At 34.9% G+C, this 283,982-nt stretch overlaps 24 protein-coding genes, 2 long non-coding RNA genes and 1 other non-coding gene across 67 annotated transcripts; 13 read left to right on the top strand and 14 right to left on the bottom strand.

The window, feature by feature from the left end:
* The first annotated feature begins 5,488 nt into the window (after positions 1-5,488).
* Positions 5,489-10,525, top strand: LOC111018481 (uncharacterized). 2 transcript variants are annotated; one of them, XM_022294583.2, is made up of 9 exons: positions 5,489-5,646; positions 5,865-5,915; positions 6,053-6,209; positions 6,434-6,984; positions 8,213-8,386; positions 8,487-8,603; positions 9,213-9,392; positions 9,475-9,521; positions 9,866-10,525. In XM_022294583.2, the coding sequence occupies exons 2-9, from the start codon at positions 5,865-5,867 to the stop codon at positions 10,257-10,259; spliced, it is 1,671 nt and encodes a 556-aa protein (XP_022150275.1). In that variant the 5' UTR covers positions 5,489-5,646; the 3' UTR covers positions 10,260-10,525. The 2 variants fall into 2 exon arrangements, with proteins under 2 accessions (XP_022150275.1, XP_087974235.1); XM_088118109.1 differs by having other exon boundaries at positions 5,521-5,737.
* A 5,044-nt stretch (positions 10,526-15,569) lies between these two features.
* Positions 15,570-18,678, bottom strand: LOC111018440 (putative glutathione peroxidase 4). Its single transcript, XM_022294521.2, has 6 exons — positions 18,499-18,678; positions 18,286-18,362; positions 18,129-18,190; positions 16,939-17,057; positions 16,109-16,276; positions 15,570-16,013 (listed from the first exon to the last, which is right to left on the bottom strand). Exons 1-6 carry the CDS (start codon positions 18,550-18,552, stop codon positions 15,981-15,983), a joined length of 513 nt encoding a protein of 170 aa, XP_022150213.1. The 5' UTR covers positions 18,553-18,678; the 3' UTR covers positions 15,570-15,980.
* A 1,627-nt stretch (positions 18,679-20,305) lies between these two features.
* Positions 20,306-22,664, top strand: LOC111018441 (uncharacterized). Of its 2 annotated transcripts, XR_015787250.1 has the most exons (3): positions 20,306-20,592; positions 21,104-21,600; positions 21,733-22,664. It is a non-coding gene; the product is annotated as an uncharacterized LOC111018441 (long non-coding RNA). The 2 variants fall into 2 exon arrangements; XR_015787249.1 differs by having other exon boundaries at positions 20,306-21,600.
* Positions 22,665-26,479: 3,815 nt separating this feature from the next.
* LOC111018439 (protein HUA2-LIKE 3) lies at positions 26,480-45,309 on the bottom strand. Its single transcript, XM_022294520.2, has 12 exons — positions 44,882-45,309; positions 44,098-44,174; positions 32,808-34,934; positions 31,630-32,050; positions 29,155-29,263; positions 28,951-29,063; positions 28,680-28,867; positions 28,139-28,598; positions 27,610-28,048; positions 27,309-27,488; positions 27,067-27,119; positions 26,480-26,944 (listed from the first exon to the last, which is right to left on the bottom strand). Exons 1-11 carry the CDS (start codon positions 45,002-45,004, stop codon positions 27,094-27,096), a joined length of 4,263 nt encoding a protein of 1,420 aa, XP_022150212.1. The 5' UTR covers positions 45,005-45,309; the 3' UTR covers positions 26,480-26,944; positions 27,067-27,093.
* Positions 45,310-59,407: 14,098 nt separating this feature from the next.
* Positions 59,408-64,437, top strand: LOC148208885 (uncharacterized). 6 transcript variants are annotated; one of them, XM_088117819.1, is made up of 8 exons: positions 59,408-61,599; positions 61,679-61,830; positions 61,898-62,044; positions 62,124-62,500; positions 62,578-62,877; positions 62,954-63,139; positions 63,203-63,597; positions 63,670-64,437. In XM_088117819.1, exons 4-7 carry the CDS (start codon positions 62,372-62,374, stop codon positions 63,341-63,343), a joined length of 756 nt encoding a protein of 251 aa, XP_087973945.1. In that variant the 5' UTR covers positions 59,408-61,599; positions 61,679-61,830; positions 61,898-62,044; positions 62,124-62,371; the 3' UTR covers positions 63,344-63,597; positions 63,670-64,437. The 6 variants fall into 6 exon arrangements, with proteins under 6 accessions (XP_087973945.1, XP_087973944.1, XP_087973947.1 ...); XM_088117818.1 differs by having other exon boundaries at positions 59,408-61,830; positions 63,670-63,763; positions 63,860-64,437; XM_088117821.1 differs by having other exon boundaries at positions 59,408-61,830; positions 62,957-63,139.
* A 2,970-nt stretch (positions 64,438-67,407) lies between these two features.
* LOC111018410 (ERD (early-responsive to dehydration stress) family protein) lies at positions 67,408-77,481 on the top strand. Its single transcript, XM_022294472.2, has 12 exons — positions 67,408-68,677; positions 69,275-69,608; positions 69,787-69,936; positions 70,454-70,589; positions 71,170-71,271; positions 71,532-71,651; positions 71,749-71,829; positions 72,505-72,845; positions 73,150-73,395; positions 73,846-74,170; positions 75,326-75,559; positions 77,039-77,481. The coding sequence occupies exons 2-12, from the start codon at positions 69,298-69,300 to the stop codon at positions 77,258-77,260; spliced, it is 2,268 nt and encodes a 755-aa protein (XP_022150164.1). The 5' UTR covers positions 67,408-68,677; positions 69,275-69,297; the 3' UTR covers positions 77,261-77,481.
* A 3,524-nt stretch (positions 77,482-81,005) lies between these two features.
* On the top strand, positions 81,006-85,759 carry DBE1 (debranching enzyme 1). Of its 3 annotated transcripts, none has more exons than XR_015787289.1 (3): positions 81,006-81,166; positions 81,773-85,232; positions 85,366-85,759. XR_015787289.1 is itself a non-coding variant. In XM_022294539.2 (2 exons), the coding sequence occupies exon 2, from the start codon at positions 81,777-81,779 to the stop codon at positions 84,450-84,452; it is 2,676 nt and encodes an 891-aa protein (XP_022150231.1). In that variant the 5' UTR covers positions 81,006-81,166; positions 81,773-81,776; the 3' UTR covers positions 84,453-85,759. The 3 variants fall into 3 exon arrangements, 1 of the variants encoding a protein (XP_022150231.1); XR_015787288.1 differs by having other exon boundaries at positions 81,773-85,256; XM_022294539.2 differs by having other exon boundaries at positions 81,773-85,759.
* Positions 85,760-87,071: 1,312 nt separating this feature from the next.
* On the bottom strand, positions 87,072-89,363 carry LOC111018432 (uncharacterized). Its single transcript, XM_088117801.1, has 2 exons — positions 88,589-89,363; positions 87,072-87,846 (listed from the first exon to the last, which is right to left on the bottom strand). The coding sequence occupies exons 1-2, from the start codon at positions 88,773-88,775 to the stop codon at positions 87,185-87,187; spliced, it is 849 nt and encodes a 282-aa protein (XP_087973927.1). The 5' UTR covers positions 88,776-89,363; the 3' UTR covers positions 87,072-87,184.
* Positions 89,364-90,091: 728 nt separating this feature from the next.
* On the bottom strand, positions 90,092-97,272 carry LOC111018447 (GTP binding Elongation factor Tu family protein). Of its 2 annotated transcripts, XM_022294538.2 has the most exons (12): positions 96,992-97,271; positions 96,750-96,825; positions 96,468-96,560; positions 96,293-96,367; positions 95,786-95,890; positions 95,581-95,671; positions 95,278-95,483; positions 94,722-94,805; positions 94,454-94,519; positions 94,061-94,123; positions 92,365-92,605; positions 90,092-90,562 (listed from the first exon to the last, which is right to left on the bottom strand). In XM_022294538.2, the coding sequence occupies exons 1-12, from the start codon at positions 97,171-97,173 to the stop codon at positions 90,492-90,494; spliced, it is 1,353 nt and encodes a 450-aa protein (XP_022150230.1). In that variant the 5' UTR covers positions 97,174-97,271; the 3' UTR covers positions 90,092-90,491. The 2 variants fall into 2 exon arrangements, with proteins under 2 accessions (XP_022150230.1, XP_087973889.1); XM_088117763.1 differs by lacking the exon at positions 94,061-94,123 and having other exon boundaries at positions 96,992-97,272.
* Positions 97,273-97,789: 517 nt separating this feature from the next.
* DAL1 (E3 Ubiquitin ligase family protein) lies at positions 97,790-106,421 on the top strand. 6 transcript variants are annotated; one of them, XR_015787244.1, is made up of 13 exons: positions 97,790-98,290; positions 98,414-98,466; positions 99,734-99,855; positions 99,931-100,026; positions 101,252-101,389; positions 101,477-101,542; positions 103,371-103,483; positions 103,600-103,710; positions 103,972-104,015; positions 104,094-104,202; positions 105,136-105,249; positions 105,336-105,420; positions 106,148-106,421. XR_015787244.1 is itself a non-coding variant. In XM_022294530.2 (13 exons), the coding sequence occupies exons 1-11, from the start codon at positions 98,217-98,219 to the stop codon at positions 105,236-105,238; spliced, it is 1,029 nt and encodes a 342-aa protein (XP_022150222.1). In that variant the 5' UTR covers positions 97,790-98,216; the 3' UTR covers positions 105,239-105,249; positions 105,385-105,420; positions 106,148-106,421. The 6 variants fall into 6 exon arrangements, 4 of the variants coding, with proteins under 4 accessions (XP_022150222.1, XP_022150221.1, XP_022150220.1 ...); XM_022294530.2 differs by having other exon boundaries at positions 105,385-105,420; XM_022294529.2 differs by lacking the exon at positions 106,148-106,421 and having other exon boundaries at positions 105,385-105,766.
* A 20,764-nt stretch (positions 106,422-127,185) lies between these two features.
* LOC111018453 (oxidoreductase, 2OG-Fe(II) oxygenase family protein) lies at positions 127,186-132,530 on the top strand. Its single transcript, XM_022294547.2, has 7 exons — positions 127,186-128,006; positions 129,517-129,653; positions 129,804-129,921; positions 130,753-130,869; positions 131,344-131,459; positions 131,608-131,762; positions 131,904-132,530. The coding sequence occupies exons 1-7, from the start codon at positions 127,439-127,441 to the stop codon at positions 132,379-132,381; spliced, it is 1,689 nt and encodes a 562-aa protein (XP_022150239.1). The 5' UTR covers positions 127,186-127,438; the 3' UTR covers positions 132,382-132,530.
* Positions 132,531-133,202: 672 nt separating this feature from the next.
* On the bottom strand, positions 133,203-135,082 carry LOC111018463 (BSD domain-containing protein). The gene has a single exon (XM_022294561.2). The coding sequence runs from the start codon at positions 134,825-134,827 to the stop codon at positions 133,454-133,456; it is 1,374 nt and encodes a 457-aa protein (XP_022150253.2). The 5' UTR covers positions 134,828-135,082; the 3' UTR covers positions 133,203-133,453.
* A 1,395-nt stretch (positions 135,083-136,477) lies between these two features.
* On the bottom strand, positions 136,478-137,374 carry LOC111018431 (mitogen-activated protein kinase kinase kinase 20-like). Its single transcript, XM_022294512.2, has one exon. It carries the CDS (start codon positions 137,372-137,374, stop codon positions 136,478-136,480), a length of 897 nt encoding a protein of 298 aa, XP_022150204.2.
* A 5,764-nt stretch (positions 137,375-143,138) lies between these two features.
* GATL4 (galacturonosyltransferase-like 4) lies at positions 143,139-145,572 on the bottom strand. Its single transcript, XM_022294511.2, has 2 exons — positions 144,950-145,572; positions 143,139-144,170 (listed from the first exon to the last, which is right to left on the bottom strand). Exons 1-2 carry the CDS (start codon positions 145,532-145,534, stop codon positions 143,691-143,693), a joined length of 1,065 nt encoding a protein of 354 aa, XP_022150203.2. The 5' UTR covers positions 145,535-145,572; the 3' UTR covers positions 143,139-143,690.
* A 2,222-nt stretch (positions 145,573-147,794) lies between these two features.
* ABP1 (endoplasmic reticulum auxin binding protein 1) lies at positions 147,795-159,493 on the bottom strand. Of its 2 annotated transcripts, XM_022294549.2 has the most exons (6): positions 159,245-159,493; positions 159,029-159,111; positions 158,503-158,609; positions 158,171-158,374; positions 148,871-148,938; positions 147,795-148,347 (listed from the first exon to the last, which is right to left on the bottom strand). In XM_022294549.2, exons 1-6 carry the CDS (start codon positions 159,352-159,354, stop codon positions 148,242-148,244), a joined length of 678 nt encoding a protein of 225 aa, XP_022150241.1. In that variant the 5' UTR covers positions 159,355-159,493; the 3' UTR covers positions 147,795-148,241. The 2 variants fall into 2 exon arrangements, with proteins under 2 accessions (XP_022150241.1, XP_022150242.1); XM_022294550.2 differs by lacking the exon at positions 159,029-159,111 and having other exon boundaries at positions 159,245-159,475.
* An 85-nt stretch (positions 159,494-159,578) lies between these two features.
* RPH1 (resistance to phytophthora 1) lies at positions 159,579-165,000 on the bottom strand. 3 transcript variants are annotated; one of them, XR_015787135.1, is made up of 5 exons: positions 164,642-164,996; positions 162,440-162,650; positions 162,077-162,246; positions 161,861-161,993; positions 159,579-159,712 (listed from the first exon to the last, which is right to left on the bottom strand). XR_015787135.1 is itself a non-coding variant. In XM_022294475.2 (4 exons), the coding sequence occupies exons 1-4, from the start codon at positions 164,891-164,893 to the stop codon at positions 161,967-161,969; spliced, it is 573 nt and encodes a 190-aa protein (XP_022150167.1). In that variant the 5' UTR covers positions 164,894-165,000; the 3' UTR covers positions 161,698-161,966. The 3 variants fall into 3 exon arrangements, 2 of the variants coding, with proteins under 2 accessions (XP_022150167.1, XP_022150166.1); XM_022294475.2 differs by lacking the exon at positions 159,579-159,712 and having other exon boundaries at positions 161,698-161,993; positions 162,527-162,650; positions 164,642-165,000; XM_022294474.2 differs by lacking the exon at positions 159,579-159,712 and having other exon boundaries at positions 161,698-161,993.
* A 13,541-nt stretch (positions 165,001-178,541) lies between these two features.
* LOC111018458 (piezo-type mechanosensitive ion channel component) lies at positions 178,542-211,496 on the top strand. The gene is made up of 21 exons (XM_022294553.2): positions 178,542-178,905; positions 180,667-180,747; positions 188,131-188,290; positions 188,378-188,535; positions 189,036-189,192; positions 189,499-189,685; positions 189,860-189,975; positions 190,186-190,270; positions 195,043-195,258; positions 195,339-195,531; positions 199,696-199,824; positions 199,970-200,143; positions 200,332-200,565; positions 201,499-203,049; positions 203,559-206,023; positions 207,101-207,496; positions 207,822-207,980; positions 208,674-209,183; positions 209,700-209,844; positions 209,928-210,072; positions 210,964-211,496. Exons 1-21 carry the CDS (start codon positions 178,857-178,859, stop codon positions 211,097-211,099), a joined length of 7,446 nt encoding a protein of 2,481 aa, XP_022150245.1. The 5' UTR covers positions 178,542-178,856; the 3' UTR covers positions 211,100-211,496.
* Positions 211,497-212,251: 755 nt separating this feature from the next.
* LOC111018404 (methyl-CpG-binding domain-containing protein 4) lies at positions 212,252-214,078 on the bottom strand. Its single transcript, XM_022294462.2, has 2 exons — positions 213,888-214,078; positions 212,252-213,003 (listed from the first exon to the last, which is right to left on the bottom strand). The coding sequence occupies exons 1-2, from the start codon at positions 213,996-213,998 to the stop codon at positions 212,500-212,502; spliced, it is 615 nt and encodes a 204-aa protein (XP_022150154.1). The 5' UTR covers positions 213,999-214,078; the 3' UTR covers positions 212,252-212,499.
* Positions 214,079-215,383: 1,305 nt separating this feature from the next.
* On the top strand, positions 215,384-215,465 carry TRNAS-UGA (transfer RNA serine (anticodon UGA)). Its single transcript has one exon. It is a non-coding gene; the product is annotated as a tRNA-Ser (tRNA).
* A 2,535-nt stretch (positions 215,466-218,000) lies between these two features.
* Positions 218,001-222,644, top strand: DECOY (decoy). 2 transcript variants are annotated; one of them, XM_022294599.2, is made up of 7 exons: positions 218,001-218,116; positions 218,314-218,466; positions 218,803-218,868; positions 220,014-220,088; positions 221,291-221,420; positions 221,497-221,619; positions 222,237-222,644. In XM_022294599.2, exons 2-7 carry the CDS (start codon positions 218,315-218,317, stop codon positions 222,378-222,380), a joined length of 690 nt encoding a protein of 229 aa, XP_022150291.1. In that variant the 5' UTR covers positions 218,001-218,116; position 218,314; the 3' UTR covers positions 222,381-222,644. The 2 variants fall into 2 exon arrangements, with proteins under 2 accessions (XP_022150291.1, XP_022150290.1); XM_022294598.2 differs by having other exon boundaries at positions 218,061-218,212.
* A 1,875-nt stretch (positions 222,645-224,519) lies between these two features.
* On the top strand, positions 224,520-233,177 carry ATG18G (autophagy 18 G-like protein). 8 transcript variants are annotated; one of them, XM_022294502.2, is made up of 11 exons: positions 224,521-225,079; positions 226,949-227,407; positions 227,752-228,022; positions 228,140-228,189; positions 228,681-228,926; positions 229,030-229,884; positions 229,955-230,106; positions 231,597-231,748; positions 232,105-232,377; positions 232,469-232,657; positions 232,735-233,177. In XM_022294502.2, the coding sequence occupies exons 1-11, from the start codon at positions 224,903-224,905 to the stop codon at positions 232,737-232,739; spliced, it is 2,829 nt and encodes a 942-aa protein (XP_022150194.1). In that variant the 5' UTR covers positions 224,521-224,902; the 3' UTR covers positions 232,740-233,177. The 8 variants fall into 8 exon arrangements, with proteins under 8 accessions (XP_087973723.1, XP_087973722.1, XP_022150194.1 ...); XM_088117595.1 differs by having other exon boundaries at positions 224,523-225,079; positions 231,615-231,748; XM_088117597.1 differs by lacking the exon at positions 228,681-228,926 and having other exon boundaries at positions 224,520-225,079.
* Positions 233,178-234,487: 1,310 nt separating this feature from the next.
* On the top strand, positions 234,488-236,405 carry LOC111018399 (RNI-like superfamily protein). Its single transcript, XM_022294455.2, has one exon. The coding sequence runs from the start codon at positions 234,887-234,889 to the stop codon at positions 236,105-236,107; it is 1,221 nt and encodes a 406-aa protein (XP_022150147.1). The 5' UTR covers positions 234,488-234,886; the 3' UTR covers positions 236,108-236,405.
* A 3,443-nt stretch (positions 236,406-239,848) lies between these two features.
* On the bottom strand, positions 239,849-246,329 carry RKF3 (receptor-like kinase in in flowers 3). Of its 10 annotated transcripts, none has more exons than XM_088118080.1 (7): positions 243,866-246,329; positions 243,562-243,596; positions 242,527-242,703; positions 242,048-242,205; positions 241,437-241,550; positions 240,424-240,511; positions 239,849-240,327 (listed from the first exon to the last, which is right to left on the bottom strand). In XM_088118080.1, exon 1 carries the CDS (start codon positions 246,286-246,288, stop codon positions 244,432-244,434), a length of 1,857 nt encoding a protein of 618 aa, XP_087974206.1. In that variant the 5' UTR covers positions 246,289-246,329; the 3' UTR covers positions 239,849-240,327; positions 240,424-240,511; positions 241,437-241,550; positions 242,048-242,205; positions 242,527-242,703; positions 243,562-243,596; positions 243,866-244,431. The 10 variants fall into 10 exon arrangements, with proteins under 10 accessions (XP_087974206.1, XP_087974198.1, XP_087974207.1 ...); XM_088118072.1 differs by having other exon boundaries at positions 241,437-241,504; XM_088118081.1 differs by having other exon boundaries at positions 241,437-241,497.
* Positions 246,330-251,411: 5,082 nt separating this feature from the next.
* Positions 251,412-259,259, bottom strand: LOC111018437 (transducin family protein / WD-40 repeat family protein). 2 transcript variants are annotated; one of them, XM_088118082.1, is made up of 10 exons: positions 259,045-259,259; positions 258,211-258,788; positions 257,852-257,971; positions 256,695-256,772; positions 255,922-256,098; positions 254,454-254,531; positions 253,931-254,106; positions 253,420-253,578; positions 252,808-252,868; positions 251,412-251,899 (listed from the first exon to the last, which is right to left on the bottom strand). In XM_088118082.1, the coding sequence occupies exons 2-10, from the start codon at positions 258,640-258,642 to the stop codon at positions 251,720-251,722; spliced, it is 1,461 nt and encodes a 486-aa protein (XP_087974208.1). In that variant the 5' UTR covers positions 258,643-258,788; positions 259,045-259,259; the 3' UTR covers positions 251,412-251,719. The 2 variants fall into 2 exon arrangements, with proteins under 2 accessions (XP_087974208.1, XP_087974209.1); XM_088118083.1 differs by having other exon boundaries at positions 258,211-258,740.
* A 1,738-nt stretch (positions 259,260-260,997) lies between these two features.
* Positions 260,998-268,334, top strand: LOC111018468 (Nucleic acid-binding, OB-fold-like protein). Of its 5 annotated transcripts, none has more exons than XM_022294569.2 (6): positions 261,001-261,218; positions 261,344-261,419; positions 261,513-261,591; positions 261,672-261,804; positions 261,894-262,005; positions 267,708-268,334. In XM_022294569.2, exon 6 carries the CDS (start codon positions 267,725-267,727, stop codon positions 268,136-268,138), a length of 414 nt encoding a protein of 137 aa, XP_022150261.1. In that variant the 5' UTR covers positions 261,001-261,218; positions 261,344-261,419; positions 261,513-261,591; positions 261,672-261,804; positions 261,894-262,005; positions 267,708-267,724; the 3' UTR covers positions 268,139-268,334. The 5 variants fall into 5 exon arrangements, with proteins under 5 accessions (XP_087973398.1, XP_087973397.1, XP_022150261.1 ...); XM_022294568.2 differs by having other exon boundaries at positions 261,338-261,419; positions 261,682-261,804; XM_022294566.2 differs by having other exon boundaries at positions 261,338-261,419.
* LOC148208884 (uncharacterized) lies at positions 267,707-274,708 on the bottom strand. Its single transcript, XR_015787144.1, has 2 exons — positions 273,404-274,708; positions 267,707-271,918 (listed from the first exon to the last, which is right to left on the bottom strand). It is a non-coding gene; the product is annotated as an uncharacterized LOC148208884 (long non-coding RNA).
* A 5,898-nt stretch (positions 274,709-280,606) lies between these two features.
* On the bottom strand, positions 280,607-283,621 carry LOC111018486 (gibberellin receptor GID1B). The gene is made up of 2 exons (XM_022294591.2): positions 282,824-283,621; positions 280,607-282,210 (listed from the first exon to the last, which is right to left on the bottom strand). The coding sequence occupies exons 1-2, from the start codon at positions 282,860-282,862 to the stop codon at positions 281,221-281,223; spliced, it is 1,029 nt and encodes a 342-aa protein (XP_022150283.1). The 5' UTR covers positions 282,863-283,621; the 3' UTR covers positions 280,607-281,220.
* Between the last annotated feature and the right edge of the window lie 361 nt (positions 283,622-283,982).

Here is a 283,982-nt window from a genome sequence, read left to right as displayed (position 1 = left end):
CTGAGCAATAGTAGCGAGACTCAAGCGATAGTGGACGAGATTCGAGCAAATAACAAACAAACAACCTCATCCCCATCTCGTCTCCCAACCAAAAAAATGAAGACAAAATTGAAATAATGGAAAAAGAAGTATAAATTGTGAAGACAAAGTGCTAATCCATTGTCGAGAAAAGAAAATAGTGAAAAATGAATGTGATTGAGAGTGACAACGTGATTGAAAAGTGATTGAGGAGAGTAGCGAAGAGTAATTTCACGTGATAAGTGACATCAACAAAAAAATTAGAAAAACAAGTTTTTTTAGTCGGACAAATTTCATTAGTCTAAGATTTTTTAGGTCATCCTATCAAATTTCCCAATTTCTAACCTCCACGTAAGCTTTTGTAACCCTATCTCAATTTTTGCAGTTGTGAAATTAATAGGATGTCCTTAAATTTAGAAAATGTTGTTTAAGGCTTTTTTTTCCGATTGAAATACAAAAATTTCTTCAATTCTTTTCATAACATCTCACTTTTGAGAGTGTATTTTAGGTAACTGTGGAAATTGTAATAGTTTTCTAAAATAATTTAAAAATTAACAAAGAGATAAATGTGATTTAGATTCTAGAAACATGTTTTAAAATGGAAACATTCATACCATCTAAATTACAATCGACTAAAAAAAATTGATCGAGATTCGTGCTAAAAATCCAAGATTTATCCCAATCCCTACATTAGCTTCATTGGAACTAACGAGGAACTGTTTGATGAACCTCAAGTTAGGGGAATCCGAGAGATGATTGGAAAAAGTTGCTTACTGAACCGATATTTATACAGATGTCATTTGTGGTCCATGAATGTCCGGACATAGGAAAGAATAGAGAAAATAAAAAGCTCTGATGCTCAAGTTAATCTCGATACGATTACCTGAAAAGTGAGGCTCGGGACTCTATTTATAGGTGTTGAGCTTCCGACAGCAATTGAGGAGCGGTTACATACGATGTGTTGTTGGAAATACAGTTGAATGGTTTTGTGATACAACTCATCCTTGTTAGACGAGCTACAAATCAAGGATATTGAACTATATCTATGGCCGAGCTATGAAGCAAAGAAAATCTCCAATAGCAGAGGTGAGCTCTATAACCGAACTAACTCTTATGGCCGAGGTGAGCTTCATGACCGAGCTATCTCTTATAATCAAGGTGAGCTTTATGGCCGATCTCTCTTATGGGCGAGGTGAGCTTTTATGGCCAAGTTAACTCTCGATGTGAGTTTTATGGCCGAACTAATTCTTATTCATCCACGTCGTTTTTATCCCCTAACAAACTTCATGAAAGTCAGATAAATGTCATATTGATTGAAATTGCATGAATCTTTTCGCATATCTTCCATCAGGATTTGAAAAAAAAAAAAAAGATTCAATTTGACCCTAAACTATTTCTTTAACTCTGCATTTGGAACCTCTGACACATCTAATAAGTAAGTTAAGATAAATTTTGTTATAAATTAGCAAGTTTTGGTAATATTTTTTTTTACTACAACGGTTATAGTTGGTCTTCGATGAAGTTTAGGATTTTAATATCGTTGATTAATTTAGGATGGAAGGCTTAATAAAATTAGAGTATTGTACCTTTTATTTAACTAAACAACTATAATAAGATTAGGAGTGAGAACTTGTACTAGTTGCTCATCTAGATGGACGATGGAGGAGCTCTTGTGCTCTTAGCCAATAATTGAAACCTGAACATTAGAAGTTAGATTTACACTTCTGGTGGCGTTAGATGGAGAACTTTGTTGTTTAAGATTAAAATAGATCACACCTGATTTTTTTGTCAAGTGAGAAAAGCAAAATCTCTATCATCTGGCGCAAGTTTCTCTGCATGTGGCTCGTCCGTGATAACTTCTTCGGAACCCTAAATTCTCTTTTCTAGGCTCATCGATATTGAATCAATCGAACGTGGTAAACTTAGAGGACACCCGCCTCCTCTTCAAACGTGTCCGTCGAAGTCTTTGAAGACATAATAACAATTATGTTACGAAACTTGTTCCTTCGAATAGTCATGAAGAACGAAGAATTCCTTTACGCGTCTAGCCTTAGATGGAGGATCTTGTTGTTTAAGATTAAAATTTTGTAAGAAAGAATAAAAAATAAAAATAAAAAGGTTGCCAAATGCAATTCTATTTGTCTTTATTAAAATAGAGAAAACAAGATATGAGAAGAAAAAAAAAGATGAATAGGAACACCAAAGAAACCCGTTCATTCCAAAAACATACATAAATGTTATTTAAACAGACTTATAAAAAACATAATAGATAGCTAAAAAATAATTATAACATAACAAAAACGTGAATAATTAATTTAAAGAATTATTTTTCATAATAAAATTAAAAGATTGCAACATTTATATAACTTTACAATCAAATTCAATAAAATCAAAAGCTTATCATAAGAATTAATACACCTTGTCGATATTATGAGAAAATTTTGACCTTATTTTTTCCTTAAAAGTAAGTCTTTTTAGCAATAATATTTATTATAAGTAATTTGGTAGAACATGATTACAGGGTCTGTTTGATAACCGTCCTAGTTTTTGGTTTATGGTTTTTCTTGTTTCTAGTTTTTGATTTTCTGTTTTTAAAAAACAAAAACCATATATGTTAATAACGATTTTTTGTTTCAAAACATGTTTGGTAACATTTTTTAGTTTTTTGTTTTTAAAAAGTTAGAAAATTGAAAATACATATTAGAGAGATAAAATTTTATGTAAAGTAGAGATGACAATGGTGTGGGTGCGAGTGAGGATGCTCTCCCCCATTCTCGGGCTCGTAAAAATTTTTAGTCTCCGTTCCCACCTCGTTCTTGGGTCTGAGAGATGTTCTCGAGAAAAATTATCGGTTCTATAATTGTTTTAAATTATTTTTAGAATTTAAGTATAAAAATAGATGGAGACGGGGTCCGGACATGCATTTTCTATTTTTGGGACCCGACGGCGACCCTGCGAAATTTTTTATCTTTTCTTGTAGAAATGTGAAAATAGAGATGTAAATAAATTTTAGAGAGATAAATAAAAATATTTAGATAAAAAAATAGGGAAAGAAAAGTTAAAAACAAAAACAGAAAAATTTTGGATAAAAAAATAAAGACAATAAGAAAAGATATGAAAAAAAAAGAAATTATAAAGAAAGAGAAAAATGACAGTGAAAACTAATTTAGAGATGAAAACAAGATTCAAAATATAATTTTTATAGAAAATAAATAAATACAAAGATAAATAAAAGTTACAGAGAAAATAAAATATAATTTTTAGAGGAAAAAATAGATTACAAAGAGAAAAAAAAAGTTATAAAATATGAAATTTTAGAGAGAAAAAGTTTGGAAAATATTAAATTTTTAAAGAAGAAATGAAACTGATCCGTTAAAAAAACAAAAATATAGAAAAATTTGGAGAGATAAAAAAACAATAAATATTTAAAATATAAAAATTTTAGAAAGAGAAAAATAAAGTTTGTGGAGAAAAATTTAGAAATAAAAAATTTTAGAGTGAAAAATAAATTTTTTAGAGATAAACATGAGAAAGAAAAAAAAAGTTGAATATTAGACGAAAAACTTTTTTTTGAAAAACAAAAACCTCTCTTTGAGAACTACTTTTTTCTTTTGTTTTTGAAATTTACATAGAATTTCAAAATGATTTTTGAAAAACAAAAAACACAAAATTGAATTGGTTATCAAACAACATTGTTTTTAAAAACTAAAAACCAAAGACAAAAAACAAAAAATGAAATGGTTATCAAACGAGCCTAAGTAATTCTCTTGGTAGCTTAGAGGTCTCATAACATTCGACTGAACCAAAAATCGTTGATGTATACTTAAAAAAAAAATTCTTCTTTTCTTTCAAGTCTGGGCCTTGGGACAGATGCAAATGCCACTGGATATAAGGGGCAAAGCCCCGACTCCCACTTATAAAAAGAAATATATAATCATTTTGATGTTTGATTCTAGACTCTTAAAAATGTTTTAAAATATTTTGAGATGCTTTTTGACATTTTATGAAAATACATTTACGTGACTCTCAACAATGATATTTCTTAGTGAAAAGTGCTCTGGAATAATTAATATAATTTTTACTGTGTTAAAACACTCTCAAACTAACATTTAAGGAAAATTGAGTGAATTTTTACCTAAATTTTCCAAAGTTAAGCCTCAATTTTTTTTTTTATAAAATTAGTGAGTTATTTCATTTTAAAATTTTATAACATTACTGAGAGATTTTAGGTTTTGACCAAGAATTTTTTTTTTCTTTTTAGAAGAATTGACCTATAGAATACTAAAACCTTAGTCGTTAAGCTATATTAGTATATTTAACCTAGGTTGAAGTTAGTGAGTTCTAAAATATCTATCAAATCTTTAACTTGGAATTAAAAAAAATATATATATCTTGAAACTAGTCAAGAAAAAGTTAATATATTCAATTGAATATCTAAAAGTAAAAATTTAATATTCTCCAATTTTACGGTAAAATTTAATATTACAAAAAAGTTAAGCTATAAGTTTGATTTTTTTTTTTTTCCAAATTCACCTGCCGTTTTTTTTTTTGACACAGCCATTTTATACTGTTTTTATTTGTGTTTAAGGTTTGTGTAAAAAAAATCTTATAAATCTTAAGAAAACAAACAAAAATCTGCTAACATTAAAAGTTTATATACAGTTTAAATAACTGTTTTAGCCTACTTATGTAGCTCCCTTGTATTAATACACTTGAAACCATATTATCTACTTGTTGTAACAAAAATAATAACAATAAAAAAAGTTTCTTTTATAATTAAAATAAAATATATCTTTTGAAAGTTCATCAACTATATTTTTTAGTACCATGACCTAATAATTAAATTTAAACTTTTGTTAAAACATTTAATGCTAATGATTAGAATTAACGTCTAAGTATAATTATTGAACTCTCTTATACATAATAAATAATAAAATTGATACGGGTTTAATAATATGACTCAAAATAAACCATTTTTTTCATTAGAGACTCGGAATAATTAAGAGAGATAAAAATAAAAATAGTAAATATAAATTTTGTTTAAAAGATTTATATTATTTTAGAGTGGTCTGACTAATAGATTTATTTTTTTTTAGAAAAATAAATATGAAAGGTAGAAATTTTAACTTCAACTTTAAACGTTGACCCGGTAGATTTTTATGCAAACTTCAATAATTTATTTGAAAACGATACTTGAAAGTTGAAAAATCAAAATTGGTAAATTTTAAATATATAAAACTTTAAACTTTAAATATATATATCCATATTGATTTTAATTTATGGTTAAAAGAACAATTTGCCAAACAAAATATTAAATTATTATTATTTTTACCACATATTAAATATTGTTTTTTTAATGAAAAAATAATAACATACTAACTTTTCAAAAAAATATTAATATTAATAATAATAATAACAACATACTAATATTCTTCTAAGTTAGATAAATTGTATTCTTAATCAGCTTTTATCTCTTCACAAAATCTTTTATTTTTAAAATCAAAATCGAATGATCTCATTTCAGATTGACGATGCCCAGTTCCTTGCCTCTTAAGTAGCCCGCGACTCTTCGTTTCACACAATCGATCAATTTTTCCACTCTCAGGATTCTGTCGATCCCGATCACTGGTTAGTGTTCATCAATTCTCTTCCATTTTCGCCAAAAAATTGGAAACCCAACTCCAATCGACTGCATTTCATCTCGTTCTTATTGAAATTGGTTGAATTACGGCTTCCCTCTGTGCCTTTCGTGTTAATTTCTGCACTCAATTGTTTTATAATCCAAACGTATTGAATTATCATGTGAATTTCTAACTCTCGTTGGAAAATTTATTTGTCTCCTGCAGATGATGGGTTTCCAGAAGGTTTACGAAGTTCTGAGCCAGCTATTTCCTGAGGTATAGCGTTGACATGATTTTGATCAGTTCCTTCAAAACTTGTTAATTGAATAATCAAAATTTATGAAACTCTGCTCTTGGTTTGTCGAAATCCGTTCTGTTTCTAATTTTGTTCTTTTTCACTTCATTTTCATCAGGTTGATTATCGGATTCTAAGGGCTGTGGCCCTTGAAAATCATAACGATGTTAATGAAGCTGTTAATGACATTCTCATAGAGATTATCCCTCGTTTATATGAAGAAACCAATTTACCCTCTAAGGATACTTCTCTTGAGGTTGCATCTAACATAGAAGGTATACGTTATTCCCAATTGAAAATGTCTGTTAAGAGAATTACTTATTATATAAGCACTTCTGAAAGAACATTAGTTAAATGCTTTTTCTAGCTTTTGATATGTGTGTTTGGAATTAGACTAAAAAAAGTACTTTTGGTTCTCTAGAATCGTTTTAGAAGGCATGAGAAACACACACTAAGTATCTCTTGGTTACTTTTTGTTGAATTTATGTGGAACATGCAGTTGAGAATAAAACGAAGTCGGATTCTGAAGTAGGACTGAATCATGTAGCACCTAGAAACTCAAGTGGTTTGGTCTATGAAGATCGTGATCATGAACAAATTCATCAAATTGGCACACACTTGAAACAAGTGACTGAGGATATCGAAGGGGATAAGCAATTATTTGATGGAGTTGATGGAAGCTTGAATGATTGTAATTCTCATCTTATTCGTGATTCGAACACCATGCTCGTGCAAGAATTATACAGCATAGAATCGCGTCATGATTGCTCTATTCCTACAGTACAGGATTTCGATAGCCAGATTGCCAATCCATCTTTTGAAAATCATTCACCGGTTCAACCTGAAATCCAGATTCTTTCAGAACCTGATTATCAGAAATCAAATGCAAATGACACTTTGGATCCTAGTCCCAAGCAAGAGTGTTCTACTGTTGAAATGAGCGAAAATGGAGATAAGTTTATGGGGAATAGTTCCTTGATCACACAATCAGGGGAACTATGTAGAGTGGAACTTCTTGATGAGATCATCGAGGATGCTAAGAGCAACAAGGTAATTATTGAAATTCAAATACGGTTATGATCAATATTTTGGATCATTTGCATAACAGAGCCTTCAGTATATTCCTTTAGTTTTCTTGGTTCTGTTCATTTGGTAGCTTTTAAATGACAGCACTTTGTTTTGGTGTGTCATTTTATTATTGGGGTCATTTTTTAGCCATTTGTCAAGGGGAATTTGACATTTGAAACTGAGTGCTCAAAAGAACATATTTGCTTGCTATCAGTTGTTTCATATTGCAAAAACTTTGTAGTAATCTTTATAACATGATTGACTCACCTAAGTTGATTAAGATATGAAGGAATCTTCTAGTTATATATTAGTTGGCCACTCTGTTTAATTGCAGTTGTTTGGTGGATTTATATTTACATTTTGGAAACTTTTCTGTGTCTGTTCTCTGTGATGTTTACTAGCAAGAATGTAGAAGATTGGCATGGCACAGCTATTGGTTTTATGCCTATGCAAATAAAATTCACCCATGCTATATTATTAGTTTATTTATCTCCCTGTATGTAATCATGGTCATTAAGGAGGTAAAAGGCTTAGAGAATGAGTTCCAACCACTATTGCCACCCACCTAAGATTTAATATCCTACTAATTTTCTTGGTAACAAATATAATAGAATCAAATGGTTTGTGCCTTGAGATTAGTCAAGGTGTGTGCAAGCTGGCCGAACACTCACGGATACTATTAAAAGTAAAAATTAAAAGAAACATATGTCATAAGAAGCCGTGTTTGAGGTTAGGCATGATCGAAGATCTAGCTGTGAGGACTGTAATTATGCATGGGAATACTGCAGAAGTTTAGCCCTAGACTGCCATATTAACTTATAGCAGAGCAATGTTCTTCAAACTCATTATGGGCTTTTATTTGGCTCCCAGGCCAAACTTACTATGGTTAAATGGGTTAAAGCCATTATTTCAGAACTTTAGTTGGAGCGAAATCAAAGTATCTTTGAAGCATTGGTTGGATCGTTGTGAATCAGCTAAGTTAAAGGCATTGCAATGATGTGCTCTTAGTTTTTTTTTCGTTCTGAATATTCCTTGCAAGATATTTATATGAATTGGGAGACCTTTATTTCTCCCTTTCCTTGTTAACTTGCTTATTGTTATTTTCTCGTCCCTCTTTTGGAACTTGTATTTCTAACTTTTGTTTCTTTTCATAATTGTTTCTTGTTAAAAAAACGCGGGTTGTGTTATTAGCAATTAACTTTTTCTGCAGGTATTTTTATTTTCAGCTATGGAATCAGTTATTGATAAGATGAGGGAATTGGAACAGAAGGAGAAAGATGTTGAGAAAGCCAGAGAAGAAGCTGCCAATGGAGGGTCGGAAATTACAGCCAAAGTAGAGAAACTGAAACAGACGGTAGCCCAAGCCATAGAAGAAAATGATATGGTGGGATATTTTCTTTCTTGTTTAGATACTATATGGGCACCGTATGGATTATGTGCTTGCCCTTTTCAATTATCGACTGAAATGTCTTCTTCTTCTTCAGCTTGCAGGAGAAGTTTATGGAGAGAAGGCGATTTTAGCTACGGAAACACGGGAACTCCAATCTCGTCTGCTCAGTTTGTCAGACGAAAGGGACAACTCTATTTCGATTCTCGATGAGGTGTTTCTCTACTTCAATGATATAAATTTTTGGTTACTATCTTATCTGAGGATCCATGTCTTGTGAAATATCTGTTCTGTGGGAGCCTCTATAAAAAATAACAAACCGCTTAGTATTATTTGCATGTAACATGTTAGATTATTTTATTTTCTTAGGTGCCCTTTTGATAACTTCTCTAATTTTGATTTCTAAGTAAATTTTAGAGCCACACCAATCAGGTTTTAGAAACATATTTTTTATTTTCAAAATTTCCCCATCTTTCTACTCCTCTCTGAAGCTTGTCTCTCTCTAACATTTAAACTTTAACTTACTGGTCTCTCTCTTACATTATTCTCTTCAACTTTTCTTTTAACACGTATCTCTCTTTATAGTTCATCTGTATGTTTCTGTCTGACATTGTTAAATAGTTTCAGTTCTTGTAGACAGACAAAATATAGAAAACATTATCCAACATGTTTTGATTTTTTTTTATTTCAAAAAAATTAAACATAGGTTATCAAACATGTTTTTTTTTTGTAATTATTTTTTTATTTTTTACTAACAGAAAATCAAAAACAAAAAATATTATCTTATCAATGAATAAGTATTAAAATTCTTTTTATCATATAGATGCAAGCAACTCTTGAAGCAAGAATAGCTGCAGCAGATGTTATGCTGGAAGCAGCACAGGAAGTAAAGTTAGCTAAGGAAGAAGAGGCACGAAAAGCACTTGCTGAGCAAGACGCTCTCATGCAGAAGCTAGTCGAGCAAGCAGTGACACTACGACAGGAGGAAGAGGAGAATTCCAAGGTAACCGACCATAGTTGAAAACGACTGTCCTTTCGGGGTAAATAAATAGTTGATTATTGATGTTATTTCTTTCTGACTGCAGTTGCGGGACTTCCTAATGAGTCGTGGGCATATAGTCGACATGTTACAGTAAGTTTTCATCTCTACAGATACAAGATACGGATATGAAACGGACATGGTGATACATCATTTTCTATAAATTTAGGACACAGACCGGGCAAGATACATTTATTTAAAAAATTCTAGGACATGGGTTGGGATTAATACATGAGAATGTTTGAAGCTTTGGTCCTATAATACTATTTATATTTATTTTTTATAAAGTATTCAATACGTGCCTAACAAATCTTGGACAAAATGTTCAATTTGTGCAACTAGTGTCTTAACATGTCTACTATGTTAACAAGTGACGGATACAGACACATTACCCGAATTAAAGTGTTTGTTCACTTCTTTACATGGTATATTCGCAGGGGAGAAATTTCGGTTATTTGTCAAGACGTGAGGCATCTGAAGGAGAAGTTCGACAAGAAACTACCATTAAGCCAATCCCTTTCCTCTAGTCAAACAAGCTGCATTCTAGCTTCCTCAGGTTCATCTCTAAAAAGCACGGCTTTCAACTCGGCTCTCTTTTGCTTACCTTCAAATGACATCCCATCTGATTTGGCTTATGAGAAAGGCGTGTCGCCTACTACCTCAAAGGAAGGAAGCCGAGCATCCTCTGTTGGTAGCTTGTCGTCGGAGTCTCTTGAAGAAGGAGGAAGAGAAATAAACTATTCCAAAGCGTTTTCAGATGATGGGTGGGATGTGTTTGACAAAGATGCTGAGTTTGCTGAAGCTCCATATCTTGTGGATGCAAAAGAATAAAGACTGAGGGAATTGTTAGGTTAGTCCCTTGCCTTTAAATTCTTTTTCTTGTTCAGTTTTATTTAGATTATATTTTTGGTAGTTAGCAGACCAAATAAAGTAAAATCTCTTGTACATAGATGAAAACTTTTCTGAAGGGTTGAAGTCTTCAGACTTATTGGTTACTTTTGTTTTGCTTCAGTATATAAGCCAATGGATTTGGATATTAGTTTTTTTTTTGGATATTGGAGTCGGTTTGGATTGTTCTATATGATCATATTTATGTCTTCTCCTCTCCAATTCATCAGTCATGCTGATATTGGAATATTCTTTTTCATTGTTTAATTTATTCTTTTGGAATTTGATTACGATTTTGTTTTCGGTTTTTCAAAAATATATTTGTTTTCTCCATGCGTTTTTCACTTTTCTTAGAGACGCTTTTGGATTCTTAGCCAAATTTCAAAAACCAAAACTTTAAAAGGATCTTTTTTAGTTTTCAAATGTTGACTTAGATTTTAAAAACGCTTTAAAAAAGTAGATAAAAAAACAAATAAAAAGAATTTATTAAAAAGTATATACATAGATGGAAGAAGTGTGTAAGTTTATTTTTAGGTAGAAAAATACTTTCGGTTCCTTTATTTTTATTAAATTAGCCGGTACCTATGTCCGAAAAATCGTGAGTTCGAAATCTTACCCCAAGTTGTTTGTTACTAAAAAAAAATTATAATAATGATTTTATTTTAACAATTTATTCCTTAATCATTCTTTAGATTAAAATCTTAGTCTCTACTCGTAAAATCTTGTTAAAGAATAACACAGGTTTCTTTACGTATACATATCAATAAATTGCTATGGCACCAGACATGCGTGTAAACTATTCTTACTACCCTCATGTGGTAGAGCTACCGGTGATATTAGGGACTAAGGTGATTTTCCATCTTAAATGTTTTGCATGAATTAAATGGTTAAAATTTAGGAATTAAATTATTACAGGTGATTTAGACCCTAAATTTTTTTTTTCAAATGAGATCTATTATTGGGGTTTTATTATTTTTTTAAAATTTCAATTGATTTGGTATTACTACGTGACAAAATATAATGCCATCAGCCATGTATAGTAGTAGGAACAAATCTACCGAATGTCAAAAGTAATGCACAAAAACAATTTGGTTATAACTTTGCTTTAGTTCCATACTAATTTAAGGTATTATCATTGAACATGAAATTTAAGTAATGTTCACGAGTTCAAATAAATCCTCTCACATACAATAATATCTTTATTCTAAAAAAATAACATTATTAATTATAAACTCTTGTTTCCGAGATTTTTTCAGTCGAAAAATGATTTTTGAAATTTGAAGTTGATAAATATAAAAGTTAATCTATCTCTATTTATCATTAATAGTCTCCAAACTTAGTCGTAAATGATACATAAACATTATGAGGTGGTATATTAGTATTAGAGAAAACTTCTAGTACCCCGGGAGTACTATACTCCCTCTATTAAGCTATTAGGTAACTAAGCTACTAGGTGGTACCAAAAAGTCTGCTAGTGAATCGTAGTTCAACTAAAGTTTGACTTGGAAGCAAGATAAGTTGCTAGTTGTATCCAACCAAGTCAAACAAGAACCACCATGCTCATTTTTCGAAGACCAATTAGTTGAGACTAAAAGTCACTAGGTGGATTGTAGCCCAATTAAGTGAGAATATAGTTTAATTAGGTGCGGCAATAAGCCACTTAACCCAAAGCGAACTATATCTGATCAAATGGCATATTCAAGACGTAGATGAACCGTAAATTGAATTCCAACAAGGTGAAACTAAAAGTTACTAGAGAAGTTGTTGCTCAACCAAATTAGGCCAAGAACCACTACAAGATTTTTGGGTTTTTTCAACACCAAAAAGCGTCGGCATAAATCCGTCGCAATAGATTTTGCCGACGCTTTTTAGAAAGCATCGACAAAAATCGAATATGCCAACGCTTTGAAAAATGTTGACAAATCTCAATCTTTCCCAACGGTTTTGCCAAGGCTAAAAGCGTCGGCATAGATGACATACTCCCACCTATATGGTTAGTAGCCTAGCCGCCTTAAAATAGACCCAACGCGGCTCTATGAAGTCATATAAGAAGTTCATCCTCATGTCAAGTGATGTGATGAGTAATGTGTTATTGTACTTTATACTTACCTATTTCATTCGGTTGCAACATTGATCTATCCCACACAACGGTAATTTCATCTTAACGAACTAACCAAAACACGTGCAACTTACACGAAACGTCCTTAACAAGTCACAACTGAAACTATGACCGATGATCATCAAAGGTGAATTGTGACTGTGCGTACTTACTAACAACCGATATAGCTAGCAATATATATATATAACCAAAATCATGTCACTCTTATTACTTCTCCATCTTCCCATATGTACAAAAAAGATGAAAAAATCAACAAACTAATTAAGAAAAAGCCCATCTTGAGAAATAGAGAGATCAAAGGGTTTGAATTGATTAATTATCCCTCCAAGAAAGAAGAAGAATTGCACATCTCCATATGATATAAAGCCTTCCTTTGTGTTCTCTCAAGTGCTTTGAAACTTGGCCCCATGAACACCTCTTTGACTGCTCCTCTCCCTTTGCTGCCTCCATTGATCTCACGAGAGACAAGAGGTTCTCTTCTTTGGTTTTGTTAATTTGCTCAAAGTTTGAGCTCTAAATGGGAGATTTTAGGGTTCTTATATGTAGAGCTTTCCTTGTCTCTCTATCACAACATCTTCCAAATAAATCTTATCGAAAGGTTGACTTTTCGTCGATAATCTCATTACGAAATCTGAGCCATCAATAAGAGTTAACATGACTGACCCACATGAAAAATGAAAACAACTAGGCAAGAAAAAAATCAATTTGGAAATAAATGTTATATTAACAAATATAAACCAACCATTCAAATATTATGTGGTTGGCTCGATACCTATCGTGACCTTTCACACGTGTGTTGAGTTCTGGTCAAATATTAGAAGAGCAAATTGTCCAACAGCGAAAAAGGTAAAAGAAGGGAATGTGCTGATACAAATGCTATAAAAGGGGCTCATACCATTGGATTTTATTCATCCCAATTGAAACACTTCAAGTCTGGTTACTAGCTCCAGTGAGTGATATTTGCTTTGAGAGAGTACTTTGTGTAATTGAGGTTAAGGAGAGAAATTTGTGTGATTGTAATAATTTTTAACATAGTGAGATTTTCCTTCATGTGAAGCTGTGACGATTTTTCTCCGATTTGAAATTTTCCATGTAAATTCTTGTGTTTTCTTTTAATTTCTCAGTTATGTTCTACTTGTCATGCATTAGAAATAAGGATTTTTACTCATCAAATGGCTAGAGTTGTCTCCTCCTCTCCTTCAAGTAGCTCTCTTACTCATGCAATATTAATAAATATCTGCTTTTCAATTTAAGATACCATTGAGTCAAGCAGCTCCAAAATGTGTCAAATTACTTATTGCACCATCAACTTTGCAATTTATTTAAGATTCTACTCTTTCCTTTTCATGCTGTTCAATGTCAAACTTATTACATTACAATCCTATAATTAAGATACTCTTTCTCATTCTAGGTTGTAAGTATCAAAAGTATATGCAACATCTACTCTAGTAAGCTCTAAATGCCAAAGAACCTAAATTTTGGTTTAAATACTTTTTTTTTTTTTTGAAATCAATGTCTTGTAATTTATGCTAGTGGACCGCTATAATTGAGGTTCATTCCCTTGGCTGAGCGCTACTGTGACCAACATACGTAGGATTTCACTTAAGAACTTAACAGTAGGTGGATACCTCAAAACTCCATGCGCTTGCCACTACGTCATTTCCTAGAGGATAATTTTTTCAACTTACTATTGAGTCACACACACTAAAAAATCTCTCGCTCTCACACACGCACGTCATATATATTCGTGTAAAATGACGTGAAACTTATACGCTACGAAATATCTACGATTAAGATGCCATCGAGCCATTTAAGATGTCGCACAAATAAGAGGGTTTGAAAGGGATGTGAAAGCTTAGACTCAAAACATACGGTGGCTGAGAGAATGTTGGTTGGCTTAAGTGGATTACAAGGCAGACAAAGTTGTCTCCTTGGACAAAACCCACTTGAGAGTGACTTTTCATTGAACCATTGGATGGCCATGCCTCTCATTCTTCTGTTCATGCATCTTAATAATGTTCCTTCTAATGTAGCCACCATCCCTAGGTCCGACATGTCGGCCATTTATTGCCTAGAGAGCCTTTGCATTATATATTCTACTAGCCCTTTAATCAAAGTAATATATGGTTTTGTTTTGTTTTCAATTTGTAATATGTTATTTTCTTAAGATGTCTCAAAATGTTCCTTTAATCAAAGTAAGGAGGAAGAAGTTTATGATCCAATTTTCTCAAAGATTTAGAAATTCTCGATTTTGTCGTACGACTTTGAATCCTCTTCATCCTTGACTTTGTTAAATTATTTAACGTAGCTTTTTTACTTCATTATTGCAACTAGCTATCTTAAAGTGGGTATATTTATGTGTATGTATTTAAAGTTGTAGCGTGCTACTTTAATGTAATGTCATGAACCTTTACTAAAAGAAAAATGAGTAGTAGTACTGGTTATATAATCATGAAGTTAGGAATATGGATACTTTGCATCATTGATGAAAAATGAGTAGCAGTATAAATGAAAAAGAAATGAAAAAATATAAAACAATTAAATACAACGTCTCGATCATTTAATTTCCATTACAACAATTTAATAAACATCATCAAAGGGAATAAAAAAATTGACTCCCATCCCTTCATTCCCATTCCCTTGAAACACATGGCCGTAATTGAACTTTTTTTTTTGTCGGAAGTATATGTCAATTACCACTATGCTTCATTTGAATTAATATTCGACTTTATTGATATTTCAAATTTACTAAATGCTCATAGAAGCTATTGGCATTTGGCATCTCTCCTGAGTGTTTAATTCAAGTTCGATATTTAATATTTCAACAAAAAAAAGAAAAGTGAAACTTTGTAACCTAAAGATTTAAGTTAAAAAGACCAAAAACAAAAAACTTTTTATCCAAGATGATTAAAAGTGAGTTTGAAATAACTTTTGAAAAACTTAATTTTAAATGACACACTCCAAATTCAAATCAAGAACTATAAACTATACAATCAAACTTCTCAACTAATGATACAACCATAAACTAGCAAAAGACCAATTGATTCATCCAACCTTCCCCCAACTTGACTTGTCAAAACAAAAGAAACCAAATGATTAAAGTTCATATATTTAAAGACTAAATTACAATAACCTACATCAAATCAACAATTTATACATTTAATTCACATTACAGAAACATAAAGTTACTTCAAATACAAGGTATGTTTCCTGTTCAACATTGATCATAAATTACTTTTTTTTCTCTCTCTTGCAAAGGAAACTTGGAATTCCATAATAATGCACAACCTAATACCAAATAAACAAATATACATATCCAAGTAACCAACTCCAAAAATCTTACACTCGCAGCCAAAAAGGAACACTACTTCCCTTCCCTCTAAATTCAAGAAAAGAAAACACACACAGACCCCTTGGATTATTACTGCTTACATGATAATTACAGCCAAAGAACAGCAGACCTCTACCATTTGATTATATTCTATTTATGCCTTCAATTAATTTAATTCATGTGAACTTACATTAAGTATGAGGTCAGAGGCCACTCAAGCGACTTCCAATGCTTTTTTGATGTCATTCTGTGGCAGAAATAGGGAAAAGCCACATCAACAATCAACAACTGAGCAGTTTTATTTTCAAAGCAATGAGTTTACGGGGCTGTTTGGGACAGTACCTCAATTGCCAATGGGTTGGTGGTCGGGCTGTAGCGATTGATGACAACACCTTCCTTATCTACCAAGAACTTGGTGAAATTCCACTTTATCCGGCTGCCCAAGAATCCGTTGCTAGTTGCTTTGAGGAACCTATATACTGGCGCTGTGTCTGGCCCGTTCACTCGTACCTATAAGATTAAAATAAGGAAGTATATGATGCTGAACTTTCAGAGGAAAACTTATCAGATTCACAATCTTTAAGGGGCTGCTTGGAATTTGTTTTGATTTTGAAGAATTTTCAACTTTTTTTTCAAAAAATATTTTAGAGAATTATGATTGAGTCGATCACAAGAGTTTTGTACACTTGAAATCATGATTTACTAGTCCATGATTTTAAAGAATGAACAATTTTAGTAGTTCCCAAAACCTGGTCATCCGTGAAAAGGAACTAAAAGAAAATAAGAGATAAAAATTGGTAGCAGAAAATTGTTCACCCGAACAGCTCCTAACTCGAGTACCATAATTATATGCCATTGAAAAGCAAGTTCATAAAATCTGATCAATCTTACTTTACACCAATTCTATCTATTGTGATAGCTTAGATAAAACTCAAAGAAGCTGCTCAAACAAGGGCGCAGCAAGCGAATACGGGATTACAGAAAACAATCACTTCAGTCTCGTTAAACGGTGAAACTTTGTTATAATGGATCAAAACTTTTCTTAGCAGACACAGGAATGGAGTATTCAAAATCTAAAACAAGATAGTTAACTCTGTAGACCACTGTTATTAGCACGTAATCAGAAATATGATTTTATTAACACTCAGTAAAAACCAAAAAAGCATAATCACCTTTTGGAAGATTGGATATTCCGCCTTGTATCTCGTACAAGCAAATTCTTGAGCATCCTGGCTGGTTCCAGGCTCTTGCTTCAAAAACTGGTTGCATGGAAATGCTAATATTTCAAATCCTGAGGACAGCAAATGTATACAGTGAAAGAATCAAACAAAATGAACGAACAAAACCTAAAATGAGAAACAGTATGCTTCAATACCAAAACTTAATTCATGGAGAAAAGGGCATTAATTTAAAATTATTCTCTTTTTGTTTTTTCTTTTCTTTGCACAGTTATAAAGTGAAGGGTCCAAACCATTTCACTTACAATTAGGAAGTGCTTACAGGGTAGTTGATATTTTAGAATCTGCCAAAGTGAAACTGGGAAGAATGGAAAAATAAAAGGAACCTCACAAAGAACACCTTTTTCAAGATATATAGAGAAAAACAGAGAGAATCCTCCATAGAAAGCTTTGTCTCCAAAAAATGTGAGAGTTCTCTTGCTCATTTTCTTCTCTCCCATTCAGCAAAATTATTTTTTCAGAATTCCTTTCATAGAAGTAGAACAAACCATTTGTGAGGAAACTTAGGTGCACATAAGGTTTCTTGAAAAAGGTTGTTGTATCTTGTGAGGAGAGTGTTAGTTCACTTTGTGTGTGTCCCTCTTAAAAGTGCTTACGAAAAATCAAAAGTGTTCTTTTAAAAATTTTAGTGTTTGGTTATAATTTCAAAGAGTGGTAAAAAGTACTTTTAGCAAATTTAAAAGCACTTATCAAATTTTTCGATAATCAAAAAGTAGTTTAAGAAATTCTAAATACAAAATAAAAAAAGTACTTAAAAGTGGTTTTAGATGAATTATTTGATCAATTTTCTTCCAAAAGTGTTTTTAAAAAAATACTTTACTTAAAAATAATTCTTGAAAAGGCATCCCAAACACAGTCTTAGTGCAACTAGATTTTTATAACCCTTGTTTTCTGATTTTCACTATTGATTTTGTTATCTCTTGTTATCATTAATGTGCTCTCCAAAACTCTTGCTCCATCATTTGATATTTTTCTAACATTACATATATATCTGCCTGTGCAGTTACAGACATACTCTTGGCTCTGTATCACATGCGTACTATTGAAATAAATTCATCAAGCAGAAGCAAAAGCCAGTTCATTTTGGAAACAACAAAGTAATAAAAAAAAGGGGGAAATGAAACCTAGATCCTTGCATCGGCTGTAAATCTCAGTCAACTGAGTGTAATTCGAATCTGTAAACCCACTGTTCAGATGCGAAAAATTCAACAGTTAACCAAACTATCCAAGACCCACACAGAAATCCACAACAAAAAACAAAAAAAGGGCAACAAAACAAACCATTTGGAAGCAACGTTAACCACAAGAAGGACCTTCCCCTTGTAGATACTCAGGTCCACGTCTTTGCCTTTGAAATCCTGCGCCCCACCAGCACGATTTCATCACCAAAAAAGATCCTCAAGAACAACGGAGGTCCCTCGGAGAAAGAGACGAAACAGATCGAGACAAAAAAGGAAAAAGAGAAATTAGGGTTTTATTGGGGAATTATGTAACCTTGACGATGAACTCGTGGATGGATTTCTCGGCCACTGATTGAGAAGCCCCCATCGATTTGCTCCTCTCCGCGGCGATTGTTCCTGTTCAATTTCAATTTGATAAGAAATTGGATGATACAATGGCTCGCATTTCTCTATCTTCCAATTAAATTTTTTTTTCCGTGTACAGCAAATTCGGGGTTGGATATGTTGATGCTTAGCATAGAAATAATTTACTTTTTTTATCTTATCTAGAACCAACATGATTTGAAATGAATGTAATTAAAAAAAAAATTAAGGTTTGCAGAAAGGAAAAGAAATAAAAAGTTTATTGATATGAATTTTTCATCTTAACTTATTAATTAAAAATTAAAATATGACAATATTAAATAAGTAACTTATCTATCAAAAAAAATTATCGGAAAAATTGTTTTAAAATTGTTGGGGTCAAGTCTGAACATTTGACCTGTTTAAACCATCCCAACGAGGCTGACCTAACAGCTCAGTTTTGTCCACTTAGCACGCAACTAGGAACGAATTGGTCAATGGCAAGAACCGAAGGTCGCTCGGGAGAGCCCTACCCGAGTAGGGCAATACCCCAATAGGACGACTATCTACCCCCTTGACCGCTATAAATACACCACCACCTTCCATGTCCAAGTATGAAATCTGTTTGATACCGATCTGCAGAGCTCGGACTCTATACTGACATAGGCGTCAGAGTGACTTACCTCCTTGTAGGTACCTCAGGAATTGCTCTAAGTGCAGCCGACCGACCTCCCAGATTGTCTTCCGTGTCTCGACAGATTTTTGCATCAAAGGATAAATCGACATCGACATTTAAAATTTTTGCTTTCTACCCAACCCAATCCCTTCATTGAGCTTTTTCTATGATCTTCATTTTCACAGTTCTCCGTTTCTCTTCAAACATCATTGGCACACCTTAGTTTTTGCACCAAATCTCCATCCATGGCCAAGTCTTCTAATAACATTCTTCTGGCTTACTATTATATTTTTCTAAGTACAATAAAGGTAGCAGTGATGGAGATTGAACCTTCAACCTCTAAAGAAGGAACACGATGTTTATGTTAATGTTAACTTTAAACAATTTTAGTCTTGAATTGTTAATGTCAATCGAGATTGTTTTCTTGAATTTTCGGAGACAATTCGAGTCTTCTTATTTTCTGTCTGATTTTGCTTCTAATCATTATATTCTACATTTTAAACAGTATAGTTCTGGCAAACATTTCAAGACTTAAAGTTTGTCATTCTTTAAAATGTAATAAAATAACTAATTAAAATGTCATGATTTCATTAGTAACAAAACAAATCCACTAAAAAGATAATATTTCTGAAAGTTAATATAAGAAAATGAAAATAATACAGAGGGCCACCCATGAAAATTTTCCATAAATGCCTTTGAGAGAAAAGAAAAAAACTCCATAAAAGCGGGGCAATCATCTCTTCTTTTTTTTTTTTTACAAAAACAATCATCTCTTCTTTAATCCTCTGTCTGTGGAAAAAAATAAATAAATAAAAACAATAAGGTTAAAAAACACATTCGGTCCCTATACTTTCATTAAAGTTACGATTTGCTCCCTGAACTTTCAAAAGTAACGATTTAGTTCCTGTACTCTAAAATTAGTCACGATTTAGTCATTACCGTTAAAAAATAGGTTAAGATTTAATGGAATGCTGATGTGGCTTTCATTTACGATTTATGTGTACAAATTAAAATCCATATGACGAGTTGGTTCAACATCGGTTCGATTGGTTCACATTTAAAACGGTTTAGGACTTCAAAAATAGAAAAATTGGACCTTTAATTTGAAACCTCTCCAATCGCTTCCCAGACTTCCCTTCCCCCTCTGGACCTATGACAAGATTTCGCTTTCCCTTCCTCAATCTTCGACGCCTTCCCGAACCTCGCCTGGGGAGGCGGCTCCGTCAACACACACCTCGACTGGACGAAGACGCTGCACGTTCACATCCTCAGGGCCGTCCTCTCTGCCTTCGATGGAGAAGAAGGTCTCTCTCACCCACGATTTCTGCCTCTCCCACGCACGAACATCTTTTTCGATTCTTCAGAAGTCTTCGCCTGATAAGCTACGTGGTATGTACTGTGTGTTTTCTTATATGCACCTCCAGTTATCCTCGATGAGAAATTAAAATTACCTTTAGTTTGATTAGTTAGATTTTGACTTCATGGTAATGAATGAGAAATTTTTATTTTAGCAAAGAGAGATTTTGACTTCGCTCCTTTTTTTCAGGTTCATCCCATTTCAATTTTTATTTTCTATTTTAGTGGTGCTCCTTTGAAATCGTTGTTGCCTCTTTTTATATGAACTGGGGTTATTTTTTTTTATTCTTTAGATTTTGTATGTTCTCCTATTTTTGTTCTTGCTCAACTACATGAGATTATTCAATGATTGATTCAATATATGGTGTAGAACCACAAATGAAACTCACAAAACCAGAAACTGCAACATGAATAAACAGCTAAACCTTTGTCCAAGAGGAAAACCCTTCATTCCTCTATATTGTTAACAAATTTTATGTGTAGCCATTTTCCTTACTAATTAACTATATCAATTAATATAAATGCATAGCTATTTTTCTTACAGAACTGCAGCATGAATACAAGTAGCCATTTTACTTACTACAAAAGTTGGTGCTAATGATGGCATAAGTGATATTGACTCTAGTGAGCTACTCTTATTAAAAGATTCGTCTGATTTTGAAGTTGATGTTATGACGAAATATCATGTTTATAGAGAAACAACAGATGACGAGAAACCATACGTTGAATTAAGCATGTCATTTAACTCATTGAGAGAGTTCAAGAATGTTGTGGATGATTATGCTGTTAAGGGAGGATGGCAAATACGATTTGTGAAAAATGATAAGACTAGAGTTAGAACTGGTTGTATATGGTTGTCTTATGTTGCCAAGGTACAAGGAGAAATGACTTATCAGTTGAAGACTTTTGTTGGTGAACACTCGTGTAGTAGGTCCTTCAGCAATCCACGCCTAACATCTAGGTGGCTAAGTAGGCAAATTGTAAATGATGTAAAGGAACAATCAAATATGAGATTGAGAGCCATCCAAGAGAAGGTACAACGTAAGTACATTTCACAAATTAATAAAGTGGAAGCTTTTAGAGCAAAGAAATTGGCTTTAGATATAGTTGTTTTAGAGCAAATTGTAAATGATGTAAAGGAACAATCAAATATGATTATGCTGTTATTTTCAGGGTTTAGTGCCAACCTTCAGTGAATTAATTCCAGAATCAGAACATCGCTTTTGTGTGAGACACATCTATAGCAACATGAGAAAGAGGTTTCCTGGAATGCAGTTGAGAAAGCTTTTTTGGTGAGCAACCAACACAACTTATTATCAGCAATGGGAGAGGGAGATGCAAGAAATAAAAAAGGTAGATGAAGGTGCATACAAGTGGGTGTTGGCCTTACCTCGTGAGAAATGGAGTAAGCATGCCTTTAGTTGCGGGTCTAAGTGTGATTCTGTGGTTAATAATCCATGTGAGGTATTTAATGCTACTATACTTGAATCTAGAGACCAACCAATTATTTCTTTACGTGAATGGATTAGAACTTATCTAATGAGAAGATTTCAAAAAAAAAAAAAATAGACAGATGATTGAAAAGTTTGATTGGGAGGTGTGTCCCAAAATTAAAAAGAAGATCGAGGAGGAGAAACTACATTGTAGGAATGGGTTACCTATGTGGGCTGGTGACTTGAAATTTGAGGTTAGAAATGGTTGTGACAAGTTCGTTGTAGACCTTGATTCAAAAACTTGTAGTTGTAGGAAATGGGACCTAATTGGGTTCCCATGTCAACATGCCATTAGTTGTATTTTCTATAAAGGGCATAATGTTGAGACATATGTTGATGATTGCTATAAAAAGAAGGCTTACATTGCATGCTACGAGCCTCTTGTTTACCCAACCAAAGGTCTAAACTTATGACCAAGTACAAATTTCAATGTCATTAGTCCACCACATCTTAGAAGAGCTCCCGGTAGGCCAAATAGTTGTTTATAAATTTCTAGCTGTACGAGAAACTGATTTGTTTTGTGATGGTACTAAGATTTTGTAAATGAGTATTTTTGTAATGACAAGTTTGTAATGACAAGTTTGTAATGACAGGTGGGGAGATTTTTTGTTTTGTAATGACTAGATGTGAATTTTTTTGTAATGACTGTATTAGATATTTTTGTGTCACATCATTTGAACCTTTTAAGTTTTACAAGTCTTGGTTCATGCAAATAAGCTAGTTTTGTTATATCATTCACACCACATTTCAATTTTAAAAATCTTGTCCCACAAAAAATAATGAACTATTCACTCTCAAAGATTACAAAAAGTCTTTAAAAATCTTGTCCCACAAAAAATAATGAACTATTCACTCTCAAAGATTACAAAAAGTCTTAAAAGGAAAGTTTGAAATACAATTCAAATGCATACAAAAATTTATCATTCAATTTGACAGCTTTTAATGAACTACAACAAGTTCAACACACAATACTTGAATAATTCATGAGGAATGGAGCTTTCAATTTCATTATGGAATCCGATGCAAACAATTTTATTGCTCAACGTCTATATCTTTACATTTAATTTACAAGAATATGCAAAAAAAAAAAATTGAAGTTTTTTTCTGGAGGGTGAGGGTGGTGTGGAAGAATGAAAGTGGTTAACTTATGTTTAACCTAATCAATCAACTCCAAGAATTTCGTAATACTTCTTCATCGCAACTGTCGCCATCTTCGTTTTCCTCCTCCTCTTCTTCCTTTTCAGTCAGATGACTCTTTAGATTTCCTCCTCTTCTTGGCGTTTTGTGAAGTTTTAGCAGCCTTTGGAGTTTGCTTGACAGTCGAAACTTTACTTTCCACTACTGCATGAAGAATAAAAATCACAAAAGTCCTGCGAATTCCCATAATAATCCTCAATCTTAATCTCACAACTTTTCACAGGTCAAGATGCTGCTGAATATCCTTGATAACCCAATAAAAACCAGACAATTCAAAAATACATATGTTGAATCTAAACATACCTTCATCAACAGCTTTGCTGTCGTGTATATCAAGCTATCATCAAAGCCACGAAAATTTGTAATCGAATTGGCAAATAAAGAGAATGCAAGCTATGGAAAATTGAAGAAGGTGCTCATGCCTTGAAGTTTCTCATCAAGTGGAATGGAATGGAATGTTTAAAAGGTATTGGTACGGCAATGACTGAGGGGAAGTCATAAAAGAACCTAAGGGTCGCTTGAAAAACCATCAAGGCAAATGAGACAGAACAGAGGAACTAGTGAGAAGAAACAAATGAAGGCATTAAAGCCTTCGCATGAGCTTTAGCTAACTCTATCATCTTTGATCGTACACGTTGCACATTTGCAGCTATTTCTTTGGATACATCGACCCAAGCCAGAGGCAGACCCATGGTATGTGCACTCTTATTGCATTAATAAACAAAGAAATAACTCATAAGTCAAGAACATAATGATAAGAGCGTGATTTTAGCAAAATAACAATTACCAATTTAGTCATGGAACTTAGAACTTAGATGTATGTGTCTATTTATATATACAAACTTTACAAGATTTCAACTGCTGCCTTGAATTTTAAACTCATAATTCATTCAACTTCTACCATAACACTGTTAACTAATTGTATCATTCTATTTTTGTCCACATGTTCACTTCCTTTTGGTTATTTGTCAATCGTCTCATGCTAATTAAACCAATCAATATTTGTGCATAGACACAACACATAATACCAGTCATAATCTGAAAACATAATGTCAACTTCTAAAATTTCAAGCATTAAACATACAGAGCTAGAGATGAAATTTGTAATAATAATTAAAAGAGAAACCAGACATTATTCAAATTTCTACGCATTCCTTCTATACTTAATGGTCCACTTAGTTCCCTCGATTATTTCACCATAATTATGCAAAATGCGTCCTCTGATTTTGTAATGGCGATTTCACACCTCTTGAACCAACCCAATTCCGCGTCTCTCTACTCCAAACGTTAATCACCTAAGAATCCAATTTTCTCATCCCCTTCTTCCATAAACGTGGTAACTGCTAACAGGCACTAAATCTCAATTTAGACAAGATCTTACCATAGCAAAACCATCACAAACGACATTTCACTTTCCACCATTAAATTCTCAAGATTTAGCCGGAACAAAGAGATTTGGATCAAATTCACATATACTAGCACACATCATGCACATATATATATAGACAGAGATAGATCTTGAATTAGCCGGATCCTCAGTACTCAAGGGAGCATAAGTCCGATTCGGATTCAGCAACGACGAGCTCACCAATTCAATCACCGAACCACCAGCGCTAGAACTAGTCGGTGGCGATGCCGAAACTGGCGAAGAGCTGGTAGGAGCCATCACACTTCTCAAGGATTTCCTAAAAAGCAAAGTCTGATTCCTCGACGCCATGGGAGAGGGGGAAGAGCTCGAATTCTCGCTGCAAAGAATTCCAAAACTCTTCAAAATCGACGTCCAAGGATCTGTTAAAGCCGGAGATTGAGGAAGGGAAAGTAGAATCTTGGGAGATGTTTCCAACTAAAGATTTTATTTTTCTATTTTTAAAGCCTTCAACCGTTTTAAATGTGAACCGAACCGAATCGATGTTGAACCAACTCGCCAAATGGATTTTAATTTGTACACATCAGTCTTAAATGGCAGCCACGTCAGCATTTCATTAAATTTTAACCTAATTTTTAACGACAAGGACTAAATCGTAACCAATTTTAAAGTACAGGGACTAAATCGTTATTTTTGAAAGTTCAGGGACCAAATCGTTATTTTAATAAAAGTACAGGGACCAAATGTGTTTTTTAACCGCAAAAGTTTATGTCACGCTTCAAACCATCACGTGGATGTAAAATGACACAAAACTCCTTCCTTTACTACCATGCCAGCCACAAATTTTCATTCAATTGGTTATGTTTCTTGTTTTTCAATTTCACTTTTCATTGTTATAGAAATTTTGATAACAATAGAATCATTTTTTGTTCCTATTTCCAAATTCAGGTAAAAATATTATTACAAAATTATAATAAAAAAAATCAACAGTTGCTTTATAGTTTAATCAATAAAATGATGAAAGTAAAAAAAAAAAAAAACATAATAATAAAATGGTGAAAAGATGGCAGAAACTAGAATGAAAAAAAGAATGAAAAATTAGAAGCTCATATGGTAACATTCTGTTTCTTGTTTCCTTCTTTTTACTAAATTAAAATTGCATCCAATAATGATTTCTTATTCTTTTACTTTTTATTGAAAGAAAAAGATGAAACTTTTATATATTTTTAATCAAACCTTCAAACCAACAATGATAAAATAATATTATTTTATATTTTAAAATAAAAAGGATAACAACAAACAAAAAAATTTGCTTGTATTCTTACCAAAATTTCTACTCAATTTTAAAAACATAAGAAATGAGAAACAATTATGAAAGAGCTTATATTTCTCAAAAACTGAAAGAAAAACAAAAATAAAATAAAAACATTACCAAACACATGAAACCCTAAATTACTGTCATATCAACAGTAATAATCTGACATAGCAACAAAATTGTGCCACATCAACAAGGTTATACATGTAATTATTCCAAATAAAATCCCCATTGAAAAATTCCCTTTTGAAATCAACTTCAGCCTTCTAACAACACAACAGATTTGAGTTTGCCCATCTCCAATAACATAAAGCAAACTTTACAAATCCAATGTAATATGGCCATTGTTAGTTCTGTTCAAAAACCAGAGACAACCTCCTTTTAACCGTTAAGAAAATTCTCAACCAAAACAGAACGTGCACGATAATACTTTCAGCCATGTAGAGATATACAAAAGCCCCAACCCGACCAAGAACCGCCTGCCACGTATTTCAAAGATGAACAAGTAGCTGCTAAACGAGGAGGAGGAGGAGGAGAAGAGAGAAGGCATGCTGAAGAAGCATTGTTATGCGTTTGTTTTTAATGGATGAGTTATTTGCCATTACTTTGCTTCAGAGAGAGCAAAAGGCAAGAGATACAAGCTAAGTTCTTCCATAACTAAGGCATGAGGAGGTAAAGATGTAAGAATCCTTTTAGCAACTGCCCTTCCTTTTATAATGGTAAACTACCCAGAGAAAGGGCTTCCCAAGTGATAAATTATGCTAAAAAAATTGGGGACTCAAAGAGTGTGTTCTAAATTAAGATAAAAATGGAAAAACTGCATCAACAGCCTACTTAATTACACTTCTCAACCATCTCTACAGCGATTCCAGCCTACCCGCCCTGCATCTGCATGAGAGGAGAGGATGATATATTACCTATGTACACCATCGGCACACATGGATTTTTATCTCGCTTGCACCTTTGATAAACCGTGCCGTAATCTCGAGGAGTAAGCTAAAAAATCATTTCTACCTACAACACCAAATGATTTTTGAGGTCAGTGCAAAACCAAAAGAAACACAATGATACTCCCATACTCCCCCCTCTTCGGCTTTCAAAAAAAAATCACAGTGAACTTTATATCAATTAGTTACCATTTCTAGTAATTAGGTCGTGTTTCTTCATCTTGGTCGCCAAAAGCTAGGACCTGAAATACAAAAGAACAAATAGGCTAAAGGTCGAACCCAAGCAGTTTATATTGATAAAAAGGTACTGTTCATATTGGTGAATCTTTTTGATGCTTCACCAGCGACACCATTGATCTTTTATATGGCATCATAATCATATTCTTTGGTTTATTCATAGATGAAAGAATTGTATAAATTAAATCAGTTACCTCTATTTGAAACACGCACAGGACCCTCGTAAGGTTGTCTGTAAGGCATGGAGTTTCTACTGTTTATATCTCTGGAGGGAAATCTCCACCTCTGGCTGTGTAATCTTGTTGGTTCACATGGAGTTCCACCGCAAGAGACAGGACCATAAGATGTTCTACCTCTATCGTGATAACGAGAACCTATATCAAGAAGAGGCAGGGAATCAACATTAAAATATTACAGCAAAATTAAAAGAGATACCGTGACTATGAATTACAAGTATCTATTGTATTGATCTGTCAAATATGTTACAATCTTTACCGTAGAAAGGTCGAGGGATCCTCCAGTTCTCATGTGGTTCATAAGAGTAATGTCTCGTTCTTTCATGGTCGCTGTAGAAGCTTTCGCCGTCCGTATCATCCTCATACTGGAATCTACTGGAATAAGAAGCGGGCGGATCCTCCCATCGAGGCTTCATGCGGTGATCTCCATGGACATAGGTAAACTGATCTTGAGGTGGGGGATGAGGTGGTCTTAAAGGGTAACCCTTGTTGTGAAATGCAGCAGAATCACTTCGCTGGGAATTATTCAATACTCGAGCAGGGATATTGCTGAAAGAGCGAGAAGTAGATTCAGGCATCTGCATCTGAAGATCTCTACGTTCTGAGGCCGGGTAATGAACTGCATCACTTGTTCTTTGAGTAATCCCAGATCCATTTGATGATTGAGCCACTGATTGCACCGAATTATCTTGAGCATTCTACATATTATACATTAACCACGGGGGAAGAAAGAGTTAAGAAAATAAAATGAAAATCAGAATAAATGGAGCAAATGGACAGGTGCTAACATTAGTTTCCATATAGGAACGTTCCAACTCAAAATCATTGGCACATGACTCGTTCCTGGAGAATGAAGGGGGCAGAGGCGGAGGCTGCGGAGGAGGGGAAGATGGAAGTGGTGGGCATGATGGTGGCACATCCTGAGGTAGTGGAGGAGCCATAGGTAAAGGAAAATGCTGCTCAAACTTATCAGGCACAGATTCAACGGCATTTACAACTACAGAATTAGAGGAACTCATTTCAACTTCACAAGGGGGAGCAACATCTTCCATTTCGAGCTCGCCATCAACATCTTCCAGAATATGTCTACGTTTCTCCATAACAGGAAGAGTCTCGAGTTCTTCACATCCTTGAGATGTATGCTCAGGAGTAACAGCCTCAAAGCTCCCTCCATCAGAATCACTTCCCTCGTCTTCGTCCTTAAGCATGCGAGGCATGCAAAAACCAGGTATTTGGAAACTCGAATTGCTGCAGTAGTGTAAAAATTTCAATGAACATATTCCAGCAGTTGCAGGTTATTTTAATAAAAAGACATGGTACAATTCAGACCTTCCATATTCATCAACAAGCATGCCCTCCATTTCCCTGAGAGGATCATCTAGTGACCTTTCTGTTCTGGATGAACGCCGAGAGTAGGCACCCACAGAGGATGAGCCACGGAGGGACTCAAGTTCTCGCATATGAAGACGAATTATTGATTCTGGAAGGACCCCTCTCTGTGACCAAAGCCTTAAAACCTGTAGCAGAAGATGAAATGTGAGTAAGCCAAAACATGGGTATTGAACAAAATATCATTCTAAGTACTTGGGATTATTGAGACCTTAATGCACTGTTTACGGTTTTCCTGCCCATTGATTCCGGGAGGAGCAACAGCAGACAGGAGTCGTGAGAGCACCAACTGAATGGCTGGTGGGTAAATATCAGCAAAATTGCCTAGAGAATTCACAAACAACTTCAGGTAAGGTTTGGAAAAAAAATAACATTCTTCATTAAATCATAGCATTATACTGCTAAAATGACTTGCCTTTTAGATTCTGAGAGCTCTGTGTGATTGAATCAATAAGAAAGAACAGGTCCAACTTTTTATGTAAGCTTGATTCCATGTCCAGAGTCCGAGTGAGAACTTCAACCACCTGGAAAATAATATGATCGAAACTAATTAAAGAGAAGTCCGAAATAATAACTAAACATTGAGAAAAGGCATTATTCAATAATGACCAATGGCGCAACGGAAATTTCCAACATAGTTCAACTTACTGAACAGGGAGCAAAAAGGTTCAGTCTTCTTTTCATAACAGAACGTTTCTAGGAAATCATGCTGTAAGGAAAAGAAAAAAAAGAAGCCCTGTCTCTTGACATTTGACAAGTAGTATACTATTATTCTTACTTTCTCAGCAGGTGTAGAAATACTATATCATAAGATGGTCCTATAACGGGTTATCATGTCATGTACTAGCTTTTTGGCCGTCTCTGTTTTACGATATCATGCTATACTTGTCATTACAATACAGAAAGTTAACTTCAAGGACTAAAGTAGCCATAATCATTAATAGAAAGGATTTGTTTCTTCCAAAAACAAAGCTCAATGGGTGGAGGTAATTTAAGCAATTTTCACCATTAACGTTCAAGTTGAATCAAGAAAATAAAGAAGCTGGAACCTACAAGAGAACCAAGATAGATTCCATGCTTGAATCGATGCTAAGTGTATGTAGTGTTGTACGCTCATGATTTCTTGTTAGAATACTGAATGCAGTTTCAGTCTTCATATCTCAGCACTTCTAATCAAATTTAAATAATGACGATTTCAAAGTAGAGTTAAAATAATGCAGGTGATTTTAACAATCAAAATCCAAGAAGCAGACATTCTATTTTGAGCTAAGTGTTGCCATTGAACATCTGCTCGATCACAGATACACATTGGACATACAATACACTTAGCATACAGTATAGGTCACAAATAGATATGCTTAGGACACATAAGGAACACATTTTGTAGGGACACCGAAGAAAAGGCACCAAGACATAAACAGAAATGACAAAATTAAATAAAAAAAGGAGTATTTCCATCAAGGAACTAAGCTGGCTGCTACATATGAATTAAAGCAAAAAAACCCTATGGGAAAAAAAAACTAAAAAAATAAATGCATCTCAATTCTCACCGAATAAAGAATAATTAGGTGGTATGAGGTGATAGTGATGCTCAAATGCAATTACATTTTTAATTTGAAAGACTTGAGAATACATGACTTTATAATATTATTAAAGAATAATTCACTTCACAAGATTTAAATGCTTAGAATTGAATAGTTAGGAATATATAGGTTTATATTCTCAGTTATTTTATTTTTGGTTAAAAAACACTTTTTGTCCCTATACTTTCGTTTATAACGATTTAATCTCTGTACTTTCAAATTGGTAACAATTTAGTCCTTGAACTTTAATATGTAACAATTTAGTCCTTATAATTTAAAGTTGGTTACGATTTAGTCCTTATCGTGAAACTTTTTTTTTGTTAAGTTTCTTATATATATAGATTGATAAACTAAAGAGAGACCAAATATGTTTATAAATTAGAAAGATTAAATTGTTATATGATAAAATCTAACACTCAATTTTTTAATAAATTTTGTTACGATATAGACTAAATTGTTACAAATTTTAAACTATATGGACTAAATCATTACAAGCTAAAGTTCAAGAACTAAATTGTTACTTTAATGAAAGAATAGGAACTAAATCGTTACAAACTAAATTCAAGAACTAAATTGTTACTTTAATAAAAGTACAAGGACCAAATGTGTTTTTTAACCTTTATTTTTTAATGAAAAGTCATCCGACGGCATACAAAAAGACATCCAATAATAAGGAGCCTAACCAAAAGAAATCTCAATCTAACAAGATCAAACCTAATGGATAATTACAAAAATCTTTAAACACTAAAGCCCAAAGAGAAATATGAAACCAAACAAGGGCCCGACCCTTCCCCCAAGATCTCTCCAACCCCTCTGAAAATTCTATTGTTTCTCTCATTCCACATCCCCCCAGAACAGCAAACCTCAAAAATTGCACATCCCCAAAAGTCTCCTCCAATATCAAACAACACTCTTCAAAGCGAGCACCGCTAACCCCAAAAGTTTGAAACAAAAAATCCCAAACAGATGATGCAAACTGACAAGTCAAAAGGAAGTGATTGAGATCCTTTCTTGACCCTACAAAAAATAACAGTGAACCTATCAAAAAAATTAATGTCTCATGATGCAACCCAAAGTATAAAACCGTACGATGTAAGACCTGTCATACAAAAAAATCTAATCTTCTTTGATATCTCAAGTGTCCCCACAAATCCAGGCTTTCCTCTCAGTCTCAGAAACAGGGAGATGTGCGGAATGAAAATGATGCAGTAAAATATAAATCTCCCACTTGCAAATTGCAATTAAGAATGAAAAGGCATGTAACTAAAAAGTGGAGCTACAAGAATCCAGAAAAGAGATTATAATACCTTAGGGCCAACACCCAACTTTGCACATTCAATAGCTACGCGTGTGGCTCGACCAATGCTATCTTTTGTCCTAGTCAAGTGCCCAAGCATGGCTTCGAAGGATGAAAGAGCAGCATGCGCATCCACATCCTTGCCCATAGGTTTTAATTTTTGAGTCACTGAAGATTCAAATTTAACTTCCTCTGCAGGGGCACCCAAACTTTTTTTGTGAGGACTACAACTGCTACTATTTTGTAGAAGACTACGACTATCTGAAATTGAGATACGATCAACTGAATCCAATGTAAGAGAATTTCCTGTGCCTGCAACAGACAGACTGGACCGTACTTCGGATGCATCTTTTTCAACAACATGATCACCAGAAAAAGGAGATGTTTGATTGTTCGCCAATTCTCTACCATTGACTTCTTTCACATCAAGCCTAAGACAGAAGAATAAAAAAGTTATTTAGAAAGGGCGAGCAGAGGTAACACCAATTTAATATTGAAAAGAAATGATGGAGAACTGTGTTGTTGACTACTCAAACACACCGTCCCTAGAAGACTATTGTTTTAGTATTCACTTCCCTCGGCCTCCACATTGACTGCAAAAATGATGAATCTGAGACTTACATCATAATCAGGACATACTACTAACTAGTAAGCCGCTAAAAATGGTTAAAAAAGGTAGCAATGAACAAACGGGGATGATGCAGTTTAATTATACCCCCAAGGAAAAGAAAGAGAACGTGAAGAGTTTTTTTAATCTTTAACTAAAAGGGATGTTGTGTGACAAGGAAGTATAAAATTAAATATTTTGATCTGTTTTAGATAAAAAGAAAAGATGAATGAAGCAAAACTGTCAATATGCAAAAATTCAACATCATCTTCCCTTCAAATTTATTAGCTTTTACGTATCAGGAAATTTTGCATCCTCTCCATCTTATATCTGGTTCAATATTTTCGCCACAGATGATTGGTATATAATGAGGAAAACTTCTTCCATCAGGAATGGGAAAGGGAGAAGCTGAAAAGGTGTGCCTTTTAATCTCTGAAGCACAGACATTGATTGGGAAGAAACATGACAAGTCGAAGCAATTCATGGGTATTGAAAAGCAGCAAATATGGGAACTTCAGGTAAATTTAATTCTATTAAAATTCTGCAAAACAGAGTAAAAGAGAACATGAAACAATGCTTACATGTTGTTCTCTTCACAATTGTTCACAAGTGCAGGCTTCAGGGACTCGGCTATTATTCCATGACCCTTGTCATCTCCACCACACTTCACTTCATCAGATCCATTCTGATGTGAAAGCTTAGAAATATCATTGGAACCTGCAACAAGTTCACAAACCATCCTATTACTTTCCAAAGATTCAATATGCTTGTCAGGGTTTCCAGATATGATAGCGTGTGGACCAGCAATATTGGTGTTTCCTTCATCCTCAGGAGGAAGTAACCGATCCATTTTGTCACAATTAGATCTGATACTAGCCTGTTCTCTAAAAGGAGACTCGTTTTCCACACTATTAATATGGACTAGTATTCTATCTGAATGAAAGCCTAGCTGGGAATCACGATTATCAGTGACATCAATATGTTCTCCCCCACCATCCAGTACAACATCGTCCTTGAAATCTTGTTGTTGATTCTGTAAATTTTGATCTGCTTGATGATCATATTCGACTTCTAAAGTTGTTTTTCCATTCTCTTCAGTGACTCTGTGATTCACACTGGTATAGAATCCTTGATCTTCCACTTCAGAGGGGCCATCATAAAAAGGTTTACTCTGCAGCCCTAAACAACTCTCTTTGGTTTCCATGTGCAAATGAGAGGAGCTACATGTAGAAGTTACGAGGCATCCGTTCATAGAAGTTCGCATTGATACAGTGGTTTCGGCTTCGACCTGATCTTCCTCAGCCACATTAGCTGACATGGCCTCTAAAGCACGATGGAGGCGTTTTGATGGTGGTAAAACAGATTCACCATCAACTGAGCAATAAAATGGTTGGTCTTTCTTAAAAGTACAAAGCTGAGACCGATTTCCAGAGAATTGAGTGCAAACCTTCGAAGGTGATGTGTAATTCGAAACACCATTTCCTGTATCCAAACCTCTATCAACACTACCATCAGCAGTTTTTGAATAGTCGCTGACTTTTCCAGCAAGATTGATAGCTACTACTTCCTTTTGGTTCTGTTCTTCTGTGTCTGAATGTCTTTTACATTCTTCTGAAGATGATAATTTGCTCATCCGAACTCTGGCTCGTTTCACTAATGGAAGATGTTCGTCACCATCTTCTTTGGAACATCTTTCTGTCCTATTCTCACAATCATTTTGTGAACATTGATTAGAGTTGTCCACCACAGCCTCCAAAATCTCCTCCTTGTCTTGTGTACCACCATTATCTCCAGATGCATCATTGACCACTCGTTTTCTATTCGGCTTCCTTTTTTTTCTAATGACTACAGCCTTTATCTGGAGATCAAGTCCTTTGCCAAGCTCAACATCCCTCTCCAAACACTGCACAGCAGTTTCTGAGTGTTCGAATTTACATCCAGAATCTATAGTGCTGCATTCATTCAGGCTATAGGTATCAGAGTCAGCTGTAACAATTTCAGAAGCATTGTCTTCAATGCTAACATTTGAAATTAAAGCTTCTGAAGTTGCATCATCACAGTCAGATCCATCAGGTGATTTTCTGTTTCGCTTATTCCGTCTCAATAACTCTTCAGGAATGTTATTGGCCACTATGTCCCCACTATTGAATGGGCTTGCCAGGTGTTGCAACCTGCGCGACTCCACCCTAGATGAGCTTCTAGATTTCTGGACAGGTCCATTTCTCCTTGTGACAGAGCTTTTTAATCTTGATCCTCCAGATCTTTTCCTAGAGGAGGTAGTAGCAGGAAAGGGTTGCTCAGAAAGAACAGCATCAGTAGCTTCATCCCGCAAGGCCACTTTGTCAAGCAAAGAACTGCCTTGTGCACAAGCCAACACAAATTTTATAGGAAGAACCGGTTCACTCGTGTCTCTAGAAGAAAGTGAATTATTTGACTGCAGATTGTTATTATTTGCTACAGGAGCTTCAGTTTCATCTTTTGATCCAACGTTGGCAGATGAATCTACAACACTACCACCATTTACTCGAGCTACATCTTCAGAAGAGATAATCTCATCATTATTATCGCATTCTTTTAACTTCTCATGACAATCAATGATCTCCTGTACAGCACGAACAAAATCGGCACCCTTTCCTTGGCGTTTAACCAAAAGAGATTGCTTCTTCTCTTCAGTAAATGCCTCTACGTCAGCAGGGTTACAAAAGGCTCTGCATCAAGAAATATTGATGTGAATAACATAAATTGCCAAGTTTTATCCATGTCCAAATCATTATACCTTTCAACTTGTAAGAGCAACCAAGGAAAAAGGCAAAAAAATCACAATAACTATTACTACTGCAATTCTAAGCAAGAGAATAACACCAATACTGTAAGTCCTCTTAGTCAAGGTTACAATTCTCTATAGAATTTAATAAAGTTGCATTGCCCCAATTTAAATGTTATTTTATCAGGTGCGCCTCAATTCACTCCAACGACAGCTTTTCGTCGCCTCTTGCCTTAAGGCAATAAGGAGGCTTGTCACCTTGAGGTGCGTCTTGCACTTTGAAAACACTGCCCACACATCAACACAAATATCACAAAGATACTAAAGAAGACTAACAACTTGATCCAACTAGCACTCAGCTCCTTCATAACTCTAATTTCCACCTCTTTATCCATCTTTCTGATAGACGCAAAAATATAAAAGAAGGGGGAGTCTTGTATACTTCTAAGCCCCCTTCCAGCCACAATTTTGCCTCAAAGCTTACCTTTCACAAAGATATGAGACATAATGCCAGATATAAAATTAAAAGTCCAAAAAACCACTTCTAATTGTAGCCTTTCTTCTCCAAATCTATTGAAAAGCCAAGCTTGCCGGCTGGCATTTTCTTTTCTTGTCAAAAACCTCTAAGTCTTCTTTTAATGGCATTTTGTTGATTTAAAATGACAAATTAATAGGACTTTAACCTTAAAAATTGTATCAAACGGTTCAAATATCCATGACAATTGTTTATCTTACCTTTCTGGTACACTAAAACACATTGAATACTGCCAAATTCCACCTCTTCAAGTCTGCTGCATAACAATATATTCTATATTGTTCAGCCTTACGTCTGTTAGGTCTTAAAGGCATATGAACAGAGGGTTATGAAATCACTTTGCTTGTAATTAAAAGGAAAGGAAAACAATTCCTCCCCACTAAAAAGATCGATTGCCTGTTGCCTCTATCACCATAGGCATAAGCCTCTTTTTCTTGGGCATGAGCGAAAACCTTGACGCACTTTACTGCCAACTCGCCTCAAGGCATGCCTCAAAGTACACCTCAAGGGAGTATGAAAACATTGTTTGTAATCAAGAACTAAGGTTTCTTCAAGAAAAATGAAAGCATTCAAGAAGGCTTTAAAAAAATCCAAAACCACAACAGCAATTCTACCTTGCATGCTTTCTTTTATAATAGTATACAGATCCCTTATTCCATGTGGTGTCTTACTACTGTTTTACTACTGTTTATCGCTGATTGTTCAAGATTGGAAGGCCTTACTTCATTAGTTTTGGAGGAGGCTTCCTCGTCTCCTGTCCCTAGGCTGGTTTGTGCCTCTTTTGTTGATATATATATATTATTCAATCGTTTTTTCAAAATCAAAATGGAAGCCAAATAACAGACCTAACAAGACAAAAACAAACTCGAACAAGACCAAGAAATAATTACCCTAGTTATTGATGCTCAAAGAGACACACTAAACTTGACGAATGGCCACACCTCTTCACAAGACCTCTCAGACCCTCTAAATCACCTATTCCTCCCAAGCCAAATACTCCATGAAATAGAAAAAGGACTAGCATGACAGAGAACAAAACCCTTATCACGAAAAGGTATATGAAACAGTCAAATATTCCAAAAAACAGCAAGAGGTTTACCATGCAAGAGAACACAACCCTTATCACCAAAAGATGCATGAAACAAAACCTCTCCGTCATAAGACAACAATTGCTACTACAAACCATGCAAACATCCCCCATCCCATGTTTTAAAAAGCTTTTGAGGCTTACGCCTTGAGGCTCGCCTCAAGGCAAGGCTCTAGCTTTTAGCCTCGAGACTTACGCCTTCTTTGAACCATAAGAGGCTTACGCCTCTCATAGAAGAGGCTTACGCCTCTTTGAAGACACACTGAGGCTTAAAGTCTTTACGCCTCGTGTAATGATTAGAACAATTTTTGTAATTTGCCCAATTCTTACAAAATATAAAGGTTTCTTTGCATATGGAATAGGTGTGGCGATGATTCAATCTATCACTACTTTTACTAATTGGACTTTAAAAACATTGGAGACAAATTTTATAGAATAAGTCAATCATATTAGTGATAATAGTACTAGTGATAATAGTAGCGATATTAGTAGTGATATTGAGGATCTTCTTTTAGGATTTTTATTTAAGTGGTAACTAACAGGTGATTTTTTTATACTTTTATATAACTATTATATTTAGCAATACTTGATCATACAAATTTTAGATTTGTATAATTTTTTAATTAAAATTGAGGCTTACGCCTCATACCGCCTCGAGGCTTACGCCTCACCTATTCAAGAGGAAAAGCCTCGAGGCAGCTTTTAGCCTTTTAAAACATTGCCCCCACCTCCAATAAAAAAAAAAAAATAGGGCATCAAGAAAGCAAACTTGCATCTCCAGAGGATGTGATCCAGATCCCCATCCCTATATAAATTCACTAATGCGACCTCAACAAGAAGGATGAATGCCTCAAAGTATGGATTCATAGTACCATAGGGTTGCAATCAGGTGGGAGCTTTTCAATTTTGATTTCAAGTGATAGCTTTTTTTAGACTTTTCTGGAATCTGTGATCTTGAACTATACTTTATCTCATTGAATTAATTCTCCGGTTCCAAAAAAAAAAAAAGTATGGTTCATAGTATCGACCCTCCTATGTAAGATTCGTCGAACAAAGAATTTGACCTTCTTGGAGATTTTAGTCTTCCACAATGACAATCGAGGGTTTCCAAAGTATAAGGGCTATTGAAAATGAGGAGAGAACAACAAAATAACCCAGAGGGACTAGGGGACCAGAAATGAGTATCCTTACCACACAAATGGAGATGGAAGTCTCCAAGTAAGGAAAGAAGAACAAACATGTCCAACATCTCATCCAATATAGGACGATGAAAACCAAAGTTAAACAAATAAGAATTAGGCAAAGGAACAAAATTCAAGGTTCCAAGGAGGCTATCACCCACCAGCAATCATCCATAAACTGAGTGTTCAAGCCATCCCCAACAAAGCACTCTAAAAAATTAGGAGATTGTTTTAACACTGACAAGTTCAAAGCTTCATAACAGTGTGATCTCACCGATCTATTCGTTAATTGTTCTCCTAGTATGATTTTTATGAATTGGGACGCCTTTATAACTCCTATGTTTTGATTCTCTTTGGGTTTCTATTTTATCTCTTTTCATTTTTCTTTTCACTCCACTGGGTGTTTGTATATTTGAATAATTTTTGTTCATTTTCATCTATCAATGAATAGTTTGTATCTTGTTAAAAAAATAACTTTGACAATCACATTTTCCTAGCTTGTATTTGATTTTTCAAGCAAATATGCTTCTTTTGATGAGGATTTCATAGGCATGAACTTCCCTCTTTAATACATTACAAGGAATAAATCTCCACTGGGATTATAATGGATAGTAGTATTTGGACTTTAAACTCCTTTGGAGCCATCTCCTCCAAATCTCTTTTTAACCGTTGGGTGTCTCTCATGGTAAGTGCCTTCCCACATTAGATTCTAATCTATGGAGTTGAAAATTGTGGAGAAAATTAAATTTCTTGCTTAGCAAGTTTTTTTATACCAAATGAGTGTCCAGAAACTTTTGACATTATCAAACAAACTTATAGAATTTTAAATCTTAGATAGATGCCCATTGTGGTTCAAAGTTTGAACTCGTTCCTTCTAAGCCCATCGGTTTTTCACCGACTCTTGGCAAGATTAATACCAATAAAATCATCCAAATGTTTTCTTCTATAGCTTGTGTGTTTTATGCAAGCAAGCTTCTAGAGAGATATAAGTCATCTATGGCATTGGCTTTTCGTTTCTCATTTGCTCTTCCCTGAAGTTGCTTGAAAGATAAGAGTTTTTTTCAGAATGCCTTTATAGAGGTTCAATTCAATTTTTGTATAAGAAAAAAAGTATACCTTCAGAAAAGAACAAAACAGCCTAAGAGCAGGGTTGAGATTTGAGAAAGCCCCCACCCAGGAAACTAGAACATTAAGGCTTTTCAATCATGGAGGATAATTGATAAGCTGTAATTACATCCCTCCCGGGCTTAAGCACGAGGCGCAAAGAGAAGCACCGAACTTTTTTTAACCGCATTACATTAAAAAAAATACATAAATATATATGTAGAGTACATAAACATAATAATAAACATCCATGGGAAGAAATGAAGATGAGAGATAGAGTTGAAGGTGTGAGATAGAAAGAGTCAATAGTGTTGAGATAGTGAGAAAGAAAATTACACAAAGAACTTGAGTGATATGGAGAGAAAGAACCTAAGTGAGATGGAGAGAGAGACAGAGAGGGGCAGGTCGTGGGTTGGGAGAGAGAGCTTACCTTACTCAACATTTTGAAACAAAGAAGGAGATGAAACATGAAGAAGAAGAGTCATGGAGATGAAAAAATCACTAAATGCAAACGGATTATTGAGTTTAGGTACTGCCATAATGGGCATCGTGTTGGCCTGCCAGAGATGGAGAAAAAAAACTAAATACAAGGGTTTTTTCATTTAAGGGCACAATTTTTTTAATAAAAAAAAATTCAACAGAGAAGTCTTGAAGGTGCACATCTTTGCACCTCACAGCCTCAAGGGACAGACATGCACTTATAGCATACCTCCTAACCTCGCCTCACCTATTCAAAGCAAGGCGCTAGTGTTGCACCTAAGAGGCTCCTAGTGGGCTTTTCATAACACTATTTTTGGGGAACTCGTGACTGAAGATGTTTGGAATTTTTCTTGGAATGGAAATGGATGCCACCCCCATCGTCATTTGGTGATCTGGGATCGAGTCTCATTACCGAAAAATTATGGTGGCTTAGTCTTGGGTGGTTTTCAAAGGAAAAAACAATGCCCATCTTCAAAAGTGACTGTGGCGCTTCACTCAAGAAGGCAACCCTCCGTGGAAGCGAGTGATAACAAGCATTTATGGCACGGAGAATCATGGTTGGCTGCCTCAACCGCCCAAAGGAAGCAGTAGAGGAAGACCTTTGGGTGGCCATTGAGCAGCAAAGACATTCTTTCATGAGCTTTCTCTCTTTTAAAGTCCATAGAATCAAGTTTTGGAAGGACAATTGGCTCGGCAACATGCCTTTTGAAATTAATTTCCGGACTTTGTACCATATTTCCATGAAGAAAGAATGCATGGTGGCTGATTGCTGGGAAGTGAACAGGGAGATTGGAACCTAGGCTTCAGAAGAGGTATCTTAGATCGAGAGGTGCAAGGCTGGATCCATTTGGTGGAGCTCCTGAATTCTTTTTGTTGGGGAAATGGTGAGACGAGGTGGAATGGGCTTTGAATGGTGAGAAGAGATTTACTACCAAGTCTTCCTTTTTGAAATTATCTGAAGTTACTCCTAAGCTTAAAGCTCCTCTCATTAAAAAGATTTGGAACTTTAATTGCACAAAGAAAGTGAAGGTGTTCCTGTGGAGCATGGCCTATAGAAGCATCAACACCCACGAAAACCTACAGAAAAAACTGCAGAACTGGGCTTTATCCCCCTCGGCATGCCCGCTTTGTCTTAGTAGTGGAGAATCAACGGACCACATTTTCCTTCATTACCAGTTTGCAACAAGAGGATGGTCCTTTTTATTGAAGGAATGTGGGCTGTACGGATGTTTACCTCGGATGATAGATGATTGGCACTTAGAAATTGTTCAAGGAGTTGTGCTAGCCGAGCTCTTATTTGGTGTATTTCAAGGAAAGAAACTAAAGAGTTTTCAACAATACCTCCACCCCTTTTGAAATTTTTTGTGAAAATGTACAAATTACAACAGCCTCTTGGTGCCTCACAAATAGGAGATTCTTTTGTAATTACTCTCTCGAGATTGGAAAGCTGTAATGTATTAGCTCTTTAGGGGAGGGCCACCTTGGCCCCCGCCCTTAGGTTGTTGCACCCTTTTTTGTCATTAATACATATTGTTTCTTATCAAAAAAAAAATAATAATAAAAAAAAAAGATGCTCAAATCATTGATGATTACATCCTATACGAACTAGCCATATATGTTGTTTAGACAAATAAGGCTTCAAAATTATTTTTTATATATGTTGATTAAACAAATGGGTGCATTACCCAGCTAATATAATCTTGTTAAACTTGATCAGGCTACAATCAAGATTTCCTTGCCTGTCCAAACAAGAACTAACTACAAGTTCAACTTCAATAAATCATGGCATAGTCATACAAATCAATCAATTAGCTCCTTGAACAAGAAAGAACTACTTGAAAAATATGGAAGCTTCGGTGGGAGGAACTAACGTAGTAACGTCAATGTTCTCAAATATGGTTGCCTTGCATAACCTTGTGATAAGACAAGGACTAACTACCAAATCTCTTGGCCTCAAACATAATATGACAATCATAGAAGGAAAGTAAACACACAATAAAATAGGTCAAGTTGCCTAGAAATCATATAATACACTACCAAATTTTTATTTTTTAAGATTGTTACATTGAAGGTTTTGGGATCACACGAAAGGGAAAAAAAAAAAGAAAAAAGTTGCTTCTTGCATGTTCTAGATTGTGGTTACAACTTCCTCAAAGTGTTAATGCAATATTATTTATTATTAAAAAAAAGATGTTTTAGAATCCATTCAATATTTGTAATCTTAAATTTTAGGAATCCACTGTCGAGCCAAATATTAGTGATGCAGTGAGTTTGGTTTTATATTAGTTTGTTAGTTAGGTTGGCTCCTTTTAAATAGCCAACCCTTTCCTTTGTAAAAATAAGAATCTGAATAAAGAATTTCTTCAAGAAATTGGTTTACACCAAATTGGTATCAGAGCCCTCGAAAAATCATAGGACCTGATGGCCGGCAAGAACACAGCGATTCCGGCAAGGGACCCATGGTGGATCCCGATACCTCTCAACCTTTATCACCTAAATCTACCACCAACCTTTTGCTGTTGATGGAGGATGTTGATGGAGGATTCTTTAGGTGAAGTTCGGTCTAGCATCCACAACATCCATGAACTTGTGGGGAACTTAGGCCGCCAACTGGAACTTATATCAATAAAGCAAGAACGTCTTCGATTGGACCTGGGTAACAGAAACAATGAAGAACACGGCGACCAACGCCAGAATCGACCAAGAAACAAATTGCGCACTCCGTAAACAGCAAGAAACGTGGGAGGCCATGAACGTCGTCGCCAAGATTTGCAATTATGTATTCAAGATTCGGATTTTTCTAATGACGAAGGGGATTTTGTTCAAGAGTGGGAGGTTCAAGAACAAGAATTCAATCGACGAATCGTTATTGAGATGTTTGGATCAAGAATTTCACAAGAATTGTCAAGATGAGCTAATGGAAGGGAGAATCTTCTACTGACCTCTGACTTTTTCCAAGAAAAACTCTCTCAGATAAGTTCAATCAACATAGAAGATGAATTTCTTTTGAGTTTTTCTGATTATTTCGATGGAGATGAAATTTTATTTTGTTTGGAGAAACTTTTCACTAACACTGTAGAATTTGATAAAGATCCTAAAGAAAAGCATGTGGCTAAAGTTGAGAAAGGCATGGTTGAAGCTGATATTATTGAAGTTAGAAAAACTGGAGAAAGTTCAATTTACCAACCTCAAGAATTCGAATCTGATTCGTTGCATGAAGGTCATGCTGTGATTGAATTGCGATTAATTTCTTTGAAGAACCAAGATCTTGCTAGAAAAGAATTGGGTTCTTTACAAATTAGTAATATAACTAGAGGAAGTGAAGAAGTTATGGGTCGACTGCTGAATTCTTTGTGTGATTTTGCACTCAGTTGGATGATTAACACACTGCTTTATTGGTGTTTTGACGAATTGAAGACAATATTTTCAGTTGAAGTATATTTGAATCACAAAAGGAATAGAGATTCAGTTCTGAAAGTTTGCTTACTTCCTCCTATTTTGATTCCTTTTAAACTCGAGGACGAGTTTTTCTTTTAAGAGGGAAGGAAACTGATGCAGTGAGTTCGGTTTTATATTAGTTTGTTAGTTAGGTTGTTAGGTTGGCTCCTTATAAATAGCCAACCCTTTCCTTTGAAAAATCAGAATCTGAATAGAGAATTTCTTCAAGAAATTGGTTTACACCAATTAGGGTCAACTCAAGCCTAGTCAAACACCTAATGAAAGGTTGGTTTGAATACCTAGTTCTTGAGAACAAATCCAAACCCCTAGAGGCCTTCACTTATTTTGTTTTGTTATGGGATAATCTAACTTGCCTAACAAGCGATCCCAAGGAGTTGTCCTCTTAAAATGCCACAGGAATTTCTACTTGTCTAGCGTGAAATGCTGAAAAACCACTCATAAAGAATATGCAAAATAAATAGTTGGAAACTTCTTAATCTTGTGGTTCAATGAAAATTACACGTCCATATTTGTCCTCCCAAAGAGTATAATTAGTTGGAGCATTAGACGAGACAATAGAAAGAACGAAAGAGAAGTGCCACTTCGAACACCTTGAGCAAGTTCAATTTAATGATGATCCATTATCCTAGAAGAATGACAACAAAAAACCATCAAAAAACCATCAAGGTCATCACTCACTCCATCATTCTATTCCCCAAAAGAACATGTGCAACGTCAGTAACAAGAGGCAAGATCAAGTTCAAAACTAAACATCCTACGTTAAACTTGTTACAATCTCCATCTTTACTAACCTACTTCACTCCTACTATCTCCAACTCATCTCCTCCTTGTCAACTAACAACTCGTATTCCCCTTTCAGCCAAATCTGCCCTTCCCTAATTAACACTTATAACCTATGCTTTTTTCTCCTCCAATCTCATGACAAAGTGGTTATTGGTCCAAACCTTGCAATCCAATATTGTGTGTTGGGCTCCCCATCACAAGATAGTAAAGGGTCAACGCACATCATTCGATGATGAACATATACAAAAGGGTAGCTAATTAGAACTTGCATGACTAGCAATAAAGCAGAAAAGTATAAATATTGAGGCCACCCAGCAAACACAATGATTCAGCAACTTCCCCAAAAATATAAAAATAAAAAATAAAAATTTAATTTCAACGGTAGCAAAATTATAAACTATAAAGAAATTTGCTAAAATCAGTACAAAGTTCCAAAGAAATTTGAGTCAGAAGTATCTAGAGTGTGTTGAGTACTCACATCTGCTGGGTCCCGAAGAAGTAAACAAGAACTTTCTTCCAATCGGCTGAGTAACCCCATTTCTCTGGCTCGCTCACCTGTCATCAAAATCAGTTTGCTGAGCACGTTTAAATTGTACATGAAAACACTAAATCTACAATCTTTTCTTTGATAACTACTAAAACTGGCCAGAAAGATTAGAAAACGTCTGATCCATAAATATTGACAGAAAAGAAGCGAAGCGAAGCGGCAGGGTGGAAATTAGCAACACAAAATTGCTCGTTCTGAATTCACAGTAAGGTTTCATGTGATGATTCACTTCCAACATCTTTACCAGGTTTGTTACCTTGGGGGTAAACTTTAAGTTGTAACAAATATCAGTACATCTACTATTTATCAAAAGCAAAGAGTAAAACAGTCAAGAAGAGCCAAAAAAACGCAAATTTCCAAATCTTGTAGATTTCATTCAGTTTCACAATCATATCCACTTCCCAATAACCCGTCAAAAGATTATAAACCAGAAAGTCGACGTTTCCCTCAAATCTGTGAACTTGAATTGCAAAAGCTTCCGAATTGAGCAAAGAAAACCCATCAAATATCCATAAAGGTAAAATCTTTTCTCAATCAGAACCACCGCAATCTTCCCAAACAATCACCGACGCTGTGCCAGACCACACATCATTCCAAAAAGCAAACACCTTAAAAAACATGCAAAATCCAAAACCCTCACTTAAAGCACGAAAGAAACCACTACCCCCATCCCAAAAAAAAAAAAAAGAACAAAGTTCAATCAACTAAATAATACCGTAGCAGGCCAAGCCGGGAATCCTTTCACTTTAGCCAGCACGAGATCCCCTACTTTCCACTGCCGGCGCGAGGCGGCAGCAACAGCGGCTTTACCAGCACCCTTTCTCCGACTCGGCGCCATAGCAACAACCGCAGGGGGCTTCGATTGAACAAAGAAACCCACTATTTGAACTCAATTGGAAGCACAAAACCCCCAACAAGCAGAAATAGCCCGAAGAATTGGAAGTCGTTGCACCGACAAAAGAACTTCAAGTAATCAACAGACATTGGAAAGAAAATCAGTCCGATATAGAAGCTTCCAGTGATGGGAAGACGAAGTAAATTAGTTCCAGCAAACCCTAAAATCCCACAGCAAGAGAGAGAAAGAGAGAGAAGCGAAGAAGGAAAAAAAAAACCAGACTGTAGAGTTTTTTTGTTCGTGGAAGGAGCGCTTTCACACAGAGAGATATGAGTTGGTTAGGTGAGCGAGAATCTAAAATACACCGAGCGTATAATAGAACTATTTTCACTAGTTGTTCTAACGTGCGCTTCGTTGAATGAATTAATATCTTGCTTTCTTATGCCGTGTGAATAACACGTGACCCACCAATCAATCATTCGGCACCAGGCCCGGCCCATACTTGCCAGGTTTTTGGGTGGGCCGCCTTCTGAATGATTCAGTGGCCCAATGGCCCACAGGAGGAAATAGTATGGGGGAAAATTGCATTTTTACCCCTTTTTTTCCAATTTGGATGAATCTGTAATTTTATTTTCAGCTAGGTTTTTGTAAGAATAATTTTTTAAGACTGTGCTATAAATTTGATGGAGTTTTGAAAAAAAAATGATACTATTGATTTCATACCTATATTATATTGTGTCTTAGTTAGTATCTTTAGTTTAGATAAATTAACGATTAATGGGTCAATGTTACGAAAGTTTGACAAAATATAAAAATTGCAATACTTATGAAAATTGATTCACTCTACCAAGTTTAAGAGTAATTTTTTTTTTTTTCAAATATTGTCACGTCGGTTTTGATTTGAGGTTACTTTAAAACATACGCATAAACAATTTGCAAAGTATTATAAAAAATTGTGACAATTTTATTAATAGAGCATTCCATTTATAATAAAAAGACTATTGTTATTGTTTTATATATTGTTAAGTGGTTAAGGCGTGACAACTTTTTTTTATCTATAACTTCAAACTTATCAATCGAAAATCAATTAAACGCTACTTGAAAATGAAAATACACTTCTGCTTATAAATTTGTTCTCATTGAACCATTTGTATCCATATATATTATAATTTCAATTCATGGATCTCTCCATTCTAAAAATCAAAATTGAACTATTTCTTCTGACCTTTTTTCAAATTTAATAAATGTTGGTTGATCGTATATTTCATAAATTACAGCGTATATATATATTTTTTACTTTTCTATTTTTTGTCGAACATATCATTTAATTTTGGTTGCCTTAGAGTGAGAATTGCCTATGACCATTTTATTTTATTTTATTTTTTAGAGTAACCTATATTTTTTCAATATTATTAAAAATGCATACGTTAGGGAGAAAAGAAAAATCATTGGCCATTGCTATTGGAACAAGGATCATGCTTCGAAAGAGAGTGACATGCCGACACTTGTACCTACAAATTCTAGAAAATTCCTTAAAAAAGAAAAAATCAATTTTTATCTTATGCTTAATTATATGTTCCAATAATATTTGAAAATCTAGATGTTGTGGGAAGATTCAAATTTTTGACTTTAGACGGTAAATAATGTCTTTATCAACTATGCTTATGTTAACAATTGAAAAAAAAATCTCGAAAAAAAAAGGTATAGTATAAATTTATATGAAATATCATACAAAAAAAGTATATAACATTTTTAGAATATTACTATTTAAAAAAGAACGTAGGTATATGTATAAGTGATTCGGCCATCTTTACAAATATATATCATTTATTCTAAACATAAATTTTAGTTCGATTCTTAAATATTTACATGTTCATGTTTCCTCATTTTTTTAATAAAGAAAAATAGAATTGCATAATTCCAACATTTATATATTCATAAATGATAAAACAATATTTTTACTTATATTTTTGGAACAAATTGGAAATAGAAACAATAAATAAAAAACTTGTTTGTATTGTTTTCAACATTTCTATACAAATTTAAGAATGTTTTAAAATAGTTATCGAATAGTACTTAGGTTTCTTAATAAAATTGAAAACGATAAACAAGAAACATGAATATTACAAAACTGAGTCCTTAGAGACTAATTTTTAGCAATGCAAAACAAAGTTTTCGCTAAAATTAGATTTTCAACGCCACAAAGTTTAAATGTGGCCAAAAAATAACTATTATCAATGCATTTTAAAAAACAGTCACTAATAATTTAAGATCTTTTAGCAACACTTTAAAACGTCACTAAATTGCCAAAGCGAGCATAGCTCAGCAGTAATTGGCATATACCTCCAACCGAGTGGTTGTGAGTTCGAATCCCTTCCCCAACATGTTGTATTAAAAAAAAACGTCACTAAATTTGAGTAAGTATCACAAAATGTAGTGTATATATGTGATTTATTTTTTTAATATATTTTTTTCCTCAATTTTTCCATAATTGGATTTGAAGATGGTTAGTACGAAAAGTCAAACCAACCAATCGAAATCAACCAAACTAAAGTCGATCGATCAGTTGGTTCTGAAATTTCAAAACCGACCACTCAGTCAGTTAGCAGCAACGAACCCCTAAAAACCAATTAACTGATGATATAATAATATAAAAAATATTAATATATTGTTTTATTTATTTTTTTAGTTTTAGCCTAGGGTTTCTTTATTTTCGAATTTCCATTTTGATATGCAAACAGGCATGAGTAGGCATGAGTAGCATACCTTCTCTCCCTCTCTTATCTTTGTAGTGCTGCAACACTCTCCCTCCTGCAGCTCTTATGTGAAAACCGACGGACCGAACCAACCAGTCAATTAATCGGCGCAATAGAGCTTAAAAGAAAAATATGTAGGTTAGTTTTCCATGTCGATTTTGGCCACAAATCGACCTCGACTGACCGCTACTCACCCCTAGTGGTTAGAAGGATTTGATCAAAACATTTTTTAAGAAAAACAATATATGAAAATGGGGATTCAACCCCTCAAACTTTTAGTTGAGATTGTATGTCTTAATGAGTTGAACTATGCTTAGTTTGACAATACTGTTAATAATTTCTTTTATATATTTATTAATATAAATAACAATCTTTTTATTCTTATTTAAATTCTATCAGGTTTATTAATATGTTTATTTGATGTAGTTTGGGTTTTCCTACCTATTCCTTCCACTTAATATATTAATTATATATGTATTTCACACTTTTTTTTAAGAAAGTGTATTTCACTCTTTGGTACATTGTTTTCCAAATTTACTAGTAATTTCATTTTCTTTGAAGTTTAGGAGTTATGGTTCAATTTCTAGGTTTTCGTTTCTGCATAATTAATGTTTAAATTTTGTTTTAATAAAATATTAAAATTAAATTACAAATTTAGTGGATTAAGAGTTATATTAAATATAGGTTTATAAACTTCTAAAAGTAATAAATAGGTCACTGAATTTTAAATTTTGTGTCATAATCGTTAATTCCGTCAAACTTCATTAGTTATTTATGCAGTGGTGCTAACTACAACTTTAATCCTTAAAGTTTCAAAATTATGTCTAATACGTCCTTGAACTTTTAATATTATATCTAACCGGTTATCAAACTTTCAATTTTGTATCTAATAAGTCTATACCATACCTGATATCCTTACTTACTCATTCCTTTTTTCTTCTCTCCCCTTTCTTTCCTACTTTCGTTTTGATTTATTTTGGTTTGATTACCTTACGTTTGCCTATCTCGAAATTTTTTCCCTATAACCCACGTCAATTTCCTTCACTCATTAGCTAGTCCCAAGCTTTAGAAAAGGTGCACTAAATCTACCCATTTGCCCACCCAAATTTCGACTTCTAATTTTAATTTATTTGATTCTCTATCTTTTCAAAAGGTTCAAAATGTCATTTAATCTCTTTACTCTCAACTTTTATTTATACTTTTAAAATTTTCGTTTCTTTAGTATAGTAAGTGGAAGTGGGGGATTGAACTCATAACCTCTTTATTGGAGATATATTTCAATAACTAAGTTAGGCTCACTTTGACTTTAAAATATTTGTTTTGAGTCTTATACTTTTCAAATATAACTATTTTAATCTTTATTTGCAAAATTCGAATACAATGAAACCCTTAAATACAAATTTATAAGTACATCTAAATAAATTTAATGAGTAAGTACCCTACCAAAATTTTGATCGATAAAAATAAAAATGAACTAAAATTGTCAATTTTTAAAGAGCGACATAAGTATATAAATGAAAATAAAGAAAATTTGAAAATATAAAAACAAAAATCCACGTTTTAAAAGTAGAGTAAAATTAACCAAAGTATTGGGACAAAAGGGAAAAAAAAGTATTAAAACCAAATTAAAAATTTATCTATAATTTAACAAATCCTGAAATGGTTGAAATCTCCCTATTACCCCGTCAAAGTCCGCGATGAATGAACTGTGGAAAAGTTGAAATGAGTTGAAGATTCTTGCCCTTCATCGTTTCGGCCGCCACCACTGTTGACTCCCGCTGCAGCCACCGCGCGCCGCCTCCACCATTTTATACTTTTCTGCTGCAACTCAATTTAAAAATTTATCGAGTAAATATTTAGTTCAATATAAAATGAGATTGATTAGTTGATTAATATTTTTATCATAAATTTTATAGAATTAGTATTTTATGTATTGTAATTAAAAAAAATTAATTTATAATATGAAAGAGTATATTTATCAAAATTTTTATATATTGAAAAACCTTTTTCAGAAACAAAACTTTTAAAAAGATATTTATTCAATTTGTTTGATTTAATGAATTTGAAAACAAAAAATAGAATATGGATTACCTACCAAACTAACCATATTTCTTGCCAATCTCTAATTCAACGGTCATCTATGTTGAAGTTGTGAATTTTATTAGATGGATGTTGACGCATTAGATAAAGATGTGAATGAACGTTTAGTTGGGTATTATCATTTGCGACTCTTTAGGGAATATTTTGGCTTTAGCCAAATGTTTTTTTCGTTTGATCTGTTCAGTAGAGTTTACTATAATAGTGTACTATTTGTTTGTAGTTTTAGTATCAGTTAGCATTTATGGTTATATAGTCTATTATTATCAAATCTATAGCTTATAAATAGTCACGTATGCTTATTTTATTAAAGAAACACACCTTATTTCTCAATTGAGATTGTTACATGATATTAGTGCCAGGTTTAACTCACGTCATCAATCTTCTTCTCCACGTGTTCATTGTTTAGCTTATTATTCTCTTACAGTACTGTACTTCCATGGCGGAATCTCTTACCACTAAGGATCTTGCTTCTCTAATCTTTCTTTTATCCAACATATGTAATCTGGTGTCAATCCGCCTAAATTCCTCTAATTTTGTTCTGTGGAAGTTTCAATTAATATCAATTTTGAAGGCTCATAAACTATTTGGTTTCATTGATGGATTTGCAAGGAACCAGAGTCTTCTCCTGCAACTTCGTCTTCCTTGGAATCTGCTACAACTCCGACTACAAATCCGGCTTATGAAAACTAGATTGCTAAGGATCATGCTCTCATGACCTTAACAAATGCAACTGTCCCGCCTATAGCCCTATCATATGTTGTTGGCTGCCATACTTCGAAAGAAATTTGGGCAACTCTCGTAAAGCATTACTCCTCAAATTCACAAACAAATATCGTGAATCTCAAATCTAATCTGCAAGCTATAATGAAGAAGTCTATAGAAATTATTCATCAGTTTATTCAGCACGTCAAGGAAATTAAAGATAAGTTGGCGAACATTTATGTTGTTGTTGATGATGAAGACCTAATCATTTACACCTTGAATGGTCTCCGTGCTGAATACAATACCTTTAGAACTTCTATCCGCACTCGATCTTTACCAGTTTTGTTTGATGACCTTCACGTTCTTCTTGTATCAGAAGAAGTTGCAATTAACAAGCAGTCTAAATGCAATGATGCCTTTTCGTCACCAACTGCACTTCTTACTAATCATCTCTCATCTCATAATTAGAACACTAGTCCTAATCTTGGTCGTGGTCGAGGTTCTTCTGGAAAAATCAAATCATTCAATCGTAATAAACAACCAAATTTTGATTTTTCCACTTGCAAACGTGGTTTTCCCCCAAACCAATTGCCTCTTCTTGCTGCGCCTGGTAAATCAAACTCTTATGGTTCTTTTCAACGCCTTGTCTATCAGATTTGTCAACGAGTTGGGCACACTGCTCTTGACTGCTTTAATAGAATGAACTATAGCTATCAAGGAAGACATTTAACTACTCAGTTGATTGCTATTGTGGCCAGTCAAAATTATGCACACCTTGCTTAGGGATGCAAAAAAACTTGCGGGACTCGATCCCCGTAGGTATCCGACCCGATCGGGTCGGGGAATCCCCGGTTTGACTGCGGACGGGGTCAAATCGAGGTCCTCGGTGGAGACGAGGAGAAGATGGGGAGGATTCCCCGCTCCGTCCCCGTCCTCGCCCCGTTTAATATTTTATTACTTTTTCTATTTTTTTATATAATAATATTAATCTATATTAATTTTATAAATACTTTTTAATTTAAGAAAAAACTCAAAACTAATATTCCATTTAGCTACTTTTTGTTTACTTTTTATATTAGAAATAAAAAAATTGATTAAAAAAATATATATTTATAACGGGGAAGACCCATCCCTGTTATAAATATATTTTTTAATTGCACAGGGAACTCGTCCTCAATCGAGGAATCCCTACCTCCGAAATTTGGGAGACGGGGGCAGGGATGGAGATGGCCTCGCCCCGCCCCGTTGCCATCCCTAACCTTCCTGCTGTCAATTCTAATTCTTCATGGTGGGTAGATTCTTGCTTCAATGCTCATGTCACTACCGACTCAAGTCAGTTCACCAATGCTACTAATGCTACTGAATATTCTGGGGAAGATCATATTAGTGTAGGGAGTGGTCAATCTCTTCCAATCTCTCACAGGTTATGGTACAATCTATACTCCCTCCTATGTTCTATTTTTATCAAATCTTCTTCGTGTTCTTACTATATCTTCCAATCTACTTTCGGTTCATCGTCTATGTGTCGATAATAATTATGTCAGTATTTTTTTACTCTACTCACTTCTGTGTTCAAGACAAGTCTTCGGGCAAGATCCTCTACCAAGGCCCTAGTATAAATGATCTTTACCCAATTCAATCTCTTGCTCCTCCAAATTCTTCTTTGGTACCCAAATCTCTAGTTGCTCATATTGGTACAAGGGTTTCCTTGTCATTGTGGCATTGTGGCATAACCGCTTAGGACATCCTAATATCTCTATTCTTAATAATGTGTTTCATTGTCTGAACTTGTCTCCTTGTGATTCTTCAACTTGCATTTGTGAACACTGCTTGTATGGAAAAATACACAAATTGCCCTTTTCCAGTTTCTAATTATGTTTCATTGTATCCTTTTGAGCTAATTCATGCTGATGTATGTGGTCCTACCCCTAAAATTTTTATCAATGGTTTTCGGTACTATGTTTCATTTGTTGATGATTACTCAAAGTACAGTTTTATCCTCTAGCTCTTAAATCTGATGTCACCACCGTCTTCCACAAATATAAACTGCTTGTAGAGAATTTGTTCAATAGTCTGATTAAAATTCTACGTACTGATGGTGGTGGAGAGTTTATTAACCACTCTCTTAGTTCTTTTCTCCAAAACATGGCATCTTTCATAAAAAAATCTTGTGCCTATACTCCTCAACAAAATGACGTAATTTAAAGAAAGCATTGCCACATTGTTGAAATGACATTAACCCTTATGTCTTGTGCCTCTTTACCTATTAAATTTTGGCCCTCTGCCTTTGCTATTGCTGTCTTTATCATCAATCGTCTCCCTTCTTCCATTCTTGGTCGAAAATCTTCATGTGAACTTTTTTTTAAAAAATTCTTGACTATTCGTTCTTTAAAAGATTTGGTTGTGTTTGTTATCCTCTTCTCAAGCCTTACAATTCTCATAAACTTGAATCAAAGTCTTCTAGGTGTGTCTTTTTTGGTTATCCACTAGACTAAAGGGGTGTTTTGTTACAATATGAGCACCGATCGCCTTTATATCACACATCATGTTGTCTTTGATGAAAATTTGTTTTCCTTTTCCTCTTCAATAACCTTGCATGCTCCCTCCTCTTTCACAAACTCTTCCTAATCCCTCTCTTCCTTTTCTTTCTCTTTTGTTATCTTCAAATTCTTCTTCATTACATTCCTCACATGTCCCACATTCTGTAGAGACACTTGATGACGTTGAATCTTCACCCAATTCTGCTTCTTCTCCTAATATGGTTGTATATGGTGATGATGTACCTATTAATGTTGCTATATCTACTACTCATACTTTTTTTTAATACTGTTGATATATCACTTGTTGCATCTGTTACTGATTTCTTGGTTCCTGATGCACCTGTTGTTGATAGAGTATCACATATGCCTCTTGATATTTCTAATATGCCTTGTAATGTTGGAGTATCCCATATACCTCCTGCTACTACTACTGGCATTACTATTAGACCTTCAAATTCATACTCAATGCAAACACGCAGCAAATCTAGCATTTTTAAAAAGAAGCTACATTTGACAGCCGTTACTACAGAGTGGATTTTGTTAAAACATTCACTCAAGTGGTTAAGAAACCTACAGTTCGTGTTATTATATCCTTAGCAGCTCAATTTAGTTGGCAACTTCGCCAACTTGATGTAAAAAATGTCTTTCTTTATGGAGAGCTTCAATAGGAAGTGTACATGCAACAATCTCAAGGTTTCGTTGATCCTAACTATCTCACATATGTGTGCAGAACTTATTAAGTCTTTGTATGGACTCAAACAAGCACCTCGTGTTTGGTTTGATTGTTTCACCTCTCATCTTTTAACACTTGGTTTCGTGGCTTCTTCTACTGATGCATCATTGTTTGTTCGGTCTTTGGATGAGTCTCTTACTTGATGGGAACGTAAATCCTGCAGCGGAAACGACGATCTTGTTCTTGAGTTTTTAGGAACAAAAACCACAAACGAAAAAGAAAATGCAGGGGAAACCGGAACTTACTTTTGAAGACTTTCTTCATAATCATCGGTAAGTCCGTTTAACACCACCAAAAAGATCTTCCTTACTATCCTCTGAGTACCAAGCTCTTGTTTATGGGAGCAAAGATTGGAAGCCAAGAGAATTGTTATGTGTCTTGTTTTGAGAGAAAACACCCATAGGAAAGAAATGCAGGGAGGAACCTAAAATTACAGAACGGTTATGTAATTCGCCAACAACCTATGGGGGTTACCCTACGTAATGTACAACTCCCCACTCCCCTGAAATTTTGGAGGGGAGTTGTTTTTTTTAATAATTAAATTAATAATAATAATAATAATAATTAATATATATATATATTAATTAATATTAAATTATTAATTATTAATCTAATTAACAATTAATTAATTAATTAATTATATATTAATCAAATAAATAATTAACATTTAATTATTTATTACACAAATAGAATCATATTCTAAAGCATTTCTTTCGTATAACCTATATTTGTAATGTACATCTTATGCACATTATTTTTAACCTATAGATTTAATATGAATCATATTCATATTAATTTTTATTTGAATCTCATTCAAATAATTTCTTTCATAATATATAGTTTTAATTTAAAATAAACTATAGATGATAATGTATCAATATACATAATCCCTTGAGTAATTTAAACATTTCAAATTCTTCCAAAGAAACTTGATTCTCGTTTTACCCGTTGTAAGCTACTAAGATGACTTAATAGACCTACAGATCAGAAGCTCCAACGATGCGAGATTAATCGGTCAAACTCATTAATCGAGTTAATCAACATTCGTTAACTACGGGTCACTCCACTAAAGACCCGTAGTTGCACTCTTCTCACTGTAGAATGTTTTCGTGTCCATAGATATACGACCATTAATGACAAGTCAATCCTTCACGAGTGCTCGTAACGCAAGTTGTGTCAAATTACCATTTTACCCCTGAGTTACATCTTACTCCTTAAATACCACTGCTCCTTTAATGAACAATCTGGTTATGGTCGGACCAATAACCGAAAGTCCTTATCGGGCCAATGAGAGGGTGGGTCCCCTTGTTCAAGTCCCAGAGTCAGCATTTAAGAGAATACTCGTCTACTCCCCTAAGGTCGGGGAGGAGTGAATTTCATCTTGTGAAGTTATGTTCCCAGCTCCCCAATCGATCTCGTCCCCAAAATGGTAGGAATGTTGAGTCGGCGTCTCGGGCCACTCTCACCCTTATAGATTGAAGGGCGAACCCTCACGGGCAAGAGTCCGTAACTCACTCAGGATTGAGAATGAGTTGTCTGGTCATCCTATGAAATAGCAATCTGTTAGTCAACGACATTACATCTAAAGATTGACTATTTCACGGTCCGGTCTTATACAAACTCATTGTATAGGATACCCCTACTTGTATGTCTCCACACGAACGACCTGGATCGGGTCGTCTGTAACATTTAAAAAGTGGGTCGTATCCATAGTGTTGCTAGAATAAGGTACCAGTCTTATCTATATACTATAGACCCTTTAGGTTATTCCCAGGATATTATCTACTTGTAAATCGATGGTATATCAAATATATACCCAGTATATATACTGTCCGAGTTACATGACAATAACCTTGGATGTTTAGTTTGTTGGATTTAGACAATGCATTGCTATAAATTCAACAACAAATTGACTGAATAAAACTTTGTTGAATAAAAATTTGATTTTACATAAATACAAACTACGAGTTTAGGGCAACATACCCAACATTATTTAATTATTGCTTTATGTTGATGATATAACAATTAAGGGGAATAGTCAACTATACATTCATTCTCTTGTCTCTCAACTTAAGAGCAGATTTGACACTGATTTAGACGATTTGAAGTATTTTTTAGGTCTTGAAGTCTGTCACTAGTGCTGGAATTTTTGTAAATTAGGCCATGTATGTTAGATATATTTTGGTACGTTATGGAATGATAGTTGTTAAGTCCTGCTCAACACCTATGTGTTTACCGAATCTGTCTGATACGGGGGTCAGCCTTACTCTACTGATGATGTTCGCAATTATAGAGGCTTAATTGGTTCTCTTCATTATCTTACCTTTACCCATCCCAACATTCCCTTTGTTGTTGGCAAGTTATCTCAGTTCATGCATGCTCCTCTTGATATTCATTTGACAGCTGCTAAACATATTTTAAGATACCTTAATGGTATTTCCAGTTTTGGCCTTTGTTTTCGAAAAAACAGTACTGATTTTCTTCGACTTCATGCCTTTTCCGACTCTTACTAGGCAGGAGATAGTGTTGACAAGCGTTCTACATCTGGGTTTGTTGTATTTCTTGGATCTAATCTGGTTTCTTAGGGATCTAAGAAACAAACAACGGTGTCCAGAAGTTCTACTGAGGCTGAGTATTGTTCACTTGCTTCTACAGCTGCTGAATTGTTTTGGCTTCGTCAACTAATTAAAGATCTTCATGTTTTTAGTACTAAACCCCCCTTGTTATGGTGTGATAACATATCTGCCATCCAATTGGCTTGGAATCATGTTTTTCATGGCAGAACAAAATATGTCGAGGTTGACTTTCACTTTATTCTAGAACGTGTTGTTCGGCACGATATTATTCTTCAGTTTTTTCCAACAACTCATCGACTTGTTGACTTGTTTACTAAATCACACACCAGTGATCGTTTGCACTTCTTTTGGTCCAAACTTCTGCTTCAGCCAACATCTATTTGAAGGGGGATAATAGTGCAATATCTGTTTGTATTATTAAAACTACTTCTTGTTAAATAGTGTAACAAGTATTCGTTAGCAGAATAACCATTTATGGTTATATAGTTTATTATTATCAAATATGTAACCTATAAATAGTCCTGTATGATTATTTTATTAATCAAGAAGCACACTTTATTTCTCGATTGAGATTGTTACATGCTAAAGTTTTAGTACTAAGGGAGGCATAGACTTAGCAAGGGAGCTAGGCATTCACTCGATTTAGACATAAATCGACTATTCAACGTTCATAATCTGATAAAAAGGAAAGATTATTGTGTTAATGAAATCCAACCTCTCATCGTTGAAATCATAAATCAATGGAGAATAAAGGAATTTGAGGCCTAACACTTGCCTCTCGAGTCTGAAACGAGGTGGGAAATTCCCTTAAACTGCACATAAAGGTCTAGATATATGTCAATTATCGTTGAGCTATGCTCGCTTTGACGAATTGATTTCGTTCTTACATCTTAGTAAACACCATCAAAATGAATAAACAATTACCTTCTCATTTTTTTCAAGTAAATAGGCTCTTGGAACATAGCTAAACGGTAATTGGCATCCACTATTTCTAAGATTGGAGGTTGAAACCCCCATGCTCCCAATTTGTTGTACTTAAAAAAAAAGTAAACAAACTCTTCATTTTTCAATATTGAGGTTGTTACATCTTTAACATACATGATTATTCATATCCATTCTTTCTCCCATTGATCAATGGTATAAGTCATTTACTTATTAGTTGTTATTTTGACACAAATTTTTTTGATTCTTAAAAAAAACAGTTTGAGAAGGTTCAATTGTCTGAAATGAATTTCTAAATCTGCAGATTTATCAACATCAAGTTCGTAAACAAAATCTAACTCTTGTTGGCAATTCTATAATTGTATGATAAAAAAAATTATGAAAAACTTTTTCTTTGTTTTTGCTTATATTCTTTTCTACCGTATTTTCGGGAATGACTTGTACCGTACTAATAGTTATAGTATGGAGGTTGTGAGGAAGACTATTTTACCTCTTCTTTATTTTTTTGTTTTTTACAATGCAAATAGGAGAGATATTGAGATATTGGAAGTTCAAATCCTTACAACTCACCTTTCATTTATTGTACTAAAAAATATATCATTCTTTCATTTATTTTTCTTTTGAGTTGCCTACCATTTTTGAATTTAATTTTAGTTATAAAATATTAAGTAAAATAGATTCGAACTCACACGACCTTTCAGTTGGACATTCATAAAAATGACCAAAATAAGAGACATGTTTCACCATCGCTATAAATTCAACAAAATGGTTACTATCTTAAACTAGAAGCAATCACTTCAACAAACTTGGACTTTCTTGAATTATTGTTTTGATAAATTAATGAATATTGTTTTAACAAAAAAGTTTACAAAACATTAAAATCTTCGAGAACACTCGAAGACGATTGGTGATCCTACAAAAACAAGAAGTTAAAACTCGGAAACTCTTATCCGTACAAGATTCTTAAATGTAAAATCTCAAATAGAAATGTCTTTTACCTCCTTCGTATTGTTTTTGGGTATTTATTTGAAAGGTTGGATAACCGTTTGAGTTGTGTTTCTCACCCTATAGTTATCTTTGAGATTCTAGGCGAGAAATACGCGGTGAGGTGGAGGTACAGTTAAACAGTTACCTTTCAAACGTTAGGAATCAATTCGGTAACAATATTGCAAAGTTGATCAAGTTCGATAGTTTGTCGCTCATTATTTCCCAAACTCACCTCGTGGGAATCATTCATAAGATCAAACCATCAATCTGATGATCATGTCTCTTCTGATGAAATTCAGTCTTCATCAAATATAATAAATCATTATTATAAAGTGTTACGCGATTGAATCCGGCCAAGGAAATGGGCCTCTACAGACCATAGAGGCCCAAACCCTACGATAGACCAAGCGAGTCGGGGCTCGGTCCCGACCCCGACTTGACGTCGACCAGGGCTCGACCCGTTGGCTGAGCCCACTTTCTCTCCTCTCCCGTTGGTTGAGGTACTCCGGTCCACGAATCCTTGTGATCCAGTGACGACAGATAGATGGGCTCAACGAGAAGGTTCCAGAAGGCAAGACTCCTATAAATGGAACCACTGGCTGAACCCTAGAAGTAAGTAAATAAACCCTAAGTACTTCACTTAGTAATTCTCCCATCGCTGACTTAAGTATCGGAGCCAGTGTGACTGAAGTCACACTGGGCTAGGATTGTTCGGTTTTATAGGTATCCAGTCCCGTAATCATTGAGCTTGGTGCACATTTGGCAAGAACCAAGGAGACCAAAATTCCAGCATCAACATAAAGATATTTGTAAAAGGACTAATCCAAGTTCTCATTATGAACTTATAATGCATTGAAAATATATGTATGTGTGTGTATATATATTATAATGCATAGTTGTGTTATTTATTACAACTTATTGTCTTTGCAACCACTTTAATTTGGAGACTAATAATTATTTTTAGTTTTTAGTGGAAGAAATATATTTTTAGTAGAAAATGTTATTTGAATAAATAATATAAACAAAAATTATTAATATTCGCTAACAATCTCAACATTCCTTTAGAATATTATCTTAGCCTAACTTTAAGATTGTAGGCTTAAAAAAGAAAAAGAAAAAAAAATGTCAAGATATGATCATTAAATATATATATATATCTTTTTAAATATTTACTAACACGAGCTTAACATGACATTAATTAGCACCTATATTTGATCAAGAGCTCATGAGTTCGAATGCTCAACTCATTTGTTGTACTAAAAAAATACCTTGAATGCTACCAGTATGAGTATAGCTCAATCGGTTAAGACACTTACCTCCAACTAAAAGGCACACAGTCGAAGCTTACAATTCATAGAATCGGAAATGTACTTGAATCAATTAGTGTGGATTACATCACTTAACTTTGGTTGATTTTTTGAATATATTGTAGTACTTTGTTTTTGGATGGGTTTGTTTCAAATATATATATACTTTTCTATCTTCCTATAGTATTTTTGTATAAATTGTTGTGGAACTCATTAGGGATATATTCAAATATATGGAAATCTAAATTTCTTCTTCCTCATCTCTCACACAAAGTTTCGAGGTAAAGTCTCTATTTTATACCGTGAGTTATGGCGTCGATGTGATTATATACTCTAAATCGATGTCATATGGTCTTTCTAGTTTATTGGGATTGATTTCTGTAAAATTGGTGGTAGTAGGTTAGGTATTTCAAAATTTCGGAGTTGGTATTTGCAATGGATTCAGATTCTCGGGGCGATTTCGTGCGAAGTGGGTTAGGGCTTCGATTATTGAGAGACTGAACAATTATCGATAGTTTTTAGGCGAAGTAGGTTAGGGTTTTCAAATTTTTGAGTTGGGCTCTAGGAATATGAATAATTCTTGGTGGATTTCGGGCGAAGAAGGTTAGGGTTTCAACGTTTTGGAGTGGGTTTTAGAAATGGGCAAGAATTCTCGTGGTCTTTCGAGTGAAGAAGGTTAGGGATTTGGAAGATTTTTATGATGTGCTTAAATTCTGGCGGCATTTCGAACGTGAGTGATATTTTTTTGGAATGAATCTTCTGTGGGAATTCTCGGGGCATTTCGGGCGAAGTGGGTTAGAACTCAAATCTTTAACATTCTTGTAGGTGGGCTTTTAGGTTGTGGAATAATTCTCGGCGCCCGTTCTCGCCCGAGAATTCAGCCGAGAAATTTTACAGTATTATACTTCGAGCGAAGTACATTTAATATTGTAAAATTCTCGTGCATGACTTCGCCCGAGAATTGAACCGAGAAATATGACAGGATTATGTTTTACATCTTTTTTTTTGTTGGTTAAAGGAATGGTTGGTTATTAGTACATGTATGTCTTATCTATGTTTCTGATCATTGGATCCTTTATTTACTCATCTTCAAGTTAATTCAAAATGGAAATGGTACCTAAAATCCTCCTTCATCCTATGCCTCCGCCAACTTAACATGTCTGTCGCACCTAGCGAAGACTACTGCAACCATTAAGAGTAAATTGACCCCACCACAGCTTAGGATGTTTAGGAAAACTGTATACGGAAACTCGGGAAGAGTTCAGGCAGAAATAGATGGTGAAAACCTCTTTGGAAACTATTAGTAAAGCGTGCCATATATATTGAGGGACTCCATATCATTCATTATTAAAGTGAAAGCGACAACGTAACCTTAATGAAAATCGATAAACGGGAATGCGTTTCATAATAATGAGCCCGAGACAGTGGAATATCCTGACTATATCCTAATCTCCACCCATTTTTTGCCCTGCCACCACTTCCTCATCAAAGACCAAGACCAAGTATTACCAATTCCCATCGAGAAAGCAAGCAATCTCCACTGGAGCGGGAATAACTAGAAAAGTAACCGTCAACCGGTTATCCAACTCGTTCGTACCTTTTGTAACCTCGTTGGATTGGATTCGTCTCCGTCTCAACTCTCTTCCCTTCACCACTTTCTTCACTTGGACCTCGTATTTAACGGACCATTGATACACAACATCCTACTTAGGGAGATTGAGGATAGTACATCTGACACCATTAGCTTCAACTTGTTTGGGAGTAAGGTGTCATTTGGGCGGAGAGAGTTTGACATTATTTCTCGCCTTAAATATGATAGGAGTCCAGTTAGAAAAGACACATCTCCCTATAGACTTAGGGCTCTCTACTTTAATGATAGCAAAGACATACTGTTGAATGAGTTTGAGAAGATTTATGTAGCCGCACTGTTCGAGGATGACTTCGACGCCATCAAGGTATTTATTGTGTATTTAGTAGCGTTAGTTCTGTTGGGGAGAGAGGACCCTAAAGTATGGTTATCCTTGCTGGGAATAGTCGATGATTGGAAAACTTGCTGAAACCACAACTGAGGCATGCTGTCGTTTGATAAGACTATATATAGTCTAAAGCGTGGCCCGACGAAGAGGTCGAAGGATGGCGGGTTCAAGAAATCGTACAATTTCTACGGTTTCCCTTGGGCGTTCCAGGTATGAGCATAAATACTTATTTTCAGTTTTCGTTCTTTCAATTAACGTCCACCACTTATATGTACAGGTGTGGGCGTACAAGACTATATCTTCCCTGTCTGGGCGTGGGGCCAATAATGTAAATCTGGACGCCATGCCACGTATTCTTCGGTGGAGGTGCGGCCATTCAACTGCATGACATATGCTGAACAGAGAGATTTTCAAATCTAGCACAGTAAGTTAAATCTTGTTTATACCTATAACTTTCTTTAATTTCCATATTTAGGCAGACACGTTCATTGCCATTATTGTAGGGAATAACTCGGTCAATAGAAGAAATGGAGGCTGAGACGACCTTCTTAGATAGTGCGTTCGAACCACTCGAGCCCGAAGATGAGAACGAAGGTCTGTGTGAAAGCGATAATGCTGAACCATCGAGTGCACGTGCAGGATCAGAAAAGGACGATGGAGGACAAGTAGCGAACATCGATGAAGGTGTCAGAGAAGACGACCATGTCAAGGCTGAGGAGAAAAGGAGAATGGTAGTGGTAAGAAGGTACGCATGTCTAGTGGGCGTCTGAGGAAAGTTGGGAAACGTTTGAAGCGCATGGACAAGTGCATGAACGACATGATGGGAGGTATTGAGGCTGAATTAAAATCCATTAGGAAATTCTTGCGAAGAATCACTAAGGTAATAATAGTTGTCACTTACAATAATTACCATGTCTTTTTCATTTAGTGAGAACTAACTTGTCCTTCATTGTATAGGGTTTACCTATCGACCCGAATGACATAAGAAGAGGTAGCAGCGGAGATGGTACTGGGCGAGGAGATGATCCTAGTGATGCATCCAGTGACAGACCCAGTGGCACCGATGGTGGTCAGAGTGATGGTCCTAAGGATGGTGATGGTTCTACACCATCTGCTATGGATGGGGAAGTCACAGATGACATGATCATTGATCCCCCGAATGTGAACGTGTACGGGATAGAAGCACTTCATTCCAGTCCAACTATTGGGGAACAGGCTCAACAAGACCTTCCTGCATTTCAGACACCAGAACGCGAGGTATATGTTCGTAATCTATCAGTTAAAATTCGATCGTAACCATGGTCTGACGAAGGTTCATGTATCCTATTTGAAGCAGCATGCACTTGCCTTATCGCGTAAGGAAGACATGGGTACAGAGGACGTGCATAAAGAGAGTATGGAAACCGGTTTAAATGCGCATTGCGAGGTAGTCCCTCTCGAGGAGATTCTTGTTCAGAGCACACCGGTTGACCATATTATGATCGATTCACAGTCGTTAGAGTCATCCATGGACGATGAGGTATTTACTATCGACCTTCGACCTCTCAACACAATATTTTATCTTTTAACATAATTTATCCAGGATGAATATGCAGAGGATTTCACGGACTCTGATGCGGAAGGGCCAGGAGAAGTAAAATCTCAGACTACTGAGCATACATCCGAGACATTGCATCCAGACCTGGATGAGGCACGTGTGCTATCACAGCTCGTTGAACGCTAAAAACCGCGAGAGGGTGTCGGAAGAGGAAGCTCCAATGGAAGCTTTGGAGCTCGTTCCATGTCATGGTGGACGGGAAGCGGAAGAAGGTAAGTCGATACGACCCATTAGTCCACGTTCCTCCTAAACAAGTCCATAAATTTCATGCTTGGATGACCAACCCTAAGACCAACCGTGCCACTCGCAAATCATGTTACGATAATTGGGGAAAGACATGGTTTCGTGACATCACCCCGGACAAGTGGATGACGAGTGAGGTACGAGTTCGAAATCCTAAATATGTGTTGTACTATTATTTATTTTTCTTCTGACAATAATAACTTATATAGGTGATTGATTCGTTGATCATGTTCACGCGGAACAAACTCGAGCAACGATAAGACTTGTTGTCGAAGGTTCACCACCGGTGACATCGTCCTTGCGGTACGTAATATATATATCTTATACTCTGCCCGTACGTACAAATTCATGTGCTAATCGAAATTCATCGTCATTGCATAACTTTCTTCGACGAACAAGCGGATTATACAAACGCATGACGGCCCCGAAAGCAGTACCTGCAAAAGTTGCAGTGGAATACGATTGGGTTGGCAAGTGTAGGACCATCCTAAACTACATAGATGAGAGACTCCCCGACTATCAGACACGATGGCTTGATCTGGATGTTGTTTACCTGTTGTACGACATCAGTGGCATCCATTGGATTATGCTTAGCATTGATCTGCAGGAGGGTGAGATCATTGTGTGGGATTCCATGAGGTCAATGACACCGTTGCTAGCTCATGACCGTTGCTAGATCCTACCCGCATTGATGCACAGGGCCGGTGTTCCATTACCGAATGTACCATGACACGTTCGGCAGGTAACGTCAGCACCCCAGCAGAGTGGGTCTGATGACTGCAGGATGTTTTGCGTTAACTATTTTGATTATGATGTAACAGGGTAAAATATGACTAGCTTAACTCAGGACAACATTAGTTTGTTTAGGGAGAAATTAGCCATAGAGATGTGGGCCAACCGATCAATATTTTGAATACAATTTAAATATTAGCATTAGGCATTATGACATTATTTTATGAATCCAATTTAATTATTTATCTTGCTTTCTATAAGACTAATATGTTAAAAAGGCAATCTAATTCACTGTACCAATTGTGCACGCCAACTTTGTAATCCAATACAACATTGACTATTCATATTTCACACGAAAATTGCCTAGTATGAACTTTTTTCGGGCGAAATTGGGCTATTCTCGGCCGAATAATATTTCAGTGAATGCAGTGGAAATCACTGGAATAGTTCACGGGCGAGAGTAATAAGATTTCGCCCGAAAAGCCCTACAATGTACAGGAATGGTGTTCAGTGTAATATTTCACGGGAGAGAATACCAACATCTCGCCCGAAAACAGCAATAATTCTCACCCAAATTCGGTTAAGTTAGATACAATTTTATCAAGATTTCGCCCTAATATATGATGAATTGTTTCCCAGCACACAAAAAAGCAAGTAAATGGATATAAGTAAGGCATACGTCAAACTAAAACTCGGTTGTTCGTAATGGTTGGCGGCAATTTTTCCTATTATGTCATTGGATTCACACCTGCTGCATTTATGTATATGTTGAGGCTCACCTGTCGAAGGTATCCGTACCGTTTGCCGTCTTCCAACTCTCGCAACGAACTTTGGAGGCTCAATGGTGTACTCAACAAAGTCGTTGGGTAAATGTCAGTCTTCTTCATCATCCAATGGGTAGATTGGTTTGGCGTACACATTAAGAAGCGTTTCTAATTTATACTTTGGCGAACACAACGTGGGAGCACGGGATCTGGTAGTAGTCAAACTACTTACACGTTCAACTCTTACTGCTTAGGTTCATACGCACTTTACTGCTACCATCGTGTACCTCGTACTCGTAATTATCAATCGGTCTAATCGTGTGTCGTCAGGCCTGCTCCACCGCACCCTTAACAATCTCCTCAGTATAATCAGAGAATGGATGCTCTTATTGATGCGTATGTCCGCCGCTCGTAAAACCATCGTTGTAGAAGAGTCATACAATGTTCTAATAGTACAGTGACAGACAATGATCGCGTGTGCACTAGAACTGCATTCATGGACTCTGCAATGTTTGTCGTCATCTGGTTGTACCTCAACCCAGGTTGATATGCGTGTGACCATTTATCGAACCCGAGTTCCTCCAAGTACTTTCGCACTTCTGGGAATCCCGTAAGCTTATTCCAGTAATACCTAAAGGTAGACTTCTTGAACGCCTTGGCTGCTAGGAGGTATAACTATTCCATGCCCTTGCTCCTAATCTTAAACTTATCATTCAAGTTCATCTACATGTGATGCATGCAACTGACGTGTTCAGCAGTGGGGAATACAGAGGCTAAGAGTTATTCATAGTTTGATGCCGGTCAGACACGAAAATCAATCCTTCAACGTCTCCAATACAACTCTTCACTCGCTCCAAGAACCAAATTCATGAGTTGTGTGTTTCCTTGTCTACGATTCCAAATGCAAGTCGATATATCTGATTATTACCATCAATAGAGGAGGCTATCAATATCACACTTCTATATTTTCTCTTGAGATGTGCATCTTCGATGACAAGTACGACACAAATGCAACTTCTAAACCCCCCTGATAGAATAACTTAGGGTCATGAATGCATATTGGAAATATTTATCATCCTTCAACTTGAATGAAAATATCGTGCTCAAGTTCACCGATTTCAATGCCTCACCGTATTTACGCAAAAGAGTATACGACTTCTTTGGCGATCCCATTAGTAGTTCCAAGGTCATTTCTCTCGCATACTACGCCTTTTCATATCGGATGTTAATGCCATAATTTTTCTGCATGTCATTAACAATATCATTCGGTCTATAACGACGACTTACATCCTCAAAGTTGGACTTTATAATCTGACCCACCACACGACTTCGAGCTTGTCGGTGGTCATGTTTCATTACCTCACGAGTGCAGCTATGTACCTCGTAGAATGTAGAGATAAGAAAAGTATCCGATCCTATAATTTTCCTTGAACACAGGTTTCATTTGCACACATCCTAGGTGCATCCGACAGTGTACAAACTCTTTGTCGACTTCTTCACGCGATATTTAAAATTCATCTTTATTGCGTAAACCGAGAGTTTGAACTGCAAATCTTCTTTCGATCGAAAAGTACTCCCTATCGCAATGTCCTCCGTTGACAAACCAATTTTATCACTTGTCCTAACAATTTCCCTTGAGCAAGAAGCTTGACCAGTTGCTCGGTGCATTTGTACTAACCATGTGCACTTCGATTTAGGGGTCCGATGATGGACCGGCTACATCCATTGGGTCTATTTCGTTCTCGTTGTCAAAATCAACATCATCGTCAAATTCAATATCGTGGTTGTCATAATCCTCGGCCTCATACTTCATGTCGTTCTCATCGTTATCGTCCCATTGACCGCAATAGATTGTTTCATCGTCACCCAAGTTACATGAGACTACATTGTCCGTCAGCGGTGTTATTGATGGGATAAAACATGATGGGTCTGAGAGTGTGGAATCAAGAGGAAGTGATGCCCATAATATGGAACGGTCTGTCCTAACTAGTGGGGAAATTATTGGAATGCTTCTGCTTCTGGAATTTTAAGATTCATTGAACTGCTTCCACTGCCATGTATTTCCTTCGGTACGACAAATACATACAATAGGACTTCGGAGGGATGTGGAGGGCTTCTTAAAAAAAATCTAAGGCTATGGTTATCAAAGATGTAATACTTCGAAACCTGGTACTGCAAATTGAACTTATATACACAATGTATCAAGATTTTGAACCGATCCAGATCTATTCGGGTAAGGCTGAAATAGCACTAAGGAGCTCATCATAAGTTATACAGTCGTCCACATCCAAACCTCCCATAATTCCACCTTCATATACAAATTGTGACTCATTCCACCTACCACCATAGGTAACAAATAGACAAGACATCCTGCATGTAGAAAGAGAAGCATTCAAAATGTGGAAATTCTCGAGCGAAAGTTCTTGATTTGCGGGCGAGAATTCACGCCCCGAATACAATATGATTCTCGCTCGAAAATCTTATTTATATGGTCTTCGGCCATGAATAACTATATCTTCGCCCGAGAATCATGCAAAAATACAGAGAATATGCCCCAAACATGTCGTTCTCAAAGGAGAAAGAAAAAATACAATTGCACTCCACGTTTCCAGATAAACAAAAAACAAAATGACAAACATACAAATGTGCGGCTTCATACCAAAAAGGAACATTTTCTTTGTAAAGGAAATTTCACCTACCTCGTTGGTGTTGAAATTTTATTCATCTACAAACAAACTGCGTGGTCAGATGGAAGAGTTACTTTCAAGGTACAATATTCTTTTTGTTATATGCAAAGCTGAGTACGAAGTGCATAGATGAAGAAGACTGGTTTGATGAACAATAAACGTGTGGGAGAGTTGGTTGTCTGCATTAATTGAAAAACCTTAAATTCTCGGGCGGAATAATACCAGTTAACGATTGGGAATTCGTTGTAAGTCAACCTCATTTCTCACCAATTCTCGTCCATAAACAACCCAACATTATCATTTTTAATCAGTTTTCGGGCAGGAAACATACGATTTCGCCAGTGAATTTATTGCAATGATACATCAATACTCGCCCATCAACAGCCTATACATTATCATTTTTCACACTTTCGGGCGGGAAACACGCGTTTTAGCCCGAGAATTTAGGCTGCAATTGAGAGGTAGTTTGGTACATTTACTTCCATTGACAAGTCTGAAAAAGTTGATTTGGGTCATTCAAAACAATTTTTTAGAGGTCGGGTATTTGAGTACATTGAAAACTTGAGAGGGTTATTTGAGTCAATTTCCCACGAAAAAGCTTAGGTAAGAGAATCAAATAAATCCCTGACGAATCAAATAAATAACAAAGTCGAGGTAGAAAATAGAAAAAAAGTAATGCTAGTATCTGTAGAAGGAAAAAATAAAAAATGAAATAAATGGCAGGAAGGGTAAAATGGTCATAAAGGAAATTCAAACATTCGTCACGTCCATAACGGTACGATTATATAAATAGCGCGAGCATAACGATCCCATGCGGACGCACTCTGATCCGATTCCGAGCTGTTGAAGCCAAAGCCATTCTAAATTATAACCGCTTTCGGATTTCGAGCTCATTTTGGTCCCAAAAAACAAAACAAAAAAATCCCCCAATTTCATTGGTTTGCTTCTTCATCTCCCCTTCCGCCATTGCTCCCCGGATCGAGCTCCTTTTCGGAATATCAATTTCTTACAATCCAATATACAACCGCTGAAAGGTTTGTTTCCGCCATTTCCCTCTGTTTTCGTATTCGTTTTTGCCGAGTATTTCCGTTTGTTTAATTTCCTGAGAAAATGTTCGGAATCGATTGGAAAGTTGCTGTAGGACGTGAATATGCAGGCTGTGGAAATCCTCATTTCGTATTGCTTTTTATATATTTTAACAATAGCCAAACGTTGGACGATGGATCTCAAATTGTTTTTGCATTTAGGCTTTTTATTGATTTTTCACTCAACCGAAATTCAACGACCAGTACTTTTTAACGTCGTCCTTGTGATAACTCTTTCATGTGTGTATGTTCTTTCTTTTTCCGGCGTATCCTCTATTATGTGAGATTAAAAAGGCGTGGAGATGAAAATGTGAAACTTGGAAAATTTGGTTTAGAGGAGTTTTTAGTCTGGTTTTGCTGAAATAGAAACAACGGATAGCATGTTTTCGAACTGTAAATTAAAAGACAAATTTGTTTCTTCGCTCAGTGGTCAATATGAATAATTTCATGAACCAGCATCAGAGCTAACAAAAATGGTAGTACCGAATTTAGTGTGGGAATCAAAATTGAGATTGTTTATCATGTACTTCTGGTAAAAAAAATCAGGAGATCAACGATCAAGGGGATAAATGGCCAGTCTTCAAGACATAGGTGTTTCTGCAGCAATCAACCTTCTCTCTGCATTGGCATTTCTTGTGGCATTTGGTCTATTGCGGCTTCAACCAATCAATGATCGAGTATACTTTCCCAAGTGGTATCTTAAGGGAATAAGGGGCAGTCCCAGACGCTCAGGACATGTGGGCAATGTTGTCAACTTGGATTTCAATATGTATATGAGGTTTCTAAATTGGATGCCTGCGGCATTGAAAATGCCAGAACCTGAGCTCATTGAACATGCGGGACTTGATTCTGCTGTGTTTGTTCGAATTTACCTTCTCGGGTGAGTTGAAATTTCGGCTGTGTACACTAACAGGACTAGAGTTCAGTATATTCTGATGTTCAGTAATATTGTAGATCATTGGAGAAGAAGCTTATATGTGATGTAGTTTGTACTGCTGCATATTATATTACATTTCACGTTGTGGAAGGATAATGGATTTAACAATACATATATGCAGCTTGAAGATATTTGTCCCCATAACTTTTCTTGCTTTTGCTGTTTTGGTGCCTGTCAATTGGACTGGAGACACTTTAGAGCGTGTCAAGGGCTTGACATACAGTGATATCGACAAGCTCTCAATATCCAACATTCCTCCAGGATCAAAAAGGTTTTTCTCTTTTTATCTGTTTCCACTTCTTTCCTTGGCGGTTGCCAGAGAGTAACTATCATTTTCTGAAGCACTAAATTGACCATATTGTAAGAATTATTGTGAATAGTCCCAAAGTACAGTTATCAATCCCGATAATCACGTTTCTTGAATTTTTATTTACAACAATGTTAAGACATTTCGATATCTCTATTTGACCTCTACAGAAAAAACTGTCCCATCCTTTTTATGAAACTACTGAAGGACCTTTAACCCACCGTTTTAAATAAAACACCCTTGGGAAATTTTATTTTCCATGTCCTATAGAGGAAGCTCCTTGAATGTTACTTTTAGTTTTCCAACTCTAGCTTATAGTAGTTCTTCATCGTATTATTGGCAATATCTTTGCTCTGCTAACTTAATATTCGATGGTTCAATTTTTTGAAGTATAGTTTAATAATCTTGATATGATGTCCTTAGGATAGGTATCAATTTAAGTTTCTTGCTTTCAAGGCTCTTACGCTACATTCTCTTCCAGATTTTGGGTGCATCTAGGCATGTTTTACATCTTCTCATTTTGGACGTATTACATCTTGTACAAGGAGTACAAGATTATAGCTTCCATGAGGCTACGATTTTTAGCATCTCAAAAACGTCGCCCAGATCAATTTACAGTGAGTTCCAGTTTGTATACTTTTGTCCATTTGTGATGTCCTTTTTCTCAACATTATATTCTCCGGAAGGGGAAGAAAATACATTTATACAACACTTGTGCTCATTACATGCATTGAAGCTTAATCACCTATCTGCATAGGTGGATTTAGGTGGATCTTGACGAAGATCATATAACTTATTTGTTCTTATGCTCAGCACAACAGCATGATTTTCTGATTCTGCAAATTCAAGCGGGTGATTAAATAATTTTTAAAATACAAGTACTATTTGCAGATTTTACAAACACTATAAGGGTAGAATATGTAATTGTCCAAACTGAAAACAGGCAATTTAAAATTCTGTTGTGGAAATGTGAAATTGCATCTATTTATTGGTGTGACTAAAGAAGATTTCAAATACCAATATTATATTGTTTCTCCTCGAGTACTCCTGTTTCTTTCATGTCAATTCTAAACATTATTATGTTTTAAATACACGATTGAAGTGATCTGAATATGCTTGCATCGATGCTCCTTTTGTTTTAATTAGTAATTTGGTAATGTTTTTTTGTTGATAACTCAATTTTAAGTTCCTTTTCAGGTCCTTCTGAGGAATGTTCCTTTAGATCCCGACGAATCAGTTAGTGAGCACATTGAACATTTCTTTTGTGTAAATCACCCCGATCACTATCTATCGCATCAGGTATGAAACTTTACCCTGATAAATAGTATGCAAAATTCCACTAAAATATTAATGTTGTGAAGAAAAATAAGTTTATGATGTTGCAATATCAACATAGAAAGGAATTGTGTAGTCATATTAGTTTTCACCTTTGATATATATAATAAATGCAGCAACATGGGTGCTCGTGCTGGATTCTCCAAATATGATTGTCTCTCCTCCAAGCTTTTGACTTTCGAGTTTCACAACAACTTTATTTATTTATTTCTTCTTTACTGCAGCTTGTTTATAATGCAAATTACCTTGCAAAGTTGGTTGAAAAGAAGAAGAGTGTACAGAATTGGCTCGTATACTATGAGAACAAATATGAGAGAAATCCTAATGAAAGGCCCACTACAAAGGTATTTTTCTTTACATGTAAAACTCTAAGTCTCTTGCCTTCCTGAATTTTCTCGTCAAGACTTTCAGTAACCTGTAAGAAGTGAATTGCATTCATAGACAGGTTTCTGGGGATTGTGGGGAAGCAAGGTGGATGCAATTGATCATTATACTGCCGAGGTCGAGAAGTTAAGTAAAGAAGTGAGTGAAAAATAACATATAAAATTTCAATCACATCTTTAATGAGCTTTCTTTCAGTTCCTCATATATCATCTGTTTCATTTTAACTTATTTTTGCATCACGTCAAAACTTCTATTATTGTCCATGTTTTTGTTAATACCTTTGCTTCCTTCATTGGATTGTAGCTGAAAAGGCTAGCACTTGGTTTATAGGTCCTCCATTTACTTTTACGAGTCCTTTCTTTGAAGATGTGACATATTTTCGCAACGATCAACATTATTAATCATGGGAAAGATTGTACACCACACACACAAAAGGAAATGAGGAACATATATGCAAACTGAGTTGTCAAATCACCTATGTATCTTGAAAGGTCTCTCTACAATATGTTTAGTATCCCTGCCCCCGATTCCCCCAAAATAAAAAAGGGAGAAAAAAGGATAGAAAGCAAAGAAAGGAAAAAAAAAAAAAAAGATGATGCAGTATAACTTTATTTTTCTTCTTTTCAAATCATTGTTTTTCCTGCATAAGTGGTCATTATTCAGGTCTCGTGCAATCAATAATCTGTCTTTAATCGAAGAACTTTCACATGTTGCACCAGTTTTAAGCAAATATTGATGCTGCATTCTTTGCTTAACATGAATTCTTTTCGTAACCGAACTTTCTTGGTGTCTAAGATGTTATTTTCGGTGCAGGAAGATATAGAAAGAGAGAAAGTTGTAAGTGATCCCAATGCTATAATTCCTGCAGCATTTGTATCATTTAAGACACGTTGGGGAGCAGCTGTATGTGCTCAAACGCAGCAGTCCAGTAACCCTACAATTTGGTTGACAGAATGGGCTCCTGAACCACGTGACATCTTTTGGGATAATCTTGCTATTCCATATGTAAAACTTGCAGTACGAAGATTGCTCATGGCAGTTGCTCTATTCCTTCTCACCTTTTTCTTTATGATACCCATAGCTTTTGTTCAATCTTTGGCAAACATAGAAGGAATTATGAAGGTCTTTCCATTCTTGAAGCCCATAATTGAGAAGTAAGTACTTTCTACATTTATTACCTTCTAGCCGCAGAAATTTTTCCTGTTTAATATGTTTAATTCTTAATACTATTCAGTATTCAAGCTTCTCAGAGTCAAAAAATGCAACTGCAATTTATAATAACACAGGCCAGGCAGTTCCCCATTGTTTACAGTGAACTATAGGCTTTAACATGTATATAAAAACTATATGACAATTTATTACCTTCTCTCAAACTTCGTGCAACAGGTAGATATGCTATTGTGGTGGCAGTTATGGCCTAACAGTTAAAGTTTCAAACACTGGAAACATTTGTTGCAGGAAGGTTATAAAGTCTGTCATCCAAGGATTTCTTCCCGGAATTGCTTTAAAGATTTTCCTAATTCTTCTCCCAAAAATTCTCATGACCATGTCACAAATCGAAGGTTTCACATCCCTCTCAGCGTTAGATAGGAGATCGGCTGAGAAGTATCATCTGTTCATTCTGGTCAATGTGTTTCTTGGAAGCGTTGTAACTGGAACAGCATTTCAGCAGCTTAAGAAGTTCGTTGACGAGCCCTCAACAGAGTATGTTCTGCTTTCATCTCAGGAAATTTTGCTAATGTTCCGCACAAGTTGTCATAGGACAACTCTTTGTATTACAGAAACAAATTTTTCTAATAATGGTCAAGAATATCACAAATTTACATGATTATCAAAGAAATATTTCCTGCCTTAAAATTTTTTAAAGAATAGCGAATGTAATGTTACCACAAACTATACATGGATCAAAGTTAACTCAACAAGACACAGTTTAGGATGAGCCTAACTAAAAGATTTGATGTAAAAAATTGTTGTGCCATATATGCCATGCACTTTCACATTGTCATTTGTTTGTTTCCAAACTGAATATTCTTTTTAGGCATGTAAAATAATATCTTGAAAGAATCCATAATGCTAAAATGGTTCACTTTCGTACTGTTTCTAACATACAGGGGACACGCCAACATGATGCCTCAATTCATTCTGCTTTTGCAGGTTCGCAAAAACTGTTGGGGACTCCATTCCAATGAAAGCTACATTTTTCATTACTTATGTAATGGTTGATGGTTGGGCTGGAATTGCTGCAGAGATTCTCAGATTGGTTCCACTGGCCATGTTCCACTTGAAGAATACATTTTTAGTTAAGACAGACCAAGATAGGGATCAAGCAATGGATCCTGGTTGCGTGGAATTTGCCATATCTGAACCTAGAATACAGCTTTATATCTTGCTGGGGTTTGTGTATTCAGTTGTCACGCCAATACTGCTCCCTTTCATCATTGTCTTCTTTGCTTTCTCCTACCTGGTTTATCGTCATCAGGTGAGTTTTCTAAATTATTGGCTATCATATTCTCGTTTTTAATAGACAACAAGAGCTGCAAATTAGAATTTATATTGCTTCAATAAGGTTTCCTTGGAATTAGCTTATGGTTTTTAACTTCTTTGATGCTTTATAATCTGGTGAACTCACTTTAAAGAGGTTTACAAATTCATGAAGAAAATAGTGAGTTTAATTTATCTGGTTATATTACATAGTTTTGGTTTGTCATTGGCAACAAATTGAGTATACTTATGGCTTCTGCAGACCAATGGGATTAATGAAAATAATCCATCCCCTCTGGTGTGGTTTTTCTTTTTTCTTTTTCCCATTTTTTTGCGAGTCTGATGCAAGATTTTAATTTAGAAATTTGTAAATAAATAGGAGCTTTTTCTGCCCCTCTTTTTCACGTACACCTGATTAATAGAGCATGCATGAGTTTATTTTGCAGTTCTGATGATTAAGAATCTATTGCCAATATAATTTTGAAATTAAAGGCGGTGCCTTAGATATATAATTTGAAATTAAAGGCGATGCCTTAGATTACTCTTATTAGAAAAACTATCATTTAATATAAAATATTATTAAATTTTATTATTCTAATATTTAATAACAATAAATTATATTTTAAAAAATCTATTGATATTAATTAATAATAACAAAGTAAAAAATATTAAAAATTAAATACAAATTTGATAATATTTTATAATAAAATCATACCAACCAATAAAAGTTGTATAAATTTGTATTAGAAGAAAAAATATTAGTAGTAGAAATGAAAAAGGATATAATTTATAAATAATTAATTAACAAAGTTATAATTATCATTGATAGAGAGAGAAAGAGTAAAAATAGTAAAGTAATTCTAATAAATGTGTGGGGTCCACGGGATAAGGAATGAAAATGGGGTTGATAGATATATAGGAGAGAAATGAGATTGACGATTCCTAAATTTGAGGTGAAACCACAATTTGATTTCATTCCTACGACTTGGTAAATACTACGAGAGTGAATGAAAAATTCATTCCTATTGTTTGATTCTCATTCTCTGAAAGTAAACATGACCTTAGATTCTGAATACAGTTTGAACAAAGTTTAGAATATAGTATCCAATGAATTCTACTGTTTGATGGTGCTTACGACGCTTATATTCTTCAGATCATTAATGTATACAACCAGAAGTATGAGAGTGGTGCAGCCTTCTGGCCGCACGTTCATCGTAGAGTGATTATTGGCTTACTTATATCCCAGCTTCTTCTAATGGGATTGTTCAGCATGAGAGATGCTGAGAAGTCATCAGCAGTCCTCGTTGCACTGCCCATTTTGACAATCTGGGTTCACAAATTCTGCCAGGGGCGTTTTGAATCCGCATTCGTCAAGTTTCCCTTACAGGTTAGTAACAAGAAATCTTTTAATCCTTTTCTCAATCTTTGTGAGAGATCATCTTGCTGCTGTTTAATTCATATATGCATCATGGGAACCCAAATAATCATATCAGTTATCAAATAATCCTGATAAAGAACACGTCCGAGAGTGTTTTTTATCATTGGCAAAAAATGCTTTTAAATGCTTTTCAATGATTTAGTGCACTCTCTATACAAACATTTGTGTTTGGCTATAATGCACAAATACTTCAAATGAGCAATGGTTAGGACTCCAATTGATAACCATTTTATTTTTAGTTTTCTGTGTGTGAAAATTAAACCTGTAAACACTACTTTCACCTATGTATTTCTTTGTTTTGCATCGTACTTTTTAAAAATATTTTCAAAATCCAAGCTAAAATTTGAAAAATAAAAAAAGGCCGTTTTCAAAAACTTGTTTTTGTTTTTGAAATTTGACTAAGAGTTCAAATGTGTTTTAAGAAAGAGGCAGTCCTGTTGGCAATGACTCGGGGCCTTTTAGTCATACCAGCTTAAAGGTTTCAAATTTGAACCTTCCGGTGAGCTTAATACCAAAAATTTTTTATGTCTTCCGAGTCTGAGTCTTGAGACAGGCGGCAGTGCCACTGGGTACAGGAGAACAAAGCTCCAACTCACAGTTAAAAAAAAAAAAAAAAGGGCCCAAGTGTTTAATTCTTTTCTTCTTTTTTGGGTTAAATGATTTATTTTAATGTCTCACCTTCTGTTACAAACTTTTCTTTTCGGATTATTTTACTAACTAATCTGTATTTTCTCTTACTAATATCTCTCTTGATGCTCTTTAAAAGCCAAGAGGCTTTGCAACAATCAAGCTTCCTATTACATCAATATCCATATCATCATATTTAATATCAACACACAATTACATATTTTCGATTCTTCATGGTCAGGGATCTTGATACCAATTTCAGCATTTCTATTCTCTGTCCCTCTCAAAATGGGAAAAAACCACATCTGATAACAATCTTCTTTTAAAATATTATTTATTATATATGTTGTTTTCCATGTTTTGAATTTCTATGATATATATTAGTACGTGTTCTAAAAATCCCAAAAAGGAAGAGAGAGAAAGAAATTTCATCAATATGTTATGAAATTAGATCTCCAAAAACCTTGCTTTATATTTCCAAAATATATACATAGTTTTGAGAATCTTCCTAATTAAAGTCATTAGATAGAAGTATTCTCTCCGGTATTTGTGCTGTTTATTCTTTGTCTTATTTTGTTGTTGCCTTTCTTGTTCATGTTCCTGCTGCATTTTTATCGTCACGTGATCTATTTGATCGTATCATGCCTTTAATCTCAGGTTTTGTGATCCAACTTTTTCCTTGCAATATACCTAACCTTTACAAACAGACAAAAATAAAAAATAAAAAAAAATATATATTTATATATATATATATCATCGCAATAGGAGTGAAATTGAAATAGAAAACTACTGTTTTGGCAGGATGCAATGGTGAAGGACACACTGGAAAGGGCCACAGAACCAAATTTAGACCTGAAAGCGTATCTAAAGGATGCTTATGTACACCCAGTTTTCAAGGACAACTCAATGGACCCAACTGCACTCATTGATGATGAAGAAAGCAACCCTCTAGTTCCTACAAAGAGAAACTCTCAAAGGAGTAGTAAATTCCCTTCTGAAGAAAGCTCTGATTCGGATGGCTGAGTTAATATTTTATAATGGTAATTATGGATTTAGAAACAACTAAAGCATCTTTACTCATGATTTTCATCTGAAAATATATATGTCATTAGAGCTTTTACAACTCTTTGATGTAGAGCCAGGCTTTGGTCAATAATAGTGAAATTGTACTTTATTATAGAACTTTAACACGCATGCTTTGCTTGTTAGAACTAAATATAATGAAAGTGCGTTGTCTTGTTACAGCCTTTCGGATCTTTTATTTTTTAGTACCGTTGAGCTATGCTCGCTTTGGCAACCCGTTTGGATCTTGGGTTTTGTTTAATTGGTAAAGATATTATATATCCAGGAGTTAAAAACCTCAGATTTGAATGTCTGAGAATAATAAATATTTGCGTTTGGATAATGAGTAGAATTAATATATTAAATGACCGTTCGTTTTGCACGTTTTTAAATGAGGCAATTGTAAATATGTAAACGAAGTTTCAATTTTAAAATGATAACTTTATTCAAATGATATGCATCTATATATTATTGATATATGTATGTGATATTCATCTAATATAACTACTGATTGTTTGATATACTTACAATGTAAATGTGATATACATCTGATATGAATGTTTGTGTAATATGTACGTGATATACATCTGACATATTACTATATTTTGAAATACATAAAATATTTTTGCTAGCATGACAATTTTCCTTTTTATTAAATAATACGCCGTGTCAATGAAAGACCTAAAGATTTTTTTTTTTAATTCGTACATCAACATTTTGTATCCAAACGTGCATTTGTATAATTTTAAAAAGGCAAAAGAGTATGCATATGTTCACAATATTATTTATTTTTCATACCAAAAGGTTCATGCAACAAAATCAAAATAACACTTTGAGAACTAAAAACATCAAATATTTGGTATGAAAATGAAATAATTTCTTAGTTCAGTTTGGTTTTTAGAAAGGAGAGTATATAAATTTATTCAGTTTTGTTTAGTTTGATCAAATATTGGTTAATTTGACTATTTATTTCAAAATTTTGAATTGATTTTGAATTTTATCTTTTTTATAAAACTTGACATAAAACAAATACGGAATTTAAACCTACCATCTTTCCCGCCAAGATATGTTCATGTTGACGGAAAAAAAAAATATTTTTTTAACTCTATAAACATTTACCTTGCACATATTAGGTTATTATTTTGAGTTATGAATATTGTCATTATTAAATATATAAAATATATGGTTTTTTTTTTGGTTAAGGTTTGTACTTGGACAATTTTAAAGGCGGCTCAAGGCATCCCTAGAACTTGGGCGAAAATTTTCAACGCTTTTTACTTACAAAAAATTAAAATGAATACTTTATGTAAAATTCAAATTCAAATTCAAATTATATTCATTATCTTTAGGGTCGTCCATAATTATTTTAAGTTTCATTATAAAATTTTCATCAATTCAATTATTTTCTTCCAACATCTTTAGAGGACCTAAGTTTTTTTTTCTTCCTTATTTCAAATTGAGAACACTAACTATTAAAACATATTATATATATATATATATTATACTAATCAAGAGAAGAGAAGCATCTTCACTCCAAATATTTGTGGTTGGTTACCTAGGATGGAGCTTTTTTTAAAAAAAAGATTGGAGATAATATATTTTTAAAAAGGATAAAATTATAGTTTAAATATTATTTGTGTCTCGTATTTTCGATTTTAGTTCATTGGTCCATATACTTTCAAAGCATTCATTTTAGCATGTATTTACAACTTTGTGTCAATTCTAGTTCCGATATGTTTTCAAAATATCCGTTTTAATTTTTGTACTTTTAAAAAATATTCTTTTTGTCTCTATTTGCAAAACTTTAACACAAATTTATTATACACAACGAAAATTTAATTGTGATCGGAAGAAATCAGATAAAAATAAAAATGAAAGAATCCAAAATAATCCCTTTTTAGAAAATACGAGAACCAAAATAGACATTTCGAAAGTGTAAAGATTAAAATGAAGAAAAATCGATAGTATAGAGACGAAAATAAAGATTTTGAAACTACGTAAATCAAAATGAACATGGTCCATTTAAATTTTAAAAGTACTGATAATATCATAAATTGAAATAAAATAGAATCAATAAGATAAAACCAAATTTGGATTTGAAATATATTAATAAAGAGGGGTTTAAAAGCTTAAGGCTTTTCTTTAATTTTGTTATCGCCATTTTGGAGTTTTAGCCATTAATTAATTCCACTAGTTGTCTTCGATTGAAGGTTTTAGGTGGAGGTTCCTTTTGGCGATGTGTTCTTAGCCAAACCCATCAAACAAGGAGATCTCCACGACCATTCAAGATTCTTCTTCCCTCTTCAACAAAAAAATATGCTTTCGAGCACTTCATCGGGGGTCTCGAGATCGTGTTTTGGGAGAAAGATTATCATAGAAGAAGTTGGGGATTCTTCACTCTATTATATTTCTTGCAATCTCATATTGGAGTACGCTGCTCGAGATACTTTAGCTAACTTGATTAAACAACATATCAAGCTGTCGGAGAAAGAGATGAAATGATATCTCAAAATGATGTTGAGAGGGCTTTCTTGCATTCATGGTTGGAGGTTTGTGCACGTTGACCTCAAACCTGCCTCAAACCTACTAACGTTCTTATGTTTCCGCAAGAAGATGGCAGATTTTGGGCTTTCTAAGAGATGTGAGGAAGTGGAAGTGTATCTGAAGAATTCTAATAAACCAAGAACTAGAGGAATGTTGAGGTATTCTATCCCCCAAAGCTGTTGTTTATCCCCTTCTGATATCAACACTCCACTTGATGTTTGGCTTCTTGTGTATCTTAATAGATGTGATAAGTAGAAAACAAACATGGAATAGATGTAAAAACTTCATACAGTTGATGTCGAAGCTTGTGTTTAAGACGGAAGTACCCGAAATTCCAAAAGAAGAGTTATCTCGAGAAGGAAATGATTTTCTTTGGGGAGTGCTTTGATTGAGATTCTACAAGAAGATGGACGGGTGATATGTTAATCGGACATCCATATCTAGCATGATTTTGATAATCATTGTATTTATTTACTTCTTAGATATTTTTTAACAAACCATTGTTCCATTGATTGAATTTTTTAAATAAATATTCTTTATTTTATTTTATTTCTTTTACTTTTAGATTAGATTGTCGGGGATCAGACACTTTTTCCGTTAGATCTTAATGTGTTTAAATTATCTGACTTACTCTTGAACTCATCATAGTAATTTTCGGGATGAACACGTAGCATATAACTCAGCCATAAGTTACATCTACTACTTCCCTTAGGTCGATGGTTCAAATCTCTATCCCTGAATCCTTCTCCGCAAGAATAATTTCCCTTTTTTTTTGTATTTTTTACTTTTAGGAAAATGTGAGAAACCTAAAAAGGTTCTACTTGAAGATGATATAACAAAAGTGATAAAGAGGATGGAAAAATAAAAAAATAATCTCAAAGATTAAAACGAAGAACTTCTTTCGAGGTTGAAGGTTCAATCCCGCTACTGGACCAACACTAATACTGGGAGACGAAAGTTAGGGGAGCGAATGAGATTAGATACCCCAGTAGTCCTAGCCGTAAACGATGGATACTAAGCGATGTGAAAATCGACCCGTGTCCAACTTGTTATACTAATATATATATATATAATTTTTTTTTTAAATTCGAAATTACCATAGGGTTAGAGGGTGGCTTATACAATTTTTCCATTTCAAGTATGACAGAAAACACAATTATTAGAAGAAAAAAAGGGACAAAGAAACACAAAAATAATGGAAATCCAACGGTCAGAAAGCATACCAGGATGGAGAAATGGATTCCTCACGAGAAGACGAAGCAGAGTTTACGGTGCTTAGAGTTCCTGATCTCCTTCACCACAGCGCAGCAGAATCAAAGAACTGTAAGTTCAAATTCTCCAACTCCGCAATTTTCTTAAGCTTTTGCCATCTGGGTGTCGCTCAATTTTGATTTCTGATTAGGGATTTTGATTTTCAAAGCTTTACTGGATGGATTAGGTTATATTTAGTTCTGTTTCTATGTATTATTATGTAATCGTATGTTAATTTGATTTACGAAGTCGAATTTGAAATTGATTGATTGACGAGGAAATGGCATTATGATTGGGACTCAACTCGGGTTAGAGTGTATTTAGAGTGATTTTGAGATGATTGTTGAAAAAAGTGCTTTTAAAGAGAAACATTTATTCAAATCACTTCTTGAGTATCGAAAATTTTAAAAGGTGTGTGTAATAGGTTAAAAGAACTCTTTAGAAGACACTTTTATCTCTGAATAAACGCTTTAAAATGCATACCAAACGCACCGTTGTTACAATGATCCTCTATCTCTATGTTTATTTGATGAACATTGTTGTGTTTAGTACTCTAGGAGTTATGCTATTGTCCAGAAACAAAATTGATGGTTAGTTTTTGCTTTCTTGGAACAGAACATGAGCAATTTCAGTTTGGAAGATCTCCTCCTTTACAATTCTTTTTTCTTTTCTTTTCAGTTAGATGCTTTTGCAACCACAGATGGCAACTTTCCCGTCTTCACTTGTCGTACAGCCCTACAATGTACATAATTTTGGAGTTACTGAAGCATTCAGACTGGCAGCAAGTGATCACCATACACATGGACATATGATAAAGCATCAGTCTGGAAAAAGGGATGAGGTAAGAATGCTAGCTCATGGAGAAAGTAGAGCCGGCTTTGCTAAATCTTCGCGTTACAACCTTAGTAAGGCATATGCTTCATTTGGAATTTCGGTTGAGAAAAATGGATGGAGATTTGGTATCAGTGGTAAAAGTAAGGAGCAAGAGAAGGTTGCAACTTATCTATTCAGGACAGAATGTGGGGATTTGGTGAATGTTCTTGTTAGAAAGACAGGGTCCGGTTTTATGGTGTCTATAGAACTTTCTTCCGTGCAGCTGGCAAACATTGAAGAAACACCAATGCTTAGTTGGGGGGTTTACAGATCTGATTCTGCTCTTGTAACACCCAACATTCAGAGTTCACTCCCGGATGACACAATTGGGACCATTGAGACCCCTTTTGTGAATACTTCTGAAGGAAAATTTGCTGTTGAGTTAGAGTTTGATGCTAAGCACGTTCCTTTCTACCTTTCTTTTCTGTTGAAACATCCTGTGGGTGTTGATTCAGGCAGCTCTGAAATTAGAAGTCATAGGAAGACTAGCTTTTGTGTACCTGTTGGGTTTGGTCGAGGTTATCCGAGTCCGCTCGGTGTCTCCATTTCAGGGGATGGTTCCATGAATTTTTCCATCTTCTCAAGCTCTGCAGAAAGTGTAGTTTTATGTCTGTACAATGACAGCACTTCAGAAAAACCAGTAATAGAGCTAGATTTAGATCGATACATTAACCGATCGGGTAATATTTGGCATGTCTCATTTGAAAGTGTCTCGAATTTCGTTAGCTATGGTTATCTATGCAAGGGGTCCAAGTCTCATAAAAAGCAAGACGGAGTCGAGATAAGTCGAATTCTTGTGGATCCATATGCTAAGGTCCTTACAACATCTAGCCATAAAACTCATGGTCATGGACTTGGATTACCTTCAAAACTTCTTGGGCAAATATGCAAAGTACCTGCTTTTGACTGGGATGGCGAAGTCCGTCCTAACTTGGCAATGGAGAAATTGTTCACTTACCGGTTGAATGTGAAGCGTTTTACTGTCGATAAATCAAGTCAACTTACGACTGATATTGCTGGTACATTTGCTGGTCTGACTAAGAAGTTGTTGCATTTTAAAAACTTGGGAGTGAATGCAGTTCTACTAGAGCCAATATTTCCATTTGATGAGAAAGAAGGACCATATTTTCCCTCTCACTTCTTCTCACCTACAAACATTTATGGTCCTTCTGGGGGTTCCATTTCTGCTATCAACTCCATGAAGGAGATGGTGAAAGAACTCCATGCCAATGGAATAGAGGTCATGTTGGAAGTTGTTTTTACTAACACTGCTGAGGATGGAACACTGCAAGGGATCGATGACTCGTCTTACTATTTTACGAATAGGGTCGCAAATTTGGAAGGAAAAAATGCTCTGAATTGCAATTATCCCGTGGTGCAGCAACTGCTTTTGGACAGTCTTCGATATTGGGTGACTGAGTTTCATATAGATGGTTTTTGTTTCATAAATGCTTCCTCTTTGTTGCGAGGATATCGTGGCGAATTGTTGTCTCGCCCTCCTTTAGTAGAAGCGATCGCTTTTGATCCACTTCTATCGAAAACTAAAATAATTGCAGACTTCTGGGATCCACATGAGTCAATATCAAAAGAAACTCGTTTTCCTCATTGGAAGAGATGGGCAGAGGTGAATTATAAGTTCTGTAGTGATGTAAGGGACTTTTTCAGGGGAGAAGGTCTTGTTAGTAGCCTTGCAACCCGGCTTTGTGGAAGCGGAGATATATTTTCAGATGGCCGAGGCCCTGCATTCTCTTTCAACTTCATTGCTAGAAACTTTGGTCTTCCTCTTGTCGACCTTGTGAGCTTTAGCAGCAGCAAGTTAGCCTCAGAGTTGAGTTGGAACTGTGGGGAAGAAGGACCGACGAGTAATATCGAAGTTCTAGAAAAACGACTCAAACTAATTCGTAACTTTATATTTGTGTTGTTCGTTTCACTTGGTGTTCCTGTTCTTAACATGGGAGATGAGTGTGGCCAATCTTCAGGGGGTTCCATTGCATTCAAGGACAGGAGGCCATTCGATTGGGATTTACTAAAGACGGGTTTCGGTACTCAAACCACACAATTCATCACATTTTTTAGTTCATTTAGAGCAAGGCGTTTCGACCTTTTCCAGAGCAGAAACTTTTTGAAGGGAGAAAACATTGACTGGTATGGAAACAACCTATCACCACCACAGTGGGAAGATCCTTCTTGCAAATTCCTGGCTGTGATGCTGAGGGCTGATAAAGAGGAAAATGGATTGAGCGCCGAGAATCCTGAGCCTCAAAGCGACATATTTATGGCCTTCAATGCATCTGACCAATCCATAAATGTTGCTTTACCTGAACCTTCAGAAGGTACATCCTGGTTTAGGCTGATCGACACCGCTCTTTCTTTTCCCGGGTTTTTCTCGTCTGATGGTGAGCTGGTGCCAACAGTGGAATCTGTTACGTATGAAATGCAGGCTCATAGTTGTGCTCTTTTTGAGGCTAAAAGTTATAGTGACTGAAATTCTGTACATAAACCAGTAAGGAAGGCCAAATAAGGATCACTCATAGTAGCCAACTATATGTAAATTCACTAGTTTCTTCCATTAAAAGTATTGTCTGTCATTACATAGACATTTGTTTGCAACAGAGAGAGAGGGGAAGCTCTAGCACAATGTTATTTAAACTAGACTATAAACTACTCCCAATTGTCTGCATAGCTAGTATAATGCATCACAGGATTAGCTTGAGGCGGAGACTGCGGCTGAAAATAAGGATAAGCAGGTAGAGGCGGTGGCAGAGGTGGTTGCGAGTAGTAACCATGAGGTGGTATGAGCCTATGGCTGGGAACTGGCTGCTGATACGGCCATGTTGGTCGGTATCCGAGTCGAGGAATGCTCTGGGAGTACGAATATCCATGAACATTGGAAGGCATAGCAGGCAAGCTCCGAGGCCCCCAACCGGGTTCCTTCATTGCCATTGTCTCCGGTACGCACTTATGCTGGAAATGCCAATCAAACTGCTGTTTAGCATCTTCATTGTTTCTATCAGATTCAGCACGCTTCGACTGCTCCGTTGAGCAGTCGGGGCCAGGTCCCTGTTGAAAGAACCAGAGCTTGGCTTCTTTGCCCATTTTTTTAATTTTCTGTAAGAGCAGCACAGGATCAATGTCACCTGAAACTGTTACCAGCCCCTTATCTTGGTCTATGGCTACAGATTTCACTCCTACCACAGTAAATTCACATTCGAAGAGGAAAAGAAACACAGAGAACAGAAGGGTAAATAAAAGAAGCTATATTGAGGTGAAAATGATGAAGAGTGCAGAGGTTTTTTTTTTCCTGCTAACATACCATTTGATTTGAGGAGCTTCATCTGTAGTTTAAGAGGGCACTTTTGACAGCATTTGATGTCCATTTTTATGGTGCAAATCTGCAGATAAAATTGCAGAAGATGTATAAACAAGGAAGGAGAAGAATGCTGGAAATAGAACCGACAGAAGGCTTACTGGAGAAGATGACTGTTGATCTTTCGCCATTGGAACTGATTGAGCTCCAAATAATCTTACCAGTGACAACATAAATGTAGAGAGAGAGAGAGATTTTCCATGGAAAATTGAAATTTGTGAGGATTGAGGAACAGAATTTGCTTAGTTTCTGTGGATGCCATATATAAATCAAGAGAGATAGCTTAGAGAGAGATTTATGGAAGGAAATATGAAGAAAAAATTAGAGGTATTTTTTAGAGAAATTTCATTTGGATAGGCAAAATTTTGATATGTTATAAATTTTTTAAATTTTCAAATATAGAAAGCGTGGATTTTCTTATTGTATTTTATATTATGCAATTGGATTTGGATTGTTTTATTTTTTTGTAGAATTTCAAACTTTTTGCTATGTTTAAAAATATTGGTTGATTTTATACTATATATATATATGTGAATGCACCTTCTTACTTTATTTATATATATATATATATATATATATATATATATATATATATAGAAAAAGAATAAGAAAGATTATGCAAAACTACTCATCAAAAAGGGGAAATAATGGAAGAGATTATGCAAATCTACTTAAATATGCTGATTATGCAATTTTACTCCCATAAAATATTCATTATTGCAAAGAAAACCTTTTCATATGAGAAAAATGTTGGTACAAACATGGTATTAAATACTATTGACATGTCCATGTATCCATAGGTTCGATCTAGATAAATCGACATTTCTATAATATTATAAAAAAATCGATAAAATATGAAAAATATCAACAAATTTTCTATAATATAGACGTAATATTAATATTAATCATTTTTTACTTATTTAGAAATAATGAAACGATTATTTATTAATTTAAATATTTTTTCGAGTTTTTTACTTTTATATATTTTATAAAAATATCATCGACATCAATATTTTATCAATATTTCTATTGACATTTCTACGAAATTGAAATTTCGACATTTTCATTTAAAACCTTCAATACCAGGTAAAAGTTGGATTATTATTATTAGTATGATAAGCAACTTATAGGTTTTTTTTTTTTTTTTTGACACATCTTATAGGTATTCATTAAACGTTAGTAAACATTTAAAAATATATATATTATTAAACATCTCTATTTCATTAAAAGTTTGGAATAAAATAAAATATTCATTAAATATTGGCCTTCACATTTATTTCAAAAGATATGTACGGTTACAATTAGTACTAATGGTGTAGTATTAGTTATCTTTTAATGCGATTTTTGACGTGACAAATTTGGTAATGCATTATTGTGTAGAAAACTACAATATCTTATAAATAAATTTTAAAACTATATATTTTTTAGAAATAAGATTTTGTTTTTTTTTTGTCAAAATGAGTTAAGCTCGACGATAGTGACATATATCTTCAATCATTAGGTCGTGAGTTCGAATATCTCCACTCTACTTGTTGTAAAAAGATATTTTGAAATTAAAAAATGGTAAAATACAAATTTAATCCTAATAATATAATGAAATTATAATAATTCAATTGGAGGTATATCTCAATTACCGCGGAACTTGACTGTGATCTTTGTTAAATTTTTGAAAGAAAAATAATTTTTATATATATTTTAAGAAAATGAAGAACTATCCCAAGATGGTTATAGCGAAATTAGTCGATATACATATAAGTTGGTACAGATACTCGTATATATTAAAAAAAAAATAAAAATTTTAGTAATTTTAATAGATAACGTGTACTCACTAAAGATATGTCTAAACCATACTAAACAACTGTACATCCTTCAATATTCTCATCGCTGAAAAGGTAGTGCTCCGGCGCATTTACTATCGGTGGCGGATGCTGCTGCCAACACGACGGCGCCTCAGGTGGTGGCTCCGGCAACCAACAATACCCGTAAGCCGGCGGCACCTCTGGCGGTGGCTCCGGTTGATTGTATCCATGGGGCGGCAGCTCTGACCACCGATAGTATCCGTATGGTGGCGGCACCGGCGGTGGCATCGGTACCATTGGCGGCGGCAGCAAAGGCCGGAGACCACGGCTCCCACCAAAACCCACACCTCCAAATTGCAACGGCGGCCGCATAAACGGCCAGTTGCGGGGCGGCGGCTTGACGGCGGCCGCCTCGTTGATGTGAATCTGGCCGTACCGGCCACCGCGGTCGGAAAAATGTCCGGAGCCGGAATTGCCATTCTGGGACCGGCCAGTATTGTTACAGGACTCGTCGGTGGCATTGCCGGAAGGATTGCTTGGTTGGCCGGAATCAACGGCGGCGGCGGCGGCGGCGGTCGTCTTCTCGACGGATTGAAGATGTGCCCTTTTTCCGGCAGTTGCCACAGTTTTGATGAGAATTGATGGATCCAAATTGTCTTTTCCACCGATCTGTACTAATCCTTCTGCCATATCTATGGCGACGGAATACACCCCTTCATTGGCCGCCATTAAAACCAAAATCAAGTTTTCAGATTCAACACTAAAAAATTAAGTATATATTTAAATGCCAAATCACAAATTTGCCCCCAAAAATTCTTTTCAAGGGGAAAAAAAAATCAATTTTTACCCCTCGGGATTAAAAATGTATAATCAATTTTCAATATAAACACTCAATTTTATTCAAGTCAACAGAAACTTACACAAATGTTGTAATTTCAGTCGGTAATAAGAGTGATAACTTTTTTGTTTTTTGCAGTTTAAAAAGATCAAAATATAAGACATTAAAAAGTTAAAAGAATTTGTTTTAAGAACTTTTTGTTTTTGAAATTCGGCTACGATTCAAGTGGTGAAAACCATTATTACAAAAATAATGAAAAAAGAAGATTAATTTTTTAAAAACAAAATTGTTACCAGGCGGCTTAAATTTTAATTTGGTGTTTAATACTTCTGTTAAATATACAAATAAAAAATTAAATGTATTATAATCAATCGAATTAAGTTTTTGAATGAACTATTATTAGTTGGCACACTGATTATATTATTTAGGTCAATAACACTACAATCGGTGAGTGTGAATAAAAAAAAATTGATCAGAAAATAATAAAATTTCAGTTTTGATCGTGTGAGGATTAAACTAACCACCAAAATCAATCTATTAAAAATTTTTAAAATTTAAAAACTATATCCTGCCATCGTAAAAATTTATGGACCAAATTTATAATATAAGTAACATACCTGAAACTCTGAGAAGCCTCCTGGTTATTTTTCTAGGACATTCATTGCAGCATTGGATATTCACTCTCAGAACATAATTCTGCAGAACAAAATTTATATAATAAAAGAAACCAAAGGCAAAAAAAACAAAATAATAATAATTAAAAAAAAAGATGAAGAAAGAGGAAGAAGAATGAAGAGTAATCATACTGCATCAATGGAAGCTTTGCCATTTTCCATTGCCACAAAAACTTCAAATGAAACAGAAAAAGAGAGTACAGTATGTGTGTGAATAAATATGGGGCTCATCATTTATATATACTATATAGTAAATTTGGTAATTAAGGTTTTTTTTTTTTTTTTTTTTTTTTTTTTTTAATTTTGAGTTGCCATTGTTGAATGATTTATGAAGATTGCTTTCCATATAATATTTTCATGCTTTTAGAAAGTTTGTCTAAATATGGGAATTTTCCACTTTTAATATAAAGATATCTAAATTTCTTCGTTTCAAATTTAAATTTTTGGTTTCTATATTCTCCTCCCCAAATTTTTGTATAAACTTCGTTACTTTTCAAATTATCATCGGATCCGGTGAATCACATAATGCACTTACAAGAAACTAAATTCGATTTATTGTTCTGATAAAAAAAAAAATCAATTTATTGTATTACTTTCTATTTGGGTCGTTGATAATTTATATCTAGGAGTTTTTGTTATTTTGATCCTTATACTTTCAAAATATTTATTTTGGTTCCTGTACTTTTAACTTTGATATCTTGTTTTTATTTTTAATCTTATTTTTTCTATCACAATTTCAACATAATTTTATACTCGATATATTTATTAAAATGTAACCCTAATTTCATATTAAAGAGTTTTTGTTGAGCATAAAACTTATGTTAAACATTTAGAAATAAAGATCAAAATGATCACTTTTTCAAAGTAAAAGAACCAAAACGAATATTTCAAAAATAGACATATATAATTAATCAAAATTAAAAGTAAAACAGTATTTTAACCTTCTATTTAGTCTTTTTCAGTATTAGTGTTGGTATTATGGTTCCTTCTCCCTTTTCACTTTTATATTATTTTATTTAATAATAGTATCATTTTATCCTCAACCTTAAAACAATAAATTTAATTTATAGAAATATTAATTAATTTTTATCATAAAAAATCTAAACAAAATCTTGTAGGTTAAAATCTCGATACTTTCTTTAGGGAAAAAGTAACATTTGTAGATTCTATAAAAGAAATGATCGACTGACCTTAAAATATAGGGGCAAATGTGACAAACATTGGCCTAAGGTCTCAATCCCATCTCATTCAAACAGCTAAATTATCAGTGATAGTAAGAAAACAATCACAAATACATTTGGGGAATTTCCAATTCAATGTTAGACTCAAGAACAGCATTCCTCCCAGGACCGAAAAGCCAGAAAACTTCTCGACAATGGAACGAGCAGCTAACCGTGGCAGTGATCATACACTAAAACAATCAACTACCAGCTGAATTTCAAAGACTAAAAAGAGAAACATGTAATTTAAATAAATCTTCAACGAAATAAGTCAACCTGAAGTGCATGACTATGCCATCACCATTTATGTACTCTAAATTATGTTCAGCTAGAAAATTATTGGCAATCAACTTAAAATGGGAAAGAAGAGATGAAGATGAAGATCATCTTGATGGCTTGTGCTCTATGAGAACAGTAAAATGGAACTTCCTTAATTTATGCAAATTTAACACAACATCCTAATAATCTCTCAAGTGCCTAAAACAAGTAACTCATCAACACCGACTCAGTAAATAATGTCGAATGGCGCCATTTTGTCAAGAATCTTCAAAAAAAATTGTTTGGCACACCTTTGCAATGCGTATAGAAAGAGATTTCAAAGATCAAGGCTTGCAGTACCTCCCCCCTCAGCTGAGAACTTTAGAAACTACTCCAGCACCAACCGTTCTACCACCTTCCCTTAGGGCAAATCTTTGTCCTGTAAATGATAGAACATGAGACTTTAGGGAGAATTTTTTTATAACAAGAAACACCATAATACAGATTATGAGCCCAAACGAACATGTCAAACGTAACATGTCTTAGAACCAGTATCAGACTCGGATTCAAATACATTAACATGTAAACAGTCAAGGCTCTCCATAATTAAAACCTGTAACTTCTCTATTTTATATAGATAGGCTCGTGCACATGCACACCTCAACTAAGACTATGAGAAACTAGATTCTATAACATTTGATATCAAAAAACTTAAAAAGATATTTATATCTTATGTAGGAGTCTGTAATAAATGTTTTTGGGCAACGAATGCATGTTTCATTAATTGCAGGGTGTGCGAGTTAATTAGTCGCCCATATCTACCAAAGTTTTTACTTTTGGGATCTTCCTATTTCTGTCAAGCCAGATATTCTACTAAATTTCCAAAAGGGCAGTATTCCACAAAACTTCTCCGATACCTCTGAAGACTCTCCATTATATAATAAAAATGGTAAAATGTGGAAACTGTAGCATCCCATACAAACTTATGTCGAGGAATGGGCCAGATGAGCAGAGGTCTTGTGGAGAGTTTTGGTGGGGATGTATCACAATATATGTTAAGAATTTTTCTTTTTTTTGATATCTGTGTGTCCGCACCAGCTTGCGCACACCTTGACTAATCACGGGTCAACTGCCTGACCCTACTACATTTGGTTGACAAGGTAACTCAGTAGGATATTAAATCCTAGGTAGGTGGCCACCATGGTTTGAACCCATTCCCTCTAAGCTCTTTGCTATTTATAATTGCCCTTATTGACCACTAGGCCATCCCATGATGGTTAATATATGTTTCTTATTAATAGTTGGAGCCCTTCTTATTGTCATTTTTTTGGCTCCTTTTGTTTTGGGCTAGTTTTGGTTTCTTTCGCATTGCCCATTGTATATCCTTTCAATTTCTCCATGGAAGAATGATTCTTCTTATAAAAAATTCTTTAATTCTAGGATACTTGGCTTTCTACTTCATGTATGCTACCATAAGGAACTTACTAATCTTTTACCTATATTTTCCGGAAGAGAATTTCTCATCCTCTATCTAGAAATTATTCTTCTTCTATTAGTACATTCATATTTTCTATCATACCTTTATACATGTTGGGATGTAGAGCAACAATCTCATCAGGTAAATATTCTTTTTTTAGTAATGCATTCTTGTTTTTAATCGAGAGAGAGACTACCATATATTTAATATATTGTAATACAGTAACAGAGTCACAAAAAATACAAATATTACCATACATGTTATCATAACTGAAAACTAATATGCATGACATACTAAATTGGGATATCATAATGGGAAAGTATAATAATAAAAAAAATAAAACGAATGATCATTACAATCATAGGCTTTTCTATCCAAAACTTCAAAACTAATTTTTATTCCAACCACTGTGGTATTTTTCAATTGTCTTGTCCAATAAATGCCCTATTGTTTCCAGTGAACCCAATAATTGTTTTGTTTTATCCACCGAGTATTGACGTCTTAGGACTGTCCAAAAGCGTCAACATTGAGCATGTTGAATACATGTCCAGAGGCTGGTAGCAAGGTATTTCTAATTCTATCCTTGGATGTATTAGACTAGACTGCCATTTCTCATTTACCAAAACTTGGAATGCACTAAACTCAGCCACAAATTTTAAGCAATGCATCAGAAAATATTTCGTCATGGTAATATATAAACAAATAAAAGAAAATAATTATTAGCTTTAGCTTTTATGTCCCAAGGGAATTTAAATGTGACACACCTGCTTCCAGGGGAACGGGTGAAATTAATTCAAAAGTTGCTGTCACGTTGTCACCGGGCATAACCATCTTAACATTTTCAGGTAATTCAACCTTTCCAGTGATATCTGCAGTTCTCATATAAAACTGAGGTCTATAGTTGGACATAAAAGCAGTGTGTCGGCCACCTTCCTCTTTCGTGAGGACATATATCTCGGCCTCAAATTTCTTGGAAGTTTTCAGACTTCCAGGCTTTGCAATAACCTATATAAAAATAAAATAAAGAAGCAACCGCAAACATTCATATCCAGAGTGCAGGATATTACCTTCAAAATATAATTCAGTGAGCCTACGAGGTTAAAGAACAGAAATATAATGATTTTCAATGATGATCATAGAGACTCCTATGACTTTGTAATCTAGTAATTTTTGTAGCTTGAAGTAGGGGGCTTTCTTATACTTTTATTTTTTCAAAAAAGTTACTAGTCCACATCACTATTTTATCGTTTTGCTAGCAAGTTTAAATTATGATTTTGCCATTGTGTTACAATGAGTTGCAATGCAATTTACTAATTAAACCAACAGAAATTACTCATATATTGTCCAAAAAAAATGTTTGATGCCTAATGATAAGACAATGAGCATGATATTGTGTTAAAGGTCTTATAAAAAGAAAGATATTGTGTTAAAGGCAGAACGAAATAACCTTCTACCTTATTGTCGTAATATTATTTATATTGATCAGTGTTTTCAAGGCGCAAGGCACAAGGCGCACCTCAAGACAACAAGCCCGAGAGGCGACAAAAAGGCGTTGCCCGAGTGAAGTGAGGCGCACTTAATAAAATAATAAATAGCAATTTTATGTATAAAAAATACTCTAGATGAAGATATTTGTAAAACTATTTAATGTGCATATAAATTTTAACTTAAAATAAAAAATTTAAATTTAAAAAGAAAATAATAAAATTAGAGGATAAATAAATAGAATACTAAAATAAAATAAAATTTAAATCACAAATTAAGTTAAATAAAATAATTTATTCCCATCTTGCCTTTTCTGCCAGATGGCAAGATAATTGCATGCAATTAGTGCCTTGAGAACCTAAAAGGGAATAGGAAAAGACTCCATGAAACATTAAATACCCAACTCTTTTATTCTATTTTTTAATTCTTCTTCTACTTCGTTTCCGATTCTTCTTCTTCTTCATCTATTACTCTTCTTTTCTTCATTTTTTAGCACAACCAGTTCATAGGTGAGTGAGACTAGATCTTTTGGTTGCTTACAAAGAAGGAGAAGGAAAGAGAGATGGCCTCATAATCGTGCAGTGACTTGGCAAAGGCGGCGACAACGAAGGAGGAAGGTTTTTGGGTGTGGGTATTTCGATTTTTGGGTGTGGATTTTCATCTTTTTAGAGTTTCTTTAGTGGGTTTTTAACATTATAACAAAATGAGTTTTTAACATTATAACAAAAAAAAAAAGGTAAGGTCGCATCGCTTCAAAAAGGCGCTTGCCTTGGCTTATGGCGATGGCGCCAAGGCGCCCAAAGGCGAGCACCCGATTGAAGGTGCTCACCTGGGCACCTTGCAAGGCGCACCTAGGCGAAAACGCCTGGCCTGAGGCGAGCGCCCGGGTGCGCCTTGAAAACACTGATACTGATATTTTCCAAGAAATGCAAATTTGACAGAAGTTTTCACTTCAGGACGAGTGATGCCAAGTACCTGCCCGCGTTGAATGTCTTCTCTTTTTAGACCACGGAGAAGGAGACCCACATTATCACCAGCCTAATAAAATTTAAAAAAAAATAAATAAATAAAACATTAGACAAAAATAGTACAGGGATTTTCCAACTCCTTTGCCTTGTTCTACTGGTGGTTCTTTCACTGTCGCTGTTCCATTCTTTGAATTAAATTTCATGTATAAAAAAAACATAACACAAAAAGAGGCCCAATACAATACTTATTTGTATTTAAGTAACCTTCTGTTTTATGGCTCTGGACTTTCCTTTTTTATTGCACTTCTGTATTCTTCATTTTAATTTGAGCTATCTTTTCATATATATTTTTTATAAAAACAAACATTAATACGAGTTATAGAAAAAAATAGTCAAATACCTGTCCTTGATCCAAGATTTTCTTGAACATCTCAACACCAGTAACAGTAGTTTTCAAAGGAGGTCCCTTCAAAAGACATCGCAAAGAAAGTATAATCAAACAAATCTTTAATTTTCAGGAAAAAATATCATAATGCTAATACACAATACCCAGCCCACAAGTGAAAATCATCCCTAGCTAGTTGCTGACTCCGAAGTGCACAAGGTGTACATGCCCATGCCCACCAAACAAAACATAGTTTGAGGATATATGTGGTACATTGATTTACCTGAGCTAACCCTAGAACTTCAACTTCTTCACCAACTTTAATAGTTCCCTGCTCAACACGTCCAGTAGCAACAGTTCCACGACCCTTCAACATAAATAGAAAGAATCAAGTTCACATCAAGAATAACTCTTCATAAATAATTTCAGTAGAGCGTTAACAAGGTATTGAAATTACAAGGTAAAGTGAGCTCATACTCAACATATTAGTATTCTAAACACTGATTTTGTAAAGCAAATTAGACTATCTTGTAGACAAAATGAAGGCAACGCAATGAAAAGGGCACCATAGGTACATATGGTAATGCCTACACCAAAAATGTCAAGTACTCAACTGGCTAAGTTCCAACTTGATGATATGCAACCTATTCTAAGCAACTGCCAATTTCTATTATTTATTTTTTAAAGAGCATGTTCATAGACAAATAGTTAGAAGAAAAAAGTAGAACACGATGAGAATTCCTGTAGGCTCTTACAAATAAATAATAAATAAAATTTACAGAATGAGGCATTCCCTACAAATGTAATGTGATATAGTACCCATTGCACATTCTCCATACCTGAATAGAGAAAACATCTTCAATTGGCATCAGGAAAGGCTTGTCAAGCTGGCGAACAGGGTCAGGAATGTACTCATCGACAGCATCCATCAACTTTAGAATAGCCTTTTTACCAATTTCTTCATTTGTACCCTGTAATGCCGATAAAGCAGAACCTCTAATGATGGGAATGTCATCACCAGGGAACTTGTAGAAGTTAAGAAGTTCTGCCATAAAAATAAACCACTATTGAAAAGGTTTCCAATATTATTGACATCCTAGTAACAGTAGTTGCACCCAAAATACAACTGCATCCAGTCATACCACGAAGCTCCATTTCCACAAGGTCCAACAATTCAGGGTCGTCAACAGCGTCAACTTTATTCAAAAAGCACACAAGTGATGGAACACCAACCTGATTGATGCAATACAACAAATCTATTGTGCATCAGCATTGTATCCCGAAAGCAGATAGAAACAAGGCTAAAAGCTGCAGAAAACATATATGCTACAACAAACCAATGCACACCTGACGTGCTAGTAGAATATGTTCCTTGGTCTGAGGCATGGCACCATCAGGGCCAGACACAACAAGAATACCACCATCCATTTGAGCAGCACCAGTAATCATGTTCTACACAAATTAACACCATCTTTCACTAATTGTTCTTTAAAAGCTCAAACAATTAGAAAAAGCGCAACCAATTGTTGTAAATGTTGTGCCGTGGAAGTTACGACAAGATAAGAACACTAACTTGTATTTCTGTAACAAGAGTTCCGAAACATCATCTTCCCAAGATAATAAAGATAATAGTATAACTTGTCAGCCAATAAATGGCATTCATCTTGGATCTGCCTTAAGTACCCACATTCTAGTTGAAAAGGGCATTCGTCAATTCGACCTACACTTATTTATGCTTAACTACTCACTACTCCTTGTTCATAACATTTATATCAACCCCCAATCACGGGTAGAACTGAATAATAAATTAGTGTGCTCTACTTTAAATTAAAAAAATATCAATACATAGCTTACTTTAACATAATCAGCATGTCCTGGACAGTCTACATGTGCATAATGTCTCTTGGCAGTCTCATACTCTACGTGAGCCTGCAGAATTAGAATTATCATCAATGGCAGAAAATGGAAACTACATACTTCTCCGTAAAAATAGTGTCAGTGGCTGTCAAATAAAAAATTGGCCTCCAACCGTTGCAATGGTGATTCCTCTCTTTTTCTCTTCTGGGGCTTTATCAATTTCATCAAATGCCACAGCCTTAGCTTTGCCTTCCTCGGCCAAAACCTAGAGTAAATTGAAATTCAAACAATAATTTCAGGCATTAAGTATCCGACATTTACATGTAATTTGCAAACAGCAATACATCAATCCTTCTATAAAATATAGTTTTATTTGCAACGCAATAATTATATCAAGTCAACCAAAGATACACTAGCAGTCAGGTCGAGCAACAAAAAGCATCAGTAATCCAACCTTCGTAATGGCTGCAGTCAGTGTAGTCTTTCCATGGTCAACATGCCCAATTGTCCCCACATTCACGTGAGGCTTTCTGTCGAGCAGAGCAAAAAAGTACAGGCATATCATCAACAACTACAGAGAAATATGAAAACAACGCCATAAACTAAAACACAAATTCTCTCTTCTCTCCCCTAATACCCCACGATCCAGCACTCGCATATACAACCTGGGCAACTTCAAAACTAGAAATTACTTACGTGCGAGTGAAGGTGGCCATGGATCTCCACCAAGGAACGGGACTCGAAGTTGCATCGTCTCTGGAAATTAATTCGGAGATGGAGGAATGGGAGGAAGCGGATCCTCTGCAACACCATGAAAGTGGAGACGAGAGGGCATGGAGACGCTTGGAGGTGGTGTGTCGGAGAGCAACCGAAGCCATGGAACTGAAATCGGTCGTCGGAATCGGAAGCAGCCCTAGAAGAAACTACAGAGCAAAGCTTCTTGATTCTGCTGGGCGGAAACTTTTTGGGGTTTTAGAGAGACATTGTTCTGCGAGGGTTTTAGAGCTTATGGGCCTGAACGTGCCCTCTAATGGGTTGTGTGGTCGGCCAAGGCCCAATGGATCAAACAACGTCTCGCTCATCCTTGCAAACGCCACTATTTAAATTTAAAACAACCTAATTGTTCACATAATTTAAAAATATTTCAAAGGTGATTGAATTTTTATTTATTTATTTTGTTCTTTTTATAATGGTAATAAGTTTATCTTTAATATTTTTTTAGTTTTTAGGGAAGATTCATTTACTAACGTAACATAGTCAGTTTCATTTGTTAGAACAATGTCTATATCGATCTTCATACTTAGTATTTTTTAAAAATAAAAATAAAAATCTTCATTCTGATTATCCATTTTTAATTATAAGATTTATATGAATTTTAAAATTTTATTATACTCACCATTACGTGTGTTAAAGATATATGACAATTATGATGTAGCGTGAACATCTCTTTCCTCCAAAGTTTCAATATCCCTATTCAAGAAGGGGGAGGGAAAAAAAACCCACGCCTAAAAACGCTATCCAGTCTCGATTGTGTAGTCGTTGTTAATTATTTGCATGTAGTTAATCTAGTGCTCTCATCAATCATCATCATCCACATGTTTCGCAGATTTCAATGGAGTGCGCAAGATAAAGCGATTATTACAGAGCTGAGCAACACGATCAATTGTTCCCATCACTTCCCTTGCCCCTCTTTCGCTCATAGCATCTGATTCCCCCCATTTCTTCCAATTTTTTCTTACCAGATTTCGTTCATTCTGCAATCCAATCCAGAGTTCCAACTCCCAACTACCCAATTTTTTCTACCATTTATCCCGCTTCTCCCTACGATTTCCGTGGCTCCGTTGGTGGGTTTTACGTATCATGAAGAGTAGAGGATTCGGGATCTGAAATTGGAATTTGTTTTTGTTTGTGGCGGTTGAGGATGCTTCCGTGGGGAGGTCTTAGCTGCTGTTTGAGTGCAGCTGCTCTTTATCTTCTTGGAAGGAGTAGTGGCCGGTCAGTTATTGTTTTTAGTTTTATTTTTGGCCTTTTTTGTGTTTGCATATTGACAGGATTACTCATTCGCAAGTTATAAGTTCACAAAGACTACTACTTATTTGTTGTTTTATTGTGTTGCAGGGATGCGGAGTTATTGAAATCTGTCACGCGGGTCAATCAGTTGAAGGAATTGGGTAGGCAATTCGTTGTTTTAGTAAAGATGTGGTTAATAGTTATCCTTTGCATCAGCATCACTTTCAGTTTTCCAAAATGAGCTCGAGAGAGATTGATTTTATGGTGCAAAATGTTGTAACTTATAAGTCAGTAGGTTTGCCCTAGAAGTTATTATTTCAATCAGGCGTCCTAATCTTTCATTTTAGTCATCACAAGACCATCTGTTTGAAAATTCCCTCGTTTCTTCGTTTTTGCTTATGCTTTATGGAATATGGATAATGGCCAGTGAAATAAATTTTGAGATGTTAGGCTTGGTATACCCTTATTCATGAAGTGTGCGTGTGTGTTTTTTTAATAATTTTAAATATGTATTGTTGTCAAGTAAATGATGAGAACCCGATGAATGTCTTGATGGTTAGGGTTTGGGATGTTTGGTGGTAATGCTAATTCTAGGTTCAAGCCCCAGGTTAATAACCTAGTAACTTAAAACTCTTGCTGTCTCCTAATGTTGGCCTTGGAGTGCTAAGCCTCTAAGTGGACCATGGGCATAATATAAATAGTGAGACCCTGGTATCCTGATTATAATAAAAAGAAAAAGAAAGTAAATCACGTCCACTTAGGTTGGTTCTTTTGAACTCACCAACTCCTTTGTCCCATTTTGCATCACAATGAGCTTTCAGGCTACATGTAGTTAAGGTTGTCGTTCACTTGACATCACTACTTGCAACCACATGCTTTTTACTTCAATTGTTTTGAAAAACATGTTGCTGTAAAAAGAACCAAGTGAAAGGAAGAAAAAACAACTTTTATAAAACAATTATGAAACATGTTTTAACACATTTGTTCCCTAAGACAGGGTAATGTTTTTGAGAAGTAATAATAACTCTCAAAATTAAATTCTTTGCTTAGCTTGTTTCTCATTGGAGGATTGACACCAGGGAAACTTTTTTGCCTTTACCTGTTGTGATGTGTCGTTTCTATTGGAAGATTTGAGTCTCGATCTTGTATTTTTTTTTGTGTATACTAGTTTTTGGTTTCACTTTCTTTGTGTGAAGTTGTGAACAATGGTTCTTGTACTTCCAACCTTTTGAAAGCTAGTTTTGAATAAATAAATAAATAAATAAACTTTATGTTGCAACACAGATGCTGGCTCCCTAGTACATTTAACATTTAATGTCATTTAGTCATCTACTGTTTTGCTGTTAAAGGTATTTTCATTTCTTGTTTTATATATCTGAATGTTTTTCCTCAAGTTATTTATTTTAGAAGCATTTCTTTGCTTTTCAGCTCAATTGCTTGAGACTGAATGTGTATTACCTCTGGTTGTTGCAATTTCTGGAAGAGTTAGCTCTGATACACCAATAAAGTGCGAGTTTAGTGGTTTGCGGGGTGTAATTGTGGAGGAAACGGTAATGGATGTTATTTTCTTTGCTAGAGTACATTCAACATGAATTGAACACAACTTAGTGCTTGTTTTTCTTTAGGCAGAGCAGCATTTCCTGAAGCACAATGATGCAGGATCATGGATTCAGGATTCTGCACTGATGCTATCCATGAGTAAAGAAGTTCCTTGGTATCTGGTGAGAGATATAATATTTCTGTTACACCCCTGATGTCTCCCAAGTCCAGACCTTGGGGTGGGTGCGGGTGCCCATGAGTATAGGGGAGCAAAGCTCCAACTCCCGGTTATAAAAAACAAATAGTTATGTTGATCAACCTATGTGGGCAGGGTGGATAGATTGAGTTCATTCTTCATACAGGGTAAAATACACTTTTTGTCCATGAAGTTAGGCTTAATGTCTCTAGTCCCTAAAGTTTTAAAAGGGACACTTTAGTCTTTGAGATTTGAGAAATGGTTCTAAATAGTCCTTATATTTCTTTGACTGTTAGAAAAGATGATTTGGCAGGAACTGATTGGCTGGACTCGATTGATGTGACAAATTTTTAATGAGTTGGCTAAAGATAATGCCTTTACACACACACACACTCACATATATTGGTTGTTGGTGGCATTATCTCTCTTCTTCCCCTCCTCTCGCTTCTGTTCTTTCTTCCTCATCCTCCGACTGGACTCGTCACCCCCGCTTTTGCCATGCTGCCATCATCGCTGCCCAGCCACCATCTTCATTGTCACTGCAAAGGCCCTTGCCCATCCATCCCATATATGGCATGTTCCATGAGGCTCGTTCAAATCGGTAAAGAGGAGCTTTTCGTTCCAAATCTGTAAGGAGGATTGTTCCTTGGAACAAGGAGGTTCCCCATCCAGATTTGAACGAGGGTCAAGTCGTTCCTACTATAGATCTAAAACAAGGAACTGAAAAGGAGGAAGTTCCTCGTTAGAGGCTCAATCCTCCTTGGGCAGCGACGAGGGGGGTTGGGTTCGCTGGGTTGGGTAGGAACGTTGGTGACAGCAACAAGTCTTGTCATAGGATGAGAATGAGAAAGAGAAAGAGAGAGGAGAAAGGAAGGAGAGAAAGAGGTGGGGGAAAAGAAAGATAATCCCACACCAACCAAAAAAAATATAAAATCATTATTTTTTAGCCTGCTCATTAAAAAAATGTTACATGAATCGAGTCCAGTCATTTAGTGCCACATAATCTTTTATACAGGTCAACTAGTGGTCAAAGAAGTTTATGGACCATTTAGAACTATTTTTCAAACATGAGGGACTAAGATGACCCTTTTGAAACTTTAGGGACCAAATAAACACCAACTCCAAAACTCATGGACCAAACGTGTATTTTACCCCTTCAAATATGATGATTGGCGTGAACCCATAAAGTTACCATTTTTTCTTTTTATCAGGATGATGGGACTGGTCGTGCATTTGTGGTGGGGGCCCGAAGTGCCACAAATTTTATATTACCAGTAGTGAGTGAGGTATTTGAAGAGTCTGGCAGATCCCTTATGCGTGGCACATTAGATTATCTCCAAGGACTTAAGGTTTGTTTTGTTCAGTAGATGTTGCATTTAGTATAATGTGCTTGCAATAGTCTCATTGAACTGATTTTATAATTATTCTCTTCTAAGATGCTTGGAGTGAAGCGAATAGAACGCGTGCTACCTACTGGTACTTCCTTGACTGTCGTTGGTGAGGTATGCAATGTTGACTCATATTATCTTGATGGCTCAATTACATATCATTCTATTAGTCCAAGACTTATTGGCTTCACCTACATTAAAGATCTTTATGTGGAAAACAATAAAATGTTATTCAACCAGCAACTTGCAGGATTTTTCCTGCAATAAACCAATTAGTGATTGAGTAGAAACTAGAGAGAGCTGGTAAATAGATGTTTTTACACTTTGTAAGAACTAGTAAATGGGATTTCGTGGTTTGGATTATGGCAAGTGAGGGAGAGAGACAATAAAATGCAAGGTGTTTTCCAGTATTGTTTGGGTCACAACTACTCTATAAGGCCATGCCCGAATGAAGCAATTTAATATAGCAAGTTAGGAACAAAATATTTATGTTTCCTTTTAAAAAAGAAAATATGGTAACAAAAAATCGCAATCATAGATCATCTGAAGAAAGACTTCCTCTTTTTAAGCATGTGTCGTATAGGCTTCATCAAATTTGTTTGTCGACCTCTCTTCATCTTGGTGATGTTTTATGCTCGAGCCCCATTTAATGCTATAAATAAATCTTCTCTGGAGTTATTTTGTTCATTCACCCAATGTACTCATGCTCAAAATGGAATGAGAAGGCTAGGTTTCCAATCAACTTATATAGAGCACTGTCTAATAGAAGTGTGCAGACAGCAGTGTAAGCAACCAGACGATTAATAGGCTGGTAACTAAACACAAGCATCTGCAAAGGACCATCTGGAATTCTCCCAAGGAACGTTCCTTTCATGAACAGTGGTTAGATGTTGCAGTAGCGATTTGGTAGTTTGCAACATGACAATGTAGAACAGAACCAAGGAGGGAAGAAAATCTTCTGATTCTGGAAACGAGTAAATAATAAGAACCTGATCAATTAAAGAAAGACTGTCACTAATATTTGTACCATGTATAAAGATAAGGTCATTATTGAGTGAAATATAATTTTGAAGGAAATTCAAATATAGAAAATATTATAAGAAAACTGAGAGATAAGGCTGATGGAAACGATTATCTGGAAGTAGAGTCTCATGACGGATTTTGCAGTAAACCATCATGGGATGGTCTAGTGGTCAATAAGGGCCAATGTAAATAGCAAAGGGCTGAGAGGGAATGAGTTCAAACCATAGTGGTCACCTACCTAAGATTTAATATCCTACGAGTTACCTTGTCAACCAAATGTAGTATGGTCAAGCGGTTGGCCCGTGATTAGTTAAAATGCGTGCAAGTTGGTCCGGACACACGGATATTCAAAAAAAAAAAAAAAAGAGGACAGATTTTGCAGTTATTTCCATGGTTGTGTTTTGAACCGAGTACACTCTAACTTTTTGCTCAGGAGAAAATATTGGAGGTGGGAGTGGGTGGGAGGGCAGGTATTGTTACCATCTGTAAGAAAAAGCCCAGAAGAGAAAACATTCATTGATTGTTTTCTCTTTTCCTCTTAATGAAAAACTAAAAAAAAGTGAGATCACTTGAAACAATAGGATCTAATAGAGGATTTAAAATTCACGTTATGTTTTTCTGACAACACTATTTATGGCTCTAGTTTTTGTTACACCATGCAGCAACCATCTTCAGCTCTATTAATATAGTCAGAGTTACATTAAATATATGCCACGCTCATGCTACATTTTTTAATATATACATTTTTGCTTCCGATTGTTCAGCCCGACCAAAATATAAATGTAAAGAAATAAAAGAATTAATTTAAACTGTGGAATGCAGAGTGTAATAAAATATGCATGTTTAGACACGGCACTAAAAGGTATAACCATGATTTTCTTCTGAAATACTTACGAAACTTCTGTTTGATCTTTACAAGGCTGCCAAAGATGACATTGGTACCATCAGAATACAGAGACCACACAAGGGGCCATTTTATGTCTCCCCGAAAACAATTGATCAACTCATAAGCAATCTTGGGAAGTGGGCAAGGTTGGCTATATACATTTATCTATAGAAATTTTTTATCTCTTTATATGCTTATAATGTATACATTGGGCATTTGTTTCCCATGCTCTCTTATAAGTTATAGCATGGATACTTACCAGGTGGTACAAGTATGCTTCCATGGGTTTGAGCATATTTGGCTTGTATCTCATCACAAAGCATGCTATTCTCTATCTCATGGAGAGAAGGCGTCGCTGGGAATTGCAGAAAAGGTGTGTCCGGTTGAGGTTCTTTTATTTTTTTCCTTTTTCAGATGTGACATCTGAATGTTGAATGCAAACAGAGGTGATTAATTGTTATATCAAGAAAGCACTTCTAGTTCTAATATGTATCATTCTAAGAGACAGCCAACTATAAACATAGATGCTTATAATATAGCAGCCAACCTTATGGACAACCTTTTGTGTCTCTTTTCCATCCCCATGTTTTTTTATTTTCCTGCAAGCTAGCTGAGAATTGTTCCGATTGTACAGGGTTCTAGCTGCAGCTGCCAAGAGATCAGGCCAAGAAAATGAAGGTATAATTTCAAAATTTTGATATATTACCTTTCGAACTATACATACACATGGATGAGACTAAAAATACATTGCTTCAGGGGAAAATGAAAAGACCAACAATGGATCAGATAGTACGAAGAGAGACCGGTCAATGCCAGACCTTTGTGTAATATGTCTTGAGAGAGACTACAACGCTGTTTTTGTCCCGTAAGAGCTCTCTCTATTCACTCCACTCCAAACGCACACACGCGCGCACACATACACAAATGTTTCTCACATGCCTGAAAAGTCTCTATTCACAGATGAGAGAATCAGTGAAATTGTCTAATATCTTCACTTATTTCCAACATTAATGGTGAATAGGCCTAGGAGACACTAATATATTCTGAGAATGGGAGAACTTTGAAGAGATTACAGACAAGTTTGGTTTTCTTGTCTTTTGGGCAGCTGATAATTGGACTTGGAAATGGCATCATAATACATATACATCCCAATGTTTTATTCGCTTGTTTGTGATGATTTAGTACGAGAGTGGAAGTCCACTCTTAATGACACTAGTCGTACACCTTGTTTTCTTGATTGGGTTCACTATTTTAAGAAAGCATGACTAAGCACACTGGGTTTCACTTTTCCACGACTGGGATCAATTAATCAACTCGCCCTAGATCAGTGCCTAGATTTACCTCATTGAATACCCCTCTCTCTCTCTCATATTTTAGATTTATATTTACTTAAAAAGATTTTCTTTTCTCCTATCCTAATTTTCTTATTGGGCATCTTTTACTTATCTTATGTTTCCTCCCTTGGCTCTCTTTTAATGTCATTTTGTCAAAAAATGATAATTTTTCCCCCCTCCTTGTGTTTTTTGTTATGTCGTTTATAATTTTATTAGTCCTAAAATCCCCTTACCTGCATTATCCCCTTAGAATTGTTGCATGTAAGAACTGTTATAGTGTGGACCATACATATGCTTATCATAGAACGTATTTGGTTGTTTTTCCTCATGGCTTATCACCCATCTTGAAGAAACTTTTACGCCTTTAGCGTGCCTTATTCCTGAATAAAATTAATCGAAGTTCAGCATCGTATAATCTCAGTATTTAATCCAAAAACAAACTGGTCTACTGGCTGTGATTTCAGGTGCGGCCATATGTGTTGCTGTGTAGCATGTTGTTCACATTTGACAAACTGTCCACTCTGTCGACGACGAATCGAGCTGGTAGTAAAGACCTTCCGCCATTGATGAGCTTAAAGGTCTCATTATTATTAACCTTCATGAGCACTCCTATATGTCTGAACACAAAAATCTGCAAAGCCATCATATTATTTTCTTCTCGAAGGCATGTGTCACGTGGTGCAAGAATCTCACCAGCCAATTATATGTTGCAGCCATCCCGGATTGCAGGTGAAAGCTTCTTTCAGAAGGTAAATTAAACATAATTGCTCTGCACTAACTTCATTTTTTCTGTGAAAACTGTAAATGATATTAACCAGCCGTCTCTCTGTAAATTATGATATTATTCTGGCATGGACTAAATTAAGAAGGTTTTAGCCTTATTTTGGTCCTCGAACTTTCATACTTATTCTGTCTCGGTCCCTAAACTTTCAACTTTTCTATCTTGATCCCCTGTTTTCAAATGCCCTGTTTTTTACCTAAAATTTGCATAGAAAACCATTTTATGGGCTAAAATATAACGTTTAGAAGCTTAGGGGCCAAATGAAATAAGCACTGAGAGTTCAAGGACTAAAATAGAAACGTTTGTCATAGGTCCATCCTCGGCTTTCATGGTTAGAATTGTACACTATCTGAAGTAAAAAAATGTATGGCGATTCATGTCATGAGCAACGGACAAATAAACTTGGTTTCTCAATGGTGTTCTCAATGGTGTTGAATTATTAAAGGAATGGTTCCCATTTTCTAATCTCTTTGTTCCCTTTTTTGGTCACTTAGCACATAATGATGGCCATCCACTTCAGGGCTTTTTAAAATACAAAAGAGAAATACTAAAATAGTGGAGTTGAATCTTGAATTGAAGTGGGAATATATTGTTTTTCTGTTCATTATTTAATTATTGTTTACATGTTTTTTCAGAGTATGATGCAACATGAAATGATTAGAAATAATGTCAATGTGTTTATTGCATAATGTTAGGTACATTTCTTTAGGCTTCATTGGTTGGTTGGTGGCATCTACAAAGTCCATCAAATTAGATGAAGTAGACAGGTAGATCAATAAGGATTGGCTTTCTCATCTCTCTCCCTTTGAAAATTTGATTTAATTTAATTTTTTACATTTAAATTTAATTTTTTTGTTTTAAATACTATTTTGGTCCTGGACTTTTGGCTATGGATTATTTTGGTCTCGGTATTTTCAAAATGTTCTACTTCAACTTCTGATTAATTTAGTCTGTATACTTGTTACTGTACTTTTAAAAAGTGTACATTTTGGTCTATATTTGTAAAATTTTAACACAAATTTTATATGCAACATAAATTCTTTAATACAAATTTATGGTTAAACTATGATTGAACTAAATGAGATGTTAATGGAACAAAATAAAGTAATGGGATCAAAATGAATGTTTTTTAGGGACCAAAATAGATATTTTGAAAATACATGAGATCAAACTAGTATTTAAGCTTTTATTTTTTCTCTTTTTACTTTTCCTTCTCTTTTCGGAATAGGTCGGGGGACAAAGGGGGTGAAGGGTAGGCCTCAGCCTCTACATTGAGGAACGTGTCGGTTTATTGTGATTTTGTTTTTAGTTTTCTGTTTCTTAAAACTAAGCTTATTTGCTAATATATATATATATATATATATATATACACTTTTTTAGTCAACTTAAAAGATGTTTTCAAGCTAAAATTACAATAGTCATCAAATGGGTAATGAAAGTTTAGTTTTATTTTAATTTTCTCGAATTGGGCAATTTAGAAATATTGAAATGGAGAGGTTTCTAATTACATAATTTGTTATTACAAGATAAAAGGTGATTCCACCGATATCACGATAGAGCGTCTCAAAGTACAAAGATAAAATTATGTAGAAAAGTTGCAACTTGTAAGGGAAAAGAAAAAAAGTGCTTTTATGACATGAATTTACTTTTTTCATAGAATTAATATAACTAAATCATAAAAAAAAAAAAAAAAAAAAAACATACTTTCTTAAAACCCATATATTAGAACATTCTAGATTTTAAATCTCATAAGCTAATTCGAATACTTCAACAAAGATACGTAATTCATGCTGCCTCAAACACTTCAATAAAAATACATAATTTGTGGTATATTCACCATTGTTAATGCCAGCTTCTAATCTAATCGTATTGTAGTGAAGAGATAGAAACTAATATCCAGAAAGAATATAAAGAAAGAAGAGAAACCAAATATGGTTAAACTTCTCTTTCAAGCAACTCTCACTCCATCATGCAAAGGAATCCAAATCTTTCAACTTTTTGATTTATATTTATAGTTTTCATGTTGAAGGGTGTTGATGAATTCACATGACTTGTTTCAATAGTTTGTAGCATAAAGTGGTGAATAATCACTTCCACTCACTTTGGATGGCTCATAATATTTTAACTCTTCCAACCTTTCCTAGATGCTTTTCCTACCTTCCAATACTCACTCACATAAAGTTTGCAAAAGCATTTTTTAGAGAGAGAAAGAGAGAATAGAGAGAGAGAAGAACAATATGTTCCCTTTTCTTTTTATCCATTCTTGGTGGATTTTTTTTCTTTTTTTTTTTTTTTTGGCCAAAGATTCCTAGTTAGGTTTTTGAGGGAATAGATACAAAGATGTATGTTTGTTTGGGGCCACATTTCCATATATTTTTTCTCATGAATATGACAAAAAATTTCCCACTTGTTTAATTCATACGCCTTAAATTTTGTCAATATGAACATAGCTCAACTAGTTAAAGTATATATTATCGACTGAAAAAGTTGGAGGTGGTTGATCGTGAATTTGTCGTTCTAATTTTGAAATAAGTTCAAGACGAGATTAGAACATTAAATTTGTTATTATTTTTTAAATTTTAAAATACAAGGAAATTGTCTATAGAAATAGTAGAGGAAATATAAAACAAAATTCATACTTTGAAATTAAATAAGTTAGTTATAGTTATACATCATATTCATATTTGAAAGAAAATATTTAGATGTTTATTGGTCAATATCATAAAATTTTGACAAGTATGCAGAAAAATAATACAATTTTTTTTTTTGTTTTATTAAAAATTAAAAAGTTGTTAAATTTTTATTGTTGACAAACATAATTAGTTTAAAAAAGAAAATTGTTGCTTATGAGGTAAAAATTTAGTGGCTAGAAGTTGATTGGAGCCAAATTTGATTTCTAATTGAATTTTAAGAATCTTCTCAATTTGAATTCTTCTTCTATACCCATTGGATACAATACATGAAAGAAAATTTTGAAAAGTATTATTTTTAACTATGCACCTAATAGTTATGAAAGTGACTCTTCATTTTCAATAGTTTCTCCATTAATGATTACTAATTTGAAAAAGAACAAAAAAAAAAAAGAAAAAGAGTTTTAGAACTATAAAATATTTCCACTAAAAGAGACATGTAAAGATCACAAAATCATGCCCTTTTTATCACAAGATGAGATGTGCAAAATTTCTAGAACTCTCAATTCAATAGTAGAATGTGATAACAAGATAAACAATTTGGACCCATAAATAATAATATGATGTGATGGATATCTCACATAGTTACCACTAAGAACAAAAAAAGTACAATGCATAGAATCGAATTTAATTAAAGAAAAGTTGTCCAACTCTCAAGGATAGTCCTAGTGGTAAGGGTTCGGAATGTCTAAAGACACTCTCCAAGGTTATGTATACAATATTAATATTCATGAGGTTTTATTTCAAAATTATAAACGAGGAGTAGTCATGTTTATTATAATTTCAAGGGATGAGTACAACTCACTGCTTCCTCTGTTTTCCGTCTCCAACCATCTCTGTATTCCTTTGCCTCCGCCGTCGTCTAGGTGTCTCGAGATCGTGGCTCTTTTGGTTAATCGATTCCATTTTTGGATTAGATGCTCGTTTGAGCGTTTTGGACTCTTATACCATATTAATATTCATGTGTCCATCTCAAAACCAATTGACAATAAGATGAATAGTTCATGTTTTTTATAAACCTACGCAAAGTCCTTTTCTTTTCAACGTGGGATCCTTAACATAAAGCCTATAAGTTAAAAATCTGATACTAAGGGTCCGTTTGATAACCATTTTAGTTTTTGGTTTTTATTGTTTTTAGTTTTTGGTTTTTGGTTTTCTGTTTTTAAAAAACAAAAACCATATATGTTTGATAACAATTTTTAGTTTAGTCTCCGTCCTCACCTCGTTCTTGGGTTCGAGAGATGTTCTCGAGAAAAATTATTGGTTTTATAATTGTTTTTAATTATTTTTAGAATTCAAGTATAAAAAAAGTGTAATAAATATATATTAATTATTTAAAAAATGGAATCGGGGACGGGGACGGGGTTCGGACATGCATTTTCTATTTTTGGGACCTAACCCTATGGAAATTCTTGTCTTCCCCTAATTAGAAACATAAAAAAAAGATGCAAATAAACTTTTGGAAGATAAATTTTAGACGGATAAATAAAAATATTTAGAAAAAAAATAGTGAAAGAAAAGTTAAAGACAGAAGAAATATATATGTTAAAGAAAAAAGAAATTATAAAGAAAGAGAAAAATTATGGTGGAAACAAATTAAGAGATAAAAACAAGATTCAAAATATAATTTTTATAGAAAATAAATAAATACGAAAATATATAAAAGTTACGGTGAAAAAAATTGAACAAGAAAATAAAATATAATTTTTAGAGGAAAAAATAGATGACGAAGAAAAAGAAAATTATAAAATATGAAATTTTAGAGAGAAAAAAGTTATGAAAAATATTAAATTTTTACGGAGAGGAATGAAACTGGTGTGTTAGAAAACAAAATACATAAAAATTTTGGAGAGGGACAAATAACAATAAATATTCAAAATATGAAATTTTTAGAGAGAAAAATAAAGTTTGTAAAGAGAAATTTAGAAATAAAAAAAATTTAGAGATAAATATGAGAAAAAAAAAGTTGAATTAGTTATCAAACAACCCTTTCTTCTTTAAAAACTAAAACTCAAAAATCAAAAACAAAAAACGAAATGATTATGAGATGGGTCCTAAAAAATTTTGTTGTTTCTCGAAATTAGTTTTAGGGTAGGTGAAGGTTACCCGGTGAAGGTTACCCGGTGAATTAGTGGGATGGGCCATAAGCAAATATCACAAAGGCTTAACAATTAATTATATTATAAAAAGAAATTAAAAAAAAAAAAGATAGGCAAGTTGTAGACGAAGAAAACGTAATGTTTTTTTTTTTTTTTTTTTTGAAATGGGAATTTGACTTTTTGTATTATATTATAAAAGAAAATGGGAAATTGGTTTTTAATGGGTGTGACTCATATACCATGCCATCACCATCCAAATAAGCATTACCTTTTTTGATATATATATATATATAATATTTAATTTTAATTTAAAATTTTAATGGGTGTTTGTTTTGAGTACATGGACCTCCCATGAGCAAACCCTTGACTTTTTTTTTTTTTTTTATAATAATTGAATTGAAAGGGCCAATGGGAATCATGGCTTTTTGTGTTTGAAGAGTTCATTTTGAAAACCCTTTTTAGCATTTAAAATTAAACTTATCCTTGGCTTCTTAGTGTCAATAATTTTAGCCACAAATTTGAGCTCTTTTCTTTTTATCACAAAAAAAAAAAAGTCATATGTAATAATAAATTCTTTTATAGTTGCTTCTCTTCTATTATTATTTAATATAAATTAAATGTGATTATGTTTCATTTCAAAAGATAACTCAATTGATAATGCGAAAATTTCAATTTTTCGACTTCGAGTTTTAATGATTATATAAGCTTTGTGTTCTAAACAAGTTTGAATACTTCTGAAGTTTGAAGAATCTGTTCAATTTTGTCATTGTTTCGGTATTTGATTTTGTCTACACCACATGTATTGAAATTAAAGAAAAAAGTTTAACATGATTTTATATATTTTAAAAAGTGCTTTAAATCCATCCTAAAAAAAAGGGAATATAAATCTCAAAACTTTTAAACTTAGAAAATTAATTTGTAATTGTCTCTCTCTTTTATGGCTACGATTTAAATATATGTCGTGTTATAACTTGTGCACGTTGTTCGTCTTTACACCTAATTATGCCTAAGATAAGATCCCGACTTAACATCATTATACTTGACATCTCATATTGTTCTAAAATCTTTATTCTGTCTAACCTAAAAAGTTTTAAATTCCAAATGACCAAATATATATAATAACAAATTTAGAACAACTCAATCTCTCTGATCTTTTTTACTTTTACATCTTTGGTGCTTTAGTATAATTTAAATACATATTTTGAAATTTAAACTTTTTTTAATAAAAGATATATGATATTAAAATATAATTAGTATAAAATAATTTGATTTTGCTTTCCTATTATTTGTGTCCATTGTGCTAATTCTATAATTAGGTTTCAGATTCTAAATTATTGCTTTTTTCGTCATCTTAAAAATAGGTCAACTGGCTAATTCAATCAAAACGTCACAATGTTCGAATCTTCATCCCACATGTTGCTGAACTCAAATTATAATTTTTTTTTGTTTAAATAAAGAGGAGAGAGAGAGAGAGAGAGGAGAGAAGGGTTTGTTTGATCATCTTTTTAGCAACAAAATTAGCTTTTAAGCAAAGAGAATAGGAAGGAAAGTGACTGTCCTATCCTTTAAACTCAAAGGGGATTCCTTTATGCTAACAACAGAAAAAGTTGTGAATATATAATTTATATATTATATGGGCAGTCATGAATCAATAATGATTGAAAAATAACATAAAGCCCACTTTGCAAAAATAAAAAGTTAAAAAAATTAATTTGAAACCCTTGTTGCTGAATACTACACTACAACCACTTGAAATTCTTTTGTGTTTATATTTATTTATATATATAGTTAAAGAAAAAAAGTTTCTCTAATCTTTAGCCAAAAGTAAAAAAACTAGATGCTCTATTTTTCCAAAGCGACAAAAATCTAGATATAATAATGAATATTGTAATGGTTTGAATGAAAACGATATAAAGAGGAACGAACCGTTACCCCTTTATCAGAAAGGTTGGGAACCACAAATACGAGAATAGTTTTTTCAACCATGCACGACCTCAAACTTAAAATGGGACGACTTTTGTTTCGACGAAGGATTAGAGATTCATTGAATGAATAGTATATTTTGAGGACTACTGACCTTGAATTTATAATGTTGATTCTAGATTTTTTATCATATTTTCTATAAGATTAATCGAGCCTACAATTTTTAATAATATTAGAATTGTGACTTTATAATTTCAGTTGACTTAATTTTGTCTATATAACTTGAATATAATTGGCCTTTAAATTATTAGGCATTTAAAAATTAATTAAACTAATTCAAACATATATATATATATATATATATCATATATTACCTTGAAAATAAATTTCAATTTATGCTTACAGTTTTTTACGTTTTTTCCCTAAATATATTATATATTGAAAACTATTTAATGCTTTTAAATATGTAATGTATTAGTATAGATGGAAAATTAAATGATAATTTAATTAACCTTTCTTAAAGCTAAAAATAACAAATAAGAAATTAAATGTCATTTTGTAGCCTGTACTACAAAATAATTTCTAGAATATATTTTAGCTTATTGTACAATTATTTATTATAGAGGAGATTAATTTCAATTTTTTTTTTTAAAATATCAACCTAAATATAGCTTATACATTATTTACCCATTCAAAAGATCAAATATTTGAATCTCTATCTTACATGGTTGAAAACAATTTTTTTTGAAAACAAGAGCGGAAACAGGATGAAACCAAACTTTAAATAAATAATTAACCAACCGTACTTTAGATGGAGAAAACAACTTTAAAAAAAACCCACATAAATTTAGTTTAGAGACATTGAAAAGTAAAATGAGGTCATTATCAAATATATAATTTCTCTCAAATTAAAATTACTTTTAATAACTATAAATAAATAAATAAAATTTTTAATCTTTTCGAACCAAGTTCCACCTTAGACTAATTTCGCTGAAAAATTGTTTGATGATGGAGTATATTATTTGACTGCCAAAAAATTTATAAGATAAATGGTTACCATGGATTTCAACGTCCAATTCTGAACTCTAGAAAAATATTTGTTTAATAAAAAAAATCATTAATTTTTTTTCATAATAATAAATTACTATCTCCAACCTTATCATAATAGAAATATGCATCTCTATCTAATATGAATATTTTTATTGGAAAAACTATTATATAGTTTTTTCTTTTTGTAAAATATTCACGGGTTAATATCCTATGAACCAAAAATAACTACCTTGTCTTTGATAATGCAATTAATATATATTCTTTTTTCCAAAGGGTAAAAGTTTCCATCAAGATGTCACACATCTAAATAATATAAATTATAAACCAAGCTTTTGGGGGATATAAGTTGGACTTTTTTAAGAAAAAAGTTTAATTAAAGAGTTTGTTTAAAACAATTGTGAATTTATTAAATAAAAAGAAATGGAATAGAATATGATTCAAAAGGTATTTAATTCGAAATCCAAAAAGATGGTTTGACACTTAATGTTGAATAGATAAAGTTATTCCTTTTTTACCCCTTTGAATCATTGCATCAAAGTTATTAACAAAGGCTTCTTTGGGGCCTTTTCTTGACATTTACAATGTTTTTAAGAAAGTGATTTTAGGAGTGCTTTAGTTAAAATAATTTAATTGTAATTAATTTTGTAAAAATATTTAATTATATATTATTTTAACGTTGGTTTCTCGATTCTAATTTAATTAAATGTGTTTAAATGATTAATGTCTATTTTCAAAAATTTTTGTTTTTTTATATCTGTGAGTGTTCGGACTAGCTTACGTGCACCTCGACTAATCTCACTGGACAACCACCTGATTCTACAATATTTGATGTCGGGAAACACACTAATTCTTAAGGTAGGTGTCAACCTTGTTTTCAAAAATAATTATAAAATCACGGAATTACTAAAAAGAGTTTTATATTTGAGAGGAAAAAAAATGTTAAAATAGTGATAGATAAAAGTTAGAGAGAGAAAAAAGTCAGAGATTAAATTATATTTATTTTGGCTATAGTTTTAGTTATGACAATCTCTTGTGGTTGAACACAATTGTTTTTTCATAATATGTTAGTTTCTTTTTTCAGCGATGTTAGGTGGTTTTCATATAGATCTGAATATTTTATTGTTGAATTCGAGTGTTTTTTACTAAATTTTTTTAGTACCAAAAATTGGGAGTACTGCTAAATTTCGACCTCAATCGAATGAGTAAGTGTAAAAAATTACTGTTGAACTATGTTCCATGAATATATTTTTACTTACTTCACGTACGTTCTTTTTTTTTTTTTTTAGGAAAACTTCATGTACGTTCTTGAACATGAATTTTTCTGTTACTTGATTTTTAGTGTTTTGTTAGTTGAATTTTGTATGATTTATTAATTGGTTTACGAGCAACTTTCTAAAATAGCTTTGAGGAGGTATTCATTTCACCATTTTTCTAATTTTAAGATTAAGCGGATAAAATCAACCATGAAAATACTCCAACAATAAAAATGGAAAAAAAAAAATCTTAAACTCAACAATAAAATGCTTAAATTGAACTAAAGAAACATCTAGCAAAATTGGAAAACAAATAATTACAAAAATGGTCTCACTCAACTATACTAGTTAAATAATTGATAGTGTTAATTTTACTATTTATTTAAAATTTAAGATTCAATTTAATAAAGTTAAAATGGTATAAGATTTAAAAAAAATATATATTAAATCCCAAAAAGATACCACGGACCATCACAAACTGGTCACGTGATGTTCATGAACTAATTTTGCTGTGTATGATTGGACTTTAGCTTTGCCTTCTCATCCGTAGTCCTTTTTTTCATATATATAACATTGTTTGTTTGTTTTTTGTATTTCTCATTGTTTGTTCACTTTTTTTCTCAATTAAATTTATTTGTTTCGTTGTTTCGTTTTGATTCTTAAACTTGTAGGTGTCATACTTTTTTAACTCTTAAGGTTCAAATATATATTTTGTTTTAACCTCTTAATATAAAACCAATGGGTCAAGACCTGTGTATTTTTAATTTTCGTTCAAATATATATTTTGTTTTAATCTCTAAATATAAAAAAACGGTTTGGTTTAAATTCTATTTTGACCCTTGTATTTCTAATTTTTGTTTTAAAATTTGAAAACTTCAACTTTAGTTTTTGTAATTATTGTTTTTTTTTTCCTATAAAATTCTAACACATGATAAAAACTTTTTAATAGAAAACTATGATAATATTTCAAAAAAGTTGTTGAAAGTAGTATTCGGGTAAAATTGTTATTAAAAAAATCAAAGAGATCACAATGATCACTTTTTAAAAATACAATTGTCAAAATAGATGTTTTAAAAATATAAGAACTAAAATAGAATTTAAACCAAAACTATTTTAGTGATCTTTATTGTTGTTGTTTTTTTAGTACAACAAACGAGGGTGGAGATTCGAACTGATAACCTCAAGTTAGATATAAATGTCAATTATTGCTGAACTAAGTTTATGTTGGCTAATAATCTTTATTGTTAATTCATTTAGAAACTCGACATTTGGCTTAATATATGATTCAAACAACTTACCTATATAGACATCGATTGACTAGATAACTTTTAGTTAAATTATGAGTTTATAAATTCTAAATTTAATTAATAATCTTTAAAATATTTGAAAGGTTAACCTATAAATTAGCTCATAAGTTCAACCTCATAGACGAGCTCAATGAGTCCATTAATGGGCTCTTTACAAATTTTCTCCTCTCTTATAAAATCTTTTTTTTTTCCTATTTTACCATCAAACTAAATCAAAATGTGGATTTCTTTTTAAAAAAACATCAAGAAACAAGAAACAGAGAAAAGTTACTAAAGATTACTACTTAAATAACAAATAAACTTTAGAAATTTTGTCAAACAAGAATGTGAGCTCGTAGAACATAGAGCAACTTTAATTAAATATTTTAAATAGTTTATACTTTTTTTGTTTTTGTCAATATACTTTCTAAAACTTAAGTAAATATATATAAATCTCTATACCTAAATGTTGGAATGTGTCATTTCACTTTGATTTTTTTAGCTTTTTGTTGCTTTCTAGTTGTTAACTTCCCTTCTCTACCTTATTTATTGTATAGATATCTAATGTCACATCCCCTTATCTACCTTTAGTCATTACTTTCACTTTTATTCATGCTTGAAATTAGACTTTCCTAGATACAACATCAAACTATCCCTATTTTCGTCTTTTTCACGCAAATAGAAATTTAAGTTTTAGGAAAAGTGCTTTCTCACCCGCCTAATGTGCTAGGTATATATATCTGAAATATCTTCGATCTAAAAATTGATATACATATAGTTTAGGGAGAATATTGATATTTTAACGAATATTGATATTTTAAAACAATGACCACCAATTAAAATTTTGAAATAATTTAGAAGTTCAAGAGATACATTTAAAACATTTTAAAGTTTAAAAATCAAATTGAAAAAGGTGTCAACATAAACATAACTTCTGTTGTAAAAATCAAATTGACTTTTTACTTTCTATTTGCAATAGCTTTTGTTGTTATTTATTATTATTATTATTTTACATTTAAGAATCAAACTTTCCACAAAATAATATAGAGGAAAAGTAGTGTGGGGTGGGGTGTTTGGGTTGGATAGCCTAAAATTAATATCAAACAACAAATATTTTTCTCACCCTTCAATTTTTTTAGACTTTTCTTAACTTTGACACCATAAGAAAATTACGAAAGTATCCTTCCTATAGAGGAGTTAAGCGTTGTAAAGATTCGACCTTATAGCAATTTTTGTCATCCTTATGTACAATTGTAATAATATTAATTTTTTCGGCAATCTGTTAGATGAATTTTCAACTGAGACGTGATAATTTGTTGCAATATTGTTGTCTCTCATCTTGATCATAAGATGGGACGACTTGTCTTAGGCGTTAGATGAATTTATCTCGTGACCTTTTTTATTCAGTCATGAGATGATGTTGTTGTCTTGGGTTAGGAAACGATAATTCATAAAATATTAATAATACATTGGGCAGATGTGTAATTTTACAAGAAAAAGTTCTTCATACAAAGGTTATTAAATAAACTCTTTGCAAAATGGGTATTTTTCTTCCCTCCTCTCTGTCGTAGGCTGATAGTATTAACCTCTAAGTATAGAAATATATTAATTTTTAGAGCAATGTTTGTAAACAAAACAGGAAAATATTAATTAATTAAAGAAATGTTTAAAATCACTTGTAACATAAATATTTTGTCAAAAGTAATTAAACAAAGCAAAATACCAGCACACAATTAATAGAGATTTATAAAGCTAAATAAATAATATCAAATCTTAGGATAAGGTAGGGTATCTTAATTTTCAACAATCCTTAAATATATATAGCCTACAAAATCAACCCTCACATTCAAAATTTCTAATTGTTGACTAGGCTTATTATCAAAATATTCCTTCCCATATTTAATGTTAAATGTGAATCAAAGAAAATTATTGAAACTCCAAAATAGAAATTCCTACGAGACTTAATGAAAAGCGAGTCATTTAGATTTAAAGCTAAAATATGGTGGATCGGAGTTGATATTTCATTTTTACTCGTTACTGAGCTCAACTGAACTTTAACTTTAAATTTTTAATTTCATCAAGTTATTTTATACTTAATAAGTGGTGAAATCAGTACTCTCTAAATATTAAATTAAAAAGAAATAAATTAATGGCAGACCAAACCAATAAACCAGACAAAATTCGATGGACGAAACGTCTAAAATTAAGCTACAAAATGTTTGAGCTTTAACTATAAAAATACTCTAACCCTATGTAAAAAAAAATCCAAATTAGCAACAAGATGCTCTTTTTTTTCCTAAATTTTTCGTCGGTCATAACTACTTAATTGATTAAGACATTTTTACCTCTCCAGTGAGTTGAATGTTTCTTTTTTAACTAAAACATGTGAATACGGGAATTCAAACACACGATCTTTTAGTGAGAGATATATAAATATTATATTTAATTGAGTTAGGTTTAGCTGTTGCAAATGAGTTAAAAGTTTGAATCTTCAGTAAGAGTAGTTAGTAGTATTTCGGTTGTAATATTCTTTGAAAAAAAAAATAATAAATTCCCTAAAAGTTCATTAAATTAAAATTAATTATATATATTAAAAGAAAAGAAAAGAAAACTTTTCAAGCGTTTGGTATTCCCATTAAATTCAAGGGAACTACATGGCAATAGCGTCTGCGTTGATGATTAGGAAAAGGATTTTTAAATATTATTTTCATAATTTCTCAAAGTCCATCACTTTATACCCTCTACCATTAATTAGTTTTTGGATTATTTTTCTAAATTCTAATTTAATTATTCTAAATGTGTTATTTTATCTAATTAATTATATATTATTTATTACATATGTTCATTGATTTATTTTTCATATTAATCAAATCACTAACTTTATTAAGAGTACATTTAAAATTAATTTTAACAACCCTTCTAAATATTATAAAACAATATTTTAATGTTGATAACTTTATCAAAATATTTTATAGAGTACCCTTATTTATTTATTTATATATATAATTCAACAATTGTGAGGACGAATAATCCAACTTTGAACTTTGAAAGGTAATAAATATCGAGTTAGGTTTTAATGAACTATATTTGTTATAGGTTCTTTATGCTGGTAATTTAAATTTTAGTTCAACAATTAAAATTTTCTCAATTTTTTTTAAATTTTATTAAAAAAAGTTTCAAATAGATTGTGGATATAAACAATTTAAACCTTACAATTAATTAAGCTCTTTGATGCATTTTCCTTTCTTTTGATCAATTATTAAGAAGTTTATATAGAGGTTGTGGTTAAATTATCATCTTCTCATTTGAGATGCTATTACATATATATATATATGCATGTCATTTCATTGTATAAACTTTTTCTGATTTTTAAAAAAATATTAGTGAAATTTTACCTTAATCACCCACTTTTTATTTAACTAAATTTTTTTAGGATATTTTATAAAAATTTTAGAAAACGTAAAAGGACAAATGATTATCAAAAACACATATTTTAAAATCATTTTGTTATTCGAAACTTTAATTTTAAATAAACCCTAAAAATTTTGCACTGAATGGAAAGCGTCATTGGTCATCAAATTATAATATCTTGAACAATATATATTTGACACCTTTTTATAAAATAGTTATTGAATTAGTCTATAGTTATTTGGAATTAATTTTATATAAACTCTTGAAATTATGCACGCTTAAATAGAAATCATCATCGATCAACAAATTATAATATATTGCACTATATATATGTCCATTCACATTATCAAAAGTTTATATAACATTACATGCCAAACATTAACTAGTGCTTGTCCAATTCATAAAAGGATTTTCTATGAATTCAAAGTGTAGGCTTTTATTTTTTATGTCATTTTAGTGCTTTTTTTAATGAACGTTTTAGTAATTAATAATTAATAGTATTTCTTTTTATTTCTTTTATCAGAAAAAATTAAATAAAATTGATGATCTCACGCAATGTTGTATTGTTGTCTTCACATATATATATTTTTATTAGATTATATATATTAAATCAAAGTCAAATCCTAGTTGATTTATTTTATTTTTATTTAATTCACTTTTAATATCATATTAGAGAATCAAACGACATGCCCCTTCCTTTAAAACCAACAAAGTTGTAAAAAAAAAAAAAAAAAAAAACCACCAACAAATTTATAATGGATAAAAAATTTAATTTCTTTCTCTGTAAAGTATTAAATAGTTATTTTGTTAGATGTTCAAATTCTTACCTGTCACAAGAACAAAATATTTTTATGCAAAATGTAAAATCTCGAGATTTAAAAAGAATGATAAAAAGTTGATAAACTTAAATATGATATTTAAAAGTATAATAACCAATAAGAAATAAAATTTAAAATTTAAAAAGTAAAATAATATTTAGAATATCAGAGACAAAATTACAAAAAAATGTTTGGAACGAAATTAATAATTTTAACACAATAAATTAATATTAAATTATAAGTTTGGTCAATTAACTTTGAGGTTGTATTTTTAACCAGTTTCTACTTTATCTATTTAGTCTTTATATTATTATTTTTTTAAATTCTAATAGACCCCTAAAGTTCTTCTTTTGTGTCTAACAAATACTGACGCTACCACTTATCCAAAATCAGTTTCTCACACAATTCATAAGTAATACAATCAGCCACATAAATACTAAACTAACAAGCTCATGGTGAAAATACAAAATTGATAGTTTATATAAATTTATAAAAACTTTCAAGCTTACAATATTAAATAAACACAATTTTGAAAACTTATGAATTGATTATAAACTATTTAGATTTAATAAATACATATTTAAAAATTTATGGACTGAACTTATAATTTAATTAAAATTAATAAATGAGAGGAATCGGCTCGGGACAGCGTGGCATGTAGCCAGCCAATTAATTGGCTTTGTTGCCCAAAAGTGGGATCCACCGCCCACGCCTGCGCTGGGTGTCTCGTGGCCACCGACCCAATTAGTTGGTGTTTTATTTTTCATTTATTTTATAAACCAAATTGAAATATTAAAAACTCAATTCTTTATATAAAAAAAATATATATTGTTTTTATTAAAATATTGTTTTTGTGTTGCCACATGCGAATTATACATTTTCTTATATAAAAAATAAATTTACATGTCATGCTATTATTTGTTTATATAATTTGTAAACGTGACACGTCAGAAGGAAAAAACTGCCGTTATCTGTTTTTTTTTAAAAAGTAACTTTCAACCATTATTTTTCGTCGCCTTCTGAAAATAAATTTAATTTGGTGACGATTGTATTTTTAATTTTGTGTTTTTAAAAAATTTCGGCTTATTTTCTCTTAATTTTGTATGTAATTTTAGTGAGGAAAAAGTCAGAATATCCTCTTCCATCTTTGCTCTGCTCGGATACTAAACTTAGAAGAAATAAATGGATTAAAATACTAGTTTAGTTCTTGTACTTATGGCTTTAGTTTATTTTGAGTCCTATACTTTCAAAATGTTCGTTTTGATCCCTATACTTTCAATGTTGGTTCAATTTAGTCTATGTACTTTGAAAATGGTATTTTGGCCCTTGTACTTTTAAGAAATGATTATTTGGGTCCCCTGATTTTATTCTTAATTTTATTTTTTCTTTCAAAATTTCAACACCACAATAAAGTCAATATCTTTTTTTAAATATAAACATCACTTTATACTAAAAAGTTTCCGTTATATGTAAAATTGTGTTAAAATTTTTCAAAAAGCGACTAAAATGATCACTTTTTAAAAGTAGAGGGATCAAATGAATACGGAGACTAAAATGAACCCAAACTTAAAAGTAGATTGAAATAGTATATTAACCAAACAAATATAATAGAGGAATAAATACTTCTTCCAAGCTATATTTAACCTCCACTAATTAAAAAGATAAATATAATTGATTAATATTACACGAAAATTAAAAAATCGTAGACATTTAACAACTAAAACATTTATTTAGCCTAAATTTTATATCGAAAACAGAAGAATTGGACTAATGCTGTTATATTTCTCGAGGAGAATCCTCATTTAAGTGTCCTGTGGGGTTGGGGGAAGAAAAATTTCTCCATGGCCAAAAGGGGACAAGAATGAAAAATATGTTCTGTGTCTTTGTTTCTGGTCTCTATCCAATTTATTTATTATTATTATATATTTTTTTAGAAAAATCTTAAAATTAAATATTTATATTTAAAATTTACAAGATGTTATTTTGATATTGATGTTTTGAGACTCATTTATATTGATAATCTGAAAGGTGAAATTAAATGGAGAATAATTCTTAGTAAAACTTCCCCATACGACGTCTAAAAAAATTTCATAGAGAATTTCACATAATCGATAGACGAAATGGTAGCCATTTCCATCCCCGTCCTGCCCCGTCCCGATAACACTCTTAGGTTGAACAAAGGTCGAGGATAGGGTGGGGGGGGCGGCTTAATTGAATGGTCCTCAAAGTCACTGTTCACTAAACCCAAGGGGCACATACCGTTGACGGTGGAAAGCTATTATCTTTTTCGCCCCTTGCGTGGGGCCCACACACATGTCATATTCTTCTTAGTTCTTCATCATCATTCATGTTTCTTTTTTAGGTTAATAATAAAAAGTTTATTTCTTATCCAAGGCCCCACCACAATTGCTGACGTCAGCATGATTCCATTTTTCCTACTCATTGTTCTATTATTTTCCTTTGGTAAAAAAAAGTTACTTTTGATTTTTATATTTTGATTGGAGTAGCAATTTAATTTCTAAATTTTAAGATTTCAACATATAAAAATAATTCATGAACTTTAAATTTTAATGTTCAGAGTGACTATAACTCAGCGATAATTAACATATATTTTCAATTGTGAGTTTGATTCGTTACCCTAGATGGTGTACTAAAAAAAACTTATAACGATTTAATCTCTACATTTTTAAATTGGTAACAATTTAATTCATATAATTTAAAGTTTTGTAACGATTTTGTCCTTATTGTAAATTTTTTTTATTCAGTTTCTTATATATGTAGATCGATAAATTGAGGGACCAAATGTGTTTATAAATTATAAAGACTAAACCGTGACATGATAAAAATCGACACTTAATTTTAATGAGATTTTTTATGGTAGATTGTTACATACATCTAGAGATTAAATTATTACCAATTTAGAAATACAGAGATTAAATTATTACAAACTAAATTTCAGAGACTAAATCATTTGTATTAGCAAAAGTACACTGATCAAATTTTTTTAACTAAATTTAATTTAAATTATATTCTAATCATGAACTTAAAAAAAAGTAATATTTTGACCCTTTTATCTCTACATTGCTTTTAATTAATTTATAATATAATTTTCAAGTACTACTAATGTGTTAATGCAGATACATATATTTAAGTTACATGAGTTGGAGGTAAGGTTTTAAATATCGATGTCAATGAAAATGTCAAGGTCTCGATTTTATGGAAATATTGATGGAAATATCGATAAAATGTCGATGTCGATTGATATTTTTGTAATACATAAATTAAAAAATCGTAAAAAATATTTAAATTAACAAATAAACATTTTCATATTTCTAAATAAGTTACAAAATAATTAATATTGATATTATGTATATATTAGTGACATTTTGTTGATATTTTTTATATTTTGTCGATTTTTTTGTACTATGATGAAATGTCGATTTATCCCTCATATCGATATCAAACCCATAAAAACATAGACATGTCGATAGAAATATTGACGTATCGACGAATATTTAGAATCATGGTTAGAGGTGAGTATTGGATGTAAGTTGATAAAATAATATAAATAAGAACCAAACTGATCATGTTTTGAAAGTTTAGGGACTAAAATGAAACAAACCTAAACATCTAGAAACCAAAATAAATCTTTTTGAATGTCAAAATAAAACAAATCTAAAAATTTTGAACCAAAATAGGATTTAAACCTCATAAATTTCATCATATGTTCTACGCATATATTTTTTTTTTAATAAAATGTTCTAGACATAGTTTCAATTCTGTTAAATGTTTTAATTTGGTATCTATCGTCTTGAAAGCTTAAATTGGATTTTATAATTTGTCATACTTTACAATTGGTCACCGTCATTACCATATTAATATATGAAATATATATATATATATATTTTATTTTCTAACGATGATGAGTTGGTACCTTTTTTATTTAATTTATTGGGTCAGTTAATTGTATTAGAGTTAAAGTGAAAATTTGAAAAAAATCTAAGTGATTTTAGAAAAAAATTCTAAACTATAAAGAATAAATTTAACTTAAACGGTAAAATTGAGTCTAAATAATTATAGAAAATTGGCTTAAGTTAATTAAAACTATGTTGTAAAAGAAAAGAAATCAATATTAACAATTTGTATAAATAAATGGAAAAAAAAAAAGATAAAGAGGAAAATGCTATGAGAATAAAAAGAGAATATGGAATATAACTTCTTAATATCTTACCTATTTTTCTCTCTCTAGTTGGAAAGATCTTTGCCTCAATAATTAATGGAGGGAAGATTCCACTTCAGCAATGGCTAGAAAGAAGAGAGAGAATGATAAAGGAATAGAGATTATAGATTATTTTTCTTTTGATATGGTCATTTTGGTAACATTATTTTTTCTGATTTATTATTTATTGTTTCTTCTTTTTAATAAATAAAAATATAACTCTGTTTTTACTGTTTTTTATATTTATTGAAAAATATGTTTGTAATTGTTAGTGGGTAAATTTGAGTAGGACACGCGTTCGATGTCGGGAGCGACAGAGAGGCGCTAGACCACAAACAACGGTTACCACCGTACACTGTGTTGGCATGCGGGCATGTCGAGGATTGTCACCTGATACTTGCAAACGATAAGTTGCAGGCCTGCAAATGGGGGTGCTACCCATTGATTGTCGGGGACGTACATTCCACCGTCAGGACCTTGTACTGTTCGGCGCGCCCCTACCACTTCCTGGTCGGCTTTCCTGGTCGGCCATCCGCACCTATAAAAGGAAAGGACTTCACCTTTACATGGAAAATGTGTCACTGAAATCCTCAGGTGTCTACCCTACTCTCTTATTCTTATTATTAACTTGAGCGTCGGAGTGCCTTAGGCGGGATACCGCACCGGCATCGAGTTTTTTGATTGCAGTCTCGTTTGATCCTTGGAGCGAACGAAAAATTCAGAAAACCTATTAAATGCGCTAAATTATTAACAAACAATTTCATAAAATAAATTTATTTTTTGTAAATTAAAAAATAAATATTATAAACTTGATTCATAGCCTATTGAGAACATCCCTTGGATGGTAGACCTAAGGAAAAGTACCACATTTATTTTGTCCCAAAAACTTACTAGTAATTCATGGGACTTTATAAATCCGACTATACCTTTACACGAAAGACCTAACTCTCGCCAACGTTAATTTTTGTTATTATTTAATTGGATAAATAATGTCGGAGACTTAATCGATATGCTTATAAATAAAACTATATGGACTAAAACATAAATGCATAAATCATGCATAATGTTAAAAAGGACAAAATCCATGATGTGAGACTAAGGCACATTGACTAGTCATATAATAAAACTTTTAGTTGAAGTTAAAAATTAAAAGGGGAGAGAAAAAAAGAAGAACAAAAATATGCCTGAGAGTAATACCAAAATAATTGGATGTTATTTTCCTGAGGTCAAAGTGGTGGAAAAAGATACGTATCTCCGATCAAAAATCGTGAATTCGAATATCTACCTCACATATTAAAAAAAAGTGTGTAAAAGTGCACACTTTTATAGTATCGAATAATTGATAAAACATATAAATAAAACCCTAACATAGACATATTTATTAATATTAATATAACTTTTAACTTATTTAAATATGGTGAAAAACTTTATTTGTTAGGTTAAATATTTATTGTGAATTTTTTATTTTAAATTTTTTTAAAAAATATTACATCGAAATTTTTGATATTTTTATAAAACGACTGAAACAACGCGAAAAATCCAAACCCGGAAAGGAGAAGGGCCGGTGCGATCGCTCTTTCCCCCCACCTTGCTGGTCCTCCAAATCTCCTTGAGTATTCAAAGAAAAATTGTTTGATCATTCAGGTGTTGATGCCATTCCAAAGTGATCGAGAAATATGCTAATAAGTCGTTTAATGGCGATCCCAACAACAAAGGAACGAGCATTTTCGGGGACTAGCCCGCTTCCCATTACTCGACGAGGGAAATTCCTCGCGAAGATTAGAAAATGTATGTGGAGCGGGTTCATCTCTCTCGACCAGTTCAGGTGAATTGAGACCTCGACATTTTTATCGACATCGACATTTTAAACTTCAAACTAGAACCACTTCTACCCAACCATTAATTCTATTTTTTTAATCATATCTTATGCTTCTAATTTTTCATGCTTTTTCGTCTATTTTGTTTCTTAAGCCATTATGTTTTTAGTCTCTTAATTTGTATATTTTATGTTAAATTACAAATTTAATGGTTCATCTATTTAGTCTTTTTAACTTTAAAATAGTTTCAATTATATTTCTAAACTTGCAATTATATTTTTTTTTACAAACCCACATGTTGTTAACAACTACTATTTAAATGATGTTGATGTGATCACCTGATGGGTTTTTTATACAACATGATGGTGAGGGTGACGATTCAAACTTATGACCTTTTGGTCAGAGATAATTGCCTTAACCAATTGACCTAATGATCATGTGATAGGTTGACTCTAGTAACAAGAGATAATTTGACTTAATAGCACTGGACACAAGAGAATAAGTCAACTAATTAAATAAAATAATTCACTCATGGTATCACAATTAATGTGTTAAATCATCATTCATGAGATCAACCACAATGTCATTCAACCTTTAAACAATGATATTAACAATAATGATTTATTAAAACAAATTAAAATCGAAAGTTTTAGAACATAATTAAAAAAATTTAACACTTCAAAGATTAAATAAACACACTCGTCAAAATTCACGAGCAAAATTTGTAATATTAACCAATAAACTAATAAATTCTACAAAAGTAAGACCAACATTTGCGCCCCCATCTAAAAAGACAATTAAAAAGCAGCTAGGCCAAGGCCAACATAATTATATGATTAAAAACAAAATGTGTGATTAAGCATATTGAATTAGAAAAAAAAAAATCTAAATTTTTCCGTATTACTAAGATACATTACCATTATTGGAAATGGAACACCATGATTAGAATTCGCTACATTTTTTTGCAGCACACATTAATTATTTATAAACAAAAGTACAATATAAAAATTAAAAGAGTTTAATCACTTTATTTAATTCCTAGTTTATTCAAATTAACAATTAAAAAGAAAAAGAAAAAGACCCTGCCACGTCACCACCCCTCAAAATGCGCCACGTCATACAGTTCCCATATATAAAAGGCGCCTTAACGCTCCTTCCTCATTTCTCTGCCAATTACAGAGAAGAAACAAACGATTTCTCCTTTTACACTTTGACACATAAATTTTCACATATATATATTTTTAGATATATATATGAAATATATATATAAATATACACATTTACATATATATATTGATTTGAGGGTGTGCTGAATTAAGAAGTATAACGATTTGTTCCGAAATTTGGGAGAATTCGAAATCGGAAAGGGGGATTTTTCTGAGGAGTAGGGGGGGGAGGTTTTTGAAATTGGGATTTATTGATGCCGATGGCGGCGGGGGCAACTGATCGAGGGCGGCAGTTGGTGGTGCCGGCGGCGCCGACGGCGGTGACGGTGACGGACGCAATCGCGAAGGATGCGGTCCTGGCGTGGTTTCGAGGGGAGTTCGCGGCGGCGAACGCGATTATTGATGCGCTGTGTGGCCACTTGGGGCAGGTGAGCAGTGAGAGTGGATCGGAGTACGAAGCAGTGTTCGCTGCGATTCATAGACGGCGGCTGAATTGGATCCCGGTCCTGCAAATGCAGAAGTATCATCCGATCGCCGACGTCGCGGTGGAGCTCAAGAAAGTGACGGCGAAGAAGAAGCAGGAGAAAGGAGACGCGGCCGGCGAGGGCGATGTTCAAATGGTGGAGGAGGAGGAGGAGGAGAAGATGAACGAAGAGGAGGAAAATGGAGGTGAGATGTGTTTGGATGAGAGAGAATTTGGTGAAGAGAAGGCGAAGATCGAGGAGATGCCGATGGAGAACAACGAAATCGATGGCGGAAGAAATGAGGCACTGGCTCCAATTGAAGAGGAAGATTCAATCGGCAGCGAGATTACTGATTCAGGTAAGTATAATTCTGCTCTCTCTCTCAATCAATCGATGAAATTCTCTTTTAATTCACTTTTCAAATTTGATTTCTCCTGATCTCGGAACTTGAACACGAATGCCACAGTTCACGATCTAACAGCCAAAAAAACAATTGATCTCTGAAATTTTTAATCCGTCCGAGAAATTTCTCAAAATTCCGTCTCTGTTTGATGAACAGTAGGATTGAAATTCTGAATCCAGAAAACGTTTGTGCATTTCTGACTGTTGTTCAGGAAACCAGCAACAAGCGTAAACAACAAATTCTTTTCCACATTCACAGGATTCAAACAGAAACAAAAATTTCAGAGTCAGATCCACGATTTTAGTCTTTTCACAGAATTCCTTTTTCGTCAAATTTGTTCAGCTACGAATTTCCTCCAACTACCTTTTTCAATTCATCCGAAAAAGCCAGAAAATCAAAATCATTACGTTTTTTCAATCCCTAGCTTCACTTTTACGCAAATTTCCTTTTTCTCCTTCAAAAGAATCAAAGAACAGAATCAACAAATTTCAATTCCGAGCCAAATTGACTGCGGCAAATATCTTCCCGAGGTTTAAGCGAGGGTTTGAGAATTTCGAGGTGGAAGAAAAAGTTAAGCTGTTACAAGATTCTACAGTTAGTTCCGGAATGACCAATACTGTCAGATAGGCTAAAATGCCTCGAGATGGAAGATTAGTTTAATCAGATCAAAACCCATCTTGCAATCTCAGCCGTCCATTTCTCTCAAACCATTTTCTACAATTATTATTCTTTTTTTTTATTTTTTTGTGGGTAGGTTTGAGGGGACTTTTTTGACATATTTCATTTTCTTTCTTTTAATGCCTTTGACGACAAATTTTAATATGTATTTATATATATTTTTTATTGTTGAGCGTGGGTCTTGCATATACCCTTTATTTTAAATATATTTAATATGTAAAATTCTTTTTATTTAGCTAAATTACAAATTTCATCCTTGTAATTCCTGTATAGTTCTAATTTGTTTTAACTGAGTTTAATTTCTACTGTTTAAGCTTAGTTTGATTCTTACAGATTTAAAAGTTTCAATTTGGTCCTACAATTTGGGTTGGTTTCAAGTTTTTCTCTGATGATTTTTGATAAATCTTACAAATTATTGATGTGTTTTACTCACAAAAAAAAAAAATCATATTTTTCCTCAACCCTATTGATACTGGATTAAAATTTTTTAAATTGTAGGGACAAAATTGAAATTATATATAAATTATAAAGACCAAGATTGTAATTTCAAAATATCTAGACCTGTAAAATCAAAGCCTATGTGATGGCCGCTTATAGCATAAAACTTGTCACGGACAATGAGTTGACTAAGGAGGCGCAAAAAACCATCTGGCTCCATTTCTGAACATATTTTAAATTTCCCCATCTCATTAAATGCATTAGTTTATTTGTTTGTTAAGTAATTTATTGAGATTCAGATGTAATTTTATTTATTTATTTTCTTTTGGGAATTAAAAAAAATGGACAGGATCTCAAGGAGGAGTGCAGGCCACATCAGCAGAAGTTGATGAGATATGCAGCAATCATGGTGACTGTGAAGCACGTCCGGCGCAGATGAAGTTGACAAAAGGTTTTTCCGCCAAGGAGCCAGTAAAAGGGCACATGGCGAGTTCTTTCTTTTCAATAAAATTTTTTTACTCCCCCCAATCCAATCGAATTCAATTCAATTCAATTCCCCTTTTTGTTGAAAATGGGAAAGTGGTTTCTTTTTTGTTTTGTTTTTACTGTTTTCATTTGGTGACACTTGGTGGGCAGGTGAATGTTGTGAAAGGATTGAAGTGTTATGAAGACATTTTCACCGAATCTGAATTGGCCAAGTTGAATGATTTTGTGGAGGACCTTCGCTCTGCTGCAAAGAATGGGGAGCTCTCTGGTTCGTTTCTCCCTCTGCTTCTGTCATAATCATATCAGCATTCTGGATGATTCTTTTTCATTTTATCTTTATTTGTATCCTATCCTGCTTGCTTTCATTTGATTCTCTATTATTGATTTTGGTTAAATTTCAATCTTAGCTTCCATTTTGGATTTTTTATAGTTCTTTGTGCCCTGTTTTTTAAAATACAAATTCGGTGAAAAATATGTTTAGTTGATTGCCATTTGAAGTTGACTTCCTTATAATTGAAGTTGTGCAATAACTCTTTAACATTTACTATTTCATTACATTTCTTGAATACTGTTTTTGATTGGGACCGTACCCCTTCTGCAAAAAATTGATAGGTGTTGGAAAAAGAAACAAAAAAAAAACTCAATCTTCTAATATGCATTTATATTTCTTGGCTGTCAATTTGTTAGTAAAACATCTAAATATCATTCCATTTTGTTTCTTTTCTCGAGGCTTTGAACGTTGACAAAGACCTTAAATATTTGTGTCTAACAGGTTTTCATGAAAAGGGAAATATAGAGATAAGGAAATTTGTAAAAATATTTGACACCTCCATTATTCATATACTTATATTGCTGATATTTTTATTTGAAACATTTTCTCCATTCATGAAAATGTTGACAGAAGTATTGATCAATATTTTATCCGTGGCTCTATTAAATTGGAGGAACTATATGATATGCTTATTTTGAAGGTCTTTCTCCAGAGTTTCTTCAAATTAATTTATTAATCAAACTGTGACATCATTTTCTTATCCAAAGCCAACATTATAAGATGTTTGCATTGGTTCTGCATCTGAATGAATATTCTTAATGGGCGCAGGAGAGACATTTGTTTTATTCAATCAGCAGGTGAAGGGCAACCGGCGAGAGATGATCCAACTTGGAGTGCCCATTTTTGGACAGATAAGAGAGGAATCCGCCAATAACAGCCAAACAAGTATGGCATTACCAGTCCCAATATTTTACTTCGTTGAAACCTATGTTATATTTGCCCATATAAACCGATGCTAACTTCTATAATAATAATAACATCTTCAACTTGAGTCGCTTCGTGGACCTCCGATAAAATTGAAACTATACAAAAGATTAGATTAGGTACTTGTGCAAGAATGATATGCACAAATTGAGAAAAATAACATTGCCAACTTGAAGATAGTTCAATGTGTCAAGTCATTAAGTTTCGAATCGACTAACTTTTATGGTAATTATATTGTCAACATGAACTAATTCAACGAATTAGTAACTTCTTTTTCAGAGATGGTGGAACAAATTTAACTTGACTTTTATAATAATAGTATAACCACTTGAACATAATTTTTGCTATTTTTTTTAATTATCGGTAATATGTTTGAATTCCTAATATTTTTTTTATAATAATAAGTTTTTATGATAATATTCTCCATCTTTACAGGCAACATAGAGCCAATTCCAGCTCTTCTTATGACCGTCATAGATCATCTTATTCAGTGGCAACTGATTCCAGAGTACAAAAGGCCAAATGGATGTCTCGTCAACTTTTTCGAAGAGGTATTCTATTTCTAAACAACAGATTACACGACCAGAGTAAAAGTCCAGATTTTGGTCTGAAAGCAGAGTTTTGTTTTGTTTTTCTTTGATGATGTCTGAAAATGGCAAGAAATCAAATTGAAGGAAAATGTGTGTTATGTCTTCACAGGGTGAGTACTCGCAGCCATTCCAGAAACCTCCACATTTGGAACAACCCATTTCCACTCTCTTCCTTTCTGAATCAACTATGGCTTTTGGGCGTTCTATTGTAAGTGATAACGAAGGCAACTACAAGGGGCCACTCATGCTGTCCTTGAAAGAAGGGTATGCCCTTAAATTCAAAGAGTGCTTATTTTGTTGCGACTCTTTGCAGCAGGCTCATCATTCAAATCTAACTTTGGTACTCAATCATGATTCTGAAACAACAAAATCCATGTTCATAATGAGAAGCGTGTAATTTTTCAGGTCTCTTTTGGTGATGAGGGGGAACAGTGCAGATGTTGCACGCCATGTCATGTCTGCATCTCCTAACAAAAGGGTCACGATTACGTTCTTCCGAGTCCGGCCAGACTACGATCAATGCCAATCACCGACCCCTCAAATGTCGAACGCCATGTCTCTATGGCAAGCCGGAGTTACAGGTGCATGCACTCTGCCTAGCGGAGCCCCATATGGGTACGAGGCGCTGGAAGTAATGCCCAAATGGGGGATTCTTCGTGCACCGGTTGTGATGTTAGCTCCGGTACGCCCTATGGTGATGAGCCCCGGAGGAAGGCCTCAGCGTGATGGTACTGGAGTGTTCTTACCATGGGCAGTTACTTCAAGAAAACCTGCAAAACACCTCCCACCCCGTGCTCGTAAAGGTCGGTATCTCACATTATCTTCTCCTGTTGAAACTCGCCAGCTACCGGAGTCGTCTCCCGAGCCAGGCATAAGCGTTTGAGTTGAAATCAATCATGTTGTGGCGGGTGTGGAGTCGAAACAAAATGAGTCTTGTCATTTTACTGATCTGAGTGAGTATTTTTCCCCTTCACCCCCAACACCAAAAACCATTTTATTTATTTGGATGCCATGCCATGTTCTTAGGGTTTTTTTTTTTTTTTTTGGGTTTCTTAGATGAAGTTGAGGTTCAAGTTTGAAGAGTGAACTACTAGAGGAGTTAGGTTCGAATTTTGTATTTACTAATTGTATTTAAATCTTTCTTTTCCTTCTAGAGATCAAAAAAAAAAAAAAAAAAAAACTTGAACTATTTTCTTCTGGCATGACAAGGATTTTAATTTCTCTTCTTCCTGTTTTCCCCTGAAGAAAATAGCTCACACCATTCTAATTTGTACACCAACTGAGAAAAATAAAAAGCTCAATCAAAAAGTTTTAAGGGAAGGCTTTATATATGTTTTACTCCCTATAGTTTAAAAAGCTTTAATTTGGACCCTTATATTTTGTAATTTTTCAATTTAGTCTTTTGCAGTTGGTAAATCGATGATGAACTTACACTTTCGAGTTTTCTATTCTTGGTAACATTTTTCTCTTTAAATCACTATAAGTTTATCATCGGCCAATTTTAACATTTACATATACCAAAATATATATGTAGCCTAAAGGAAAATATAGCACTTGAGAAATGATCCAAATTTCGGAAATGATAGCTTACAGATAGAAGAACAACAAAAGGCTCAAAATCTAGAGTTTCAGAGGAAAAAAAAGAGAGAGAGAAAAAGTACTACCAAACATACAGTAAAAATCAATGTGAGGTGCAGAAAAATGTTGAAGGAAATGAATTCAGCTCTTATGATTAGGAAATGAAGTACAATTTTGAACATGATTCCTTCAAGGACAGTTTTGAAGATATACAATAATCACAGCACATTGCATTTAAATGATAAGAAATAACACTTGAAAAAAAAAAAATATGAAAGAGAACATAGGAATTTAGTTCATAACCTTGCATTCCATCCTTCTTTCCATCCACAGATTTGATCTATCAAAGCCTTTACTTTACCAGTCTCGTCGTTCATTCATTCGATATCCCAGCTCAAATCTTCGTCGTCTTCGTCAGCTGTACTCAGCCGTTTTCGCATTTCCTCTCGATTTGCTTTGTCACCTTGAGTTACTATCATTTTCTTTTCCTCAATGCTGCTCAGATCCTCAATCTCATCCCACCCAAGATCCTCTTCCTCGGGCATCGAGGGCTGTGTCGAAACAATCGAAACATCACTGTCTTTGGAGGATTCACCATGATCAGACTTGGCCTCCGCCACAGGCACAACCTTCTCGTCCGGTCTCAATCCTCCTTCCAAATGGACTTTTTGATCAGACCCTTTATCTCCATCTAATTCCTCACCATTTCCACCACTCTTGTTCTCCCCCTTATTATCATCACCACCAGAACTTCCTGCATTCAATTCCTCCACAGGAACATCCCTCTTCACAACTTCAGCAGATTCTTTGCCACCCATTTCCTCCTTCGATCCCACATCGGCGACATTCTCCTCTCTCACCACCTCACCGACACTCACTTCCCCACTCTTCCCAGCTTTCACCGCATCCCCTTTCGACCCGGCATTGATCTTACTGTACTCTTCATCATCATCATCAACATCCCAACTCAAGTCCTCCTCTTCTTCACTTGCAATAGCTCTCTTCACAAGCTTGGCCCTGACATTCTCAGCTTGCTTAAGCTTATGCACTCTATAAAAATACCTATGCCAGAAAGTTTCATTATCAATAACATTAGGAACAACTTTTTTGTGCATATTATCAATTGCTCCATTTTCTTCAAGCAAGTTCTCAATTTCCTCGCTCTTATCATTCAGCTGGAATTGCGATTTCCACTTATCAAAATCATCCAAATCTTCAGGTTCCTCACAGTAGGTGGCCAAATCGCCTTGAATCGAACGAACCTGAGCATCGAACCTGCTGTAGGGCTTGGAAGTGGAGCTTCTTTGATTACTGTTGTTCTGGTTATTACTATTATCAGAATCAGATTCCTGATCTACAGCGAGAATCGCATCCTTACCTTGCGCGATGATCTGAGCCGTTCCTTTCAAAACGGAGCTACCGAATTCATCGAAGGCGTGCCCGACCGTCTCCAGCGATCCCTGAGCGACCTCGATTTCCTTCTTCAAACCGGAACCAAATTCCTGGAGATCGCGCCGGTAGGTCTCGATCACGGATTCCGACCTCTGGCTCAGAGTCTTGATGAGACCGCCGAAACTCCATGCTCCGGCAGCCGCGGAGGAATCGTCGATGGGACCTGGCTCCGGGGAACTCGGATCATCCGATTCTGCTCCGTCCTCCTTCAGTAGCGCTTTTTCAGGCGATCGCGGTCCAGATTCGGACGGCGGCGTGGAATCTGGCTCGTCGGAGAATACCGATCTGAAGAAATTCATTTGAGGGATGCGATACAAACAGCGATCAAAATTGGGAAATGGGAAACCTAGTTACAGAAGGAAGAATCGAGAAACGCGTGGATTTGAAGAGTGCAGTGAAGAAATGAAGTTCGTGAAGACGGTGGAAAGTCTTTATCTGGAAGAACGCAGGGCCACACCATGATCGGTGAACTTCCAAATCTCAATCTTCAATCCCCATTACAAAGTTCAGTTTTTTCTTCAGCAAATTTCCAATTTAGGGCTCATATATTATATTGTTTTTTTTAATTAGAATTATTATTTAACTATTTTATTGATATTTATTAATAGTGACAAAGTAAAATTAGATAATTGATAAATTAATTCGAAATTTATAATATTTTACAGTAATAATAAAATCATAAAGTTATATAATCATTTTATTCTCAGAAAAATTACTAACGGTATAAATAAACAAAGAAAATTTGAAATTATAAAAACAATTAATTAAAAAAATTATGAATCCCAATAACATAGAAAAAATTGTAAAAAGTTGTTGTGGAGTAATTATTGAAAATGTGTGGACACGAAATAAAAAATAAAAATAAGATACGATAGAATTTCATAGGCCCAATTGATCTATTGAATGAAATTTTTAATTCTCATTTTCAAGTAAATGGATCTTAGTTAATATTTTTTTTTTCAAATTTATCTTTCATCCTTAAATTTTAAGAAATTACTTTATATTTCCACAATAAATTTTTCAATTATTATTAAATTGGACCTTAAATTTGAAAAAAAATGTTACAAAATATATTCAATTGGTACTAATTCATTCGTTAACTATAATAGTTTATATATCTTTAATCATAGCTCTATCTTTTTAGCAAAGTAAGAACACAAAATTAAGTTTGATTGATGCACAAAATAGACGGTTGAATAACTCTGACGAAACTCATAAATTTTAACCAAAAAAATAGCTCTGTTTTTTTTTTTTTCAAATTCTACTCATTTTGTGTGTTTTATAATTTCTTGAATGTATATGAAAATACTTTTTTTATTGATTATTCAAAGAAAACTTATTAAAAAGTATAAAATATTTTTAAAATTTAAGATATATATTCCAACACTAATTTAAACATAATGTGAAATTTGATGAAATTTAAAGTTTAGGGTAAAAACTGAATTCACAGCCTATCAAGTTCATTGTAAAAATTAAATTTTTTCTTATAAAAAAAATTTAAATCACAAATTTAGTTAGTTCATGAACTTTAATTTAGAAATAAAATGTTATAAAAAATTAATAAATCTTTGAGTACCATCTTTTTAATCTCTGTGAGTTTTAAAAATTGTCAATACCGATCAGATTTTTAACTTGCAAAATTGAAAAAGTTCATAGCTCAGTATTAAAATAAAAAATAAATAAATATCATAGTCCAAATTTATCGACTTATTTTGAGACGCAATTTCTAGTTGCTGTTATTAATTCATCCCTATTGAAAAATATGTTTTTTTCTTTATTTTTTGTTTGTTCATAGAGCAAAAAGAGAAAACTTATTGAATATAAATCAAATTTACAACCACTTCAGAAGAAATTTATGTTCGAAGAATATTATATATAATATCATAAATTGTATGGAATAATATGAAGAAAATAGAACACCACAATACATAAAAATTAACGTCCGATCGTCAAATTTGAATAGTTGATTGAAATTTGTACAGTATATGAGGCAGATAAGAGTACGTTGGATCATCATCTTTCTTTATAGCTTCCTTTTCTTGTTCGAGATAAGGATGTTGGAGTAACATATCCGCTGTCCATCGTCGTTTAGGATTCCGATCAAAGCATTTTTCAAGAAAGTCTTTTCCTTCTTTTGATAGTTCTTCGGGTATTTTTGGTGTTTCCATATTTACCCTAAGCTTCAACATCAACTGCTCGAGATCTATGCAATCGTCCCATGCGTGCTTTCCAGTAACCATTTCAACCAAAATGCAACCCAAAGACCAAATATCAAGCGGAGTGTTGACCTCACCATAAATGGATTCTGGTGACATGTACATCGGTGTTCCTCTAAACTTCAATTTGAAATTGCACTCTCTCTTTTTGTTACATCGCCTTGAAAGTCCAAAATCCGCTATCTTCAATTTCATTTTACCATCAATTTGAGGGAATGCAAGAATGTTAGCAGGCTTGAGGTCGACATGGACAAACCCTAGTTTGTGAATGCAAGATAGCCCTCTCAATATCATTTTGAGATATTCCTTCACTGTATTCTCCGACAACTTCTTCTGTTTTCTAATCAAGTCAGCTAAGGTACCTCCAGCAGCGTACTCCAATACCAAACTGTAAAAGGCAGAATCAAAGGAATCCCCCTCCGTTATCATCTCACCCCCAAAACACTGAACAATTTCTGGAAATCCGACAAAGTGTTTGAGTATACGTTTTTCATTCAAGAGCGAAGAATAATGTTGAAGCTCAGCTACTTTAACAGCAAAATATTTGAGAGATCTCGTCGTTGGTTTCGCTAAAAACACTTTGCCGTAAGAACCTTTACCCAAATCATTCACTCGAACCCAATTCGTCATTGTATTGTATAAACCGAATCAAGAGAAATTAGCAGGCCGCAGGCGACGATGGCGACGGTGGTGGCGGCGGCCGGAGAGAAAACGATAGCCGTGGAGGGAGGGAGATGGATTATTGTGTGAGAATGGAAGGAATTTTATGGGCGAAGTGGAGAAATCGGAGTCTTACAAGGAATTATGAATTTCCAAGTTCAAATAGGAATCAATATTATTATTGCTTCTTTTTTATTTAAATTCTCTGATAATCTTTTTATTATTTCCAATTGATTTATTGATTCAAATTTATTATTAGTTTTAAAAAAAAAAATTTGACTTGTCATAAAATTTTGTAGGGCTATATATTTATTTCAATTTTATTTTATTCAATAATTTTTTTATGAACGATTTATTCTCTGACAGTTTTAAAAAATGACATGTAATTTTTAATTATATATAAATAAACATTAACTTGTAGATCTATTTAATGTTTTTTAAATTGGTATAAAATTTCAAAATCATTTTTGAAAAATAAAAAACAAAAATCTAAATGGGTACTCTGGTTTGATAAGCAATTCAATTTACCGTTTTTTATTTTTCAAAAATGATTTTGAAATTCTAGGTAAATTTCAAAAAAAAAAATTAAAAACATATTTCTATTTTTCAAAAACTAATTTTTTAATACTCAACCCCTTTTTCTCAATATTTATCACTAACAAATTTCTTCCTCACTATAATTTTTTTCTAACAAAATTTATTTTTCTCTCTAAATTTTTTATTTTAAATATTTATTATTACTTCTCTCTCCAATTTTTTTTCAATATCATTTTTCTTTTTCTTTCTAATTTTTTTCTTTAACGTATATTTTTCTCTCAACTTTACTTTTTTTCCTCTAAAATTTATCTCTTTTTGTCTTTAAATTTTCTTTCACTATTTTTCTTTTACTAAATTTGCTTCTTTATCTCTCCAAAATTTTTCTTTAAAAAGTTTATTTCAATCCATCTATGTCTCTACATCAGCGATAACAAAAGTTTCGGTTCCTACTTGAAGAATAAAAATGCATGTCCCAAATTCATCACCGATTCCATTTTTTAATAATTAATATATATTCTATTAACATATTTACTAAATCCTGAATAAAATATTGAATATTTCTTAAAACAAATTATTTACAATAGTGAATAATCATTCTAAAAATAATTAAAAGTAATTACAAAACCGATAATTTTTTTCACAAATATCTCTATCCTCAAATAAGAATTATTTAACTTGGTTCTCGATTCCCGAACTGAAGAATGAGGTGGAGATGGTGGACTAAAAATTTTCATAAACACGAGTATGGGAGAGTTGCATCTTCACTCTCGTCCCACACTATTGACATTTCTACTTTAGATAGCATTTTATCTTTAATATATATTTCCAATTTTCTAACTTTTAAAAAATAGAAAGCTCAAAATGGTTACCAAATATATTGTATTTCCTGTTTCTATAAAATAAAAAACAAAAAACGGGTATTAAACATAAGTTTTTGTTTTCTAAAAACATAAAACTACATTATATCCAACCGACCTTATCAAACCATCCTGTATTTAAAAACTAAAAATAAAAAAAAAGGAAAAAGAAAAAGACTGAAATGGTTACGAAAGGGCCAATTTCATTTCTCATAGATCCAGCTAAGCAAAACAAACTATTTGATTGGGTTGCTGTAAAATTTAATTTTACATTATTTTATTTGTTCATAGAGTTAAAAAGAGAATAGAAGAAGGAAAAAAAAAAAAAAAAACTAAACTTATAACTGGTAACGTTTTTGGTTCTTGTTTTTATTTTTTGTTTATGTTTTGGAATAAATTGAAAATGGGAACAAGAAATAAGAAATTTGTTTTTCTTGTTTCAAAAATTTCTATACACTTTTGAAAATGCTTTTAAAAATGAGAAGCAAGGAACATAAATAATTTTTAAATGTTTAAATTTTTTAATAAAATTAGAAATAAAGAAATAAGAAACAAGAAACGGGAACGTACCAAACTGACTCTTGGTGACCAACCTAACATAGTTCAATTGGTTCATGTGCAATAATTCACAATCTTGTGAATTATAACTTTATTCATTGGTAAATTATAAAGTACTGTACAACATATATTTATAGACTTTACAAACTGAGTATAACATAAAGTAAAACTCTTATAACTGTACATAATAGAAGAACAATTTGATATGTAAAGCTACATATAACATTATGTACCTATCTTTGATATAAAAGTCGTGACTTCGAATTTCCACCTCTCTTGATATTGTGTTTAAAAAACCAGAGAGAGAACCTAGCCAACATAATCAAATTTATAACAACTTCAAAGTGACCTACTGTTGGGATTAGAGAAAAACATAATAAATATATATAAAAAATATATATATCAGTCACATGGAACGTAACTCCACCATAAAAATTAACATCCCAAAAGATTGTCAGAGTTGAATAGTTGTGGAAGTTTGTTTGGTAGATGAGACAAATAAATCATTTTTGAAATTGGAGTATCTCATCGTCTTTCTCTGTAGTTTTCTTTTCTTTTCTTTTCTTTTGGTTGGTAGTCTAACATTGAAATAATAAAATAAAGCATATTTATTGACAAAAGTTCAAGTTTATTACAAAAATACCTAAAAGTAAATAAATACAATGAATATCAAAATCATGATCATGCTAGATATGGATGTCGGAGTACATATCAACCGTCCATCTCCTTGAAGAATCTCGAACAAAGCACTTTCCAAGAAAATCCTTTCCTTCTTGAGATAACTCTTCTTGAATTTCGGGTACTTTCGTCCCAAACACAAGTTTGGACATCAAGTATATGAAGTTTTGACAACTATTACATGCTTGTTTTCCACTTATCATATCTATTAAGATATAACCGAGAGACCAAACATCGAGTGGAGTGTTGATATCAGAAGGTGAAGCAACAACTTCAGGAGACACAGATACCTCAACGTTCCTCTGATTCTCGACCTAGAATTCTTCGAATACACTTCCACGTCTTCACATCTCTTAGAAAGCTCAAAGTCTGCTACTTAATTCGACTTCATCTTGCCATCTTCTTGAGGGAACACAAGAACATTAGCAGGTTTGAGATCAGCATCCACAAACCCCCAACCGTGAATGCATGAAAGTCCTTTCAACATCATTTTGAGATACTCCTTCACATCTTTCTCCGACAGCTAGGTATGTTGTTTAAGTAAGTCAGCCAAAGCACCTCCAATAGCGCCAGCGTACTCCAATGTGAGATTGTAAGAAATAGAATAGAGGGAAGAATCTCCGCTTCTTCCATGATAATCTAACTCTCAAAACACTGGAACATTTGATGAAGTGCTCTAACTCCCAAAACACTGAACGATTTTGGGACATTCGATGAAGTGGTCGAGAGCATATTTTTCATTGAAAAGGGAAGAAGAATCTTGAATGGAAGCAACCTTGAGAACAACATTGTGGACTCCTTGTTTGATGAGTTTGGCTAAGAACACATCGCCAAAGGAACCTGCACTTAAAACCTTCAATCCAACGCAACTCCCCATTATAATTAAGTTTTTTGGATTATTGGATGGCGATTAAGAGGAATTCATTAATGGCTATAAGAAAATTAATTAAAAGCCTTCAACTTTTAAACCTATCTTATCGATTTTATTTTATTTTAATTTCTGATAGTGCTTTTATCATTTGTATTTTTAAAATTCAAATCGGGTTTGTATGTTCTGACAGTTCATATTTTTAATGTTTGTTCTTTTAATAAAAACTTGATTTTAAGTTGTTTTTAAAAATTTGTTCTCTCTTTTAAATATAAGATTCAATTTATCTAGAAAATACAAGATTAAATCGGTTAATCTGCTATTTTTTTTCTTTTTTATTTCCTTCTTTTATTTTTTAACAACTATTTCCTTCTTTATAAATTCAAATAAATACATTATATTAAATATTGATTAAATTATATAAACTTAATCCTGGGAGGATTGCATCTATTTAAATCTCTAAAGGTAAGTTTAAACTACTACTCCCCTCTTTTGATTATGTTTCTATTTAGTTCATGTAATTAATATCATTAACAAAACTATGGAATGAATTTTATCATTAATAAATTTTATCTCCGTTTCTTTTTTTTTATTCCACAGGTGAAATTGTAAAAAGTATTTTTTAATTTTCCCTTGTTTTCTTAAAAAATTATAAATAAAGAAAAGTTTCTCGTGGAATTGAACACTCCAGTGAAGAATTCCTGCTCTTATCCCTGAAAAATCTGGGTTTTTTTTAATATTATTGTAAATGAAACTTATTTTAAAAATATAGTTGTTTAATTAAAAATATTGTAGATTTTGAAACTTATTTTAAAAATATTGTAGTTTTAAAAAACTGAAGGTTGGTGGTCTCTTCAAGAGACGACCATTTAGACGTGGTGTCTGTGGTACCACGTAAATTTTTTTAAAAATTTGAAGGTGGTCGTCAAGAGACGACTATCCGATCGGTTCATTTCTGGAAAGAAAAAATATAAGTTTTTATATTATATATTATTTAGTAGTTTTAATGTAAAAAATTTCTCAATGGTGTAGTGGGTGTAATGCTACCTTAATATCTCTTTCGTCCCGATTCAAATCCTGGGTCACACAAGAAATTATTTTGGAGAGTCATCCCCATTCCTGTGGGCATAATACTAAAAACTTTCCTATACAATGTGTAAAGTTCATAAATTAGATTGTCTAAGAAAGAATTTTAAAAAGAAAAGAAAAAGAAAAAGAAAGCTCATAAACTAAATTTATAGTTTAATTTTAAATATTTTTTCTTCGCTTTGAAACGGAAAGTAAATATATAGTATTAAAATCATGGGTCCAGAGTTTCCAACCAAAAAAAAATCAATTTTTGATAGAGGCCTTTTTAGTATTATTCTTATTATTTTGTTCTATTTTTATTATCACGATTCATAGGCTTTGAACAAAAGTTTTACATTAAATGAATTCAAATTAATAAAATGTCAAGAGGTTATTATAGATTTCCGTAATTTTATTATTTTTGGTTTAATAATTATTATATTTTTTTAAAAGCAATATCATCCTCATTTTAGCTACGGCATATAAAATACATCAATAACTGACAGTTATTGTACTAGAAAAATATGTACAATTTTTTTTTTATTACGCATGACCAAATAATTCCAATTATCATTGCCTCTCATTCTATTAATAATCAATTATGTAATAATAAGTATAGGATTTTATTTGGTACCACCGTTTCATTTATTTTAGTTGAAATGAGTATATTTTTAGGATAGTACTTTTTTTTTTAATTGTGGTGTTATTGCTAATGATACAAGAGATCGAGATAATTTGATTTTTTTTCCAACAAATATGGGATGAAGATTTGACAAACCTTCCACTTACATGTGTAACGACTGAATTTGCGAAATAAAAAGTTGGAGATTTGTAGAGTTCCATTTTCTACGCATTTCATATATTAGAGACTTACCGAGTATAAATATGTTGAATATGTTTGAACATTTTTCCAAGTTAAAAACCTAAAACACATCTCATCATAAAACAATCCCATCAAGTGAAATGCTATGTTAGGATTCCAAATTTGTCGGATCAGAATTAGGCAGAACAATTTAGACCAACTGAGAATTATTAATTAAGTTAGTTTATCATAAATCCACGACCAAAGGTCATGTCGTTGAACTCGAGAAATAAAATTAATTTGAGCAATAACGAATTGTATGCAACTAAAAGTATGTAAAATATATGTACAACAGACGAGTTTAACATAATATAAAATTAGGAGAGAGATATATATAATTTGAGAGAGAAAAGTTGTGAATAATAAAAATGGAAAAAGTTAGCTAAAAAGTGACCCTGAAGACCACAATCTTAAGAAGAAGAAAAAAAGAAAAAAAAAAAAAAAAAGGAATTTCAATTGTTATATCACTCCCTCTATTCACAAATTGACAACAAACTTTTCACCATGCATAAATCTTCATCTTCTCCTTGTTTGATCTCCTTCTTCTTTTCCTTTCTCTCTACTATTCCCTTTTTTTCCACTCATTTTGTGGGAAACTTTTTCTTCTAAGAAAAAATATATTCAAAAGACCAAACCCCAAAAGAAAAGGAAAAAAATTTAATTTAGAGAATTAAACACTTTGCCAACTTCCCCCAAATCAATTTTAAATTTATATGTTTTTTTGCTCATTCTAAGATTGACCCAATTCTTTGAGCAAAAAACCCATTTAGAAAAAAGAATTATATTTATTTTGTTCCAAATTATTATTTTTTTTTCTCTCTCTCTCTCACTCTCACTCCTCCCCTTCCCCTCTCTCTCTTACTCTTCCAAAGAATGAGTGGATGGACGGTAGAGATCATATGGGGCCCAAAGGTGATCAACGGTGCATGGCTTCCTAGAATCTAGCCTGAGCCATGGCTTCCCTTTGCCACTCCAATGGAGGAGGCTGATGGGGCCCGGGTGTAGGCTCCGGCACTTGCCTTCGAGGTTGTCGCCGCCGAGGCCGTGCTGGTTCCAGCGGTGGTCGACGGCGCGTATGTCACCGGCAAGGACGAGGAGGAACGGCGGGAGGGAGCCGAGGTGGTATATTCGTCGCTGCTTCTGCACTGCCATCCACTCCTCCATCTTCTGCGTGTACTCGCCGCTCCGCCACTTGTCGACGTCGACCACCATGACGCCGGTGTTGAAGTAGCATGGCTTGCGACCGTCGAACGTCTTTGCTAGCTCCGGGTCTGACCAGAACGGGTCCGTGAAGTACTTTGTGAAGTTGGCATGGCAATACTCTGGAGCTGCTAAGACCTGAACAACATGAGACAAGTGCCTTTTCTTTAGGATGAAAGTATTTTATGTGACCGTCACCCCCTCGTTATAAAAAATAATAATGAATACATTTTGACTAAAACTAGGGACCAAAAAAATTTTCAAAAAACGGACCGATCCAATTGACCAAAACCAGTTTGATATCGTTTTGTTCAATGTGAAAAACTGATCATGAATCTGAAAATTTATATCCATTGATGACTTACAATAACAATTGCAGTTTGCAAAACTGGTTTGTACATTAAATTTTTTTTTTTTAAGTTCAGTTGCCCCTTCGCTCATCTTTCCTTTTCTCTTCTCTCCTTTCTTCTTCTCTCTTCTTCTCCCTTTCTCATTTTCTCCCACCTCTTCGTCTCCTTTTACTTTGTTCGGGTGTATCTCTCTTTGGCTCTTCATCTCCTCACGAGTTGTTTTTGCTTCTCTCACAATTTCGCTCAAAGTTCTCAACTCAGTTTTATCTTGCCTTGGCTTTAGCCAAAATAGACAAACAGTTGGTTTAGTCAATCAGTCGATTCTACATAGCCTTCTAAAACTGTCAAGTTTCCATAGACAAAACGAACTCTGGACCCACCCATCTGCACCCCTAACTAAAATCTTAGAAAAACAATTCAAGAAAAAGAAAAAAGAAAAACCCTATTTTCTTGTGAAAATAGAAATGTAATAATGAGAAATTTTAAAAGAGCGAAAATTATATGAGAGAGAGTATAAAATTGAGAGTTTAGGGTTTGTTCCTCAAATTGATTTCCAATTTCCAATACCTTCTCTCCCAAATCCACTCCCCAAAGCTCTGCAACATCGTCGACGACGACCAAATCGGAATCCAAATAAATCACTCTTTTAACGTCGGCCGGAAGAATCTCCGCCAAGTAAATCCTCGCGTAGTTCAGCGGCTGGTCCAGCGCTTGCCGGATCGATTTCGAAATCTTTCCCCGAACCCTACCGGCGTCGAATCGATAGACCTTGAATTTCAGGTACGGGAACGTCGATTTGATGCACGAGAACACGTCCGGCTCGTATCTCGCCCACAGGAAGTGGAATTCCACGTTCTCCGGGCACGTCGAGTGCTGCAGAATCGACAGCACTGCCGCCATCGTTCCTCGCAGGTAATTTGAATCCAGCGTCATCGCGACGTGGATCTTCTCGTCTCTATCGCAGGCATCGCCATTGCGGAACGCGGGAGCTTCGCGGAAGACAGGAACATCGGAGGACGGCTTGCGGATGATGCCGAGGCGGATTCCGGCGGTGGAGGTTGCGGTGGCGGTGGCGGAGATCAGGAGGAGAGACAGGAGGCCGAGGAAGGAGAGAGAGAAATGGAGGTGGAGGTGATTGTTCCAGAAGGCCATCCTGCCTGTAAAATTGGTGTAGAAATTGGACAGAGGGAGGGGCAGAGGAGGGGGGGAAGTTTGGGAGAAAGATCAAAGAAGAGAGAGAATCAGAGTGGCAGCCATTGTTAGGCTGGATTGGAGAAGGATTAGGAAGAAGAAGTTGGAAATGATTGATGAGAAGGGATAAAAAATGGGGGGAACAAGGTTGGTGGGATTCTGAGGAAGAGAAAATTCTTAGGAAAAACAATGCCTATTTCTGGCCTATGGGAAGAAGAACAAGAAGACTACATCAAAACATTCTTGCTTTTGCTGTTTTTCTAAGGGAGGTAATCATTTTTCTAAATTTTCCCCTTCCAAGCACTTCTTCTCCTCTTTTTTCAGCATCAATTTCTTTCCACTTTTCTTGGAGTTGGAGGATATAACTTAGAATGAGGAGGGGATCTAGGCAATTTTTAGATCTTTTTTTGTTTGTCAAAATAGCCGACCAACCCCCATCTTTCTATTTTTCCCCTTCTAATTTTTGACAAACATATATCAAACCCTTAGGAAAGGATGTTGTTGGACTCTTAGTTTTAGTAAATTATTGTTTCAAATGGATCCATGGTTTTTTACTTTAGAGTTTGTGGTGCAACATTTAAAGCAAGGAGAACCACTATATATGCATATTGTAACAAGATTTGATAGAAATTTTGTTCTTCCATAAGTTATTTTTTGTTCTGTGCATGATGTGATTTGTAGAAGTTAATGTGTGAGATAAAATGTGAGTTCTGTGAACTTGGGGTTTATGTTTGTAGCTTGTGAGATTATTAAACTCATGGCTTACATGCATAGTTACTCTTCGAGATAGGTCTAAAATATTTGTTCGAGATGAGGGAATTTGTTGTAGTATTACAAATATATTTGTTCATCCATCATATTGAATACTCTATACATGCATTGTTACTTTTCGAGATAGGTAAAAACATATGGTACTGTGCTATCAAAGCTAACGTGAATATAGTTCAACTTATCAAGACATTATTTTACCTCCCAAAAAGTTGGAGGTTTGAATTTTCATTAGGTTCAAAACATCATTTTAGCTATTGAATTTTTAAACAAATATAGGATATTAAGGCTCTTTTGTTAAAAGGTGGTGGGTAGTCTAGGTATTCATCATTTGGATGAATGGCATGTTGAAAAAAAACATATACAATCAAATAAAAAAGTCGACCCGCAAGGGACAACTCAACTGGTAAGGATTTGGAATTTCTTGGTCAAACTGGATGTAGGTGCTTTTGGATATAGGGGGCAAATCTCCAAGTTATAAAAATAATAATAATAAATAAATAATAAAAAGAAGTAAAGAGTCATTGTTCTATATAAGTATACTTTGACTACTATAACTACCCAATAATTGGATTTCAACTCACTTGAATTTTGAATTATATGACTTTCGGTTGGTAAAATAATTTCATGATGCATGATAAAATAAATATTTAAATCTTATTTTGGTTAATTTACTTTCAACATTTTTTTATTCATTATAGCTACGTAATTTTAACTTTTGTGCCAAGTTCTTGTGCTTTTATTTATTACAGTCAACCTACTTTTAAAAATTGAATCTTTTTTTTCGTTTTTTGGCGCATCTTTTGTCATGAATGTTGCCACAAAGATGCTCATCAGCTTGAGATTGTCCCAAGACAATGGTGCCTTGTCTAAATTATCTTCCTTAACTCAATTTCTTGACTAGAAAAAAAGGTGTCGTTCACTATGACCAACGACATTTACTCCTACAATTGACAAAGGATCAAGCATCTCAACCAAACGTAGTTGTTCAATTGCGATTGCAACCTGTCACAAGTACGGTTGATAGTGTGTTATAGTCAACACTTTCTTATTTCAATTAACAAAGAGGGGTCAAGATTTGACAAGCGACACTTTTGATTGCGAGGAAACTCATAAGATTTGAATATTCAAAATAAGTTAGCTACTATGTGTTTGAACCTATTTTCTCCCACTATAAAGACTACATAATCAAGTCGCAATTAAACTCTTGAATTAAAAATCATTTGTTAGCATCAAAACCAATTTTTTTAATCTACAAAATTTGAAAACTAGAACATCAACCATAAAAAGGTTTAAAAAAAAAACTATATTCTTGCTGACAAAAGTGTATTGGAAATACACATCCAAATGAATCATGGCCCATTAAAGGCCATCGGAGAAGCCCAATTCTGAGCTTTTGGCCCAGAAGCGAAAATGGGCTCATGACCCACGTTTGGTCAAACAAACCAGAACAGAACCAATATATTTTTCCTTTTTTTTAATAAAAAACGAACTTTTCAGTAAGACGAATGAAAATAGAAGCATATACAACGAGAATACAAAAACAAACGCCCGAGAGGAGCCCTAACTAAAGAAAGGGCTTCCAATCCAAAAGAATAGAACCCTTCTATCTTTCCTTCTATCTTTGTGTCGTCCAATATGACTCTTCAACCCTTCTATCTGCTCATTAGTTTGAGGATGGTCTACTTTTTCAGCCATGGCTGTGATATGAGCAAAGATTGGGGAATATGGTGTAATATCAACAAAAACCAGAAAAGTGAAGCAGAACAATAATGAGGATTCAAGGCCCTCACAATATATTCCATGACAGTAGGACAGATTGTTCCTTATATTCCACTATTTTCTCTGACGCTTCAGCTTTACGTTCCATTTCGAAGGTCAGAAACGACTTTGATCAACATCAAAGTTCATCCTTTACAGGTGGTTCGAAACACTGTTCATCCCAGGAGTAGGGGAACTTCAATCTTGCTGCTGTGTGGGGCATGGACCAGTCATTATAAATGAACCTGCAAGTAAAACCAAAGAAGCAACCTTTGACTGAAGAACTAGAAGATTTTTTTCTTTCCTTTTGGCATTTTGTTGTCTTTTAATCTTTAGTTTAAACCAAAGAGACCGTGGATTTGAACTAAGGGCCCCAAAAGGAGCTTTAAATTGCTACCGTAACAGATTGACATTATTGCAGCAAAGCATACACTCTCAATTTGGTCTATTTAATCCCCGAGGGTTTAGACTTTGTTTCAATTTAGTCTCTATAGTTTAATAAAACCTCACAAATAATCTCTTGTGTGACCTTATTAAAACATTTTTTGACATGACAATGAGTTGATATCTTCACTTGGCTTACGGTGTTGACCCTATTAGGGTTTAGGACTAAGTAAAAAGTTTAAGAAAATAGTTGAATTATTCAAGTAGGTAAAAGATAATCGAGGGACAATTCATAAGGTTTACAAACCCAAGCCTACGATACGACCAAATCGGAAAAGCAAATATAAATGAAAGATAGCTATAAGATGAAAGGAAAATACGCACACTTTGGCCGGTGGCCTAGAAATGATGACGAGCATCTGTAGATCCTCGTGTTCATTCGTATTCCAGACCTGTATAATGGTTAACCATTCAAATGAAATCAGATGCTTGATTCTGAGTTGATTTGTTTAACTGCACATAAATTTTGAAGAAAATTTCAAATAAGGTCTAAATGAGCAAGTTAACGAAACCAAGTAGTGAACGCATACACCAAAACCATACTGTAGGATTATGGATGAACAAGAGCGGGTTTGGTCAGTGCACTTCTTGTCCCCTCTTTAACAATAAACAGCATCTAACCCAAATATTATGGATCCTAGAAAGCACTATTTCCTCCAACGAACTTGCTATTGTCAGATACATAATTTGCATTTGGAACAAGTTCAGATTCTTCAATGGTCTCAACAAATTTCTTGGAGAATTTAAACTAATGGTTAACACACCCCAAGGTGCAACTTATTGGCAAAGGAAATAGGACTTTGTGGTATCACCCACCATGAGGTCTTGTGTTCTAATCTTTCGGTGAGCTTAATACCAAAAATCTTTGATGTCTCTCGGGTCCGAACCTTAGGGTGGGTGCAGGTGCCCCGGTTAGAGGAGTAAAAAGCTAAAGAGATGTCGATTCCGAGTTATTAAAAAAAACTAATTTCTAATCCACATTTATCAGATAAATAGCCTAGTCAAATTAGGGGCTGAACTGTAGTCGGAAACTCAGTGGTTTAAGTTGATATCCGTACATCAGTCTACACTTCACAAGTCACTCAAGAAAGGCTTTCGAGGGCCAAATTTCATGATTTTCCCTTCTTTTTTTTTTTTTTTTGAGTTTCACAATATGCAGGGTTGGGGATTCGAACCTTCAAATTTCATATTTTATGATTCTTGGTTCCACTAAAAGGGGAGGCGGCGGACATATAACTATAATCCCATTTCTTTCAGGCATCACTTTTCTTCTACAGGAAATAGAAAGATTTATGAACCCAAAGAGATAGTTAGAGAACGAAGGGAGGTAAGGCATCGGCTCCTCAAAGGCAAAGGAATAAGAGGATATAATTGTCATTTCAGAGGCAAATCACACGATGAAGACATTTACAGAGTCTAGTGGGGGTGAGAGGCTGTTGTAGGCTTTTTGCCCAAGGAAAGAAAAATGTAGACATAAATCCCCTTTTAAGATCCTGATAGGCCTCGGCCTCAATTTTATTTATCAACATAAATCAAGGAAGATTAGAGAGCTCCTTCCCTCTCCTAATTCTCAAATAAATACAATCACCAGAATAACCAAAAACATATCCAACATAGTGATAGTGCACCATGTGAGTAACATTTCATGAGGTTTTTTGAACAAGATACGAACTTTTCATTGAAGGTATGAAAAGGAACAAAAATTGTTCAAAGATACAAACTCTCAAAAAAGGAGACAAAAATATAAAAGAGACAGGCTTCTTAAAGAGAGCACTTAAAGCAAACAGGAACTAAGTGGGAGCTATAAAGGCCACCTAAAACAACATAACAAATTAGGTGAAAGACTAAAAATCTGAAAGGGATGCTTTAATCTTTGATAGAAAGAAACTATCCTCCGATGACTTGCATTTTCCTTCAAAGATTCTTGAGACAGCGAGCCAAAAAAAGGACTCCACTTCACCTCAACCCAAAAAAATTTCACCTGACTCAAAACAATTAAGGAATGTCTTGCTTAGCACCAAGTCACCAACAAAGCATAATCGCAGAACATAATAAAAATCAAGAATCTGATTTCTTCCACTCCTCTGAGAAAAAGTGTTGCCCCCAAAATCAACTCTTTCTCCAAAGAGACCAACTGATCCGCCAAAGAAAGTAACAAAGGCATCATTTCTCAGATAACTATTGAGCAATATGCCAAATTTTCTTGCAAACCTGCCTCACTGAAATGATCAAATAAACAAACTTGATCCATCATCTGATAAAACCTTACAAAAGCAACACGGAATTGCAACCCTTGGAATATTGAAGACCAACTACTTTGGAACTTTAACTTCAAACCCTACTACAAGACCAAGGAAACTTTCCATCAAAGACATCTGCTACAAAAAAAGATGCTTGTGAACCCCGAAGAACGAACCATCAAGGACAACTTTGAATGGGGAAGAGAGTGATCCCTACAGCCGCAATATATGGAGGACTTGATATCGCCTTTTCTGTACTTGGGGTTTTATCATCTGAAGGCAAATCTACACCCTTTCCTTAGTCCAAATCAGAAAGGAAGTCAAACGATTCATTGTTCAATCCAAAGAGATTAGTAAAAGCTTCTACAAAAGAGTGATCCGAAAGATCTTCAGGGCATGACAAATGATCTTCCAAAAAAGGTGCAAAGTCTTGACTGCTTATACTCAAATTAAAATCATTCTCACCGTCCAAAAAATAAGGATCCACCTGGATTTTCTTTGTTCCTTCATTGGTTGACCTAATAGAGCTGAGAGAGAGGGTTGGATTTGAAAGGACATCTGTTCAATTAGTTAGAAGTTAAGATTATGTGGACTTAGTTAGAAGTTGTTTTAAAGTTGTTTAGATTTTGTGTTTAAATTTAGCAAATAAATCTCCTTTTTTGTTAGGGAAGTTAGGAGGTTATTCCTAGATTTTGTTTCCTCTTGTAACCTATAAATAGTGCCTCTATTCCTCATCTTTGATTAATCAATTTTGAGAATTTATTTCTTCTCTCTTTTCTCGTGTATGTCTCTCTGGTGTCTCTATCCTTAGTTTTTATGGTATCAGAGCTAGGTTTAGATTGACACCAGAATGGTTAAAACAGCCATGATGACTGATGTGCGCAAGGATGAGAGTTCCGACGGATCGAATACGACCTCAATTTCTCTCCCTAAAAGCACATCCACGACACCTCACATCTCTATCTCTGAAAACACTTCGCTCCAAATTACCTCTCCAAAACTCAACGGAAAAAATTTTCTGCAATGGTCTCGATCGGCCCTCCTAGTTATTCGTGGCCGCAGTCGACTCCGGTACATCAATGGCACGATAGCAGAACCAGATGAAGCTGACCCTTCTTTTTCCGTGTGGGATGCACAAAACTCAATGGTCATGGCATGGCTCATTAACTCCATGGAGAAGGACATTAAAGAATCCTTCATCTTCTACTCAACAGCAAAGGATCTTTGGAATGCGCTCACTATGGCTTTTTCTGATTTTGATAACTCGGCTCAATTGTTTGAATTACGCAATAAGGCACGTTCCTTACGACAAGGTGAATCCGATGTCACCCAATACTACAGCTCATTACGTAGGTTGTGGGCTGAACTTGATTTATGTCTCAATCTCGAATGGGAGAACTCGAAGGATGCTGAACGCTTCCGCAAACACGTCGAGAAGGAACGAATTTATGATTTTCTTGCAGGTCTTCGTCCGGAATTAGATGATGTGCGTGGCCGCTTACTTGCCACAAAGCCAATCCCAGCCATTGACGAAATCTTCGCAGAAGTTCGCTGGGAGTCAAGCCGTAAACGTGTGATGATGGGTGATACACACACAAAACCTTTGTCCCTCTCACTAGAATCATCAGCTTTGGCGGCACAAGGTCCACCACCACCTTCATCCCGATCTACTCGTCGGAACAACCTATGGTGTGATCATTGTAAGCGCACAAACCATACAAAAGATCGGTGTTGGGAACTCCATGGTCGTCCTCAACGGAAGAATTTATCAGGGGATTATCGGCCACCTCCACCTACAAATACTCCATCTTCTCGAACCAGCTCCTCCGGCTATCAAGTGGGCCCTAGTGTGTCAAACTCCCAAGATTTGGCCACCTCTCTCCCTCCATTTTCGAAGGCACAACTTGAACAGCTCTATCGCCTCTTAACACCGCCGGTTGAGTCTACTCCTTCGTCAAGTTTTGTGGCACAACGAGGTATTTTTAGTGCAGCTTTAACAAGTCAGCAGCATTCCGATCAGTAGATCTTAGATTCGGGTGCAACTGATCATATGACCGCTTTTCATGATATGTTTACCATGTACTCACCCAACCCGATTCAGACACATGTCAAGCTTGCAGATGGGTCATCGGCCATTATTAAAGGCTTTGGTTCTGTTATTCTTAGCCCAAACATTACATTGCACTCAGTGCTCCATGTGCCTAAATTATGTTGCAATCTAATTTCTGTTCAGAAGTTGACTCATGATTTAAAGTGTCAAGCCCTGTTCACTGACTCTAAGTGTTTGTTTCAGGACTTGATAACGGGAACGACGATTGGCAATGCTGATGGCTTTGAAGGGCTCTACTACTTCAGAGGACCAAGTCTAAGAAATAAACAAGTTCTCCAGGTTGGTAGTGAGTCGAATTCTAGGGAACAACAAATTCTACTTTTACATCGCCGTTTAGGGCACCCGAGTTTTCAGTATCTTAAACATTTGTACCCTTCACTTTTTCATAAAGATGACCTTTTTACTTGCAAGTGTGTCAACTTGCAAAACACTCTCGTACATCTTATCCTTCTGTTGAGTATATACCATCCAGTCCATTCACAATGATTCATAGTGATTTATGGGGGGCCGTCTCGCATCAAAACTATGTCCGGTAAACGTTGGTTCCTTACCTTCACTGATGACCACACTAGGGTTTGTTGGGTCTATTTACTTAAAGAAAAATCAGAAACTGCATCAATCTTTCAACAGTTTCATTCTCTCATTCATAATCAATTTAATACGAGAATCAAAATTCTTCGCACAGATAAGGGGATAGAATATTTCAATCAAATATTGGGAACTTTCCTGTCTCAAAATGGAATCATTCACCAAAGTTCCTGTGTCATTACCCCCCAACAAAATGGTATAGCTGAAAGGAAAAATAGGCATCTTTGAGAAACTGCTCGTGCTCTCATGTTCACCAATTATGTTCCTAACTGTTTTTGGGGTGATGCTGTCCTTACCGCTTGTTATCTCATTAATCGGATGCCCTCTCGTGTTCTGAAATTTAACACTCCACTAGAAATCTTACTCACTATCTATCCGCAAATCCGATCTGTCCTCACAATTCCCCTCAAAATATTTGGATGTACTGCATTCACTCATGTTTATGATCATGAACGTCACAAATTGGAGCCAAAAGCCAGAAAGTGTGTCTTCCTTGGTTACTCTCCTACTCAAAAAGGCTATAAATGCTATTGTCCATTCACCAATAAATTTTACACTACCATGGATGTCACATTTTTTGAGTCTCAATCTTTTTTCTCTCTAAATTCCCCTCAGGGGGAGACTGAGCCTATTACAAGTAGTCTTGATGGAAATTTTTGGGAGATTGACGATCTAAATACCAGAATTGAGTCCCCTCAGTCAAAAATACCTGAGATTGATGGTCTAAATACCGAGTCACCTCAGCCAAAAATACCTATCCCGATCGTCCCAATTACTCAGATAGAAGAGTCAGTTCCTATTATTTCCTGTAATAATGAAGATGATCAAGTCAACCCAAATCGAAGTGACAAGCAACCTGAGACTCTTGTTTATTCTCGGCGACAAACGGTTCAAAGAGGAGTGGAGCCACCACAGCCTCAACAGCAAAGTCATGAATCCATCTCGTCCTTAGGTACTGAACAATCTACCCTTGTGCCTCAAGACAATACTAATGATCTTGATCTTCCTATTGCACTTAGGAAGGGTGTGAGATCGTGTACTCAACATCCAATTGCTCGATGTATTGGTTATAGTCATTTATCTTCAGCAGTTCAGACCTTGGCTCTCAATCTGGAAGCCAATGAGGTACCAAAATCCATTCAAGAGGCTATGAGCAATCCACAGTGGAAAAATGCGGTAGATGATGAAATGAAGGCTTTGAAGCTTAATGATACGTGGACAGTAGTTGATCGTCCTCAAAATAAACCAACGGTAGGATGCCAATGGATCTTTACTGTCAAATATAAGGCTGATGGGTCCATTGAAAGGTATAAAGCAAGATTGGTGGCCAAAGGATACTCTCAGACTTTTGGGGTAGACTATCAGGAGACATTTGCACCCGTTGCAAAATTAAACACAATCCGTGTCCTCTTGTCTCTTGCTGCAAATCTGGATTGGAAACTACAACAACTGGATGTCAAGAATGCATTCCTCAATGGAGATTTGGAAGAAGAGGTGTACATGGACCTTCCTCCTGGATTTGACATTGATAAGTATGATGGAAAGGTGTGTAAGCTGAAGAAATCTCTCTATGGTTTAAAACAATCCCCACGTGCATGGTTCGTGCGATTTTCAAAGGCTGTTTGTAAACAAGGATATACCCAAGCTCAAACTGACCATACAATGTTCTATAGGCACTCTCAAGGTAAGATCACCATCCTCATTGTTTATGTCGATGATATTATTGTCACAGGTGACCATCATGAAGAAATAGAGAGACTAAAACAGGCACTTGGAAAGGATTTCGAAATAAAGGACCTGGGAACACTTCGATATTTTCTAGGGATGGAAGTTGCTAGGAGTAGAACTGGTATATCTGTGTGTCAAAGAAAATATGTACTAGACCTCTTGAAGGAAACCGGAATGCTTGGATGTAAACCATCTGATACTCCAATAAGTCCCAATCATAAGTTGGGAGAGAGCCTAGATGGGGTACCCGTTGATAAAGGGAGATATCAACGTCTTGTTGGAAGATTAATCTATTTATCCCACACTAGGCCGGATATTGCATTTGCAGTGAGTGTTGTAAGTCAATACATGCATGCTCCTACTGAAGAACACATGGAAGCCGTGTATCATATTCTTAGATATCTTAAAGGAACTCCAGGGCTTGGATTATTTTTCGGAAAGGATGATGACAGAAAGATTAAGGTGTTTACCGATGCTGATTGGGCAGGTTCTATTCAAGATAGGAGATCTACGACAGGATATTGTACCTTCGTATGGGGTAATCTTGTTACATGAAGGAGTAAGAAACAATCAGTTGTTGCAAGAAGTAGTACTGAGGCTGAATTCAGGGCATTATCTCATGGTATTTGTGAGATAATGTGGCTGAAACTCCTCCTCCAAGAACTCAAGATCAAGTTTGATAGTTCAATGGAAGTCTATTGTGACAACAAGGCTGCAATTGCTATTGCACACAATCCAGTGCATCATGATCGTACTAAACGTGTTGAGGTTGACAGGCATTTTATCAAGGAGAAGATTGAAGAGAAAATTATAAATCTGATGTATGTTCCATCATCAGATCAAGTTGCAGATATCCTAACAAAATGACTCTTGAGACCCGTATTTGAAAGGTTGTTGATCAAGCTGAAACTGTTCAATCTGTATAGTCCAGCTTGAGGGGGAGTGTTGAATTAGTTAGAAGTTAAGATTATGTGGACTTAGTTAGAAGTTGTTTTAAAGTTGTTTAGATTTTGTGTTTAAATTTAGCAAATAAATCTCCTTTTTTGTTAGGGAAGTTAGGAGGTTATTCCTAGATTTTGTTTCCACTTGTAACCTATAAATAGTGCTTCTATTCCTCATCTTTGATTAATCAATTTTGAGAATTTATTTCTTCTCTCTTTTCTCGTGTATGTCTCTCTGGTGTCTCTATCCTTAGTTTTTAACATCTTTTCCTTATTTAAAGGGATAACATAAGAAGAATTAATTTGAAAACCCTTCGGGATCCATTCTCTTTCCTCGGTAAAATATTTTGCAAAAAAAAGAATATTGGTTTCATAATAAGTGGGAGAATTATTTGTTCTCGGGAGAGACGGTTATAAATTGTTATTTCTTAACTTATAGATTAATTGCATATTCAATCTTGGCGTGTTTAATTTATCTGCTCGTAAATTCAATTGGTCAAGTCAATTCCCTAAGACTCGTTCACCATAAAATTTCTTTAGACTTTATTAATCGTTTTGTTCTTTATTCTGTGTTTAAAACCTCGTCATTGTTTATCTAAATAAAATCGGGCATTAGTATTTGTGGTACTTGAGTGGACTAGAAACTCAATCCAGTGGACGACATCGGTATTTACTTACCATTTTATTAAAAGTTGACTCGTACACTTGCGGTAAGCAATTTCGACTACACACAGCCACCCTCAAATCTTATACCCTTATGGCCCACACATAACTAACACGATTCTCTATGGGCCCCACCTACTAATACGTAATGCTCCCTCTCACACAGGATCCATCTTCCTCCCACACTTACATTCATGTACTCTATTAATTTGGGGCTATAAGATCCCGAAGATTAGCAACCTCATTTTTTTCTTTTTTTTTTTTGGATAAGAAAGATTAGCAACCTCATGAACCGCTAAGCTTTCCAATAGTGTGCTCTTTCTAAGCTTTTTTCCAAATATTCATGGCAAGGTATTTGTATAAATTGGCAGAGTTTTATTTCTCCCTTTCCTTGCTAATTTTTTACTTTCTATTTATGCTTTTTTTCAGCTCCTTTTTAATCAAAGCTTGTATCTTTGAACTCTGGTCATTTCTTCAATAAAAAGATTCATTTCTTGTTCAACAAAAATTAACCACTAATTGAGCAAAGAATCTGACCTTATGGAGTTTCACATTCTGGACTCAATAAGGAAATGGCAATCCAAAGCGACAGAGGTAACCAAGAACATTCTAGGAAGACTTACATGAGAAGGAGCTTAAGAAATCAAGAACCACACCCCCTCTTATCTTCCCTGTCCCTTATTCAAGGTGCTCCTTTAATAGAATGAACCAATGATGAAAACTCTAAGGATTCGATTATTAAAATTTCCTCTGAACCTAAAAACTAAAGCCCAAGTGCACAAGAATAAGAAACCTGGCAGAATAGATGCGAATTTAGGAAGGTAATAGAGTTGAGGAGCAAGTACACTCCTGTTCCCCATAAAGAAATAAGTATACTATAAGATTCAATGAAACAATAGTTTTCCAATGGCTAAAGGCGTTAAAAGCCTTTTATGGAGTCTCAACTACTAAAGTAAATGATGAGCCCACTTACAAAAATCTTATGCCCTAAAGAAGAAATTTCCTGCAGAAACCTCTAATCCACATATCCAGAAGAATGAGATTTTTACAACCGAATTATGTTACCCCCAACCCCCCCCCCCCCCCCCCCCCCCCACAGCTTCTGGGCAGAAGTCTTCCACAAGCTTTCCAGTTCTCTTGGCAATGGCAATTGGCAACAATAATTCAGTCGGTTTAAAATATATCAATTTGACCATTGATGTGCCTAACACAGACATTTAAAACATGGCTTACTCATCCTAATTAACCTCATATGAAATTCTTGTAAGCAAGCAGGAATAACGTATATCAACTAAGTCCACAATGTTTATGGATAGTTCTGAAGCAAAAAGAACAGTTATGTGGATTAATGTACCTGGTGAGCATCATTAATGGGAATGATAAATGTACTGTTTGAATAGATAGAAAATTCTTTGGGCGTTCCAGGGTACTTTTCATGAGACTCAGGAGCAAGATAGAGAGTGCCAGTCCCCTTCAGAACCACAAAAACTTCTTCACATGAGTGCCTGTGAATGGGTGTGTGTGATCCAGGAGAAAATGTTTGGAGCCACACCTCCACCTGCAAAAGCCACGAGACTCGAGAGCGGTAAATGGCTACCACGGGCCAATGCACAATATTTTTTTTTTTTTTGTGTTTTCACAGAGCTTGACTGGGTTCTAGAAATTTAAGGAATGAGCACACCGTACCTCCTTCAGCCCATGCAGTATTGAACCTGCAACAGTAATGTGAGACAAGCCTCCCCTGCCATAGTTATCTTGTGGAAGCTCACTAATATTTCTTACCAGGGGCAGCCCTGTGCATCAATGGAAAATTTAAATGGATTAAGAGACAAAAAAGAAGGTTAAAACGGTGAACTGACATGCGAAGTTGTCAGGTTCATAAAGTACGGCTTGGCCAGGCCTCCCCTGTCACCGTCCTCACTTTACAAGTACAAACACATGAAAAACACTGGATCCAAATGCCCTAAGACATAGATATGCAACAATTTGAAGAACGAAGGAGGACATCCATTAGTTCGTCAGTAAACTTGTAATAACCTGCTCAATATTCAAATACCCAAAGACCAAAAAACCACCATATTTCTAGCCTGAAAACACACAGCCATTAAGGATCACTAAAAATTGCCCCAAGAAGATTTCCATGTAACTCATCGAAGGTAATTGTGAAAGAACTGAAGCCCAGTTTCGTGGATATTATTATTTGAGCCAATACTTTTGATTGTGCTCATAGTGAATGGCCCCCCTTTCCTCTCATGGCATGCCTCTTGGTGGCATCTCCAAAAATCTGGACAGAAACTGAGGTTCGAGAATAGAGCAGAAAATATGGGCTTCAGAAGCTACGCTAATGGAACCCAATGAAGGAAACATGGAAACAAGAAGCGCCCGAAACGGCGAAGGATGCTGAAGGAAGAAGAAGAAGAGTACTCACCGGTGATCGAGCAACGGGATGCTTCGGAGATTGCGGGGAAGAAAATTGAGCAAAAAATCAGAGCTAAGTGAAGTCCCGCCATGGAGTCGCTTCTGCAATTTCACCCCCATTTTGTGGTGTTTCGATCACTTGTTCTATATAAGCTTTATTGAGATTTTCTTTTTTTCTTTCTTTTTGCTCCCATCATTTCTTCACTGTTTTCTTCGTTTTATCTAATTTTATCGTGAGCTTTCAAAATCAACATTTTTGATCTTGAAGTTCGAGAAATATTTCTAAATGATCCTTTCTTTTATTGTTAATTAATTAATATTAAAATGACGTGACAAATTGTAATTAAATTACTTATTGTAATTACTGATGTAACAAATTATATTAATTAAATAATATACATAGAAGTGACGTTGTTTTCTCTTTCCTTTCCTCATCTTTACCCTTCTCTGATGACCACCACGTCTTTTCTGCTGCCGTCTGCCATTCATACCAGACATATATCATTTAATTAATATAAGTTGTCACATTAGCAACTACAATAAACAATATAATTGCAATTTACCACGTCGTTATAATATTGGTTAATTAACAGTAAAAAAAATCATGGACCATTTAGAACTATTTCTCAAATTTAGAACCAAAAGTGTTTATTTTAAAATTTCATGGACCAAGTTGACACCTACTTTAAACCTCAATGATCAAAAGTTCATTTTTAAACTTCATAGACTAAGTAGACACCTACTTTAAACGGACCAAAAATGTATTTTTACCTTTTATTTTGTTTGAGTTAATTTTTTCCCAACACATAATTCTCCAATTTTTCCGTCTATTTTTGAGGATGAATTTTATTCTATTTTTATTTATTAATTTTTACATTTTTTGAACTCTAATCTCTCCAATTTTTTTAGGTAGTAATGTAATTTTTTATTGGTTAATTTTATTCCATATTGTTCACTTTAATTTATTTTTTTCCTCTAGTCTCAAAATCAAAATCTTGAATTTATTTTTCTTCCCAACTCGAAAAACCAATTTCCACTTCTCACTCACATTTTTCTGAATTGTATTTTCTTTTTTTTCCCTTGTATCTCTAGCTTTACCTCTACCACTGCCACGAGTTGGAAAAATTTTGAGGAAAAAAAATAATGAATCAAATTTGGAAAAAAATGAAAGAAAAAAATAAATGTATAGACATAGATAGAGGTAGAAATATAAATATAGATAAAGGTAGAAATACAGATACAGATAGAAGTATAATTAGTGTCAATACAAACTATTGCTACTACCACCACCATTGTTGCTATATTTATTTATATCATTGCCGCTACTCCTATCGCTATTGCTACTACTAACAATTTTGGAATTGTTGAGACCAAATTGAAAGTATGTTGCCAATACAAACTATTGTTATTACTATAGTCAAAAGGTATGAGTGGGGCACGGGAAGTAATTTGTCATGATAGGATGATATCATGAATGCTAAGATAACAATTTTTTAAAAAAATTTGATGGATCTCACTTAGACTATCAAATTTAGGTCATTTTTTAGAATACCCTAAAAAACTTCTTGTTTTTTTTTTTTTGGTTAACAACTGCAATTACTGAGGATCTCTTGTTCTAGACTTCTAGTTATCTTGGGTATATATTTTCTAACTCACTATGTTTGTTACTGGTTTGAGTTTGTTTTCTTCATCGACGGTGTTTAGAAACACCCAACATTTATAACTTAAATAACTTAAATTAGTAAACTTACTAAATGGCTCATTTTAATTCCTCGATTTTGGCCATGATAATTATATTCTCGAATTTATTAGTATCATTATTTTATTAGCGGAAATTCAAAGAAATGTTGTAGCTTATTAGCTAAGACATTTAGTCCTTCTCTTTGAGTAGGAAGTTGAAGCATTTATTCCACTAATTAAAAAAAAAATCGAATAAGGAGGGGAGATTCAGAGCAATTGAGCTATGCTCTATCAGCAAAATAAACAAGTTGGACTCTATAGATGGTTAGAATTAAACTCTAAAACATAGAAACTTATAAAATTGTTATAATTAAAATATACCACTCTAGTTTTATCAACGATAACTCAGAGAAAATAGCTAGTGAAGTTTACCAAATGAAAAGATTGTGTAACAATAAAATATAGTTGATGATTTTTTTATTTAAGATCCAATAATAAGAAAGTTAATTAATTGATTAATTAAGGTGGTTGTGCCAAGCCAACAATCGTAGCTAGTAGAGTATAAATAAGGCATTAAAAAGCATTCTCAATGCAGCAAAAGAAGAAATGCGGCAGAAAATGTTCAAAATATTTTCAGTCCGTGACTTCTTGTTCTCGACTAGCTGATTCTTTTGATTTGATTATTATTTTCTAGATTCAGAAAGAAGCTCCTGAACTTGAGCGTCAAATCTATGTGAACTCTCCAACACTGAATTCGAAATAATTCGACGACGAAGGATGATGTGACTGAAGAACCGTTAGAAGAATATATATTATATATATCTAAAGTCCCCTCACAAAGACACAGGGGAGCCAATAAACCAGTTCTAGCGTGTGATGAAACTATAGCACAAATGCCAAATGCAGGCCATCACCAATACTTTACCTTCAAATTCAGAGAAAGTACCTGCAGCAGGATCTTGAAGAACTACCGTGATTTCTATACATTATCATGCTTTACAGGGATTCGATTCCGATCAGAAAGCAGCCATGAATCCAATACTCAGAAAATTTTAATCTGTTCTCTGTAACCATCCCATCTGCAAATGGAAACATGTTATAGAGAAGGTAAAAGAAGATTCCTTTTCTATTAGGTTCATCATATGTGAAGTAACAATTATACCTTCCAAGCATACATTCCGAAAAAGGCTACGGTATCGGCTGACCACACGGCTGCAAAAGACTTCCAGAAAAATGGAATTGTAACGTTGAGTAATGGGATGAGGAGAAATAGATAGTTGAGAGCTTCTTTCTCATTTTTCGAGCAGTCTCGTGCCCGGAGCGAAGGTATTGCTGCCATTTCGAATTTTTAATGTAATCAGTCAAAGCTACCTCTAGTTGATGGAGAAATTCAGTATTCATCAGGTAAGAAAGCGGTTAAAAGGCAACAGAGAGTGAAAGCTAGCAAGTGAAGTACTATGAAAGAATTCAATTAAAAGAAGGTATTACTGCATTCTAGCAGGAAAAAAAAAGGGGAGAAAATTACTGAACATCCATATCGACCACATTCCCATTAATCGCCATATATCGGGTTCATCCGACGGGAATATGAGATTGAAAGATAGCACTCCACCTAACAACATTGAGGCATAGCCTTGAACCTCAAAAACAGTATATAAAGTAGTCCCAGGTACAGCAGGATTTTTTGAAGCAGTGGAGGCCCTTGGTGCAAATGTTGCAGCAGTCTTTTGAACAACCTGTTAAGGAAGATCATAGAATGTGTTAGGTGCATAGATATCACCTATATAGAAGCTTTCTCTTCAAACTAAAATGAACTTCCTTCCCTTTTAACTTGGAAATATAAACTGAACAAAAAGAACTAGAAGTGCACATTAAGGGAATCCACATTCAGAGATAATCTTTGGAAGTGTGATTCCCAGAATCAATATCACATCATATTTGTTTGGAGTTGAAGTGACTTTATAATACTAGAATAATTTTTTTATCGAGTAGAACAAGTGGAGGTAGGGGATTCAAACTCATGACCTCTTAGTCAGAGACAGGTGCTAATTATCGCTACACAGCTCATGTTGGCTTATAATACTAGAATCAACTTCCTTCCCTTTTAATTTGGAAATATAAATTAAACAAAAAGAACTAGAAGTGCACATTGAGGGAATCCACACTCAGAGATATTGGAAGTTCGATTCCCATAATCAATATCACATCACATCATATTTGTTTGGAATTGAAGTGACTTTAAATACTAGAATCATTTTTTTATCGAGTAGAACAAGTGAGGGTGGGGGATTCGAACTCATGATCTCTTAGTCAGTGACAGGTGCTAATTACCGCTGAGCTAAGCTCATGTTGGCTTATAATACTAGAATCATAATGTTTCATTCTTACATTATTTACGATTTAGTTTCTTCACTCCTTCCTAATTTTCTCAACACAAAAGCCCTTGTAGAGATCTTTGAGGTACATAATAATGATGAAATAAAAAGGAATATAAAGATTCCAGCAAGGCAAGATGATAACGTAACCACCATAGGGTGGACTAACAATCATTATGGAAAGTGAAAACAAGTAAGGAGGAATGAATTCGAACATGATGACCACTCACTTTTGTTTCTTTCACTAAAAAAAATGACGACCACTCACTTAAGACATTAAAATCCTACAAGTATCTTGGCAACCAAAATATAGGCGATTGTCCCTTCACTCATGCATATTACGAGGGGGAAAAAAAGATTAGAAGTTGTGTCTGAAAACTTTGCTTTCCTAGAAGGATCGATGTGTTATAGAATTGTGGAGCGAGGGTGACCCTGTGGTTGATTTAGAAAGGTAGAAACAGTAGCTTCAGGAGGTGTTTCAAAGCAACGTGTTCGTGGTGGTCTTTAAACCACAACAAATTCTTTTGTAATTATAGCCTGCAAATGTTAGTTAGAGATTGGAAGGCTACCATTGTATAGTCTTTTTGGGGAAGGGTTTTCTCAACCCTCTGCCTTTTGGGTGTCACTTCTTTTAGATCAATGAATTCCTTATTTCTTATTAAAAAAAAAAAAAGATTGCAGCTAGTAGTAGGAAGATATGGAATTGGAAGAAATAAGCCCCTTGAAGATGTATAGTTAAGGGAATGTGATTGTGGTTAGTAGAAGATGTTTCCATCGTGATTCTGGTTAGGAATATGTATAAAATATCAAATATACCTTAACCTATCATATTATATATACTGTAACCTATCAACTTACGTTTTTATGTGTAGAGATTGATCTAACATTGCATTAATGCCATTTCCTCTCTATTTCATATAATAGTCCACTTGTCGAGTCTTGTGCTAACTTTCATGCCCACAAGCCACAAATTAGGAGTATTAAGTATAAGCTATAGGGTCTCTTTGGGCCTTTGGCCATTCAAGAAGCCATTGATCCTCTCCCTGTTATTCATTTCATCCAGTGAGTTCATTACTAAACACCCATGAATATCGTAATGACAACTCCCATTTCTCCATAAGCTCGCAAAAATCTCAATAACTATAGACAGGACAGACAAAATCTAGAACCCCATTAGACATTCCAGAAGAAGCTTCACGATTCAAGTACACATTGAACGTCCAAATCAAACCCACATAACAACTACATCAGAAATTGCAAGAAAACCAAGTAAAAAACGACGAATACCCCACTAAGTGATTTCTGCAATCAAAATTAGCAAGATATGACCAAAAAATCATCAGAAAACAAACCTTCTTGAGGTCTTTATCGAGTGCGGGAGCGGTGGATGCCATGCTTTGCGGCTGGGGTTCGGCAGCCGCCCCATGTTGCTCTTCTTCTTCTTCCTTGGGTCCCTCCACTGCCTGGGTTTGCAAGTCGTTGGAATTGGCGCGTAAGCTGTGGGTTCTTCTGATGGCGGAGAGGTTTTTGGGGAAAATGGCGTAGGAATTGAAGATTTGTATATTGCAGAAATTGCATCGAGATGTGGGAATTAGAGTGTTCATGATTTCTAAGATTTGGATAAGAAATGCGTGTCACAGCGGAGAGCGGCTGCGCGACCGGAAACTTAACCGTTTTTTTCTTCGTGATTTTTTCTCGTGCAATATGGTCTACATAATTCAATTTCATCGTTAATCTTTTAAAATTTTCATTTTTTTTTTTATAATTTACGGTGGAAGCTTTTTGCTCCCCTATTCAACACTCCAAGACCTAAGCTTACGAGACATTGCTCGAATTTGGAATCTGGCAGGTGGCAAGAGATTACAAACTCTTGCCAATATAACTACGACTTGAGGGACATTTAAAATTCTCAATTTTGTCGAAGATATATTAAAAATTTTCAATAAAAATGCGGCTCAAATTTGAGGCAAAATACATTCATGATACTTAAAGTTTTAGGTTGATGTCCATTTATCATTAAAATTTCAAAAGGTACATTTTTTGTATTTGAAAAATGGAATTCATTTGACTTATTGACTAAAAAAAAGGCTATATATGATAGTTCGTTGTTGATTAAGTTTGGTGACTTGTAAATTATATTAATATTATATTATTTGTTACGGCTAATTATATCTATCGCAACAAGAGCCAATAAGAACCAATTATCATCATCAAGGTTACTTTCGGATCTCATTCACGTCATCTTCTAAGGCTCTATTGTACGAATTAAAATGTTGATCTAACCAAAGACTATCACTTTAATTAGATGTTCGAGGATTTATCTACAACTCTATGCAATCATATCTTCAAAATTTCGCAACTTTTTGCTCAACACATGATTAAGTTTGGAGCACAACTCTAATATATATATCATCTACAAGGACAAAAGATTATCCATATCTCTATATTTGTAAGTACTATCCATTTTATTTCTAGAGTTAAACCCGTTTATTTTTATAAATGTACCTAACAAAATATTATTCAAGCTACGTTATAATGTAGCTAACTAATGTGAACTATATTCCTAGTCCAATATAAGAAATAAATTTTAGATCTTAAATTTTGGATCATGTTCTCCCCAGAGAGGAAAGTTAAGGGAGAGATTCTTATTATTGTAATATCACATGTGTCATACAAGTTACAAGCACTTTCAATAGAATGCAAAATTGGCTAATGGGCCACTCATCTCGGTATTACATTATATATTCTCTAAATTTGAATTCGGTGTCTATTTGGTTCCTGAAATTTGAAAATAGACACTTTATTCGTGAGGTTGGAAAAATAGTTACAAACAAGATTTAAATGTCGACGTTTATGAAAATGTTTATGTATTAATTTAATAAAAATGTTAATGGAAATATAGATAAAATTTGGATGGAGATGAATATTTATGAAAATTTTATATAAATACATAATTAATAATAAATATTGAAATTAACAAACAACTAGATCATACTGTTTTTTTTTTATTTACAGAATAAACGACAAACTAAAGGGAAAATACATTTATGGCCCTAATATTTGGAAGAAATGAATTTGTCGCCTCATGCACCAAATTGTTAGTTAATTTGTTATAAAAATGTAAGGGTAAGTAAAGAGACCAGAAAAATCGATCTGATTCATCGAAATCGACCGAACAGATGTCTGGGTTCCTTGGTCTGTCAATTCGATTATCGATTCTGATTTTTCAGAATCCACAAGTCGATCAGTCGATTGGTGGTCATCTTCCAAATTTCGACCGATCGACCGATCAACTGACCGACAATAATATATCAATTAAATTTATTTTTTATTTATTTTCAATTTTTAGTTTATTTTTATGTCTTTATACATTAGGTTTGATTAGTCTAAAATGTTTCGTGAATAATGGAGAACGCTACATGAAAGAGAATTTAAACTTAAATGTAAACCATAATAAAAACAGTGAATTGAATAGAAATAAAAAAAATTTACGGGAATAAATTAAAAAACATAACTGAAAAAAAAAACATTATCCCACTTATGAATCATCCATTTTATGTGATTCAGTAAGAAAGCATTTCATACTTTTTTAATGAGTTGAGTTTATTAATATTAATGTTACGTTCATATTAAGGATGATGATATCATGTTGATAATTTTGTATATTTATTGATTTTTTTACTGACAAAACTTGGCTAAGATCCAGGAGCACGTCTTAATGAGTGCCTAAGGGGCAACAAACTTTAATATTTATCTCCTATTCTTAATTATCCTTTAATTTTTTTCTCTTGTTCATATATATATATATATATATATATTCCTATCTTCTCAAATTTCTTGCTCTTCATTTTTCTCTATTCTACGAAGCCTCACTAATTTTGTCTCTATTTTTTAAAATATTTTTATTTAAAAAAATCGTAGGTAATTATCTTAGTTATTTGTCTTGTCTACTTTTGTTCAATTCAATGCATCTTTTTGTATTTAAAAAACATGAGAAACAAAGATAAACTAAAAGACAAATATTTAAAATTTCTACTGTAAAAAACATACTAAGGTTTATTTGTGGCAGAAAAAACTGTTTATGCAAAGATATGCACAACAGTGTATTTCAGATTGCAGCTCGAACTCGGCCTCCGGACCGATTTGAATACTTGGGCGGACCTGCACAAAAAGGTGAGCACTCCGACGATCAAGTCAGTATAGGTCGGATTCCCAGTTTAGTTCGAGGTCAGAAATCATCGTACCTGATCGTGGAGTGAAGTCCTCTACTTATGGGTGGTAGTCCCGCTAATCTCGCGACGGTTACACCCGGTAATCTCGGGACCGTCGGTTACACCCGGTAATCTCGGGACCGACGGTTATACCCGATAATCACGCCACTGACAGTAGCTCACATCGGCCCCCACCGAGCTTCCCGGTAGGTCGGACCTCGGCCAGGTTCACCTCGGCCCTCATACTTAGCATCTGTCAACGCTAGTGGTGGTGATCTCGGCGGTCCGAGCTGAGGCATGACTCATGGTCACCTTGGGGCACCAATGGCTGTCCTCCACGTGTCCAGGGTATTCTTTCCCCCAAACATTGGCCCCCTCTCTGCCTGGTCTAATCCCGACCTGGCAGAGAAGTTCATTTGATTTGCTTCGGACACGTGGCGACTCCTATTCGTGGGAAAACATAACCGTTGCGGTGGATTTATCATCGGAATATTCAAATATTCCGACGCTTCGGATCTCCGGGAGGATCCTAGCCGCTCGTTGATTACACGTGTATGGTGGGGAAATTTTCCGACAAGCTATAAATACCCCCAACCCTTCAGGTCATACCTTACGTTTCCTGAATTCTTGTAGTTCGATCTGAAGGCAGCTCGAACCCTTGGTAGGTCGGTCTCTTCCCTCACTTTCTCTTTCGAACGTAGTTGCCATGTCGTCCTCTTTTAGCAGCAACTTAGGATCCGATGAGGATTTGGCTCGTAGGTTAGAGTCCAAGCTCGAGGAGATAGAAAACTTTAGGTTCTCCGATGACGGGGAGGATAGTGATGCCTCCACCTCGAGTTAGGGTTTGGAATACCCTTCTAGGATACCTGAGCACTACCTCGGATCCCTTCGTAGGGGGTTCGCTATCCCTGAGAACATCCTCCTTAGGATTCCGGAGGAGGGGGAGAGAGCTGACAATCCTCAAGAGGGATGAGTCACTCTCTACTTCAAAATGTTTGAGTACGGCCTCAGACTTCCCCTTCACCCTTTCGTCCAAGAGTTTCTTTTCCGAACTGGGCTGGCTCCGGCTCAAGTGGCCCCCATTGGGTGAGGTGTCATTTTCGCTTTGGCCATCCTTTTTTGGCTACGAGCTCGGGATAGTGAAGAGGCCGAGCTGTTGGACGTAGACCAGCTCCTCGCGTGCTTCGAAGCGAAAAGGATAGCTAAGAAGCCTGGTCGGTTCTATATGTGCGCAAGGAAAGGCGCAGGCGGTATAGTTAAGGGGCCGACCTCCATCAAGGGATGGGTGAGGAAGTGGTTCTACGCTTCTGGGGAATGGCTTGCAAAGGACGAGTCAGGTCGTTCCTTCTTTGACGTTCCCACTAGGTTTGGGAACCTAGGTACGGAGTAGTTCTTACTTTTTGTGATAACTTTCTTTCTTATTATTCAGGTCTGACTCAAATTTTGTCTTTGTGCAGTTTCAATCCGACCAGTCCCCGGGCTTACGCAAGCCTCCTTCGACACGCTGAAATATTACAAGGAGCGTTTTTCGAGGGGTAGGAAGGTCGGAACCTTGGTGACCGACAAGCTGCTGCTTGAGTCCGGGCTGCTATATTACAACCCTGCAGTTCGTCCCATTGAATCCTCAAGGCCGAACTCCGAACTTGGTATACCGAGCTTGCTTCCCCCCCTTTTCCTCTAACCTTGTGTTGACCCCTGTTTTTATTTTGCAGCCATGGTTTGCGGATTTGCAAGCAACGTGAAGCGCAAGTCCAAGGGCCGAGCCCATGCTCTTGAGGCCGCCCAGAGTTCGAAACCTGCCACTCCTGCTGTGGTAGGGCCAGCCTCGGAAGATCCAGCCCCAGTAATTGAGCTGGAGTCTTCTGGGGGTCCTTCGAGGGAGAAGCGCCCCAGGGATCAGACCGAGGCGGTGGACGTCTCGCCCTTGGGCGAGGAGGTGAGGGAGGAAGTCCCTCTGAAGCAAAGGAGGAAGAAGAAGAAGACCACCTCCCCCTTGGAGGTTGGAGCTCGTGGGGTCTTGCCTGCGAGCTTCACAGATCGGGTGGATGATCCTGAGGCCAGGATGGGCGGGACGTCCGATGTGACGGCACGGTTCAGAGTTAAGCCGTCAAGTTCTGGGGTGAGGGACCAGGTGTCCCGCATCTCGGCCGCAAGTTTGGACCGCTGCCTAAGGAGGGCGTCCAAATTTGTAAGTGACCCAGGGTCCGTTCTGCAGAGGACCATCGACTACGCCGCTGAGGTAAGATTGGTGTTTTTGCTCAATTTACCTAACAGGTAGCTCGGTCTAACTTCTTATTTGTACCTTTTCTCAGGCGTTTGTTGCTTCCATTCAATCGGCTCTGGCCGTGAAGGCCGAGCTGGATGGGAGGGAAGTTCTGGCAGCAAGGGAGAAAGAGGAGTTCTCTGCTGCCTTGGAGGCTGCTTCCTCCACCATGAAGGATGAGCTGCTGAAGGCTCACTCTGAGGTGGAAATTTTGAAGGCCGAGGTGGAGACCAAGGCCGAGCTGCTGAAGAAGGAAGAAGACAGACGCAAGACCCAGCTCCGAGCTGCCCATGCTATCACCAAGGGCTTGGAGAAGGAGAAGTTCCAACTCCTCAAGGAGAAGGACGACATGCTCCAGGCGCTTGAAGCGAAGGAGGAGGAGCTGAAGCATGCGACTGCCGAGCTGGAGACGGTGAAAGAGCGTCTCAGCAATGGAGCCCTATTGGAGGAATCGTTTAGGCAACATCCTGACTTCGATGGATTTGCCAAAGACTTCTCTGACGCGGGCTTCAAGTTTCTCATGAAGGGCATTGCTTCCGACATGCCTGACCTTCAGATCGATCTCGGTGGTCTGAAGAAGAGGTATGCTGAGCAGTGGGCGTCTGGGCCTACCGGCACCCCTGGCCCCCAAGCGTTGGTGGATAAGTACGTCAGAGATCTGGACTCTGACTACTCCGACCTCGAAGAGGATCAGGTCGGCACCACTCAAGAGGGCGCTCCTCAAGCAGGCTCTTAGGCGACCACCCTTCAAGAGGCTTTTCGCTGTCTTTCTTCTCTTCTCTTTTGTTTTTTGTTTGTAAGTGTCAGGGCAGAGCTGCAAGGTCTATAAGCCTTGGCTCTGCTCTACATTCAATAAAGAAGCTCTCATTTGTTCTTACTTTGTTGTTGCAACATCTTTCCTTTCTTTGCTTTTTCTTTGAACTGCAGCCAATGTCACCTCGCACCTCTTACTTTTGAGGTCGCGCCTTCAATTAAAATAATTTGAAAGTTTGAATTTGAATCTCTGTCTAGCATTCAATGCATTGCACCAACTCTGGATTTTTTAACATCGCACCCTTAACTTAAAAATGTTAAAAGGCTAAAATCCTAAGTCCGTAGCTGTTCTTCATATCGTACATCGTACCCTCAGGTTCAGAGGCTTGATCATTTTGAACTTTTCACATCGTCCCTTTACCTTGAAGGTTTGAATTTTAAGTTCATCAGTGGTTTTGGCATCGCACCTCGTACCCTTAGGTTTTGGAGGATTGAATTTTAACCGACTGCTGGAATGTGATCGCGTGGGAGTCCGTGGCCCCCATTTAATTTCTGGTCGAACTCGGAATCATGAAATTAAATCATCACATTTATTCCGATCATAATTCTTTTGAAACAGTTTTTACAGATCCATTGAAAACCCTTTCGGCATTTCAAGGATAATAACGCTTCAGGTGCTCCGCGTTCCACGGGTGCGCGAGGACGTCTCCTTTTAGATCGGCCAATATGTACGTCCCATGTCGGACTATGCCCTTGACCTCAAACGGGCCCTCCCAGGTCGGATCAAGGGCACCCACATGGGTTCGGACCCTCCTTAAAACCAGATGTCCGACCTGAAAGGTCCGAGGTCGAACGCGGGCGTTGTAATGTCTGGCCATTCTGCCCTGATATTCCGCCAGGCGTAGCTAGGCCATTGCTCTTCTTTCTTCCAATAAGTCGAGGTTGAGGAGCAGCTCTTCCTCATTTGCCGTAGCTCATGCAGCCAGGCGCGAGGTGTGCATCATCAGGGAGCAGAGGCCGACCTGCCCAATCACCTTCGACAGTACAAACTTAGAGGAGGTCCATCTGCCCCACAATGATGCACTTCTGATCGCTCCCTTGATTGATCATGTGGTGGTCAGGAGGGTGCTGATAGACGGAGGCTATCTGCTAACATCCTGTCCTTACCGACCTACCTCGCCCTGGGTTGGACGAGGTCGCAATTGACGAAAAGCCCGACACCGCTGGTTGGGTTCTCTGGAGAATCGGTCATCCCAGAGGGTTGCATCGACTTGCCGGTCACACTTGGGCAGGACCAAACTCAGGTCACCCAAATGGCCGAGTTCGTGGTAATTGACGGTAGATCGGCCTATAATGCCATCTTTGGGAGACCCATCATCCACTCATTTCGGGTCATTCCCTCGACACTTCATCAAATTTTGAAGTATTCCACCCTCAATGGCGTGGGCACGGTCCGAGGAGAACAGACCGCTTCGAGGGAGTGTTATGTCTCCGCACTCAAAGGCTCATCGGTCTGCGCCCTCGAAACTCTCGCCGGTAGGGATGGGACGCTCGCGTTCGAGGCTGACCTGCCGAGGAGGGAGTTTGTCGTACCCACTGAGAAGCTCGAGCTTGTTCCTCTACTTAGTCCCGAGAAGCAAGTAAGCATAGGAACCAAGCTGGGAGCCACCGACAGAGAGAAGCTAATCCACTTCCTCAGATCCAACTCGGATGTCTTTGCGTGGTCCCATGAGGACATGCCTGGCATTGACCCAAAAATTATGACGCATCGCCTCAGCATAGATCCGTCATTCCGACCTGTAAAGAAAAAAAGAAGACCTATAAACAAAGAGCGGAGTGATGTAATTGTTGAGGAAGTTAGCAAACTTTTGAAAGCTAAATACATAAGAGAAATTTCGTATCCCGAGTGGCTCTCCAATGTTGTATTAGTTAAAAAATCTAACGGAAAGTGGAGAATGTGCGTAGATTTTACGAACTTAAATAAGGCATGCCCGAAGGATTGCTTCCCACTGCCGAGGATTGATCAGCTCGTGGACGCCACAGCCGGGCACGAACTGCTCACCTTCATGGACGTCTACTCTGGGTACAACCAAATCAAGATGCATGTCCCCGATCAAGATCATACCGCATTCATAACAGACCAAGGTCTGTACTGTTACAAGGTCATGCCCTTCGGTTTAAAGAACGCAGGAGCGACCTACCAGAGAATGGTGAACAAAATGTTCGCCAAGCAGATCGCCCGGAATATGGAGGTGTATGTGGACGACATGCTCGTCAGGAGCAAGCAGTTGAAGTCGCATCTCTCCGATCTGACCGAAGCCTTCGAGGTTCTGAGGACATATCAAATGAAGCTCAACCCAGCTAAATGTGCCTTTGGAGTCTCTTCGGGAAAATTCCTTGGCTTCATGGTGAACAACCGGGGAATCGAGGCCAACCCCGAAAAGATTAAAGCCGTGATCGAGATGGAGGCACCTAAGACGCTGAAGCAGCTTCAGTGCCTCAATGGCAGGATTGCGGCCCTGAACCGGTTTGTTTCAAGATCGACAGATAAGTGCCTTCCTTTCTTCAAAGTCCTACGAAAGAAAGGGCCGTTTGAATGGACAGCGGAGTGCGAACAAGCATTTCAGCAATTGAAGAGCTACCTCTGTTCGGCACCTTTAGTCGCCAAGCCCATGCCGGGGGACAAGCTCCAATTGTACTTAGCAGTGTCTGACAGTGCCGTCAGCTCGACCCTAATCAGGTAAGAGGAAGCGCGGCAAAACCCGGTCTACTACACAAGCAAGACTATAACCGAAGCCGAGACTAGATACCCTCAGATGGAGAAGTTGGCTCTCGCTTTAGTCACCTCGGCCCGACGGCTTAGACCATACTTCCAAGCCCATACGGTGGTGGTGCTCACTAACTTGCCCCTAAAAAACATCTTCCATAAGCCAGAAGCTTCTGGACGCCTGATGAAGTGGGCAATGGAGCTAAGTGAGTACGACATCCAGTTCGAACCCAGAACTGCGTTGAAAGGACAAGCAGCGGCAGATTTCATAGCCGAGCTCACACCACCTTTCGAGCTGAGCGAGTCCGACCTACCGTGGACAATCTATGTCGACGGATCCTCCAATGAGAAGGGGTGCGGGGCCGGGGTCCTCTTGCTTGGACCAGGAGGCGAGCGATTTGAGTATGCCTTGCGGTTCGGCTTCCGGACTTCCAATAACGAGGCTGAGTATGAGGCATTTATTGCCGGTCTACGAATCGCCAGAGCATTGGGGGCCTCTTGTGTTAAGGTCTTTAGCGACTCCCAGCTGGTTGTGAGCCAGATCAAGGAAGAGTACCAAGCCAAAGACTCCCGAATGGAGAAGTATTTGGGCAAGGTCAAATCGTACCTCGCCCAGTTTCGAACTTACGAAGTAAACCGGGTCCCCCGAGCAGAAAATTCTAATACCGACGCCTTGGCCAAGTTAGCATCAGCGTACGAGACCGACCTGGCCAGGTCGGTCCCCGTCGAGATCTTAGATAATCCCTCGATCTCAGAGCCGGATCTGATGGAGATCAACGCTCCAGAGTCCTCATGGATGGACCCGATTGCGGACTTCATTAGGGGCAATTCACCACAAAACCCCAAGGAGCGCAGAAAGTTGGCAAGGCGAGCAGCTCGGTTCGTGGTCCGAGGTGGAGCATTGTACCGACGCGGCTTTTCCCTGCCTAACCCCTGAAGAGGGCCTGTACGTCCTCAGAGAAATCCACGAAGGAGTGTGCGGCAATCACTCAGGCGCCCGGTCGCTGTCAGCCAAAGTGATCCGACAAGGGTACTATTGGCCGACCCTTAGCCAAGACGCCAAGAAGTTCGTTAGAACTTGCGACAATTGCCAACGCTACGGAAGCATAATCCACCAACCTCCCGAGCTGCTCACCCCCATCTCGGCCCCGTGGCCATTCGCGCAGTGGGGGTAGATATCATTGGTCCTTTCCCTTTGGGCAAAGGCCAGACCAAGTTCGCTGTGGTTGCTGTGGATTACTTCACAAAGTGGGCCGAGGCCGAGGCGCTCTCCCACATAACGGAATCCAGAGTCACGTCCTTCGTATGGACAAATATCATATGTCGCTTTGGTATACCGCAGGCCATTGTGACAGACAATGGGAAGCAGTTTGACAACGCCAAGTTCAAAGACTTTTGCAGCAAGCTTGACATAAGTCACCTTAGCTCGTCCCCCGCACATCCGCAAGCAAATGGGCAGGTGGAAGCAGTGAACAAGATCATCAAGCGAGGCATCAAACTTAGACTGGACTCCAAGAAAGGCAGGTGGGCTGAGGAGCTACCAGAGGTTCTATGGTCGTACCGGACCACCCAAAGAGGATCGACGGGTGAGACCCCGTTCTCCCTGGCCTTCGGCTCCGAAGCTGTAGTCCCGGTTGAGATTGGCATGCCATCTGACGGAGTAGAGCATTACGAGCCTACGGCAAATGAGGAAGAGCTGCTCCTAAACCTCGACTTGTTGGAAGAAAGAAGAGCAATGGCCCAGCTACGCCTGGCGGAATATCGGGGCAGAATGGCCAGACATTACAACGCCCGCGTTCGACCTCGGACCTTTCAGGTCGGACATCTGGTCTTAAGGAGGGTCCGAACCCATGTGGGTGCCCTTGAAATAGTATTGAAGAGATGTAGTAAAAAAAGATACAACATATGTGATAACAGAATATATAGTAAATTTGAATTTTTTTAGCGAAAATTTAGAATTGAAATATATAGTTAAAAGATAAAATGAAAACATAGAAAAATGAAGGATATGTGATGCAACACGGGGTAGAAGAGAGGAAGAGACAAAATGGGAGATATTAAAATTTAATTAATAAAAGTGAGAAAAAACAACATTTGTCTACCTATTATTGGACCACGTATAGGTATTTAGGAGGAAAGTGATCATGAATCTTCAAGAGCGAAGTATTTTTCTTTTTTTGTGATACATTATGGAAGTATTGATTCACCTTATGTTGATATTGAACTCATAAACATATGAAAATGTTGACATGTCGACATAAATTTAATAGCATGATTTTAAATTGTTCATGAAGTCATTTCACTCTTACTTGACTTAAAAAAATGACGTGGCACATCGAGGTGTCAACTTCTATATAAGGTGATGATTTCTTTTATTGATTTGTGTCTTTTTTTGGGTTAGATTACATGACATTTTTTTATATATAACATGACTTTTTCTTTATTGGGTAAAATACATTTTTGTTCTCTATTCTAAGCTTGATGTTTAGTTGGTCATTGGTAGGAACTAGACTTTCATTGCTCACTTAGCAAGAATATTAATTTTAATAATATATATTTTTAATTTCACGTGAGCCATGCTCTCTCCCCTTTTTATTCTTCTCCAAAGTTGCAAACGAACGTCGAAAATGAGTACTAAAACGATGAATTGGCCATGGTCGGAGAATGACGTGAAACAATATGTTGTTAGAGAAGGCGAAGAATAGATAGAGATAGGAGAAATATATAGGAAATAAAAAAGTAGAGAGACGAAAAAAATGATAAAGTCATGTCATCTAAAGTATATTATACTAAAAATTTACACCTCATTTAAAAATGTGATCATTTTTCTATCCGTCAATAAGCAGTCTTAAATGACTCCCGTAACTATTTTGAATTGTATTTCAAATTTCAAGGGCTAAATTATTATTAACGCGAAACTCAAATTTCAACAATCATACTATATTTTCAATCAAAAGATTGTAAGTTCGTATAGTTCCCCCAATCATGGCTACTAATAAAATCAGATTGTAAGTTCGTATAGTTCCCCCAATCGGGGCTTTGCATTTGACATTCGTTGGGCTTCCCTCTTAGGGGGCCTGCATCCCGGCGTTTTTGTACAATAAACCTCTCCGACCGAAGACTAGCGGTAGGTATGGTATAGTTCAGTAATAATTGTAGGTTTGATATATTATATTTATAATTAGTCCCTATCTCATAAATAAAAAAAGATGGAAAGATTCGGTGTCCATAAAAAATAAAATGTTGGATGGAGTGACCTGCCACTGTCATAATTATGGAGTGGATGCATAGTCAGAAGAGACTTTTTGGTTTTTTAATTAATTTTCAATAGTATAAAACTATGAGCCACACTATTCTAGGAATACTAAATAATTTTTCAGTGTTCAAGTGATTTTTTTAAAAATAAAATAATAGTGTAGTCTAAAAAATATTTGGAGGGAATTGTAAAGTTAAAATTCAATTCTAAAAATAATTGTAAAGTGTGAAGATATTGAAATTTTTTTGAGTACCACACGGATGAAGATTTAATTTTCAAGCTCAACAAAGTAATTTGTGTGTTTTTTTTTTTACAAAACAGAGTAATTTGTGTTACTTTGTGTTTAATCTACTTAACTATATTTAGATTGACAAAATAATAATAATAATAATAATACAAAGATAATATTTGTTGATGACTTCTATTTTTTTTTACAAATATAAATAAGAGAAAAATCATGAACAGTGAACTACGGAAAAAAGTTTATACTTCAACCTGCTCTGATGAATTCGTTTATATGGATAAAAAATAGTGTATCTTTTACTTTATCTTATTTCTAATATATGTTACGAGTAATAAACTGGTTTTTTTAAAAAAGAATATAGCTAAATTGATTAAGACAAATATTATCATAAAAAAAAGTCGTATTTAAATTCTCACACCACGTATTGTTAAATTAAAAAAACAAAACAAAAACCTACTATACGTTACCAATTTGTTGATTACATAAAATTTTACCAAAAATTAGAAAAAAATACCTTATGTTCATTGTAAGAGGCATTTTGTTGATTGGTAAATTTTATATAAAGTAATAATAGAAAATAAAAGTAAGATTATATATGTGATACATCACATAGCTAACTCCATTCTTTTGAAACTCGTGTTCGAAAAGTGTGGACGATAAAATAATATGTTTATTATTTTATTAAACTTTTAAAGGACATGTATATCGAACTCTCAAAATTGTATCAGTTTAGTCTCTATAATAAAAAATAAAAGTATAATAAGTTATCCAATTTTTAAGTACATATATTTAGGTTACGTCACCAAAACACTCCATCTAAGTAAAAATTAATTCTTCAGATAATATTTAAAAATTATAAAGTACGAGAATTAAAAACACATCATCTTTAAATTTAAAGGACCAAGCTTGTAATTTACGTAAAATTATTTTAGACGACTAAATAGACGAAACTATAGGACTAAAGTTGTAATTTAGACCTTTAAAATAATGAAAGCTTCACGTGACGTCGGATGAAAAGCACGTGGTGCCGTGCTGGTGGAGGAGGACGAAGCCACCCAAGAGGCAACAGCCAACAACCAGCACATTATATTATTTTTTAAAAAATGTTGTTTTATGTTATTTATTATATTTTTTAGTTTAAAATTTAAATTATATTCCGACGCATGGCTTTTGTCAATTTATATATATATATACACATTACTTTAAAATACCAATCGTTTCGATCCTTCTGTTCCATTTCGTCTTTTCATTATAATTTTGACACCACACACTAAATTTAATAAATTTTTTAAATAATCGTACTTTTATTTATTAGATGTATAATTTGCGTGGTGATTATGTCAACAATAAATTAATTAAAATGTCAATCTGAACTAAATTATATTTAATCTTGGTGATTGTAATTTAAGTTTATGTTTATTTTAGTTGTTATGCATTATAATGTATACTTCCAAATTTAGATCATTTTGGTATATGTATTTTTAAAAATGCACGTTTTGATCTATGTACGCTTAAAAAGTAACCATTTTTAATAAAATGAAGGGATCGAAATTATCAAAATACAATAGTTTAAAACGAATTAAAGTTGAGATTATGAGTAAAACATAGAGAACCAACGTAAACTTGGAGAATACAATAATAATTTAACTAAACAAACTGTATATTTTTAATAAAATTTGAATCTCGACAAAGAATTAGACTATATTTTTATTATTTGGGATTGGGCATAAATATAGTTTCCCCAAATAATTTCTCAACGATTCCGAATTCAGCTACCCATAAAAAATCATTATGCATTTTCCAGAGCTTCGCGGCTAAAGCCTGGTCGATGCTGGCAGATTAAGAATTATACTTTCGTACCGTAAATTTTGGAGCGCCCCCAATTGAACAAAGTTCTGCTTTCTTCTGTTGCAAGCGTTCATTTTGACTTTCTGAATTGGGGGAGCTTCGTAAATTTCTAGCGCTTTCCTGGAAATGGGTTTTCACGATTTGGATTTCAATTGAAAACCCATTGCCGGAGTAGTGCTATGCTAATGGTGGAATCCAAGTGATCGCTCTGCAAATTCGCCTCTCATGGGGAGTTTTCTCGGTGGTTTTTTGTTGCCTCTGCTGCTTCTTACTGGTAAGCCTAGGCCCCGTTTTATCATGTTGTAACTTGTTACTTGTAAGTTCATTTTTTCTTGCGTGATGTTTTGGTTAGTTTAACATTGATTGAGGGCTTTCAGTGTTTTAGTCCAGTTTAATGTTTTGGTTAGTTTAACATTGATTGAGGGCTTTCAGTGTTTTAGTCCAGTTTAATGTTTCTTTTGAAGGAGGTAGTATGTTTAGGAATAATTGTTGCCGAGTATGGGGTACTTTGTACTTCTGACATTTTATAGGATCTAAACCAACATAGTTGTAAACTAAGGTGTTAGGTGGTAAGTGCTTGGGATGTTCAGGGATAAGGTTAAAGTCACAGGTTGCGAACCTTTTTTTTTTATTAAGGAACAAACTCTTCGGACGAAAAGATTGAAAAATGTTCAAGCATACGAACTCCAAAAAGGAGTAAAAAGAAAACCAAACAACCAAACAAATAAAGTCACAGGTTGAAAACTTGGTAAGTCAAAACACTTGTTTTGCTTTCCAGAGCTGGTAGTCTTGGGATGGCATACTGGATTGAATGATGCATTTTTCTCGTTAAAATAATTGATCCCATGGCCTTGGAACAGTTACATTCAGTGATGTCTTGGAAATGGAGACATTTGACTTAGTTCGGCATTTATACTTCTGACTTCGCGAGCAACCCAAGAATATAAATGAAATTATAATTGCTTAATGTCCAAGGTTCCTAAGTTTTATTTGCTGTGAAGTGCCATATTAAACACAGAACGAGAAGTTGAGCTAGAAGAGAGGAGGTCATGAAGTCCTCTTCCACACAGGAAAAGAGACGATATTCTAAATCCTTTGTAATTGAAGAATTAGGAGCCACAAAATGTGTTATGGTGATTCTTTCTGATGACTCTCTTTTGGAAGCTGATCTTTAGTTTTTTATTTATCAGTTGCTAATTATCCTGAAATAGCCATCCCTACATTAACCCAGATGGTCTTTGATCTGAAGCTGGTCTTTTAAGTTCATTTTGAGCAAAAAAACGCTTTGTTATATATGTAGAAACCTGAACATTTACAATTTCAACTAGGCCCAGTTCTAACGAACAAGGAATTACGAAAAGCTGTCCTGTTGATGACAAAAATTCCAACCAAAAGAGATTTAATTGGAAGCTCCAAAATAAATTAACACCCAGAACTCCCCTGAAGTCTAATGAGCATCTTGGAAGAGCTTTCAACTTCTTTCTAGCCATTATAGACATTCCACTATGAAGAGTTGAAATCTTCACCCCTATACATAAGCCACCACAAGCTTCAAGAAGATAATCCACAACTCTGTTTAAGTATACGCCGATATAGCTTGGAAGATTTATCCAACTTTTAGCAAAAAGGCAAGGGAGAAATGGATGATTAAGGGGCTATCCGGCAATTTGTTTTCCAGATAAATGTTTTAGATACAAGACAATTCATCGATATGTATGAAATTACGCCAAAAATAAAAAGAAAGAGCCAGAGTAGTTACAGAAAATCTCTCCAAGCGTGCTATATAGACAATAAAGAGTAATTACACGTGCACATAACCATTATACTAAAATGTTGGGAAACATTTGACCAAATTCCATTTTTAAGCTCTTTCTCTGAAAGAGAGAAAAGCAATGTTCGTGTTTTATCTTAGGATTTTTTTTTGATATTAAACAACTAATTTACTTCTTACTTTCACGTAGGAATGCTGATGAATAATGTTCGTTTGACCTTCAGAACTATTGATTAACTCTTTTCTTTTCTCTTTTTCTTGCAGCGGCTCTAATCAATTGCAGTTTGGTCTCTCTTATAGATTTATTGGTGTTTCTTTTCATTCAATTCAATGCACATAAAATAGGTAATATTCTGTCAATGATAGAGTTGATAATATTGACTGTTTGCTTTAGTTATTATTCATTTATGCCTAGTTAATTCCTACTTCGTTTTTTATAAACAAAACAAATTTCTTTCTCACTCTTTCAAGAGTTTGTATCTTTGAACATTTTCTCTTCCTTTTTATATATCAATAAAAAGTCAAAAAATATAAACAAAACAAATTTTATTGGTGAATGGTAATGTACACAAGAGGCACAACTGAAGGAGAGCCAGTGGTCTATGAAAAGGATCCCCAGTTAGCAACGATCAAGGAGATGAGGTACTTGCAAAAGGATTTCGATAAGGAAATCCATGAGGAAGCAAAAAAATATTTAAGCACGAGTTTGGTATAGCCTTTGTCCAGAGTAATCTTAAGTCAATTATTACTTTTCTAATAAGCACTTTGAGGGAAAAAGGCTAATTAAGTACTTCATCCAAGGACACTTTAAAGTGGTTTAAAGTATTTTCGAAATTTGTAAGAACACTTTTGGCTATGTATGTAAGCATTGTGAAATTTTGAAATGTTTTTAGTTAGCTAAAAAACCTTTTTTAGAAGAACTTTAAGAAAGAGGGGGAAGAAGTAGTTTTATCGGGCAGTAGGGTGTTTGAAGCTGGAAAAGTTTAGGGAAAAAAGACGAGAAATTTTAGAGGGGGAAGAAGAAGCAGAGGTTTGCCAAGTGCTTTTTCCCCCCTTTTTTCAAGCTTTGTGGTGGGTTGTGTATTTGAATTTTTTTTAGTGTTAAGTCCCTAAAATTTAACTTGGCTTGGGTCTTTGACAACACAGTGGCAGAAAATATGATCCAAATTCTCTCAGGGCCATATTTAAATCCAAAGGCATCCTTACTGTGGATTAATGCGGAAAAAGCAGTGGTGTATGAAATATGGTATGAAAGAAATCTTAGGGTTTTTGAAGATAAGAGGCAGCGCCCTTCACCTCGTTTCGACATCGCTAGATTTAAAACCTCGCAATGGAGTTCTTTATCGCCATTACTTAAATCTTATTCCCTTAGTCTAATTTACTCTAATTGGGATGTATTTATGACAGTTTTGTAAGTTTTAGCTTTAATTCTGTTTTCAGTCTTGTTTTCACTCTTTCGAGAGTTTGTATCTTTGAACAATTTTGTTCCTTTTCATTATTCCAATGAGAAGTTCGTATCTTGTTCAAAAAAAAAAAAAGTCCCTTCGTGGACATCCGATTATTAATATCTTTTTTCTTAGAACCCCAACCTTTGTTCTACTGCTGGCTATAATCACCATGACCTCCTGGAACTATCCTTCTAGGAAAATCGTCATTGAAAGGAAAACCTTCGCCATCAAGGTTGATGAAAACTTCAGGGATAGCCGTGCAAGGATCACTGAATCTACTAGAAATTCATCCTTCTCATTCTCTCTTATGTGGGCCTCTGTATCCTGGTTTATCTCTTCACTCAACCTCTTGCTCAGCTCTCCTCTCACCAACAAGTTCTTTCGAGAACATAGGAATGATGACTGCACCCTCTGGGTTGAGAAACTCAACAACAAAAGAGGTTTTTGGGTGGAATTTAAGAAACTAGACAACAATGGCAGGAAGAATAGGATTATGCTTCCCTTCGGAAACGATAAAGAGGGATTGAAGCTTTTTTACAACCTTCTCCTTGACTACCCGACCTCTGACAAGCCTCATTCGATACCACAAACCTCCAATCGACCCCATCCCGAAATGACAGCTGCCTTGCTGTCCACTCACAACTACCCCTGCCTCCGCCTGAAGCTACGCCCCACCGCCATTTCTCGGTGATCACAGACTCACCTTCCAAGTTGTCTCTGTTCCCTGAAATTTTCACTTGGAGTCGATGGATTATTGTTCAACGCCAATCGTTCCATGATGATTGGCATCCCATTCTGCTAGCCATTCAAGAAACGATCAGCGGTTTCTGCTCACTTAGCCTCATACACGGTGACAAAGCCCTCCTCAGATGCAAGGACAGTTCGCAAGCTAACACCCTCACCCAAAACCCCGAATGGCAAGAGTCGGTTCCTACCAGCTCCGTTTTCTCCAATGGAGCACTAAGAACATCAACACAAACTGGCAAGTCCCATCCTATGGAGGATGGATTATCATACGTGATTTTCCCCTACACCTTTGGAACGATACAGTTGTTCCATTTATTGGAGATTGTTGCGGCGGTTTCTTGGCTACCTTTGGGGCGTCTTCTAGCTTCAGGGATCCTATGGAACTTAAGATAAAGGTCAAAGGCAACAACACTGGATTTATCCTGGCCTCTATTGAGCTCCCTCCTTCCTTCACACATGAAGACGCTATCACCATTCAAATCGACCCCTTTCTCATTGTAGAGAAGTTGGTGGGTCGCTGCCATATTGCTCGCGCTGGCTAGAGAAAACCCACCAAAGAGCACGCGGTAACACCCCCCTCCCCCGCTCCCACGTTGTCGGACCCCACCGGAGCAGATCGCAACGTTGCAGCAGAGATCGGCCCAGCGGGTCGAAGCTCTTTTTTCGAGCACTCTGTCATCACTGGACCTCGAACCTCGCCTGCTCCTCCACCACAGACATCCTTGACAAAATCCAAATGGAAGGAAAAAGTCAATGACACCTCTGCGCCTCTTCCATAGAGCTCCCCAAATCGGGTACAGCTTCCATTAATTCTTCATGGAAATAGTAAACATGTGACTTTCAGGGATAAACAGCTTCCTTCATCCTTCTTCCCTAAACGGAAACCTAGTCATCTACCCATAAGCCCATTACAAGACGACATAGAGGAGCTGGATTACTTTTCCAACCCTCTCCCTGAGGAAAGCCCAAAACCATACCTCTGCAGCAGTCCACACACTCCCATCATCCCAATTATCCTCCTTGGTGACTTGCCCATCCACGAGGACGCTGACATCCCTCCCATCAGCCACCCTACTGAAACATCACCCAACCCACCAATCCCTAATCCCTCATCCATCAACCCACTGACGAACACTATGGACTCTACTGCACTGCAACCTCTGGCCGCTGACCCATTAAACATAGACTTTGTTGACAAGGACATGGCCAAAGCCTTCCTTTCCCCTGACCGCTTTAAGCGCTACCTTGACAATTACTTGCAAGATTTGGGACTTTGCATCATGGGCATTCCACCGACGGGCCTATTAATCAAGCCACAACCTAAAGCTCATAATTTGAAGGCCGGAAATAGAGAACTAAAGAATCTCTCCACATCTATCAACTACGAAAAGAGGAAGATTCACAAAGGGGGGCCCTCATCTGTTAGATGAAGCTTCTATCCTGGAATGTTTGAGGGTTGGGCTCGTGGAAGAAGAGAGCCCTCATAAAACAGTCCATTTCCCACCTTAATCCAAATCTTGTTATTCTACAAGAAACTAAGCTAGCTAGCATTGACCCTCTCATCATCAAATCCCTTTGGAGCTCACATGGGATTAACTGGTTCGCCCTTGACACTGCCGGTTCCAGTGGAGGGATTCTCTTTCTCTGGAATGATTCCGACTTCACTGTGATTGAGATCATTGAAGGTGTTTTCTCCTTATCCATTAACTTTTGTCTTGTTGATGGTTTCTCTTTTTGGATCTCAGGCATTTATGGCCCCTCAAATACTGAATACCGCCACCTTTTCTGGAATGAGCTTCAGGACCTCTCTTATCTTTGCGAAAATTAGTGGATATTAGCGGGAGACTTCAACGTTTCCAGATGGTCTTGGGAGAAATCTCATGGTAGACCCCTCACCAGAAGCATGAAACACTTTAATGCTTTCATTGAGGATTCCGGTCTTACTGACATACCCTTGAGCAATGGGAAGTATACTTGGTCTTCTTCTCCCTCGTTGACAGATTTCTTCTCTCTCATGGCTGCATCAACAGATTTGGCTTACCACTGGCTACGAGAATGGACAGAACTACCTCTGATCACACTTCCCCATTCTTTTGGACTTTGGCCAAAACAACTAAGGCCCACTCCTTTCAGATTTGCGAACATGTGGTTGTGCCATAAATCTTTCCAACCTTTCATTGATAATTGGTGGCGCAACAATCCCTCTTTTGGTTGGCCAGGTCATGGTTTGATGATGAAGCTCAAATCCCTCAAGCTAGCATTGAAAGTCTGGAACAAAGAGCACGCCGGTCGCCTGCAACCACAGAAGGACAACATCATGAAGCTGCTTAATTCTTTCGATGAGCTTGAAGGACAAAGTCCCCTTTCACCAACCCAAATTTTGGAAAGGAACAAGGCTAGGGATGACCTCCTTGCGCTAACGGCTCAGGAAGAAGTTTTCTGGTGCCAAAAATGCAAACAAAATTGGTTGAAGGGGATGAAAACACAAAGTTCTTCCATAGATTCCTAGATGACTAAAGAAGAAGAAGTACCGTAACAGAAATTCTCTCCAGAGATGGTACCAGCCTTACACACATCAAGGATATTGAAAAGGAATTTATAGACTTCTACACCTCTCTCTATACTAGAAGGGTAGGTCAGAGAAGCTGCCCCACAAACCTGCCATGGGACTCGATCACCCATGAGAGCAGTGCCATGTTAGAGCAAGATTTTACAGAGGATGAAATCCACAAGGCGGTTAACTCCCTTGGGTCCGACAAAGCTCCCGGGCCGGATGGTTTCACTGTAGAGTTTTTCAAAAAATCATGGAACACCATCAAGTCCGATATATTGGTCATGTTCCAAGATCTTTTTAAAAACGGGATTATCATTACCGCCCTAAACGAGACTTACATTTCCCTTGTTCCCAAAAGAAAAGGTGCCAAGACCGTCCATGATTTCCGGCCCATTGGCCTCATCCCCTGTGCCTACAAAATTATTGCTAGGGTCTTCTCCGAGAGGCTAAAAAAGGTGCTATCTAGTACCATCACGGAGTACCAATCTGCCTTCGTAGAGGGACAATAGATCCTCGACTTCTCTCTCATTGCAAATGAAATTGTTGACGATTGGCAAGTTCGGAATTATAAAGGAGCAGTGATTCAACTTGATCTCGAGAAAGCCTTTGATATGGTTGATTGAGACTTCTTCGACACTGTGATGTACCACAAAGGTTTTGGGACTAAATGGAGGAAATGGATTTGGGCATGTATCTCAACAACGAGCTTTTCCATTATTATCAATGACAAACCGAGGGGCAAATTCACAGCTACCAGAGGCCTAAGACAAGGGGACCCACTCTCCCCTTTCCTCTTCATTATGATCACTGATGTCCTAAGTGGTATGCTCACCCATGGAGAAAGTCGAGGCGAGATAGAAGGTTACTCATCTAGATGTGGATTGATTAAGATTAACCATATTCTTTTTGCAGATGACACGCTTCTTTTTACTAGTATGGATCACTCAAACCATGGTGGCCACCTACCTAGGATTTAATATCCTACGAGTTACCTTGTCAACCAAATGTAGTAGGGTCAGGCGGTTGATCCGTGATTAGTCGATGTGCGCGCAAGCTGGCTCGGACACACGGATTTCAAAAAAAAAAAAAAAATGAATCTCCAAAAAATTATCAAATCATTTGAGGTTGCCTTGGGTCTCAACATTAACTACAACAAATCCGGTGTCCATGGAGTCTCCATTGATTCACAGATCACTACACTCATCGTTAAGGCTTGGGGATGCAAAACAGGCACTTGGCCATGCACCTACCTGGGTCTCCCTTTGAACGGAAATCCTAGGAAGGATTCCTTTTGGCATCCCATCATCGAAAAATGGTTGAGCGGATGGAGCAACATCTTTATATCAAAAGGGGGAAGACACACTATCCTTTAATCTGTTTTATCCAACCTTCCCACTTATTACCTTTCTCTTTTCAGCTTGCCAGAAAGGTGGCAGACCAAATCAGTAAAATCTGTCGGGACTTTTTATGGGAAGGACCAATCTCTAACGGCAAGCCTCATCTTGTTAATTGGAAACATGTCCAGGTTCCCTTAAATGACGGTGGTCTGGGTGTTGGCAACATCAAGCACAAGAATAGTGCTCTGCTCTCCAAATGGATTTGGCGTTTCATTAATTAGAAAAACCACCTTTGGAGGACTTTCATTTCTGCAAAATATATGAGGTCATCCACAGATACTTGGCCCACAATCTACTCTTCTGGCTACAAAGGTCCGTGAATATCCATCCGTCAACAAACCCACTTAATTAAGGACTTTGTTCACTGCCAGGTGGGGGAAAGAAGTCAATGCTGTTTTTGGAGGGATAGATGGCACCCCCCGGGGTCATTAGCCAGCCTTTATCTGAGGCTCTTTGCCATAGCAATGAACAAAGACGCCATAATTGCTGATCATTGGGATAAAGATACTTCTTGTTGGGTTTATAGCTACCGTAGACCATTTAAAGATGAGGAATTCGATGACTGGCTGCACCTTTCACACTTACTTGATGAAATTGTCCCTCCCCTAGTGATGATAAATGGTTTTGGCCTCTTGATCCGAGCAAAGCCTTCACTACCAGCTCTGTTTACAAGCATTTGTCGTCGGCCGGAACCTACAATGAATCCTCCCTTTTTCCCACTCTTTGGCAAGGCAAATGTCCTAAAAAGGTAAAGTTTTTCTGCTGGGAACTCAGTCATGGGGCCGTGAACACCTATGATCGGATTCAGAAAAAGCTCCCACACATCTCCCTCTCTCCAAGTTGCTGTCACCTCTGTTTCAGGGCATCGGAATCAGTGGGACATCTCTTCATCAGCTGCAACTTTGCTTCTAAATTTTGGGGACATCTCCTCTCTATCTTTGGCTGGAAGACAACACTACACAACATTCCATCCATCTTCCTTGACTGTCTCTTGGCTGGCCATCCTTTCAAAAAGAATAAAGCTACTCTTTGGATCCTTTTCATCAGCCTTCCTTTGGAGCTTATGGCTAGAAGGGAACAACAAAGTCTTTAACAACAAATCTCTTCCTTTTGATTCTTTTTTGGACAGAGTTACTGTACTTGTTCTTGGTTGGTGTAAAAGTTTCTATCCACCCTTCACTACTTACACCCTTAACGACCTTATCATTAATTGGAAGGCGTTTTTGTAACTGCCCTTGTGGCCTTTTGTATATTTCATACCATCAATGAAATACTCGTTTCATATATATATATATAAAAAAAGAGCCATACTTTTTACCTTAAGTTTTTTTTTAGGAGGGTTGTACAAGATCTAAGTTCCATTATTCAAGATCCTTTGGTCATTTTTTCATCTCGGGAAAGCTTTGTGGTTCTTATCTTTAAGACTGGGTTCCAAGTGCCATTGTATTTTTTGGGGTTTTTTCCAATGGTTTAGTTTTACTCTCCTAGCGAGAGTGCTTTATAAGTAACTACCTGCTCATGACAGTATTTGTTTATATATTTTTCATTACTTAGTGTTTTACTTGGTACTTCTTTCTTGTAGGGTTTATTTTTGGTAGGCGGAATTTGGTATTATGGCCAATTATCATATTCTCCTCGCTTGTTATTCTTTCTCAAGGAATCTTTCTTCTTGTATGGTCTCTTGAGGGATATAATATAAGCTTGGCCAATGCATGGTGGGCGAAGGTGATTGGTTTCATGACGTAAGATCTGAAAGAAAGCATTTTCCTTTTTCCCTTTTCGTTCACTTCTGCTTTTACTTACTGACAATTTATTCCTGGCACCTGCAGAATTCAGTCATGGAAATCTCCTTCTGTTATTTATTTCTTGGTTGTACAGCTGTTAGCAATTTTTGTTGCCACTGCTGATATTTTCCGGGACAGAATTGGTCTTGTTCCAAGGGGAGATTCATGCTGGGTTCATCTCTTATCTTTCTTCGATCAGCTAGGTTTGTTGTTAGTTAGTACCATTCTAATATTTCAATAATTTGTTTTTTCCCTTTGTAAGATCATTACTCCAATTCAATAAGCATACATCCTAGAACTTGATGCACTTTCACTAAAGTAGAGAATGTAAGAAAAGAAAGAGCAAAGATTTACCTATTGCTCAGCAAATGTCTGCAAGTGAACCATGTCAATCAGCAGCTGGAGTTTATCATGGTAACACCGTTTGCAGAAGGGAAGATAATTTTGTTTGTTTGTGTATGGACATGCTTCAAATAATGAGTTTGATGTTTGTTGGGGGGAAGGAGTATCAGAATGTGCAGTAGCTGTATGTTTTCAGGGATGGTATATCATACATGTATGACTAATTATCAATCAATTAATTCTGCACATGGAGCAGTTTGCACTGTATGCTTATTTACCAAGCCCTATTTTGCAATAAAATTGGCCATACATTTCTTCATAAAATAAAATGCAAGGATTTAATACCTGTTGTCAATGGCAGGTTCTCATCTAAGGGTTGCTTCCTGTTTACTACTTCCTGCCATTCAGATTATTGTGGGAATTAGCCGTCCTTCATGGGTTTCTCTTCCATTTTTCATTGGCAGCTGTGTAGGTCTGGTGGATTGGTCTTTAACAAGCAACTTCTTAGGACTTTTCAGGTTATTTCTTTGTGATCTTGATTGTTTCCTGGCCACAAACTTTGGCACACACTCTTAATTTTGAGAGAATACAATTTTCTGATATATTCAAATATGTGCAATGTAGGTCTTTCTCCAAAGACCCACTACATTACATAAAGGAAAAAAAAAAGACAATAAAGACTAAATATTGACATCTAATATTTACAAATAGTATTTATAAATATTGGAAATTCCAACACACACTCTGTTGTAGTTTGAAGTTGTTTGTTTTTATCAGTTGCATTCAATCTTTTTTTATGTTCTGACTTGACATGTTATTTGAAGGTGGTGGAGGCCTCTTCAACTGTATGCAGGTTTTAGCATTTTTCTTGTTTATGTGTATCAGCTTCCTGTTCAGTACCCTAGTATGTTGAAATGGGTGGCTGAATTCATTGGTCTATTTAAAATATTGTCAACCTCCGAATGGCCTGAGATCTGTTCCTATGTTTCTCTTACACTTTTCTATATCATGGTATGTAACTTTTTTTTAATATTTAATGCTTTTGTTTTAAAAAAACATGTGCTTTGTATATTATGGTAGGACTTGAAGTAGATAGCATCTGTTTCAACTTTACAGTTCAGATTCATTATTGAATCCTAGAAATTTTGTTGAATGATTAGTTTTATTGTAATGCTTCTTGTGCAGCTTTCTTGTGTTAAATGCGATCTTGAGGAAATGGATTTCATCTTGTCAATGAGGGAAAACAACTTAGTGGAGCAACTTCTTCCCTCGAAACATTCATTTTTCATTCGTGAATTGAGGTCTCAAACTTTAAGTTATTTTTATCGGGTTTACATGACACTATTCTATTTGTTTTACTTTCTTATTAAGATTTTTTTCCCTTCCATTCACATCCGTTGATTAATGTTTAAAAAATATATATCTTTAGTGAATTTCTTGAGAAAATATTGAAATAACAATGCTCATTTGCAGTTCTTTTGCTCATATATACCTGCTACTGAATGTTGCAGGTCTGGTGTGAAGCATACTAATGTTTTGTTGAGGAGAGAAGTTTTCCGAACATTTACTATTAACTTTTTCACGTATGGTTTCCCGGTATATATTTCTAATCAAAGTGTTTTCTATGGACCAGCGTATAGTTATGTTTGTTTTTCCTTCATGGATGTATTAATATCTTATTAGATTTAATGTTGAATATGGATATGACACTATCTGGCATGATCTGGCTTTATAGTTTGTGCCAAACATTTTACCATGATGGTTCTGGTTTTCATGTACTTGTGGGCTTTCTTGAGTTTGGAGTTCGGGGATTAGTAACACGAGTTAATTTTATTTTTCAATAATTTTTTTTGGGTGAAAAAAATCAGATGAAGGAATAAATCTCATGTCTAAGTGGCTACGGAGATTTCCTTTGGAACTCAGTGCCCCGGCACAAAGTGACTTTTAGCAAATTTGTTGAGGATTCCTTGGGCTAGTTCATAAATACTAGACGTGTTTGTCTAGCCGCTAGGCCCCTGGTCTTTGATTTCTTGCTGTGTGGCCTATATTAAATTGTACTGTTTTTTGCAAAGTTGGAAAGGACTGAAAAACAATGGCGCTATATTATTTATTCTTTCCCTAGATTATATGGGTACGCCCTTGCTCACCGTCAAAATGCATAAATTGGGTTCACAATTTGGATATATGGGGTTCAGAATTCAGTAAATGAGCTCCAGTTGAAGAAGATGTTGAAATGATGGAGAAATTATTGGGTGAGTTGCCTTATTGGATAGGCAAGAAAGTTCAGGATTCTGCCACGCACTTCATCACGTTCTTTGTTTAGTCTGAGCAAGAAAACACTCTTCCTCTCAACAATTCTTTTATATTTCATCAAAATGTCTTCATAATTCTTCAACTATGGAAAAACGTTGGACATTTAGCTACGATGGGTTTCAAACTTTCGAAAGCTTCAATTGGGCCACGACTGTTTTCATTAGAAGTTTCTAAAAAAATGACTCTCTCTCTCTCTCTCTCTCTCTTGACTCGTCCCTCTCCCTTCCTCCCACCAAGCCCGCAACTCCCCTCCTACCAGCAACCTTCCCTTACCATGGCTTCCCCTGTTTTGCTTAAATCCTTCTCCGATTGCCAAGGATCACTCTCAAGAGGAAATCTTTCTCCATAGAAGTTGACTAGAGGTTTTGGGGTAGTGCTAAGATTACTTGAACAAGGAAAGATAGGTATTTTCTTCATTTCCATTCATTGGTCTTCTCTCACATCGATTGCCAACGTTCTTTCCACTCTGCTAAGTGCTCCTCTGAACGACAAGTTCTTCAAGGAGATTCATATTGATGACCAGACCCTATGGATGGAAAATCTCTCAAAGAAAAGGAACGTTGGCAGAAATCATGAAACTTGGCAACAACGGAGGGATCGATAAGATACTTGTTCCTGTTGGTGAAGAAATGATAGGATGGAGGGTTTTTATAATCTAATTAGTAACTACTCACTTATATGCTCTCATAACTCCATTAATGCCTCAACCACCCATCCTAAATCCCTTATTAATGGCACCATGACCTACTTGAGAGACATTCTCAGTATCGGCGATCCTGGACATACTTCTCCAAAAAAGAATATGGGATTTACGAAAATACAGCAGGTTCCTCCAAAAAAAGTATGCACATAGACCCCCTCCGAGACTCGTCAATCATAGTCATTTGAAGTTGCTTTCATGATGCCTGGTATAAGATTATGAGAGCTCTACAAGGAAATATTAGACTTCTATTCCTTGAATCCGTTCCTAGTAAATAGCGAATTGTTAAGATGAGAAGGAGAAGAACAAACTAGGGCCCTCTGCAAGCTGACTGCATGGTATCAAGTTGGGGAGTTCCTACTAAAATTCGTTCCATGGAGTAAGAACGCTATACTGCTATAGATAGAGCCTGGTGATTCTTGGGGATGGATAAAAATCAGAAACCTACCTTTGGATAGATGGGATGAAGAGACTCTGAAATATATTGGAGATGCTTCTCGGGGTTATGTGGAGATGATGAAGAAGACCTTGTCGAAGCTAGTTGTCTATCTATGAAGGGATATTCTTCATGTTGGTATTATTTTGGTTGTCCCAATTTGTTCTTCGAGTGTATTGCCTTTTGAAGCCATTGTTATTTTGCTCTTCCATTGTTGTAGCTGTAGATATAACCTTCATTGATGTATCCAATAGGTTGGAGTGTAAGTTGTTCTTTATTGTTGGTCTTGAAGAACTTTATTGTCCCATTCTCTTACTTGTACTTCTTGGTCGAATCTTTCGTGACTTTGTTGTAAACCCAAACTTTCCAATTGTTTGGCTGTAACCCTCAACAATTGTTTCATCTCACCCACATCCGTTGGATTTCATTGACAACCCCTTCAACCATTAGCAAGCGATTGGTCGTGGTTTGTGGTGGGAGGGTGGTGGTTTGATCCTCCTCTTTTCCGGCGAGTGATGAATCTCCCACGGTCGTGAAAGATTTCTTGTCCACCATTTGAGCCCAAAGATTTTGGTGCTCTGATACCAAATATGGTGCCGTTGAGAATTTAAAAACAAAGAGTAAATTAAAATCATCCATGGATTGCGGTATTCTAAATTCAAATAGGGGGGAATCTTAGCTTTGGATAAAGGGATTAATGAAGAGAGATTCGGTTTCCAAGGATCCGATTATGCAAAAAAATTTATTGGATTCTTTTAATGAGGACAAAGAACATGTTGTGGAGAAAAAAGAACATGTTGTGGAGAAAAATAAAAGGAAAGTTAAAGAAATTTCAGCCCTTAGCCTCGATATAATTAACTCAACAAATGAGAAATTGATTAAGAATACGAATGTTTGTGATTCATTTGATGATGAGGAAGGATGCAATATTAGTATGAGTAGTAAGGATTTTCCTGGATTTCCAGAAGATCAAGAGGTTGATCATGAAGATTTCTCCGAGCATTCTTTTACAGAAGATTTTAATAACTTTTTTGGGGAAGATAAAGACTCTTTAAACCCTCCTGGAAGAGCGGCTCCATTGCTTTCCTCTTCGAACGATTCTTGTTCTGATAATCAAAGCTTTTTCCAATATTTTGAAGAAGTTGACATAACCCTAGTTCCAATCATTGATGAGAGTGTAAAAGTTGCTTCGAAGTTTTAATCTTGTTCAAAGCTCGATTTTTTGGAATCCGAAGGGTCATTTTAAAGTTCTGTTCTTCCTCTCTTATTTGGAAATCTTTATGGTTTTGGTTCTCACGGCGGGTCAAGGATGCTTCCAGGAGTTGTTTATATGTTGGCTTTGCAGATTAAAGTAGCTGAGCTTTCCATCTTTGCTGGATTTGACAAAGGTTTTGAGAATTTGATTGTTCTTGTTTCAGTCTCTGAGGAGTTCTATTGGGCTTCTAATTGCCCTTAAGTCGTATTTTAAAGGCCTATGCTCTTTCCAAGTCTTCACTTATCGATCTTTTGATGGATCTCTTAATTAGTCGGCTGATATGGTTAAGTCTTTTCAAGGTTATTTGCACATTTTGTCAGAAAGCCTCATCCAATTTTCTCCTGGTCTGTTGCCAAGATGTTCTTCTGAGAATGAGCCTCATAATTCAAGCTTGAAAGGAGTGTTTATGATTCTTTTGGCGCATGTTTTCGTTGATCTTATAGTTGCTTTGTTCATCGATGTTTTATTCTATTGTATCTTTTTTGGATTTTTGTGCTTTATTTGGCCATTCTTTCCTTTCTTTCTATGCTCCCTTTGGGAGTTTGTATCATTTGAATATTTTCTTCCTTTTCATATATCAATGAAAAGTTTGTTTCTTGTTAAAAAAAACAAAAAGTATTATTCATCATCCCTTAAAAGAGAATACAAGCCCCTCTTTATAGATAAAGGGCTACGACATTTAAGAACTAGCCATTGGAAACTTCTAACAAACAACTAACTAAGATGGCGATGTATTAGAAGAAGAGATCTGTGGACCTATTGATTGACCGTAGATGCGACCACTATCTAAGAGAATCTCAGTAGTTCTTCTATCGTTCGTTCAAGGGTAAGGGGAAAACATGTAGCGACTTGCCTAGATCTCGTATTTCCCACATACTCCGTCGGTCAAACCAACGATTCTCTTCTCAAAGTAATAGAGAGATCTTTTTCTTTTTTTGGTAGGAACCCAACTAACTCTTAACTAACTAAACTACTTTATTAACAACTAAATAAAGTAGTTAGTTACATCAATCTTTGCTTGTTATAATTATCTTGGGATCTTTTATGGAACAATTTGTGATGGAGTCAATCAATTCTTGCATAATGTGTCGTGTTGCACTTCCATCCAGGTCACTATTGTGGAGTGTTCGACTCAGAAGAAATTGTAGGATCTTTGATGAGGTTCAAAGGGATAGAGAGGATTTTTGTCACAATATTACCAGACTTACTTCTGTTTATGCTTGCCTCTCTAAATCATTTTGTAACTTCCACATTTCTTATGTTCCTTTCAGCCAATTCAGGAGTTTTTATCCTTTAGTAGATGCCTTCTGTTTTCAATTATTCAATGAAATTGGTTTCTTATCTACAAGAAGAATTTTCAAATTTTTTGTGTGTGCATAGTTTGATTCTTTTCGCTACCGTTCTCTTAATGCAATTTTAATGATTTCAAGTTTTTTTTCTTTTTATTTTTTGAATAAAATACGAACTTTTCATTGATGAATGAAAATGAACAAAAATTATTCAAGAATACAAATTCTCGAAAGAGTGAAAAAAAAGCATAAAAAACATAAAAATACAAAGACGGAATCTAAACAACAGAACTTTAATGATTTCGAGTTATTTTTTTTTGTGTTGAGTTCACCCATATTAAGATCTATTTAAGCTTGCAGCGCTCATTGTGACAGGTCTCCTTGGTTGCTCTGTCCTTCTGGAGTTTCCATTTTGCAAGTCTATGTGCATTTGGGTTACTTGCATATGTTGGGTACATTATATATGCCTTTCCTTCCTTATTCCATTTGCATCGATTGAACGGGCTGCTGCTTGTCTTCATTCTCTTCTGGGCTATCAGCACATACATCTTCAATGTAGCATTCACATTTTTGAATCGGAAGCTTGGAAAGGTATTGTTGAATTGGAAGAATATTAATCTGTTCATCAGGACACAAGCATTAATGGAAGTCTTTCTTGGTTATGTCTGCAGGACATGGATGTTTGGGAGATGATGGGTTTGTGGCATTATCCTATACCCGGATTCTTTCTGCTTGCACAATTTTGTCTTGGAATTTTGGTCGCATTGGTTAATCTTGTAAACAATTCGGTTTTCCTTTGCTTGTCCAATGAGGATGAGTGTTCTTCAAATGACAACTCCAATGCAGACAACTCCAGTGCTAGAGGTAATTACTAAGTGATTGATTGGTTGACGCTACACCATGCTACTCATTATCTTCTTTCAGTTTTTCCTATATTTACAATTATTTTTGTTGTAAATGTTAAGGCTTGAGAGAATGAGATAATTCTATTACTGAAGAATATATATAGAGAAATATACAAGGTTGACCTAAGTAAAGAAGGTAAAAGTACGATAAATGATACACTAATACAGGTGATTACAATAATATAAAATATACTAATATAAATACTCTAACACTATTTTAAGAAGTATGTTTTTATCCCCTTATTTTTATGCTCGCTGTAAGTTGTGTCTCAACCATGGATCACATCTCTTCCATCTTCTGATATCTTTAAAATCATAGACAAGCCATTGATTTTTGTACCTTCGGACCCCAAAGAAAATTGCCTTCTTTTATTATTACTCTGAGCTCAAACAGTTTTACCATTGAAGATTTTTGGGTTTTATGGAAGTAACTGACGAAGAATTGGAAGAGGGATATTAATAATCATTATCTGTAGGGGAGTTATTTATTTCTCATTCATATTTTAGTATGAGAAAATATGAGAAAATTGCCTTCTTTTAATATGTTCTCAAAGGAAGTAACTGACAATGTATTTGGAAATATTTTTCCATTTCTATTGGGGAGTTATTTATTTCTCATTCATATTTTAGCCTTTGAGAACATGTGGTCCAAACACATCTTCCGAGGGTAATATTTCTGGTTGGTGGCTTCTGTTAGGATGATGAACTTAAATTACAATGTGGATGTGTAGGACTGAGCAATTATTAGAGAACGAATTGGCAAGGTAGTCTATTGCATGCAATTCAATGGAACTTCCTCCAGAGGCCACTATTCACCCCATTTTTAACATCTCACGGTTATTATTACTAAATATTTTTTTAACAAAAACAAACTTTTCATTGATAGTATGAAAAGGAAGAAAAAAGTTCAAGGATACAAGCTCTCGAAGGAAGCGAAAAAGAATAAGAAAAACAATCAAAACATAGAAACCAAAAACCCATGAAATAGATGAGATCTGAAGCCCAAGAACAAATACTGAAAAACTGATATCAATAAAGCTTGCAACTTCAAAAGGACTGACTGCTGAGGAGGAAACCAAAACAATCACTTAACACAAATTGATCGCCAGAATGAAGAAGTAAAGAATCTGAAACCTCCCTCCACCAAGAGAAGACAAGAGAACTATAATATCTCAACCCTCAAAACTGCTGCAAAGCGGAACCAACCAAAAACCTGTTGCCCATAATTAAAGCCTACCTATTTAGTGGGAAGTCATCTCAATGCAATTCACTTCAACCTTGCGACCTCCCACCTAAGTTGACAGTCAAGTTGGAACAAAGTTAACAAAGTTGATATTGAAGGTTGTGTTAGGCATTTGCTCTTCTTCTAAGCTAGCTGTGGATGTGAAGGGATTGAATCCCCAGCGAAAGCGATTGATCGCTTGTGATTGTTGGGAGGAAGAAACTTACTTTTGTAGACCGTGAACGGATTTTCTTCCTCGAGCACAAACACTTCTTCAGGAACCCATTTATGGACACCACCATGAAGTTACCTTGCTTTTCTCTGGGATTAAGAACCCAGATTGTGGGATCCTATTTCTTGGAAAGGGAAAAATCGGGAGTTTTTTAGTGTTATGAGATTACAAGAGAGAGACTTTTTCTCCAAAAACCAAATTGTGCCAAGAAACCAAATCGCACAAAAAAACACAGTTAACCTTTGTGATTTCAACGTAGAGGGAAGAGAAAGGAGTGGGAGTAACCTCTCACTCTCCACCTCACCGCTTCTCGCTGGGGAGTGGTTAATTAATTAATATATATTTAATTTAATTAATAATTAATTAAATCTTAATTAATTAATTAATTAAATATAATTCAATTAAACCACATTTAATTAAGTAAATTAATGTTTGAATCATATTCAAATATAAATTTCCCTCGTAACCTATAGTATTTAATATGTATCTAATTCATATTAAATTTTAACCTATAGTTTTAATACGAATCCAATTCACATTATTCTCTCATAATATATAGTTTTATAATGCATCATCATACATTATATTAATTGTGCCATATACAATTAACTCAAATTCCCTTTAATTAAATTTGAATAATTCAAATTCTTTCCAAAATTTAATGTTCTTAATTACCCTTTACGAGCTAGCAAGGGGACCTAATGGACCTATAGATCAGAAGCTCCAACGTTGCGAGATTAATTGGTTAAATTCATTAATCACCTTAATCAACATACGTTAACTACGGGTTACTCTACTAAAAACTTGCAGCTGCACTCTTCTCACTATAGAATATTTCTGTGTCTACGGATATCGAGCATTAACGGTAAGTCAATCATTCATGAGTGTTCGTAACCATAGATGGGTCAAATTACTGTTTTACCCTCGTGTTACATCTTGTACCTTAAACACCGTTGATCCTCTAATGAACAACCTGGTTATGGTCCAACCAATAACTGGAAGTCTCTCTCGAGTTAGTGAGAGGGTGAGACCCCTTGTTCAAGTCTCGGAGTCAGCACTAAAGGGAACACTATCTACTCTCCTAAAGTCGGGTAGAAGTGACTTCCATCTTGTGAAGTTATGTTCTTAGCTCCCCACTCGGTCTTGTCCCAAAAATGGTAGGAATGTTAAGTCGGTGACTCGGGCCACTCTCACCCATACAGATCAAAGAACGAGTCGTCACGGGTAGGAGTTCGTTACTCACTCAGGATTGAGAATGAGTTGTCTGGTCATCCTATGAAATAACAATCTATTAGTCAACGGTGTTACATCTAAAGATTGACTATTTCACGGTCCGATCTTATACAAACTCATTGTATAGGATACCCCCACTCGCATGTCTCCACACGAACGACCTGGATCGAGTCATTTGTAACATTTACAAAGTGGGCCGTATCCATAGTGTTGCCAAGATAAGTTATCCAGCCTTATCCATGTACTATAGACCATTTAGGTTATTTCCAGGACATGATCCACTTGTATATCGAGAGTGTATCAAATATACACCCAGTATATATACTGTTCCGGTTACATGAAAATAACTTTGGATGTTTACTTTATTAGATTTGGACAATTAATTCAACAACAATTTGATTAAATATGAAAACATAGCTTTATTGAATATAAATTTTGTTTTTACATAATTACAAACTACGAGTTTAGGGCAACACACCTCAATAGGATGAGCATGATGTCCTGATTTATTGGGTAGGGTAGTCAATTGAAGATGTTATACTTGGCACTGAATGTCTTAGCTCAGCAAGATGAGCATGAAGTTCTAATTTAGTGGGAAGGGTAGTTAGTTAAAGATGCTATTTGGCACTGAATGTCTTATCTCATCAGTTTCCTTAGTTCCACCATGAGGATAAAGTGAATGTCTAAGCAGGTGACATCGATAAGAGTAATGCCAAGCTGTAACTGCGCAAATCATACTTAGAGAAAAAGGCCCGAGGAACCGGAGGAACTACAGCGTAGGGACTGAATGTCTTAGCTCAGCAATTTCCTTAGTTTCACTGTGAGGAAAAGGTGAATGTCTAAGGAGGTGAAAATGATAAGACAAGATTAATGACAAGCTCAAGCTGTAAGTGTTTCACGTGTAGACAATTAATTAGTTTGTTAGGGGAGTAAGGGTATATAAAGGTTGTCATGTAAGCTGAGCTGGTAATTTGAAACTAGAGAATAGGATTCTCATATCGTATGTTGCTTTAATATTTCAATATAAGATAGTTTCTATACTCAAGATTGAACAATCTTACTATTGACACCCTAAAAAAAACAAACTTGACAAAATATTGTTAGTAGCTCATTACTGTGCTGATTGTTGTTAGTCAATTAGTTTTCCATTTTGTTTATTAGATAAGCGTGGTTATCTTCTTTGTTTAATAGTTAGCTAATTGGTTGTATGAAAGCTTCAATTTAATGGGTGCTACTTATAAATAAATTTTTTTGATATTGAATGTAAATTTGTAAACATTCTTGGAGGAATCTGATCCCAGACTGCATGATTGTCCATATGTCCTATATTCTTATTACATTAAAAATATTGATTTCTTTCTCCTAATTTTATTCTTATTGGTTGTCAATTCCTTGGTAGTGGTAAAGTTGGGTCCCTTACACAATTTAATTTTCAGAGGCTGGAGAGACCAAGGTACTAATTGTGGCAACTATTGCATGGGGTTTGCGCAAAAGCTCTCGACCTATCGTGCTAACTTTGATATTCCTTGTTGCAATGAAGCCTGGTTTCATCCATGCTGTCTATGGTATGTTCTTCTATGCTAATTAATTATTTAGTGGAAATTCACGTTACTTTTAGGCTTTTAGCTGATTATTATTCATGAAAGCTAGAAATTATGATATGTATTCCCTCACTTTTCTTATTGGTTCTAACGTTTCAATGTGATTCAGTGGTATTCTTTCTTGTATACCTTTTGAGCCACGATGTTAGCAGAAAGATGCGCCAGTCTTTGATTCTTCTAAATGAGGTTCATTTTTCATTATTATACCTTCTTCAGATCAACCTGATATCTGATGTGTTAGATCGAGAAGGTTCTTTTTGTAGGGAAATTCTGTTGCAACTAGGTACGCGTGCCTTTTTCTTCCTACGATATTATGTTATAATTTTATAAATTGATGTTCTGTTAGAAGATTTGGTTATTGCATTTTATCACTTCTGGTTACCTCGAACTTTTGTCGAAAGATAATGTTGAAGGAATAATTTATGACAATGAAACTGGTTTCAGTGACATTTTTTCAGTAATTTGATGCAGGCCTTCTTGGACGTGATAGCATGTGGGACTTCCTGGAAATAGCTCTCCTTGCTTGCTTTTGTTCAATTCATAACCATGGTTTTGAAATGCTATTTTCATTTTCCGCAATTGTCCAGCACACACCCTGCCCCCCAGTTGGATTTAGCATTTTGCGAGCTGGTCTTAATAAATCAGTTCTGCTATCAGTTTATACAAGCACAAAAAATCATTACGGCCATGATAATTCTTCTCATGGTATGACTATTTGAAACTTATTGTCAATTACATTGATTCTTCTATTTGATTTCTTATATTCAACAACTTACCAATGAGATTTAATTAGCTAGGTTAGTTGGATGGCAAACTGGATTATTGGTTTGGGAATTTCAGTTTGAATTGAAGTGATGCATTGATTATCTAGCCATGGCAGCTTATCCTAGAGTTGATATTCCCCAAGGTCAATTGGGAAAATAAGGTTTAGACTCTTGAAAAGTAACATGACCAGGAACTTCCTTGAAGTTTACCTGTTGTATGTAGGTAAACAACCTAAGAGAAACAAGCCTTAAGGCCTTCAGTTCTAATTCCTTTGATGATTATGGACATGCAAAAAGGTCAAGATCCAAAAACTTTAAGCAGAAGGGATGTGAACAGCTTTATCTAGGAAAAAGTTTTTCTAAGATCATGCAGGGGAATATGTAGCTTAAATTCAAGTAACTGTCTGTTTATAAGAGCGACAAATAATTGCTTCCACCCAAAATTTACTATAAAAATTCAGTCCGAGACATAACACTTTAGCAACCTCAGATTGATCTTGATCTTTCTCTTGGCAACATTATTTTGCTGAGACGTGTCTGTGCATTTGATTGCTGGAGTATACTATTTTCTTTTAGGTTTCCAATGCCTCGAAACCTAAGGGTTTCTCCGCAAGGTTTGTCCATAGAGGGCGAGTCAAGGCCTAATATCCAGCTCCTTGTATTCCTGGAAATATGCTCTCTTTATCAGTTTAGATGCAACCTTTGTTCCAAACTGATGTGAATTAGCAATCATCTTGTTTATAGGAGCTGCAAAATAATTTTGTTTGTATGTTTTGTGTTATCATTTGAATCACCACTTTTGCTGCTTCTTCAGCTCTGTTTCCATTTGCTATTGCCTCATTTATTATCACTCATTTATTTTGTTTCTCTGCAGAGAGAAAGATTGCATCATTCCTCAGTTCCATTGGAGAGAAGTTCCTATCTATGTATAGATCATGTGGAACCTATATTGCATTTCTGACCATTCTTCTCACAGTTTTCTTTGTCAAGCCCAATTATATATCCTTCGGTTTCTTATTCCTTCTTCTTGTTTGGATGATTGGACGACAGCTAGTTGGAAGAACAAAGAGGCAACTATGGTTCCCATTAAAAGCCTATGCGATTACAGTTTTTGTCTTCATATATTGCCTAAGCAGTTTCCCCAGCTTTAGGATATGGTTATCCAGATCAATTGATCTTTATTTTTATTTGGGTTACAACTCAGAGGCATCATCTTTACATAATTGTTGGCAATCTTTGGCTGTGTTGATTGTGATGCAACTTTATAGCTATGAGAGAAGGCAGAGCAGGTATAGTAGCTCCGACGAGCCTGAGCTATTAGAATATGGGAGATTTGGGTTTATAAAACGTTTCCTGATTTGGCACTGTGACAAAATTTTATTTGCTGCTCTTTTCTATGCATCCATATCTCCGATCAGCGCATTTGGATTATTATATCTACTTGGCCTTGTCGTTGTATGTGCCACTTTACCCAAGATGTCGCATATCCCATCAAAGTTGTTTCTGGCATATACAGGAGTTGTCTTGACAGCTGAATATCTTTTCCAGATGTGGGGTAAACAAGCTGGAATGTTTCCTGGACAAAAGCATTATCATTTGTCTCGATTTCTGGGTTTACGTGTATTTGAGCCTGGTTTTTGGGGTTTGGAATTAGGCTTAAGGGGAAAAGTATTAATAATTGCTGCATGCACTCTCCAATATAATGTCTTTCGTTGGTTGGAGAGGATGCCAAGTTCTGTTTTAAATAAAGGGAAGTGGGATGACCCTTGTCCACTATTCGTCTCGGAGGAAAATGACTATTATGACATATCCATTTCTAATGAGCGAAGACCATCATTAAATTCTGGAAGATTGTTTTTACATCCGGAAGGATCGGATCATATTTCAAGGTCATCCTTTGCCTCTGGTCGGTCTCAAGTGCCTCATTCTGCATCCAGTAAAAGAGACAACTCTGAGTGTAGCAGCAGCAAGAAATATTCATTTGGATTTATATGGGGAAGTACCAAGGAAAGTCACAAGTGGGATAAGATGCGAATTATGTCCTTGAGAAAGGAAAGATTTGAAATGCAGAAAATTATTTTCAAGATATATATGAAATTTTGGATGGAGAACCTGTTCAATCTTTTTGGTCTCGAGATAACTATGATCTCGTTGCTTCTTGCCAGTTTTGCTTTATTAAATTCTGTCTCCATTTTTTACGTTGGATTGTTGGCTGCTTGTATTCTTTTGGATCGTGGCATCATACGTAAACTATGGCCTATATTTGTCTTCTTGTTTGCTTCCATTCTTATCCTCGAATATATTGCCTTCTGGAAGAATATGTGGAATTCAAATTGGCATATGCTAAGCAAGGCTGGTGTTCATTGTCATGACTGCTGGAGATTCTCTAATCTATATTTCCGATTTTGTTTGAACTGTTGGCTGGGTATAAATCTTTTAGCTGTTCGTTTTTCTCATTCGCAGTTCACTATTTAGCAACAAGATATCTTCCAACTTGCCTGATTATATTAGTTTTTGTTCTTAGAAGAAAAAGTTCTGTAGTGAGTGAAACTTTTTTTATAATTTCTAAACAAGAAATAAACTCAAATTAGTGAGAAGAGGAGATACTTTTATGCTTTTCAAGACCTAAGCTGTAGAAAATTTGTTTTTCGTATGGAAGGAAGCGATTAAACCCTTTAGTACAAACTAATACTCAGTTCTTTATCGTTTAAAAATTTTAAGGTTTTTGAGAGAATATTGTGGCTGCAGAATATGCTTAATTTATGACAATTAGTTTTGCTTTCCTTGTGCTAGTCTACTACCTGTATCGGGTCATCAGCATACTGAAAATATTGGCTGCAATTATGCAATGATATTATTTATCTTGGAGCTTTTCTCAAGATGTAATTTATCCTTTCATGTTGACATGTAATGTCTACGTTACCTGTTTTTCAGGACTGACAGTCGATGATTCAAGGATGCTTTTCAGTTATTTTATGGTGTTCATGCTTTCATCTCTCAAACTCCGTGCTGATCATTTGTCTGGTTTCTCACTATCATCTACTTACCGTAAAATGATGTCCCAACGGAAAAATACATTTGTTTGGAGGGATCTATCTTTTGAAACAAAAAGCATGTGGACCATCATCGACTATCTTAGGCTTTATTGCTATTGTCATTTGTTGGATCTTGTCCTGGCTTTAATTTTGATTACTGGAACTCTTGAATATGATGTACTGCATCTTGGTTATCTTGCCTTCGCACTGGTTTTCTTTAGGTTAAGACTTGAAATCCTGAAGAAGAAGAACAAATTATTCAAGTTCTTGCGTGCATACAACTTTGCTCTTATTATTCTTTCTCTAGCCTACCAATCTCCACTTGTTGGAGAAGTGAGTGCTGGCAAGTGTGAAACCATGCATTACATATTTGAGATGATTGGATTTTACAAGTATGATTATGGATTTCGAATCACTGCAAGATCTGCTCTTGTTGAAATTATTATCTTCATGTTGGTCTCACTCCAATCATACATGTTCTCCTCTCAAGAGTTTGAGTATGTGTGTCGGTATCTTGAAGCTGAGCAAATTGGCGCCATTGTCCATGAGCAGGAAAAAAAAGCTGCATGGAAAACTTCACAGTTACAACATATCCGCGATTCTGAGGAAAGTAAACGGCAGCGCAACTTGCAAGTGGAGAAGATGAAATCAGAGATGCTCAATTTGCAAATCCAGCTTCACAACATGAACTCATTTGTTGATGCCAATAATGCGTCTCCAGGAGATGAATCACGTAGAAAGCGAACTTCTAGGACACATGATGACACGATGACCACTGATATCGAAGGAACACTTGGGAAAGTAGAGCAGATAGTTAGACAAGATTCTTCTCCCCATCCTGAATTGCAGGAATCTTTTGCTAATTTGAGAACAGAAATAACGACAGAGTCAAGAACACATTCAATGGAATTACCAGTTCCAGAAATTTGTGAAGTTGATTCTCAGATTTCAGATGTATCTTTAGATTTGGATAGAAAAAGAAAACATAGAGATTCAGCAAAAGGAAACCCATTAAAGTCTGCTGTACAGTTTATAGGTGATGGTGTTTCCCAGGTACAGTCTATTGGAAATCAAGCTGTTAGCAATCTTGCAAGCTTCTTGAATGTCACACTAGATGATGACATGAATGAACATACCAATACCGAGGACAGAGTATATGATCAGATAGAGAGCCAGGAAACTAAGTATTCAGATTTGGAGCGTTCTTCCTCGCTGCAGTCTGATAAGAGTTCTGACCCTGCAAGTATGCAGCTAGGAAGGATATTTCGCCACATATGGTCCCAAATGCGGTCCAACAATGATGTTGTTTGTTACTGTTGTTTTATCCTTGTCTTTTTGTGGAACTTCAGTTTACTTTCCATGGTTTATCTCGCAGCTCTTTTCGTCTATGCCCTATGTGTAAATACTGGTCCTGGTTATATGTTTTGGGTTGTCATGCTAATTTACACAGAGTTGTACATTTTGCTACAGTATCTGTACCAGATAATCATCCAGCACTGTGGTTTGACTATTAATTTGGATGTACTACAAGAACTGGGATTTCCTACACATAGAATTACTTCATCCTTTGTTGTCAGTTCATTGCCCCTGTTTCTAGTTTACTTATTTACTCTCTTGCAAAGTTCTATAACTGCAAAAGATGGTGAGTGGACATCTTCTAATGCCCTCAATAAAAGTGCTCTCCCAAGAAAACACAGTCCTGCACATTATGGCTTGACCGAGAGGGCATATGAACTTCTATATCTTGGGAGAAATATGATGATGTTTTTACTCAGGAGTTTGTGCAAGTACTGGAAATCACTGACTCGAGGAGCGGAATCTCCACCTTACTTTATCCAGGTGTCTATGGATGTCCAAGTATGGCCAGAAGATGGGATTCAGCCAGAGAGGATTGAGTCTGGAATAAATCAGTTGCTTCAAATTATCCATAAAGATAGGTGTAAGGTACAGAACCCTCGACTTTGTCCTTTTCCCAGTAGAGTTCATGTTCAGAGCATTGAAAGAAGTAAAGAGAACTCCCAGGTGGCCTTAGTTGTTTTAGAGGTGGTATATTCTTCTCCTTCAAGTGATTCTTGTGCAGAATGGCATGACTCTCTCACTCCGGCAGCCGATGTAGCAAATGAGATTCGTCTCGCACAACGCAATGGGTTGGTTGAAAACACAGGATTCCCATATCAAATATTCTCTGTGATAGGGGGAGGCAAAAGGGAAATTGATCTATATGCTTACGTATTCGGTGCAGATTTGACGGTGTTCTTCTTTGTTGCAATTTTTTATCAATCTGTCATAAAAAACAATAGTGAGTTTCTCGATGTTTATCAACTAGAAGATCAGTTCCCAAAAGAGTTTGTGTTCATGTTGATGGTAAGTGTCTAACTAGTACACACAATTCTATGTGATTGAAATTTTATTACTTTTGGATTCTCCCTTATTGATTTATGGATTGAAAATTGAAGGAAGAGAGTTATCCTTTTGATCTGGATTCATTAAGAATTTTTATGCTATGCACACGGTGCCATGTTAGCTTTCTATTAGCCATTAGTGGAGAAATTACCAAAGGGACTAATAAGAATATTTCATGCACATGTACATTTTTCATCAAAGAAAAAGAAAAATAGGGGAGTATCTGTTTGTGCACAAAAATGCAAGGCTGCATAATCAATAGAGTAAAGGTTCAAACCATAGTGATCACCTACCTATGATATTGTAGAGACTAAGGTTGGAGAGAATCCAATGTAATTTATTCTCATTATTAAAGTCTATATATATAGACAAATATACAAGGTTGACTTAATCCTATAAGGAGAAGGTAAATGACAAATTAATATTAATACAAGAATATAAAATATACTAATATATATGTTAGATATAAAATCTTACGATGATGTCTTTGTAATCAAATGTCTTGTGAGATTGGTGTGTGTAAACTGGCGTGAACTGATATTAAAAAGAATAACAATAGTGCTACATAAGCATTAGTGAAATCGGTAGTTCGAAGACGGTTCCAGAATTTTGTTCATTTGAAGATACATAATTTAATGTATAAGCTCCCCTTATCTGGTAGTTAGTATGTATATTCTAAGCATGCAATAAGCTTACTGGTGGAATGTTGCTGGGTTGCTTTGATGATTGAAGTCCTGCTGAGATTTGCATCCATGTGATCAGTAACAGTTCTAACTTCTTTTTTAACACATTGTTCTACTAGATCAATTATTGCATGATCTGCACCATAATGGGTTTATAGTTAGAAGATCTATACTTGAAGTCACTTGCAGAGTTATTTTCCCAAGCAGCGTAATTAAATTACTACACCATTTGTGCATGAAATTGCCAAATTACATGTAATACTTTTCTGAACTCAAAATTTAAAGTTTTACAACAGCCACTTAGCTTGGACATATCATTTGCCTACTCTTAACTAAACATTCTCTGTGCCTGCAGATAATATTCTTCTTGATTGTGCTCGATCGATGTATATACCTTTGCTCGTTTGCCACTGGTAAAGTGATCTTTTACCTTTTCAACCTCGTTCTCTTTACTTATGCGGTAACGAAGTATGCATGGCAAATGGAGCCTTCCAATCAGCAGACAGGAGAGTTGGCACTCCGTGCTATATTTCTTGCAAAGGCAGTATCTTTAGCACTGCAGGCTATACAAATTCGATACGGTCTCCCACACAAAAGCACATTGTATCGGCAATTTTTGACAAGCGAAGTTTCAAGAATCAACTATTTAGGGTACAGGCTTTACCGGGCTCTTCCCTTCTTGTATGAATTGCGATGTGTGCTCGACTGGTCATGCACAACAACATCTCTGACCATGTACGACTGGCTAAAGGTAAGTATCCCATTGTTCGAAACATATCATTTAACCAAAAGAATGTAATTTTCCCTTGTAGAGTTCTTAATCTTATAGGTTATACAGGAATATTTCTACTACAATTAAGTTTCAAGTGAGCATAATCATAAGTTTTCTATGAAGGCTGCGGTAATTTATGTGAAACAAAGGTTCTACAATTCATGATATGTCGTTCTCATTGAAATTTAACCAGTTAGATGTATCCTCGAGATAGTTTTATGTTTTCTCGTATATTTTCTTACCACACTCTGTGCTCTGAAATGTCAGAGTTAAAATTAATATATGGATTATTTTTATCTCTCAGCTGGAGGACATAAATGCAAGTTTGTACCTTGTCAAATGTGATGCAGTATTAAATAGATCTCAGCACAAACAGGGAGAGAAGCAAACTGTAATGACCAAATGTTGCAACGGAATATGCCTGTTCTTCATATTAATCTGTGTTATCTGGACTCCAATGCTGGTAAGGAACTTCAGAGCATAAATTTTTGTCTGCCCAAATTGCTATCCAGTGATATTTATAAATTTTTCAGGACCCAAATTCATCAACGAAATTCATGTTTCCCCTCAAAAGAAAAAAGAGAGAAAAAAAAAAAAATATATATATATATATATTAGGACCTTGTGAATATGATGGGTGGAAGGAGTGGACCTCGATATACTGGTTATCATTAGATTTCATGTTTCTCTTTGGGCCTTGGTAGTTATAGATTTTTGTAATGATCCGTTAGGCTTTATTTTGTTAGATTGGAGCTCCTTTGTCTAGATTGGCTCCTCTTGTTTGGACTGTCTTTTTACGTGCCCCTTGTGCAATCTTTTTATCCTTTTATCTTTCAATCTATTTGAGCTATTTGGTTCCTATCATCTTCTTGCGTACTAATACGATTCTATAAAAATATAGCCCCGTGAATAATAAGATAATGAAAAACTTAAAGAAACTAGAACACATAAGAGATTAATCAGAGAAAAGAAGGATATTCCACACTCTCTTTAGGAAAGAGAAACCTCGCCCTAGAAAAGCCTGCTTGGCGCTGGCGGGTATTTCAAAACACCGAATACTTCTGCATCAGCACCTGTATGTTTCCACAAAAAAGTCCTCACTTGCCAAAATAATAGTGAATGGTGCTAAAAATTGAAACTATTTTTTTTGTTACAGATGTATAGTAGTGGCAACCCAACAAATGTTGCAAACCCAATCAAAGATGCCAGTTGCCAAGTGGATATCAAGACAAGTTCAGGAAGATTAACACTCTACCAAACCACTCTATGTGAAAAAATCTCATGGGACAAGTTGAATTCAAATATGGTTCTTGATCCTGGAGGGTATTTGAGTCCATATAACAAGAATGATATTCAGTTAATCTGTTGTCAAGCTGATGCCAGTGTCCTGTGGCTTGTCCCCGGTGTGGTTCAGTCCAGGTTCATTCATTCCCTTGACTGGAAACAAGATATAAGCATCGATTTCACTTGGGTACTCACCAGGGAGAGACCGAAAGGGAAGGAAGTTGTACGATATGACCGAACCGTTGAAGCTCCGGATCTCCCCGAGCAATCAGATGTCCAGAAAGTTCTTAATGGCTCAAGGAACAGCTTTCGGATAAAAAATGTTTATCAGAGATACTTCCGGGTTACGGGCTCCGGTGATGTTAGACCTATGGAACAAGAGGTACTCCCTACAGCCACTAGCTAATAATTTTGTCAATGAGATTCTTTACCATGCATAACAACCAAATAAATTACACTTTTAGCCTATGAATTTTCAAAACGTGCAATTTTGTTTTGTGAAATAGTTCTATTCAGTCCCTTTGTTATTTTTCCTCTAGCTATATAACATGTAGTTGATTTGATTTTTTTAAAAATGATTCAATATTTTTACACCATGTCAGCATCATAATTAATTAAAAAAAAACGTTCAGTTGGTTATTCATTCTTATAGCTAAAGGAAAAGTAATGGCTGGAACTAAATGAAACTATTTTGCAACGCGGAAAACTTAGGGGCTAAACTGTACACTAAAAAACTTGGGGACTAAATACAGGACTTTGACAAAACTCAAAGGCTAAATTGCATCTTTGGAAAATCGTGAATCGAATAGAGAGAAGAATGAGAACTCATAGTGCAATTTACTGATCTATGCTTTGTGTGAGATTTTATTCAAACAACGGGTCCAACGATCATTTACAGGACAGTTATGTCACTGCTGATCTCATCTTGAACCGTGCAAATTACAAGTGGTGGTCCTTCCATGACATCCAGCCGATAAACATCAGCGAGTGTGGGAGTTTCACCGGACCAGTGGCCTTTGTAATCTCTGAGGAAATACCACCCCGTAAGTCCGAAATCATATGATAAAGTTGATTAATGAGAACAAAGTTTTGAAATCTTATTACTAACCATAACATCTCTTTTCAGAGGGCATTCTGGGGGACACTCTCAGCAAGTTCAGCATCTGGGGTCTTTACATAACCTTTGTTCTAGCAGTTGGCCGTTTTATAAGACTTCAATGCTCTGACTTGAGAATGAGGATTCCCTATGAGAATCTTCCTTCTTGTGACAGGTAATGTAACAAAATTCATTTTTGCAGTCTTTTCTCTACTTTTACGATAGTTTTGATTGACAAATATTATAACCCCTGAAGTAAGTTTTAGTGCGTTTTAGGATATTTCATGGCGATGAGTTGCTACAAAAGTTTTTATATAGAAATGAATAATCTCTACCTTCCGTAAAATAGAAGGCTAAATATATAATTTAGTCCCACAAGTTTGTCCTTTTTTAGTTTCATATTTAGTGTTTTAAAAGTTTGGAGATATATAATATATATAATGTGGTTGTCAATGTAACATTTTTTATGGGTCTATTTTCTACTATAAAAGTCATTTCAATTGGAGTAATTTACTACGAATGTAGTTTGTCATGTGAAGTTGGTAGGTTTTCAATTTTATTGTTAAGCACATCACTTCCTCAAAAAATCAAAATAGAGGGTATTTCCAACCCAACCAATATAAAATATATTTAATGCACCATCATCATTTTGTCAATGAATTTCAATATTATGCAACGACAGAGACTTTATCTTTTTTTTTCCCGAATGACTTGGAATTGAAGCTATTTAGCTTTTTTTCTCTATAACGATGGAAACCCGCACCTGCTCCAAGGCCTGAACTCGAGAGACTATAAGGGTTTTCAGTATTAAGCTCACTAGAAGGTTGGAAAACAAGACCTCGTGGTAGGTGATACCACAAGACCCGATGCCCTTGCCAATAGAGCTGTCCTTGGGGGTTGGCAGGGACTTGATCTAGAAAAACCAATACGAAGAAAACTAGAACTTCAAAAGAATTAGAAAGCTCAAACACTATAGACATCAAGGCTAAAATTGTGTAGTGTTCTTTACTTTAACTTCTTGGAAGTCTTATATGAATTACTTCTGAGTTGTAATCTTGTTTTATAGGTTGATTGCTATTTGTGAAGACATATATGCTGCAAGAGCTGAGGGAGAGCTTGGAGTTGAAGAAGTCTTATACTGGACACTTGTGAAAATCTACAGGTCCCCTCACATGCTTCTTGAATACACAAAAATAGATTAGACTGCAAACTTTAAGTTGCCAGACACCTAGATCGTCATTATCGCAGAGGCTACATACAAATACGACTAACACCAGTTATAGCGAAAGCCAACCTCGTGATCGTGTTCTCTAGAACTTGCTAATGTTTTTGTAGGATCTGTTGCTACCAAGAAAAAGGAAATGAACTGTGGATTGTTCAAGAACTTTGATATTTATAGATGACAGCTCTGTTTCTGGTTATTCTAAAGCAGAAGTTTTTTAGCTTAAAAAATAGAGGGATCAGGCTTTGGCTTTCTATTAATTCTACAAGTAAATGCAGCCGTAGAGGGATTTTTCACTTTTTCTTTTATGTAGTTTATATGTTGAATTTACCCAACTAAAAGAGCCAGTTTCTCTAATTTGATGCATATTTCATGAATTATGTTCTCTATAGTCATTGCCTCTTTTATACATGGTAAGGAACTAGTGGGGATTGTTCATCCAACTTACGTCATAATCGAAATCGACCTCTTTTGATTAATTCTTAACGGGTTTATCAAGATTGTTAAAAAGGCATCTCATTCTGCAAATTGACCACTCTATGTATATTTACTAGGAAAAATTCTATCATAGAATCTACTCCTATCATTAATTTTCATTGGTAGTACGGAAAATTTTCTATCTGAAGTTAATCATTTATCAGCAACTTCTTTCATGCCTTGTGTTTGATTTATAGATCCTTTAGTTGCAGGAGGGCTGAGAAATGGTTGCTCCAATTCAGTCTGATTCAACCTTGTTCAGTTCCATTAGCATTTGGATGAAGATTAGAGAATCGAAAACTGCTTGATAACATCATATTATAACAGTTCAATTTGGAATCAATATCGTGTTAAACAACCCGAGAATCTAATGGAGATCTCTCTTGCGTTCTCATATCAATATCTGCAAGCTTAAATGCAAGAACACAAGTTCATATGAAAATAGGTTCTACAGATAGATGCAAAACACTCAGTAATGGGTACAGAAGAATCCTTAACATTAAATTTAAGTCTGAAATGACTCTCGAAATAAGTGCTTTTAGAAGAAGTACTAACTAAACATTTTAACTGGTGTTAAAATTTTTTAAACCACTTTTAATTATCTAATTGAACACTGAAAATTTTATAAAGTACAATACTTTTCAACACCTAAAAATAATACCAAACTCACCCTAAATCAAAGGGTCTTCTCATGTCTTAAAAACTATGGCCATATGATACATATATTTTACAATTGTTCTTAGTAGTGAACAAAAAGATGGTACAATAGAAGAATTATCACCCTACATCTTAAGGCAAAATAGAACCATCCACAAGAGTTCAGATTAACAGCAGCATAATCCTTCATCAATTGGTTTTCCAAAGTACAGAAACTTGAATACTGCAAGGAGCCGTGTCTGATCTTCAGTCAGTATGGGCAGATTTATCCTTAACCTTTTTAATTCTTTTGGCACTACTGCTACTTAAATCCTCTCTTAAGATGCTTTCAGGTACAGTTTCTTCCATTACTTTTGGGACTGCAAAACTGAACTTTGAAAGAGGTATATCCTTGTATTTTGGATTTGCTTCTATGAAGGATAGCATCTCGGTAGAGGATCTCACCGTCTTCCCAGTCGGTGTGATATAGTAAGCATCAAATTTAGAGAAATCCTTTCTTAGCACCAGACGTCTCTTGAAACCTTCTGGGGTCTTTGGGATGTTAGGTTTGTCGATCACCCAAGTTCGAGTTGCATCATAGTCGATATCGGACGCGTCCTCACAAGAAGTATCAGTTTTCCTATTGCAAGTAAAGGGTTCTTCTATCAGTTTACTTCTAATATCCTCATACTCCTCTTGGGTACTTATCAACCTCCACTTGAAGCATTCCTCACATTGTGCAGCATATAGATCTACCGGCAGCCTTTTTGACTGCAAAGAGAAACCAATAGCACCTTAGCCCACACCTTAGTTTTCCTATTGCAAGTAAAGGGTTCTACAATAAAATTCACTATATATTCTAAGATGAAACAGAGAAAAACCCTGTGTAAAGCATGTAATAAAAAACTAACTGAATAAAATCGAGTCTCCTGGAACAGCTGAATATCAAAATAACTTCCTCAATCCCATTGTAAACAAATATTTTAACACGTGAGGCAATCTAAACTTAGCTCAACTATTTAGGCATTTTAGACCTCTTCTAAACACAAGAGGTTTGAATTCCCACCCCACCTCTTGTTTGAACAAACTTGATGAATCTCTGGAAATTATGTTTGAATTGCTGCGTATTGATGTAAAGGAGCACTAATTCTCATGGTGATGGACTTAGAAACTAATCAAGTTTTGTAAATCGATGTATTCTATCAACCCAGGTATAACTCAGCACAGAAGAATAGGTTTTGAAGATATTCTAATCTCCTTATCTAGGATGTAATATTCTAAAGAACAACTCCGCATATTCCTCCATAATCCTTCCTATACGACTGGAATGAAGGTGTACCAGCTACAAGCAGCTCTCTGTTTAGGGCTTAGGGTTTCCCACTCGGAACTTCAGAATTCGAGGGCAGCATTAAAGAGAATCAGAAATAAGCTCGAACTAAGGTAAACTCTAAAGACTCCATAAGAAGGATGAAAGAGCTACCTTAAACTGCAAATTAACTAACTGTCCAGGCTCAAGCATACACCGTTTATACAGTATATTAATTTCTTTGTTCGCTTAACACTTTCTAACGGAAGAAAACTGAATCCGATCGGAAGGGAAATTAAATAGGATATACAGAAAAAATCGGAGCAAGAGAAAAGGGATTCGGCCGCACCTTCACCGGCTTTCTGGGAGGCCTGGCGCCGGCCATCTCTCCGGACGATTCTCTCTTTCTGCTACGATCTCCGATCTCCACCTGCGGAGCGGATTTTGATGCGAGTTGCATCAAGAATCGCTAGTTTTCTATGTTTTCATGTGCTCAAACTCCCAAAATTTTGCGTAAAAGTTAGGTCTTAGTTATTTCAATTAATGCATTTTAGTTAAAATTTCAGTCTTCGTTACTCAACTTTTAAATTTATTTTTGTCCTTTGCATCTAAAATCTAGCTATTTTATTTCTTTTTATCTTTGGTTCGTGTTTTTTTTTCTTAATTTTATGAATTTATTAAACAATATTTAAAATTTAGACATAAATTTCAGTTTATACTTAATAGATTTATTAATTTTAAAAAGTTTGGGATATAAAAGTGAAAATTTCAAGAATATGTAGAAACTTATTGACACAAATATTCAAAGTTATGTCATTGGTTATTAACACTTGAATAAATGTAGTAAAATTGAGATGAGTATTTTTTAAAAATTAGGACTAAAATAAATATTCTAAAGGTTCAAAAGATCGAAATAGAACTAATGACCATAATGACCAAAATATGATTTTAACTCAATCTTTTAAAAAATATTTAATAATTCAAATTTATTACCTAAATTTTTAATTTTATAATTAACAAACACAAAATTCAAAGCTTAGAGACGTTAAAGCTTAGAGACATATTAATGATATATATATACACACACGTACATACTTACAAATAAACATTTGAACCCACAAATATTGAACCTTTGTAATATAAAATTACTGATGATAAATAAAATAAACTTTTATGTAAAGTTATTGGAATTAAAATTCTTTTAGTCCTTGAAAATAACAATTTAGTCCCTAAACTTTAGTTTGTAACGATTTAGTTCCGGTACTTTCAAATTGGTAACAATTTAGTAATTCAACTTTAATATGTAATAATTTTGTCCTTGTAATTTAAAATTGATAATGATTTAGTCCTTATCGTGAATTTTTTTTTTGTTAAGTTTTTTGTATGTATAGATTGATAAACTAAAGAGGAACCAAATATATTTATGAATTATAAATATTAAATTGTTATATGATAAAATTTGATACTTAATTTAATAAAAAATTTTACGATAGAGACTAAATTGTTACAAATTTTAAACTATAGGGACTAAATCGTTACAAGTTAAAGTTCAGTAACTAAATTGTTACTTTAGTAAAATTACAAGAACCAAATGTGTTTTTTAATCTAAAATAAATTATCTAATACTCCAGAAACTAAAATGAAATTTGTACTAAAAAAATAAATAAACAGGAAAGTTGAAGTATCTAATCGGAACCAAACCAGATTTAAAACCAACGACAAAATGGCAAATACAAAATTTTATCTTAATATATGTATGAATAAATTATGATATTAATATAAAAAAAAATCTAACGTGGAAACAATTAAAATATAAAATAAATATTTTGATTTTGTTTCAACGAAGTCGATATGTCCGAGTGGTTAAGGAGACAGACTTGAAATCTGTTGGGCTTCGCCCGCGCAGGTTCGAACCCTGCTGTCGACGATTTTTTATTTTCTTTTAATTCCTTTAATAATAATAATAGAGAACTGAGTTTTAGTTTATTTTAATTAAAATCTGTGCAGTCTGATTTAATGAATTAACAATAATAATTCGACGACTTTTTTTTTCTCTTTTTTATCCTTCTAATCATAATAGTAGTAGAGAACTGAGTTTTAGTTTATTTTAATTAAAATATGTTTAGTCTGTTTAATTAATTAATGATAATACAGAGTTGAATTCTAATTTATTTTCCTTCGTTTATTATGCATTTAGTTCACAGCCACGCCATCGACATCAAATTCAAAACGATACGTTCGAATTCAGATATGGTATTGATGTTCATAATACCCTTGGGAGATCCACCCAGTCTGAAACCCACAAGAGGTTCGGATGTTGAAATTCGGCCGATAGGAGTTCCACAATAGTCAGTATTTTTCTAAATACATTCATTTATGAATTAAGGTTTTTTAATGAAGATACGAGATCAAACCATAATATTTTAGATGACTCAAATTGATACATACAACACATGAGATGGTATTGATTATTAATATCGTCCTTAATGTTTTAAATTCATAGATTATCTTTAATATATTAAAAATTTCTAATTGGGTCCTTCTGTATAAAATTTATTAACAATAAACTAATATATCATTAAGTATTGGTTTAGTTTGACACGTACACATACATACTAATTGATATATGAAACTCAAAAGTCTATTTTTCTTCAAATGATATATTAGGTATACAACTACAAATAAAATAATCATTTAATGTCATTGTTTGTGTAATGAAATCGGTCAAAGATCAAAATCGGTCAACAACAGGGATCGAAACAAGCTTGAGTGTCACTTGAATGAGGAGAAACCTATACAAGATCACAAGCAAACACTCCGATGTTCAGGTAAGTTTAAGTTCGACCTACATATGGAGACTGAGCTAGAATACGATAACCAAATATGAGAATGGAGCGCTCTATTTATAAGTTCGGGATCCAACAGAATATTCAACTGACAGTTTGCTCATGTTGTCCTAAAGGTTGGCCGATGCATAAGTTTGAGGGTAGGTGAGACCTTCAGCCAAATGGAAGTTTCAAACGTGGTTTTGCGGCTAAGTATGAAGGTCGACTTATGATAAGTTTGAGGGTAGGTAATACCCTTAGCCAAATGGAGGTTTCAAATGTGGTCGTGGTCTTGTTAAAGCATTCAATTCTCTTATTATAATAAATTGAAGTTTCATAGCTTCATATTTTCATGCCCATATTTGTGAGGTTATATTTTAAAAGAAAATAGGTAACGTGAAATATCTCAATAGTCATATCTCTATGACAAAAATGTCAGAGATACAAATCTTCACCTCCTCATGTTACTAAACTAAAAAAAATCTAAAAGAAAATATATATATTGAGTTGATTTTAAAACTTTAAGCTTTATCGGTTGGATAATAAATTTAAATAATTATGAAATTAATATCTCATCATCTAAACTAAATTAAAATGTTAATCATAAATTGACTAATAAATTACACAAAATTTAACCAACAAAACAATTGAAATCCAAGCTACAAAATGTTCAGATTGAATCGTGAAAACATACGTGAGCTTGATCACAAAAATGCTTAAACTTGAGGATAAAATGTTTAAATTCAACTAAAAAACATTATAACATTATAACTAAAAGAACCATACCCACAAAAATATTTCTCATTATCTTTATAACTGCTTGTAGATAGCCAAAGTCTAAATAATTTCAATTTTATAGAAATAAAAATGTGAAGTTCACATTGACTCATTGAGTTAAGTATGATAAAAATAATTTTCCTTCCGACAAAAATTTGAACTATTGGAAAATTAGATAGGTTCAAAAACGAACTCATATGTTTTTTTTAATATAACATGTTGGTTGTTGGGGAGGGAATTCCAACTTACAACTTCATGATTGGAGATATATGTCAATTACCGCTGAATTATGCTCGCTCTCACAACGAACTGTTAATGGAAGTGGAGGTTTATTGTAATTCAAAGTCTTCCATAATACTCAAATAATTTAATTTCCATGTCATCAATCGGACCATATAAATATTTGGTTTGTGCAGTTGGCCATTCTTAGTCACGTGTAATGATTATATTTTGAGTTTGGAATTCCAAATTCATGCCACCACAAAAGAAATTTTATGACAGTTACTTTTTTTTTACCATAGTATATAATAAATATCCTATAAGTCATAGTTAGAAACCAAATGTAGTCTATAGGTGTCTGACCTGAATATTCACGAATATAAAAAAAAAATGTGATTCTTTAAAAAAATTTAACGGAATCATTAAAATATATTAATTATATATATTTGGCTATTTGCTGACATGACATCTTTCTCTACTTTCAAAGTAAATATACGAAATTTTTTTAAAATTGCTATATTTGTAAAATCATAATTCTATAACACCTAACCTTTTCTTATCTTATTCATTTACCCATTTCAAAATAATAAGAGCAATAATAATAAATTTGTGGCACTTCCGAAAGAGGCCCAATGGTCAAAATCAGCCCAGGCCCATATTTTACGCAACCTCCGGCGGCCCAGTTAAGAACCACAACAACGGAAGCAGATTGCCAAAGCGCAGCCCTCGCCGTCGACGGTCACCCTCTCGTTCTCAGGTGAACTTTTCGCGCTTTTTCTCTGTGCAAACCATTTCAATGGTAGCTCCTGAATGCTTCAACGAGATCGTTTCGAGCTATGTCTAGAGCTTCAATGCAAGTTCTAGTATCATCTCTCTCAAATTTCTTCTATGCTTTGTGAATCATTGTTTTCTCCCCATCATTACTAATGGATTCGTGTATTCTCTGAAATTCAGAATGCAGAGATCGTTTTATTTAGCCGGCCAGCTTGTGAAGAGTCGATGGTTTTCGACGAATTCCGAGAAAATTGTTGCGTCTGTACTGTTCGAGAGGCTGCCAGTCGTGATTCCGAAGATTGATCCCGTTGTCTATGCATTTCAGGAGTTTAAGTAAGTTGTTTTCTTGTAATTCTCATTTTGGCTCCTGAGGACTGGGAAATGTTGGAAAATGGTAAAAAAGAATGAACGAAGGAGAATGGTACTGCGTCTTGATACTTGATACACATTAGAAATGGGAGTAATCAGAATTTGGAAAGCGCTGAGAAATGTTGGAAATGGAAAAGAATGAAAGAAGGAAACTCGTACTGCGTCTTGACTTGAGCACATTATTAACGGGAAGGAATCAGAAATTAGAATTCGAACGACGTGATTGGTGTATTGAACTTTTATAAGCTCGCATATCTCTGTGAAAACACTTTTCTGATATTTCTCCTCGATTGCGCTCAGGTTTAGGTGGCAACAGCAATACCGACGCAGATATCCTGATGAATTTCTAGATAAAGCTAATGCCAGGTATAAATGATTTATCATTTCGTGAGACTGTGTCCAATATATGATTTTGGTTCATGAACTCTTTTCATTTATCTTTTTCAGCTCTTCTAGTTCTGCTAATTTTAGAACACTGAGCTCCGGAAAGTGTCCTCTCTCAATCTATTATTTCATTTTATCAAACATCATTATCCACAACGGTTAAATCATTAGCAGTTTTATATTAGTTATCATATTTTGCCTTATTTATTCTTAAAGATACCGGACAATTGTTTTCATGGGTACTAGGGTAGCAGTTGTAAGTTCAACTTTGAACAAGAAATTTTGTGAAAGTAAAGAACAAGATGTGGGGTAGATAACTTACCTACTAATGTAATTTAAATAATTAATATCCAAAGGATGACATTGCGGTATTGATTGAGAAAGGTTGGTCCTGTTTCTAACTACAACGAGTCGTAAGGTTTATAAGGTTCCCTTTTTATTGTAGTAAGTTTTATCTGATCCCGATGCTCTATATCACTGAATAGTGTTCCAATGTAAATGCTGAAAAATATTAGGTACGGTTACCAGTTCAATGTGGCTTGTGAAACTAAAATAATAACATGGTAGCCAGAAGTAATTAAAGAGACTGATTATTTATGGGATAGGATAAAAGATTATGAACCATCATGGGATGACGTAGTGGTGAACAAGGCCGGTGTAAATAGCAAAGGGCTTAGAGGGATTGGATTCAAACCATGGTGGTCACCTACCTGAGAGTTAATATTCTACCAGTTTCTTTGTTAACCAGTCGAAGTGCGCGCAAGCTCGCTCGGACACACGGATGTCAAAAAAAACAAAAAACTATAGAAGGTTATGACTTCTGTGGAGGCTGCTAAGTTGAAGCTTTTTGGTGATGAATCTTAGCAGTTCCTTATAGTAGTGAGCCTAATATAATGTAGTTTCTAGGTGGTCAAATTCTTATTTCTTTGGATCACTTGCATAATTATCAGGTGGAGAATGCCCAACTTTGTAATTTATTTTTCCTGAATATTAGTGATTGTCCGGTGCAATTTCATCGATATTCAGTTAGCTAATTTTATGGAGCTTATTGCACAAACACTACATTAATGCAGATGCACAATTTTCCTTTGTTTTGGAATTTGTATGACTTGAGCTACTGATTACAGGGGAAAAGGTGACTACCAAATTGATTATGTTCCAGCTCCACGGATAACTGAAGCTGACAAAACAAATGATAGGAAGTATGCGGTTTATTTATTATTATTATTATTATTATTATTATAGAATTTATAGTTTGAATGCTATCACTATTCAGTGAAAATAAAATTGCAATCTACGAGCTCCTTTTGTTGTTCATGCTTTAGAATATTCTTCGTCGTGAGGATATCCATATTTAGTTTACTCTTCTTGATCATCCATTTTGTTGTAGTCCCTTTCTTTAGTTGAGCCTCTTGTCATAGGGCTGATTTTCCTTGTATGCCCTTGTATATGTTTTTTGCCTTCTCATTTTTCTCAATGAAAAACTCAATTTCTCATTAAAAAAGAAGTTATTGTTCTATTGTTTGACTGCAGAATTTTCTAGTGGAAATAAAAATTGCAGTCTATGTGCTCTTTTTGTTGTGCATGCTTTACAGTTTACAATATTCATCGTTGTGACGATATCCTTGTTTAGTTTACTCTTCTTGTTCAGTTTCTCCAGCTTCTATCTCTCGAGTACCATAAGTATTATTATTCCATTCTTTGACTACAGAACTTTCTTTTAGTTCATCAAGTTTTTTCCTTTCCTGCAATCTTTTGTCGCAATTATGTCCAGATTTACATACAATACAACCATTTTTTTTTAACCAAATAGCTCACAACACGACTCTGGTTGGTGCCATGCATACCATATCGTGAGCATGCTATTATCTTAGATGCTTTCAACTATTCTCTTCGGTACTCTTACAACTTTAAAACCACAGTTCTGCTTGATTCATGACCACTGATACTGGGCGGTATGACTGTATGAGTTTAATCCCCGAGAAATCCCATTCATTTGATTCCTTAGAGAGTTACCAGATATCATTTTATATTTAATTAATGTTGGAATTATATTCCTTGGTTACTGTATTAACATCTTTCTTATTATAGAATTGGAGTTTTTAGATGCTGTTCCTAAAATACAGAGGCAATTTCGTTCACAACTATAGATTTTCTACAATTTTGTTTAGTTGGAATAGCTTGATGTAATTCCCTTCTATGGATCCACTTTTGTAATTTCATTCATCAATGAAATTGTTTACTTCACAAAAAAAAAAAAAAATGCTCCTTTTTTAACAATGTTGATTTAAAGTTCTCTTAGTTTTTAGGCTATCTGATCCAAGTCATTAGTTTGACAGAATACAGATGAGCTCAAAAGTAAAGTGTAAATTCTGAGTATTTGAATTGTCTTTTTTCCTTTTAGGTCACTGCGGAGAGCACTTGACCGAAGACTCTATCTTCTTCTCTATGGTACCACTATTGGGGCACCTGATAAGAAACCCGTCTGGCACTTTCCAGAAAAAGTTTACGAGACCGAGGAGACGCTACGCAAAGTAAGAGCTGGCTACTAATATTCTTCAATTTTTTTTCTCATCTATATTACCCTTCTAACTTTTTGATGTTTTGCAGTGTGCAGAGTCTGCCTTAGAGTCCATCCTTGGAGACCTTTCTCATACATATTTTGTCGGAAATGCTCCGATGGCTCATATGGTTGTACCACCTACAGAAACTACACAAGTTCCATCTTTAAAGGTATGTCTTCTAATAAAAATTTGTAGGATAAATATATGTTTTGGTCCCAATATTTAAGTGTTTTTTTCTATTTAGTCCCTATTGTTTGAAAATTTTCAATTTAGTTGCTTATGTTTTAACATTTTTCAACCATACCCTTGACATTGGTGAGTATTAAAATTGGTAGATGATAAGCTTACATTACATAGTGAGTTGGCATAAATTTAGATGATCAATTCGGCCCCAAGCATAAAAAAGGTCAAATTTCTGCTGACTTCTTTAATTTGGAGGAATTAGAAGTTGTCTTCTCTTAGATGGCCTAATTACTCTTCTTAATTTTTAGGCATATAAGTTTCTCATCACATCACTCAATTTAAACATTTACTACGAGAGGGTAGGATTAAAAAATGTTAACATAAGGGACTGATTTGAAATTTTTTAAATAATAGGGACTAGATTGAGAAAAACCTCCATCATTATGGACTAAAATATATATTTAACCAAATTTACATCATACAATAGTTTCAAGCATTGGTAGTTAACTAGTTATGGAATGTATACTCCAAATGTATGTATTAAGTATAGTATAATGGGTTCGTTTACTCGTCTACTTAAACGAAATCTCTACTCTTTGCCAGCGATTCTTTTTTAAGTCTCAAGTGATTGCTACCAATAAATTCAATATTGGGAAATGTGAAGATTTTGTATGGGTTACAAAGGATGAAGTGATGGAGTATTTTCCTGATCAAGCTGAATTTTTCAAGAAGATGATCATCAGTTGAAGGAAGTAGATTGATTGTATAAGCCTCACAATAGAGACTGTTTGAGTCACCAAATTCATGGTTAGTGTGTAAGTGACATAGTGAATTTAGTGTTGTTACAATAATTGCTAAAATTAAGAGATAGCTAAATTGAAATTGTCGAGAGTTTAAGCTGGAGGCTTAGTTTGTTGTTTTGATGTAAAATGGATGAGGATACCAATTTCATCGCTATAGATTCTGGTTCGATCCTTTTATTTTGATTTCTCGAACCAAAGAGAGCAGTTATTTGTCTCGTCTCGAAATTTTGAATATATCAATCTCTCTTTTTACTGGCTATGTATTTTTTATTTTATTTTTGTAAGAAACAAATATTTTATTGATAATATGAAAGGTACTACTGAATGGGGGAACAAAAATATTTACACTATTCAAGAGCTTACACTATAACCCTATCAAATGTACATTAATCATATACTAAAAAAAAGTTTTTAATAATTTATTTTAAAGAAGGTGAGGTATAAATCAAGCATAATTTTTAAAACAAAAAATAAACAACGGAATATTTATAAAATGGACCTAAACCAAATTTTAAGATTTCTCTTACAAATGTCAACAGAAATTAATTATTTAAAGCATATAATTTCACGTGTTGCTTAAATATGTCTACGTTTCCAGATTAAAATAGACTTTTTGGTAAGATAATGATAATTACTCAGTCAAATAGTGCATCACGAGGAAATAAATAATACTTAGATTGCAAAAATTTAAGCACGATAACATAAATATAAATTAAACATGAACATAGCTCACCAATAATTTTTTTCATCCGAAGGTGCGTTTTTTCATAATGTATAAGAATTCATTTTATGAACAATTTATGTTATTGATTGTTCCAAAAATATATTAATCAAATGGTTATGTAAAAATATAAACTAAATATATGTTTTATTTTTCAATGTTCTGGGTGTTTTTTTTTAATTTAGTCCTGTCGTTAAAAAAAAAAATCAATTTAGTCTCTATGTTTTAACATTTTTCACTTTGATCCCTCATCATTAGTAAATGTTAAAATTTGTCATAGAAATTAATCAATTTTAACATTCACTAATGACGAGAGATTAAATTAAAAAATATTAAAATATAGAAGACTAAATTGAAACTCTTCTGACGATAATGACTAAATCGAAAAAAGATTATGGAATAAAACATAAAATATATTCGTTAAAATATATTCCTTGGTTTTATTTGACGTTCCTGCTTTCACAGTTTCACGTTTGTAAAAATATATCGAGCAAGTTTGAAAAGTGTTGATTATTTGTTGAAAGGAAATGCTTCGACAATCATTACAGAAAAAATAAATGAAAAATATATTGCATATTAACCATTTTGCAAAGTAGTCCTGCTAAAAGGTTTGAACTCTAAGACCCTAAACAAATGTAAATTTTACTTTTAACCCCAAACATGAGACATAATAGTTTATGCTAAACCTCGTTTTGATACTTATATTTTTAAAATTTTTTAACCTAAAGTTAAATTTATTAAAATGTTGTTGATTAAGTGCTTCTTAGATAACCATTTTGTTATTAGTTTACAATTTTTAAAAATTATGTTTGCTTTCTCTTAGTCTCTTTAGTTATTTTAGTTTGTTTTTACAAAAATACATTTTAATTTTAGCTAGATTTCAAAAAATATTTAGTCTTCAATGTTTGAGTTTTTTTTTTTAATACAATAATTTGGGGATATGGAGAACGAACTTTCAATCTCGAGAAAGAATACATGTCAATTACCACTGAAGTATATTCATGTTGACTTAGATTATGTAAATATATTTAGGAATTAGATAATAAAACAAGATACTTATAGAAGAAATCTATTATTATCTTATTTTAAAAAGTCGATGTTGTGATATTTCTCAACTTCTATTATTCAACTAAAAATATGGTAAAAGTAGCAGTAAATTAAAGCTTTTGAAATAAACAAAATCGAAACCACTCACAGACCATGACCATAGAGACTAAAAATGGTAATTTATTCTAAATATTTTTTGCAAAATAGTCCTCAAATTTGAAAAGTTTGAACTGTAGTCCCCAAACAATTGAGAAATTAACTTTTACCCCCAAAACATGCGGAGCGAAACAGGTCGACACGCAGAAATTCGGAGGGAGAAACCAGAGAGAGTCATGAAAGCGACAGAAACGAAAGCGATCGCATTTTGAAGCTATAATTGCGATTGCGATGAACATTGAGGAACCACAAACCGAGAACAAACGGAGATCTTTCGAGTCAAACTTCCGGTGAAGAGAAATCCAAGTTCTGTAGTGTTCATATCAGTTGAATTTCTTTGCGTTTCTTCAATCGTTCTGCAGTTTTCTTTTCGAATGAGATATCCGATCGTCGGCGGCGATCGGAGATGTTCGTCGGCGGTGGAATTGGAGACGGGTTTGGAAGCGGAGGAGGAAGGTGGTGAAACTGCTGCTTCTGATGGCCGCGATGGTGGTGTGGACGTAGTGTTTGCTGCTGCAGTGCTAGGATTTCCGGGGTAGAGAATGAAGAAGGGAAAGGGCAGGAACCTCGGGCTTTTGCCTAATTCTCTGAAAATTATCTCGTCGTGCCTGAAGACGATGTCTACTAACGCGAGCACCGTCGCTTCCACGGTCCGCTCTGCCGGTGCCTCGGTCGCCGCTTCGATTTCCACAGCTTCTGCTGAGGATGAGAAGGATCAGGTTTGTATTTTCTATTTGCAACTCCTTGCGGGCTTATCGCTGCTTTTTCTTTAGCTTATCTATGAACGCCTGCTTGCTATTGTCACTGATTTCTCGGCGAAAATTTAGAATAAGTTTTCATGAATAGCATCGGAATAAATGATCATTAAGCACTCGTAGGAAAGGAAACCACCCACTGTCAGATATCGACACTTGTTGGTTTCGATTTTACTAGGAGTACGGAGGAGAGTGGAGTAGAAAACAAAGAGCGGATAAGCCGGAAATCGGCGATGGGGTGGGAGGAGGCCTGAAAATAAAGGGAAATTATCATTTTTACCCATCCCTCAGGCCCTCGCTAAAAATAGTATGTTTTTGTTGCAAATTTTACATCTGTGCTTTTTTCATTTTTTCTTTGATTAGAAAGGACCATTTCATTGATGAAAATGAAACCTTCAACTCCAATGAAGGAAATAGATGAAGAGGTGCAATTGTAGATTTCTTCAAAATGAAGAATTCTAAAGAGGAGCGATAAAATTTATAGACTCCCAAAATTTCACCGGGATGTTTACAAATATCATCAGGGAAGAGCCATAGGACTGTAGCCTTCTTGAAATGAACACCACAAGTTCAGAAAATAAAAGTTCAGCTGCATTTACCGACGATAATGTTATATGTTGACTAAATACATAAGCTAATTACTTAGCCAAATCAGAAAATAAAAGTTCAGCTGCATTTACCGACGACTAAAATAAGTTAGTTACACATTTCCATCTGCAATGTAGTTTTCAGAGGATGGAGGGAGTTAGTCACTCACGATACTTCAAAAGGAATGTATTCTAATATTGTAATCTTCTTCTGGAATCAATGAGAAAATACCTTGGCTGATTCGTACAGTGGATGTAGGTGATCTGCCGAACCACTTAAAATCTGAGTGTTCTTTGTCCAAATCTTCTTAATCTCCTTCGTCTTTCTTCATCTCTGATTTTGATTTGCATGCTAATCTGAGTTGCAAAGAGTAAAGATGAGATGTGCGGGTAATTGCGGGATTGACAGCAAACGTAATTGATCCATTAAAGATAAAAAGAGTTGCCAGTGCATTGTCCAATGCCCACTATCACATAACAAGTGATCTGACATATTTCTATAATCTTATATAAAGAGAGCATCTATTAGGTTGGAGTAACATCGTAGTATTTCTTCGTGCACTTCATCATTAGTACTAAAGTTTCCATGGGCAAAAAAGGAAAATCATAACCTTCTTAGAATAATTGGCTGTAATCAGCAGGATTGGCAAAAAAAAAAAAAAAAAAAAAACATTTGCAAGTGAATTTATCTCCAAAGAGAATAGCTTTTCTGTGACTTTGTACGGTACAGGGGATTTATTTTCTTCCTCTACTTCTTCTTGTTCTTTTTTAAATCAATCCAGGACTATGTCAAGGATACAGCTTCTAGTTGGTTGGGATGTTCTTCACGAGCTCTTTTGTAACCACTCAGTTTCTTATATAGATTTGGATTTGGGGTGTCCTCTATGGGCCCTAGCTGGGAAGATATCTTATCTCCCTTGCTCCATGCTTCTCCCTTTATACTCTTCTTGAGTTTTAATGAGTGGTCTCCGATTGGTTTCCTATAAAAAGAAATAGAAGTAGAAGAAAAGAAAAGAAAAGAAATTTGTAAATGGTGCTTGCTCATCATAAAATCGATTACTCAGCTTGTAAAGCAAGCTTTAGAATATAGATATAACTTATAAGGCTTTCTTGATGTACTGTGGTGCTTTATTTTTCTTTTTGATATGATACCTTACTGTCACAAATTCCTTATTCTATGCCTTTTTTTTAAGTCGCTTCTGTTGCCCTGTAAATTATGTGTATATTTTGTAATGACTCTGATCAGGTAACTTGGGCTGGTTTTGACATTCTGGAAGTTGAACCATCTGTCTTAAGGCACATTCTCTTACTTGGTTATCTGAATGGATTTCAAGTACTTGATGTGGAGGATGCTTCTAACTTTAAAGAACTTGTTTCAAAGCGTGGCGGCCCTGTTTCATTCTTACAGATGCATCCTTGTCCAAAAACGCCTGATACTTCTCCAGGAAAGACTGATACTCATGATGCACTCATAAGATCACATCCTTTGCTGTTGATCGTTGCAGGAGAAGAAAGTAAGGATGTAGCTGTGGGGCAAAATCATAGAGTTATTGGTGGCCATCCAGGAAGTTGTGCCAACTCTCACAATGCTGTTCAGTTTTACTCCCTTAAGTCTCACTCTTATGTACATGTTTTGAGATTCCGATCTGCTGTTTGTATGGTTAGATGCAGCTCTCAGATAGTAGCTGTTGGCCTGGCTACACAAGTAAGGACCACAATGACTGACAACTATGGATATAGAATTGATTTGATGGTAACATCTGCTTGAAGAGTATGTATTAACATAGGGAACATGCACTTACAAATACAAGTTTTGATGATCTGCATTTCTTCTATTCAAGTATTGTTCAAATGATGCACTCCCCAGAACATTTTCTCCCCCCTGTGAAATGGTAATCTGAATTAGTTTTCCAGTTTGCAAGTATGATATGAGTTATTATATCAGTCTACTGTAGGATCTTGCTATATAACTTCCTAGATTATGCGTGTAATAATCCAGCATATCGTTCATGAGAGCAATTTTCTCACTGACTTGATATTTGGTGGCAGATATATTGCTTCGATGCAATCACCCTTGAGGTTGTATTTAGTGTTTTGACCTCTCCAGTTCCTGAGTTATCAGGACAAGGAACCACTGGAATTAATGTTGGTTATGGCCCCATGGCTGTGGGTCCTAGGTGGTTAGCATATCCTGCTGTTGGCCCACTACCGTCAACCATTGTTCAACTAAGTCCACAAAGCCTATGCCTCTCTCCAGGTGTTAATTCATCATCATTTCCAGGCAGTGATAGGTCAATGGCTTATTATGCAGTGACGTCTGGTAAGCAACTGGCTGCTGGAATTGCAAACTTGGGTGATAGGGGATATAAAGCATGGTCCAAGTACTGTCAAGATCTGAACCCTAACAAGTCTAGTTTATTGGTTGAATCAAATTCAGGGTGGAAAGCGGGAAGCCATGCAGGAACTGAAGCAGATTATCCTGGGATGGTTAGTGTTTACTGTTATGATCCCAATGCAATATTGTTACTGCAAATTCATGAATGGTAGTTTTTTTTTTTCATTTTCAGGGATGTGAACATCATGTTCTGCATGATTCTAAAATATAGTCTTTTTCCAATCATTTATGTTGCTTTTGCTTGAACAGTGAGTGCTATCTATGATTTTTGTTTGTTTTTGTAATGCTTGAATTACCCTTTTAGTTATTTTGGCAATTACTTTTAAGGTTGGATTGCATTTTAAAGAAATGGAGTTCATAGGTCGATTAAACGCCAGTCTTCTTGTAACAAATTAAACCTTGAGTTTAATCTGTTCCATAAAATTGAAAACCTAAGAGGGGAAAGTATTTTATTTGACATCATCATGATGTTCATCGAAGTTTTTCTTTATTTTCTCAACATGGGGTGATAACCTGGAAAATCAAACTTGTGTAGTGTTGAATTTTGTTTCTTTGATTCATTTGACCAAAATGGTTATTATAGGTTGCTGTTAAAGATTTTGTTACCCGGGATATTATATCTCAGTTTAGAGCTCACACCAGCCCGTTGTCTGCACTATGTTTTGATCCTAGTGGGACCCTTCTAGTGACTGCATCAATACATGGGAATAACATCAATATCTTCCGAATCATACCATCTTACTCGCGCACTGGATCAAATGGTCTAAGCTTTGACTGCAGCTCTTCCCATGTCCATCTTTACAAACTGCACCGTGGAATAACATCAGCTGTTAGTATGAGTGTGGTCTTGGATGGTAGAATGCTTATTCTTCATCTTCCTATGTTTTCAAAATTTCTCACCTTTTCTACTTTTCTGTCTGCTCATCTCACAGACAATCCAGGACATTTGCTTTAGTAACTACAGTCAGTGGGTGGCAATTGTTTCATCCAAGGGAACTTGTCATGTTTTTCTCTTGTCCCCTTTTGGTGGTGAAGCTGGATTTAGAATCCTTAATTCTCAGGGTGAAGAACCATGTCTGCTTCCAGTTGTATCTTTACCTTGGTGGTCCACATCATCTCTCGTCATAAATCAGCAATCTTTTCCACCTCCACCGCCTGTTTCTCTTTCTGTTGTGAGCAGAATAAAATACAGCAGCTTCGGATGGCTAAATACAGTAAACAGTTCAGCTGGTTCAGGAAAGGGTTTTGTGCCTTCTGGTGCTGTTGCTGCTATTTTTCATAATGCGCTCTCTCGAAATCCTCATCGTGTAAACTCAAAGCACAATTCCTTGGAGCATCTGTTGGTTTATACTCCTTCAGGTCATGTAGTTCAGCATGAACTTCTACCTTCTTTTGGGGCTGAACCAAGTCTCCACAGTTCTAGAACCGAATCAAGTTCTTTTCTGCATATGCAGGAAGATGATTTTAAATTAAAAGTTGAGCCTATTCAGTGGTGGGATGCATGTAGAAGATCAGATTATCCAGAAAGAGGGGAATGCATCTATGACTCCACCTTTGATGGGCAAGATGTAGCCAAAACCAAAACCAAAACTACTCAGAATGGAAGAACAGATACTGAGGGAACTTATGAATTGGATTTCCAGGAGATGAATGATGATTCTGGTGCAGAGAAGGTGATTAGAGCCATAGGTCAATCTGGTATATCTCACGAGCAATCCCACTGGTTTCTATCAAATGCAGAAGTACAAATAAGCTCTGGAAGGCTACCAATATGGAAAAACTCCAAGGTATTGCTTGTGTGGAAGTATTATATTAATATCTTGACGTGTTCATAATTTTGATTTGTTTCTGTTGTAGATTTTTGTTATGAGTTCTCCAAGAATCAACAGTAATGCTGGTGGAGAGTTTGAAATTGAAAATGTGCCCGCTCATGAAATTGAAGTAAGAGAGAAGGAATTGTTGCCTTGTTTTGACCATTGCCTCAGCCTCAAGTCTGGCTGCAATGACAGGCGAGTACAGTTTCTTGGTCTCTATATTTCTACAGAATAACTCTTGTAGGGAAGCGTGGGTTTTTGGGACATATAGGCACCGTAAATCTTGTAGAATATTGGTTTGGCAACATTTAATTTGAATCTTGTGATCATCGAAACTGTTTTAGGATATCAAAAAGTTGAAGAATTTTGAAAACGTCAAAAGTTTGTATTTTCAAATTTCTCTTCCTTCCAAAAATTGATTATTTTAAAATTTTGACCAAGTTTTATCGAACTCTTTTAATTTTTGTGCTTATTCTATGTTGGTCTGTAAACTTCTAAACATTCTATTTATGTTGCAGAAAAAGTCATGTAAGTCTTTGTCATGAGTTATTTTATATATATATATATATATATATATATATATATATATATATATATATATATATTGTAAATTATCTAGATACGCATTTGGTTTGAGATGTCTGTACAAGTACATCTGAAGCTAGTTTAGATTTATGTTTTATAATTTCCTATGAAAAAGGACTCAAATAGGTTTTTTATGTTTATGATTAAAACAAAATATTCGACAAATTTAGGAACCAAATTGAAATAAGAAGGAAAGTTATAAGATCTAAACCATCCAAATAACATCAATTAATATCTAAACTATTTTATGAATTTAAATTTAAAAATTAATCTTATTTGATAATATAAAAAACCTTAAAATTATATAAGTTATTTACAAAAAAAAAAAAAAGAATCTACATTAAGTTAATTAACAAAATTTCAATGTTATAAGAATCCAATGTTTTTGGAAAAGGCATATTTATTTTTTAATATCAAGATATTGTAATCAAACTCACTTCTAGATTCCATTAAAATGTTTTGAAATACAACTCGGCTTTTCCTTGTTTTTTTCTTAGAATTTTTTTTAGTTCACATTTTAATATGCTCAAATGTTTTTATGGTTCAACTCTAAACGATACATCTCTTATATGGCATGCTATTGTACTAATACAAAAAACTTAGTAATGCAAAAGTTGTTGAAAGCTTATTATGCACATGGCTGCCTATATTTATGGCATAAATGATGGTCTATATTTCATGGCCCTGTGGAATGCTTAGGCATTATTTGTCCTTTTTTGTGGAGATAAGAAACAATTACAGTTTTCCTCAAGCAGGATATATTCTTATCTGTTCTGGGTTTATAGGCTTTTTACATTTGATGAGAACTATAATAAGGAAACGTCCTATTAGCAACCATGAATATTTTCTTTTATCATGAATTGTTAGTGTGCAGGGTGACTTTATTTGATAATATCATCTTTTTACATCTCATATCTCGTAGTCTTCTTTTGTTAATGAAAGGTTTCCTCAGTTTGGTAACAATTCTTCGATTTTCGATTTGTAAGTCTGATTCTTTGTCAAATAATTTGCATTTCAAGGAGGAAGGATTGCATTTGTTTCTTCTCTAAAAAAAAGGTTAATGGAAAGTTTCTTTCATAAAATATATTATTGACTGGTAGGTTGTTTTGTGGATTCAGAGGCCTTGTTTTGGCAAGATGTACCAGCCCTAGTTCTAAGACTTGCCAGTCCGAGGTCAAGATTAGTGAAGAAAATGTTGTTATTTGTCACTCCAAACCTGCATCACTTAGTTCCACGGAGAGCTCAGATGGGGGTGAGAAATAAAATTCTTCCTGAACTTATCTATGGCTTTTGTTTCTTCAAATAGATATTACTAGTTTCCTTCCAAGAATTGTGAAAATTAATTCAACGATGGTGATTGACTGAACCCAAAATTGCTCATGCTGATGGGTTATGGCGAATTTAATAATTTATCAATACTTCAACAGATGATATTGCAAATCATTTTCATGTACATAGTTCGGTGAAAATCTAAACCGTTGCTTGCCTTTTTTAACTGGTTCATTAATTTATTTGAGTTTTTGACACCCATATCATGTTTCTATGCAAATGTCATTTAGAGATAATATAGATCACTATTACTCATATTGTCCTTTTAACATTATGAAGGTTCATCAAGAAGGATGGAAAACTTGATTGATTTTGATCAGGCAGGCTGCGAGAAGTCTTGTACTCCCCTTTGTCAGCATCTGAACGAGATGTACTGGGAAAAAAGAGCAAATGATTCTTGTATGTTGAGTCCGAAATCCTCGAATATTCCATCCACTCAAGCTGTAGATTCGAGGATCGATGGCTCCTGTAACGATTTATACTTCTCGAACAGCAATTTTGATTTTCCTTCCGTCGAACACGTTTCTTCTGAAAGGCCACCTTTCGACAAAGGTGCAACTAATGTTTCAGTTTTAAGCCATGACTCGTATGCTTCAAAGTAGCCGTTTTGTTGTCAATAGACCTGCTAACTTTGAAATTGCAGATACTTTTGGGCAGATTTTCCAGGAGGAACCCTGCAAGGCATTGGAGGGCGATGATGGTTGCCAAATAATAAACGATATTTCTACTGATCATGTTGAGCCCAACCGCAATAGCGATGTCGAGTACGAAAACATATCTATAGATGAGAATGTCAAAATATTTGGTGACATGTTCACCTCTTCCGAAGAAGGTTGAACCCTTTAACCTTTGCCTTACCTCTATTGAATCACTTGTTATAAGTCATTCTTTTCTTCTTTTTATTGGCAGGCTGAAATAATGAACCTTTGGAAGTGGTCAAAGGGTGCTAAATAAATATCATACCCAGTAACATCTGCCATAGTACGTGAACTCTTTCTCTCTCTCTATCCCTCTGTCTCTCTTGTATAGATCTTAGAGGGGTGTAATTGGGTCGGATCGGGTCAGTTTCCTGGCCGAATTGGTTCGGTTAAGTGGAGAAGAAAACCGAATCTATTAGATCTTGTGAATAAATTTGCTGAAATATGTGAAGTGAAGGTTGCAGCCTTTAATGGTGGTTTTTAGAACCGTTCTTGGTGGAAGTGGAACTATATCATGGAATGAAATGTGTTCATATTTGTAAAGTGTTCGGTTTGAAAGATTACACTGTAAAATAATGCACAAGAATTTCCAAGCTGTACAAAAATTACTTCTATTATTGGGTAGGATGAGAAAAGGAATGAATTTTCATAATATCCTTATGTCTCTGTTGAATATAGGTTTGAAGTCTTTGTCTCCTAATAACCAGCCAATATAGTCTCAAAATGTATTTTGTAATTTTTTTTAGTACAACAGTGGATTTGAACTCATAACCTTTAGGTTGGAGATAAGTATCTTAACGAAATATGGTCAGGTTAGCTTGGAGCTACGTTTGTATTTAGAGTTGAACATAATGATGTAATAAATCAAATCTCACGAAGATAGAATATGGAAATTCTATATGTTTCTTGATTACCCATTTGTTTAAGTAGTTGGCTTATGAAATTATTTGAGATCTGTAAGTTGATTCGGATATAACAAATAACAAAATGGTATTAGTTGTAGTTTCTTATCGATCAAATCCGATGAAACTATTAGTAAAGTTAAAAAAAAATAAGTTTTTAACTTTAGCATACTTCAAATGGTCTTTGAAGATTTTTTTTACCACTGGACAAATTTTCAATTTAAACATTTAAATTGTTGTTGAATCTTTTCGTAAATGAATAAGAGAATTATGACAAACATGAAAATCGAAATACAATCATTCATCTACTGAGCTATTTCATCTATTAAAGGGAGTATGTTGAACAAACATCGAGTAGAGTTCTAATCAAGTTAGAGAAGTTTATCGTACAAGAAAAAGATAGACAATGAATCCAAAGTTAAGATAATTGTTTTTTTTTATAAAGTTAAGGTAATTGTCTTGAAACATCGTGTCGTCTTTTTATATCGAAATTAGGACGATCATAATATAGTAAGAAGAACATGTTTGAGTTAAAGCATCTCAAACTAGATATGATCTAAGTAGATACGTGCTTAATCAAAATCGAGCCGATGAAATCTCAAAGTTTTTTAATAGTAAAATTAAAAATTAACAAGAAGTATATCAAACACCATTATTACCATAACTTAATTAACCAATATAATTAACTCTCCATAAATAAAAACATTTTAATCCCAAACCCACACGAAATGTTCCTCTACGGCCGTTAACAGCGTAAAACTTATTCGACGACTGACGTGGCAGATCCCATTAGGCTTCCACTGTCACTGTCGCATGGAAAGAAAGTGCATTTTCGCGTGACTCTTAACTCAACGCCGTCAAGTCAACGTCAAACAAAAGCTAACGGCCGTCACGCTTTTCGCCTCTACTGTCTCTCCTTCGCCAACCAATAAACCCCCTCCGCCACGTGACCGCTGTCTCAAAAGCCGATGACCTGTCACCCAAAGCTCCCGGCTCGGACAACCGTTTGACCTCCGAACCTAAACCCCCAATAAAAACAAAAAATACATGTATTATGAATAAAATAAATCGGCCATTAAAGAAAGGAAGAAGAAAGGGTTTGTGGTTTGTTCGCAGTTGCAGAGAACTGTGTGGGCGTAGTCATTGAATCTTCTCTCAGAAGCCACAAAAGTTCATCGAAAAGCAGAGAGATTGGAGATTTTATACATTTTTTTTCAAGATTCAGTGATCTTTCTTTGTTTGCGTCTCTTTCAAGCTAATCGATCTCGCGTTTTGGGAGTTTTTTTTTTTCTTTTCTGTGCAGGTTTCCGCCATTAATTTACAGGTTTCTCACGAGATATCCTCCCTTTTCAACCTCTCTTTTGTTTTCTCACGGGAAAGCGTTCTTAAAGCGTCCGGTTGATTAGTCTATATAAGCTATTGCTTGTTTGTGTTGTTCCTCTGTCGGAGCTTGCTGCTCTAATGGCGGAGGAGAAGAAGCAGATCGATTTGAGAATGAGAATGAGGAGTTTTGTTGTGATTTTTATGTGTTTTGTGCAATGTGGTAGGTTTTCGGATGCGATTTTGGATCCGATTGATTTTCTGGCTCTGCAGTCGATTCGGAAGGGTTTGAAGGATTTGCCTGGCTCTAATTTCTTCGCTTCCTGGGATTTCACGGCTGATCCTTGTAATTTTGCCGGTGTTTTGTGTGATTCCGATCAGGTTGTTGCTCTGAACCTCGGCGATCCACGCGCTGGTTCGCCTGGTCTGGTTGGCCGCCTCGATCCTGCCATTGGCAAGCTCTCTGCGCTTGCGGAGTTCACCGTCGTGCCTGGTCGGATCTTTGGAGCTCTGCCGCAGTCTCTCTTCCAATTGAAGAACCTCCGCTTTCTCGCCATCAGCCGGAACTTCATCTCCGGAACTCTGCCGGCGAATCTCGGTGAGCTTCGGAGCTTGAGGACACTGGACCTCAGTTACAATCAACTCACCGGAGAAATTCCTCGCTCCATCGGGATGATAACGGAGCTATCCAACGTCATTCTCTGCCACAACCGCCTCACTGGTTCAATCCCTCTGTTTCCGTACCGTAGCTTGACGCGGCTTGATCTGAAGCACAACAATCTCACCGGATCTCTCGGCCCCGATTCTCTCCCTCCTTCTCTCCAGTACCTCTCTCTCTCATGGAACCGCCTCACCGGCCCCGTCTTCCGCCTCCTGAGCCGCCTCGACCAGCTCAACTTCCTCGACCTCAGCCTCAACCAGTTCACCGGGGCCATTCCGACGCGGATCTTCAGCTTTCCGATCATCAGCCTCCAGTTGCAACGAAACCTCTTCACCGGTCCAGTCCTGCCGATTGATCAGGTCGCGATCCCGACCGTCGATCTCAGCTTCAACCGCCTCTCCGGTCCGGTGTCGCCGATGTTCTCCACCGTGCAGAATCTGTACCTGAACAACAACCGCTTCACCGGCGAAGTTCCGACCAGCCTTGTGGACCGATTACTGGCCGCCAATATACAAACACTGTACTTACAGCACAATTTTCTGACCGGAATCGAGATCAATCCAACGGCGGAGATTCCTCTGAGTAGCGCATTGTGTTTGCAGTACAATTGTATGGTGCCGCCGATACAGACGCCGTGCCCGGAGAAGGCCGGGAACCAGAAGACCCGCCCGACGGAGCAGTGCGGCGAGTGGAGAGGGTGAAATTTGGAAATTCACATACTCTATCAGGGGCATAAATGGAAGAAAGTAATTAAAGGACAAAACAAAAAAGGAAAAGGAAAAGGATTTTTTATTTTTTATTTTTTATTTTCATAGTTTTGGATAATTAACTGATTAATATATACAAATCTCTGTGGGGGGAATGTTCTTTTTTTCCTTTTTCAATATTCGTTTATTTATATATGTAGTTTTCTTTTAATACTCTTATTTATGTAATTGTTTTGGGAGAAGCTGTGTATGTTTCTTTGATTATATGTATAAATTCAATTTATTAGATTTCTTTTTTCTTTTCTTTTCTAGAAATACTAATTTATTTGATTTCTTCTTCAGTTATTCTCTATCTTTCTTATATAGCAGTATATGATTTTTTGCCCATTATCCATTTTTATGAAGATAAAAAAAAATTTATCCTTGCATAGAAATAGAATAGGTTATGCTAAAAATCAAAGAATTGAAAAGTTAAGCTCAATTTTAAAAGTGGAAAAAAAAAATTTTGAGTTGATTAATTGGTTATAAAACAAGGGGAAAAAAAAGCTCATAATGTACTACCATTAATTATGTTATTGAGATAATGGAAATTTTATTATATTTTTTAAATAAAACATATTTTAGAAAACAAAGAGAAGAATTTTACACTTGAAATTTAAATGTTTCAGAAGTAACTTGATTCAGCTATCATGATTCAGCTGTCATATTAGGCTCGGTTTGATAATGATTTTGTTTTTTATTTTATGTTTTTGAAAATTATATTTGTAAACACTACTTTAATCTATATATTTATTTGGTGTGTCTACCCTTTTAAAAACATTTTTAAAATCTAACCCAAATTTTGAAAACTATTAAAAAAAAAAGGTAGTTTTCAAAAGCTTGTTTTATTGCTTTTGAAATTTGGCTTAAGTGATCAAACGTGCTTCTCATACAAGTTCAAACATACCAAAGAGTTGGAGAGCAAATTAGCATAATTTTCAAAATCAAAAAACTGAAATGAAATGGTTATCAAAGGAGACCTACATTATCGTAATTATTTTGATCTAAAATCGAACCGAGGCATGGAATAAGAAGACAGCTTATGCAACAAGAGATTAGGTAAAGATTATTGAACCACATGGGTGTTATGAAGAGAAGTGGAAGTGTAAGATAGAAGTCATTATCAACAACCTAAGCAAATTAATTAAAATGTGTTTGTCTTTGTCACACTTTATTTTACTTCATTCAATGTTTTTTGAGTTTTTTCTCATAACTTCAAAACCAAAACAATGAATAAACTAACCTTATTCCCATCAATCCCAAAATTTTGATTACATTCTCTAAATTTGAACTCTTAATTCTTGGCAACTTGAGGGAGACAAGTTTTGGGAGGAGATTTGTGAACTTTTAGGCTCTGTTTCTATTTTATTTTTGGTTTTTTGTTTTAGAAAATTAAACTTGTAAACATTCTCTAAAATTATATTACAAATGTTGGAGTGGAAATTCAGACCTACTCCTTATAGAGAGGCATTGAAGTTTTAATAAAGATATGTTCGGTTCGGTAGAAAGAGAAACTGACATAAACAGTTCAACTAGCCGAAATGTTAATAACCTCTCTTATGCTAACTTGAACCTCGCTCAACTTGTTAAGCTATATATCTTCAATCAAAAGGTCGGAAGTTCAAATTCTCACGCACATTGAAAAAAAAAGTAATAATGATAATAATAATAATAATATAATAAAAAGCTTGTAGTTCAATAAATGGGGCATAATTATTAAGGGTAGATTCTTAATCACTTAGAAAGTGAAGACTGCTTTATCTTTTTAAGTTCTTGTTTGCTCATTATTATTCAAAGGGTTCTTAATAATTTCCCAAAGTTTCTTCCACAAGTATGACTTTTTGGCCATCTTAATTATTAAATAAATAGCTTATCTTTAGGTTTCTCTCAATTAAAAATTAAAAATTAAAAAAAAAAAAAGTTATCCAAGTAGGGGCCCTCAATAGTTAATGTTCCCTCTTTTTTCAATGCTTCCTCCAAAAGTTCCATTCTCAATTCATCATTATCATCTCCATCAAAAATGGTCATCTTGCACTTTGGTTATGTTGGGATTTGGGGTGTAAAGATAAAAGGTTGGACTCTGAAGAAATTCTAATTTTTGTTTTTGAAATTTACGCTTCGTTTAATTACAACTTACGTTGGGATTTGAGGTGTAAAGATAAAAGGTTAGAGTTTCGTGTTGCTCGCCACTCTTCAAGACCACATGTTTTGAAGACTATTTTTGAAAATAACTCTTCGAAGAATATATGTTAGAAGTCGTCTTCTTTTCAAAAGTGCTTGTTTTCTAAAATAAAGATGAAACTAAAGATTAAATAGTATTATAAAACAGACATAAACTAATGTATTTTTATTCTTCTATCCTATCTTTGGGATCAATATTTCTTGACTGTGGAACATGAAAATGGGAATACAAATAATGCATTCATGAAAGCTTTAAGCCCAGAAAAATAGCAACAGTGATGAGTATTACTTTGCTTCACAAGAAACTGAAAGCAAATGCAAATGATTGCATAGTGAGTTTGGAATGTTCAGTGACTTGGACCAACCAACTACTTTCAATCATTTTCTGATTCAGAAATAAATGTGAATGGCCAATAATTTGTAAGTCTTTGACATAGAAAGACTAGATCTTTGGGTACCTTGGATAGGAAGTTAAAAACGAGTCTCCTATTCCGCGCGTCTTACGTGATTAGAGGGCCTAACTAGACTGACATATCAATAAGTAATGGTGGTCGGGGTCCTAGCTATACTGACATATCAAAAAGCAAGAGTGATCGTAGCACAAGTTCGCTCCCAACCACGATGGCAGTGACCATCAATGTCATTGTCAAAGCTGAATGAACTAAACGATCTGTTGAGGACAATATTAAGCAGTAAAACATTGGAACAACGTCTCTAAGTGAATCATGAGATTTAGAGGGGGAAAATAAAGATTCAAGCTTAAAACAGACTATGTAGCAATGAATAAAACAATCTTAGAAGGTTTCAAAATAATTCTAAATCTAAGTGAATCATGATAGTACGATACTATTTTGGAAAACTTATTCGTACTTGTCCTTGGAAATGAGAGGTAAATGTCCGGATCAACCCATTTTTCTAAATAGACGGAAGAAGTGGTGTTCAATCTTGAGGCTATTCCATAAACAATCTATTATCTATCTCTAAGATGACTTTGGGTAAAGCATCTCTCGAAAATTCGACAATTTTCTTGACATATTTTTTAGTTCAACATGTGGGGGTAGAAAGAGAGATTTGAACCTTTGATCTTTTGGTCGAGAATATATGCTTTAACCAATTGAGATATACACATGACCAAGTTTCTTGACACCGTAAAACTATTCTAATTTAATTGCTACCCTTTGAAACCACATTAATTTTGAAAATAAAAACACTAATAACAATAAAGCTCTGTATTTAGATTATAAAAGTAGAACAGTCCTAAACAGAGTAATCTACAGACATTGATTGAAAAATCAATATTAATACACCAACGAAAATTTCTGGCTCCCCCCTGCTGAGATGAGTAAAATGCAACAGAATCTCAAAGAAAATTCGAGTTTCTACCAGATTTTGAACACATCTAATGATCATGTGGACAAAAATTGTCTAGGGTCAGGAAAATAGAGGTGGCAGAATTAAAAATAACAATAATTCTGTCCCCACTCTAAGAGTGTAGAAGTTGAGAATTAAAACCAATGAAGAAAATAAGAACACTGATACTATGCAAAATTCACCATTTTGTAGAACATTATTCAACAGATTTATACACTATTATAGGTTATAAACAGAAACAATATATTAGAGGTTCACCACGTAGGACCGACAAAATATTGTGACGGTGAGACTTAAAAGCATACTAATTGCACCTTATTTTCAGCAGAAAGATGGGATATATGCATCACAGTGCAAGACATTTGCCAAGCTATAATGCAGAGGACAGAGCTTGGCTTACAATTTTTCTTCAGCAGTTTTCCGTGGAAGTGTCGCCTCCGGATCCTCTTCTTGTTCCTCTTCTTGTTCAGGGGAGTCGGTGCTTCGCCACTGCCTGGAAATTCCCATTTGACCACATCCCCATCCCATGAAGAGCTTACAAGCATCTGATAGCGAGGGTGCCAGCTACAATCTCTCACTGGTGATTTATGATGCTTGAGCGTGGCTACTAGAGCTCCACTAGGCTGCAAAAGATATACCAACGAGAGAGAGAGATCGGAGAATAATAAAAATAAACAACACGTTAGAGGGAATGGATTCAAACCATGATGGCCACCTACCTAGGACCTAATATCCTACGAGTTTCCTTGTCAACCAAATGTAGTAGGGTCAGGCGGTTGGCCCGTGAATAGTCGAGGTGCGTGCAAGCTGGCCCAGACACACAGATATCAGCAAAAAAAAAAAAAACGTAAGATTGGCTCCGATACTCACAAGTATCTAAAAAATGAAAACTATATGAAAGACCATTTTTATATAACCATAAATCCGCATTCTCTGCATATTTAATGAGAAATGGTAGCCACTAAGATAGTTTGAGAATATTATAATCAATACAAGTATTTTAAACTTATAAGGTGATATTGGAGTATATTCGATCTCTTATACGTTGCTTAACACTCTGCTACTCTACCTCACTTGACGGTTCAATCTAGCATGACGCTACCGTCAAAATATTAATTAGATAGAAAATAACATTGTAAGGGTTTGAACACAATATCCTTCCTCTGATACCATCATGCTAAGCTACCAATGAAAGCTTAGGTTAATAGAATATGGTATATTCAAATATCCTTTTAACGATCCCTTCACTCGTGGGTTCGAAAATTTGCATGAGACCTGGCAAGTAAACTGAACTAACTAATATGGGGTTATAGAAACTTTTAGGTATATTACTGATTCCCCTATGGCCTGTGCACTACAAAATCAGCCAGAGATTTTTATGAAAACTGTATCCAACTCGGTCCCCACATGCAAATGAAAGTATTCTGTTCTTTTGCATTTGCACATATATAGTAATTCCAATTCATGTTCCATCTGATTGATATTATGATTCTATCTTATGAAGGAGAGTCGTAATTTTCGGGGTCCAACTTCAGTTTCGAACCTCATATGAAAAAAAGATGCATATAAACAATACATAATGACTTACCAAATCTTTTTTTTTTTTTTTTTGAAGAAGAAGAAGAAGAAGAAGAAGAATCAAATCTTCCAAAAGATGAAGTAAAAAAAAATGGGTAAACAAAAAATTACAGATTCACCACAATGATTCATGGTCAATTCAAAAATGACTTACCAAATCATAGATATAAACACAGGAATTGTGAGATCCAGTGTAGATGTACTTCTGACCAGTGCTGCAATCTAACAAGAAATCGACCATGAATATATGGAAAGTTTCAATTATTAACTGCACAAGTGATAAAAAAAGAGAACGATTTCACAATAAAAAAAATGTTTATTGAAAAATGAAGCAAATCTACATGAAGTCGATAACAAATGAAACTGTTGCTGGTTAGTTCATTCGCTAGAAGTGAAGTTTAAATAGCATAGAACAAACTGCTGCACAAGGAAAACCTTACAGCTAATATTTTTAGAACAATACTACCCTCCCGACCCTACTGACTGGGCAGGAACTGCTACCCACTAGTAAGTTTTTTATTTACTGACGGGAAAGAGAAACGCACAGAGGAGGAGAGAAGAAAGACTTTTCCTTCTTTCGAAATTTAAACACGGGTAAAAATTTAGTGGTTCTTGTACATATTTTTATGCAGAAGAGCAGATAGTTAATGTTCCTCAGCGGTAATTTGCAAGACAGAAAACGGGACTCCTTCCTATGAATGTGCAAACTATTAGTGAAAGGTATCTAAAAATTATAATATGCAGTTGCACCAACAAAAAGCTCACCTATATTCAGGGGAGAATAACAATGAATGAGCATTCGCAAGACCGAATGACCCTTGTATGTAGCAACAGAACAATCACGTGGACGTATCAAATTTTTTGCATGGAATGGATTATCCATCCATCTGTAGTCCCAGTCATAATTTCTAGGCCTGTTGTAGCTGGAACGAAAAAGAGTGTCGCATATCAATGAAAAGAGTGTTTCCATTTTAAAAGATAATATACATACCTTCTTTTAAAAAGAGAGCTACCTTGCTATATTTTAACTTATAGGAAAAACGATTCGACCCAAAGATAAAAAAAACAATTATGAATTGTTGAATTCTAATATGAACTTTATACTTCCAAGATTTTTTAACTCAAACATCATTTGAGCATTTATTGCATAATAGGGTGTTTGTTGAGATTTAGAGATTCACAACAATGGCTGGATGGTACTTCAAATAAGCTGCAAATATAGAAAGTGTGGAAACAGAACATACTGAGTAGCATTGCTGGACATCTTTCTGATATCCCAAAGTTTAATGGTCTGGTCTTTACCATTCGAAATTAAATATCGACCATCCCCACGACTATCAAATGAATATGATACCTTCTACGTGTCCTTCTAGGATCCCTGCTGCCTTCCCTTTAGATATAAAGCAACGTCGGTCCCACACCTACAAGAATATATCCTATCATTTTAGTCCTTGGAAGAGAACAAATTTCTCAAACACACAATCCTCCTGCTTGCGTGCATTCATGTATGGAACAAAATTCTATCACAGATTCTTATGTATAATACAAGAATTGTAAGAGTTCGAATCGTTAAAATATCTCAAGTTTTTTTTTTTTTTTAGTTTCGAGATCATAGATGTATATAGAATCATCGCTACTTCCAGCAACAAGTTCTCATCCATCTGTTAAAAATTTCACAGAGAAAATTCCAAAGGAATCTCTTCCATTGCCATGTGCACAGAAATCCAGTCCCTCATGGACATCCTGCATCATTTTTAATATGAAAGTGAAGCAAGCAAATCACTATAGAGAAATGGGGAACTCCGTATGGCAAAAGAAAATTACAGATTTCCAATAATCTCAGTCAACTAGTTTCAAGTGCCAAAAATGTAGAAGGATGGTTGAAGCTATGACAATTCAATTTTCACAGTTCCATAATGTAGCTAAATCAAACGTGCACTCTTTGTTCCATTTTACGACATCTAGCAATTCATAATTATGCAAGGAGCAAACGTGCAGCAAGATCAGCTGAGTGCTGACCATAGACTTTCCACCCACATAATTGCATTGCTGGTACCACACATTTTAAAATTTTTACCCTTGCGAAGATAAGAGTTCTATTGAGTATCAGATAGTCGAGAGATACCTACAACTAAACTAAATTTCATCTTTTCTTCTTTATGAAGCTAAGGTACTTCCACACTTTCCAAGGTACGTTAGCTAAACGGTCAAAGTAGAGAGAATCACAGATTCACAGTCAATAAAACAAGACATTGGCCAAGAAGTTGACCCAAACCAACCTGCTTTCACTCCTACAAATGATCATCATCTACACCTGAAAATGAAAGAATACATGAAAATATGCATCACAATTCTAAGTAAATGACCATCTGTTTATACTTCTATTACCAAAAAAAAAAAAAAGACTTTTCAATTTCAACAATCTAATATGGGATTTCATGATGCAAAAGCCAAATTTCAAAGTCTTAAGTATTTGAAAGCAAAAAATCTGAGTGGAAAAAGAAAACAAAAAGTATGTTCTATGTTCTAAATATTCGCCTACCAACAATGACCAATGAAGGGAAAGAAAAAACTAATACTTACAAATATATCCATCTTTACAATGGAGTAGAAGCATGGACTCCAAATCTGGTTCCCATCCAACTAACCCAACAAACAAAATGAATAGCCCATGGCGGAAAATTTCTCACTACTATCTCCCATAGGAGTTTGGGCCCATGTCTCAGTCTTAGTGGCTTGATTAGTATCTCGACCCAACTACTCATCGTCATCTTAATAAGCTATCGTCCCACCAACTAACTACTCACTCAGACACAAGTCCAGTATTTAGCCACTAATGAAAATTACAATTGATTTGTCATCTCAGACCACTTGAGAATTGCCTCAGTAGGCCATTGCCTCACCTACTAGTTAATCAGACACGCCCAAAATAGGCAGCCAGTGAAATTTACAGTCGGTTTCAATGAATGAACATCCTTTAAGACCATCTGATCATGCTTTTAGTAAGCTATTGCCTCACTAACTAGCCAATCAAACACGAGTCCAACGTGAGCAGGTAGTGAAAATTACCGGTTTAAATGAACGAACATCCTCTTGAACCACCTGATCATCGTCTTAGTAAGCTATCACCTCACCAACTACTTAATTCCCTACTTTTGGTCATTTTGTAAAGTGCAACTATGAAAGCCAACTGAACCAGAATGCTGAGCAGAGCCACTACTGCTCATAGATCTCTCAATTTCATCAATCTCAGCAACCAGAGGGATGGGTCTCTCAGGAATTGAAGGAACAGAGAGGTCAGTTTCCAACATTTTCACAACCTGATCCATTGTTGGTCTTGCATGGAGCTGTGGATGGGAACACAGAACAGCAATCAACACATACTTCTCCACAACCTCTGCATAACCCACCTCTGGCATACCTTCTTCAACAACATCCATGGCTTTATGTTCCCTCACCAAAGACCAAGCCCAATCAGTCACTAGAAATGGTTGGTTATCATGGCTCCTCACCCCGAGCGCCTTCCTCCCGCTCAAAAGCTCGAGTAGAACAACTCCAAAGCTATACACATCGCTCCTCTCTGTCAATTGGCCGTAGAGTGCATACTCGGGAGCCACATACCCCAAGGTTCCAGCAACTCTTGTGCTCAAATGAGTCATTCCTTCTGGAGTGAACTTGGCCAAACCAAAGTCAGCAACCTTAGGGTCAAAGTTTTCATCCAAAAGAATGTTGCTGGCTTTGATATCTCTATGGATAATGGCAGGCTGAGCTCCGTAATGGAGATAAGCCAATCCTCTAGCTGTGCCAAGAGCAATCTTTTGCCTAATTGGCCAACTGAGCCTCTCATCAGAAAACCCAAATAAATGGTCATACAGACTCCCATTCTTCATCAAATCACACACAATTATCCTCTGGTGACCCTCCATTGGAGTTGTGGCAATGCAATAACCTCTCAGAGCTACAAGGTTCACATGTCTAACACTGGAAATTACCTCCACTTCATGAGCAAAAATGGCGTCTCCAGCTGCTGAGCAGTTCTTGAACCTCTTCAATGCAACTTCTGAATCGTCTGAAAGAACCCCTTTATAAACATTTCCATACCCACCTCTCCCGATTATGTTATCTCTGGAGAAATTCCTCGTCGCCTTCTTGATGTCCTCGAACGTGAACTTCACCAACGTGGTGCTCGCGCTTATGGACTCCAATCCAGAAGCCATACTGGTCACCGTTCTGCCAATTCTATCGTTCTTTCTCCTCCAGATTCTTAACGTTTCGTGTCTCCGCCAGAAGAACCAACCGCCGGCAATCGCAGCCGCCGCGCCAATTCCACAACAAATCAGAACCACCAAAATCACCGTATTCCGCTTCTTGCTTCTCGATTCCCCCGAGGATAGAGGATAGAGCGAGAACAAGCACTTGGCAGTTCCCCGGTCGGTCGGGCCGAAGTGATTCACGAACGCCGCCGCGTAGATCGACGGATAGGCGGTGCAATCAGTGACATTGCCGATCGACTGGCCGGTCAAGCCGGAGGCCTGAACGACCGACAGACTCGTCGTGCACGAGGCACACGGCGAACCATTCTCGAGCGACTGATTACAGTTCGCAACCACGCCATCGATCGCCGATTTCGGAACAAAGCGCTCGAACTCCGATCTGGTACTGATGTTCATACATCCCTGGGAGATCCACCCGGTCTGAAACCCGCAAGAGCTCCGGATGTTGAAATTCGGCCAAGTTCTATCAACAACCGATTGGTAGGAGTTCCAGCACGAGTCCGCAGAGTCTGCCGGAGGCAAGAAGGAGCCGGTGAGCTTGAGGTACTGGGAGAGGACGAGGCGTAGGCCGAGGCGGATGTAATGGCATTCGTCGGATAAATCGGGGCGGGAAACGGCGGAGCTCTGGGAGAACTGGCGGAGGAGGGTGAAGTTGAGGGGGCATTGCGCGGCGGAGAGGGAGAGCGAGGCTATGGCGAGAAGAAGGAGAAAGGGGTGGGGAGAAAGGGACATTGGAATTGATGGAGGATTAGAGTTTTGGGTGGAGAGGAGAAGGAGAAGGAGATTTTGGTGGGAAAACGACAATAGATAAGTAAAAAAGTTTATATTTTGCTGAATTTACCTCAATTATAAAAATTTATTCAATTTTAACTTTTTTTGATATTTTAGAGAGTAGGTAATTACGAATATATCTTCGAATTAATTAAACTACCACAAATTTGACGTGGATAGGTTGGTGTAATTAAACCATGGGCGAATTACACTTTATTCATGACCATGAATTTATTAAAGTACCACAAACTTATTAATTTCCCACTAAATTTTTGTATTTTGTATTATCATTAAATATATACCCACACATTCACAAAAGATAAAAGTATGTTTCAGTTCTTATCATCCTCATGCACATATTTCACGTTTTTTTTGAAGAACTTCCATACCTTTTCCAACATTTTTCACTATCTTGAATACCTTAAAAGAAGTCAATTTTTCATCTTTGACGTCTTGAACGAGATTAGTTTTTTATTGGTTCATAATATTGTTTTCAATTCGTCTAGAATATGATGTATGTAGTTGGAGTGAATGAAATTTCTAAACTTTTATGAGTTTTGTGGGTCAAAAGTTACTAAGTCAATGCCCGTGAATTTGATTCTGTCGAATTTTAATCCCCGTGTAAATTGAACAAGGATATTGATTATGTCGAATTTCAAGACCACGACCATGGCCGTGGTACGACTATGAATTTGGACATAACGTAAAGTACATCTAATTCACGGTCGTGGTCTTAATTTTCAAGGTCATGGTAAAACAAACAATTTAACCACGATCAAACCTTGCCCATTAGTTGCCTTTCATAAAAACCATGGCCGTAGTACTATTTTTCATGGCTATGGTCAAGCTAACAATGGGCTAGATTATTTTCATGGTCATGGTCAAGCTAACAACGGACTAGGTTTTCATGTCCATGGTCCAATGGGCTAGATTTTCATGGCCACGGTTAACACTAATGGGCAAATTCATGTCTAAGACCACGGTCGTGAATTAAATGTATTTTACATTCTGTCCAAATTCATGGTCGTACTACGGCCATGATCGTGGCCTTGAAATTCGACATAATCAATATTCTCGTTCAATTTACAGGGGATTAAAATTCGACAGAATCAAATTCACGGTCGTACCACATACATTGACTTACGTAACTTTTGACCCCCAAAAATACTCATAAAAGTTCAAAAATTTCATTCACTCCAACATACATCATAGTCTGGACGAATCAAAAACAATATTATGAACCAATAAAAAACTAACCTCGTTCAAGATGTCAAAGATGAAAAATTGATTTCCTTTAAGGTATTCAAGATGTGAAAAATGTTGGAAAATGTATGGAAGTTCTTCAAAAAAACGTGAAAGATGTGCATGAAGACGATAAGGATTGAAACATACTTTTATTCTCCACAATCTGTACGAATGTATGGGTATATATTAAATGATAGTACAAAAATTTGGTGGGAAATTAATAAGTTGGTGGTCCTTTAATAAATTCATGGTCATGGATCAAGTGGAACTCGCCCATGGTTTTAATTACACCAACCTACGTGATTCATACGTTATAGTTTAATTAATTTGAGAGTATATTCGTAATTACATACTCTCTAAAATGTTAAAATTGGATCAATTGAGTCAATTTTTATAATTAAAATCAACTGAGCAACCTATCAATTTTTTTTAGTTTATCTATGTCATTTTCTCGTTTTGGTGGGTGGTAAGGGAGGATTTTTTCAAGCAGCCATTTTCGACAGAGCTAAAAAAACAACTCCCACTGAAAGACAAATTTTGGTGGAGAAGGCAACTTCCAAGAACTTCCAAAATATGACAATTTTTTAATCCCATTTTTTAAATTTGTATTCGGACAAATTTCTCTTTTTATAAGAAAATTTTCTGTTTTTAGACTGTCAAATTTTTTATTTTTCCAAATACATTCACATAAAAAAATAATAATAATAAATAAATAATTGATATATCACTAAGTGATGGTTTATTTTGACACGTGCACGTACTATTTAGTATATGAAATTCAAAATCTATTTTTTTTCGAGTGACATATTAGGTGTACAGCTATAAATATTACTAATAAAACAATCATTTTTTTAGTACAAGTGCGTGAGAGTTTAATCTTTTGATTGAAGATATATGTCAATTAACGTGACGCTATCTCATATCAAATTTTTTTTTAACCAAAGAAACTAATTGAGAATTTTGTAATACATCAAAATAAAATTCACAATTTTAAAAATTTAAGGACGAAATTGAGAATAACTCAAGAGATTGGAGACTATTCAGTACTTTTAGCCATTTAAATTTTTTAACGAAATTCTCCCAAACTTGACTCTTTTTTTTTTTTTACAACAAATATGGAGTGAGAGTTTGAACCTCCGACTTTAAAAAATAATAATATAATGTGATCGCTAAAATATATTGCCCAAACTTGACTTGTTAGATTAATCAACTCTAGCATAGTTCAACAATTGAAACATTAAATTATCTTATTATAAGTTGAAGTTCCATGTTCTCATGCCCACATATGTAATGTTATATTCTAAAAGAAAATAGCTAACGTGAACATAGCTCAACATTCATATATCCTCGACAAGAAGATTCAAATTCTCACCCTACATATTGCTAAATTTTAAAAAAAAATCTAGAAGAAAATATGTTTTTTGAGTTGATGTTAAAAGATTAAGTTTTTTTAATACTGTGAGGGTCGAGATTTGAACTCACAACCTTTTAATCGAAAATAGATGTCTTAATCAATTGAGCACATTAGAAATTTATATATCATCGAATTGGATCACGAATTTAAATATGATATTAATATCTCGTCTAAACTAAATTAGAATGTTGCTCATGAACTGACTAATAAACTACACAAAACTTCACCAACAAAATCAAAACGAAGCTATGAAAATGTTTAGATTGAATCATGAAAATATCCAAATTTAGTCACAAAAATGCTTAAACTCGAGCATAAAATGTCTAAATTCAACTTAAAAACATTCTACATATAACTAACAGAACCAATACTCACAAAAAGAAATTGAAACATTGCTAATGGGAGGTATTAATTTCATCTTTTATTCAAGTTTAAGGTTTCAATTTTATGGAAATAAAAATTCTTTAGTTAAGTATAAGAAAAAAAATAATTTATCCCATTAAATCTTATTATAATCTTTTTAGTGTCATATATATTTTGTTTTGATTTCAACTTCGAACAGTTTTATTTCAATTTGTAAATTTTTCATTTTAATCTTCACTGTCACTTTTTCATTAATAATTTCGACACAATTTTGAATCATTTTAAATTTTGATACTTATACTAAGGTAAGAAAGTTAATGTCTGATGTCATAGAAATGAACTCATATGCTCAATAAGTCGATGGAAGGGTGGTTTATTGTAATTCAAAGTCTTCCATAATATTCAAATAATTTAATTTCCATGTCTCATCAATTGGACCATATAAACATTTGGTTTGTGCAATTGATCATTCATAGTCACATGTAATAATTAATTTAGAGTTTAGAATTCACAATTCATGCCACTACATTTTTTTTTGACAATTACTATTTTTTTTCTGTTTAGAAATCACTTAAACTTGTGAATCTACAAGTTATCTTAAAAACCAAATGAAGTAGATCAAACAGGTGTCTGGTGAGGATAAATGTTTAGGGGAAAAAAGTCTTTATACGCTTGTTCATTATAATGTATTTTTATTCTTCTATCATATCTTTGAGATCAATATTTCTCGACTTTGAAATATGAAAATGGGAATACAAATAATGCGTTCATCAAAGCTACTAGGCCCAAAAAAATGGCAGTGATGAGTATTACTTTGATTCGCAAGAAACTGAAAGCAACTTTATTATTAGAAGAGCGATGTGCAAGTACTGAATGTAAATAATTGGATAGTGAGTTTGGAATGTTCAGTGACTTGGACCAACCAACTACGAAATAAATGGGAATGACCAATAATGTGCAAGTCTTTGACGTAAAAAGACTAGAACTTTAGATACCTTTGATAGGAAGTTAAAAACGAGTGTCTGCGTGCAATTTACATGATTAGAGGGCCTAATTGGACTGACATATCAAAAAGCAACGACGGTCGGGATCCTAACTATATTGACACAAAAAGCAAGAGTGATTGTAGCACAAGTTCGCTCCCAACCACAAACTTGGCTAACCTTTCATTTTTTAGGGACATGTCGATGGCGGTGACCGTCAATGTCATTGTCAATTCTGAGCTAAACGATATGTTGAGGAAAATATTAAGCAATAAACCATTGGATTTGGAGGACATATTTAGCAATAAATCATAAGATTAGGGGGAAAAAAGGGTTCAAGCTTAAAACAAACTATATATTAAGCAATGAAAAATCCAATCCGTAAAAAATAGCGGGTTTCAAAATAATTTCAAATCTAAGTGAATCCTAATAGAATGATACCGTTTCGGGTGACTTATTCATGCTTGTCCTTGGAAATATGAGACAAATGTCCAGATAAACCTCTTTTTCTAAGGATGTATGCATAAAAACTCTATTATCTATCCCCAAGATTACTTTGGATAAAACACCTCTCAAAAAATCAACAATTTTCTTGACCTTTTTTAGTTCAACATGAAAGAGTGGAAAGGAAGATTCAAACCTTTGACCATACGGTCTAGGCCTTAACAAATTGAGCTATGCCCGGGTTAGCCAATTTACTTGACACCATAAAAGTATTGTAATTTAATTGCTACCCTTTGAAACCACATTAGTTATGAATAAAAATAACAATAAAGCTCTTTATTTAGATTACAAATATAGGACAGTCCTAGTCCTCTAAACAGAATAATCTACAGTCATTGATTGAAAAATCAATATTAATACACCAATGAAAATTGCTGGCTCCCCCCTACTCAGATGAGTAAAATGCAACAGAATCTCAAAGACATTTTGAGTTTCTACCAGATTTTGAACATATCTAATGATCATGTGGACAAAAATTGTCTGGGGTCAGGAAAATAGAGGTGGCAGAATTAAAAATAACAATAATTCTGTCCCCACTCCAAGAGTGCAGAAGTTGAGAATTAAAACCAATGAAGAAAACAAGAACACTGATACTACGCAAATTTCACCATTTTGTAGAACATTATTCAACAGATTTATACACTATTATATATCTATTATTCACATAGATTATAAACAGAAACATTGTATTCGAGGTTCACCACGTAGGACCGACAAAATATTGTGACGGTGAGACATAAAAGCATACTAATTGCATCTTATTTTCAGCAGAAAGATGGGATATATGCATCACAGTGCAAGACTATACTTACATTTGCCAAGCTATAATGCAGAGGACAGAGCTTAGCTTACAAATTTTCTTCAGCAGTTTTCAGTGGACTTGTCACCTCCTGACCCTCTTCTTGTCCGGGGGAGTTGGTGCTTCGCCACTGCCTAGAAATTCCCATTTGACCACATCCCCATCCCATGAAGAGCTTACAAGCATCGGATAGCGAGGGTGCCAGCTACAATCTCTCACTGGTGATTTATGATGCTTGAGCGTGGCTACTACAGCTCCACTAAGCTGCAAAAGATATACCAACCAGAAAGAGATTGGAGAATAATAAGAATAAACAACTGGCTCGGATACTCACAAATATCTAAAAAAATAAAAACCATATGAAAGGCCACTTTTATTTTTTTTAACAAGAAACAACTTTCATATAATCATAAATCCCCATTCTCTACATATTTAATGAGAAATGATAACCCCTCGCCCTTAAGTTGTCTTCTTTTTTGTGATCAATACTTACATCTCATGTCTCTTATCAAAAAAAAAAAAAAAAAAGAGAGAGAGAAATGATAGCCACTAAGATAGTTTGAGAAGATTATAATCAATACAAGTATTCTAAATTTATAAGGGGATATTGCAGTATATTCCATCTCTTATACGTTGCTCAACACAATGCTACTCCATGCTACTCCACCTCACTTGTGGGTTCAATCCCGCACGTTGTTACTATCAAAATATTAATTAGATAGAAAATAACAATGCAAGGGTTTAAACACGATATCCTTACTCTGATTCCATGCTAAGTGACCAAGAAACCCAAAACCTTAAGTTAATAGGATATGGTAAATTCAAATATCTTTTTAATGATCCCTTCACTCGTTGGTTCAAAACTTTGCATGAGACCTGCAAGTAAACTGAACTAACTAATAGGGGGTTATAGTAAACACGATTCATCTATGGCCAGTGCACTACAAAATCAGCCAGTGATTTTTATGAAATATATCTCACTCAGTCCTCATGCAAGTGAAAGTATTATGTTCTTTTGCATTTGCACATATATAGTAATTCAAATTTTTGTTCCATCTGATTGATATTCTGATTCTTTCTTATGAAGGGGAGTCGTAATTTTTCGGGGTCCAACTTCAGTTTGAAACCTCATATGAAAAAAAGATGCTTATAAACAATACCAAATGACTTACCAAATCATAAATATAAACACAGGAATTGTGAGATCCAGTGTAGATGTACTTCTGACCAGTGCTGCAATAACAAGAAATTGACCACAAATCAAGATATAGATAGTTTCGATTATTAACTGCAAAAGTGATAAAAAGAGATCGATTTCACAATAAAATAAGGTTTATTGAAAAATCAAGCAACGTACGTGAAGGGAGTCGATAACAAAAGAAACTGATGCTGGTTAGTTCATTCGCTAGAAGTGAAGTTTAAATAGCAAGAACAAACTGCTGCACAAGGAAAAACTTTATAGCTAATATTTTTAAAACAATACTACCCTGCCGACCCTACTGACTGGCAGGTCTGCTACCCACTACTAAGTTTTTTTTACCGATGGAAGAGAGAAACGCATAGAGGAGGAGAGAAGAAAGACTTTTTCCTTTTTTCAAAAATTTAAACAGGGGTCAAAATTTTAGTGGTTCTTGTACACATTTTTATGCAGAAGAGCAGATAGCTAATGTCCCTCAGTGATAATTTGCAAGGCAGAAAAAAGAACTCATTCATATGAATGTCCAAACTTTTAGTGAGAGGTATCTAAAAATTATAATATGCAGTTACACCCACAAAAAGCTCACCTATATTCAGGGGAGAAATAACAACGAATAAGCGTCCGCAAGACTGAATGACCCTTGTATGTAGCAACGGAACAGTCACGTGGATGTATCAAATTCTTTGCATGGAGTGGATAATCCATCCATCTGTAATCCCAGTCATAATTTCTAGGCCTGTTGTAGCTGGAACGAAAAAGAGTGTCGCACATCAATGAAAAGAGTGTTTCAATTTTAAAAGATAATATAGATACCATCTTTTAAAGAGAGCTATCATGCTATATTTTAACTCATAAAAAAAGAAAAAAAAAAGATAACGAAACAATTTTGACCAAAAAAAGAAAAAAAAAAGATAACGAAACAATTATGAATTGTTGAATTTTAATATGAATTTATACTTCCAAGATTTTTTAACTCAAACATCATTTGAGCATTAATTGCATAATAGGGTGTTTGTTGAGATTTAGAGATTTACAACAATGGTTAGATTGTACTTCAAATAAGCTACAAATAAAGGGAGTATGGAAACAGAACATACTGAGTAGCATTGCTGGACATCTTTCTGATATCCCAAAGTTTAATGGTCTGGTCTTTACCATTCGAAATCAAATATCGACCATCCCCACGACTATCAATGAATGTGATACCTTCTACATGTCCTTCTAGGATCCCTGCCGCCTTCCCTTTAGATATAAAGCAACGTCGGTCCCACACCTACAAGAATACATCATATCATTTTAATCCTTGAAAGAGAACAAATTTCTCAAACACACAATCCTCGTGCTTGCGTGAATTCATTTATGGAACAAAATTCTAGAACAATTTATTAGTTGTTTTCGGGATTAGCCAACAGTTAGTTGCTTCAAGTGATTAAAACCATTGCAACTAATTTCCAAGTTTCGAGAAAACTGAGGTTGTAAGGCCAACAATCACTCCTGGTTCAAGATTTCATGCAAAAGAGGTTGGAACATTATTAAATAATTGGGAGAAAAACATTATTAAATTGCCTTCTAAACTAAAGTGATCAAGTCTTTGATAAAAGCAGAGCAGGGGATTTGTACCTTACAAAAAGTATCATCACTTCCAGAATAAACCAGATGGCCACTTTCATCAGCAAAACACACAGTATTCACATCAGACTGTGCACAATAAGAGAAAACTTGGAATGTTAGGAAGATTTACCATTAAAAAATTAACAAAAAAACATCTGCAGATCCATAATATGCAAAAATTCCTCCACAGGTGAGTGAAGAACAAGAAGATGATTATGCAAACTATAAGATGATATATAATAGAAAAAAATTACAATACAATTAAGAGGCTAGGTGTGAGGAAGGGTTAGTATATGAACAAGAATCCTCATAAAGTTACGAAATCTGTATGTTTCAATTTTATCGGATGTCCCGAAGGGACCAAAACTGTATGTTTCAGAAAGGCTCTAGACTATATTTTGTGTTTTCAATACATCTTGCTGATCACATCAGACCAGTAGTTGTTGGAGGAAATAGTTAATGATACTTTAAAACAAATAAAATTGAATGTACATGGAAAGGCAAGAATATAAAAAATTTTCTTTTTTGCAACAATCTTTCAAAATAAAGCACAACAGCTTTTGAAAACTATTCCATCAAATATTTAAAGAAAACACAAAAAGTTTCCATCATAAACCTGTTTATAACCATCTAAAAATCTACCGGGGGATCAACATAATTTGGAAAATAAAAATTAAATTAATAAGTATAAGGTATTCAAACTAGACTCAATTATAAACCTGGGGGGTTAGACTGTCAAGTGTCCACCATATCACCAATCAGGCTTTACAAGCAATGTTTTACCCAGGGGACTCAATAAAATCTGTATTCACAATCTCTTTGTGTATTTTATGATTTCATCCAATTTCTGCTATTGCGAAAACAGTGACTTAGAAATAGATTTTCGAAGTAATTTCTTCTCTAGGAACAACCAGAAAATTTTCAATTTTCTTTTACTGTCTATCAGTAAATGGAAAAAGGAATACAAGGCGGGTGCTCTTTGTTGATGTCCTTATAAAAAGTGTTGTAATTTTTCAGTTTCTCTCCACTTTATTACCGATAACTGGGATTATTCAAGCTTTTTCACCTCTTAAGCAGTTTTGTTGCCTTTACCTTGGCAACAAGTGAGAACAAACCAATCTTTTCTCTGTTTTATTTTTTTCTGACAATTTGATATCACATATTCTTATGTATAATACAAGAATGGTAAGAGTTTGAATCGTTAAAATATCTCAAGTTTTTTTTCGTTTTACATGCACCTTATGCAATTAAGCCACTAAATTAGATAATTCAAAGAGCACAATAACTCCACCTCCATCCAACCCCCAAGAAAATGGCACAAAGTAAGAAGAATAACAGTACAGATGAAAGATACTGAAAGGTAAACAAAATTTAGACATCGAAAAATACTCTACAGGTATATAAATCATATTTCGTAATACTTGATGCTCTTTTTAGATAAAGAATGTAAAATTAGAGAATGATGAAAAAACGTAACTCTGTGTGCCAAAATTCGAAGGGAAAGTTTATTAGTTTCGAGATCATAGACGTAAATAGAATCATCGCTACTTCCAGCAACAAGTTCTCGTCCATCTGTCGAAAACTTCACAGAGAAAATTCCAAAAGAATCTCTTCCATTGCCATTTGCACAGAAATCCAGTCCCTCATGGACATCCTGCAGCATTTTTAATATGAAAGTGAAGCAAGCAAATCACAATAGAGAAATGGGGAACTCCGTATGGCAAAAGAAAATTACAGATTTCCAATAATCTCAGTCAACTAGCTTCAAGTGCCAAAAATGTAGAATGATGGTTGAAGCTATGCAATTCAATTTTCACAGTTACATAATGTAGCTAAATCAATCATGCACTCTTTGTTCCATTTTATGACATCTAACAATTCGTACTTATGCAAGGAGCAAGCAAGATCAGCTGACCATAGACTTTCCACCCACATAATTGCATTGCTGGTACCACACATTTTAAAATTTTCCAATAACCCTCGAGAAGATAAGAATTCTATTGAGTATCAGATAGTCGAGAGATACCTACAGCTAAACTAAATTTTCATTCTTCTTTATGAAGCTAAGGTACTTCCACACTTTCCAAGGTACTTTAGCTAAATAGTCAAAGTAGGGAGAATCACAGATTCACAGTCAATAAAACAAGACGTTGGCCAAGAATTTGTGTCGTTACATTATATAGCATCTAAGAACCATATTTCAACAAATGATATTGTCAAGTAAAATTCAAATTTAGCAAAAGCTCATACTGTAACATTTGCAAGAGACTCTGTTTCAGCAGATGCCACATTAACAATATGAATGATTGGTGACATGCTGGCATAGACCTGAAACAACAAGGTCAATGAGTTAGAATATTCTAAGACACAGACAGGTTCCCAAACATTTCACATAGACAGATATCATCCATTCATAAAACAAACCGTATTACAATAGAACAATAAATGCATCCTAAAACCTCCAAAACACGTTCATCACAAAAACAGTAGTTCCCATTTTATCTCAAAGGTGGAATTATTTTGTTAAAATGTGGAGCTGAATAGCAACCCAACCATGTCTAATGCCAACAACAACAAGGACACAAAAATGAATTGCATTTGAAGCATTTTCTGACCCAGTCACAAGTATACACTAAAAAATAGAATAATCTGTGAATAGATTCCCCATTAAATAAAATTAATAAAAAATTAGAATTTCCACTCAAGCTAGCAAAAGAACGCTCATCAGCATGAGTAAGCTACTATAATTTGTAAGGGGTTTGTGATTCCTCGATGGGGTTCTGTTGTATTGAACTTATTGAAACTAACCAAATAAAAGGAACAAAAACCTCAAAGTTGTGATCTAACACAAAGCATGAAGGACCCCTTAGTAGTTCTCTTTGAAATACAACCTAACATGTAAAGGCATGCAAGAACATTTTATTCTGTCCTATTTGATAAATCAGGCACAAGAATATGCTAACTATTTCTCTTCCTAGAACAGTTGATGGATGGCTTTTTGAAGCTCTCCAAGGTTGGCATCTGAAAGACAAAGCAAAAGTTTTGTGGGTAATTGCAGTTTGCAGTATTTTGTGGGAATTTGGAGAGAACGAAGTTGACGGTTCTTCAACGACATCTCTCTCCCCTTTGATTCTTTTTGGGAGAATATTCATACTTGTTCCTCCTTATGGTGCCTAAACTATAAGAAATCCTTTTATAATTATAGCATAGCTATGCTCTGTCAAGATTGGAAAGTTGTATTAGTCTAATTTTAGGGGGGGCCTTCTCATCCCCTGCCCTTAGTTCGTCCTTCAAAACAAATATCTGACAATAGAAAAGATAAATTAGCTATTCTATAATGTCAAAGTGCCACAGAAGCAAATACCTTGAGACTTGGTACATGAAAATTTCCTCGAGTAAGCACTTACAAGAAAACGTTGGTTAGGGCAGAGTGATGTATCAGTAATTGTCCACCGCAAACTTTTTGCAACAATGTTCTTTTGAACTTTCCACCCGTTATCCACATTATATATTCTAATGTGGCTTCCCTGTCAACAAATGCCCCAATTATTAGCTACTTATTACAGCATGTAAGCAGCGTCTCAATTTTTCGACAGAGAAAATCTAGACTTAATAGTTCATGGATAGACACATTTAACACAGCTTTAAGAACTGGGAACAAGAAAGATATAGATGTCAGTACAATTAGGACCAACCTAAAGGATTCATCAAAAGCCAAATAGAGCTTTCACATATTATATTCTACATACGGTTTGTACAGATGTACCTGAAATCCGGTAACAAATAGGGAACCATCTGCTGAAAACTGTGAGACATAGGCTCGGCTGGTCATTTGATCCACAAGCCATGGACCATTAACAGGCAAATATCTGCTTAAAACGTGACAACAATCTCCAGCTGAGAACCGGCCCTTTCCCGAGTAATTACATTCTCGACCTGCCAGCATTTTTACAGGGGAAACAAATATCTCCCTCTTCCCAGGCACTACTTGGCTCAGAAGTGCACTAGGTCCCGATTTCATCCTAGTGAGCTGAGCAATTTCATCATCTAAATTATTCAAAGGTTTATTATTGGAAACTTGACCTTCGTCCGCTGCATTGATGATATTCATGTCACCATCACAGTCAGAACCAATCTCCAGTCTACTCAAAGCGTAACCCATAGCACCAATGGTGGCCCAACCAGGAATACCATACATTTTAGTTCAAGAATACCCTCTACTAAGTAGCAAGCAACACTCATGAAACTTAAGATTAATCTTCATCTGAACCCCAACTTCATTCCATTGCCGTTTCCCTGAAAACCAGATGTTCCACAACCCAGAGAAACGAAAACCCAGATGATCTGTCAATAAATTGTTGGAAATTACATCAATAAATGAAGCTAAATCATAAAAATAACCCGTATTCCCAAACCCCCAATGGCTAACTTCAATTATATGCAGATGGGTACATAATCTAGCCCCTCGATTGACATTCTCACTCTGTTGGAAATGAATTTATCCACACAAGTTTAATTAAATTGTATGAGCTGATGAATGTCGAACCGATTAATTCATGCATATAAGTTACAAGGAGGAAAGAGGGGAAGAAAATCTGACCTCTGTGGTGCGAATAGAGGGAGATTGTGCGGAGGAGGAGGAGAAAATATGAGATTTTGAGTTGAATTTTGTATTGGGAATTGGATAATGAGTTGATTTTGGTTGTGGGTGTGGGCGAAATGGAATTGGGTAGGTACGGTGTGGCTGATTAATAACTCTTCGTTGCTCGTGCTGTGGCGCTTGGAAAGTCGGGCTTCTGCTCCCGAGTCCCAACAATTGAGATGAGGAGAGGTTTTTTCTCTATTTTTTCCTTCTTCTTTTTTTTTTTTTAAAGGTTAAATTTATTCCAAACTTTTAAAGTTGTGTTTGAAATTTATGTTAAATTAGTCTATTTTGATGGTTGTAATTTTAATTTGGGTTGATTTTGATTATATGTGCAGGTGGAATATTTTTTATGGGAGATATATGTCAAATTATCGGTGAACTAGACTCGTTTTGACAATTATGTTGGTTATTTAATTTTGTTTTTTTAATCATAGTTTTTTTAATATCCAATCTTATGTCCTAACTTGGCTTTATAATTTTGTTCAAAATATATTCTGCATTTGGAGAAATGTTAACTTTTTTTGTTTTTACCAAATGTGTATAGTTTTCTTTTTATAACGTAGCATTAAAAGGATGGCCTTAATATTATATATATTTGTTCTTTTTTCTTTTAAAAGGTGGTCTATAGTATTTTAAATTTTTTAAAAAATAAATTTGGACCAATGCTAATAGAATTAATAAATATCTAAAATAAAGGTGATAGGAAATTTTTTATGAAAAAGTTGCGGCGAGGGCGAATTTCAAAATATTATCAAAGAACCAATAAGGAAAAATATTTAACAAAAATAAAGGAGTGGAAGAGATTTGTCATAGTCACTTGAGTATCCCAAATTTATACCCCATAAAATACTATTTTGAGTCGTTGTAATGTTAATTTTTTATTAGCCAAAATGAACATAGTTGAATTAAGAGGGCGTGAGTTCGATTCTCCACCTCTGTATATTGTACTAAAAAAATTAACAGGAAATGAGTGACTCATTGGTATAAATGGACTAGGGTTAATTAAGAGTGAGTGAGTTCAAATGTCATGATAACCACTACCTTAAGAATTAGTAATTTTTTTTTTGTATCGAGATGCGCGTAAGCTGGTATGAACACTCACGGATATAAAAAAATAAATACTATTTTATACAGTTCTAACACAAATTCTATATATAATACAAACCATTGAATAGAATTTTTATCGACCACATCTATAATTTCTTTTTATGTTTTTTAATCACCTTTTTCAAAATACATCACCAAATTGTCCATTTACTTTCAACATCCCTCAACTTACTATTGGATTTCTCTCTTATTTCCCTATCTCTATCTATCTCCCTCTTTCTCCATTATGCTTTTCCCTCCCTCTATTTCCCTCTCTCTCTCTTTCCAATACTTTTTTCTTCTCTCATTTTCCATTATTTTTTTTGTCTTCTGTCATTTTCCATTAACCCATTATTTATCTCTTTCTGTCGAGGAGTTTTCTTTCATTATCTCTACAATTTTATTGTGTTTCTCGTTCTCTTCTTCTCTACTCCTCTCTTTTTTTTTCTTTTTTTTTTAACGAACAGCCCCATGATTTTGGTGATCTTCAGCAATCGTCACGACGAGTGCATCAAAATCGACAAGGAAGGTCGTTTGTCGAATAAGGAAGTTCAAAGAAGGAGAAAGTTCGGCCTAACCATGAGAATGAGGATAGAGAAGGAGATAAAGAGGGAGCGAAAAAGTTGAGCGACAGAGAAAAAGTTGAGCGACCGAGAGAAAGTTGAAATAAAATGTTATCTAAATAATAATAATAATAAATAAATCAGATTAAATCCATCGGAACTAAGTAAATAAATTTCGAAACAGTTGGGCAAATCCAAATTTAAAATGAATTAACAAATAAATAAAGATTCTTTTAATTAAAAATTACAAAGGAGGGAAAACGCCAGTTCCATCCAATTTCCCAAAAACAAGACAGAAATCAGTTTCTATTCCAACAGAGCGAATTTGGGAACTTATCCGTCCGGCGGACACCTCCTTTGGCCTCCGACGATGTCCATAGAAATTTTCGCCAAGATGTGAGCTGCGTTGTTCTTCTCCCTACGGGCGTGGGTAATTGCAACGCCATTCTTCTCTTCCACCATCCAATAAATCTCAGTTAGGTCAGTATCTTCTTTCTTGATCAGCCGAAGTGCTTCTGTTCATGTTAATTGAAAGAAGAACTTTGAAAATCGCCATTAATTCGAGTGATTTTACTGATCTGTTTGCTCTTCTTTCACAGCATCAGTGTTGATTTTCCAGCAATTCGGGGGCGGAGGACTCCAACTTCTGTCTCTTTCCTCATTCGATCGAGTGCGAATCAGGTAATTGCCTCGAGCTCTTGGAAGGTCTGCTGTTTGGGAGTTTGGTTCATCTTGCTTGATGTCTGCTCTGAATTTATCCATTGAATTGCATAGGTCTGGTCAGCTGGAGCTTCCCATCTGAAAATTGCTCTGTTTCTGTGCTCCCATATCTGCCTTGCTATTATCATTCCAAGTGAGCCTTTCTTCGCTTTTTGGATTCTTTTAGGATATATGAAATTGGTTAACTATTTGTTTTTTCTTATATGGGTTTAGTTACTTTTAGCTGCGAGAGTGAGCATTCGAGCGATCGGGAGCCTCTCTGCCTTCCGTTTCAAAATCTTTGTCCATTTTGTCTTCTGGGTGTGTTTCTTGAGCTTCATTTGAGCAACCTTCCTATTATTTTATGGTAACATTTCTCTCTATCTTTTTTCTGGTAGTTAATCACATGGGAATCTTTTATAGTACTTCGTCTTTCTTCCACTGGTTTGATTGTAGATTTTTGCTTGTTTTGTTGCCTGATTCAATGGGGCGAGGATCTAAAGTCAGTAAAGAGAATTTTTCATGAGTTTTTCTTCAATGGAGCTAATTGGTTTCTGACCTCGGCTGGGTAAGTCTCTTTTGGACATACATATTTTTCCCGAATCTGATGTGAATGTACTTTTGGGACCGCCTGGATAATGCTTGAATAACTCCACTTGAATTTTAGATCAAATCATCATATATCACTTTGTAGCTAAAAAACTGGTTGAAGTCCATTATCAACGCCTGCTGCTTTCAAGACTTGTAAATGGTGAGCATGGAAAAATGAATAGACTAGATAACTATAGAAAATCCATGCTAGATCTCGAATTCACATTGTGCTTGTTAGAAGGGACTACAACAGAGAGTTTATTGTCTCTCTAAATTCTGGACAAGTTATTCTGTCTTTGTATCATCCATGTCCTCTCTTTCTCTCCAATTTGGCTAGATAGGTCATCTGATAGCTATATTTAGTCAAATTGGTGATTGCCTGTTTAGAACTTCGGTGGATTAGTCACGGGTCATATATTAGAAGTTAAGTTTAATCATTGCTAAGAGAAAAATTTACACAAGTTCAAATAATTTAAATTAGATCATACGCCAAACACACTCCCTTTATCGTGTCTTTCATATTGGCATTTGAATGTTTTCCACTTTCTGCACGTGCCTACTTGCCGAGATGTGGCATAGTATGTCACAATCGTCATTTTAATGGAAAAACATGATTGTAAGGATTGAATGATACTGCTAAGAACAAGAAATTTTCAGTTTGATTGTGATTGGGTTATATTATTACCAATGCCATTTAGGCATGTGTGGAGTATCAAACTCTTTTTCCTTCATTTGTTTCCTTTTTGGACGAAGAAAGCTATTGGAATGATTTAGTGCCCCACCTGTAGATTTTTTTGGGGCAGTTTAGTCCAATCACTGATTAGGTAGGCTTTAATTATGGGCATCAGGTTTTTGGTTGGTTTCTTCTCTTTTGGCGATTAGTTTGTGTTAAGTGATGGTTTTGGTTTCCTCCTCAGCAGTCTATCCTTTGTTTTGGCGAGCTTTCTTGTAATCAGTGTTCAACATCTGTTCTTGGGCTTCAGTTCTCATATTTTTATGGGTTTTTGTTTTCTATGTGCTGTTTGTTTTTTTTTTGTTTTTGTTTTTTCGCTTCCTTTGGGAGCTTGTATCCTTGAACTTTTTTCTTCCTTTTCATATTATCAATGAAAAGTTTGTTTCTTGTTAAAAAAAAAGAGTGAAGACCTTGAAATTGCTTTACCCTTTTTACTCTCTATCCTTTTTATCATTGCTCTTGGATATATGAGTTCAGAGAAAGTGACCCTTGAGCAAAAGGTCACCGATTAACTTCAAAATGACATATTCTGGAGGGAATGGCAGTTTCGAAAAAACATGAGATGGGATATTAAAAACCTTTTGTATAATTACACAAAATTAGTGGTATGTTTTCCTAGCCAGAAACAACCAATAAAATCACTCACATTCTTTTTTCCCATTTGGATCTTTATTACAAATGAAAGAGTTATTACAAGTCAGCTTACAAATAGGTCATTGCTATGTCCTAAATAATTGTGAATCAGTAGATTTTGTCTATGTGGTCGTGTTGTTGAAAAATGAGAGTGTAGATTTTGATCTTCTAATCACATACAAAGATATTTTGATTTTAGTACTTGGAAAGAGGTCGTGTACATTGAAGAAATGAGATATGGATCAAAAGAAATATGAAATTCCCAAAGAATCATCATCTATCTTTCCATTTTAAGAGTGCATGAATACTTTTTGACGTTCGCTTGATAAAGTACAATGTTGAGATTGTTGAATTGTATAAGTTATAGGTTGAGCTTGCTAACTTGTGTAATAGAGTATGAAAACTTTCACCAAATAAACGAGTTCATGAAAGGCTGTCCATCATCTAGTGAAGTATATGATTGTAGGTTTGTGATTGGGTCTTGTCTTGTAGTTTCAATTTTACATTGCGGTCCTATGGTTGGTTTTTTATTTATTTATTTTTTTTTTTTGACAAGCATTGCGGTCCTATGTTGTAGTTCTAGTTTATGCTTTTGGATCTAATCCTACTTGGTGATTTTGGTTGTAACTTATAGTTCTAGGATTTTTACTCCAGTTCCTGTTGGTAAGAGTGGTTGTATGGTTTTGGATCTAATTCGGGTTTGTCATTGGGGTCGTTACTTTGCATTGTAGTTGTAGGTATATAGTTTTGGATCTAGATAAACTTTGTGATTATAGCTCACTTACGATTATTTTTTTTTATTTTTTATTTTTAAATGTATGAAAAGTTGAGCTTTCATTGAGAAAAATGAAAGAATAAGAAAGAGGTAAATAAAAAAACTAGCCCAACAATAGGAACCAAACTAGAGAATGGGCTCCAATCAAGTAAAATCAAGTCTAAGGAATAATTACAAAACACGTTAAACACCAAGGCCCAAAGGGAAAAATTGAACACCTCCTCCCTCGATCTCTCTACCCCTCTAAAAATCATGTTGTTTCTTTTAAGCCACAAACCCCTGGCAAAGACACCTGCTTGCCACTAAACTTATAGCTCTAGTTTGTGGTTTTAACTCAACTTTCTCAGTGATGCTGTTAGATAACCACGAAATTCAAAAACTTAAACGAATGGGCTATAATAAATCTAATCGTTTATCAATAATCTAACATTCACCCTCACTTGTGAGTTTGAAAATTTATATTAGACTCAACGAGTGATTATCAATATAGTTGGGGAGGAAATGACACTACAGTGCTTCAAACACATGCTTCTTGCTCTGATACCATGTTAAACTATAAAGCACGGACACTCCATTTTAGGAGTGTCCATGTCGGACATGCAAATTTGCATGTCTTTTTTTGGACACGTCCTAGACACGCGGGGACACAACATGACAAAATTTTTTAAGATAAAAAAAATTAAAAAAAAAAAAAGAAAACTAGAAAAACTTTAAAAACTTTCCACTTACTCCCCCCGCCTTCTTCCATCACCAACGAACAACACCCACCGCCGCCAGCTAGGTTTAGGTTTTTTTTTTAATTTTAAATTTAAATAATGGTCGGTACTTATTTTTTTTAATAAGAAACAACACTTTCATTGAGAATAATGGAAAAAGATACAAGATCTACAAAAAGGGCCTACATAAAGGACATACAAAAAGACAGCCCTGAAAGAGGACGCCCCCTAAAGAAAAGGACTCCAACCCAAAAGAATAAAGCCTAATGGATAATTACAAAAGGGTTTAGAAATTGAACCCCAAAACGAAGTATTAAATCTAACGATATCCCAAACATAGTCCACAGACTTTTCCACCCCTAAACAATCTATGATTCACTTCCAGCCAAATACCCCATAAATTTAATGGTTAGTACTTAGTTATAAACTAAAAGTTTTGGGTTGGATAACTGATTTAGTATTGTTAAGCATATTTTGATTTGTTTTGTTCAATTTGTGTGGTTAATTTATTTAGAAGTATTAGTATTACTATATCAATTCACATATGCATATATTATCTAAAAATAATAATAAATAAAATAATATGTCCCCAAAATGTCTGTCCTATATTTTTAGAAATTGGCGTGTCAACGTTGTATCCGTGTCTATGTCCGTGCTTCTTAGATGTTAAATCAAAATCACTATTCAACCCAAAAATTTGTTTAGTGGTGATTCAACAAATGATTATGGTTTTACTTGCAGATTTTGTTTTACATTGTGGTTATATATTATAGTTCTCCATCTAGTTTTACTTGGCGATTCTTGTTGTGACTCTTAGTTCTAATTTATGGTTTTGACTAAATTTTCTTATTGGTGTTTACGATTCTTCAGTTCTGGATTTATTTCTAGTTTGTGTTGTATTTTCAATTTTGCATTGCGGTTTGTGTTGTAGTTCAAGTTTATGATTCTGGATCTATTTTTCGTCGATAAATAAAAAATGAAAGAATATAAAAGGGCCAATCAAGAAGCTAGAAAGCACGGACCAACAAAAGATAGGCCTACAAAAATGACAACCCTAAAACGGAGTCAAACAAGAACTAATCTAACGAAACAAGAACTTCTATTTTGACTTAAATTTATGGAAAGGTTAGTGCACACATGTTTACTTCTTAAGTATTCTCTCATTGAGTCAGTCTCATGTTTAGTTCTTCATGTTTTGGAGATTTGTGTAGCATAGCATATGGTTAGTTGTTTATGACTTTTGGAGTTAAATCTCATGTTTTTCAAAATTTTTTAGTTTAATTTATTTTCCGTGGAGATTATAGTTGTTGGCTGAAGTTCTTGCTTATGAATCTAGATTTATACTTTTTTTGTGTGATTTTAATCCTGGATTTGGTTCTGATTCTAGAGTAGTATGATTGCGATTTGTGTAAACCAAATTTATTCTAAGTTTAAGGTTTTCACGAGAATTAAAAAATTTGTTAAATATTTATCAAACTCTGCTTGAATTCTGATCTAACTTAGTACATGTTGTAATTTTATATGTAATGTTAAAAATTACATTTTTATTCTCGTCAAAAAAAAAGAAGGAAAAAAAAAAGAAAAAAAGGAATTCCATAGTAGTAGAATACCAAAAATAAAAATAAGGCTCTTCACCTGCTTGTAGTTTTTTTTTCCATGGGACCCACTACTCTGTAGAAAATAGGAGTACATACATACATATGTACATACATACATACATATGTACATACATACATATGTACATACATACATACATATATGTATGTACATACATATGTACATATATATAGAGATATATATATCATTAATCAAAAGCTTTAGTTCATGGGTTACCGTCGAATATTAATCGGAGAGGGAATGACTTTATAGGGTTTGAACACATGACCTCCAGCTTTGATACCATGCTAAATAACCAATCAACCCAAAAGCTTGATCACATGTATTACGATAAATTTTTATCTTTTTATCCCCTTCTTGCATGTTCTTTGATCCATTTTTGCTAGCTATTTTCCATGTCACGTTGTTGGAAAGGCTCAAGAACTTTGTAAGCTGCTTGAATGTTGAGGGTGGAGAATCTGCCATGGGGGAGTAAAATTAGGGGTGTAATGACCCAACCTTACTTGGGTCGATCCAGTTTTCTTCTCCACTTAACCGAACTGATTCGGTTTTCACCCTTATACATGGAAACCAACCCAACCTGAACCAATTACACCCCTCATTGAAAGGTTCTTTTGCATTCACCGTCTAAAACAAAAGGGTCCTTCGTACACTCAAAACCTGTACTTGTCTTCTTTCACTGGGAAAACTGTCATTGTTCGGCGAGGAAATTAACATTTCTTCGTTATTTCGATTTTTAGGCTATCTCCAATTCCTTTTTTTTTTCCACGTCTTCCTCTCTTTTCTTAATACGTTTGTATTTTCCAGTGGTTTAATGTTTCAAGGCAACTCTGGGCTTTAGATCATAAACTTTAATCAAATTTGATTTCCATCTTATATCATGAAATTGGAATTCCCAAGGAGTTTCTTTATTGTTACTCATTTTCTTTGGTGTGTCCTCTAAATGTTTGTAGAAATTACCGAACGAAGCAACAGAAGCTAAAATGCATAGACCCAGTTTTAGATGGGTTTAATATCGTCACTAATGTTCCCACGCGCTATGCCTATTTATTCGTTGCACCAATTCAATAGGAATTTTATGTTTAGAGACGTATTTCTTAACGAGAATTCATAATTGTAGCCGAAACTATTTGATGCTTCATTCTTTTGGTAATGGCTTTGGTGTGTTTGAAAATAACAGAGTATTGTTTGCTGGTTTATGACAGTTAAAGAAGCTCAAGAAATGATCTCTCTCAAGGACTTGGTGCCAGCAGCCCAGAACAATGTGAATGCACAGTTCATAGTTTTGGACAAAGGGAAGACAACAGCAGAAGGCCAAAACAAGGCATGCCTATCACTGGTGGCTGACGAAACGGCTGCTGTTCACTTCCAGCTATGGGGGGATGAGTGCGACGCGGTTGAGCCAAGCGATATTATCCGCTTGACGAATGGGATATTCTCCTACAGCCGAAACAACCTGGTGCTGCGGGCAGGGAAGAGAGGGAAGATAGAGAAGGTGGGAGAGTTCAACATGGTGTTTGTAGAGACACCGAATATGAGCGAGATCCGCTGGGTTCCCGACACGATCGACTCGAAGAAGTATGTGAAGGAATCTGTTCTATCTCCCTATTCCCGTATCTTTCCACCAAACAATTGATATGCCTATTGCTAGGAACCATTACTTCGGCATCGAGTTCATTGATTTTGAGATTCTTGCCGATTGGATGCAATGCCAAAGGCAAAACACATTGTGAAATGTGAACTTAGGCTTATGAAATCCAATTTTTTTTTTGTTACTTTCATATGAATTTTACAAATCATAATCTTATGAATCAAGTTATAGGTTACATTTCTTTCTTTGATTTTTTTCTTCTTGGCACATAGATTACACAAATTCAAGCTTCCTAAAGCCAGGTTTATTGTAATGGTGAGCTGAGCATTTCATAAGGGGTCGTTTAGTAATGTTTTCGGTTTTTGCTTCTCCTTTTCAATTTGTTAAGAGATTCAAGTATTTGACAACTATTTATAATTCTTGTATCTAAAAAACATTCTCAAAATTGTTGAGAAATTTTAGAAACGTTCCCACTTTCAATTGTTCTAAAACATAAATAAAAATATTGTTTAATCGTTCTTGAATCTATGGGTGTCGGGGATCATACGTTTTTTTTTCATTTTTTCGTAAAAGTGAGGAAACAGAACAAAAGATGAAAAATGTTATCTGGCCTTGAGAGAGAGAATTATTACAGTGTTGTTATCTGTATTTAAAATCATTATTTGTCAATTTGAGCATAATTCAATGACTAAGATACACCATTTTACTATATACCAAAACAAGTAACACAAAATTCTATATTAACCCCCCAATTATTTAAACGTCAAACACTCTCGACCAATCTCAAATTCAATCTCCCATTCTTCAAGGAAAAAGAATGGTAATAAATAAAAACAAACAAATAAACAACTTGTGCTTTGACAGAACGAGGACATATCAACTATCCTATGTCATGAATACTACAAATGATTTGCCCGTAAAATAAGGGAAAATGGAAGGAACAAAAAAAAATTAACAAAAAAAAATTTGAAATTTTGTTGGGATTGACGTATTTTTTAGACCTAACTCAATTATTTGAGATGTAAACTTATTCAACATAAACAACTCTTATTAAATAATGAATCCAGCCCAACTCAACCACGAAGTATTTGAGTTTGGTTGGTTCAGATTATTCAAGTAACTCATTCAAAATAATCAAATGTTTATTTATACAGTGAAAAATCACACCTAGAAAACTAAAAAAGTTATTTTTAAAAGATGTTGAGATTAAAATAAATACACCCATACATAATTTTATGCCGGGTAAGTAAAAGAAATTATTTTAAAATAATAATAAGTTTGAATTTGTTCGATTCAACCCACATTTATTTTAGGAACCTTCAAAATAACTTTAACTTATAAGTTTTCATTTATTTGAACTCAACCGAACCAAAATCCTATAGATTTGATTTGATTGATCAATTTTTTTGGATCATCGGATTTTTTTGAACACCACTAATTGGCGGTCTTTGTTTGGTGGAAAAGAATTATGTCGGCAGTCTCCCTCTAGAAAAAAACAAAGCAATCCTTTCTTTAAAATGTCAAAACCCTAATTTTTCCCATTCATTTTCCCTCTTTGCCAATCATGCATGCCCTTCAAAAGGGGTTCAAGTTCATGAACCTCTCTCTCAAAGTCAAACTACTTTGAATAAATGTTCATTTGCTTTTAGATTGAGAGAGGGCCACCTTAACCCTCTTGTCATTTTGGTGTTTGGTTTTCTAGCTTTGATTGATTCCTTAATTTTGAAGGTTTTGATCGACGAGTTTGAGCGGTTGTTAGCTCGACGATATCAAGAAATCTGAGATTGTGTAGCACTGTGTTTGGATCGTATTGGGTTTATGTAATTTATATTTGGTTTGTGAGTTTGTGATTTAAAAATGTTATATATTGTATAAAGTAGGTGTTTTTGTAGCTCGGGAGTTAGACATACTCGTGACTTAGAATAAGTAATAAATCTACATAGTATTAAACATAATCTTGATCGCTTAGCTCACGTGATTAGACGACATTTGTATCTTCCTCTTATGTTTGGTTCTCGACCCACTTATTTGCAATGTATTTAAAAAAAGAAAGAAAAAAAAAACAGAAACAAACACCTCCAAATGTTTCAATTAGGTTAAATTATAAGAGTGATGATGAACTTTGACAGTTATATCTATTTAATCCTTGTACTTCAAAAAGTTCCTAATAAATCTACGAACTTTAGGTCTATTTAGTCTTTGTATTTTTTAAAAACATATTTCAATACGGGGAAAAGTTTAGAAATCTATTAAGAACTTATAAAAACTACTACCCATAAAAATTCAGAGACCAAACTTTTGATTTAATCGTAATTCGGGTTTCGTATCTTTATTAGAGTATTGATCTTCCATTTTATTTAAAATTACTAAAGTTGAGGCTGCAAGCATGCAAATTTTTGGTGTAACAAAGAGAGAGAAAGGAACAAATTAAAGAAACACACAAAAAAAAAACTTTTAATCACGATGATCATATACATGTAGGAAGACAAAGACCAATTTGGTGAAATATTCTCTAAGTTTTACATCCTTTCCATAAACATATATTACCTAAAACTCAAACTCTCAATTGAGAGCAAGAGAGTAGGAAAAATTTTTAAAAATGATTTTGGATTGTTTTATTTAATTCAAGAACTATTTGTAAAAGTATTTTTGTTTTTGTTTTTATTTTTAAAATGAATAGGGGTAGAGAGGGAGATAAAGAATGTCTTGGATCGGTATGACAACCTAGAGGGGATGAATAGGGTTTAATTAAACTTTATAAACTTTTTAACACGGTCGACCCAATTTAAACAAATAAGTAAACTTTTTATGAACAAATGATTTTAACACAAAATTAAACAACAAATTAAAAATACAAACACCCTAATTAATTTCACCACCCAAATAATTCAATTATAAATATTGACCATAAGCATGAATAACAAATTCTAACAATTAATTTCATGCAATTTATAATAAAGAAAATTAATTGCAAAAATTAAAGAGAAGAGAGTTAGAGAAAATGACACCGGAAATTTATAGTGGTTCGGCAAATCGCCTACTCGACCCTCCAAGCACCTCTTGAGTATTCGATTAAGAAACTTTGACTCTTTTCAAGGTAGGAGTCAAACCGGTATAAAACCTTCTTTTTTTCGGGAGCAAGAAAAAACCTGATCCTTTCCACAGTTCAGTATCAAACCGTTACAACTCTCTTTTTCGGGCTCAAATAAGAGAGAGAAAGTTGGTTCAATTTTTCAAGACAGAGAGAATTTGTAACGATATAGAGAGGAAAAAGGAGAGAGAAATGAAGGAGAAAGTAATAAATTGAAGAAAAAATAAATAGGGTAAATACATATTTTCACACAAAATTGATGTCAGCAAATGTTTACAAAACATAAAAATGAAGAGAGAGACCACATTCCGTAATGGGCCTTTGAAAAAGACTATTTAGCCCAATACCCCAAAAATAATCCACTAATCCATAAATAATGAAGCAATAAAGATTAATGCAAAAAAATATATTTCTAATTTACTCAAGAAATAATTCAACTAATCCCGTAAATAATCAATCAATAGACATAAGTGCCAAACATATTCTCAATTTACTCAAAGGCATTTGATTCATAAATAAACAATAAGAAACTAATCTCAACTTCTCTAACCCATCAAAGATATATAATTCCATAAATTATATAAAAAGCATAATAATCTCAATAAGAACAAGGATAAAGATACCGAATACGTCATTTTCCTTGGTTGTATTTCCAAGCAAGCCATAATGTTGCTCATCTAGAATTTAATTTCAATTTGAAGTCCAAAGCAACCATTTGCTTATTGAAAACATACCTACAAAAAGAAAGTTCAACCAAAAGATTTTGGTACCCATTTATTGGGTCCTTCATTGTAGTGAGCATAGACTTTGGAACCTATTTCGAAATAGTTCCAATATTTTTAGTATTCATTTTTGGCAAACAAATATCGAATTTATAATCAATTTTGCAACAATCATTAGACAAGAATTTATTCTTAACAATTTGATTTTGCACACTACATTTCATGGAGAAATTCTTTCTTGGAGCATTTTTCAATTTAAAACAATTAGGCCTAACATGACCTTTAACTCCACAAAAATGACAAGTAAGTACAAATTTGGCATTATGCATATAATTTGATTTACCATGAACATGCTTAGACACAAGTTTAGCACTATGCATATAATTAGTTCTAGCATAAGCATGTTTAGGCATAAAATTCAATTTTGAATCCATATTTCTACCATTTCCATGTTTAGGCATAAATTTAGCATTTGCATTGACATTTAAAGCATTGGATTTAGACAAATGCCAAGAATAAGCTTTATGTTCATACTTGTCACATGAGGAACAATTAACATTATGCAAAAATTTATTTCTTTCAACAAATTTATGCACCATACTTTTCTTTGGAAAATTTTCTTTTGGAGCATTGTGAAACTTTACTTTTTGAGAAAAATTTCTTCTAGAAGAAGTAGTTTGTGCATATTTCAATTTAAAGCATTTAGGTCTAATATGACCTTCAATATCACAATGATGACATATAGACACAAAACTAGATTTAGCATTTTTAGAAACAAAATTAGACATATTAAGCTTAGGCACAATAGGCGATGCTTTAACAAATATAGTTTTAGAATTTGAAGGAGTAGAGCATTCATCTATGTAACTTAAATCTCTTTTATCACCAAAAGGTTTGCCCACTTCAATTATCTTATCTGACCTCTGAGCACCTATTGTCAACTTCTCAATAGACTCTTTTGCAATTTCAAGCTCTTTACTAGCAAGTAATTCTTTTTCCTCAAGCACTTGCAAAAGATCAAATTTCTCACAAACGTCAAGCTCAAGAAATTTAATTTTGTCAATAAATAAATTTTCTCTTTCTCCAAAGATGTATTGCTAGTTTCCAACATAACAATTTCGCTTTTCAAGCTAGCAATGTTATTCTTTAATTCCAAAGAAAAAGATTCCATTTTCTTATTCTTATTTCTCAAATCATTTAAATCAGTTATTAATTCGCATATGCTAGAGATTTGAGATCCTTTTTTTCTTTTTCAAGAAATTTAATCTTATCATTCAAGGCATGTTTTCCATCACAAGAATTATCAATATGCAAGTCATTATTAGTAGCTCTATTTTTCAAACAATAATTTTCATCTATCAAAGATTTATTTTCAATAGACAATGTTTTGTACTTCTTTAATAGTCTAACATATTTAGAGCTAACTTTTTCAAGGTCATTTTGCATATTCTCAAATGCATCAAATAATTCATCATATGTAGGAGGTTTGTGATTTACCTCGTTCTTATCGCTTTCGACATCGCTCTCGTTGTTCGAATGAGCCATTAAACACATGGATGATCTATCACATTTTTCTTTTTCCACTTCATGGAATTTTTCTTGATTTTGAGAATAATTATAATTCTCTTTCACATCAAATAAATCGTTAGTAATACAAGGAGAATTTTCAACATTATACATATTATCAAGAAAATTCCAAATATCATATGCATATATAAAATGTGAAACTTTATCATATATTTTTCTATCTAAAGCACAACATATGATATTTATAGCTTGAGCATTAAAAGAAACCATTTCATCATTCAATTTTGATTTTGAAATATCATTTTCACAATCATACAAAATGTCAAAATCAATAGATAACAAAAAGGTTTTCATTCTATGTCTTCAAACATCATACATTCTACCATCAAAGAAAGGAGGTCTATCAATGTAATGACTTTCCAAAAAATCTAAAGTTGTCATAGCTCTAGCAATTAAGCTTTTCAAATAATTTTTCAAAAATTAACAAGATACTTAATATCAAGGTAAATTTTGAAAAATAATTTATGTAGAAGAGCGAAACCTCGCTCTGATACCACTTGTTGGATTGGTATGACAACCCTAGAGCGGGTGAATAGGGTTTAATTAAACTTTATAAACTTTTTAACACGGTGAGCCCAATTTAAACATGTAAACTTTTTCATGAACAAATGATTTTAATACAAAATTAAACAATAAATTAAAAATACAAACACCCTAATTAATTTCACCACATAAATAATTCAATTATAAATATTGACCATAAGCATGAATAACAAATTCTAACAATTAATTTCATGCAATTTATAATAAAAAAAATTAATTGCAAAAATTAAATAGAAGAGAGTTAGAGAAAATGACACCAGAAATTTATAGTGGTTCGGCAAATCGCCTACTCCACTCCCCAAGCGCCTCTTAAGTATTTGATTAAGAAACTTTGACTCATTCCATGGTAGGAGTCAAACCGGTATAAAGCCTTCTTTTTTTCGGGAGCAAGAAGAAACATGATCCTTTCCACGGTTCAAGATCAAACCGTTACAACCCTCTTTCGAGCTCAAGAGCGCCAACCCTTACAATAGAATATGAAATTTGAAGGACAAGATTACAACTCTCTCAAAAGAGTGGATGTACAAATTTACGCTCACAGATTTGTAAGAAAAAATCTTATAAATAAAAACTCTCAATTTGGATAAGAGAAATAAAATTGGAAGCTCAAGAATCTCTCTCAAAATAAATCTCTCACAACAAATTTAAAGAAATATTGAAGTTTTTGGAGAGATAAACAATGGATGAAATTAGAGAGAAAATTGGGAGAGAATGGGTTTAAATAGAAGAGGAAAAAGTGAAGAGAATTTTGAAATCGGATTTAAATTTGGACCATCAGATTTCAAATGATTAAAGACGAAAGGTTGAGATTTAATTGAAATATAAAATAATAATAACAATAAATATATAAATATTTTTTTCCATTCTTTCTAAGGGCTTTCCAACAACCTCTTTTTTTTTTTTTTTTATTTATTTCTTTCTTTCTTTCAATCAAGTTACCTCAACTGTAACTTTTCAAAAAAAAAAAAATTTCAAATCCTTTTTCTTTTCTTTTTCCTTCCTTTTTTTAACAATACATTATGCCACATGTTAATATATTTTTTTTAATAAAGCAGGTCGCCACGTGTCGATCTACTTGTGGATCCAACTGTCACGTCATCCATTTGGATATTTTTCCTTTCAATTTGTTTTTGTCATAATTTCTTCGTTTGAACTCCGATTTGGGCGATTCAAATGTCGTTGGAATCGTTGTATCGAGCTTTGCACTATAGACACTTTAAAACACTAAAATTGTCAAATAACAAAATATGTATTACAATCAATCATGAAGCTTATAGTAAATTTATGTTTTATAACAATAATTCTTACACACCAAAAACAATTAATACTAAGTGTGTTTGTTATCATCAAAACATTAATTAATTAAATTAATTAACCGTGATTAAGAGCCAAAAAGCCAACAAAATGTATTCTTCGACTCTCTTTTTTAGTACAACATGTGGCAGTGAGTATTTGACTCATAAGTGCCCTAACGTATGCTCAGGTTGGACATGTATTCCTCACTTATGTTCAGGTTGGACATGTATTCCTCGACTCTAACTCTTCTTTGTTCCTTGATCTCAAAATTTTATTAGTTTATGTTAACTAATATCTTTTTTTTTGTATTACATAATAATTAATAATACACGTTCTAATAGAGAGAGGGGGAATAATTGACATGAGAGTTTTTTTACTACAACAATTAGAAGTGGAGGATTCGAAACCCACGATTTTTTGGTTAGAAACATGTACCAACTGTCGTTGAAAGTTCACGTTGACAATACCAGAAGTTTATTGATAGGTAATGCTATTAATGGGCTTCACTCAAATAAGGAATAGTACAATCCACTATTTCTTCTAAATGAGCCATTTTTTTTATTGGATTGCTCCCACTCTCGAGCTTGCAAAATAAATGGAGGATGAGTTTTTGGAGTTAGCTCATCCTCTTGGAATCATGAACTTTATCCCGACCACTATAGCATGTGTGTCATCCATGGCATAATTAGGGGCATGATAACTTTATGTTATCCTCGCCTTCCTCTGACTTATCACCGGCAGTTTGTTCAAGATTCCAACACGGTTGACAACTAAACGCGAGGATTGTGTTCATGCGTAGTTCTCCATCCAAGAGTCACTTTATCATATTCTAAATCAAATGGTTTCAATAAATCTCCTACCACAGTTAGTCTTTTAAAAAAAAATAAAAATAAAAAGAAAAGAAAACAGATACCAATTTGTGGTATATGCACAAAAACAAGTTCCATAATGGTTTGAAAAAGAAAAAACAATAGAAGTTGTCATCTAGTTGACGACCATCAACAAGAATGATGTGACCATTTTAAAGTATTTTGATCATATATTTAAAAAAAATTGGTTAAATTATCAAATTTATCCCTATGATTCGGTCAAATCTCATCGAAAATTCCTAAATCGCTCCTTAGCCACTTGAAAATTCATCCATTTTTCCTTTTTTATACCTAGCCCTGGGCTATAATATGTGAGCCAAATAGAAAACATTAACTCATTGCGATCTAAACAGAAAGTATTTTAATATGGTAACAACTTGTAGTGGCAAAAATAATTTCTAAGGTTTTACAAAACCATATCAACCAAATTAATACCCAATCAAAATTTTGTAGACTAAATCAAAGCTTTTAAAATCATAGAAACCAAATTAAAATTAGGTCGAAACTTTTAAAACTCTATACATCAATTTGAAACTAAACTCAAATCATACCAACTAAAGTTCAAGGAAATTAAATAGTATTGGGGTTTGGCTAGATATTAAAAGAGTGAATTGTCCTACATCGGAAAGGTACGAGGAAAGAAGTGTTCTCCAACTGTTGTAAAATGAGTCCATGACAGTTGAGTTTTATTCATCCCAACTTAAGTACTTTAAGTCTGATATACTAGTTCGAGTTAATAAAACGATATTTGTTTTAAGAGAGTGTTTTATATAACTGAGATTGGGGAGATAAATTTATACGATTGTAATAATTTTTCATATATTGAATTTTCCTCCTTAATGGAACGTAGTTTTTTTCTCCAATTTGGAAATTTTCACTTTAATTCTCGTGTTTCTTACGTGGTTGCTTTTTTTTTTTAGTTTTCAATTATTTTCTCCTTATTCCTAAGGAGTAGGAAGTTTTTTTTTTTTCCATCAAATATAGGAAGCCACAAGCACTCAACAAAGCCAACATTAAAAATTAATAATGGTAAGAGAGAGAGAGAGAGAGAGAGAGAGAGAGAGAATTAGTGTGTTTTTTAAGACAAAAATAACAGCTAATTGAAGAATGTTGGTAAAGGACAAAGGGAAGAATAAAATGACAAAAGTAGAGCTTTTGGTTTTTGTGTAGAATTTTTTTTTTCTTTTTGAAAACATATAATTAAAAAGTTGAAATCATTTCCTTTGTGATCGACAGGTTTGCAAAACATAAGCATATATTCTCTCTCTTTATCTATCTAATTAGAGAGAGAGAGAAAAATAAAATTAAAAAAAGAAAAAAAGAAAAAAAGAAAAAAAGAAAAGAGAGAGACAAGAAAGTCAATCTTTTGTTGTATGTTTAGGACAAGATTCCATGTCTTTGTCCAAAAGCTTAGCTGTTCCCATCTTTCTCAAAAACAACACTTCAATAAGCCAATCCCCATTTTGGGTTCTTAGGATTTGGCCTTCCTCTTTCTTTTCTATTTTGGAGTTTGTCACTTTTCATCTTTCTCTTTTTTTCTTCCTAAATTTTATTAGGATTAAATATTATTTTGGTACTGTATTTTCCGTTTTTGGTTTATTTTAATTCAGGTACTTTTATAATGTTATTCTAGTTCTCGTAGTTTTAATTTTTGGTTTGTTTTAATTCATCTATTTTCAAAATGTTCATTTTAGTCATTGTACTTTCAACTTTTAGTTCATTTTAGTTTGTGTGCATTCAAAATGTTTATTTTAGTCATTGTATTTTCAACTTTTGAGGTTCATTTTAGTCTGTGTACTTTCAAAATGTTCATTTTAGTCATTGTACTTCCAGCTTTTACTTCATTTTAATTTATGTAATTTCGAAATGTTTATTTTGGTTTATGTACTTTCGAAAGGTTCATTTTAGTAATTGTATTTTCGACTTTTGTTTATTTTAATCTCTATACTTTTAAAACGTCTGATTTGGTTCCTATACTTGTAAAAAAAACGACTATTTTAATCTATATTGGTAAAATTTTGACACAAATTTTATACACAATGAATACACTTTAATACATGTTTATGACTACATCTCAAGAGATTTATCGAGTCGTCATGCTAAAATTATTATCAAAATAAATGAGATAAAAATGAAAATGAAGGGACCAAAATGAACAAAAATTGAAAGTATATAGACCAAATTCACGTTTTAAAAGTATAATAACCAAAATAAACTAAAGTTGTATTTAAACCAAAATTATACAAAAACACTTTTTATCTATTTAGTTTATTTCAGTTTTGGCTTTCATAAATTCAATTCTATATCTCATACACAAAATAGAGACTTATGATACACTTTTTCAAATTTAAAAATCTATTAAATACAAAATAGATTTTAAAGTTCAAATATCAATTAACTTTGAAAGTTCATGGGTCAAATATATAATTTAACTAAAATTTTAAACCAACGATAAATTATACAAAATGGTAATTCTCCATCGAGTTGGTCTCAATTTTGCCTGTTTTTAAACGTTGGAGGTATATGCCAATTACCGCTGAATTATACTCGATTTGACTAAGAAAGAGGATTTTTTAACAACAAATGAAAATATTAGGATTAAAATTAAAATGGATAAAATGTTAAAGCACATATGTTAGAGATATTTTATATAATTTAGTCTTTTTTAATCAACACCACTTTGCATTAAAAAAAGTATTATCAAAACAAACAATTGGACTTCTTATTCTTTGAATTTATGTTAACGTGGTAAGATTGTAGCTTTAGCTTTTATAAATAATAAAAAATATATTGAAACAATTAAAAGGAAAAGACCATGACTATAATATATTAATTTTTGAAAAATAACTTGAAGGCTAAAATATAGTTAATACTCCTACATAATCTCAATTCTTCGATTTCTCTCCTTAAAAATTAAGAATTTTCGTTCTTCTAAATTCATTCAATCTTAGTTAAAATCCAACGATGTCAACCATAATGTGAGAAACAGCAAAAGAAATGGAACTCCCTTCCTCCTCACTAAGACGAAACAACAAAAAGATTTAAAAAAAAACTTTATTAAGAGGAGACATCTGACAATGAAAAAGAAGCAAACAACGATAAACACTCCCCCTTTCCCCTTCTCCCCAACGTAACTTTACTTTCACTTAGTTAACATATCAACAAAAAGACATTAACTTTACAAGCATTCCTTCAACCAAACGAGAGACAGCAAAAGATAGAGAACTTCCTTCCTCCTTCCCACTAAGACAGAACGACAAAAGATAAAAACTTTATTAAGAGAAGACATCTGATAAGAAAAAAGAAGCAAATAACGATAATCCTCTCCCACTCCGAATAAACAACAAAATTAGCACTTAAAAGAGAGAGAAGAGAGAGAGGGAGAGAAAGAACACTATAGTTGTCCCTAATGAGAATACATCCAAACCACCCAACAAACTTGAGGGGGGGGGGGATGGCCAATGAAAAGGGAGGTTGTGGAGTTTGATGTTATCCCAAATGCCAAACACCCCCCTTCTAAGAATAGGCAATGAGGAGATGACAAGAAATAATCAAATCAATGTTCCAAGGATAGTGAAATCCATGATTTGGACATGGCGTCCAATCATTTTTGGCTGCAAAATTTTATGCTATTTTTGGAGGAGACGTGGGCAACCCATGTCCCTTTAGAGTAGAGAGATGACTTTTGCCAAAACACTATGCCCACTTTTCTTCTTTTTTCTTCCATCAAACCAATCTTCTCATTCAAATCCCAATTGGGTTGTCAAGAGGACGAATAGGGGGTTAAAAAAGTGGGTTTTTAACTACTTTCCCTTTCTCCTATTGTGATTAAAAAAAAAAAAAAAAAAACTATGTTGTTCTCTTGAAGGGAGCATGTTGTAACGAGTTATCATCTTAATTTTGGACTTTTGTAGCTGTTTGAGTTGGTTTCTTTTAGCTCCATTTTGAGTAATCTTGTCGGACTCCACAATATTTTGGTTTGAAAAGCTCAACATTTAGTATCTTGGGTAGAGAGTCGTAGCAAAGTTTGACAACGAGAGAAATTTTAGAGTTGATTTGTATGGAGCTGAGAGCCTATCGCAATAGGAACTTACCCTCTCTTTTTGTTTACTATCATGGGTATTTTGGCTGGTTTCTACATTCATCTCGTCTAATCACAATAGACCGTGAAATACTTAACTTTACAACATTTGGGTATCGGAAAAACTTGCACATAACTCGAGTAAATAGCCATGGAAAAGGGGGAAACCAATAGTAGTTCAACTAAAACAAGAATTGGGAGACAGAGAGAAAACTCCAATCCAACTAAAGTCTCAGACCCTTTTTCTACCACACAAAAAAGAGCAAAAAAAAAAGAGAAGAGAGAGAGAGAGAGGGGGGAAGAAGTACACAACTAAAAGAAGAGTAGACAAACAAAATCCCTTTATACTTTAGCTCTAAATCCACAAGTATAACATACAATACACAAACAAGATTGGAGCATAAACCAAGCCTTTGTTTGTGAAAAATTAGTGCTTCATCATCATCAATCAGAATGCCCATTTTTTCTTTCTTCCTCGAAAAGATTCATATGATAAAACCAACAAAAATTTACCCCTACACTTCACACACTCACTTGGTTTGATGGCTGGAAGAGTCAGGAAGGCAAACTTTTTGGGCTTCTGGTTTGGCCATCTCAACTTTCTGCTCTTTCAAACTCTTCATTCTTCTCATCATCTCAGCTCTATAAAATTTGGCCACTTAGCTCCTGACTAATCAATAAGCAGCAGCAGCAGCACCAAAATAAGCAGAATCCCAAGATGTTAATTAAGTACCAGAAAGTGGTGATATTGTAAGTAAATATATATATCATTATAACATATATATAGATATATAACTACAAAGGAAAAGGGAGAAAAGAAACCCAAGTCATATATGTCAAAGCTTCTGTTAGGTGTGGCAGCTTCTTCTTCTTTCTTTCTTTTTTTTTTTGTTTTCTTTTTCTCTTAGGTAGTAAAGTTAAAGTAGTTGTATTAACAGTTAAGGGTTGATGAAGTTGTTTATCTCTTCCATTAGACAGTAGAAATGTTGGTTGTTTGGCAAGAAGTAGAACCCGATTGTCGCCTGCTCGAGGAAGAGAAGCTTCACGTCATGACCGGAGTCTTTTAGGCCTTGGACATAGGCGAGTTGCCAGTCTTGCATCAGATCCAGCCCGGCAACAACTACTAGACTTTTCGGGAAGTCGAGTTCTGCAATGCTTTTGGCTTTGGGACCAAAAATGTTGCAAGCTGGGTGGTCTCTGTCTTCTCCTTCAGGGAGATATGCTCTCCAGTACCAATCTCGGTCTTGGATGGTTACGAAGTATTTACCATCGAGTTTCTTCTCCGACTCGGTCCTCTTTTCACCCCCAAACATTGGGTGGAGAAGGATATTGCCTAATACCTCGACGTCTTCTTCAGCTGCCCTCACTGCAACGTGGTGAGCAATGTTGCCACCAGAACTATCTCCAGCCAAATACACATGAACCTTAGAGTCCTTCCCACTTTGCAGCCATGTTTTCGACTTAACCCATTTGAGTGCAGCCCAGCCATCTTCGTATGCACATGGATAGCGGTGTTCGGGCGATCGGCGGTAGTTAACTGAGACTACAACCGCCTTGCAGATGTTCACAATGCGGCGGCAAAAGGTGTCGTAGATAGCACTGTTGGCTGATGAATGAGCAAAGCTCCCACCATGGAAAAACAGAATGACAGGAACAACTTTTGACATGCTCAGGGGCTTCTCAAGATCAATGATGCCCCATTGAGCCTCATTCTCCGGGGCGAGCTGGTAAACACGGTTGAGAAGGCCGGAAGCTCGATCGACATGATCGAATGAGAAAACCCCGTCAACTGGTATCACATTGGCTGGGACTTTACGCTCGAGGAACTCCGCCAACTCTCGGTTGAAGGTCCCGTCCGAGCGGCGGAGGATGTTGTATGCTAGCTTGAAATTGGAGATGAGCACCCATGTATTCAGTGGAACAACCCTCTGCATCAAGAAGGGAATAACCGAATGAAGTGATAGTGAAAAAGGCCAAGAAAACAAAGAGGAAAGAATCAGTTGAAACTCCGTTAAAATCAGATAAGAACACGATCATTCTCAACAAAAATATCATCTCCAAGATTTTCTGCAGCAAACCCAACTCAAAAATCTCCAACCCACCACTTCCCAACATTCACTCAAGGCCAGAAGTTGGAAGAAATGGAAAGAAACAAAGAGAACCAAAGCACACCAGGAAGTACACTCTTAAAACCAGCTCATAAGTCATAGTTAGCCAAAAACCATCAGAAATACACAAAGGCAGGTCTAGTAATTTAACAGAAAGCCTCCAAAAGAGAAGAAGAAAAAAACTCCTCTCAAGTCAAAATAAGTGCTCCCATCTTTAGCCCAAAAAAATTTCCCAAAATTCAGCATACAGGCAAGAAAGCTTGAGAACCCAAAATCATAACCATTAAAAGCAATGAAAAGCCAAAAGAAAAGAAAGAAACAGAGACCCCATAAATGAAATCATTAAAACAAATTCAAAATCTAGCATATAGAGGCAGCAAACGAATACGGATTAAGAAACAAAAGAGAAGAGTAACACTAATAGCAGCAGTACCTTAGATTCATTAAGGTTGACTTCATTGCTACCAGCCATCTCCCCCTCTCCACTCAAACCCCCAAACCACAGAGAAATCCAAAACCAAAGAAAATCAAACAAGGGTGATCTCCAGTCACAAAAACCCTTTGATTCTCATGGCAAGCAACACAACACACAACAGAGAAAGCAACCAAACCCTCAAGCAAAATGGGTTTCTACTCCTCAATCCCAACTTGGGTTTTGGTTTGGCCCCCTAGTTCTTGTTCTTCAATCTGTGTAGTGGTGTGTTGACAACACCCTTTTCCCTGTTTTCTTCTTCTCTCTCTTTTTCTGATTGATTCCTCGTTTGGAGTTCACTGGACATTGAAGAGACGGGTGTTTCAGAAATAAGGGAACAGAGAGCGCTCAGAGAGGCTGGGAAGATCAAGGATAATACAGAAAATTAAAAGAAAGACAAAGTACAAAGAGAGGGGCGTGTTTGTGATGGTCAAACGCAAAGGAAAGGGGAGAAACGACGGTGGTGGACGGAGACGAGAGAGACGACAAATCGGGCGGCCGAATTAAACTGTTGAAATGGGACCTACCATTTCAATTTTTCTTCTCTTTTGTGTAATTCTTTTTTCTTTCTTTCTTTTTTGTTGGGTTTCTCTGTTTTCTTCTTCTTCCCTTCAAAGTTCAATCTTTTTTTCTTTTTTCTTTTGGGTTTTTGGGTTTCCCACAATATTTAGAATGTGGGGTTGTGAGGTTTTTGAAGGAAGAAAAAGGAGAAGGAAGAAGAAATAGAGGAAAGGGTTTATGGAGCTCAGTCAATGTTTATGGAAATGGAAAGGTTCGGACGGAAGAATGGGCTAATGGCAAATGTCAGAGCCATTTTGGGTCTTTTTGGTTCTTTTACATTAATTCTTCTTTTTTTTTTCCTTTTCTTTTCATTATTATTATTCTTTTTATTTTTTCTAATAGTTTATTATGGACGCCATTCTTTTTTCACTATTTACATCCACTTTTTTATTTCTTAAAAAAATGTTAAAATAAAAAAAAATCATGGATTTTACTTTTGTCATTTATTCTAAAAACTTTCACTATTTTGACCCAGCATGGAATAATATTTTGAAGGAAAATTTGACAGAGACAAAATTTGGAATGATATGACAATTAATGTGCCAATTTTGCGTTAAAA

The sequence above is a fragment of the Momordica charantia genome (assembly GCF_013281855.1).
Source record: "Momordica charantia cultivar OHB3-1 chromosome 9 unlocalized genomic scaffold, Mcharantia_2.0 BLBB01000009.1, whole genome shotgun sequence".
NCBI classification, from domain to species: domain Eukaryota; kingdom Viridiplantae; phylum Streptophyta; class Magnoliopsida; order Cucurbitales; family Cucurbitaceae; genus Momordica; species Momordica charantia.
Note: the sequence above shows the minus strand (reverse complement) of the source record. Positions and strands in the feature narration are given on the sequence as shown.

Excerpts from the sequence above, each read along its gene's own strand:
- LOC111018481 (XM_022294583.2), top strand. The coding sequence starts at position 5,865 with ATGATGGGTTTCCAGAAGGTTTACGAAGTTCTGAGCCAGCTATTTCCT. Across the intron at positions 5,916-6,052 it reads TGAGCCAGCTATTTCCTGAG|GTTGATTATCGGATTCTAAG; the intron begins GTATAGCGTTGA and ends CATTTTCATCAG. Across the intron at positions 8,604-9,212 it reads CTATTTCGATTCTCGATGAG|ATGCAAGCAACTCTTGAAGC; the intron begins GTGTTTCTCTAC and ends TTTATCATATAG.
- LOC111018440 (XM_022294521.2), bottom strand. The coding sequence starts at position 18,552 with ATGGGGGCTTCTCAATCAGTGGCCGAGAAATCCATCCACGAGTTCATC. Across the intron at positions 18,363-18,498 it reads TCCACGAGTTCATCGTCAAG|GATTTCAAAGGCAAAGACGT; the intron begins GTTACATAATTC and ends GGTGGGGCGCAG. Across the intron at positions 16,014-16,108 it reads CCAACCCATTGGCAATTGAG|AATGACATCAAAAAAGCATT; the intron begins GTACTGTCCCAA and ends TTTCTGCCACAG.
- LOC111018439 (XM_022294520.2), bottom strand. The coding sequence starts at position 45,004 with ATGGCGCCGAGTCGGAGAAAGGGTGCTGGTAAAGCCGCTGTTGCTGCC. Across the intron at positions 29,264-31,629 it reads AGTTGGGTGTTGGCCCTAAG|GTGGTTGAAGTTCTCACTCG; the intron begins GTATTATAATCT and ends ATTATTTTCCAG. Across the intron at positions 28,868-28,950 it reads ACCGTAAACAGTGCATTAAG|GTTTTAAGGCTTTGGTCACA; the intron begins GTCTCAATAATC and ends CTTCTGCTACAG.
- LOC148208885 (XM_088117819.1), top strand. The coding sequence starts at position 62,372 with ATGTCTAGTGGGCGTCTGAGGAAAGTTGGGAAACGTTTGAAGCGCATG. Across the intron at positions 62,501-62,577 it reads TCTTGCGAAGAATCACTAAG|GGTTTACCTATCGACCCGAA; the intron begins GTAATAATAGTT and ends TTCATTGTATAG. Across the intron at positions 62,878-62,953 it reads TTCAGACACCAGAACGCGAG|CAGCATGCACTTGCCTTATC; the intron begins GTATATGTTCGT and ends TCCTATTTGAAG.
- LOC111018410 (XM_022294472.2), top strand. The coding sequence starts at position 69,298 with ATGGCCAGTCTTCAAGACATAGGTGTTTCTGCAGCAATCAACCTTCTC. Across the intron at positions 69,937-70,453 it reads ATTCCTCCAGGATCAAAAAG|ATTTTGGGTGCATCTAGGCA; the intron begins GTTTTTCTCTTT and ends ATTCTCTTCCAG. Across the intron at positions 75,560-77,038 it reads TCGTCAAGTTTCCCTTACAG|GATGCAATGGTGAAGGACAC; the intron begins GTTAGTAACAAG and ends CTGTTTTGGCAG.
- DBE1 (XM_022294539.2), top strand. The coding sequence starts at position 81,777 with ATGCTTTTGCAACCACAGATGGCAACTTTCCCGTCTTCACTTGTCGTA.
- LOC111018432 (XM_088117801.1), bottom strand. The coding sequence starts at position 88,775 with ATGATTACTCTTCATTCTTCTTCCTCTTTCTTCATCTTTTTTTTTAAT. Across the intron at positions 87,847-88,588 it reads GAGGCTTCTCAGAGTTTCAG|GGGTGTATTCCGTCGCCATA; the intron begins GTATGTTACTTA and ends CGGCCAATGAAG.
- LOC111018447 (XM_022294538.2), bottom strand. The coding sequence starts at position 97,173 with ATGGCTTCGGTTGCTCTCCGACACACCACCTCCAAGCGTCTCCATGCC. Across the intron at positions 96,368-96,467 it reads GAGGAATCACCATTGCAACG|GCTCACGTAGAGTATGAGAC; the intron begins GTTGGAGGCCAA and ends CTAATTCTGCAG. Across the intron at positions 90,563-92,364 it reads ACCCGTTCCCCTGGAAGCAG|GACAAAGATTTGCCCTAAGG; the intron begins GTGTGTCACATT and ends TATCATTTACAG.
- DAL1 (XM_022294530.2), top strand. The coding sequence starts at position 98,217 with ATGCTTCCGTGGGGAGGTCTTAGCTGCTGTTTGAGTGCAGCTGCTCTT. Across the intron at positions 98,467-99,733 it reads CAATCAGTTGAAGGAATTGG|CTCAATTGCTTGAGACTGAA; the intron begins GTAGGCAATTCG and ends TTTGCTTTTCAG. Across the intron at positions 104,203-105,135 it reads TACAACGCTGTTTTTGTCCC|GTGCGGCCATATGTGTTGCT; the intron begins GTAAGAGCTCTC and ends CTGTGATTTCAG.
- LOC111018453 (XM_022294547.2), top strand. The coding sequence starts at position 127,439 with ATGCCGATGGCGGCGGGGGCAACTGATCGAGGGCGGCAGTTGGTGGTG. Across the intron at positions 129,654-129,803 it reads AGCCAGTAAAAGGGCACATG|GTGAATGTTGTGAAAGGATT; the intron begins GCGAGTTCTTTC and ends CTTGGTGGGCAG. Across the intron at positions 131,763-131,903 it reads ATGCTGTCCTTGAAAGAAGG|GTCTCTTTTGGTGATGAGGG; the intron begins GTATGCCCTTAA and ends GTAATTTTTCAG.
- LOC111018463 (XM_022294561.2), bottom strand. The coding sequence starts at position 134,827 with ATGAATTTCTTCAGATCGGTATTCTCCGACGAGCCAGATTCCACGCCG.
- LOC111018431 (XM_022294512.2), bottom strand. The coding sequence starts at position 137,374 with ATGACGAATTGGGTTCGAGTGAATGATTTGGGTAAAGGTTCTTACGGC.
- GATL4 (XM_022294511.2), bottom strand. The coding sequence starts at position 145,534 with ATGGCCTTCTGGAACAATCACCTCCACCTCCATTTCTCTCTCTCCTTC. Across the intron at positions 144,171-144,949 it reads GAGTGGATTTGGGAGAGAAG|GTCTTAGCAGCTCCAGAGTA; the intron begins GTATTGGAAATT and ends CATGTTGTTCAG.
- ABP1 (XM_022294549.2), bottom strand. The coding sequence starts at position 159,354 with ATGGGGGTGAAATTGCAGAAGCGACTCCATGGCGGGACTTCACTTAGC. Across the intron at positions 148,939-158,170 it reads CCATTAATGATGCTCACCAG|GTCTGGAATACGAATGAACA; the intron begins GTACATTAATCC and ends ACCATTATACAG. Across the intron at positions 148,348-148,870 it reads TCTAGGCCACCGGCCAAAGT|GTTCATTTATAATGACTGGT; the intron begins GTGCGTATTTTC and ends TTTTACTTGCAG.
- RPH1 (XM_022294474.2), bottom strand. The coding sequence starts at position 164,893 with ATGAACACTCTAATTCCCACATCTCGATGCAATTTCTGCAATATACAA. Across the intron at positions 162,651-164,641 it reads TCGATAAAGACCTCAAGAAG|GTTGTTCAAAAGACTGCTGC; the intron begins GTTTGTTTTCTG and ends CTTCCTTAACAG. Across the intron at positions 161,994-162,076 it reads TCGGAATGTATGCTTGGAAG|ATGGGATGGTTACAGAGAAC; the intron begins GTATAATTGTTA and ends TTCCATTTGCAG.
- LOC111018458 (XM_022294553.2), top strand. The coding sequence starts at position 178,857 with ATGGGGAGTTTTCTCGGTGGTTTTTTGTTGCCTCTGCTGCTTCTTACT. Across the intron at positions 180,748-188,130 it reads ATTCAATGCACATAAAATAG|GGTTTATTTTTGGTAGGCGG; the intron begins GTAATATTCTGT and ends TCTTTCTTGTAG. Across the intron at positions 195,532-199,695 it reads AGACAACTCCAGTGCTAGAG|AGGCTGGAGAGACCAAGGTA; the intron begins GTAATTACTAAG and ends TTTAATTTTCAG.
- LOC111018404 (XM_022294462.2), bottom strand. The coding sequence starts at position 213,998 with ATGCAACTCGCATCAAAATCCGCTCCGCAGGTGGAGATCGGAGATCGT. Across the intron at positions 213,004-213,887 it reads CTCCCAGAAAGCCGGTGAAG|TCAAAAAGGCTGCCGGTAGA; the intron begins GTGCGGCCGAAT and ends TTCTCTTTGCAG.
- DECOY (XM_022294598.2), top strand. Across the intron at positions 218,467-218,802 it reads TATGCATTTCAGGAGTTTAA|GTTTAGGTGGCAACAGCAAT; the intron begins GTAAGTTGTTTT and ends GATTGCGCTCAG. Across the intron at positions 221,421-221,496 it reads CCGAGGAGACGCTACGCAAA|TGTGCAGAGTCTGCCTTAGA; the intron begins GTAAGAGCTGGC and ends GATGTTTTGCAG.
- ATG18G (XM_022294499.2), top strand. The coding sequence starts at position 224,903 with ATGAAGAAGGGAAAGGGCAGGAACCTCGGGCTTTTGCCTAATTCTCTG. Across the intron at positions 228,190-228,680 it reads AAGCAGATTATCCTGGGATG|GTTGCTGTTAAAGATTTTGT; the intron begins GTTAGTGTTTAC and ends TGGTTATTATAG. Across the intron at positions 229,885-229,954 it reads CAATATGGAAAAACTCCAAG|ATTTTTGTTATGAGTTCTCC; the intron begins GTATTGCTTGTG and ends TTTCTGTTGTAG.
- LOC111018399 (XM_022294455.2), top strand. The coding sequence starts at position 234,887 with ATGGCGGAGGAGAAGAAGCAGATCGATTTGAGAATGAGAATGAGGAGT.
- RKF3 (XM_088118080.1), bottom strand. The coding sequence starts at position 246,288 with ATGTCCCTTTCTCCCCACCCCTTTCTCCTTCTTCTCGCCATAGCCTCG.
- LOC111018437 (XM_088118082.1), bottom strand. The coding sequence starts at position 258,642 with ATGTATGGTATTCCTGGTTGGGCCACCATTGGTGCTATGGGTTACGCT. Across the intron at positions 256,773-257,851 it reads GCCCTAACCAACGTTTTCTT|GTCTATGCCAGCATGTCACC; the intron begins GTAAGTGCTTAC and ends TTGTTGTTTCAG. Across the intron at positions 256,099-256,694 it reads AGTCTCTTGCAAATGTTACA|GATGTCCATGAGGGACTGGA; the intron begins GTATGAGCTTTT and ends AAAATGCTGCAG.
- LOC111018468 (XM_088117272.1), top strand. The coding sequence starts at position 267,725 with ATGATCTCTCTCAAGGACTTGGTGCCAGCAGCCCAGAACAATGTGAAT.
- LOC111018486 (XM_022294591.2), bottom strand. The coding sequence starts at position 282,862 with ATGGCTGGTAGCAATGAAGTCAACCTTAATGAATCTAAG. Across the intron at positions 282,211-282,823 it reads TCAACCTTAATGAATCTAAG|AGGGTTGTTCCACTGAATAC; the intron begins GTACTGCTGCTA and ends TTCTTGATGCAG.